The sequence below is a fragment of the Talpa occidentalis genome, unplaced genomic scaffold (genome assembly GCF_014898055.3).
Source record: "Talpa occidentalis isolate TD23 unplaced genomic scaffold, MPIMG_talOcc4v2.1 talOcc4.16, whole genome shotgun sequence".
In the NCBI taxonomy this organism is placed as follows: Eukaryota; Metazoa; Chordata; class Mammalia; order Eulipotyphla; family Talpidae; genus Talpa; species Talpa occidentalis.
The window spans coordinates 38,463,536-38,751,893 of record NW_023601653.1 but is presented as its reverse complement, the minus strand read 5'-3'; the positions used below and the strand labels follow the sequence as shown (position 1 = coordinate 38,751,893).

The following is a 288,358-nucleotide window of genomic DNA, read 5'->3' as shown; positions in this document are numbered from 1 at the left end:
TTGATACACTTAGGTTATGTGCAATAGTGCTGCATAAACATTGTAAAGACTTATTTTTTGCATTGATAGTTTCATATTCTTTGGTTAAATGCCCAAGAGTGGGATTGCTGAGGTCAAAAGACTTTCATGTTCATTTTATTTTCATATTCCTAGCACCTATTTCAGTGCAAGCTACATGGTAGAGGCTCAAATATTTATTGAATGCATGAATGAAGGAATGAATTAATGAGGTGTACTAGTAAAAATATTGCCTGAAGGAGAAAAAAATCTAAAACACATTATTGTATAACTGAAATAATAGCCCTGTGTCTTAGTCTTTGGGACCATTATTCAAAAATAAAAATACCATAGATGGACTGACTTATAAACAATAGACATTATTTTTCAGAGTTCTGGAGACTGGAAGCCCAAGATTAAGGTGCCAGCAGATTTGGTGTTTGGTGAGACACTAGTTTTCTAGCAGACAAGGTCTTAGTGCTGTGTTTTCATATGGAAGAAGAAAGGGCAATGGTGCTGTCTGGGGGCTCTTTTATAAGGGCACTAATCCCATTCATGAGGACTCCACCTTCATGACTGAATTCCTTCCCAAATATCTACTTCCTGATACCATAACATTGGCATTAGGTTTGAACAAATTAATTTTAGGGAAACACACACTTTCAGATCATAGTACACACTATCCATAACAGGGTTCTGGAACTTCAAATCAGGCACTTTTTACATTAATTTGCATTCTTTTCCACTGATATTGTAATTTTTATTATGGGTTAGTTTTGTCAACTAACTCGGAATGTTTCAACTAAAAGAAACAAAAACAAAACAATAAACAAGTAACACTCAATGAATAGTTGCTTAAACAAATATTTTCTTCCCAAGTTATAAGAGGCCTAAGAGAGACAGTTGATTGGACAGATTCTTTGGCACTTTACTCGTTTCTGACTTTTCCTGAGTGTCACAGAGCTGTCACTGCTCCAGGCACGTCCACATTCAATGCAGAGAAGGAGGAGGAAGGGAGACAGCCAGTATAAGTACTTTTGTGACAAAAGTCAAAATTTACCCACAATACCCTACCACAGTGGACTTCTGATATCTCATTAGCCAGAATTGGGTAAGTGTCCTAACTGCAAAGAAGGTGAAGAACACCTTCATAATTATGAGCCAAAATCTGGGACTGGACACAGCGCCAACACAAGCAAATAGAGTTCTGTTAGCAAAGAAGAGGCATAGTGAATAATTAACAAAGCATCTTCCCTAAAACATGATCCTACCATTTAAATGTTAAAGCCAAACAGTTCACCTTCTGCTGGTGAACTGTTAAACATTCTTTAGTTTCTTTTTTCTTTTTTTTAACCTTGATCTTGGCCTTCCCAATCTCCAGAACTCTGAGAAATAATGTCTATTGAGACATTATTGAGAAATAATTTCTAAGTCAGTCCATCTACGGTATTCTTTTAAAAACTAATCTCACCTTCTAGTCATTCTTATTCCACTTGCCAGAAGCCACAGAGGCCTAAAGACTCAGAAGGTTCCAAGTTGTACAGGACGTCAGGGATTTTGACAACAGGCAATGTCTCCCCTTAATAGGAAGAAAAAATTGGAGGGAAGGGACTCAAAATGAAGAGAGTAGGAAAGGAGAATTATAAAATTGGATTTAATTAAGAAGTTGCCCATAAAGTTGGCTTCAGACTGACCCACTGCTCACGGAATTAGAAATTCAGCATTTACTTTTTTATGTATCAGACAGTCCAGCCAAGGCAAGGAGGGGGAAGTAGTGCCGCACAGGGCAGGGAGAAGAACTGACTCTACTTCAAGGGTTGTGCCCCGGACCCCTGGAAGCCAAAGAGCTGGGTCAGATCCGGGTATGGGCAGTAGTTGATGGCAGGTTAAGGACTAAAGAAAGTGGAAAGAAACCCACAAAAGGGAGATCTATGAACACCATATACACCCAATCTATTGCCAATGGGATAATGGAAAAAGTTTAGATAAGAACATTATTTCTTTAGTTTCTTTTTTTCTTTTTTTTTAATAATTTATTTTTTAAAAGATTATTTATGCATACAAGAATTGAGGTACAGGCCAGAGGTGTGGTGGGGGAAGGAGTGAGAGGATTCACCAGAGACAGAGTGGGGAACAGAATAGGCAGACTGACTGAAATACACTTCTGAGGGGAGCAGCAGGCAAGACAGGAGAAGACTGCTGTGCCATGTGGGTAGCTCCCTGGCCACTGGGGATTGAACTCTGGGGATGGAACTCTGTGGATAGCTTCACAGTGCTGTGCTTAATCCCTTGCACCCCCAGGGAGGCCCTATTTCTTGAGTTTCAAGAAGACATGGAACACTTATTGTTGCAGATTTTGCCATGAAATTCACACCATTTTAACTACCCCAAATTCTATCCTTTTTATGAGTCTCTCTCTGGAATTGATGACTGCAATTCATTTGTTCATTCATCTCTTTAACAAAGAGACTCCCCCAAAGGGGAAGGAGAAAGAAGGGAATAGCTGGGGGGTGGAGGATGATGGACATTTGCTGGTGGGTGTACTGTGATGTGTACAGTTGCTGAGGTGAGAAACTGCACTGTGTCATAATGAATGTTACCTCAATAAAAACAAAAATAACCAAGTGATTTGGAGTAGGTTCCATTTTGAGTCAGTTTCTAGCCTCCTAAGGAAACCAGCTTTTGAGAATGAATTTGGGAGGATAGAGGACACTATCTGTTAGATGAATATTAAGTTAAAAAATGATTACCTTGGGGGCCTCCCTGGTGGCACAAGGTATTAAACACAACACTATGAAGCAATCCGCAGCCTCTGTAGCACGAGTTCAATCCCGGGCCAGGGAGCAACCCACATGACACAACAGACCTCTCCTGACTCGCCCGCTGCTCCCCTCAGCAGTGTGTTTCGGTCAGTCTGCCTGTTCTGCTCCCCACTCTGTCTCTGGCGAATCCTCTCACCCCCCACACCTCTGGTCTGTGCCCCAGCTCTTGTATGCATAAATAAATAAATAAATCTTTAAAAAAAATGATTACCTTGACCTGTCAACAAATCTATCACTTCTTTTTTCCTTGTGCTTTCAAATGTACATGAAAATAAGTACAGACACCTTTTACAGGTAGACAGCTTATTCCTGTCTCCTTACAACTGATTATCCAAATTGTCCAGTTTAAAATAAAATCTTAGGAAGTACTCAAATATGCAAAGAAATAAGAAGATGTGAATCATAGTCAAAGAGAAAAAATCAGTCCATAGAAATAGATACTGAGCTTACCCAGATGTTGAAACCAGGTGACCAGGACATTAAAGCAGTGATTAAAAACATATTCAAGACTGAGGAAATGATATGGATGAGTCAATGGATGGATATTATCACTAGAGAATGGGTTACCAAAAAGAAGAAAAAGACAAAGGAGAAGGAGAAGGAGAAAGAGAAGAAGAAGAAGAAGGAGAAGAAGAAGAAAGGAAAAGCTAGAACTGAAAGCCAAAATATCTAAAATGAAAAATCCACTGATTTGGCAGCACATTGAAGGCTACAGAATAAAGGGCCAGTAATTCTGAGTACAGATCAAAAGGAATTATTTATTCTGTAGGACAAAGAGAGAGACAATTTTTCAAATGAAGAGTTACAGTGAGTGGTAGAAAATAAAAGCAACCTAATTTATGTTTTGGAGTCTCTGAGAAAGAGAAGAGAAGAGAATGAGGGAGAAAAAATATTTGAAGAAATACTATCCCAAAATTCCCCAAATTTGGTTTTAACAATCATAAAACAAATGAAAAATTGACCTACAAGTTCAAGAAACTCTAAACCTCCCAAACAAGATAAATATGAGGAAAACCACGTTTTCAACACATCATAGTCAAATGTTGAAAACCAGAGACAAAGAAAAAAATCTTAAAAACAGCCAGAGGAAAAAGGAAAACAAATTACGTACAAAGGAATGATGATTCAAATGATGGCTAATCTCTCATCAGTAACAGTAGAAACATAAAATATATTTTACTTTTATAATATTAAGGGAGGACTAAAGAAATGAGGAGGAGAAAGAAAAGAATAACAATGGGAAAACAAACTTCTGAGGTTAGAAGTGATTCGAGGGTGGCTTACAGAGCAGCTTGACTGCATGCGCTCTTCTAGAGAACAGAAAGGAAGAAACATGAATGAAACCCTACCCACCAGAAGCTAACATTGTCACTGGTGGTTTGGATTAGCTGTACTAAGGTCAAAGAAAGAAGAGTCAGAGGCAAGCAAAAGTGGCAATGGAAGGCTGGCAGGGAGACAGGTAGGGTTAAACTGCTTTTGGAGAACACGGATTTAGCTAGTGATGCTGTTACAGAGCAACCCCGATATAAAACGGGCTGCCTGACTGTAGGTCCTCCCCCATGCGCTTAAAAGGGACATATTAATTCTAAACTTCAGACACACAAAAAAGTTTGATAAAAGGTTTATTTACAAGGGAAGGGGAAATGGGAAATGAATAACTCAGGGAGAAAAAGAGGGATATCAGTTCATAAATGCGTCCTACCTGTTCCGCTGACCAGGAATCCCAATGACCCGCCAAGCTGGAGAAAAACCAAGCATGCCTGTGGCCAAGAGATCAACACACCCCCCCCACCCCCACTGCAGCCACATGGCCAGTTAAATACTCAAACAGAGAACATGGCTGCTTAACTCTGCCCTCAGGTCCTTGCAGCCTTCCCTTTGGTGATCATGGGATTTGTAGTTCCCAGTGTCTTGATGGAGTGGGGGTGGAGTCCACAAAGCCTGCATGGAGTTTGCCCAATACATCCTTTACCCCTAACAATGGCATTCAGTGTAGAAAAGCAGCACTAGCAAAGGTGGAGGAGTGGCATGAGACCCTGAGGAATCTGACCTACATAGAAGTGGGGCTGGATGAGGGAATGAAAAGGGTAGGTGTAGGCTTTTCTGCCCTCCCATCATTAGATTGCCCTGCCTGATGGGACACCTGAAGTTGTTACATTGTTGTAAGCTGTCTTGTTTACTTCTGTGGGCCATGGGAGGAGTTTTAAGACAGTCACCAAGAGAAGCAGAAGCTGGAGGTGGTGGAAGCCCAGAGTGAAGACTTGTCAGAGGCTTGACCTTCTGGCATCCTGGCCCCCCAGCACCTCTGCCTGCCATGTACCTGTTTGTCACACTACATGTAAAGCTCAATAAAAGCCCGAGAAAGCCACTGAGGGCTCCAAGACTCCTCCTTTACCTAGTCCAGTCTGCCGAATCATAGAAAAGCTGCTCTGTGTCCATCCTGCCTCTACAGTAGGGATGATCCTTTTTTTTTTTTAAGATTTATTTATTTATGCATATAAGAACTGGAGTACAGGCCAGAGACGGGGGGAAGAGGATTCACCAGAGACAGAGTGGGGAGCAGAACAGGCAGACTGACTGAAATACACTGCTGAGGGGAGCAGTGGGCGAGACAGGAGTGGTCTGCTGCAACATATGGGTAGCTCCCTGGCCAGCTGGGGATGGAACTCATGCTGCAGAGGCTGCGGATATCTTCGTAGTGCGGGACTTAACCCCTTGTGCCACCAGGGAGACCCAGATGATCCTTATTTTCATGCCTACCTTTATTGATTGTTTGTTTGTAGAAGGTATATAGTAGGGGAGAGGGATTAAATATTCAGGCTCTGAAGTCAGACTGCCTGGGGGTCTATCCTCTTTGACACTTACTAGCCAGCTGTGAGGCAAGTTACTTACTTAACCTTTTGGACTCTTCAGTTTCTTCACTTGTAAGTGGATATTAAAACCATATCACAAGGATGCAGTGAGGATTGCATGAGTGCAAACATATGTGTGAAGCTCTCAGAATGGTGCTTGGCATACAGTAAATACTTGCTATTTATTATTACTAAATTGGATCTTCAATAAATATTTGTTGACTTACTATTAGAAGGATTGGTAGTATTTGCTGACCTGTTTCAAACAAGGGCTAAAACACAATCAAATCAGCTGGGACTAAAAGTCTGTCAGAAGTTAACCCACAAAAAATGGAATCAACATCTGAGGTCATCTTTTCACCTATCAGTCACCAGTTGCCTTCCAATGCTTAATGAGACATACCAAGCAACTGCTTCTCATTGGATGAGAGGGTGAAGACGTAGACCAGGAGAGAAACTCTTTAAAGATGGCAGACCTTAAACTTGAGTCCCGTCACATAATTACAAAACTTCATTTGAGGGCCTCCCCTGGTGGCGCAGCGGATGAGCGCTGGGTTGCAAAGCTGTCCGCAGCCTCCGCAGAGTCTATTATATCCCCTGCAGCCGGCGAGGGTCCCACATGGCACGCAGACCTCTCCTAACACACTTGCTGCTCCCCTCAGCAGTGTATTTTGTCATTCTGCCTGTTCTGTTCCCCACTCTGGCTCTGGTGAATTCTCTCACCCTCCTGTGCTTCTGACTGTACCCAGTGCTTGTATAAATAAAATAAATAAATCTTAAAAAAAAAAAAAACTTCATTTGAGGTCCTCCCTGGTGGTGCAAATGGTTAAGACACAACCTATGAAGCTAATTGCAGCCACTGCAGCACGAGTTAGATCCCTGGCCAAGGAGTTACCCACGTGGCCCAGCAGACCTCTCCTGAATCACCCGCTGCTCCCCTCAGCAATGTATTTCAGTCGATATGCTTGTTCTGTTCCCCACTCTGTCTCTGGTGAATCCTCTCACCCCACCCCCATACCTCTGGCCTGCACCTGGGTTCTTATATACATAAATAAATACATCTTTAAAAAAAAAAACTTCATTTCAAATATAACTATATAAACCTAGATTTATTGCCTAGCAGAGAAATCTCTAAGCAAGAAAATACACTCTTAGGTCCTTTGCAAAAGAAGTCTTTAAAAAGAAAATTGTCTAATTGCTATAATTGTTGCAACAGTTACAATAAAAAGTGGCTTTTCCCCCTTACAGAGCCAATACCAGAGAAAATGAGCCATTTTCATTCATACTTTGTAGTGAGCGATAAGATGCCTCCTGGATAAGTACACTTGAGGCTACATGTGAAAGTTCAAGGATTGCAATCCTTTTGCCTTCAGTGGTAGATCTACTCATCTTCAAGTTGTTGACTGTGTTCTCTCTAAAGCAAGTGTGCTTTGTGGTTAGTTGTGCAGCTTTTCACAAAGAACTGTAACTCATGACATCCACCATCCAAATGAGAATTTGAACCGGGGAAGAAGATTACTATTAGGGTTACCACCATATTACAGAAGGATTAACTTGTACCTCTGAGCTGTCCTACATTCAGTCAAGTGATATCCATTGAGCTACAAGAGATTTAACCTACTTAAAAAAAAAATATGTCATTCTACATGGGAATCCTCAGTTGGTAGACACTAGAATTTGTGGTATTTTGTAGAAGTGCCACAAATGATGTAAAATGAACGGTTAAGATGAAATTAAAATGTCTGTATGGGAAAGGTGAGGTTCTGGGACTTGATGCAGTCTCGAGTGAACATAAACTCCCTGGTCTAAAAGGACCCTGTAATGTAACACTCTACTGGAACAATTCTGAATTATTGAGAGTTGAACATATTGTCCTCTTGGATTACAGACTGAAATTTTCTAAATTCTAGTCACACAGTTTGGGCTGTTGATGCCTTGGCAAACCTGAGTTATTCTCTTATTCCTGAGTCATCCTCTGGGATTAGTTGGCCTCAGAAGCTTAACCAATGCCACTGAAAGCTCATGCCATGGGGAGTAACACTGAGATGAGCCAGGCAGGTTTTGAAGCAGAACCATTTCTAAGCTCCCTTTTTTTTTTTCCCTCTTTTCACGTAGGAGAACTGGCAATCTTGGACTGGACAAACTGGACACATTGTCTATGGTGTCCATAAAGAAGCCTTTTCCAGGAGTGCTTATTCCAGGAATTTTGTCATCATTCATTCATTCTTCAGTGCAGTAGAACCAACACAAGCAAGAGAGACACAGAGTGACATAGTTACTGACAAACAAAAACTTGGGCAGTCCACCTAAAAGCTGAGATGCCAATATCACACATTCCCCTGAAAGCTGGGACTTTAATTTTGCTGCAAAACACAATGCACTCTTGACATCTAAGCACTTTTGAAGCACTGATGCCACAGGTCCTGATTTGATTTGGAAGTTCTGATTTATTTCTGAACTCATCGTGCCTCTTGCAATCATTTGAATCTACTTAGCAGCCGGATTCCCAGAAATGAGCTGTAGTAATGCTCCCTCTTCTCCCCTAATGCACGTATAGCCCTTTCTTTATCCAAAGTCTAATCTCCACCTTCTTACACAGGCAACCTCTCACTTTCAATGCTTGTGAGGAACACAGGGTATTTGTCTTTATGTAAAATGATGTCAGGCATCTGAGCCTTTAATGGATTTTGAGACTCTGCAATCCTTGGGGGGGGGGGGGAGTGGCAGGGGGCTGTGCTGTGAAATCATGTTTTCAATCCTTAAGGTAAGAATTTTAATGAGAAACAACTGTCAAAGAAGCGTATTTTCTGAATTTATACCACAATTTTATTTTGAAAAATGAGTTTTTCTAAAACAGTCCAGTTTCACTAGGGTGGGGGTAAGAGGCGCTGTTTAGAGTATCTGAGCAGAACTGAAAAATAAGTGAGTACATTTAAAGAGAAAGGACCTGTTCTCTCTAGTGAAGAAACAGGAGAACTCGCAGCCATCCCATTAGACCGGTGTTTTCCCAGCTCTGCAGCACTCTTGTAAATTTGTAAATTTGCCACAACTCACTTGTAAATTTGCCAGGGTGGCAGGGACACATGACTCTTAGCTGGGAGGCCTGCCAGCTATCAGAAAGCCCCCCCCTCTCTGGAAAGAGAAGGGGGTGGGTGCCCAGAGACCACCCTGCATTGTATTTATTTTGGGGGATACTTACTGGTATTGATAGCAAATTCCCCGAGACAGATGCAGCCCACATTGGAATGTCTCCTTGAGAATTCCATCAACTGCCCAGTATCAGACCTAGCACCTTATAAAATAAATCCTTCCATTGTAACAGAGGTAAATATGACCTTCCCTATTTGACCCTACATGTCACCTGATTTTCAGGTTCTTCTGTGCCTGAATCCATCTCACCAGAAGCCATTGTTTATTCTCAGGAGGCAGAAGCCCATAATTCTTACTCATTATATCGATTCCCCCTCTGTTCACAAATCCCCCTTCATTTCTCTTCATTCCTGGTTACCTCATTGTCCCTTGGCCTCCAAAGAATCATCTCACACCCACAAACCAGACAGATTAATGTCCCTGTTTCCCTAGGTGTGTGTTTGGTCTGGCTCCATGTAACCACTGGGATTCTGAGCCGACCTTATCCTGAGGGGAAACTCCCTCTCCCTTTATACTAAATGTATGCATATTCCTGATCCTCAGGCTGCGCTTTAAAACAATCCATCTAAATTCCCAAACATTTCTGAGAGGAAATTTAACACTCTCTTAATGTACACAAACCTCCCTCAGACCCTCCAACCCCGAAAAGGAGTGCAAACCCTTTCAGGCATTTGGAATGACTTACATTGCATTATCAGGGAAATTTAAATCAAAGTCTCTCAACCTGAATGAGTCAACTGATGGTTGTGGTAAAATGGGCCGGTCTCCTCCAGGCCCTCCTCACGCTGACAGCACTCACTACCCAGCATCTGTCATAAAGGAACTCAGAAAAGCAACCTTTTGGCAGTGGTGGTAGAAAGATGGGCTTAGGACTCTAGTACATTGAGAAGTATTTGTGTTCTCTTGTGGAAAGGAAGAACAACAGGGGAGAAACAGTGTTAGAGGGCAGGGAGAGGGACAGCCCAGGACTCCCAAACCTGCCTGCTCTAAATAGGTTCTGTCATCCGCAGCGTAAAGACAAAGCATACTGTAATACGTAAGACCTTTAATGGAAAGGAACTTTAATACAACTAGTGCACAATACAGAAAGGGGAAAGAATAAAGTTTGCAAATCAAGTACCCAAAGTTACCCATCCCTTCATGGGTAAATGTCCAGCCAAATAGGGGTGGCCCAAAGCAGGACTACTGAGGCCTGAAAGCCTATCTCAGTCTAAGGCACTTCCTGGTGGGTATCCAATGGAAAGGGGCAGAAGGGGCCAAGAAGTAACAAAATCAAAATAAAAGCTGCCATTGTTAACCTCCCCACAGATCTCTCAACCACGTCTGTTCCAACCAGTCCAAAACCAAGAAGCAAGTGCAGCTTCTTCACATGTCTCTCTGCTCCATGTGCCTCCTCCAGGTCTCCTTCTGGCTCTCCATCCTGCTCCCTTCCTTTATTAGTATCTTCTCCAGCTTCTTCTCCTCCCTGCTCAGCTCCACCCTTCCTTGGTTGGGGTAGGGAACCTGAAATCTCCTCTTTTCCTGGGGACCACCCTGTCACAACTGTGCCCTACCCTAGGCATACAATTGGTTTTAGAGATGATGTTCTAGCTGTCATTGTTTTTACTGGGCTTTTTTATTTCTCCACAGTGTTTGAAGAAGTAACAAGAGTTATGCCATTCTTGCTTATAAAGAAAAGATAATGTTGACCACTCTATTAAGAAGTCAGATTAGCTTCCGAGAAAAAGTTGTTGGAACACATTTTAGGTGCGTTGTGTTGACATTCATGATGCTGCAGAGTCACATTCATGTTATGGGATTCACCAAGTGACTGACTGACATTTAGTGAAACGCCAGCAATATTTCCACACAATGTCAAATTTAATGTCAAAAATACAGAGGACACTATCCCCTCTGTGTCCCCTTGCTCTCCCTTCCCTTCCCCTCTCAACTTCTTTCCTTTTTCTCAGCCCTATGAACCAGGAGAAGATATTTATGCAAATGCCTCAAAATGTAAAATAAGAAAACATGTAGTCCTTGGCAGATCTTGCAGTTTTGCAACTTTTGTCCCTTAACATCCATATGTGTGCACATTGCAATGAGCCCAGTCATGGTCCGAAACTATCATGGGACTCCAAACAGTGTTCAAATGTTTTCTTGATTTGGCTTGGTTTGCGTAGTTCATTGGCCAGGTAATTTGGAGTATGGTAAAGAAAGCTATGCAATGACTAGAAATTCTGGTCTCAGTGGGAGGCTAAGAAGGGGAGCTTTAGCAGACCAAGAGTGTTAGGAACTGACTAATCAGAATCTTTGTTCCTCAAGTCCTCTGTGGTAATTGACACAAGGGATTATGTCCTGCTTGCTCTGCTGAGGATGAGTACAAAACATCGGGATATACCCAACTGCTTCAACAAATGAGGGAGAAGAGGTCTTTTACAAGATCAGTGTTGACAGCAATGTGATCATTTAATGTAGTCACAGTAAACTATTCATCAAGTTTGTGTCTGCACACAGCTTTACCTTAAAATCAGGCATGTATTTTACCTTCCTTGCATTTAGTTCATAAAGTAACTATGTCATCTCAAAAAAAATCCGTATTTTTGAAACTATATATTCAAGGATAATGTCACTGTGAAGGAGATGAAGCATATGTAATTTTGTCTAATATACCAGAGGATGCAGATTTAAAATAATGCAAACAGGTTTTGCACCTTTTGTCTCCAAATGAATTATCCATTCCTTAGTAGGTTGTACTTTTCAAGATGGCTGCAGGAAGATCTCCCATCACACATACTCCCAAAGGGATTAGCTGTTAGAGACACATCTTTCTGCTACTTTTACCTTTCAGTCCTATTGTGATGTTGCATCTTTTGCAGGAGGGTTCGTTCTATAATAAATGTGACCCAAATGCCTAAAAATAGATGACTGGATCAAGAAGATGTGGCATATATACACAATGGAACATTACTCAGCAATCAAAAATGACAAACTCATGCCATTCACAGCAACCTGGATAGAACTGGAAGAGATTATTATGCTCAGTGAAATAAGCCAGAAGGAAAAAGAAAAATATCTGATGGTTTCACTTATAGAAGGAATATAGGGGAACTAAATAAGGAACCAGGAAAAAAATAATAATAAAGAAAAGAACAAAATTAACAGGCAACTATAAATCAGAAACATTCTGCAGGGGAGGGGGAGGGGGAAGGATCAAAACAGGGGAGGGAATAGCACAAAGGACTATGGCGATGGTGCATGGCTGTATTGGTGGTGGGAATTTTACGGGGATTACATTCAATGTAGAAAGCATACATTGTACAAAAATGAACAATGATGTAAAACATATATAAACAAATAAATTAATTAATTAAAAAATAAAGTAAATGTGAGGCAAAAACTGCATAGCATATGGACAAACTAGGTCTTAAAGTTTCCCCAGAAAGCATCCCCCACCCCAGGCTATGCTATCTAATTTGAAATTCCTCCAGTTGGACTCAATCACTGTTTCTTTGGTTGAGAACCAAAGAAAGTAACTAACTTGCTTATAGGAGATGCGTGGATAAGAAATAGGTATTTTTCATGGCTAGAGTCACATTCAGACTGGGAAGATACTTGTGCTCTGGGAAGCAAAATGGTCCTGAGACGGAGAGTTCACATTTCTTGTCTATTTGGCTTCTCTGACACAGATCATCTGACTTGAGGATCTATTTCAGAACACTGTTCTATTCCATTGATTGATTTTGTCTTTTGCCAATACCACATTATTGATTATTATTAGTCGTGTAGTGTATCTTGAAGTCAGGCAGTGTCAGTCCCTCTTTCAAGTTTATGTTAAACAGTCTTTTTATTTTTTAGTCTTTCTAATAAGTATGTGTTGAGATCAAACTGGTATTTACATTTACCTAAGGACTAAAAAGTTCAAGTGTATATTTAACTCTTTTGCCCATTTAAAAAAATTTTCAGTTTTTTGTTTTCTTCTTAGTTTATTTTAAGTATTCTTCATATTTCTCAGATACATATTTATCATAAATCCTTTGCAAATATTTTCTAAGAGTCTGTGAATTGTCTTCAGTCATTTTGAAGAGCATAAGTTTTTTAATCTTTTTTTAAAGATTTATTTATTTATGCATACAAGAGCTGGTGTACAGGCCAGCGGTGTGGGGGGGGGGCAGGTAGTGAGAGGATTCACCACACACAGAGTGGGGAGCATAACAGGCAGATTGACTGAAACTCACCACCGAGGGGAGCAGCGGGCAAGTCAGGAAAGGTCTGCTGCTCCATGCGGTTTGCTCCCTTGCCCACCAGGGGATCAAACTCATGCTGCAGAGTCTGCAGAAGCTTCATAGGTTGAGTCTTAAGCCCTTGCGGCACCAGGGAGGTCCAAGTTTTTTAATCTTTATGAAGTCTATTTTATCCATTAGTCTATTGTAGAATGTGATTTTGGTGTCATATCAAAGAAATCTTTACCTAACTCATGGAGACAGAGATTTTCTTCTATGCTTTCATTTAAAGTTGTGCAGTTTTACATTTACATATAGGTCTATGGTTCATTAATTCTTATATGCAATGTGAAGTTTCTATACAAATTCTTTTGTTGTTGTTGCATATAGATATCCAATTGTTTTACTATAATTTGTTCAAAAAACTATCTTATCTCCCGCATCTCCTACTTGGGGTACACATGTGCTCATTAAGAATAGTTAGAGGAACCAGTCACACTATTTAGATTGTATTTTCCTTTCAAAATGTTTATTTTCTGCAGAACTCATACAATTGAATTTATGCCATTAAACATACATTGACATAACATCACTGTAGTCCTATCCTCTAAAGCTGCGTAAGTCTCATGTCTTCCCTAACTGTCTTGAGAAGAGTTTTTATAACTCTTAAGCCCCTTTAAAACTCATGCTCCACACAAAACATCATCATTTCTTCAAATAACTCTCACTCTCTTGTTTTTCTCCTCTCAACAGTTCTGAACACATGTCAGGAAATAAAATCCCAGAACTGATCAGACTGTGAATGTGCAATCAGGAAACAGACTAGAACAGATAGACACACATAAAGTTCTAGAGGCTAACTTCTCTTTCTCCAGCCCAAAATTGCATGTCTCATTGTTGAGTTAGGATGACCAAAATCCTAAATATTTTTGAAGACTAAAAAATATGTAAACAGGTAGAAAAGAAAATAGCAAAAACCCACAGACATCACCCAAATCAACAGCTATTACTTTGCTTTAATTACCTCTTTCTTTATACATGTTTTACACATGCACCAGGTATCCTACATACTATATTTCTACACCCACTCAACCACTCTGTGGAGAGTTATTGATTCACTCTTGTTTGTTAACCCCTTACTGTTTCATCTTAGGGGGTCTTATTTTATTATTCAAATACACTATGTATTCTCAGCATCACATAATTCACAAGTTTGATTAAAGACTCAATATACAACATTTATTACAATTATGAATAGGGTAGGGTTAATGGCAGAGCCTGTGACCCACCAGCCTGTGTTTCTGTGAGCCTGTGCCTTTGCTTATGGTCTTCTTTCATCCTGGAATGGCCTCCTTCCTCCATTTGACTAGCATAGTAACATTTTGAGACTCAGTGTCACTTGCTCCAGGAAGCGTTCCTTTATCATTATCTGCTACATAAGGTGTCCCACCTTTATACATTTCTGTCACATCATCTGTGCTCTATGTAATTGTTGCCTACTTAACTACCTTCACCCTCTCACCTTTAATGGCAAAAAATGTCCTCATTTTTATCTGCATATACTTAACTTTTATCAGTGTACCTGGACTTAAAAAATGCTAGCTCATATTAGGTGCTCAAAAATACTTGTTAAATAAACATGTAAGAATAAAACAATTTAGTCAAATCTTCCTTTCATTACTGGAATACTTTTGGCAGTATCTCCAATACATCATCACTTCTAAACACAGAGAATTTGCCATGCCACCAGACAATCCACCCTTTATTTGAGTGGTTCTGGAGTTTGCAAGTCTTTTCTCATATTAAACCCTAAGTCAGTTTCCTGTACCAATACTATAAGTTCTCATTATAAATAAGTTGAGTCTCTTCTGAATGTCAAGGATTCTTTTATGGCACCCACTTGTGTAACTAAATAGTTATTAGTGAATATGTTTTACATATAGCTAGCAGAGCTGAAGAAATTATTTCAGCACTCAGAACTGAGGCACTTTTGGGGGCATCCCATTAAGGGTTTCACCCTGAATTCTTTCCAGAAGCTAATTGGGACTGCGAAGACCACAGCGCACAGGTGTTCCATGTTCTATACAGCTCACATTCCTATATAAACATGCCACTACTTTCCCGAGCATTGAAGGCTCCTGGGTGGTCTCAGGGCTGCCTTCAAAGGGAAACAAGTTGGGCTTTTCTCTCATTGCTAATCATTTGAGGACCTGGTTACAATACCACTAGACCATATTTTGAAGTTTCTATTTACTAATTCTATGAGCTCACACCTGAGGAGAAACCCAAGTGACTAAACCCAGCCCAAATTTGATTGAATAACCAAAGAATTGTAGAGAAAATGAAACTGGGAGAAACAGGTAAGTTCTGTGCTAAGTTTTTTGCTGTCCTCTGAGTTCTTGATTGTAACTGTTACTTAGTAAGGTGGAAGTAGTTGACATCTTCCCCTGAAAACATGGGAACATTTTCTTAAAATTTAGATTTTTGTCCCATAGTTTGCAATTTTTCCTAAGTGGTAACCTGTTGGCAAATTATATAACAGAGCATTAGTTATTCTCTCAGCATAAAATGTTAAAACATCCTGTGTTCCAGGCACTGTGTTAGAACGTTAGAGAATTTACCCAATGTAACCCTTCTAGCACTTGCAGAAGAATAAAACTTATTATCCCCATCTTATAAATAAGGCACTCGAGGTCCAAAAAATTAAGAAGTCTGTCTAATGTCCTAGAATTACTTATTTGCATAAATAGTTGAAATCCAGATGGTTCTCCAAAGCCCATGTGTTTTATACCAAGCCTGCTGCCCCCCATTTTCAAAACCAGCTTCACTACATGGCTTTCCATTTGTACTTCAGCACTATCTCCCTTTCTTGATCCTATATTTTTGGATAACTTCCCCCCATCTTTATTCTCTTGAGATAAAGTTATAACATCCCTGTCTTACCAACCAGAGAATATCTAATTTAGTTTTAAAATAATGTCACCTTAAGAATATCCAACAACATCAATTCCAAAGAACACCTGCACCCCTATGTTTATAGCAGCACTGTTTACAATAGCTAAGCTTTGGAAACAACCCAAATGCCCAAAAATAGATGACTGGATCAAGAAGATGTGGTACATATATACCATGGAATATTACTCAGCATTCAAAAAAGATAAACACATGCAATTTGCAGCAACATGGATGGCGCTGGAAGGGATCATGCTCAGTGAAATAAGCCAAAAAGAAAAAGAAAAATACCGGATGGTCTCACTCATAGCAGGAATCTAGAAAACTTAAATAAGGGACCAGGAAAATGAATAACTATAAGAAAGTGAAAATCAAAATCAGCAAAAAACTATGAACCAGAGACACTTTTAGGGGGGCGGGGGCAGGAGGGGAGGGATTGGGGTCAGAATGGGGGGGCTGCAATTGTATGGGGAATATAACAATAAAATTTATTATCTAAAAAAAAAAAAACAAAAAACTAGACAAATGGAAAAAAAAAAAAAGAATATCCAACATCGGGCCTCCCCTGGTTGCAAGGCTGCCCACAGCCTCTGCAGCGCCAGTTCCATCCCCAGCCAGGGTCCCCCACCAAAAAAAAAAAAAAAGAATATACAGCATCTGTGAAGATTGCATGGTTTTCTGCTAACTTCCCTCTTTCACCCCAGCTTTGGGTTAGCACAAGAGGAGGGTGGGAGGAGGTGACCTTTACTTGATAGGGTCCAACAGAAGTAATTAGTAAGAAACCCAACTTATTTTAAAAATCTTGAGTCCTCTGAACAGAGATACTAGATATAATTTCTGTTAGAATTATTCTGCATGAGTATACTATTCACATTATCTAGATTTTTGTTTTTCATCTGTCCCCATGCTCCATGCTTCATAGCAATTTATTTAGAGCAGTTGCCCTCATCGGACCCACTGCTTATTTTTATAATTAGAGTTTTTATGGAACATAGTCATGCTCACTCATTTACATATCGCCTGTGGCAGAAGAAAAGGCAAAGTGAAATAATTGCATTGGAAACTGTATGTCCCACAAACCCTACAATATTTACTTTTTGGCCCTCTAAAGAAAGTTTGCCAATCCCTGCTTTAGGCAAAACGAAAATATAGGAGGACTGCAGTCCAGTAATAAATTTGTATCTGGACTAGACAATGGAGGAATTTGAACCCACATTCTAGACTAGGACATCTTTATAGGCCCTTTCAACCCTGAACTTCAAAGATTTAAAAATTCAACAATAAATATAATTTTATTCTCATAATGTATATGAGGTAGGACCAATACAGCAGATGTGGACTTGGAGTGCAATGGATATGTAGAATATATAGGCATTTGGATTTTATTAACTATTACTAATGATAGCAAACCATGTATCCAGTATGTTAATAAAAGCTTGAATGTCTCCAAAGGGAGTCAAGGCTGGAAACATGGAAGTGAGCCCTGTCTGATTGTATTGACAGCAACAAGTATTTGAGAGAAGTCTATCTACCTAATTGTTCCATTGTGCTTGTGAGGTATTGTATTATCCATACCTTCCATGAAAACTTCCTCCAGCCATGAAAAAACTCATCATTAAGTGAATGTTTTATTAATTAATATACTGACCATCAAGTTTTGCACACTATTATGTGAAACAGGAGGGGAAATATGATCTCAACCCTGTTGGACTGCTTGGTTTTGTTCTTGGATTTTCCTTCCATGACATAAGACTTAATATATTAAGTTTTTGTTATTTTTAAAGGGATTTTCAAGTAATTAAGATGAATGTCTGAAAACATATGTACATAATGTCAAAGACCCAAATCCTGAGGACCTAACACTGGCTAAATAACTTTTTGTGTCCTTGAAAACTTTGACTGTATTTTCATTAGAAAACCCATCTTTTGAAAGCTCTTATAGTCTCTCCAGTCTTTAACTGGCTCATTAGTTAGTCACCTGGTCTTTTAACTTGGGCCAAACTTTCTCTGAACATAAGAAGAATGTCAAAAATAGGTGTTTACAGATTTCTAATCCCTGATATAGAGCTTAAAATCATCATGTCATGTACAAATATTTTAAGAATATTAACCTTGTATATTTTATACATCTATGCTAATAAATATATTCATTTCATTTTTTCCTATTAAATTTAAAATCAAAATAGATTTATGTGAGTTAAACAACCGAGAATGTAAAAATACCTGTAGAGTTTAGAATGATTTGCATAAGGAGAAAAATATTTTACCATTTGAAAATTGAAAAGCGGTCTTATCATGGAAGGAAATAATATCTCATGGTGAAGGAGAAAAGATATGCTTTCATGTGTAGACACTGGGAATGGATTGTGGGCAAGACCCAGCAAGAGGTCAGGGCTGTCTACACCTTACATGCTTGCACAGTGCTTTTGTGAATGCATTGAGAGCAACTGCTGTAATTGTTCTCAGGTCAGCCAATATATGAATATTTCATCTTCTGAGTCAGTAAAAAGCAGAGTGTTGTTTTTTTTTTTTACCACCTGTTTCTTTAGTGTTTCCTCTTTTCTTCACCTATAACAGTCTGATAAAATTTTTTGTGGTAGGTACTTAAATGTATTTACTAATGAATTACTTCACTGTTTCAATTAGCTCATTGGTAAGCCTACTGGTATGCCAAAGAAAAATTTAATGAGCTTAGCTCTGTAAGCAAGGAACTTCTGCAGAGAAATTTATAAGTTCTAGAATTGTTTGAAAGAGAACTTACATAACGGCTCGAATGTATCCTTAAAGTTTATTTCACAAAATAAAAATTTGTCAATAATTCAATTGGCCCTAAGACCAATATGTCCATTTAATGATTCTTATTTTTTTCCTAACAAGCAATAAAGTGATAAAAAATTGCCTTTCAGTCAGATTGCTCAATATACAGCTTACTTGGGGGGAGAGATGATTTCTTTGGTTTTTAAGAATGCAGGTATCAGACAGGTTACCAATCCCAATGATTTTTTTTTTGATATGGTAAATTTTAAATCCTCCAATAAATTTTCACATCAGTCTACTGCTTTTTCCACTTTCCATAATTTGCATATTTTGTTTCTTGATAGGGAGAGGAGTTAGATAACAAGTAATTCACTGGGAATCTCTTTATACACGGATGGGGAGAAGTCTTTATGCACACTTAATTGTGAACACATATAGAAATATAATAAGTATGAAAATACAAATGTGAGGCTGTCCGACGGTTTTAAGTTTGGAATTTTTCAAACTATGGTGCTAATAACTATAAATCAACAAGTTCTTGGTGAAAAAATAATATTGACAAACTGGTCTTTTGGCAAATTAGTTCTTTGATGAATTGGTAGTCAATGACTTATTATTTAGCTGATTTTCTACAACTGGTCAACTTCTTTTAAATCATCTTTCCTCTCCTGATAGAGACCCATTTGTGTGAATTACCAAAACAGTCTCATCTGGAAGCAGGTGGATTAAGCTTCTGCTATATTTTCCAGCTCTGTAGCTTTATAATGATCAACTGCTGAACTCCATGTAAAGGGGAAACATCTCTTAATGTGTCTTTTTGGAGAGTGTGAAGAATCTTTCCAGTTTTTGAGTATTTCAAAGTGATAGCATTAAAAGTAAGTCTTCATTTTACTTACTAAAATGACTTAACTATAACTCCTAAGTAGAGATAAGAGCTAGAAAGTAAATGAGAGGAAGACATGGCTATATATAACAGGAAGGAAAGAAGAAGACTATACATGGAAAAAAATGAGTAAATATACTTAAGTCTGAAAGGAATATAGGAAATATACTTGAGTAGATAAAATGGTGTGAGACCATTAGAGTTTGAAGGATACTAATGTACATGAATGTGTGTTCTAATATGGAACAAAGAGGGAGGTTATATGTATCGAAGAGAGTAGGTCCACCGTTCCCAAATATTCAACTTTCCTAAAATATTCAGCAGCAAATTGTTGATAGTAGGCATAGGTAGTAGGTAGTAGGTCTAGGCTTGCTTTGTTGATGTCCCCTGTCCTTTTAGATTAGCCATTGAAGTGGGGATCCAAGGAATGTAAGGCAGAGCATAGGGCCTCACATTCCAATGAGTTTGGGCATACTCCATGCCATTAATGTTTTTCAATGGTGACAGAGACAGATGGCAACACAGTCCTAGAACTGACTATCCAAATAATGAAAGGTATTAGATGTCACTGCCCAAGTACTGATTTACATTCTTTTCTGTTCATAGGACACAGGCAACCATGCAAGAAAAGACTCAAATATTGCCTTGCCAAGGATCTTTTTGCAGCTGTGCAAGGTGTGCAGGGTTTTAAATATAGCTTTCTACCCCTTAAATATGAAAAGCTAGTTTTCTTATTCCAAGTATCAATGTGGAGCTCAGATTTCTCACCAATCTGTCTTCCCCAAGTGAAGTAACAACTTGCGATTCTTGAAAATTCTTCTTGATACGAACAAGTCTTTGTTTTTCCATTTTTTTTTTCTTCTGCCTCCTCTTGTTTTCACTGGATTGAATTCATGTTCTTCTTCACTGAAAAGGGAGATTCATCAGACACAGGGGATCAGGAAAAGGTTTTTTCACTTCCATGATTTAAGTAGCAACACAGACATCTGGCAGCAAGGAGTATGGAAAACTTCTCTATAATTTTTATCCTTTTTTTTTTTTTTTAAGGGAGCCATTACCCCAGGTAAAGGATATCAGGTAACTTATTTCTGCAAGCCCTATGCTCTTTCAAGACCTCCATTGGTGATCAAACCAAATATTTAAAAAGACATTCCCATAAACAAAAACATGGTCTGCATTCACAAACCATTTTCAATAAGATTTCTTTCTAGTCAAGATTCTTACCATCTGCTTGCCATCTTATATTTTTTAATATTAATCTGTCAAATATATGCTCTGTCAACACAGGTAAAGGGATACTTGAAAAATCTAAGCATACACAAATCAGTGGGTCCAGATGACATGGATCCTGAAGTCTGGAGGGAATTAGCTAATGCAGTCTTGCAAATAAGTACCCCAAACAAGAGCAGCTTCACAATATTTTATCAAACCGCTCTCCTTTCAGGAAGTACACAGGTAGTAAAATAAATACAATCAACATTCTCTTAGATTCTCCTGGAATAAATTGTTACCTTGGACAATTTACAAGGTTACACATATGAACTTACTCTACAACTAAAAGCGGGGGTGGGGGGGTGGAGAAAGGTAGCATATCACCAGGAAAGAGTAAAAACCAAAAAATATTTGCAAGATTATATTTTTCTAAAGATTATAGAGGAAATCTGTAATTTATTATCAACTAAACATGGCTTTTCAAGATCTAGAAAAGAATAAACCACATAAGAATTGTAGAGACATCCAGGGTCTAGAAGTCAAGGTCACCCTGATTCTGATTTGTCATCAGGCTGCATGGCCACTGCCACGTGCCTCACATAGGCAGAAACAAGAAATCAATAATAGTGTGGTAAATTTAAATGGCTTCAAATTATTTGAAACTCCTTCCATTGAGATGGGGTTCCTATTTCCCCTCTTCATGGATCTGGGCTGACCTATAACTCATCTGACCAGCAGAGTGTGGTAAAAATAATGGGAAAACTGGGTGGCTACATGCAAAAGAATGAAGCTTGACCACTACCTCACACCATGCACAAAAATCAACTCAAAATGGATTAAAGAACTAGACATAAGACCTGAAACCATAAAATACATAGAAGGAAATATAGGCGAAACACTATGGGATTTGCGTATCAAAGACATCTTTACAGACACATCACCCAAAGCAGTGATAGTGAAGGCAAAGATAAACAGCTGGGACTACATCAAATTAAAGAGCTTCTGCACAGCAAAAGAGACAATAACAAAAACAAAGAGAAACCCCACCAACTGGGAGAACATTTTTGCACCCAACACTAATGATAAAGGACTGATCACAAAAATCTGCAAAGAGCTGATGAGACTCAGCAACAACAAAGAAAATAATCCCGTCAAAAAATGGGCAGAAGAGCTAAAAAGAAACTTCTCTGAAGAGGAAATGCAAATGGCCAACAGACATATGAAAAAATGTTCAACATCACTTGCAATCAGGGAAATGCAAATCAAAACTACCATGAGATACCATCTTACACCAGTGAGAATGGCACATATTAAAAAAACTAGCAACAGCAAATGTTGGCGAGGTTGTGGAGAAAAAGGAACTCTCCTGCACTGTTGGTGGGAGTGCAAACTGGTCCAACCACTATGGAGAGCTGTGTGGAGATTTCTGGACCTACTAAACATAGAGCTTCCATATGATCCAGCAATTCCACTCCTAGGTATTTACCCAAAGGACACAGAAACATCAATTCCAAAGAACACCTGCACCCCTATGTTTACAGCAGCACTATTTACAATAGCTAAGCTTTGGAAACAGCCCAAATGCCCAAAAATAGATGACTGGATCAAGAAGATGTGGTACATATATACCATGGAATATTACTCAGCATTCAAAAAAGATAAACACATGCAATTTACAGCAACATGGATGGCGCTGGAAGGGATCATGCTCAGCGAAATAAGCCAGAAAGAAAAAGAAAAATACCGGATGGTCTCACTCATAGCAGGAATCTAGAAAACTTAAATAAGGGACCAGGAAAATGAATAACTATAAGAAAGTGAAAATCAAAATCAACAAAAAACTATGAACCAGAGACACTTTTTTGGGAGGGGGGGTGGGAGGGGAGGGATTGAGGTCAGTATGGGGGGTTTGCAATTGTATGGGGGAATATAAAAATAAAATTTATTATTTAAAAAAAAAAATAATGCTATACCCATTCCAGGCCCAGCCTTGAAGAGGCTGTTGTGTTTTTTTTTTGTTGTTTTTTTTTTGTTTGTTTGTTTTTTTAATAGGATGATGCTTACTTTTTTTTTTTTTTTAAAGATTCATTTATTATTTATACAAGCACTGGGTACAGTCAGAAGCACAGGAGGGTGAGAGAATTCACCAGAGCCAGAGTTGGGAGCAGAGCAGGCAGAAGGACCGAAGTACACTGCTGAGGGGAGCAGCGGGCAGCAGGAGAGGTCTGAGCGCCATATTGGACCCTCCTCCAGTGTCCGGAAGCAGCCGGGCATTGAACCGGCACCGCAGAGGCTTTGGGCAGCTTCGCATTGAAGGGGCTGTTTTAACCCTGGCCTGGTGAAAGTCAGCCACTGTGTAAAAGATTGAACAGCCATGACTGCCAAGCTGTATACCAGCCCAAAGTCCTGACCCACAAAACCAAGGGCTTCATCAAATGGTGATTGTTCACATCACTCACTTAGGGTGCTCTGTTATGGAGCAAGAGCTAGAACTAGCCATTTTATTTCTAGCTCAGGAAATGTTACACCTTTTCCTTTCTATGTTTCTCTACCTCATTTTCCTTATTTACCTCTTTCTCCCCTTATTCTGTGCTATTTTCCCATGCCCACCACATTTATAGTTGTTTACATGCTCTTTTTGTTAGTAAATGAGGTGCAATTTGGATACTCTTCCCAGCCCCTTCCCCACAGTCCCACATTCATTATTTTAGAGGAAGAGGAGTTGTGCTTAAAACTTTCTCAAAAACAAAATTAGTCAATTGTTCTTTTAATATAAGCAACAATGAATTTTTGTTAGTGGCCTGGAATCTTTTTTAAAAGTTAATTATAAATATGAAAACTTGGAAATAACTTGAATGTCTAACAAAGTGATTAAATACTATAGAAATAATCCAAATATGCTCTTCTGACCATTTTGGAGCTTCCAGTGCTATCTCATTGCCTCGTCTCTGATAGTCTCACCCTGCTAATGCTGATCCTGTTATAAAGGGCCTGAACAGTTTCTCAAAAATACTATACACATGCATTAGTACTTCTACCCCTGCCTGGAACATTTCAAGAAATGCACAACATTAATCCCCTTCTTAAATCAGGCCTCTGTTTATCACTATAACTTTCCCTGACCGTTGTAAATAGAGGACATTCCCCTTCCTGAAACTCCCTATCTCTCTTACCCTGCTTTATTTTTTTCCTTAATGTTTATCACCATCTGATATATGGTATATTTATTTATTATTTGATTATTCTTCTCCCACTGGAATATCAGTTTTGGGAGAGCATCTTCAATATGCCATTTATTTAGAGAATGAATCAAGGCTCTTCACAGCTAAGATACAATTGATTTCATCTGCTGTCAAGCAATTGATAATGTGTCATTATAAGAAAAGATTAGGTTGTGAAATGGGATGGTGTGTTTATGCACATAATTTGAAAAAAGGTAAAAGTCTTAACTGGATGCATGAAGTCTCAACTAGAAAAGATAATGATTCTCATTTCGCCATCCAGACGCAACACTGGAAGAATGCTCTTGGTGCTGCAACCTGGTGACAGAACAGCACAGAGGTTACTAAGAGAATGGCTGGGACTATGGAGAATGGATGATGCAGGAAAGAAAATGGAGGCAGAATATACCTGAGCCAGAACTGGAGGAAGCACTCACTTTTCTATTTAGTATCTATTTCATTATCTTCCTTACTAGCAAAATCCTGATTTCATTTAGAGGATCCACCACATTAACCCAAAAGAAAGTTTACTTTCTTGAACTTCTTTGCAATAAAAGGAGACCATGTTGAAAAATCAAACAAAGGTAAGAGTTCTAGAAAAAGTTTTAATTTTCTGATATAGGTATTTACCCCCCGTGCTTCTCCATTTCCCTGCCTTGGATGGATACCTAGAACCACAGCAGGTGTTTTGCAACCATGAGGGAGCAGATATGAATCAAAGGTTCTCATGACAAGTGTGATGAAATGATAAGATAGAAAGAACTTGGGTCCTGTAGGCATTGCTCAGCAGCTATATCACCTTCATACTGCCTCCTCTGGACTTCTCACTCGGGTGGCCAAACATGATCTTAACAGGTATTTGGGGAGTTTAAAAAAGTTTTTATTTTCTTCCTTCAATTTTTGGTTTTTAAGTAATGAGTATTTATATATATGCTATTATGTATAATGCAACTTATATAATCAGAAAAAGTAATGCATGCATATATATTTGTACATATACTTAATAATTATCAAGGTCATAAAGAAAACATTTAGCTAATCTAATAGTGAGAAAGGAATTCTTTTGTCTTCCCTGGTCCTCTTATGCAAAGAAGAGAAAAAAGATCCTGAATTCCTGAAACAGTCATCTCCTTTATGTCACCTGGTTTTGTACAGAGACAGTTCTAAAAACTTGATCAATAGTTGGCTCTGTGATCTCAAATCCCTTAGCAGTGACCTGCCTTAATGAATTGGCCTCTGCGTGATCCAAATATATTGCGGTCCTTTTGCTAAAATCCTAGAATACAAAAAAATGGAGTAAGCCTTTCAGTAGCAGAGTAAAATTAATTTTGAAAAGAAGGAACCTATCTCCCTAGCCTTAGAGCAAAATGGAGCTCATCTGAAACTCCCTGCCTCCTTTTTTGCAGGCTAAGCCAGATTGCTGTTGCCTGACTTTGGGGAGATCCTTCATGCAGGGTCAACCTTTCCCAAAAAGAAGAGTTTCAGATGATTGCATCTGCATAGCTCTCTGCTCCTTTACTGAAATATCTCTTGTCAGCATTCACAACTCAGCTGTGTGAGTCTAAATTCTTCCTGTTCATGGTACTTAGGCTATTATAGCTCTCTGACCTTGCTTTCTTTTCTATTGCCTTGTTGAAATTTGAAGAGGCACAATTAACAATATATCTGCTTTCTCTTACTTAAATTCTGGACCAATGAAGAATTGAGACAAAGAGTAAGGCAGATAAAAATACAAATTTTATTTTTATTTATGAAATTTGCTGATGTTGGTGAGTGTTTCTTCTGTCAGCAAGTTGGCTCCCAGTGTGAGACTCACCAACCCAATAACAGTGACAGCATTTGGCAACCATCACTCTTCCCCCAAGAGGGGACCTGGTCCTGCAAAACTTGTAACATGAGAAAGCAAAGCAAGGTCCTGTCTTCTCAAACACATGCAGATCTAAAAAATAAGTTGGTCAACGCATGCCCAGTTTCTCTTTCCAAATTCACCAATCAGATCAGATACTACTTCTGTTCACGGCCCTGGGTTGCTTATTCCTCCTCCGCCCACCACCCCCACTCCATCTAGACAAAGATCAGCCTCCTTCCTTCCCCTGTTCCTCACCAGACAACATCTTCCAAATGTTCAGCTCCTGCTCTTGGCAAGAAGCACACCCCTAAGTGGTATTTTGTAACATAGCACATATTCCAACTTTCCTTCTTTCTCTTCCCTGAACAAATTTTTCATTTCCTCCAGCTGTAACCATTTCTCGATATGCCCTTTGCATCAGTTGGGTGTTCATGTGAAGATCTTACTCTACAGAAATACTCTCTGGCTCAAGAACATATGAAAAGACATATGGAGTCTCTCTGGCCAGCTCCGACTTCTGGAATTAAGGAGAAGAAAGCAAGTTTTCTATAGCTTTGAAATAGGCTACCTTCAGCTTCAGGGAAACACCAGTTCCCATCATGGTTCTGCCATTTTCTTGCTCTGAGACTTGGTACACTTGGTTTTTCCCAAGATTTAATTTCTTTACCTATAAGAATGGAGTGTTATGCATATCATAACTACCTTGCAGAACACTTTTTGTAAGTTTTCCCAAGTTAATGCCCAACACTGAGGAGGTATCCAAAAAAATAATATTGGCTTTCATTTTCCATCTCTAATCCAATGCAAAGAAATTTCTCTCAGAGAGTAAAAATGAGGTCTTGAGTCTTCAGGTCCATGTAGATTTTGGATTAGTCTGTCCTCTCCTCTCTGCAGAGATCATGCATCCTAAGTTTAAAACAATAGCTAGTTCGCCACATTCCTTTCCCGATCCTCTACTGGAGCCAAGCATAATTAAAAGGCAAAACCTCTCCCAAAGTCAACAGTCAACATGGCTGCTGTAGAAAACAATGAAAGCCCTTAGGGACATGATTGTTATTCCAAGCCCCATCTGCTGATCTTGATGTAACCTGATGGGAAGTGGTGGAGAGGTCCAAACATCAACTCAGCCTATTTTCAAAAAACAAGTAGAGGCCTAAGCTGCAACACCTCTTCAGAAGATTTGTTTCCAGATTGATAATTTTTTTTACTCTTAACATAAACTACTGATAGAGTTGGCTGTGAGTGGACTACTTTAAGATCCCTCCATGATTCCTTCTTTGAATGTCTATCTCCTAACCCAGGGCCAGAAGTAGTGGGCCTTTAAGTAATGCTCACTAATTGAGTGAACGAGCCATCTAGAGCCAAATATTCGATTCAAAGTGCTCCCATATAAAAAGATCATGGAAAACACAATGTTAATACTGTGATTGTTTTCAATTAGCTGATACTGTCTAAAACAGTATTTTTCTCCAACATAATATAGGAACCATGTATTTTATACATTGTTATGTGTCATACATTTTAATGACACACTCCAAAGATATCTAACACTTCTATTAGCAATGAATGCCCTAATCACAGGATGTCTCAAGGGAATTTGTGTCCTTAAAATATAATTTTCCCATGGGTTAGTTTGTATCATAATTTCACATATATTTTAATCTTATTCTCACCAAGTGGCTTTAGTTTCTACATATTTGTCATTCTCCCAATGAGAGACATTCAGGATCTTTTTGTCATATAAATTCTCAGTTCCTAATTTATATGTTGTCAAGTTTGGGTTTTAGGAGACTGTATTTGACTTTCTTAAAGTAGGACACACCTGAATTAGCTTTGGGGATAAAAGGAATACAAAGAAAATTGATTGTGAGCAGAACATCTGAAATAGTTTTACTTGCAAAGTTCAAATTTTCTGAATGGGATCAAGATGGCATGGCTTGAAATGTGGCTGAAGGAAATAAGAGAAATATGGTAAATGTCTACAAATCTGAAAGCAGCAGTGGTGAAGGTTTTATACCATATTTCCTGGTGTATTTCTCCTTAGATATTTCCACATATGGACACACACTTTGCAGAAAGAAAATGGAGAATTTCCCTGTCTCGTCCATAGAATCATTACCATCCCATACATTCTTCTGTTATGTGATAATAGCCACTCTTGCCAGCATTCCCTTTTTACAAAAATTTTTCTTTGACTTTACTAAACGAAAAAAGGAAAAGGACTGAATTTTGTGTAATACCAAACAAAGGAACAGAAAATTAAAAGCAAAATAAACCCTAGAAATATAACAATAGAATTGAAGTTACCAGAGAGGGAGAGGCTCAGCCAGGGGTGGGGGTGGGGGCAGAGCACTATGCTGGAGAGTTATGGATGTTTTGTAGTGTTGTAACATACATCTGAAGAGGTGTGAACCTATATCCCCAATTCATATACAGTGTTGTAAACCATTGTTACCTCAATAAAAATAATACTTATTTTACTTTTAAAAAACAGTGAGAGGACCTGCCTGGTGGTGCAGGCAGTTGAACGCAGCTCTGTGAAGTTGTCCGCAGCCTCTGCAGTGCCAGTTCGATCTCCGCTGGCCATGGAGATACCCACATGGCGAGCAGACCTCTCCTGTCTCGCCCACTGCTCCCCTCAGCAGTGTATTTCAGTCAGTCTGCCTGTTCTGTTCCCTGTTCTGTCTCTGATGAATCCTCTCACCCTCCCGCACATCCGGCCTGTACCCCGGTTCTTGCATAAATAAATAAATCTTAATAAATAAACAAATAAATAAATAAATAAGTAAAAAATAAACAAATAAATAAATAAACAGCAGTGAGATTTTCTTGCTGTTGAGAAGGAACAGTCTTCAAGGCTCAGTCCTGTGGTCATGCAAAATCTTCTCACGTCCCATGTAATTTTACTTTGTCCTCCCATCACATAACAAACCTTTATCCAGCACCTGCTAGGGGCCAGGCACTGTGATTAGTGTGTGTTGTGGTGTCCCTCTCCTCACTGAGGTCACAGTCCAAGGAATGGTGTGATTATATTAACCAGTCCTATCAGATCATGGAGTCAATAGTAGTGTCCATGTCAGAACCAGGCCTTAATTAAAATTAAACTCATAATTTCATTCTGTTTCTTGTCCACATCTGTCTTTCTAGCATTTTCTAGAAATAGTCACTTTGTCCCTCTTCATGAACTCTCCTCAGAGCTAAGCAGACCTTCAACATTCTGACATGAATGTGAACTCTTCAAGCCTCTGGACTAATGAGATTTTGCTACAAGTGATGGAGAAACTAATCAATTGTGCTTTTAAAAACATGGGAGTTTGCTCCTTTGTCTGAAATTTCAGACAGGTGACGGGTGACTAGTTTGGCACTCCACACCAGTACAGACCCAGGCTCTCTCAGGTGTGTGTTCTCCTGTGTGCAGAGTCCATCACAAGGCTTGACAGACAGCACCCCAGTTCTAAGCAGTAGATGGGAAAGGGAGAAGGATCCATATGTGCCTGCATGCTCACCCTTAGGACAGGGGTCCAGAAATTGTCACTTCTTACATCTCATTGATCCAAACTTAGTTATATGCTTGAACCTATAGGGAAGAGAAATGCGTTGTCTTCAGGGGAGCCAGATACCTATTAAATCTTGGAGATACTATTGCTTTAGAAGAGGGGGATATAGATAATAGGGGCAACTGCACTGTATTTACCACCATCCTTTTGTTCTCATTTGTTCTTTTTTTGGCCAAAGCTGAGCACAACTAACACTACTACTCCCACCCTCACCCTTGTGTTTTTAAAAGATATTGTGCTGAATTTTATTTCTTTTTTTTTTTTTAAAAAAAGATTTATTTATTTATTTATACAAGCATTCGGTACAGTCAGAAGCGCAGGAGAGTGAGAGAATTCACCCGAGCCAGAGCGGAGAACAGAACAGGCAGACTGACAAAATACACTGAGAGAGGAGCAGCGGGCACTGCAGTAGAGGTCTGTCGCACCATGTGGGACCCTCGCTGGCGGGATCGAACTGGCGCTGCAGAGACTGTGGGCAGCTTCACAGCCCAGCGTGCAACCGCTGCACCATCAGGGGAGGCCCCTGAATTTTATTTCTTCACACACAGGTTTAAGAGAATACTTTTACTTTTCTACATCAAACTAACTCTACCTCTGAGCCTTCTCTTATGTTCTGATGAAAAATTCAACAGCCCCTATTTATTGTTGCCTCTGTAGGATAATGTAAGAGTAGGAGGGAGACAGAGAGGGCATTATGTGGGTCCTGGAAATGGAGGAATGTGCCCCTTTTCTTCAGGCCCACATAAACCCCCATGAGATTTCCATTTTCCAAGTCCACTGTGGTCCATGTGAAAACAGGGGGCTCTGCCCATCTCATGCCAAGGTTGCACGTTAGAGTATTTGCTAACACTAGTTTGGCCACTGGTGCCTGCTCTTCAACTTTCCTCAGTGCATCGTGCCTCTGTTTCTTTCTAAGACCCTGTTATCTTCCACAAGGTGAAGCAAAGTTCTTTCCAATCCCTTCCTAGGCTTGCAGAGCTTACCCTTCCCCAGGGCCAGATTTGGGTCTTTATTCTCCAAAGTATATCCTTTGATTTCCTTAACTCTGTAACAGATTAGCATCATATTCCCTTCGGGACCTTAAGGAAAGTAATTTTTCCCCCTGTTTTGAAGGCCTGGTAGAAGGGAATTCTGGTGCAGGTCAGTTTTTGTTCCTGGTGTTCTGTTTTTATTGTCTTGTTTTGTTATTTCTTACCCAGGTACAATATATTTATTGATGCACTTACAGGTCATTTGGACCATTTTCATAATCATATTGTATTACTGACATATTGTATTACTCAGCTGGAGGGATATCTAGGTAAGGAAGTCTCATATAAAAAAAGTCCTGAAGTATTACATTTCAGAACTGGTACAGAAGCTCTATGATGTCACATGGGACCCAGTACTCTGCCACCCTTAATCCTGTCCATCACCAATGACACAATGTGGCTGCAACAGTTCCAGCCATTACATTTGCGCTCTAGGCAAGAAGACAGGAAGGGTAAGGTGGTAGCTCTCTTATGAGGCAATACTCTCTAGAGAGATATATCTTTAAAAATTATTTGCAAAGGGGGCCTCCCTGGTGGCACAAGGGGTTAAGACAGAGCACTAAGAAGCTATCCACAGCCACTACAGCACCCAGTTCAATCCCTGGCCGGGGAGGTGACCTTGGCGTAGCAGACATCTCCTGTATTGCTGATGCTCCCCTCATCAGTGTATTTCAGTTCATCTGCCTGTTCTGCTCCCCACCTCAGTCTAGGGGGAATCCTCTCATCCCCCCCATCTCTGGCCAGCACCCCAGCTGTTCTATGCATAAATAAATAAATTGTTTTTTGTTTTTTTTGGGTTTTTTTGTGGGGCCCTCGCCGGCAGACGGGGAATGAACCAGTGCTGCAGAGGCTGCGGGCAGCATAGCAGCCCAGTGCTCAATCGCTGCTCCACCAGGAGAGGCCCAATAAATAAATCTTTTAAAAAATCATTTGCAAAGAATTCCATCTATATCTCATCGAGCAAAATTTATTTATGGGAAACTGGAAATATATATTCTTAACTAGGCGTAGTTCTGTTGCAAGTAAAACGCAGATTTTATTGTTAAGGAAAAGAAAAATGGAAATAGGTAGGCAATGCCGTCTCTGTCTACAGCATATTGTTGCTAACACATGTGCCTGTCCTTTTTCTTGTACTTAAGAGTTAGATATTTGAACTCAAGCAAAGAACTCTAAACTTTCTGTTATTATAAAGTGCCCATTTCAATCTATGGAAGTCATTTTACATCAAACATATTCATTGTTTTTTAGAGCTAAATCATCTATAAATATAACTTAAGTAAGACAGCTGCTGAAAAGCTCTTTCTAACTTTATACCAGTTCATGAAATGATGAAGAGATGGTAACAATCTATCTCTAAATATTTTTCTCTGATGTCCACAGCTTCAACAATTTTCATTTCTTATTCCATAACTTAGAGATCTGTGCTCTTTCCTTTGCAGAAATCTTATTACTAGGGAGATATAGTTTTTATTTCAAGGAAAACATTTCTAGCTCATCTTCCCCTCCTTTCATTTTATTAAGTATAAAGGGCTATGTCATTAAAGATGTGCCTGCATTTATTTCAATACTACTGTGTTTATATCCTCATTTTAAAGAACATCTGCAAACTAAAGTAAGCATTATTTTTACAGCTTAAACTTTCCCTTGTCAATTATTAAGTCTCCTCTCCTTTCTGAGGGCTTTGAAGTAATCGTTCTAAATGAGTATATATATATAAATACACACAAGTAGAAATTTTAGTCTGACACATAATCCTATGGGCAGAGAAATTTGTTCTGCAAGTTTCTTTTTTTTTTTAAATTGAGAGTTGAATAATTGTGTCATTGATGATGCTTCATATTTCAAGTGTTTTAAAGATATGGAAATAATTACATTTTCACCAACAATGACAAAATGATTGTTTTTAACCTTAAAAGTACCACTAAATAATGGGAGGAACAAACCTAAATTACTAATTCCAGTCCCTCTCTTCAGTTCTTATTCACAAAATATTCTTTCAGCTCCTTTTCTCTCACAATAGGAACTGATGGCCCTTTGCAACATTTTAAAATCAGTGCACTCTCTGTTGAGGGTAACGGGGCCCAACCTTCTCTCCCAAGGGGAGGGAAATTCTTTGCATTTCTTCCCGATGAATCACACACACACACACACACACGCACGCACGCACGCACGCACGCACGCACGCACACACGCACGCACGCATGCACACACACGTTATGTCTTGGTTTCTTGGTGGCTCTTTGGTAGGATATACCCTGTTCCAGGCTGAGATCCTCAGTAGTGAACTCCTCCACATATTCTCCATGTGCATTTGGGCATAAAAGAAACCATTCTAAGCCTCAGCCTCTTCAACTGATAAATGGGGACAAAGATATTTATTGTGCATGGTTTTTAGGGTTAACAAGATCACCTGAGTAACATCTAATACAGGACATCCTCAATAAGAATGGAATAAGGAAGGTGAGTTGGTCATCTTTTATACTTTTTATATTCCATAGTCAATGGACAAGATTGAGTATCATTATTTGCAACATGCTGTTTTGTAAGGATCATAACAGGAAACATGGAACTAACCCTGCGGACATGCATGTAGTGGAGCTTGCATTGGCATGCAGGAACCAAGCAGGGGAAGCATTTATTGAATTTCATGTGTCCAATTCTGTTCAGACTTAGTATTAATATTTCTCACAGCAACTCTATGAGGAGAAGTGATATCTTAATTTTGAGAAACAAGAGCATAAGAAATTAAATCACAAATCTAGTAAGTACAGAGATGAAAGTTGATGTCCTGTTTGTGTTCTGGCAGTTTATGCTCTTGGGCAGGTGGAATTCTAAGATGCCCCGAAGTTTTCCACTCCTCTGTGTCTACACTCCATATAGTTCCCTCCCTTTTGGGTATGGGTGGGACTTATGAATATGTGGGATAGTAATTCCTGGGATGACATTATGGCGTTTAAGTCTCCACTTTGGTCAGGGAAGTAAGATGCCCTGTTTTGAGGGGGGCTACCTGGCCAGACCCTAAGAGGAGCCCTGAGTAACAGCCAGCAAGAAATATGGACCTCAATCCCACAACCTTGAGCCAACAACCTGAATGAGCTTGGCAGAAGACTCTAAGCTTCCAACGAGAGCCCAGCAGGCGGATAGCATGCTTTCAGCCTGTGAGACACGCTGCAAAGATTCCAGACTTGCCACATCAGGTCATCTGACCTACAGAAGTTCTGAGGGTGACAGTTGGGTTTTTTAAGCTGCTAAATATGTGGGAATTTGGTGTACAGAAATAGAAAACTAACACTCTATGAGGCTCTGATGATCCACAGTAAGGACAGGGGGTTTCAGAGTTTACATTCTGATATTGCATCAAATACTGGCTGAACAAATTGGATCCATCCATATTTAAAGAGAGGCCAATAATACTTTTCTTTCCTACTCAAGTGAGTGAACTGTGAAGCTTATCTAAATGGTGGGTATGAATCTGCTTTGTGGGGTATTGCTGTCCAAGGTGACATTCAAAAACTTAGTAACTAGTCCACCATAGGGGACAACCAATCAGATGGGATGGCAGCCATAAACAACACTTCAGACTGGTGCATGCTGTGGGATGTTCATGGCAGGATAGATGGAAAGGCATTTCCAGTTCAAATATGGGTGTTTGGGAGCCTGAGATTGTGAGGCAGAAGGGTAATAGATTCATCAAGGAAGCAGCTCTAGACAGCAACTCTCCTTTTCATAGGTCTGATAGTTTTGCCTTCACATTTTCTTTAGAGTCTGTCTTATATTTTCAACAGCCATCATGTCAATGTATGTCTTCTAAAATTTGTGAATAAGGCTCCACATTTAGAGAGTGAACATTCCTTCCCCTATCCCCACTTTTGTAAAACAATGGTGCCACTAGCTCTTCTCTGAGTCTGTTGGAGCAAAGGAAAATAGAAAGATTACTTAATGCTCAAATGTATACTATCAAATGAAAAAAGAGATTGTTTCTTTTACAGTGTCATTCACATTTATTAAATTTGACTGTAGATGCAAATTTTGACCTCCAAGTTTTACCTTTTTCCTATAGATATTTTGCTTTCTTCCTCCAGGTATTTTTGTGTTATTTCCTAGGCTCAAGCTTCCCAAAATGTCTCAGTTGCTTTAGTGTCTTAATTGTGCAGTGGCATATTTAAAAGTCATTATTTTCATCATCTATTCAGTGTAGTCCAGAATGGCTTAAAAAATTGGGTGAGGCATTTTTGCAAAAGTATTTATGATGTGGGCTGCCAAGGAATGTGCAGCTGCAGGAGCTTCTTTCTCTCATCTCATACTTTTACTTGAAAATGTATTAAGGGTGGATACCTGTGAAGAGGAACCAATTTGATCTCCCAAGAACTGCAAGCATTGGAGACACTTTGTTTGAACATGCCGGATCTACTGATCCTGGGAAGAATTAACACTTCTTAAGCAACCCTTTTATATTGAAATGAGCTGCCTTAACTTGGGCTGAACCTGCTATCTTAAGGTGGTATGTTGGTAAATGTTTAACAAGATGGCAGGAAGAAGAGCAGTGCTTGATTTTTTGCATTTGCCAACTTCCTTGGTGTAAATACTCCAACCATAGCCGATCTTAAATTGAGGTCACTGAAGGCATAGTCATGAAGAAAATGTGGTGCACTATCATATAATGCTTTTATAATATGTATATTTTTATTTCAATAAATAGTAATAAACATCATTGTACTACTCACCATTAAACTTAAGAGATATAACATAGGGTTTTACCATACAAAAAATGCAGTAAACAATTGCAAAAGCAGAGATAATAACAAAATACACTGAAGAAATTAGGAATATCATCTTTGACTATTTGTTACTTCTTAAAAAATAACTATAAGTTTACATCATGTGCATTTTAATAGTAGCCATGGTTAACAACCAGTTTCAACATCCCTTCAAATCTGAATGAAGAGGATTGACTCTGTAACTGAATGATAAAATTTTGGTCAATTGGCTTCAATTTTGGTGGAGACCCTGAAGTCCAAGAATAAGGCCCTTCTTTCCAAGTACCTAATATTAAAATATCCAGTGCTGGACCACCCACTTGTGACTTGCAAAAGGTGGTGACAGACACATGTTGGCTCTGCCAGTATCCCCTCTTTCTAGGCAAGCAGGAAAATGAGGGGAGAGAATTTCTTTGGGAAAAATGTAGGATTGTACTTTAACAGGGATGTCAAGCACCCTCTAGAGTTGGAAAACATAAGGACTAGTGTCTTAACACCCACTTCAAACAATAAGTGAAAAGCCTGTGACCACAGTATCTGGTCACAGAGCAAGGAGGGCTGCACTGGGACGTACTGTGCTTCCATTTAATAGCGGAAAAGAGGAGCATTTCCTGAAGTTCAGATGTGGACTATGCAAAAAAAAAATCCCAGAGTTGACTTTAGAAGGAATCTTCCCAAGAATCTAAGTGACTACCTGGGGGAATAATGTGATGCTGATAGAGGAATAGGTATCCAAAAGCTTTCCAAGGGGGTGGTGGTGATCAGACAACCAAGGATGTCAAAAATGCCACAGTCAGAGGTCCCTGGCTAGAGATCACTAAGGACCCAGTAATCACCTTGCCTGAGAGAAAGAAGAGGTTTTGAGCATCTGCTACCCCAGAGTCATCATCATGTTGCAGCTCTGCCTTTCATTTTCTCTATCCATTGACACAACCCTACAAGGGTAAAAAATAGCAAATAGGAAGAAGAGGGGTAATGTAAGCAAAAAAGGGGGGTATTAAGAACAATGTCCATGACTGACTAAAGTCTATGCTGAAAGCTTTAAACTGAAAGAAAAATTGCAGTTTTGATTGTTAACAATGGACTAGACTATAGTCATATGATTATAGATGGGATCTTTTTAATTGAGGTTTGACATATGACATTAAGTTAGTTTTAGGTTACAACATAATTATTCAATTTGTATATGTTGTGAAAGGATCACCACAGTAAGTCTAGTCAACATCCATCACCACACAGTTAAAAAAATTTGTGTGATTTAAATTTTTAAGATCTACTCTTTCAGTAACTTTCAAACATGCAGTAATGCAGTATTATCTGTGGTCACCATGTTGTATTACATCCCCATGACCTATTCATTTTTTATAGACAGGATCATTTAAAATAACGAAACACAAGGACTCTTACTTTATTATCTAGAGTAATGGAAAAAATTAGATAAAATTTCACTTGGGAGTAAAGAAGGAAGGAATCCAGAAATCAGACTGGAAGGGCAATGAAGATCAAAGTTAAAAGTTACTTTCTCCTCATAACATTTAAATGTGAAATTAGTCACACAACAAATTATAACTCCATATTTTTGAAGATTGTTCGAATACATTAAGATCTTTTAAAAAATGATGACATGAAATTGCGTTCATCAATATGGGACCTTTCTGAGGACAAATAAGATAACTAAACTTCTGTAATTAAATATTGAAGTACTTCACTGTAGGGTAAATGGTTTTTCAGGCTTTTCTGCCCTCCCACCATTAGGATTGCCCTGCCTGATGGGGCACCTGCAGTTGTTACATTGTTATAAGCTGACTTGTTTACTTCTGTGGGCCATGGGAGGAGTATTGAGAGATAGTCACCAAGAGAAGCAGAAGCAGAAGAGGCAGCAGAGAGAGAGAAGGGGAGAAAGAAGCCCCCGAAGCCCAGAGTGAAGACTTGCCCTGGGCATGGAGGTTTACGGGCCGCTTGGCCCCCTGGCACTCCTGCCTACCATGTACCTGGTTGCTGTGATGCATGTAAAGCTCAATAAAAGCCTGAGAAAGCCACCAAAGGCTCCAGGACTCTCCTTTACCCCGTCTGCACGGATCATAGAAAACCTGCTCTGTGCCATTCCTACCACTACATCCATATACACACGAAGTTGTGGTTGAGTGCCAAGTGTGTTCTCCTCAATTCTAAATCTAAAATGGTAAATCTTAGTCCCCAAAAGAAAATCAGAAAAGATAAACTCACAGGTAAAAACTTAGAGTGGATATAATTTTCCAGAGACTCTGAATTAGTTGTGGGAAATATGTAGGGATATGAGAAAGGTATGATCTGCAATTTCTGAGACTCCTTTCAGCACAATATTGCTATCTTGTCTGAAGCAAAAACTCTGAGGAATCAAGCTCACCCTCTTCTAGAGGATCTAGGAGGTGTATTCCATTGAACTGTTACAAGTTCTCCTGTTAACAGTGACTGAAATATAACATTGGATCAGGTTTTCCTTAAATTTTGTCCATTTTGAACTCTTTCAAACAATAACATAAAGCAAAATCTCTTTGAAAAGGAAAACATACTAAATGCTGAATCTCATAACATGGTCTTGTTTTTCTGGGTTCTCTGAGATGGTATTTTAAACATTCACCTAAAGTTACTGAAGACAGGTTAGTTTGAGAAAAGAAAAGACTGAGGGGGTGAATAGGAGGAAGCGAAGAGCGAGGGTCAAATATCTATAATTTACTCTTTTCTGTAAGGTCAGTCTTAGATTTCATATTATAAGACCTGAGGTCATTATGGATCCAAAAAGTTAATAGAACCATTGTGATACCTGCACACACACTTACTGAAAATATTTCTTTAACAAAAAGTTTCATTTTCTGGCAAATCACTTTAGAGCTCTTTGAGTAGTTTTTTTAAGAGGACCTAAAGAAACAACATAGATAGGTAAAAATCCCATTTTAAAAGTTTTGTGAATTTTCTTTGTGAATTGCTTCATCATAATGAAACTGGTTATAATGACAATAATAAAATAATTTCTAGAAATAACTTTTATTTTTCAGTTTGAAGACCTTGGAGATGTCCCGTTCCTGAAGTGAACTTGTGAGGGCATGTCTTGATCTCAGTTGAAAATGAACAGAGAAGTTTTACTTTCTTTCCTTCCCTAATTTCTGTCACTTCCCTGGGGTATATCATTGGTTTTGATTTATTTGACTCTGAGAAAGGGACAGTGTTAGAGACTTACACTTGACCTTTCCTGCCTCCTTGATAGCTCTGACTCCACGGACCAAACATCAGTCAGGACCAAAAGTACCTATTTCTGTTATACATTTGGGGAACAGGGAGGTGACCACTAGATGGGGCTGTAGTGGACTCACTAGAAACCAGACAGGGGTCAGGATTCCATTTATTATCTGCCCTCCCCCCAACCCTCACCCCCACCCCCCGGAAATCACTTGCTAACAGAAAGCCAGGGCAATGCACTCAGGCTCTTGGTCTATTTGTCCCTGCTCCCTACTAAATGACCATGTTTCTTCAGGGAAGGCCAAGGAGACTCACTACTGTGTTCACCAGCTGTGTTATTGTAGGGTCCCAGCCTCTCTCTTTTTTTTTTTAAGATTTATTTATTTATGCATACAAGAACTGGTATACAGGCCAGAGGTGAGGGGGATGAGAGGATTCACCAGAGACACAGTGGGGAACAGAACAGGTAGATTGACCGAAATCCACTGCTGAGGAGAGCAGCGGGTGAGACAGGAGAGGTCTGCTGCGCCATGTGGGTAGCTCCCTGGCCAGGGATAGAGCTTGTGCTGCAGTGGCTGCAGATAGCTTCATGGGTTGCATTTTAATCCCTTGCGCCACCAGGGAGGCCCCCAGCCTCTTCTTTAGCCACTGGCTTCCAGTTTCAAAAAATATCTCAGATTCAGAAGCACTTAATTGGAGTGATTGCTTTCAGCCTTTAGATCATACTTTCCTGTTGTTGTTATTTCTTTTTCATTATGTGGGTTGGAGAGTACCTTCCCTGGTTGCCTGTAGGGACCCTGTGTTCTACTAACAATATCCATAAACTCTGAACATAGGCCCCCCTGTCTGCCTTTATCACTTTGTTTCTTCCTTGGAGAACAGGAGAGGAGAAAGCAGGATTAAACAGTCAGTCTCAATCAAATCTACAACTGACTGCAGATATCTCTAAATAAATAAAAATAAATCTTTTTTTTTTATAGGCATGTTTTTATTTATTTATTTGTTTGTTTTGTTTGTTTGTTTATACATGCACTGGGTACAGTCAGAAGCGCGGGAGGGTGAGAGAATTCACCAGAGCCAGAGCGGGGAGCAGAGCAGGCAGAAGGACCGAAGTACACTGCTGAGGGGAGCAGCGGGCGCCAGGAGAGGTCTGCACGCCATGTGGGACCCTCCTCCCGTGGCCGGGGAGCAGCCGGGGATTGAACCGGTGCCGCAGAGGCCGCGGGCAGCTTCGCAACCCAGCGCTCAACCGCTGCGCCACCGGGGAGGCCCAATAAAAATAAATCTTAAATAAATAAATAAAGGTAAGGTGGATGGCCCTTGGTTTCCTGAAATGGTGTGAGAGGCAAACCTTTATATCCCAACATTGATCGTGTTTTGGATGCAGGTCTGGGCAAGCGTCACGACAGTGGGGGAGACAGCTCTCGTCAGCCAAAGCAAAGGGCTGACTAATGAAAGCTATCTGCTGGCAGCACTACCTGCCGTGGAAGAGAAACTCAGTCATCTTGAAAGGGGCTGAGGATGGTGCACCATTTTGCCAACCGCATCCTGTAGTTGAGGCTATCTTAGATATCCCTGGCCTGTTGAATCCCTCTTTGTAAAGGTGACCATGGATATTTAAACAATTGCAAGTATAAGCGAAGTAAACTATAATTCTGAGTTTTATGCTCGGGTAACTGTCATTAGCTTTTCAGCTTCCTTTCCCAGAACTTCTCTCTTTTGCAGTGCTCTCTCCTCACACCAGCATTCTCTGAAGCAACAATTCGGGGACAGGACATTGTGCCTTTGCTGACACTCAAGGTCCTGAGGCTAAAATTATTTTGCCTTTTTCCTTCAGGCCAACTTCTGATTACCCTTTAAGATCTGGCTCAAATGTCACCTCCATTGCGACAAGTTTCTCTCCTCCCTCAAACCAGAGCGATCCTACAAGTGTCTGGTAAGATAGCATTTAACAGGTTATGTTCATAATGCTAAGAGGTAAACTTGGGAACCCCTTTGATCTGAATCTTAGTATCTAGCTGCCCTTGAGAAAGTTTATTTGACATTTCCCTGTCTCAGTTTTCTCATTTATAAAAGAGGGCTCTACCTCATGCGGTAATTGTGGGGATTAAATGAGTTAATACACATAAAGTGCTGGCACCTGTGGAAGCATATGATTTATGCTTTATGTCCTTGCTATTACCTCATTGTAACTATTTTACACCATCCCTCATTTGTTGGTTTACCAAGGGCAGGGACCATTTCCTAAATAGCCAACAGAATGCCTGGTACATAGAAGATAGTGATAACATGCATTGACTAGAATTGACTTTTTATCGAAGGCCTAGGATGTGTAACTTAGCATCATAATAATAATGAATTGCTATCACATAAAGCCAACAAGTGTAACCTTGAAGAAATACATATAAATATATATATAATATTATATTATATATTATACATTATGTTATATATTATATATTATAATAATGTATATATAATATAATATAATATAATGTATTATATCACTACCTGCTATGGAAGAGGATCCTCTTAGGACCCTCTGAATTAGGGTCCTAAGGACCCTAATTATAGATAATTGTATATGATAATTATATATATTATATATAATATATATATTATTGGAGTGCATTATTACCCTGTAAGACCCAGCACGATGTGAATTATTTAAATTCTTTTCCATTAGGTTCAGATCAAGAATTATCACTAAATATTTTATCCACAATAAAAGAAATTAGTAATTTCCTAGAAGTGATTCTCAGAAAAACAAAACCTTTCCAGTGTAGGGGTGTGATTATATCAGCTCCTTAAAATCTCACTTATAAATAAATTAATACCTCTAAAAATAATAAAATCCATGGTACAGGGTTTGTTTTTTTTTTAGTATATTTCTATTGATGCCTTATGAATATTCAGAACACATTAGGTTACTCAGTATTGTCCTTGGGCGGTTAATCAGAATTTTAGGTTATCCATAATAAGCTTTCTTTCAAGTCCAATGCAGCTAGTATGGCATTTGCTTAATTACAGCTTCTTAGACATTTCAATTTCCTCTACTTAATTTCAATGAAGAGAAGCCCTTTGAAGCTCAAATACTTGGCCACCTCCCTACTTTAAGGACGTTTTGAGAGAGTACAGATTTTTCATCAGTTAAGGAAAAGCAGACATTTTCCACCACAGTGTTAAGAGAAGAACTGGAGAAAGAAGCTGATAGAGAACTGGGCATCTTTCTCTGGGCCTGAACCATGTCTCCTCAATATGCCGTCATCATTCTCTTTGAAGTGAATATCTAGACCACCAGACACACCAATTTTCAAATGTATGAAGCAAACACATTCCAAAGTCAAATTTCAAAACTTTCAGTCTCGTGGCTGTTTTATATTAACCTAATCTCTGATCTCCCCAAATAGTTTGAATAATTGAGAAGACCTAAATGACAGTTAAAAAAGTATAATTTCTTCATAGTTGGTTAACATTATTGAGTTGCTTTTCTTCAATTTCACAACAAAAATAATGAATATCTGTATAATACAGTATGTATTTTTATTCCTTATAGCTCTGGACTTCAGATTCTAAAATAACACTAATAGAAGAAAACAATGGTAAGCATTAAATTAGATCTTTTACATTTGTCATATATGTATCCCCAAAACAGTCCTATGAGATGAGAGATATTTCTAGATCTTTGTCTATCTATTTAAATAACTATATGTAGCTATTTCTAGACATTTCTGCATGTTACCAAGAGGAAACTGAGGCCCTGAAGAGTAACTTGTATCAGACTTTATAGTTCAAAATAGGTTTGTCATCCATCAAAACAACAAATAACTATAGGAATCATTATTTAATCTCATTACAATAATTTTTGCCCTTTGAGCTAAAAAAATTATAGGATGTGCTTTAACTGATAAAATAGTTATATATATATATCAAACTCCACAGTGATGACAGAAGCCACAATTTGCATAAAATATTGTATCTACTTTCCCGTTATACCTTTAAGTATGTCAGGTATATCAGTTTTATAATCAACTACGACAATTAGAGAAACAACAAAGGCTCCAGAGGGAGCATTTTCTAGTGATTATATCATAGATACATAATAATATCTTTATAAGCTAAGCAGGAAAACATTCTCAGAAACATATTGTTCAGGTCAGTGATTTTAAAAGAATTCCATAGGATGAATAGCTCCTCTGTCAGAATAAAAGTTGTGAGCAAATTCCATTACAATTCTCTTTTCTCAGTCACTTGGAACTTTCTCAAAAAGTCTCTTTCCAAGTGAAACTGTCCCTGGTGGCTGCCTCCCAAATGTGATTTTTTTTAAGTTAAAGGAAAATTTGCTTCTCCATCCAAGAAGGAAATAGTTATTCAACCACTTTTTTTTCCAAAGGCTTTTATGCATAAATACCTCCAAACTCAAATTTTACATGCTTAAATTTTTTTTTGTAAAATTAGGTAGCAGTCAATTCTTTTTGCTATATCATATGAGAAATCAGAAACAAAACTCATCTAGAAAGCTACAAAGTTCAGTCAATTGTTTGCTATATTCAAATCTGGAATACAAGCAGGACTGATTTTATAGAGCTACAGTTGGGTTGAACTTGCCTAAACATTTAACTGAAGTTTGATTCACGGTGGTTTTAACCAGTCATGGAGTCTAGATAAAGCATCACAGTCTCCTCTGTTCAAATGCCATTAAGGCCTGTAGCAAAGCTGGCAAAGCAGTGTTTGTCTGAGTGCCTTGGTCCCTTGCCTCTATCAAGGGAGGTCTTCCTTAAGGTGAGTGAGCTCAGCCACTGCCTAGGATCTTAGATGCCAGGGTCTCCTTTGATTGTAAAATTGACCAACTGAATATCTCTATTTCCCACCTACGTCATCTGAGAATGAATGTGAACTGATTCCCAATTGTTCACCTAACTATTGTTTCAGAAAACGTAAGGCAAGCACCCACTTGTAGTAAACTATTTCAAAAAAGTATTTCACCTGCAAAATCTATTGAACTAGACATTGTCAAATATTATTCAGAATAAAGAAAAATCACTTTGTGCCATGTAAAATATAAAAAATGAAAACCAGCCAACAAACTCATAAGCAATCAAAACCCAACAATGCTCTGATCCATTGAGCAGTTTGTTTATTGTTTTTGCCTTCTCCCAGAACTTTAAAACTAAACTCTGCTAGTCATTGTTGTGGAACTTCATAGGAGATAAAGATCAGATGTGATAGTAAAGTGTATGTTGCTCAGATAAGTTGGTTTGCCTGCAAGTTACAAAAAAAAAAAAAAAAAAGTAGGTTAAACAAACAGAAAATATTTCTCTTTTGTTTAAAAGTATGAAGGCAATTGCTTTTTGTGGTTTTGGTTGGACACCTTCTAGAAGTCCTTTGCTGTGCCTTGCCATGTGAGACCTCCCTGCTAAAGCTTAAGACAGAGTATCACCTTTCAGCCTGGAGGAAGAAAACATGAAGAAGGGTCATACTTTGGCTAGAGCCTTCCGGTCTAGAATTTACTCACATGGTCTCACCTGGCTGCAGGAGAAGCTAAGATATATTGCCTTTATTCTGGAAAGCAATGGATCCAGCTAAGACTCAGGACACAACTTTTTAAGGAAGAAGAATGTGTATCTGTGGTGAAATTAACTATTACAGCCACATGTGGTTAATGATTAAAATCGTGAAGTTAAAGATATTGCAAAAAATGAGGAATTGTTGGGGAGATCGTGACAATGACTGAGATATTTTAATATGATTAAGCATGACATAAAAATCAACTATCGGGCCTCCCCAGTGGTGCAGTGGTTGAGCGCTGGGTTGCTAAGCTGCCAGCAGCTTCTGCAATGCTGGTTCGATCCCCGGCTGCTCCCCAGCCACCAGAGGAGGGTCCCACATGGCGCGCAGACCTCTCCTGCTGCCCGCTGCTCCCCTCAGCAGTGTACTTTGGCCGTTCTGCCTGCTCTGCTCCCCGCTCTGACTCTGGTGAATTCTCTCACCCTCCGGCACTTCTGACTGTACCCAGTGCTTGTATAAATAAATAAATAAATCTTTAAAAAAAAAAAAATCAACTATCATGGCTATTTCCTTTAATGTGTTACTTTTCATGAGGTATTTTTTGAGATCTTAAAGTCTGAACATATTGGAAGTTAAGATCTAGCTTAGAGATCTACACGTTCCAAAGGAAAGCAAATATTTGGCAATCAATGAGTACATTCAGATCATGTAATTAGCAACCTAAAGGTTGAAAACATTGAATCAAGAATTTCACTGATTGTCACTCTATGGTTTGTTTATGCGTAAATATTTATGATCTCTCAGGAAGATCTTATTCCTAAGAAAATATGCATAATGTCCTCCTTACTATTTACTACTTTGTTTAGTGTACATTGCCCAACTATTTCAGCAATGTAAAGTTTTCCTTTTCTCCTGACATTTTTTTCTGTTTAAAAACAAAACAAAACAAAAACCACATTATTTTGTTCAATTAAATATAAAAAATAGAGTATACAATATGTAAGAATGCAAATGATTTCCTTAGGAAATACACAGTGAATGATTTGCATCATCTTTAGATGGCTGTGGTTAAGAATACAGGTGCCGCCATTTACTAATGTATAATGTTGGGCGATCCAGCTGCTCTGAGTTCCAGGGTTGGTTGGTTGTTTTAAATCCTTTCAAAGGATATTCATAAGAGCTAAGAAGTTTGTGTGTGTGTGTGCTGGGTATGTTGCAAGAAATTAATAAAATTCAAGGACATATTACAATCTAATGCAGTCTGCTTTAGTCACCTATTCATAATTTTTCCATTTTTATTGAGATTTAATTGGTATACTGCACTGTTTCAGTTTCAGTGCGTAGTGTCGTAATTTCATTTATATATATTGTGACACGATCATTCAGTAAGTTAACTATCATCTCATATAGATGCAAAAAAAAATTTTTTTCTTGTGATGAGAACTCTTAGGATGTAGTCTCTTAAAACTTTCACAAACAACATACACCATTGTTATTTATAGTCCCCATGTTGTACATTACCCCCCAAGTGCTTATTTATCTTGAAGTTTGTACATTTTGACCACCTTCATTTAATCCCCCTGCCAACTACTCATGAATTTATGCTCACACTCAACTTTTCTATCAAGAACTTCAAAGAAATTGATTTAGAGTTTTCAAGTTAGGCTTGAAACAGGGGTGGAGAGGGCCACAACAGGGCAATAAGGCAGAAGCCTGGATAGAAGGATGGAAGGGCCACCCACTTGCCTGGGCTCTGAGATCAGAGAGCTACCCAAAAAACCCAAAAACCAAAAACCAAAACCAAGGGCTTTGGCAATACAACACTCATCCAGTAGGGGCCTATGGACTATTGCCTAAGGACAATGCCCAGTAAAAGGACAGGTCACTGTCTGTGGGTTCTCAACTGCTCACACAATTGCAAGAGACCTCAGGCTCCAGGAACAAAAACCATGGGCTGTATTTTACAAACAGGGGAAAAAAGTAGCTCACTGTTCCACAAGTGGCGGCTGTCTCACCCAGTTAGCATCAGTGATGGTCACCACCGGTCACCAGGAGTGCTGGACAGCACTGGCCAGTAGTAATGGCCACTACTGGTCCAGCAGAGGTGGTGTCAGAGACACCCAGTGTTAACAGTTCTTTGTGAGTAGTTGGGTTATCCTAATAACATACAGCCCTTTGAGACACCAGGCCCAGGGCCTTTGGTGCTCCTTTCAGGCAACGTCAGAGACAGGACCGAGGCCCAGTCTGCAACAGAGTCCTTTGGTTTCTCTTCCCTCCTCCTCGGAGGCTGCTGGATGCTACTTTTCCTCTTTCCTCAGAGGCCAGGAACAGAGTCTTCCCTTCTTTCTTCTTCCCTGGGAGGCTGGAATCATCTTCTTTTCTTTGGGGGCTGGAGTCATCTCTTCTCGGGCACTGGCATCATCTCCCTCTCAGCTCCCTGTGGTCCTTGCTTATATCCCCTTTCAGGGTTCCCCACCCACAAGTCTGATTGGACCATTTTTCTATCCTGTGGCTGATTGGACCATTTACCAATCAGCACATAGATACATAAAAGGGCTCTGAGGAGTAACTGACACAACTGGCATGCGGTGAGAGGCTGATTGGACAATTTAGCACCAAACAACACATTACTCACACCTGATTGGTCCATTCTACGATCCAGGAAGTACACTTTACATAAAAGGTCTTTGAGGAGCAACTGCCACAACTGACTTGTGGTGGACCAGCAGGTTGAAAGAACACCATTGCTCTGCTGGCTCCCACCACTGAAGTGGCTGGGTTCTGATAACAGGTTTACCTTTAAATTTTTAAATATCTTCACAAAATACTTACATAGTTATACAAAAACATACTACACAGCTATATAAAGTGGGATGAAATGGGGCAGATCTTGAGATGATTATATTGAGTGAAAAGAGGCAAAAAGTGAAAGACAGATTTTAGATGGTCTCACTTATTTGCATAATAAATGCCCCAGAAATAATTATACACAAAACAATAAAAGAAATAAAAATCTGAAGTCAGCAAAAAGAAGATAAGTGTTACCAGAAGGAATAGGGGAAAGGATGGAGGGGTTGCAGGGAGGGAGACAAATGGGCTATGGACACTCACAGTTTGGTGGAGGGAATAAAAAATTTTATTTTAGAATTGCATGTTTATAGTCTTTGCTGACAAGAATGTTCCCTGCAAAGATATTTTAGTAATTAGTGTATTGAATTATGTCTACATCTATTTCTACATCTATCTCTGTATCCACATCTATATATTTAAAAGGCTTTGCCACTAACTTGGAATTTAATAACATCAATCATCCAAGACCTAGCAAAAGAGTCTCACTCAAGATATATTGAACATATGTGCAAAGACTGCTTTCACTTCCAGTTCCAAAGCCCATGTACTACTGCATTTGCCATAATGGAGCAATATATTATCTTGGAATGAACTGTGGCACTTTTTTTTTTTAGTTGTACTAACATAAAATTTTAGAGAATGAATATATCACAGTGGAAAACTGGAAAACGTAAAATATTGCATCATTTGTTTGCATTTCATCTAAACATCAATATTGCTATTTCCAAAGAAAATATGGAAAAAATATTAACTCTGATAAAAAAGTATCTCTAATGAGTCAAAAACATAAAATATTTGTCTTGTGGTTTTATTGAATAACAAACTCAACTAATAGAAGAATACTGTGTTACCTTTGGGCCCTATTCTGTACATTTTTACATCGGCAAAACCTCCTCTGCATTCCTGGGAGCATATTTTTATTTAGCATGATGAGCACATTTCAATTAAGGCTTATATTTCATACGTATTTTCACAGGTGTTCGTGCCCAGATCCATAAATAGTCATATATGTTTTTGATAGTGCATATATGTAACTCCAAATGTCTACACAGCCAATAGTTACAGCAGACACGTTTTTCTTGTTGAGGTCATGGAAACATAATGCCAAACTATTATATGTTCTTGTCAAATTGCTGGAAATTTTTCCAGTCTAAAAATATGGGCACTGCTTCATCTTAAAAATCACCTGGATCTGGAAACTAATATTACAACATCAGCTTTAACTATTTTCTGGCTAATGCTTGCAGGTTGAAACATCCCTAGAGATAAATGAGAACCTGATGGTCCACACCATTAGAGGGACAGAGGCATGTGTCATCCCAAGTGTTAGATGGTGTGAAAATCACTTCAGTGGCATGCATTGCTGATGTCAGATACAACTATGGACTCTAAAGTTTAAACTCCAGTTAAGGTCCTATCGGCAACGCTACCACTTGCCCCAGGGGCTTGAGGCAGTTACCCATTGTCTCCCTCTTTCAGAATGATGGCAGGATGTGCTCACCATATCTTCTTCCTTAAGTACTTGCCTTTTTTTTTTTTTTCACTTCTGTTATCTTTATTTTGCTTTATTTCCTTACAGCAGCTTTAAGTTCATAGAAAAACTGAGCAGGTAGAGAGGATTCTCTTATACTCCCTACTTCACACAGGCATAACTTCCCCAGCATGAGCATCCCCTATCAGAATGGTACATTTATTACAAGTAAGTAAGCTGTGCTGACACATCATGATTGCACGACTCATAGCAGGAGTCTAGAACACTCATAGCCTTTTTTTTTTTTTTTTAAGATTTATTTGTTTATTTATGCAAGCACCGGGTACAGTCAGAAGCGCAGGAGGGTGAGAGAATTCACCAGAGCCAAAGTGGGGAACAGAACAGGCAGACTGACGAAGTACACTGTTGAGGGGAGCAGCCGGTGAGTCAGGAGAGGTCTGCGCGCCATGTGGGACCCTTGCCGGCGGCCGGGTATAAAACCAGTGCTGCAGAGGCTGAGGGCAGCTTCTCAGCCCAGCGTTCAAAGGCTGCGTCACCGGGGAGGCCCTTAAGTATTTCCTTTTCAAAGGACTTCTCTGCATACAAAGTCAATAATAAATGCAGATTTTCACTTGAAAGTATCAAATACATTCTATGATTGAATGTATAGAAATGTAAACAAAACAGAGCCTTTAAAGACAAAGTTATCAGCAGTCATGAGTGTGGTAGCCTCTGCTTAAGAACAGGCTAATTAATCTATTAGAGCGACTGCCTTATTCTTTTTTTTTCAGGTTTATTTATTTATGCATACAAGAGCTGGGGTATGGGCCAGAGATGCAGCGGGTGAGAGGATCCACCAGAGACAGAGTGGGGAACAGAACAGGCAAATTGACTGAAATACACTGCTGAGGGTCCTCAGGAAAGGGGGATGTTCCAGGTTCTCTGCCCCACTCAAAAAGAAGGGTGGAGCTGAGCAGGGAGAGAGAGAAGCTGCAGAGGATACTGGGGAAGGAAGGAAGCAGCATAGGGAGCCAGAAGGAGACCTGGAGGAGGCACATGGAGCAGAGAGACATGTAAGGAAACTACGCTTGCCTTTTGGTCGTGAACTGACTGACACAGATGTGGGTGAGAGACCTGTGGGGAGGTGACAATGGTGGTTTTTGTCTTGATTTTGATTTTGCTCTTTTCCTTCCAGACTTGTCTGGTTGTTTCTGATCCTTTTCTGTGGGTCCTCACTGGAAGATGTTTTAGACTTTTGTCAGGCTTTGGGGCCTTGCTCTGGGCCAATCCTGCTTAGGTGAACTTTTATCCACAAGGGAATGGGTGACTGTGGGTGCTTGATTTAGAAACTATATTCTTTGCCTTTCCTGTATTGTTTCATAATTGTATTAATGTTCCTTCCCATTAAAGTCTCATATGTTTTGTGTTGATGTGGCAGATGGCAGAACCTATTTAGAGCAGGCAGGGTTGCTGGGTCTGGCTGTCCCTCTCCTTGCCCTTAACAAAGGGAGCAGCGGGCGAGTCAGGAGAGGTCTGCTGCGCCATGTGTGTTTCTCCTTGGCAGGCCGGGGATCGAATTCATGCTGCAGAGGCTGTGGATTGCTTCACAGTGTGGTGCTTAACCCCTTGTTCCACCAGGGAAGCCCAGACTGCCTTATTCTTGTCTGCACTGTGAGTTAGGAATATATTGTGATTGTGACAAAGCATGAAAAGGTTATGGGCCATCAAAGGCTTTCTGTCAATAAAGTAAAGCCTACCATTTAATTTAATTTTATTTTTTTAAAGATTTATTTATTTGTGCATACAAGAACTGGGGTACAGGCCTGAGGTGTAGGGGGTGAAAGGATTCACCAGGGACAGAGTGGGGAACAGAACAGGATTGGATTAACTGAAATGCGCTGCTGAGGGGAGCAGTGGGCAAGACAGGAGAGGTCTGCTGCACCATGTGGGTGGCTCCCTGGCTGGGGATCGAGCTCATGATGCAGTGGCTGCAGATAACTTCATAGGTTGAGTCTTAACCCCTTGTGCCACCAAGGAGGCCCCCATTTAATTTTAGATGAAGATTAAAACAAAGAAGTTTTTTATCAAGCTGACCATTGACTTTCGTGTATTAAAACTACTGAATTGATTTAATCAGCATTACCTCTGACACTTTTGAATGTGTCCCGAGAGATCAGTCCTCTACTAATAGAGCGGGGTTCTTAACCCCAAGATCATCTCTAGTGAAATCATCCTCCTGGTTTTTCTCCTTGCTGTCATTTTAAATTTTTAGTAGTAAGCCATTTAGAAGTCATTTAACTGCTTTGTTTTCTTCTATTAGGTATTTGAAATGATTGTAAACATGACATTACAGAGCATCCTTTACAAAACTTAATGAGACTCATTCTTGAGAAAAAGATCATGGGCAAGAGGATTGTTGTTTTCTCTTTTGTTTAATGAGAAATCTCAGATTAGTCCTGGAATTTCAGTTCCTTTTGCACTGGCTTCAATGTTGAATTGGTTTGGTAGTAGCTTTTTGCATTTTAATCTTTGATTTGTTGTTGCTGTTGTAAGGTAGTAGTGTGTAGTGGATGGAATTACATCCCCTAAAAAGATATGTCGAAGTCCATACTCCTGGTACCTGTAAATGTGACTTTATTTGGAAGTAGTCCTACATTAAGAAGGTCAAGAGAGAATCTGGATTCAGGGTGGGCCCTAAGTACTATGCCTGTCTCTTTATAAGAGAAAAGAGAAGGAACTTCAAGACAGAGACACACAGAAGATGGACACAAAGATTGTGAATTGAGATTTGGAAAGCAGGCCCAGTCTAAGGAACTCAGACGGACTTTTTCTCTGTTTTTGTCTTTGGCAAGGCAAAAATTCAATGTTGAGACCAAAGTTACAGAAAGGCAAGGGATTTATTGACAGGTAGAAAGTAGGACAGGAAAGCTCTCTGAGCAGGGAGGGGTCCCAAAAGGGTAGCCAATTGATAACAAGAGGAAGAAGAGGAAAGTTCTCCCAGAGGCGTGGGATCCCCAGCGGGTATCTACCGAGGGGCCAAGAAGCAGGTGTTTATATGGGTATAGTGGGAAAGGAGTGGGGGTTTGTTTCTTGGATGTCTCCACATTGCATCTCTTGATGATTGACTGGGCCTGTGGGGTCTCCTAGGCCCCCAATGCCCTCTGACTTTGCCCTCATTATCTGGCCTACCTTCCCAAAACAAACTTTGGTCCATTGCTTTAGCATTGTGTTATTGTATTGGCGTTTTGGACATTCCACTCTTTATTGGGAATGGGGGAGGGGAGCAAACTTGAGGTCCTCCATTGTTTTCTAATCAGACTGATAAAAGCACCTAGGTTTGGGGTGGGGGAGATGCTCTCATGGTTGCAATGATTGTTTCTCAGTCAGGCTGATAAATGGACTTGGGGGCTTGGGACACCCTGTTCCTAACTGGCTCCCTATACCCATTTCCTTGCCTCCTCCTTCAATGAGAGTGGTAAGTCTACCAGCCAAATATCATCAAAGATCACCAGCAGTCCCAGAATTTCTGAGAGGCACAGAGCACATTCTGCTTCAGAGCCTCTAGAAGAAATCAACTTTGCCAGCAACTTGATTTTAGAAGTCTCGTCTCTAGAACTGTGAAATAACAAATTTCTGTTCCTTTAAACCATCCAGTTTGTGGTCATTTGTTGGGGGAGTCCCAAGAAACTAATACACGTCTCCCGTGTGGTCCTCCCTAGAGTTTATCCATCCTAAATGCTGTTCAGAATATGTTACAGCTTCAGTCACATAAAGCAGAAGTGATGCTTCACCACTGGCTGCTTTCATCTAAGGTGGGGCAACCATTTGTTGACTTCAGTTGGTTGAAATGCATAGCCAGGATTAAAACTATGGTTTGCTTGCAAATAACAGTAACATGGATAAATAGCAGGATTTCTCCTCCACCTTCAAAGTACAGACTTCTTTGACCAAGAATGCTAACTTCCTGCAGTTACAGACCTGACTGCAGGCAGACCCATGTTTTCCATGAAGATGCCAATCAGTTGACAACACCTACCATTTCCTGAACGGAGCACACTTTTCCTGAGCAAAGCACAATTCCTTTTTTAATTTTTCCTTCTTTAAATGGAGGTACAAATGACATTGAACATAATGCTAGTTTCATAATGCTAGTGTAGAACATATAATTTGATACGTGTGTACATTGCTCAATGATCATTTCGTGATTCTGGTTAACATCCATCACCACACGTAGCTCCAAAAATTTTTTTCTTAGGATGAGAATTTTTTAAAATCACTCGCTTAGCAACTCTCAAATATGTGCTGCACTGCTGTTAACAATAGTTACCAAGCTGTACGTCACAGCTCCACAGCACGTTTATTTTCTACCTAAAAGCTTGTACCTTTTAGCCCCCTTTACTCATTTCTTTTAACTTCTAACAGGCACAATACGAGGTGACATATTGCCCCTTGAAAAGAAGAAAGAATGAAAGCCAGGAGACAAAGGAAAGAGGAAGGAAGGGAGGGAAATGAGAGTGGGCAGGAGGGAAGCTCAGGGTGGTGGAGGAAACAGAAGGAAAACAGAGGAAGGAAGGAGGGAAGAAGTCTAAACCCCACTGACATATGGAATGTGGAAATTTCCACATTAAGTATTAAATTTATGTTGTTTTCTTGGCAAGGCTCCTAGAAAAAGAAGTGAAATTGCTGTTAAACCAGACCTTGCCTATCTTCTTAGCTACAGAAAGGTATATGATAGGCGCTGGTGAGCAGAGCAAGTGTGGGTGAGGGATTCCAGCAGCCCAGCCTCTTCCGGGCAACAGCAAGCAACCCCACATTTTAATGCACCCGGGGGCCCCCTGTTAGCAAGGCAGGTGGGCCCCTTCCATCAGCACATTAGGATGTGATTTAGTGTGCTGGCAGAGCACCTCAACGTGCCACTGTAGAAATCCAGTCACTCTATTTCTTATTGTAGAAAATAAGTGAACCAGCAGCAGCTATGACACTGGAAGCTTCCGGTTGATCAGAAATTTTCTTTGTAGTGACACTAACACATTTTTCTTTTATTTTTGGATGAGGTCTTTAGCAAAACAGAAGAACTTCCTCTGCCTTTTTTCCTCTTCTCTCTCTCCACACCCCCTCCCTTTCCCTCTTAATCTCCTGAGTGGGGGAGGGGCACCACAGGACAGGCTCTGGCTTGAAGCCACTATGTGCTGCAATTTAACAGTCAGCAGATGAGTAGAAGATGGTATTTAAGAACAAACAAAAGGAAAATATAAATCCTTTAGGCAGTAGATATGTGTAATTTACTCTAGTTTTCTGTTTCAACTTTTGAAAGAATGCAATATTCTTAGACAATAGTGAGTCAGAAATAGGCCAGTTACAGTTCTAAATCACCCTCAATTAGGGTCATAACAAAAAAAACTACTTATAAACATATGGTGCAACTTGATGGGATTAAAAGAATGGTGGATCCAATTTGCCATCTCCTTCCAAAGTCCCAGGAGTGGTGAAAACCCTGTTCCTTGTTTGTCCACATTCTCAGCAAATATTCCAGAATCCCTGGATTCCACAGAATGACTAGATTTGTGGCTATCAACTTGGGCTTCAGGTTTTATTTCTTCATTTTCATGTAGCCCCAATACTCATGCAAAATTGTCACTCAATAGTATACCAATGTTGGTGAAAACTGTATGGCTCTAAGAAAAATTAAATATTTGACACAGTATTAGCAATTACAGTGACTCTAATTTATACCTACTCACATTCCATTCTGTACAATTATGACAGATTAAAATCCCTAAAACCCAGAATTGATCCCGGAGTCACTACAAATAACCTGCTTTTGTCAACCATGAAATGTTTAGACTAGTCTCGAAGACCCTCCTTGGTCTGGCCCCACCTAGCTCTCTGTCCTTATCTCTTCCTACACCCTTCAAGATGGGATAATTTAAGTCACAGGTGCGCACCATGCTTTTCAGTTTCTCTCTCTGATTAATTATTCCATGTTTGACCTGTACTTCATCTTTCTCCCAGATGAAGTTTTTTATTGTTTTCTAAGGGTTATTTGTATGTGGGTCTGGCTCCGAGGCTTGGTAAGTCAAGTTTCTTAGCCAATTTTCTTCCCTTTCCTCCCCCTGATCAGCACATAGCACAATGCCTGCACTTATTAAACATTCAGCAATAGTTTGTTGACTGCACATATGAATAAATGATCAGTACATTTAAATTCAGAAGATGAACATTAAATAACTTAAATAATAATTTAATATAGTAATAATTATATTTCCAAATAATAATTTGGAAAGACATAAACAGGGGAAAATAAATTTGAATTACATGTACTTGGTGGTTCAAGAGAAAAATACTGGGGCCTCCCCTGGTGGCGCAGCAGTTGAGAGCTAGGCTGCGAAGCTGCCCACAGCCTCTGCAGTGCCAGTTCGATCCCCAGCCACCAGCGAGGGTCCCACATGGCGTGACAGACCTCTCTTGCCGTGCCCACTGCTCCCCTCAGCAGTGTGTTTCGTCACTCTGCCTGTTCTGTTCTGTTCCCCACTCTGGCTCTGGTGAATTGTCTCACCCTCTCACGCTTCTGACTGTACCCAGTGCTTGGATAAATAAATAAATAAATTTAAAAAAAAAAAAAAAAAAAAAAAGAGAGAGAGAGAGAAATGCTGTCCTCTGAGTCATTCTATATCTTGACTCTACATTAAAGTTTAAACTGGAACATTCCCATTTAAAATGTCTGTATCTATTATATGTTCCAAGGGAAGTCATATTAGCAATAGAGATTATCTTATATTCACAACATGGCATTCTATCATATCTAAATCAATGTAATTTTGATGCTGTCTGCCTGTAATGCAAGTTTGGAAAAATGTACATTTTAAGGCAAAGCAAGACTGTACCAGAAAAGAAATTCTATCCTGAAGTTCTGGTACCAGGTTATTAAAAAGTGAGTCACTTATACTGTGTAGCCGTCCAAACCTTTCAGTGGAAGTTTTTCCTTGTAGTCCATGATTGTGCCTCTGAACACAGAGGAATACTTACACATTGTAAATATTTGATAGAAAGATAATCTAAATATGAAGATACTGAAGAGGCAAAATAGTATAGAGCCCTTAGCGCATAACTGAATCAAAAGGTAGAGCAGCCTACCTTTGTCCTGCATTGAAGCAGCTGATTGCTTTTACAAATAGCCTGAGAAAACATGATTTTAACTTTGAATTATTTGCTTGTTAACAGCAAAGACTTTGGAGTATCATAACTCTACATACCAAGAAGAAAAAGTCATATAGTACTTTGAGTACAAGGCAAAGAGACATCTAAGCTAAAAAGGCATGGAAGTATTATCATCAGCCTCTAGAGTTTCCCTTCCTGACTCTCAACTCTGCATCCCACACTGCTTCAAGCCCTGGGACAAGAGGGTGAGAAAGATGAAATGGAGGAGACAGGCCAGGAAAATGGAAAGAAAGTGAGACAAAGATTCTCTGTGGAGAATGGAATAAAAGTTGCTGTGAGCACTAGAAACAAATAAGACAAATGCAAGATTTTTGCATCACGTGTAATGTGCTGTACTTAATGCTTCCTCTCCTGTTACCTGGTGGATGCCACATACTAGGCACAATTTTACTTACTTTACATACATCAAATCCTTTAACCTTATGACAAATCTAAAATGTGTCCTTCTTTCCATTTTCTGTACTGCCATTAAAATGACCCCAACCCTAGCACACTGTCCCCTCCTAACCGCAAAATGGCTGCCTACAGTGATGAGCTACCTGGCAATGCCTGTCCAGACCATGGGGAAAATACAGCTGAGACACAAGTCTCAGAACTTGTTGCCCTGATTTGCTAGATCTGATCTGTTTGGGTCTTGATCATCCCATGAACCAATCCCAGTTCTGTGCAGAATGGGATTTGCTAATTGTTTTAAAGCAACTGCAAATTGCTTCTGAAGCTGGGTGCAATTCCCCCCAAACTAGTTTGATGAAAAAGCCAAGGAACCATTGGAAAGGGGCAAAAAAGGTAATCTATAGCTGCAGACTATAAAGATGTCCAAAAATGGACATGAAAGTAAATAAATGGATGTTTTAAAAAAAGAAGACAGAGGGCCTCCCTGTTGGTGCAGGGGGTTGACCACAGCACTGTGAAGCCGTCTGCAGCCTTTGTAGCACGGGTTTCAATTCCTGGCCAGCCAGGGAGATATCCACATGGTGCAACAGACCTCTCCTGTCACTTCTGCTGCTCCCCTCAGTGATGTATTTTGGTCATCTGCCTGTTCTGTTCCCCACTCTGTCTGTGGTGAGTCCTCTCACCCTCCTGTGCCTCTGGCCTGTGCCTCAACTCTTGTATAAAAATAGATAAATCTTAAAAAAAAAAAAAAAAAAGAGAGAGTCTAAAATATTTTACTTCCACTTTTGTTAAAAGCACACATTTTTGTGTCTGGTGTGTGATGTCTGTGTACATGCATCCATCCAGATTTCAAGCAGTAAACACCAACTGCGGGTAATGTGGGCACGAAGTGTTGTGGGTTTTTGTTGTTTTTTTTTTAAGGACTTAACTGGTTCAGAATCTCCTGTTAGTTGGTTGTCTTAGGCAAATTGTTAAGAAACAAATCCTACAAAATTTGTGCTCGAGTTACTTATTAGTATTGCCAGGGTGCAGAGAGCAAGTCAGGGAAGGGGAGAAAGCCCAGCAAAGGTGTGGTGTTAAGCAAAGGTCAGGAGGGTATTGCATTCTGCTTGCAGAGAGAAACTATGTAGCTGGAGTTATCTCAGTGTTGTCCCCACCTAAAACCCAGGCACTGGGCTTCCTAGCTGCTCCTCTAAGCCACTGGTCACTGGCTGCTCCCGGAGGGCGAATTCGCGATATCTGGCTCTCTGCATTCTGGCAAAAGCTAGCATGAAGGGCTTGAGGATCGTCCTTGAGAAAAAGATGTAGGTGCTAGTGTTTGAAAGTTAAAGCAACGTCTGATACTAGGCAGGAGAAGCACACAGAACAATAAAGAGGGATCCAGGAGGTCGGTGGTGGCAAAGCACAAACAATGCTCTGCTACTTGAGGAGAACCAGCTTCAACAAGGCAGCCAGTCGCAGAGCTGCAAAGCACTCTGCAGCTGCCTAGGAACCCTGGACAGTCGCTGGTGCCCTGCCAGGACCACAAACCTGCTGCAGCTTCCAACAGCCAGCTACAGCCACTGCCTGGTCCTCACCAGCATGGATTCCTCACAGTACCAGCTTTTTGAGCCCCTAACTTCCAAAGTCTAGGGGGGTAAGTCTTAGCAGCAAGAGGTGTATTTATGGCTCTGCATCAAAAAAGACCAGAATGGGGAACCTGACTTTTTTTAGTATATGTGCTGCCGAAGCAAACACAACCTGACTTTTTTTAAAAAAAGATTTATTTTATTTATACAAGAGCTGGGGTACAGGCCAGAGGTGTGGGGGGGGAGGGGTTGAGAGGATTCACCAGAGACAAAGCAGAGAGCAGAACAGGTAGACGGACTGAAAGCACTGCTAAAGGGAGCAGTGGGAGAGACAGGAGAGGTCTGCCGAGCCATGTGGGTATCTTTCTGGCCGGCTGGGAATCGAACCCATGCTGCAGAGGCTGCAGACAGCTTCACAGCGCTGCACTCAACCCGGTGCGCCACCGGGGAGGCCATGACATTTTGAACTTCCATATAGGAAGAGGCAAGATCTAGGTTATTCATTCCCAAAACCCAGGCAGAGGCTACTGATCTTGTGTGGCCACAAAGAATATGAAGGGCTTATTAGACATAGAGTCACAAATGTATAACACATTTAGCATTGACAAGAAATTGCCTCTGGAGGGTGGAATTAGAGATAGAGTTCAGAAAATGGGGGATGTTCTTCTCATTTTATATCTTTCTGTCTTCAAGAATTTTATTGGGGACATGTATTTATTTTTTAGTTATTAAGAACTGGTTTTTTTTTTTAAGAGTTATCTCTTTATGAAGAGCTGCTTTTAGGAGACCAGAATGTTTTCATTAACTTACGTGCCCTCTCCCTTTAGATTTGGTGGCTACCATTCATTTTTCATTCATTTATTAAGATTTATTGAATCAAATGCAAGGTTCAGTGGATATAAAGATAGACAACACAGCCTCTGCTGTCTGAATGGTTGTGACAAGAAGTGGGATTGACATGTCACTGAATGTTATTTTATTTTCTTAAATCTTGGCCAGACTTTAATTTCAGATAAAAAGTTCCTCAACTATGTAATTTTAACTAGGCTAGCTTATTTTCTTTCCTATAAAATGTGATTGGGAACCATAAGTTGTATATCTTTTTTTTTTTTTTTTTTAGATTTATTTATTTATACAAGCACTGGGTACAGTCAGAAGCATGGGAGGGTGAGAGAATTCACCAGAGCCAGAGCAGGGGGCAGAACAGGCAGACTGGGGTACACTGCTGAGGGGAGCAGAGGGCGGCAGGAGAGGTCTGCGCGCCATGTGGGACCCTCTGGTGGCTGGGGAGCAGCCGGGGATCGAACTGGCGCCGCAGAGGCTGAGGGCAGCTTCACAACCCAGCGCTCAACCGCTGCGCCAACGGGGAGGCCCCCATAAGTTGTATATCTTCATGATGATTTCTAAGCTAAATGAGGCGGGTGTCTTTGAAAGGGGTTGCTGTGGAGGTATTTTACGATCTTGATCTTCATTTTTAAAAGTTTTTATTAGAATTAGGTCACCTTAAGTTTTTCTTTTTTTTTTTTAACTTTATCAGTGTTTATTTATTTTTTTTAAATAATAAATTTTATTTTTATATTCCCCATACAGTTGCAACCCCCCCATTCTGACCCCAATCCCTCCCCTCCCGCCCCTCACCCCCCAAAAAGTGTCTCTGGTTCATAGTTTTTTGTTGATTTTGATTTTCGCTTTCTTATAGTTATTCATTTTTCTGGTCCCTTATTTAAGTTTTCTAGATTCCTGCTATGAGTGAGACCATCCGGTATTTTTCTTTTTCTTTTTGGCTTATTTCTCTGAGCATGATCCCTTCTAGCTCCATCCATGTTGCTGCAAATTGCATGCGTTTATCTTTTTTGAATGCTGAGTAATATTCCATGGTATATATGGACCACATCTTCTTGATCCAGTCATCTATTTTTGGGCATTTGGGCTGTTTCCAAAGCTTAGCTATTGTAAACAGTGCTGCTATAAACATAGGGGTGCAGGTGCTCTTTGGAATTGATGTTTCTGTGTCCTTTGGGTAAATACCTAGGAGTGGAATGCTGGATCATATGGAAGCTCTATGTTTAGTAGGTCCAGAAATCTCCACACAGCTCTCCATAGTGGTTGGACCAGTTTGCACTCCCACCAACAGTGCAGAAGAGTTCCTTTTTCTCCACACCCTCGCCAACACTTGTTGTTGCTAGTTTTTTTAATATGTGCCATTCTCACTGGTGTAAGATGGTATCTCATGGTAGTTTTGATTTGCATTTCCCTGATTACAAGTGATGTTGAACGTTTTTTATATGCCAGTTGGCCATTTGCATTTCCTCTTCAGAGAAGTTTCTTTTTAGCTCTTCTGCCCATTTTTTGACAGGATTATTTTCTTTGTTATTGTTGAGTCTCATCAGCTCTTTGCAGATTTTTGTGATCAGTCCTTTATCATTAGTGTTAGGTGCAAAAATGTTCTCCCAGTTGGTGGGGTTTCTCTTTGTTTTTGTTATTGTCTCTTTTGCTGTACAGAAGCTCTTTAATTTGATGTAGTCCCAGCTGTTTATCTTTGCCTTCACTATCACTGCTTTGGGTGATGTGTCTGTAAAGATGTCTTTGATGTGCAAATCACGTAGTGTTTCGCCTATATTTCCTTCTATATATTTTATGGTTTCAGGTCTTATGTCTAGTTCTTTAATCCATTTTGAGTTGATTTTTGTGTATGGTGTGAGGTAGTGGTCAAGCTTCATTCTTTTGCATGTAGCGACCCAGTTTTCCCAGCACCATTTATTGAACAAACTTTCTTTGCTCCAATGCATAGTCTTTGCTCCTTTGTCAAAGATTAGTTGACCATAAATCTGTGGGTTTATTTCTGGATTTTCTATTCGATTCCATTGGTCTGTGTGTCTGTTCTTGTTCCAATACCATGCAGTTTTGATGATTATGGCTTTGTAGTAGAGTTTGAAGTCTGGGGGTGTGATGCCTCCATTCCCTTCTTTTTTTTTCGGGAGAGCTTTGGCTATTCGGGGTTTTTTGTGATTCCATATGAATTTCATCAATAATTGTTCTATTTCTTTGAAGAATGACACAGAAATTTTGATTGGAATAGCATTGAATCTGTAGATTGCTTTTGGTAGGATGGCCATTTTAATAATGTTTATTCTTCCAATCCATGAGCAGGGGATGTCTTTCCATTTCTTTGTGTCTTCTTCTATTTCTTTTAACAGTGTTTTATAGTTTTCTTTGTATAGGTCCTTTACCTCCTTTGTTAGATTTATTCCCAAATATTTGATTTTTTTTGTTTCAATAATAAAAGGGATGGTTTTTTTTATTTCTTCTTCTTCAGATTTATTGTTTGTGTATAGGAAGGCTACTGACTTTTGCGTGTTGATTTTGTATCCTGCCACTTTACTGAACTGATTGATGAGTTGAATTAGTTTTTCTGTGGAGTTTTTGGGGTTCTCTATGTATATTATCATATCATCTGCAAATAGTGATAATTTGACTTCTTCTTTTCCTATTTGGATTCCTTGGATGTCTTTCTCTTGTCTTATTGCTCTGGCTAGGACTTCCAGTATTATATTGAAGAGCAGTGTTGAGAGTGGACATCCTTGTCTTGTTCCAGATCTTAATGGAATTGCTTTCAGCTTTTCACCATTGAGAATGATACTGGCTGTTGGCTTTTCATAAATGGCCTTTATGATGTTGAGGTATGTTCCTTGTATCCCAAGAATTTCAAGGGCTTTTATCATGAATGCTTGTTGCACTTTGTCGAAAGCTTTCTCAGCATCTATTGATATTATCATATGGTTTTTATATTTCTTTTTGTTGATGTGTTGGACAACGTTGATTTTCGGATGTTGAACCATCCTTGTGTCCCTGGAATGAATCCTACTTGGTCATGGTGAATTATCTTATGGACACATTGTTGGATTCTGATAGCTAAAATTTTATTGAGGATTTTTGCATCAGTGTTCATTAGGGAGATTAGCCTGTAGTTTTCCTTTTTTGTGTTGTCCTTGTTTGGTTTTGGTATTAGTGTAATGTTGGCTTCATAGAACGTGTTTGGTATTGTCCCTTCCTTCTCAATTTTTTGAAAGAGTTTGTGAAGGATAGGCACTAATTCGTCTCTGAATGTTTGGTAGAATTCATTTGTAAATCCATCAGGTCTTGGGCTTTTGTTTTTGGGGAGGTTTTTGATTACCATTTCAATTTCGCTAATTGTAATTGGTCTGTTTAGGTGTTCTATTTCTTCTTTATCTAGCTTTGGGTGATTGTAGAGTTGTAGGAATTTGTCCATCTCCTCTAGATTGTTGAACTTGTTTCCATATAACTGTTCATAGTAGTTACTGATTATTCTTTTGATTTCTGCTGTGTCCGTTGTGATTTTTCCTCTTTCATTTGTGATCCTGTTTATTTGTGCTTTCTCCCTTTTTTCCTTTGTGAGCCTGGCTAGGGGTTTGTCTATTTTATTGATTTTTTCAAAGAACCAGCTCTTGGTTTCATTGATCTTTTGGATTGTTTTTTTAGTTTCAATTTCATTTATTTCTGCTTTGGTTTTTATTATTTTTTCTTCTACTGGTTTTGGGGTTTTTTTGTTGTTCTTTTTCTAGATCTTTGAGCTTCGAGATTAGGTTGTTTCTTTGAGTTCTTTCTTGTTTCTTGATGTGAGCTTCTATTGCTATATATTTTCCTCTTATTACTGCTTTTGCTGCATCCCATACATTTAGGATATTGGTGTCCTCCTTGTCATTCAATTCAAAGAATTTTTTAATTTCTTCTTTGATCTCCTCATTATTCCAGTGGTCTTCCAGTAGTGTGGTTTTTAATCTCCATGAGGTAGGAAAGTTCCTTGCCTTCTTTTTATGGTTTATTTCTAGTTTGATGCCTTCATGGTCAGAAAAGATGGTTGATATGATTTCAATCTTGGTGTATCTGTTGATGTTTGTCTTGTGCCCCAGTATGTGATCGATCCTGGAGAATGATTCATGTGCGCTTGAGAAAAATGTGTACTCCGTTTTTTTGGGGTTTAGTGTTCTATAGATGTCTGTTAAGCCCAAATGCTCTAGGTCCTTATTTAGAGCTTTAGTTTCTTTACTTATTTTTTGTCTTGTTGATCTATCCATTGTTGATAGTGGTGTGTTGAAGTCTCCCACTACATATGTGTTTTCTCTGATGTCTGTTTTCAGAGAGGACAACAGTTGTCTGATACATTTTGGTGCTCCTTCGTTTGGTGAGTATATGTTAATGAGTGTTATTTCTTCTTGAAGTATTGTCCCCTTGATCATGATGTAGAGGTCACCTTAAGTTTTGTGTTGAATTGCAAAAGACTTATTGCTCTCCTGTTGAATTCCATAAGCTGATGTTAATATAAACATTCTAAAAGCCCACTTTTCTGAACTTGGGTCTTAACTCAGAACTATAGGCAATAAAGATGTAGAAAATCTAGCATCTGAATTATTCTGTTTTCATGACATCTCATTTTGATTTATGAAACATTTACAATATGATCAAGACAAGTGGTAGCAAGAAGATAGATGCTTTATTCTACCTCCTTCAAACCTCCTCCTACAATATCTCAGTTCTCCAAATTTACTGTAGGTGTATAACTTACTATGCAAATTCAATTGCAAGATCCAGCTCCTTCTTATAGTCAGTTTACTTTTCCTAAGTCTTCTATCTAGAAACTCTGGAGCTATGTAGCTTCAAAAGCTGTCCTGGTTGACAATGGTCCAATTGGTTGAAATAAAATAATACACTATTCTTATAAGTAGCTAAAACTCTTTCACTTGGAATTAATTTGTTATATAATGTTTCAGATCCATCATAATATTATGCTACTCTACTGATTAAAACAATGGTGTCCTGGGTCTCCCTGGTGGCGCAGCTGTTGAGCGCTGGGTTGCGAAGCTGTCCGCGGCCTCTGTGGCGCCAGTTCGATCCCTGGCTGCTCCCCGGCCACCGGAGGAGGGTCCCACAAGGCCCGCAGACCTCTCCTGCCACCCACTGCTCCCCTCAGCAGTGTTCTTCGGTCCTTCTGCCTGCTCTGCTCCCCGCTCTGGCTCTGGTGAATTCTCTCACCCTCCCGGGCTTCTGACTGTACCCTGTGCATGTATAAACAAAACAAACAAACAAACAAACAAATAAATAAAACATGCCTCTATTAAAAAAAAAATGGTGTCCAATTAGTGCTCTGTAGAACTCTAGGGCTCCATGAAGGTGCCCTTCAGCTGTGAGAGGTAGTGGTCCAGAGACAGACTGAGGAATTAGAGCTTCAGAGTCTTGCTTCTCTGCCCAGTTCAATTCAGTACCCCTCTTAATTTTCTATGTATTGGCCCCCATGTAAAGGTCTATTTGCAAAAAGATTTCTACTAATAAAAGATGAATTTAAATTTAATATGTATTCTTAATACTGAATGCTGGCCTCAGTTTCTCTTAGTCAATAAAAGGTAACAGAGTTTGAGGATAAGGAAAGTAGTTTAATCTGTTGACAAATTGAGGAGAGCAGCAGACTCATGTCTGAAAGATAAGCATCCTGTTCTTTGGCAGAGGGCAGGGGTATTTATCCAATGTTACAAGGGAGTAGAAAGGGCAAAGTGGGCAAGAATTAGCATGTCTGCCCTTGTGATGCAGGCATCTGGAGATTTTAGGGAGATTCAAGTTGGCACCAGCTTGCTTTGCTATTACCTGGTGGTCAGCAATTTCGATGCTATCTTTTTGGGGGATGTTCTTTTTCCCTTGGAATATAAGAAAACAAGATTTCTTATATTAAGGGTCTGCTGGGACAGGAAGAGAGACATGCCCTTTTACCACAGCATCATTCCTGTTTCATTCTCATCAATTCAAAAAAATAACTTCTAGAAACTGTCCTAAAAAAATACTTGCACAGATGCTCAAATATATGTATACCAGTAATTCCTTTATCATTGTTATGTAATAGCAGTGACTTGAGAATAATCAATAGTGGAAGAGTTAATTGTTCTTTCCTGTTTCCTGATATGACTCAGTTACATGTCATACATTGCTGTCTGTAGAGTCAGGAAGACGCAGTGCAGGTTTTCTGATCCCATGCAGACCCGGTAAAGGAGGAGTCAGAGTCCTCAGTGGAGGAGGAGTCAGAGTCCTCAGTGGTTTTTTTGCAGGTCTTTTATTGGGATTACCAGGTACACAGCAGGCAGGGATGCTGGGGGGCCGGAAGGCTGGCAGGCCTCCCAGCCCCCAGCAAGTCTTCACTCCTTCTGGGCTCTCCGGCCTTCTCTGCTTCTCTCTTGACTTCTGCTCTTCTCAGCTTCTACTGGCTCCCTGCGACGCTGCCCTTAAATAGCGCAGTCTCAGCCCAGGTGAATCCCATCTACCTATGCCCACACCCTACTCCAGGTGCCCGCCATCAGGCATGCATTCAGGACCGCAAGGATCCATCATCTATCCTGATGGCAGGAGGGCAGAAAAGCCTGACATTTTTCCTTACCCTACAGTCCACCCCCTCAGGGTTTTCTGCCATATAGTCTTCATATATACAATTTTCTTAGCAAACATAAACAATGCAGCCATGGCCCACAAAAGCAAATACATCGCAATATAACAACAAAATACAACAGAACACAAATAAGTCCAGGCAGGGCCCCAACCTAGTGGCAAAAGACAATTATTGGTACCAGCAGATGAGCCACCAAATCTGCTGCCAAAGGCACTGCTCATATGAGGAAGGGGAATCACTCACGGCATCTACTGTAACATGCCAGGAGCTGTCAGGCTTCCCAGCCTTCTCTGGCTGTAGTCTCGGCTACAAGCCACACACCACATCCACCCCCAGGATGCACTCGTTCTGGGATTGGCGATTCTATTCTGTTGGGGGTAATCGCCAACCCTCAGGGTTTCTGTCTGCAGTTGCTCCAACATTCGGCCTTCATAGCCACCAATGCGACTCGCAGACCCCTGCACTCAGGCCAACCCACTGCACAAGCACATGGGTCAGGGATCCAAACTCTACATTCAGCTTGGGCTCCACCCCAAGCCATGTTCCCCACCCGTCCCCCAAGGACGGGTTCCTGAGCAACTCCCCCTCACTCAACCCACAGGTGATTTTACAAGACTCACAGGTCTTCAGCATACTCAGGCTGCTTAACAGCCACTTAGGGCTTCCCAAACTTAGCATCAGTACCAGCTTTTTGCCTTCTCAGTTGGCTTTTCACCTCCACCTAGCTGCTGGGCATACACAGGCACACAGGCTGCTTTTGGCCATCAAGGCCCACTGGCCACCCCCAGATTCCCATCTCCTGGCGTTTACAAACGAAACTGTTCCACCTCCAGGGTCCCAAAACATATCAACCTGCAAGGTCCTCCACCTTCTGGCGGGATTGTCAGACCAACTCTATTAGTCCAAGTCCATCAGTCCAAGTCTATCAGTCCAAGTCCGTTGCCCTCTCCCTGCATCGGCACTGGCGAGCTCCAAATCATGGTCCTCTCTTTGCCAATGATTCTTGCTGCCTCAGGGGTCATTGGCTGGTCCTTTCGGGTGTCATTGGCTGGTCCTCTCGGGCGTCTCCTCCTCCAGGCATGGTCTTATTCCGTAGCTCCCGGACTTTGTCCACCAGTCCCTCCAGGTCTTCGGAGGGCTCCATACCTGTCTGCATGGATTATCTTGCCAACTTACGCCAATTGTAGAGTCAGGAAGACACAGTGCAGGTTTTCTGATCCCATGCAGACCAGGTGAAGGAGGAGTCAGAGTCCTCAGTGGTTTTTTGCAGGCTTTTATTGGGATTACCAGGTACACAGCAGGCAGGGGTGCTGAGGGGCCGGAAGGCTGGCAGGCCTCCCAGCCCCCAGCAAGTCTTCACTCCTTCTGGGCTCTCCGGCCTTCTCTGCTTCTCTCTCAGCTTCTTCTGCTCTTCTCGGCTTCTGCTGGCGTCCCTGTGACGCCGCCCTTAAAAAAAAAGCACAGTCTCAGCCCAGGTGAATCCCATCTACCTACACCCACACCCTACTCCAGGTGCCCGCCATCAGGCATGCATTCAGGACCGCAAGGATCCATCATCTATCCTGATGGTGGGAGGGCAGAAAAGCCTGACATTTTTCCTTACCCTACATGTCACTCAAAATTCAGTATGTCCCAAATCTCAGAGATCCACTTAATTCTCCAAGTAAGTCTTCCTCCCAGCCTCTCCATCTGGGAAACATAAATTTGGAATTATTAGAAGCTCAACTAATTAAGAATTAGAGTATTCTCCCATTTAGCTCTCTTCTTTTTTATATCATATACTGCCAGTGTAGGGTAAAGAAAATGTCAGGCTTTTCTGCCCTTCCGCCATCAGGATAGATGATGGATCCTTGTCCTGAATGCATGCCTGATGGCGGCACCTGGAGTAGGGTGTGGGCATAGGTAGATGGGATTCAGCTGAGCTAAGACCGTGCTTTTAAGGGTGGCGTCACAGGGACGCCAGGAGCAGCACTAGAAGCCGAAGCCGTAGCCGAAAGAGAAGCCGAGAAGCAGCAGAACGAACGCCAGAGAGCCCAGATAGAGTGAAGACTTGCTGGGGGCTGGGAGGCTGCCAGCCTCCAGCCCCCCAGCCAGCACCCCTGCCTGCCATATGCCTGGTGAACCCCAATAAAAAACCTGCAAAACTACTGAGGACTCCGACTCCTCCTTTACCCGGTCTGCATGGGATCAGAAAACCTGCACTGTGGCCATTCCTGACTTTACAGCCAGCTTCCATGTATTATTTCTTTTCCTCTTATTTATTTAAAAAGAAAATTTATTTTCTTTTTTAAAATTCATTTTACTCAGTGTAGCAATATTCTCTTTCCCAGTCTCCCTTATTTGCCATTGAGGCTAACCCTGTGGTGAAAATCCACAGTAGATTTCTGGGAAAGTTTAGGTCTTTGTCATTTTCTTCTCATTGGTGCTGTCTAGGACACGGGTGTGAGGCTAGAGGTGGAGTGGCCATGTGTCAACCACCAGGTGACCACACACATGGATGCCACATGTTAAGGATTGGGGTGCAGCAGAATGGAGACAGGCATATAGGAGAAAAACAGCATCATGGAGTTCTGTGCCCCCTGGCTTGGCCTCCTCTGGTTGTTGCTGCATCACTCTCTTGTTGATAAAGCATCAGTATCTCTACATTAACTGTCAAATAATTTGGAAACAATAATTTTTTAATTTTTAAAATATTTATTTTATTTATGCATACAAGAGCTGGGGTGTAGGCCAGAGGTGGAGGGATGGGTAAGAGGAATCACCAGAGACAAAGTGGGGACCAGAACATGTGGATTGACTGAAATCCACAGCTGAGGGGAGCAGTGGGAGAGACAGGAGAGGTTTGCTGTGCCATGTGGGTCAGCTGCCTGGCCGGGAATCACAGAACTCATGCTGCAGTGGCTGGTGATAGCTTGATAGCACTGAGACTTAACACCTGTACCACCAGGGAGTCTCCAATTTAGAATCTTTTAAATGTGATGATTAAGATGATCCAAAATCATCTCTAAACTTCTAATCTTTGCATCATAGTTACTTTTTATTCCCTCAACCAGCCACCCATCCAAGATCTCTTTGTCCCTCTCTACCCTGTTTTGTGTCCTAACTGGAGGCTGAAACGATTCACCTATGTCACCCAGAATGCTTTTCTTGTTGGCTTCTGGTTGCATTTGGCCAAAGGTAGAAAGAGACACGAGAAAAACAAACAGGAGGAGAGAGGTCATGGTGTTTCTTTCCACCTACTCCTTGCTTTAGTGCCTCTTCTCTGGCAGTGGTCACCGGCTTCCAGGACCTCAGCTCAGACCAGAGAGGCCCCCTCCAGGGCTCCAGCTTTCACTGGAATCATTAGTACTGTTTCCTCCATGACCCCTTCAATCCTCAGATGATAATGGCTCCCCAACATTGCTCATGTCTGAGTGCCTCAACATTCCTTACTTCTTGTGATACCTCTGCCCAATCTCTACGCATGGTCCTTGCAGTTACGTGCCTTCACAAGAACCATCTGTCGTGAATTGTTTCCAGCTGGCATCTGACTAATACAGTTAAACCTCTCCTGGTACACACATTTCAGGTTTGCATTTCAGCAACTTTTCTCATAATCCTCCCTTGCTTGAGTCCCTTTCCTCCCGTCTCTGTGTCTAGCTGTCCTTCAAGGCGCTCTCAGACATGCTGCACCCAAGTAGTCTCCTTCATCCCCACACCTTGGAGATCTCGTCCTTCCTTGAACTCACTCCGCGCATACTTGGTGGTGATTATCTTTTTCTGCTTTAAATTATGGTGACTTATATAGATGTAACTCCGGCCAGTTTGTAAACTCTTTGAAGTCTGACCCCACACCCAGGACTGATTTGCTTTTGCTTTTCTCTCTTTCCTTTAGGCTCCACCCAACTTTTGCCTCTTCTCCAAAAGTACCCGAAACAAGACTTGGACCAAATGGGTCTTCTATCATTTCTTATTATGACACACTATTATTTATTTTTCATATTTTGTTACATACTAGTTACTAATTTATTACAATGTATACTTTACAGAAAGTTATGAAAATGATGAAAAAACAAACTTTTCTTTGTTAATAATGTCTGTGTAGAGGTCAGGAAGGGACACTGTGCAGGTTTTCTGATCCCATGCAGACCGAGTAAAGGACGAGTCAGAGTCCTCAGTGGCTTTTGCAGGTCTTTTATTGGGATTGCCAGGTACATGGCAGGCAGGGGTGCTGGGGGCCGGGAGGCTGGCAGTCCTCCCAGCCCCCAGTATGTCTTCACTCTATCTGGGCTCTCCGGTGATCTCGGCTTCTGCTCTCGGCTTCTGCTACTTCTTTCTCGGCTTCTATTTAGGCTTCTCCTCAGCTTCTACTGCTGGCGTCCCCGTGACGCCGCCCTTAAAAGCCCAGTCTTAGCCCAAGTGTATACCATCTACCTATGCCCACACCCTACTCCAGGTGCCCGCCATCAGGCATGCATTCAGGATCTCAAGGATCCATCATCTATCCTGATGGGGGGAGGGCAGAAAAGCCTGACATTTTTCCTTACCCTACAGTCTGTTGTTTAAAATATGCAACAGTCATTTACACAATGCACACATATGACAGGGAGTTTTATTTTATATAGAAGTTTTTAGGTGCTGGTTTTCTCCCAGCACTTTTGTTAGACCGCATAGAAAGAAATTACACATGGAAAAATGTTTTTCTGTAACTGGGGCTATCTACCATGATGAGTTGTAATCAGAGTTATGGTTATCTTCCAATCCAGTCTTCTTAAGCTCTGTTCTGGGAAGTTCTAGAGATACTTTGCAGAAGTCAGGGATAGAGTGAGAAGTCTTCAGCAGGCTTTCAGTTGAAGAAAGGAATCTGGTCTTCAAAAAGAGTGAAAATGATTTATCTAATCTCACTTCCCACTCCAAACATACCCACAATGTCCCTTTATTTAATCACTAAGTCTCTGTCCAAACATCTCCACTAAGTAAGAATTCACTTAGTAAACAATATGATCATATAGTTGTCCTCAAGCAGCTATCATTTTACAAAGTTCTGTGTTTAGCTGAAATTTGACTGCCCCTCTTTACTCTGCTTGAAGCAATAAAGATCTGTTTCCCAAAGTCAGTAGTTAATGACGATCATCATATTGTCACAAGTGTCTCTTCAAGCTAAAACCCATGAGGGTTTCAAATAGTCTTCATAAGAATGTTTGAAAATAGTGCTTCCCTGGTGGCACAGGCAGTTGAGCGCCGCACTGTGAAGCTGTCTGCAGCCTCTATAGCTCGGGTTCGATCCCCGCTGGCGGGCGAGAATCCCATATGGCACAGCAGTCCTCTCCTGTCTTGCCCACTGCTCCCCTCAGCAGTGTATTTCAGTCTGCCTGCCTGTTCTGTTCCCCACTCTGTCTCTGGTGAATCCTTTCACCCTCCCGCACATCTAGCCTGTACCCCAGTTCTTGTATAAATAAAAAAATCTTTAAAAAAAAAAAAGAATGTTTGAAAACACCACCTTGGCCACATTTTGTCACCATCCCTCTTAAAACCTGATGCCTAAAACAAAATGATTTTCCTGATGTACACTGACAAGGACATAATGCTGTCTTACCATTACCTTCCCTATATACTAAGTTTATTTTTTTTGAACTCATTCAGCTTTTATTTCAATCATTTCTCAAAATTTACAACTTCTACTCAGATTTTGACATAAAACCCTTTTCCCCATCCCTCTTAACCTCAGAGAACTCAAAGTTAGTGTTCACTAGTTATTTTTTTATAGGAAAATTCTATTAGGCATTTATTTTTTAAACCATGTAACAATGTCTTTTAGTATGTATGTTTTTTTAATTTTATTTAAATTTTATTTTTATATTCCCCATACAATTACAACCCCCTTATTTTGACCCCCGCCCCCCACCCCACATAGAGCGTCTCTGGTTTATAGTTGTTTGTTGATTTTGATAAAAAGGAACACTCCTACACTGTTGGGAGTGAAAACTGGTCCAACCACTATGGAGAGCTGTGTGGAGATTTCTGGACCTACTAAACATAGAGCTTCCATATGATCCAGCAATTCTACTCCTAGGTATTTACCCAAAGGACACAGAAACATTAATTCCAAAGAGCACCTGCACCCCTATGTGTATAGCAGCACTATTTACAATAGCTAAGCTTTGGAAACAACCTAAATGCCCTAAAATAGATGACTGGATCAAGAAGATGTGGTACATATACACCATGGAATATTACTCAGTATTCAAAAAAGATAAACACATGCTGTTTGCAGCAACGTGGATGGAGCTGGAAGGGATCATGCTCAGCGAAATAAGCCAAAAGAAAAAGAAAAATACTGGATGGTCTCACTCATAGCAGGAATCTAGAAAACTTAAACAAGGGACCAGGAAAAAGAATAACTATAAGAAAGAAAATATCAAAATCAACAAACAACTACGAACCTATACTGAGTTTAAAAGGCAGTTACAGGGATTTCTGATTTCTAATCAGGTATGGACATTGCTTATACATTGTCACTCCTAAAAGGTAAGAAGCTGAACAAACTGAAAAATGACTCTTGTTAGAGGGATAAGAGTAGTAAGAGCACAGAGCAAATCTTTGCCCCAAGAATGGGAGAGACAGGTGAATAGAGAGAATCACCTCTTTCTGGAGTAGAGACTACTACAGAACCAATACTAGAGTACAGAAACATGAACTATAATTGATAAATTGCTAGTGAAATTTAAAAAAATAAGGAAATAGCAAGTATACAGATTAGGAAGGAAGGAAAAGAAACTATATTTGGTTTTGGGGTTTTTTTTGCAAATGGTATTATTGTCTATATAGAAAATACAAAGCAAAGGACAGAAACAAACCGCTCCTGGAACTATTATAGCAAAGTTGTAGATATATGGTTAGTATACAAAAGTCAATCATTTTCCTGTATACTAGCAATGAGCAAATGGAATCAGAAATTAAATCTACGTCATCATTCATGTGTGCACCCACCCCTCAATGAAATACTAGATAAACATTTAACAAAATATGTATAAGATTTACGTGAGTAAAACTACAAAGCTTTGATGAAAGTCTCAAAGAACTAAGTTATGATATGTGATTTATAAGAAATAAATGTCATCATACAGGTGACTGAAATATGTTTCTCTTGTATATTGAGTCTTCACCTACAGCTCACAACTCCCAAAACCCTTGGAATTTCCCAAGTGTTGAGAGTGATGATGGTGTGATTTGTTATGTAAATGGGGCACCCAAGGTTAGGGGCTGGTTGTCTGGAGAACCAGTGCTGTGATTGGAGGGTTGCAACTTCCAGTCCCTCCCCTGGACCTCCTGGGAGGGAAGCAGGGGCTAGAGATTAAGTTCAGTTACTACTGGCAAATGATTTAATCTATCCTGCTTACAAAGTGAAGCCTCCATAGAAACCTCAAAGAGAAGGGGTGAAACCAAGTGAAACTGAGCACTTGCACATGCCTCCATGGCTAGCTCTAAGGTCCATGAGGACAGAAGCTCCTTAGAGATATATGATCACATATCCCAGCTCCTGCTCAAAACCTTGTCCTATGTATCTCTTCATTAGTCTGTTCATTTATATCCTTTAATATTCTTGAAATAAGTCAGTGATCTGGACTATTATCCAAAATATACAAAGAATTCTTGCAATAAGAAAACAAGCAATCAGATTTTAAAATGGGCAAAAGACCTCGATAGACACCTCACCAAAGATACACAGATGGTAAGGAAACATATGATAAGCTTAACATTATATATCACAGGGAAATTGCAAATCAAAACAAAAATGATACCAATATACACATATTAGAATGGTGAGAATCCAAAACACTGACACGACCAAATTTTGGTGAAGCAACAGGAACTCTCACTCATCGTTGACAGGAATGTTAAATGGCACAGCCGCTTTGGAAGACAGTTTGGTGGTTTCTTACAAAATTAAGCACATTCTTAGCATCTGTTCCAGCAATCATGCTTCTTGCTATTTACCCAAAGGAACTGAAGATCTCTCTCAATACAAAAACCCACACATGGATATTCGAAGCAAATTTATTCATAATTTCCAAAACTTGGAAGTAACAAATATGTCTTTCAATAGGTGAATATGGGTATAAACTCTGCTACATCCAGGTAATGGAATATTATTTAGAACTAAAAAAGAAACAAGGTATCAAGGCATGACAAAACAAGATAGAAAATTGAATCCATAATATCAAGTCAAAAGAAGCAGATGTGAAAAAGCAACATATTGCAATCTTCTAACTAACTGACATTCTGGAAAAGGCAAAACTATGTAGACGGTGAAAAGAGTAATGGTTACAAGAAGTTAGAGGGAAGGTTGGGATGAATAGACAGAGCACAGAGAACTTTTAGGGCAGTGCGAAAACGCTACCCAGAAAATATACACCACCAAGAGTGAACCCTAATGTATTTTGTGGACTTTGGGTAATAATAATGCATCAATATAGGTTGATCAATTGTAATAAATGAATAGCTCTAAGGAGGGTATTGAAAATGGGGGAGATTGTGAATATGTGGGAACAAGGGGCATATGGAAACTATATTTTCTGCTCAATTTTGCTTTGAGCCTAAACTGTTCTAAAAATAGTTTGTTAATGAAAAAAAAAGAACCAAACACATTATAACTTATGCTACGCATTAACTGATTGAATCTTCTATGAGTTAAGAATTACATTTGGTTACTCATTACAGAGAATTGTATTTTTTTTGCCATAACTTGAAAGCACCTTTAAGAAGAGAGAAATTGATTTCTTTCTTGTAAATTAAATTGAGAAGCAGGCAGGTCAAGGTAACTCCTGAAGCCGTGGGAGACCCATTGTTTTACTATTTGTCTGCTCCACCAGCTTTATTCAGTGTGTTTTTCATTTCCAAGGTTGCCTCCTGTTCTAAAATAGGCACCAGAGCCTCAGTTATCAAGTCTGCATTTTAAAAAATATTTTGTTTTTATTTATTTATGCATATAAGAACTGGGGTGTAGGCCAGAGGTGTGGTCAGGTTTGCAGGGGGTGAGAGGATTCACCAGAGACAGAGTGGGGAGCAGAACAGGCAGATCTACTGAAATACACTGCTGAGGGGAGCAGGGGGTGGGACAGGAGAGGTCTGCTGTGCCATATGGGTCAGCTCCCTGGCCAGGGATCATCAAACTCATGCTACAGTGGCTAGCAATAGCTTGATAGCACTGAGACTTTAACCCTTGCACCATCAGAGAGGCCCCAAGTCTTCATTCTTGACAGGAAGAGACTAAGAAGAAGATGTAGACAAGGGCAAATGAGAAGTCACTCAGTTCAGTCTGTTCCCTTTAAAGGCCTTTCTCAGAAGTGCTTCCCAAAGATTTCTTCTGCTTATAGTTCATTGAGTATCCCAATCTAGAAAACTATATCCCAAACTGGAAAGTATAATTTTACAGTTGGACATAGTATATTCCTAACGCTAAATGTATTCTTTGACTAAACTAGAAAAGCAGAGTGGATATTAGGTGGGAATATGGCAATCGCTGCTTCTCAGTCTTAGATGCTTTACACTACTATTTCTACCCTTTCCTGGCAGTTAGTTATCCCTTCTACTTTCACCATATCTGAAAATTTGGAAATTATGCCAAGAGACTGATAGAAGAGACCACCTTTGAAGTTTATGTCAGAACAAAGGAATGTGCAACAGCCAAACAATATTTCTTCATATTTTCACAAGGATGTCATAAAAAATTTTTATCATATGCTTAATTCCAGGTGTTCTATTTCATATATCTATGTATGTGAAATATACATACATTGTAGAAATGGTGTTGCAGAAGAACATTCACTGACATGAAAATATGATTGTTTTATATTTATTTACAGAAAAATGGGTTATGAAAAAATGTGCATTATGAACCTATACTAGTTCTTTCAAAGTCTAGAAGGATTAAATGTTATGGTTATCTATGAGTGGTAGGTTAACAGGAATTTCCTTATTTTTCTGTCACGTGCATTTTCTACAATACATTTCTTTAACAGTTGTCATAAAATGAGTAATAGAATCACTGATCAAGATAAGAAGTAGAATTCTTAGAGAAACACTTCTAAAATCCACTCTAGAGAGTGGATTTAAAAAAATGTAAGATTAAAGCCTTGGAGATTAAGGAGAAGGGCATTGGAGTTATCCAAATGAGAAATGGAGAAAGCCCTAACAAAGGCAGTGACAGGGAGTGGGGAGTAGACAGATTCAAGAAGTATTTAGAAGGCCGGATTGGAGAAATCTGGTGACGATATGATGTAGAAAAAGAAGGAGAATTTAGTGTGATTCCCAGGAATTGTGATGCTTAGTTAACGGTGATTTCTAGCTGAACAATTTCAGTTATTAATTTGGATGAGATAAATAAAAGGAGAAACTAGCTTTCGGTGGGGAAAAGGGCCAGTTTCTACAGTTATGTAACAAACCACTCAAAAATAATTTGATGTCTGAAGAATAAAAACATTTATTTTGCTCATCAGTCTGCAATTGGGGCAGGGCTCAGCAGAGGTCTCTCCTCTCTAATTTACTTCACATCAGTTTGGGGTGACTTAGAGGTGAAGGTTGGGGGAGCTAGAACTGTCTGAATTCCAGGAGAGAAGAGAAAGAGAATGGAAAGTATTGGAAAATGATGATGTGTTCCCATGCTGGGCATAGCTTAAATACAAACTCAAAGCTACACGGTGGTGGCTTGGTAGGGGTGGTATAACCACTTGGGACATCTCCAGACAGATGATATGCATAACTGTGTTTTGGAAGTAGCTCCCATGATGGAGAAAGGAAGTGAAATTTATCTGACCAGATTCTACTTGTATCAGTTTTCTATTGCAGCAAAACAAATTACCACAAACTCCATGGCTTAGCATACCATTGAAATATGTATTTATTAGCTCACAGATTGAAGATCAGAACTCACATATGGAGTGGCTGGGCCCTCTGCTTGTGGTATGAAGGTGTGAGCCTGGCTGTATTCTCCACTAGAAGCTCTGGGGAAGATTCTATTTCCAAGCTCATTCTTCTTCTTTTTTTTTTTTTAATTATGGTAACATTGATTTAAAATACAGTATACGATTTGGGAGAATAAAGTCACATTTCCTCAGATATATATCATCACCCCACTTGACACCAAAGCACCGATAGTCCTTTACCCTAGACCCTCTCCCCCACCCCTTGCCTCCACCCCATGTACCCTGGCCCTCTAATAACCTCAATCCTGCTGTCAACTTTGTTTTTTTTTTTTTTAAAGATTTATTTTATTTATTTATGCATACAAGAACTGAGGTGCAGCCAGAGTTGTGGGGGTGAGAGGATTCACTAGAGACAGAGTGGGGAGCAGAACAGGCAGACTGACTGAAATACACTGCTGAAAGGGAACAGTGGGTGAGACAGGAGAGGTCTGCCGTGCCATGTGGGTAGCTTCTGGGCCGGGGATCAAACTGGTGCTTCAGTAACTGAGGATAGCTTCATAGGTTGCATCTTAACCTGTTGCACCACCAGAGAGGCCCTGTCAGCTTGTTTTGTTTTAGTTTTGTCAGTTCTTTTGTTTCTCTATATTACATATATGAGCGGAGTCATAATTCAATTATAGTTGGCAGAACTCAAATCCTTGAAGTTTGCCAGGGGAAGTAACTATTCCCTGCTGGGTGTTAGTCTGGGACTGCCCTCAGCAACCAGAAGCTGCCCACACCCCTAACCACACGTCCTCTCCATCTTCAAAGCAACAATGGCCAGTTCAGTTCTTCTTGAGCTTCAAATCTCTCCTAAGATCAGTCAGAAAATTCTCTTTCAAAACACACATGTTAATTAGGTCAGGCTCATGTGGATAATTGCCCTATCTGGAGTTGAAATGCATATCTAATAAAAACTAATCACAGAGCAAAATCCATTTTGTTATAGTCCCTGGCATTATATATAGCAGCAACACCAGGGGAGCAGGAAACCTTATGGGCCATTTTAGCATTCTGCCCACTTTACCACACATCCTTAAATGTCTGTGTTCTTCCTGCTATTCTAATCTGATCAATAGTATATCTAGATAAGGATTGAAGGGATTGACAGTATAAAGTCAGCAGAGAAGAAAAGGAAATGAAACTGTTCCAATTCTGTTCTGCTTCTAAGACTTTGTCAAAAAGAATGTTCTATGAATCCCAGCACATATTGATGAATATTTGTGGAATGAACTATTAATTGGAGAATACACATTTGCAAGGGTAAATGGAAGGCTTAACATAATGGGTAAATATAGTTTAATTGATCACCAACTTGTTTTATTTCTTTTAAAAAGATTTGTTTATGTATGCATACAAGAACTGGGGTATAAGCCAGAGGTGGTGGGGGGCGAGGGCAGTGAGAGGATTCACTGAAGAAAATAGGGAGCAGAACAGACAGGTGCACTGAAATACACTGCTAAGTGGAGCAGCTCAGAGACAGGAGAGATCTGCTGCTCTATGGGGGTGTGCTCCCTGGCCAGCCTGGATGGAACCCATGCTGCAGTGGCTGGCGACAGCTTGATAGCACTGTCTTTAACCTCTGCGCCACCAGGGAGGCCCCACCGACTTGTTTTAATTGAGATTTGCTCCAGTTCTAGATGAATTACTTTCCTGAGTTCTGAGAGAATAACAGGTGAGATTATTGCAAAACCAACTCAGTATGTTTATAGAATGAATGAGTGAACAAGATAACAAGTTTGGTGACCCTCTATAGCACTAGAAAACCTATCTTCTCAACCCCGTCCCAACATCGAAACATTGTCTTTGTGACATTTATTCTTTTTTGGTGACATTTTAGGAAAATTCTCAGAGATTATCTCTCCTATATTTTATTAAACACTAAGGATATTTTAAAAGACTGTGGATCTTTTAAATTATGAGTTTAAAATTTAAAACTATGAGTTTGAGAAGTGCAAATGTGGTCATGTTAAAACACCGGATATATTTTTCAGAAATAAATATTTACTTTGGACTATACTGAGCTTCTATTTACAGAATGCTGTGCATTCTCTTCAACACACATTAATTATAATTTTTTTTCTGTGAACCTATATAGATTCACTTGTAATATTTCTGGTTATAATAAATCAATCTTTAATACATATGAAATATGTCCATGATTAATTGAGTTATAATCTGAGAAAATCCTTATTCTTTAATTTATGTATATATCAAAGTATAAATATAATGTGCAATGTTAGAAACTCAACCTCTCTATCACAGGTGCATCTTCCTTTAGTCAAAAGAATCTTGAAGATATTTTAGTGTATGTAATAATTTTCTCATCACTATGGTATCTTTGTAAAATAGTAACTTATTAAGAGTAAATTTGGGCTAGCAATTAATAAGATCAAATGTCTATTATGAACTGAACAAGTACAAAAGAGATGTTAGAAATGCTGTGTCTATGGAATTTACACATTAACAAGATACAATTATGGAATAAAATATGCATATTTTAAAGTCTGCTAGAACTGGAAGAACCTGCAGAGATTATATTTATCTTTTATTTTAGAAATGAGGACACTAAAAAAAGGAGAAATGATTAACTGAAGCTCTAAGAAGAACTGGTTTAGTAAAGTTGTAAGGAAACCAGATCTCATAGCTATCTAATTCAGGGATATTTAAACATATTATATGCTGGAACCCACAATAAGAAGTAAACTTACACACATATATTTCATTGATCTATGGTGCTACTGATTATAAGACACAGTAGTATCCTATATACTACTAAAATTGAAAAATATCCTATCGAGTACCGGACATGCTGCAATCAAGATACAGCCCAGCTTTCAAAATAGAAAATGGTGGAAAAAACTTCATGTAACTTTTACATACATGTACTATACAATGACAGAACTTTTGCATGTGCTATTCTCTATTGCATTCTTTTTTAAAATGGTGCTATTGGTCCACAGAACTAATTTTACCAGCCACTAATAAGCTGACGTGATCCAAACACTGAATCAGTGTCACAGATAACTCAAAAGCTTGTTAACATATACAACCAAGATGCTAATTGTTCGGATTGATAGTGGGTACAGAAGAAGAACAGAAATAATCTAATGTGGACAAAAACCATCTGGAAAGTTTTCAAATTAGAAATAAGAGTTTAGCCTTGAATGAACAAAATATGGTGAGATAAAGAAGAGGAAGTGAACAATTCTGAAACTTAAAGGGGGAAAAAAAAAACAAACCTTAAAGGTAATACTAAAAAATCATTTTAAATTAAATCTAACCATTTAACTGAGTAAAAAGAATATGACACCATTTTTCAAAACCCAACAATTTCAAAGATAAAAACAAATTTTAATGTCTTTCCTAAGGAAAATATACAGAAACCTGAAAAAAATTTACATATAAGCTTCCAAAGAATGAAAATAAATAAAACTGATTGAGGTAAAACCTGATGCAGTATTTGTTTTATGTCTTTGTTATACATTCAAAAAGGCGATGGTGGTGACCTGGAGACCAGGGGCTGGACTTCTCCCACTCTTGATTTTTTTCTATTCTTTTCTTACAGTCAAATATTACTACAAAAATTAAATTTTGGGAAGTCCTACTTTTCGGCCTGTGCATGCAAAAAAATATATCCAATGATATAATGAAATTGGCTGACTGAAATTCTCATTGCTTTCTCCTACATTCATCCTCAGAACTTTATCTGAGCCAATTTTGCATTTGCGTGTTAAATGTGCACACCACAGTGCAAATGTGATCCCACTAAAAATGTGCAAACTTGGCAGTTAGGAAATATCACCGCGATCGCTAGTACGTGGAATTTCAATCCCTTTGATGAAGATACTAACTTTCACCTAATCCCGGCCGCTAACCTTCGGTTCCTGTTAGACTCCTCCCTCTCCTGTCAGCTGCTGGGCTCCACCCAGAGGGCCCGGGGCTCGCCCTCTCCAGCGCAGCTAAGCGTTCCCAGACCCTGGAGAAACCCTGGTTTTCCGCAGGGCACTCGACGCGCGCAGCTAAATGCCCTCGCTCTGCAAAGGGCTGCTGGAAATGGATTTAAAATGGCAACGCGGACCAATCAGCGCCTCCGCGCCTCCTTGGTAACCCGGGAACCTGGCGGTGCCTAACTCCTGCTTAGGGTTGTAAAGTAGGCGTTTTTATTTCACAATAGTCTGTCTTTTTGGAGAAAAAGGCTTCCTCGGTGAAAGTTTTCATTTTGGAATTAGTCCAAAATAATGTTGGTTGTGATGTGTGAAAATGAACCTTTTTTTTTTTTTTCAGGACTCTTGTTATTCAACGATGAAAAGAGATGCCTTTTAAAACGTACTCCACCTTTAAAAAAAAAATAAAAAAAACCGGACTGTGGTCGTTATGGTATTCACACAACACAGAAACAGCCCCAGTAATAAAATTAGGACTTGGCAGAAAGGGAGTTCCCAAGGAGGTTAAATCGAGGTAAATCGAAGGTAGAATTGGACCGTTGGCGCAATTGTGGTGTTAGAGAGCTAAGAGGTCCCCACGTGAGGCAACCCCTTTACCCTGCAAGCGTTGGAACCCAGGTACACAGAACCAGTCGCAGGGAGGGGCTGGGGTCGGGGGAGAATTCTCGTAGTCTGGAGTCATTCCGGAGGAAAAAAAACTCAATGAAGAGGCTCGCGCTGTCCGCGCGCGCGTGTGCGCATTGTTTGCACGTGTGCATGTGTCTGTGTGAATGTGCATGTCTATCTGCGTGCATGCATACATCTAAGTGATCACACGTTTATTGTGTTTATGCATGCGTCTTTGCAAATGTGCACATGTATTTGTGTGCATGAGTTATGCGTTTGTGCGCGCGCGCGCGCTGCACGCACACAGTCTGCGATGAGGGCATTCCCGGGCAGAACTCAGTTGCAGGGAGCCAGCTCCTACGCCTCTCCAGTTCCTTTCCACTCGCAGGGAAGTACAACTCTGCCGCGCGTGCAGCTAAGACGCCTCCTGCGGAGTGTTGGCTCCGCTCCGTGGAGGTGCAGGTAAAGGCCAAGCACCTAAACCCGGCTCTGGGACGTTCACATTCCCGCGCCTTCCCAGGACAACCGCCCAGGGGCGACCTCGGGCGGCGGGCGGGGCTAGACGAACGGCGAGCCGGGCTGGGATCCCCGGCCTGTCCCTTTAACCCCGCCGCGGGGTGGGAGCACGTGAGCGGGGCTCCGGGTGGCACCCGGGCGCCACTGCCGCCGAAGAAGTTGTATTTCGAACGCTGCCTCTGGCCCGTGGCCAGGCGCCTTGGCTCGGCGGTCCGCCTGGCCTCCCTCCTCTTCATACTTTTCCTCCTAGCAGCCCCCTCCCCTTTATCCGCCCACGATTAGAGGTGGGCACTCCCCCCACACACGCACCCGCCGCCCCCTCCCCAAGCGCACACACTCATCCCGCTTGAATCCTGGGGCAAGAACTCAGAAAAGCTCCAGCCCGGGCAGCGCACACTTGGTGCAGGACGCCGGAGCGAGCAGCCCGTCCCCCCCGCCCCCGGCTCTCCGGTGCCGCTGCCGCCCGCTCCCGCCACCCGAGGGGGCGCGGTGCCACCCACCGCTCGGTCCCCGGCCTGCGCCCAGGGCCCTCCGGACCCGGCAGGCTCTCTCCATCCTCTGCTTTCCGCCTGCCCAAGGAGCTATTTGCTTTCTCTCTTTCTCTTTCTTGCTCTGTGAGCGCGAAGCGGGAGGGGGAGAGGAGGAGGAATTCTTTCCCCGCCTAACTTTGCAAGGGACACCATTCGCTCTGTCTCTTCCCTTCCCGAGCCGTCTCCGAGGAGCTCCCGGGGACCGCCGCTCCTGCGCCCAGCCGAGAGGGGAGCCTCTCCAACTTCACGCCCTCTCTGCTTCTCCTTCGCTCTCCTCCTCCCCTCGCTACCTCCACCTCCACGGCCACCGCCACCTCCGGCACCCACCCGCCCCGCCGCCAGCCGCGCCTCCTTCTCGCCTCCCCCCTCTTCTCTCCTTTTGGCAGCCGCTGGACGTCCGGTGTTGATGGTGGCAGCGGCAGCAGCCTAAGCAGCAGCAGCCCTCGCAGCGCGCCAGCTCTCGCTCCCCCGGCTCCATTCTCCAGCCCTATCGCCCCATCTCCCGAAAGGTGCTGGGAAGATTTGGGGCGGCCGGAGCGAAGCGGCGGCAGCTGTAGCGGCGGCGGGAGGCAGGATGAGCGCACGCGGTGAAGGCGCCGGGCAGCCGTCCACGTCTGCCCAGGGACAACCTGCCGCCCCGGCGCCGCAGAAGAGAGGACGCGGCCGACCCCGAAAGCAGCAGCAAGTCAGTATGCGGGCGCACTGGGGCCACCAGCCCACCTCCACTCCCTCTGCAGGGGTCCCGCAGCGCGCCGGGACCAGCTGGGGAGCCCCGCGGCCGCGCGGCCGCGCGCTGCCGGCCGGCCAGGGGGAGGGGGAGGCGAGCGGCGGAGTCCTCGCCAGCCCGCGCCCCTCCAGGCCGGGAGGTGGGGAGCCGCAGCTGGCGGCCGGGTCCGGAGGCGGGAGGTGGGGTCGGGCGAAGCGCGTCCTCGGACTTTCGCTATTGTGCACGGCCCTGAGTGGCGCGGTGTCGCCTGGGGACTGCAAGAGCCCGGGGTCCGACGACCAGGGCTCGCTAGGCGCTTTCGGGGCCACTTTTGCTATTACCCTAGGGGAATGAGGTGTTGGAGCGTGGGGTTGGGGGCGCAAGGGTTGGAGGTGTTGGGAGTCTTGGGGAAGCTCCTGGAGACGCTTTCCCGCCTACCGGGGCTGCTTGCGGGTGGGGGGACTGGCGCGCTGCAGCCGCGCATTTGGCGCTCTCCCCAAGTTCTCGGTGGCCCGAGACTCGCGCCCGCCCGACAAAGAACTCGTGGGCCTGTCGGATGCGCTTAGGGCTCTTTAAATGCCGCGCGGCAGCGGGTCCACGAGCTGCAGCCGCGGAGGTGTCCCGGAGATGAGGCTGCAGGATAGCCTAGGTCTCCCCCGGACGAGGTTAACTCGCTTGGCCGGGGGCGCGTTGGAGAGCAGTGGCCGGGAGGGTCCACGGTAGCTAGGGTCACTTCCTCGCCAGCCGCCCCGTCCCCCCTTTGCCCCTGGATTCCGCGCCTCGGAGCTGCAGACATTAAATGTACTTCTCCAGGGCGAGCGACTGGGGGTTGGGAGGGGACGTTTGAGGGGCGCCGGGGACCCCGCGGAGTGGAGGGTTTTGTCTGCGGATGCAACCAATTAAGCGTGCAGCCGGCGCTTGCAGAGCTGCGCGCAGCGCCCAGGGCGGGGGGTTTTGTTTGCTGCAATTTCCAAGCCTCGGCGGGCAGGGTTGGAACGAGACGTGTCTACTGAGAACATTTAAACTCTGCGTCCGCGGGCTTTAAAAAAACTTCTTGGTTCTTTCGCCTTAAATCCCTTCCTTCATGGTAAATAGGACGGGAGCAAGGTGGCCGAGAGCAAGGTGGGGGAATCGAAGTGTTTGCTTGCCAGTACGTTTTGGAAAAACTTGAGAGGGTTGTACCTTTTGAAATCATCAAAGGAAACAAGCCAATCTAGAGGCCCCGGAGCTTTCCCGCTCTGCCCATGCGACACTTTATACCGCGTTGGGATCCTGTTTTACACCTCCCAGGAAGCCTCTGCCCTCCCCACTCCTCCGTCTCGCACCCGCCACCCAGGTCTAACTCCAGCCATTGCTAACCATCTCCAAAAAAGATTCCCAAAGAAATTGCAGTGGGGTCTGGAGGTGATTGGAGCTTGTACGTTTGAGTTAAGGCAGAGTTACAAAGAAAGAAAAATGTGTCTGCGACGTGTTTGCTCCGGATGTGCCCACTGGCGCTGGTGGTCTCACAGAAGCTTGCAGGGAACTTCCCCCAGATTTTCCAAGTAGGATGCGAATTTTCATTGAAGACTTTCTTGCGTTTTAAGTTAACTAGTTGCATTTAATCACCGAATCTGAATGAAATAGAAATTGATGATTCGCTGGAAAAATATTTAGTATCTGGAATATTAATCATAGTAGTCTCTTAGCCACTTGAGTATTTACTACTTGGCATAGAAGCCATTTAAAGGTTTGCTAGACCTATTGATAGTTTCAATTTCTCCTTTCCAGACTTTTCCATTGCTCCTCACGTTTTACCTCTCTTTTAGTTTTTTTTTTTTTTTTTTCCAGTCCATCCCCATGAGAGTTTTCTCTAAAGAAAGTTTTGGAGAAAATTTGTTTATTTTTATCAAAAGATATTTAAATTTAGACTGGAGACCATGCTTGCATCTCCAAAAGGAAGTGGAGAATTGAAGCAATTATCTAGGTAATTCAAGCAAAACCTCCCACAACAGATTTACCATAATTATTTGGAAATTTTAGGGGGAATGGAGTTATTTTAAGTTGAAGAACTTCGGTAATTGCTCCAACATTTCACTCAATGTGTTGATTGAGTCATAATTGACCTACAATGCAGATATACAGAGATGATTAAAAATCATCTCTTCAACATGGAAGATTGCTGAAATATTTATGTTTGCTCATATTTCTGTTTGAAATGCTATTACAGTGGAAAATGGTATTAGTGTAAAATGCTTATTATTTCTGTGAGTTGCCAAATACATAACCATGCAAATTTTACACCTTGAAAAATGTATTTCTTTCTAGAAGAGTGACTTTGTCAACCTTTGTTATCTTTGTAGGGTTGAAATAGAATCCAGTTTTCATATGCAAAATAGAATTTCCTCTTTGAACCCTGGGATTAAAAGTACAGTTATTTCCCCTTTCTGTAAACTCTATAACCATTATCATCCATTTATGTTTGAGCTGAATGTGTTCCAACAGCTCTGCTGAGCGGCACATGCAGAAAATAGAGCTGTAGAGTCAGGGTCAGTTTCTTTCAGACATTCTTGCCACAACAGCATTTTTTTTCCCCCCACAATTAGGAGCCAACCGGTGAGCCCTCTCCTAAGAGACCCAGGGGAAGACCCAAAGGCAGCAAAAACAAGAGTCCCTCCAAAGCAGCTCAAAAGGTGAGATTTCTCAAGTCAAGCTCTCTTAACTTTCAGGCACCACAGGAACCTCCCTGTAATTTTCCCATTCCAGATCCACATCTAAGGATATGTCCCAATTGGGTAATCCAAGTTTCACTTCTTATATTTAACATTGGTAAGATTTATAAGCAGATGCTTAGTAGAAAGCAGTAATGAAGATATTACAGTGCTGATTTCAAACAGTTACCAAATAATAGGAAACTGAAACCGGGGCTGGAAGGGTGGGGGAAAAGAGTTGAAAATGTCACAATTTAGATTTTCAACAGTTTTGAAATAGTTACAAACAAATCAAAAACTATGGATTTTGCCTGATGGTGAAGTTTTTGCATTTCCTTCAAAATAATAAAGGTTGACTGATTTTGTGCCTACTTACAAACTGTTATAAGCCAAATCCCCCTATTAAAGTTGAGTACTTTGCCAAATTAATGATAATTAGAAGTAAATCCAATTATGGGATACTGAAAAAAATCTGTGAGTTTTACAGCTCTAAATGCGATGATAAAGTAATACTGTTTGCTTTTCAATAAACTTGCAATATAACATATCAGAAGCTCTCAAAAAGTCTTCCCATCAAATAATATAGAAATGCTATAAATGGAACATTATTTAAACAAATATTTGGCTTATTAATGTATATATTTGGCAGGATAGAATCCAGTCAAATGTAACTTTTAGTGTCTTTCCTAATAAATTTTAAATTGCAGTTTAACATAATTTCATGTTGGTTGTATTTGAACTAGTAGAGAGGAACTATTTCAAGTTCAATGCATTTGCAGAGAAGTGAAGGTAAATATAGAATTCCCTTTTTTTGGCTTTATGAATAAATCAGAAAAAAGTTTCTGAATTTCATTTATGAGTTTGTATATTACTAAAACAAATCTTCAAAATTCTTTTCAGTAGATTTGAGCATACCATGCACAGTATGAGTTAAAAAGGACTATATGCTCATCTTTTGGGGAATTAATGTTTTGTGTGGTTTTCTCTGTGACTCTGGACACTAACCATATTATATGTGATAGTTTTCAGGGTTGCAAAATGCCATAGCAACCAGTGATACATATAAAGTTATTTAGGGAGTAACTATGCGTTTCTGTCTGTTTTATTTTAACAGGCTTGAGCAGATTTAAAGGAACAGATTTCTAGTATATTTAAATATAACTTTCAGATTGAAAATTTAAGTGTGATTCACATTTAATCAATAAACCTTGAAGTAGCTTTAAATTACTTTGTCATTTAAAAGTGACAATGTGTAATTTGCTATTCCTAATGTGAATACTTTCTATATGTTATGTTTTACCTGGTTTATTAAATTAACTAAAAAGGACTAAATGAGCAAAGGAGGATTTTTTTCTTATGTTTCGTAAGTGTGGGATTTACTAACCTAATTTTACTCTTAACGAGATGAGAAAGGAATATCTTGTTAGGTAGTTAATAAGCATTTAAACTATAATGTAATTACTTATTATAGTATCTCTCAGGAAGAAATCTTTAAGTTTCATCATATATACAATGTTTTTAATTAAAAAAGGAAAGCAGATTATCTTTTAGATTTCACTACACTATATATTCTTTTGAATGAGTAACGAGATGCTTCCATCACCTTCTCTTCATTTTGAAAAGTTTACCACTTACAAAATCTTTATTGACAAAAGGAAAACTGAGTCTTGTGCCTAATTTACCAACTAGAGCAAAATAACAACAAAGTTGACTTCTTCCCAAATATGGTTTGATTTATTTTTAGTTACTTTAGTGATAAGCATTTACAAATGACCCTACTTGGCTATTCATTGTGTGAAAAATTTTCATGTATATGCATACATAGCCACAACTTCCATAGCAGAAGTAGGTTTTTATTTTTCCCCAAAAATTCCCTCCCTTAAATCTTTTATTCTTCCAGACATGCTTATTTCACATAATTTTATTATGAAATTTCCATTTTTAATAAAAGTGTTTAAATGTATTTACCCATAACACGACTTACATTTCTTCAGTTTCATAAGTTACCCTTCATTTAGAGAAGATAATACTCTGCAAAATAATTAATGACATTGATGGATTGTTCATGGCATGTATAAATTTAAAGTATTTTCACTTTTAAATTAGTATTTATTGAGTTGGTTACTACCCTAGATGAATATGATTATCAAACATTTATTTATCAAACATATCATAGTCTAGCAAAATAGGTTTATTAGAATTTTGAAAAGAAGTCTTCTATGGAAAAAGCTATGTTGTTCTTTATGTGTAAGAGAAATATACCCTACTAGCCTGACCAGAGTAGGTATGAGAAGTCTATGATTTGGGGTATTTATAAATCGAGACTCATCAAAATAAAAAATGACATATTTGGTAAGTATGTAGGAGGACAGAACACTAAAATTAGAGGAGATACAGTGTACACTGGATTCCTGATGAAGTTGTATGTTTAAAATTTCTTACTGCTTAGAGTTTCTTTACTTACACAGTTTGTGTTTGGACTTAGTAAATGGCCTTGGGGCTTTTGACAACAAATTGCTTGTTGGAAAATTAGCAATGTGAAACTTGACAATGCATGCAGAATTTTGTAAGACCAAATGGACAGCTACTAAATTAGCAATCACTTTGATTTTAGGCCATGTTCAATATAAAATTGATTTCTGTAATATATAAAACAAACATTTTTCAGCCACATGATTTGTTATGCTTGGAACTTTGGGAAGAGAAGGTGATTATTCTTCAATCTGCTTATATATATTCCATTATAACAAATTCCCACGGATGATCATTATGTGATAATTCTAGTCATCCCCAAGAACTCCAGTCTGAGTGCTGAAAATGTGTCCCTGAACCAGTTTTATGTTGTTACCTTAATGAAAGAAATCAGAAGTTAATGTTTTCCTGAATAAATAGTTTATCCATGTGAGTGTGTGTGTCGTGAACCTTTTAAAAAATGTTTAGTTTGAGATATACCTATGATCAGTTGTCTCTGAATTTCCCCTTTGTTTTTCTCTCATATTTGTGCTGGATGAAAATTCTTCGTATTTTTACATTTCCCATGTTTGGAGAGAAGATTAAATCTGCTTTATTTTAGATTATGTTTTTCATGTTGCTTTTTAATTACGAGATACTACTGATAGGAGTTGCCACGGATTCTCTTGTTTGAGGTCTCTAGTCAGATTCATGTAGGTTTCAAGTTAATTCTCACTCAGCTACTTTTAAGAGGAATTTTTGTTTTCTGATATTAAATTGTGTTTTAACATTAAGGCAATTGCATATAAAAAAATCTCAGGTGAGCTAGCCCTACTTCACAATGTCATAGATTTGTTTGAACTTCTTTTTGACCATGTATAATGATCAGACATAGAGTGCAATATACAGAATAAAAATATCATTTAGGTAAAGTATATACAGTTCAAATAATTCATTCAGGGTAGAAATTTTATGTATGCCATCCATTTGCACATACAAAGAAGACTTGGTATAAATTAGACACTATAAAGGCAGATTTGCACTTCTAATCACATTCCTAGAAATGTTTGTATTTTCATAAGTGTTAATCACATATTTTAGGATGGGAGAATGTGGATTTTACTTTTCATTTCAGAGAAATGTAAAAGCATAGATGCTGAAAGGGGACAATGGTTTTTTGTTTTGTTTTTCTCAGAATATAGTAGCCACAATTGAAGAGATTAGCCAAAGATATCAATATAGGTAAGTCAGGGAAAGATGGTATTGGAAGTTGTCATACAATTCCAGACTATGATTTCGTTATTACTAGCGTAATTTAGCTTGATTCCTCTGTGTTTTAGTGGGCATGTCATTTCCAGTAGGAGTCAGAGCCTTATCTAAACATACAAATGAATTTGGGCAGATGGAATTAAGTTAAAACTCAACTGTTTTTTTCCATTATCTTTGTATTTCAGACTGATCTACCTAACCAGTTGACTTTTTTGTTTTATTTCACTTTGTCAGGGATGACCAAGCCTTAATGCATTAGTAAATTCTATCTAGCAATGCTTTGAGTCATCACAGATCATGATCCAAATGTGGGAGACTGAAACACATTTGAAATAACTGCTTTTATGAAGTAACTGCTTCAAGGGACTTAGAGTTCTAATTGTCTGGAAGCTATCATTCTTCTGAACTTGCTCATCAAAAGTGCCTCATGAGTTTGACCTACAACCTGGTTCATCTTTATTTCAGTCTCAACAGATCATTTTGCTTAATATTCTGTTGCATTTCAGTTCTTTCTTGAGAATAGATAGATACTGAAGAGCATTTTATGTCAGTTAAATCATTCAGACCTTTCTTGTCTTGTTAGACCTTTCTGTAGATATCACGTTGGCACCACATAACTTGGGGCAAGCGTGGAACACTATATTTTACTATCTTCAATTCTGGAATTTTCAGTTATATATGCCAACCTAGAAAAAAAGGTGAATGGAGCACTGACTAGTTTAGGCAATCAGTTTAATACACTGAACAGTTTAAACAGCATCTTCTAATTGATTTATTGAGAAATGATGCTGTCATACTCTGTTCTCCAGGATAGTATAGGGGACAGTTTGCTCAGAAGATAACCTCTGGGATCTCTATATTATTACTATTGACTCTTTTAATTACAAAAGAGGTAGAGGCTAAGAATTAAAGGAGGAGAACCCTAGACTTTGAAAATGATAACCTTTCTTTTCATTTTAGTCTTGGGCTGAATTTAGTGTTTGTATTGGTGAAAATAGGGGACTGTAAGTAATAACATGGGAGCTGACAATAAGGGCTGCCTTGGGTAGAATGAACTATGATGGATGATAGAATTTTTATTTCCTATTAGAAAATATATTGTGATGGTAAACTTGTAACATTGAAGGCAAAATTATTGGACTTAAAATTTAGAAACCCAGAGAACAGGATTATCAAAAAGATAAAATGAGTATTACCCAATGCTTAATCTGGTCAATTAGTCCAGCTGGTTTGATGCCAGTGCACACTTTTTATATTTTTTAAAGAACAGCAGAAAGAAATAAAATGTGACTTTTTAAATTTGGGTAGCTGGCGTCATATACTCTTGGATCCAACAGATTTTAGTCTTAGTCTTAAATCTCTCTCTCTGTCTGTCTGTCTCTCTCTCTCTCTCTCTCTCTCTCCACACACACACACACACACACACACTCACACACAAATAAGGCACTGCTATCTTCAAATATTTTTCTAGGGATGTGTGTGTGTGTGTGTCTACACATGCACACAGATGCAATGAATGATCTGGACTTGGAAAGCTCTGGCTTTCATGCATTATTAAAATACATTAAAAATATGAGAGTGTTTAGAATAGCAAAAAATGAGTAGTTATCTAAATTCAGCCCAAAAGCAGAATTAGATAATTCTATTGGTTCACAATCTCAGCTCTTATCCATTCATTATAGAAAGCTTGCAAATGTTTTACTTTTACCTACTCATTTGATTTTACACTAGGAGCTTTTTTTTTAATGTATTTGCTTATGACTATTTTATTTTATTTGGGAATACCTTCCACAAGAACAAACCTTTATTGCCTTGAAATCAGATTGGGGCCTCCATTTGACTACTCACGAAGGTGGGCAGATGACTTAACTTCCCATTTGTGAAACAGGGGAAGTAATAGCTTTCCTACTTAAGCAAGATAATGCTCAGAAAAATAATTGTGGAAACTTACAGAATTGGGAGATCTTTATAAGGCTCACATTTTAAAATATAGAGGGAGAGAATAAATTCCATTTAAGTACCTATGAAATGTGGGCGTTTTTGTCAGACACTCAACATATATATTAGCTCCTTTCATCTCATGATGTAGCCTTTTGGTGTTCATTTAACAAATAAGGAAACTGATTCAGGGATGTAAACTATGTCCTAGCTAATGTTCAGCAGGAGTCACTGGTGTGCTGGCACTTGAATTCTAGTCTAATTCCCAAACTTAGGATCTTTCTGTTATCATATGTTTTCAAAAGTTTTGTGAAGTATTTGCCACAAAGTAGATTATGTTAGGACCAATAGCCTGAAAGGCAGGTTGGAAATCAGGTTTTTGAGAAGCTTTTGGAGGGCAGCTTGCTACAAACTTAAGAGATTGGAAATTTGCACCTACTACACTTAATTCCCACAGACCTCTGGTCCCCAAAGAAAATCATTTATTTTTTTTGGCTATGTCTTCAGTGTTTACAAAACATCCAGAAGTTTTCTTACTTGTTAAATAAAGGGGCTCCATGAAATGCTTTCTAAAGTCCTACCAAGCTATAGAATTCTGATGACAACAGGGAAAGAAGACGCCAGTGTTTATTTCCTTCCTTCCTTCAACAAATACGTAGCGAGCACACCTTGTGCACCTAGCATTAATGCTAAGCCCTGTTTCCAGTCCAAGGGTGCTATTTGTTGGATGAATTCCCTTCTTAAGTTAAAAATTAGTATTTAAATTAAATTAAAAATTAGTTAATTTTTTTTCCAAGTTCAGAGTACCAGGACTTCTTGGAGAAAAAAATAATCACATTTGCCATTTTATGTTCCTCCCATCCCTCATGAACTTGCATCTAGACATATTATAAAATTAAATATACAATTCTGAATCTAAATTTAAAAATATGAATGAAGACAAGCAAGGAAGAAATGACACTCTTAAGATATGATATTTGCAAATATATAGAGAGCTGGTTTGGTCTGAAAAGTCAGTTCTTAGAAATGCAGGCCTGCTTCCTCCCCCTCCCCCGACCCCTCTCCCCTATAAGCAGTAAATACTTACAAGGAATTGTGTTTCAATTATACTTGGATTTGTACAATATTTGAGACCCAAATTCCCCCATTCCTCTGGCAAAGGAAAACCAAATATACACTTACACAGTATTGCCTGTGTTGTCATATTTAAAACAAGCCCCTGAAATGCTTTTATCTTCTATTGAAAAATGCCATTCTGAAGAGCATTGAACATAGTTAAAAATATTAAAGTCAGTGTTTTCCAGTTTATGAAAACCCTGGGTCTCTGCTGACTTACAAACTAAAATCCTAACTTGTTTTGCAGCCTTTGTGAAGTTTGATCAGAATGATTAAATAATGTGGGTTTTAAAGAACAATGAAAACCTCCCAGATCGACGCCACACAGCACAGCTAATGTGTTTCTTCTAGATGTAGTCTCAGAAGAGGGTTTCAGTTTACACGTAACACTGGCCCGAAGACCAAGGAACAAGTTTGCTTTTAACAAGTCTAAGTGATAATCATGATATTTTGCCCTTTAGTTAATGGTGTGAATTTTATTTTTCAATAGGCTTTTGTAAATGAGATGCTCATTTAAAAGTCCCCTTATTTTGCAGGCCTTCTTCTCTCTTTGAGAGATTTGCTTTCTCTGACTCTGAAATGCAGTGAAACCTTTTTAGAAAACAGCTCTCTTCAACAGATTTTAGATATCCCGGATCACATCATGGCCCCTGAAACATAACAACTGTACAGAGAAAGCCTGGTGCAGCACTGTTAGCATTTAAGGTCAACAGCCTCATACTCTCAATCCTGCCTAACATCCCTGTGTTCATGAAAAAGGATTTCTACCTTCCATGTTTATGTAATTTACTACTGGCTAAACTGTACAACCTTACAGTTACTCCCAAAGATTGAATCAGACACTGCTTCTGTGTTAGAGAACTTTGTACTCATATAACTCACTATGTATGAACCAAAGGGTTTCTTAAAAGCTTGTTCTAATGTGACAAATGGCTGTAATCGAATATTGGCATTGACTGAACCGTCTATGAGATTGGACTAATTTGAAGGAAAACTTTCCCTTTGAGTGTCTACCTGTTTAGGCGTGAAAGAACTTGTACTGAGCATTTCATTCACAGTGGGCACCCCACTTCTCACGAGAGGTGTTATCTCCCTTTCACACCAAATTAAGATTTTTCGGGGGCCTGCCCAAAGTCATAAAGCAAAAATGACAGGGCAGCGATTTGATCTAAACTTTCCAAAGTAGAGATTGTTCCTCTCAGGACATCTCCCTCTCTTCTCGAGACAACACTGGGAAGAGGGTGTGATTTGATTCACTGGTACTCCTGGCTTTCACTTAATTTAATTCATGCCTTTATGACCGAGGGTAAAATGATGCTGCTAATCCCTGAGAATAAATGATTCCTTTGTGGAACCATTCAAAAGTAGTAAACATCAATTCCTAGGGCCAAAATCTGATGGTTAGATGGCTCACCTAAAGGCTTTCTTTTTGTTCTGGTAAATTCCTGAGTCAGTGACAGTTTTAGTTAACTAAAATATCTCCCTCTGGTAGCAAATGTATTTACACGCAGGAGAAGCAGCATTGTTAGGGTTGGAACTGATTCTTAGAATCCCTGATCTGCCACTTGCTGGCTTCATGTGTGACCCTGAGTGATGTTCCTCACGAGTCTAGCATATTGTTGCCCATTTGCAAAAAAAAAAAGAGAAATAGTACTACCTTCCTTATAATGCTATTGTAAAGGTTAAAATGATTCATATAAATGACTTAGCCTAGTGCTGGGGTATTTTAGGTGCGTGGTTATATGTGAATGAACTTTACAATTCTATTGAGTGGGTTAATACATGGAACCTGTTGGATACTAATGCAGGTCACTGTGATATTTAGTGAGAAATCAAAATGATCCACATATGTTATCGATCATCTATCTCCATTTATTCTTAGGTAGACTGAAGAAGGAGAGGCGCCTCATTCAGCAGTGTAGACAGTTACAATGGGTAACTTTAGCATCATTAAACCAAGTACCTACTGGCTGTCAACCCAAGTAACAAAAAGAAAAAAGCAGAACAAGTTATCCTAGCTCAGGTTACCTTTATTTTTGTATTTAGATAGCTTTGGGATGATTCATATCCACAGGACAGTATATATTTTTTATTTATCCCAAAAAGTATAAATATATGTTTTTAGAGAAGATGTATGTATTGGTATATTTGGGGATTGGGTGGATGTTGATAAACATGGAAATTATAGGTAATGTTAAAATTTGATTCAAAAGAGAAAAAATAACTAACATCAGAAAAAACTTCTATGAAGCAAAGCAATAAAGGAAATTCTCCAGGTAATTAGAAATATAATCATGTCAGATATGTGTTGAGTGTTAAGTTATTATTAATAATGTAGATTTTTTTATGAGTTGTTACTTTTAGCATCCATAGTTTCCATCTCATAGAGAAATATCAGTGATTTCTGCTAGTATTTTTACTTTATGTTTTAGGTGACCTCATAAAAAAGGTGATTGTTTTTGGCAAGTAATAGGAATTTAACTATGTAGAAGTATGACATTGTTTTTTTTAAATTTTAATTCTTTTTTGCACTTATATTTGCTTTTAACTTGCAAGATAGGTAGAAGTGCTTTGTAAATTATAGTGCAATATATCAATACTATTTTTTGTAGTATTTTATAGCTTTATTTGTGACATGGAAAGAAAATCATCATTTGTGAAATAACTCGTTTTCTAAAATGCTAATTTATACAATTATGGATATGGGGGGGGGTTGGTTGGTTTTAGACAGATATAAAAGCAAAATAGTTTTTTAAAACCTTCTCATGCATTTGAAAGATCACCCCAGGTGTCTTTTAGGGTGAGGGTGGCATTGATCTTTACACCATGCTATGAAATACAGGCAAGAAAAATCTATTCAAAAATGGAGATGATGAACCTTAAAAGAGAAAGCCATTTGAAAGCAATCTTGATAACTCATGTGTAAACCAGAAAGTTCCTTCTTGAAAAGTGTTCCCTTTATAAATAATGTGAGGTAGGAAATGATATGACTTCCTTTTTTCATTTTGCAGAAAGCAGAAGCTACTGGAGAAAAACGACCAAGAGGCAGACCTAGGAAATGGGTGAGTAATGAGACATACTTTCTATTATTTTTTTATAAGGACATATTTGTTTCTTTGAATGGAAATAACTTTTATTCTCCTGATTACATGCATTTCTAACTTTGGTTTGATGCATCTTTGAAGGGGTTAAGGCCAGAGACAGATTGATCACCACTCCTTCCATTAGGTTCCAGAAGTTTACTCAGAACTCTATTCTTTCCTGGAGGCGGCTCCTTTTTCTATCTTATCAACATGAAAAGAGTCTCCACCTTCCTTCAAGTGGGTAACAATGAGATGACTTGTTCAGTGGGTCGAGTAACTAAGGTTAAAGGGTATTATGAAACCTTGTGAATTGATTACAAATAGTGATAAAAGCAGATGAAATGTGTATGAGATAACTTAACATTTTCTTCTCTCTGCCTCATCTCCTTCACTCTCTTGTGTTTCCTCCATGGCTTAACTTCAGACACCTCTTTTTTCTAAGTGGTTCATGTTTTTTTTCCACACTGACTATGTTCAGTAACTAGATTTTAATTCCAGTTTCCTTGCTTCTCTTAGCAGTCATTTTCTAATGACATTAGAGACATCGGCGTTGCTGCAAGCGCTCTTGATGCCATAGGCAATGATCCTGTGCAGATCTTTTAGAGGCCAGAAATTCAGTGATTGCTGAAGAGCTTTGATAATGTTACCACTCAAAACTTGTTCTCTTTGCCTTGACTCTACCCATGTTCTTCTGGTCTGCCTTTTCCATTGACAGAGGAGAAGGGTCTTAAAAATGAATAAAGCCATTTCTCAAGATGATAGCATCCTCTCTTTTCAGTATTGTCTACAATGGGATCTTTGACTTTCCTTTTATCACTTTCTGATTTATTCTTCATGTTCTTTTTTTCCTTCAACTTTCTTTGCTGTTATGCTGAAATGTAATTTCTTGTAGTTTGCCATTCCTTTCTCTTCAACAGTTCTGCCTCACTTTCTGTTTATACTTTGGTATTGCCTTTTACTTAATTTGTTCATCTTGTATTTTTTCCCCTCTGTTCAGCATGTGTTGGGATTAGATTTCTTAGCACAAGGAAATGAAGATGATCTTTAGATTAAAAACATCACAGTGTTACAGTGTAGTCTTAAAGTAGGAGCTTTCATTCAGCCTTCTGGTCAGTAAATGGATTTTTTCCAAACCAGGTGATGATAATATAGACTATGTTTGACTGCCTTTAATTTTAGGGAAAACACTTCCTATTAAGGCTACTTCTTCCTTCCTAGAAAGTCCTGGCCATTAAAATATCCTTCCATCTGACTCCCTGTAGCTTCTGCTTACACCCCCTGGGCCTTCCTCCTGTGACTATGCAGAGTAATTGTTTTCACTTTTGATGGTAACCCTTCAAATATTTGAAAATAATTAGCCCATACCCTTTGCTCTCTTTCCTTGGTGACTATTTCCTCAGTGACTCTCTCCAATCCTTTCCATTTTTTCCCCATAAAGAAACTTTGTTATTCTCTTCTGAATGTTTGGTTTTTACTCTTTTGAAATATACTGCCCAGTACTAAGTATCATATTCCAGGTGTAGGCATTATAACCAGTAGGTTTATCACCTCCCTTGTTACATGTATTATTCAGTTACCTGCTCCTTAACCAACCACGCAAACATTTAATAAGAAGAATCCCAAAACAGTTCTTTTATTATGTTCACGCATTCTTTGGATCAGGAGCATGGACAGGGCATAGCAGAAGGGCTGTCTGCTTCAGGATGTATGGACTCTCAACCAGGAAGACTCAAGCAGCTGGGGCTTGAGGTCTAGGATCTGGTGTTTTTGCAGAACTGGCTTGAAGACTGTTTGCCTCTGGGAACATCCAGCACGTGGTCTTTCTAGTTTGGTGGTCTGAGCGTAGTCAGCCTTCTGATTCCACTCATAGTATTCTGGCAAATGAGGAGGAAGCAGAAGCAAGGTTTTTGGTTTTTGTTTTGGTTCTTTTTTTTACTTAATCTGGGAAATCAAAAGGCTCTACTTTCATTATACTCTAGTGGGCACACTGTTGAGTATGTTGATATTGTTATGCATACTGCCAATTTTTAAACATCAGAACTTTGAAAAGACATCTATTCCATCAGATTAATCCATAAAAAAGACCTGTATAAGCTTTCTTATAGGAGACATAATAGAAAATAGATAAGTAATTTGAAGTAATGAGGTAAATGTTCAATGACATGAAATACATTGTAAGCAAGTGCAACGAAAATTAACCAGCAAGACAGCTTGCATCAGGAATGCCCCCCAGTTTAAAGTGGACAAAATGTTGATGATACACTTAAATATTATGAAATGATTACCGTGGTAGCTCCTGTTAATGCCTCCATTATTTTACATAATTACAATTTTTCTATGGTGAGAATTACTCTCTTAGCAACTTTCAAGTACTATATATATAATACAGTACTATTAGCTATAATTATCACACTGTACATTACATCCCCAAACTCAGTCACATTATAACTAAAAGTTTGTACCTTTTGAGCAACATCACCCTATTTCCCCCATACCCCAGGTCTTGTAAATCACTATCCTACTCTTTATTTCTAGGAGCTTCACTTTTTCAGATTACATACATTAAGTGATACACCCTATTTGTCTTTCTCTGACATAATAATGTCCATAGGGTCCTTCATGTTATCACAAATAGCAGGTTTCCTTCTTTCTCATGGGTGAGTAATATTCCAGTGTACCTGTGTGTTTGTGTGTGTGTGTGTACATGTGTATACTATACCTTTGTCCTTTCGTGTATAGATGGACCTTTAGTTTGTTCCCCTTGAACTATCCTATACTGTTCATCATTTAACTTCTGTCATGTTATTGTCTTCTCAAAAACTTTACATGACTCCAGAACTAGACACTGACTTAATTTCAACTTGCATAGCACTTTGAGGTCCTAGAGTTTATACCCACCTATTGCCATAGTTTTATTTTCCCTCACTCATCCTCACATAGCTAATGTTTCAGCCAAGCTATAATAAAATATGGGATAATTAAGGGATCTATATAATTTTTCTCAAAGAATTCTTCTCTCATAATTTGAGGGAGTTCTGGATTCCAGGCATACGCTCTTCATGCTTGATAAGAGTCCGATGTGAGGAGTCCACCACAGAAACCCTGACCCTTGCCTACTGGGACTAACTGAGCAGTCTTCATTGACTATAGTGGTTTCTCATTTTTATTGGCTAGAGGAGTGGAAAATAATGTGTTGTGAATTGTTTTAAGTCCCTGATTTGGTCCCCAAAGAAGAGTTGCTCTGCTTAGAAGAGGAAATAAAAGGAAATTGTATATTTTTTCTAGACAGTGTGCTTCTTCTTTGGTTGTATATGTTCTATTGGGTAGAGTGTGCCTCCAGCCACAGAAAGGCATTCAGTTCAGTGACATCTTTTGCTGGAAAACTTGTACTAAAGAAGAAATATTATTGCATTTTCCATAGGAAATGGGCTTGTGCTTTAGAGTAATTTCATTTCTTTCCAATAATGTCATTCACTGATTTCCTTGTATTAGAAATACATTTTTTATTTACTAGGTCAATGGACTAAAAACCAAATTTCTTCCCTTTTATTCTTGTTTTTAATTTTTTTGTTTCAGAGTTATTTTACCTTTAAAGATATGTCCTGTAACTCTTACAGTGTCAAGTAACAGACCTGAGGGAAAAAAATAAAGCAACTTATGATATAACCTTTTCACCTGATATAACTGAAACTGGTAGTTGGTAGGTTATTCAAAAGTTTGTAGATTTAGGAGAAAAAGTTGCTTCTTTGGGGGATGTATTGTTGGCTAATACAATGAGGACATTAACTAAATTTTGGTTAAGAACACTTCTATGGTTTATTTTTTCCCCCCTTCATATTTTTTTCTTTTGTCCAGTTTGAATTAGATTTCAGATCTAATCTGGACTTTTATTTGTGTGTGTGTGTTATGGGAGTGGGTATATGAAGGAAGTGAGCTCTAAAGAAAGAAATAGGACATAACTTTTCTTCTGGTCTTATAGCTGGGAGCTCAGGATCTGGATTCAGATGGATTGTGTTTACATTCTGGCCCATCATTTTACTAAGTATGGAATCTTGTGAAATTTACATGACCTTTTCAAGGATCAATTTTCTTCATTTTTAATAAGGTAGTAAGAATGGTACATTTTTCATAAAGCTGTGACGATTAAATAATACTTTGAAAGGGCTTAGTAAAAGACATGGAACATAGTAAGTGCTCAATAAATCTTAGGAATTATAATTAATTCCACCATACACTTTCATATAGATATCACCAGTGACCTAAACCTGATTATATTATGCTACCAGTGGAGTGATGTGACAGTTTTGTGTCAAATAACCAAGAACACTTGGAGGTATCATTACGTCTTCATTGTATCTATGCAGAATATCATTAAATTTAAGAACTCCTTATAAATAACATTAAAGTGCATTTTAAATCTATTTGCAAGTAAGGGGAAATTTTTACATTGCTGCTGATAAGCCTTTCTTCTAATTGTAAAGATTTGGTGTCATGTTTTGATGATCAATTTGAAAAGTAGTATTTCTGATATTTATCTCAATATGCACAAGCAGAGATATGCTGATTACTCAGAACTTCTATAGAATTCCATTACACAGTCCTTCTACCAATTGAAACTAGATTTTAAATATTTGCATTTCTCAATTTTTTCCTAGGAAAGGATCTCAGTACTTAGCTGATGTGCTTTAAAGAGTGGAGCTGAGGCTCAAAAACACAAAGAAATAACAACCTTACTAGAAACTTCTCTGTCTAGATATTGCCTAGTGCTTGTGGGTGAAAAAGAAGCAAGGACTAGATAAAAAAAGAATATGTTTTTAGGTGTTTTGTTTTCAAAATTCAAAATGAACTCCCCAATGTTAATTAATGGTTTTAAAAGGAAAATGATGATTCTGGAGATACTGAGATTGACCTACAAGTTGACCCAAGAACCAGATGCTGAAACTGAACTTCAATTGGTTACTAGAAAGTTACTAACAAACCCCAGCTGTTTCCTTGGGCTGATTTTCTCTGTCTTTGGTAATGGGGTGTGTGCAGTGCGTCATTTTAAAAATATGCATTTCCATTCCATCTCCTTTGGAGGGGGCAGTTGTCTCTTATTAAAAAGCTTGTATACACAAGCAAGTGAGGTAATATCATTTTGAGGATTCTAGATAGGCAACAAGGGTTATTTTGTTTTTCGTAAGTTTGTAGAAATCTAGAAACTTAATGATAGTTTCAAGGTCAAGTAAGGGAACTAAATCAGAATAAAACCCATTACAACTAGACTGATTGAAACTCTATGGATCTCTTCTGGAGACCCCAAGCATTAATGTATTGAGGAAGCTGAAAATTTAATTGAAGTTGTAAAATTAGGTTTTCAGATGTTTGTTAATTTTTTTTTACTTTTATCATTTATAATTTTATACTAGTTTTGCTTAAACTAAGCTGTAACTTCGATGTTTATGAAGGAATATTCAGTGATGGATATTGAAGCTAATTTTTTCACTGGAGTTGAAAGAAAAGAAATGACTCTGATATTGCACCAAAAACTGTCAATAGCATGTTTGAAGGATAAAGCCATTTTTTTTTTTTTTTTGCTGTAAAACATGGGAGATGCTCCCTCTGAACCACATGAGTTTTTGATCAGTAATTAAAACATGAATTATCTGGTGCATAAAGTGTGTTCAAAATTTGTAAGCAATATTTTCTGCAACTATCTCTTCCTTTGCAATATCTTATAATAAAAACAAAGTACTTTCTAAACCCTCAGAGAACATTGTGGGGGAGAAAAGTTCCTTAACAGTTCATTGCAAAATTTGCTAAAGTTATTGTTCAAAATTGCAAGCTGAAATGTAAAATCATTAATAAATCATACCTAGAGGCAAGCATTAGATTTGATCATTAATATTTTGATTCAAGATTAACCTCTCTTTTGCTTGTTTGAATAATGAAGCACTATTCTTTATTATTCTGTTAGTCAAAGTCTTTAAAAAAGAAACTGATGATAATCTATGCTGCTTAGTCATCCAGTTCAGTTTGGTGTGTCAACTTCTACCAGATCCGGATCATCAGGATTACAAACACATCAACCTTAGGGTCCAGTGCTCAAGGGACACAATAGCAATGTGATCTAATTAAACTGTAATAAAGAGAGGAGATGTCTTTCTCCCATTGGTGGTTTAGTGGCAAATTATAGACAGGAGTTAGTGCAAATAAATGTCCTGTTTCTCTACACAAAATAATCAGATCAGTGCAATTTTGGCCAGAATAGTTGTCTCACTTTTAAAGACAGGTTACTGAGGAATCCCAATGACTGTTTTATACAATAGTAAATATATTTAAGACAGGGATCCAATTTCAAGACCCTCTTGTTTATGACTTTCTATTTGTCTCAACATTAGTAGGTAAAGTCTTCTGCCAGAATTATGTGTCTAGCCCTGTGCTTGGCCCTGGGGACATGGCAGTCAACAAAACTGATGGCAGCTGCCTTTGGGGTGCTGGCAGTCTGGGGGGCCAAAAAAGGAAAACTGATACCAGTCATCAGATTGCTTTGTGCTTTGTATATTGTGAGGCAATAGAATTAAATTCCAATTTTCAAGTATTTTTTAGCTCTTTAGAACTTAAGAGTTCTTCCACAGAAATGATTATATTCTTTTCCAAATCTCAATAACACCCTATATCATTATTTGAATTTAGTTGTCTATATGATTCATGAGTTGTACTAATGGGCTTGGGGTTACATACTTTACCATTGCCACAGCATATATGCCTATCAGTGTGAAAAATATCAAAAGAGTGAGTCAAATTTTATCTAGGTAAGATGGGTTTAGAAAGACTGTTTTGTGAGAATCAAATATGAAGTCATCAAAAATCTGCATTCGGCCTGTACCAAACTCTCCATAGGCCATCATTGTGGTCAGTACAGTTCAGACCCATCATCACAAGACTTCCATATTGTTTTTAGTGTATATAAAGCAACGCCATTGAATTTTTATTTTCCATTGGTGAATATGGATTTGAATCACATTTTTTTTTTGGCTTTTTTATCTAATGATCTATGTCTTCAAAGAGGCTGCACAAAGGTTAAAGTACAACCTGTGGGTATGGAAGCCTTGTTTGTCATAATTGCGAAGTCCAGCTTACACCCTTTCCCGCCAGGTGAGCTGTGGCCACTATGGCCCAGGCCACGCAGACTCTGAATGTCTTGCCTGATATTCGTGTTTCCCTCTCCCCATTCCAGGAAATAGCTTTCTGCTTTCCAAATTAGACTTAGTGCTATACCTGAAAATAATTTTCGTCACAGTTTCGGATCGGAAAAACAGAAGAGAGCTTTGTTGGCAATATCTCACAAAGTAATATTCTAAGATAGCTTAGAATATTATATTTTTTTCTATAAGACACATTTTAATTGCCTGTCTCCCATCTTTTTCCTCCTAATTTTATTTTATACTAGCATAAAACTAAAAGGAGAAAATTAGTTAATATCAACAATTGCATTTGTTGCTTTGACTTCTTTCAAGGGCGTTCTGAAGCACTTAAAGTGACATGTAAAGAAGTGGGTGCACATGTGGGGGGTCTTGGAAAGGAGCACTCTTGGAAATCTACTGTCCTGGGTTTATGTCTCTACAGGAGTAGGGACTTCACAATTGGGATAACATAGATAGTGATTTGCAACTTAAAAATTTAAGCATTAACATTATCAATAAAGGAAGTGCAGGTTAGCCACGTTTCCAGACAATCCGAATGTTTTCAGTCTTAAGCTCACCCTATTATAGGAAGCACCCGAGCCCAGGGAGGTGAGAGAATTAACCCTAAGTGGGGGAACAAGGAGTAATAATATTACAGGTGATAATGCTCTGTTTTTCAGACTTTTATCATTTCCTGTTCATCTTGATTCTAGTGTCAGAGAAGAGATCTATCACCCAGTTTGTCATTTTACAGAATCTCAGAGCCTACATTTTCTTCCCTGCCATAATTCTCTGAGAATGTTAATGTTCTTTAAATTCCCCCGATGGAAATATGGAGCCAGGCAGTGCACCATCCTCTGTTACTGGATCTGTGGGTAGAGTCTCCATCCCTGTGGTCCCCTGTTGACTTGAGAGACTGATGTGCACCTTAGGAGTTAAGTGGAAAGGATGAAAAGACAGTGTATGATAATGCTATCCTTTCTATAACGTTTTCATTCTCCCGTGCTCTCACTTAATTTCTGATTTCTCTTTTTGGAGTAAGTATAAGTTTGATTTTGCATTTCTTCTTTCTTGTCTTTGGATCATATATTCAACAAAAATGAACGCATCCCTACCCCAGGTTCTCCCCCTTATAATTGCTGTCATAGCAATGGTATAGAATTTAACAAAGTTCTGTTTGGATTTCCCAAGAGTGCTCGTTTCCACGCTTTCAGTCCAAGGCAATGGTGGGTCTTGTGGGGGGTTGTTTCTTTTTTTGTTTTTGTTTTTCCTTTTTTCTTTTAGCAATGTTCTTCTTCCAGCAGTAGCTTACTTTTCATCTGGACATTAACATTTATCTATGAATCAGTCAAGCTTAGAATTTTGTGCATTGCTTTACAGGCCATTTAAGTAGGTGATGACTACACAAAACCATTTAGAACCCATCATTTTATAAACAGTAAAAATGGTGTCTTTATCTAATACACAGTCATCATCTGTTTTGCTGGTAAATCAATAATATAAGTGGACATCACCTGAGATCTTTTTCCGTTGTTAACACCTACGGGTCCTGCTGCATTGCTGAGCCCCTTCTTACAGTTTCCTTATGGTTCATAAAGAACCAGTTCATGCCACACTCCATTGTATCACGTTATTTCCTGCTATGATAAAGCAAGTGGGTTTATGCACATCATGGGATTAATAGGATGTAGAATGGGGCAGGAGTGGGCCATATGAACATGATAACAATAGGAAGTATTCCCTTGTGACTGGAAGTTTTTGCTAAAAAGAGTTTTCTCTCCAGGATTATTATAATGTGGTGGTGTGTATTTATCATGACTATTTGTTATTCTTTTAACTAAACATGTTACAATAAATATGTATGCCCCCATTTGAAAAGCTGATATTTTATATCCATAAGGCAAAGACAACCTTTAAATTCTGTGTGAAAATTTAGGTACTTTATTTTATAGTTTTATCTTTCTGTGAATTTCTGGAGCCTGAGGGAATATTTACATTAATTTACTTGAAGTCTTGAAACTCTCTTTGGTAAGAAAATCTCCTCATAGATGTGAAAAACTACTCTAGGAAGGAAAGTACGTGAGCACCTTAGAATGGTGTGAAGGTTTAATCACCCTTTCTGTGGCAGGAGGGTCTCCACACATTCAACCTGAATTTTTCCTTATATGGTTTTCAATCCGTTTCCTCGTGTCATGTTCTTAATGGCGATAGAGAACATCTGGTGTGTCCCCCTTCAAAATATATCTTCCTAGTTGGGTAACACAAAATGTAAACACTTTGGGTCTTCACAGATCTGGGGTTGAATCTGGGCCTTATCAGATACTAGCCTCATGCTATTATTTATTTATTTTTTTAAAAGTTTATTTATTTATACAAGAACTGGGGTATAAGCCAGATGTGTGGGAGGGTGAGAGGATTCACTAGAGACAGAGTGGGGAACAGAACAGGCAGACTGAGTGACATACACTGCTGAGGGGAGCAGCAGGCAAGGCAGGAGAGGTCCGCTGTGCCATGTAGGTATCTTAACCGGCCAGCCGGGATCTAACCCGCACTGCAGAGGCTGCATACAGCTTCACAGTGCTGTGCTCAACTGCCTCATGCTGTTTTAACCTTTCTGAGCCTGACTTGTCTTTGGTGAAATGAGGTGAATAACCCCTCCTTTGCAGTTTTAGCTAACAGTATCCCATTCCTAGTGCATGTGAAAAAATATAATACCTTGTATCATTATTTAAACCTGTGAGAATTTATTAAGTCATCTTCCATGATGACTTTCCCAGCTCTTTCATGCCTTGTTTTTCTAATCTGCTAATTATGTTTTTAAATGACACTTCAAATGGTTCGGCATATGGAACAGTAAGTTTTCAGTAAAAGATGTAGCTGACATACTTTCTGACTAGCTGTGTGACTTTGGATAAATCAGTTAACATCCGTGAGCTACAATGAAGATAATAATTATGATACAAATTTGTGCCTTTCTCTCTGGGTTATAGTGGGTAGTGAGGATAGCATAAAATAATTTATATGTTACACAGAAACATATAATCATAAGATAATAGCAGTAAATATATTCAGGAATTGAAATGTAGTACTTTACGATAGGGTGAATGAAATGGATTTTGTTATTTACATAACTTTTGACTTAAGCATTAAAACACAGGTCACTGTATTATCTCTCCCTTGTCAACTACATAGCAATTATGAAGCATTTGTTCTTTTTCCAAATCCATTTTCACCTGCTCCTGTGGTTGGCAGGCTAAAACTGACTACTTTTTTTTTTTTTAATTTTATTTTTATATTCCCCATACAATTGCAACCCTCCTATTTTGACCCCAATCTCTCCTTACCCCACACCCCCATAGTGTGTCTCTGGTTCATAGTTGTTTGTTGATTTTGATTTTTTCTTTCTTATAGTTATTCTTTTTCCTGGTCCCTTATTTAGGTTTTCTAGATTCCTGCTATGAGTGAGACCATCCGGTGTTTTTCTTTTCTTTCTGGCTTATTTTGCTGAGCATGATCCCTTCCACCTCTATCCATGCTGCTGCAAATTGCATGTGTTTATCTTTTTTGAAGGCTGAGTAATATTCCATTGTGTTATATGTACCTCATCTTCTTGATCCAGTCATCTATTTTTGGGCATTTGGGTTGTTTCCAAAGCTTAGCTATTGTAAATAGTGCTGCTATAAACATGGGGGGGAGGGGTAAGTGCTCTTTGGAATTAATGTTTCTGTGTCCTTTGGGTAAATACCTAGGAGTGGAATTGCTGGATCATATGGAAGCTCTATCTTTAATAGGTTGAGGAATCTCCACACAACTTTCCATAGTGGTTGGCCCTAAAACTGACAACTTTCAATATATTACAGACATATATTCAAATAGTTACAACATTAAAGATATTGAGTCTATGTGCAGAATATGGGTTAAGTTCATCTGGAGGGCTGGGTAAAGTTAGGAGACGACTAGTGGTCTAAGTGAGTATAAAGAGGTCAAGTGAGCCAGGAGTTGTGATGAACAGAAGAGATTTCTCCTGTGATGGACAAAAAAGGAGAAAATTACAACCCTGCATTTTATAATAAGTGTTGCCACAATCCAGACAGGAGAATGGTGTAATCAAAATAGATTTTAGGAATAGGGAACTTTGATTAGGACATTGGTTTGGCTAAGTATGGACGTGACCTTGGAGGCTGCAGTGGGTTTCAGACAGCAGAGGACAAGTGACTCAGTGTACAGGGACACCTTGTAGAGAAAGATTGGGCTCCCAGGGCAGCGTGTAGTGAACTGACAACGTAATGGTAGAGAAGATCAGTGGGAAAGTCGAAGACTATTTACATGGACTGTTGGTTTTGTTTTTCAAGTTTATGGAATATAAAATTAGTTTGTAGAAACAGAACCTTTCCCCTATTTTTGTTAATATTAATCTTATGGTTGTGTTGCCTCAATTCAATTTGGTCTCATGCTTAACAATGGGGTTGAAAGTATTTAGGTTTGGGTAGTGGAGAATAGAATGTGATTAAATACTCCTCTTGCTTGCTTTGCACATTTCTATGTTCTAATGAAAATTTCCACAGTGATCGAACTGCCTGTTTGGGTTGTGCATGCTGCTTTCCTGGGGCTCTTTCCTTCATGGCTGTCTGTGACCTTAGCCATTGAATCATGTAGTCGTTTTTGGCCTCTGAAGTCGGTGATTCTAAGTGGGCAGAGTGGTAGTGTGATGTCATGTCTGGGGCATGAGCTGGTACCTTCACTACACACAGGTCCCTCCCTTCCTGGTCTGCTAGCTCAATACACAGTGCTTGGCAGATATCGAGTGCTCAATAAATTTAGTTTGCTTTTCCTGTCTCTCTCGGCATTCCAAGTAGGAACATCCAAATTGGAGATGCCACCTCAGCATCAGTTCCCCAATTAAACTCCAGAGTGAAAACCAAAGCAGAGTGAGGGAATGCAATTCCAAACTCTATAATGAACCTAGGAGAGATGACTACACCAGGTTTACAGCTCGGCTTCCCTTGCTCATGAATCATGATAATTTCTCTTATAGTATTAATGAGTTTTTATTTAATGCAAAGTTGATCAGCTCTTTGTAATATTGTGACATTTGAAAGTATCATTAATAAAATAGCTGATGGGGGCACATATTTTGAGATAGTTACTTTCCTATCAATATTGTTTGAATTTTATTGACTTCTCCTCTGCCCCCATCCCCTGAAAAAATCAGAAGGAACTCCCTCACCATTTTCTCCAAATTTCTAGATAAGTAGAACATCAAGCTAGAAAGGAACCTTTTGAGAACCTTACTATTTTTTTAAATAATAAAAAATTAGGCTTCATTCTTTCTCCCTTACCTCAAATTCTAGAAAATATATTCTTGTCTTTCTTTTTAATTGAGATCATTGTAGAATCATCTGTAGTTATAAGAAATTATGCAGAAAAAAGTCCCTTGGAAACTTACTCAGTTTCCCCTCCATGGTGACATTTTGTAAAACATTTTGGATAATATCTCAACTAGAATATTGACATGGTTACAATCCACCCATCCTTTTCCGATTTCCCCAGTTTTGCATATATTCATGGGTATGTATTCCGTTCAATAACTTTTTACCTCCAGTATAGATACCTGCATGCACTACAGGTATTACCTTTTAAGACTCGGAGTTGCTTGAGAATTTTCAACACATCCAGTGATGGCAGATAGTAAGATGTGTTTTCTCCTCTAAATACACAAGAACTTTTCATGGGTGTAGGAGGGTGGAGAGTGGAAATCTGGCCCACAGTTCCTGTTTGTGGCTGTGCAGTTACTCTTTCACATTCCCTCATTAGAAAGCACTGGGGGCCCAGGCAGGATCATAGGTGGGCTTGGCACACAGCTAACTACTTGCCTGGAGTAACTTATGCTTTTGTACTGTGTTAAGAGTTCTGCCAATTTCAGAGGCCAAGAAGCAAAGAGTTGGCCTAGGAGTGTTAACACACCTGCTTTTCCTGAGGCCACATACAACAGGCTGATTTGAGTACCTGTTTGCCCTCTTGGGATGTATTGAAACATGTCTCCAGAGCACTGACGTCATAAATAAATACTTTTCCCCCCTAGAAATTCACTTCACAGAGATTTTAAATATCCACAAGGACAGATAATCATTGAGAAAATGTCCTGTTAAGTATCCTTGGGTTATCTGTCCCAGTCTCTACAAAGAACTATAGTAGTATACTGTCATCATGTTACTTTTAGGAATATTCACATTTGAGAATGTCACCATAGCACTAAATTCTCCAGTTAAAAAAGAAATTGCAAGCATCAGTCACACACACACACACACACACACACACACACACGCACAAAGCAAAGCTGTGCTGAGGTTCAAACACTTGACTGATGATCAGGTTGCTTCACCAGCTCATCTCAATCCTGTTCTACAGTCTGCGAAAAACCAGGTTTGCAAATAGCTCAAACTGGAAATATTAAATTTGAAAATGACAAAGGTCTATTGTATTCCACTCTTCACTCCTAGGATCTGAATATTTGATCAAATAACCAAAAATGTATGATGATGATGGTGGTGATGATGATGATGTTTAAGCATAATAACGAATGGGCACAAAGCTATCAGTTTGATCACTATGGGATCCTTTTAAAGAATAAATTTAGTGGGCCTCCCCGGGTGGCGCAGCAGTTGAGCACTGGGCTGCAAAGCTGCCCGCAGCCTCTGCAGCACCGGTTCGATCCCCGGCCACCCGTGAGGGTCCCCACATGGCACGGCAGACCTCTCCTGCTGCGCCCGCTGCTCCCCTCAGCAGTGTATTTCGTCAGTCTGCCTGTTCTGTTCCCCGCTCTGGCTCTGGTGAATTCTCTCACCCTCCCGTGCTTCTGACTGTACCCAGTGCTTATATAAATAAATAAATAAATCTTAAAAAAAAAAAGAATAAATTTAGTGTATTTGTTGCCATTGTCTTATAGGATCCTGAACCCCAGCTATGTCATGGCATAGCAAGCTCTTCTTTTCCTTTTGGGACTAATATTATTGACAGTTTAAAAATTCATCATGTACAAATGAGATTTTTTTCATTATTTTATATATTTTTTACATCATTTTTCATTTGTGTACAATGTATGCATTTTCATCTTGGTTATAGTCCCTGTAAAATTTCCACCACTCATTCATCTGTGAACCATCACCATGCATCTTTTGCTCTTCCCACCCTTATTTTGATCCTACTCCCTCCCTTCCCTGCCTCCCCCCCAGTATGTCTCTGGTTTATAGTTGCCTGTTGGTTTTGATTTTTACTTTATTATAATTAGTTTTTTTCCTGATCCCTTATTTGGGATTATTTTTGGTGATAACAATTATTTAAACAAAAGCTTAACTTTTAAATCAGTAGGAAACATTTTGAAAATCTTGAAATTGCCGAAAAAGCTATATACTAGAAGAAAAATTTTTGGAAGGCTACCAGGACAGGCTGCCATTACTGCCACAGAAAGTCTCTTTGGACCTTACTTGTTCTAAGTAAATGTACTGAACTGCCTGTTCATGGCCATGGAAGCCTTCAGTTCTGCTTCCTCTGGCCTGTTGCCTGTCACAGACACTTTGTCTGTTTGGTGCTTGATCTGCCCAGTGATAACCTTAAATTTAGTTTAGAGTTTATGTTGTTGAATGCTTCCATACTCTGCAGGTGACAAAATGGAAACTGAGAGAAGTTAGGTGTCCAGGTCAAGGTCACCAAACCTTGTTGGCTGGGACAAGAACCAGGTTTCCTGACTTCTAGTCCGCTGCCTTGCCACCAAAGGGAGCAGCTTCCAATCATCTCATCAGTCTTTTCTTGATTTTCCATTGTAATGACATCACAGTTCTTGCCATGTATGGCTTCATTCAGGTCCTATGTTAGTACCATACATAGGGCTACTGTAACAGAGTTGCACCAACTCAGGTGCCTTAACACAACAAAAATGTATTTTCTTACAGTTCTGGAAACCAGGAGTCTGAAATTAAGGTGGTGACAGAGCCTTGTTCTTCCTGCAAACTCTAGAGAGCTTCCATGTCATGTATTTTCCTTAGCTCTGGGGTTAGATGTTCCTTGGCTTTTAGATGCATCACTCTGATTTTAGATGTCTCTCCCTTCGAGGTCACATGACATTCTTCCGGTGTGTCTGTGTGTCTCTTTTCCTCCTAATAAGGACAGCAGTGGTGTTTGGTTAGGGCTCACCCTCGTCTTCACTTGATTACATCTGCAAAGACCCTATTTCACGTAAGCTCATATTTATAGATATAAAAGGGGGTTAGCACTTCAACAGCTTTTAGGGGAACACAATTCAACCCTATAAGAGGTCTCTTTAGCTCCAAATCCATTTTCAGGCACAGGCAGGTACTTGTAAATTCACAATGAGAAACTGCAATGAATTTCACTTAGTGTAAAGCATCATATCCAACATTTGTAGTTTGTTACAATAACACATTGGAAAGATTTATAGACTGTTTTGGGTGTGATTTTTGGATTAATTCCCTGCTTTGAAACCATTTGTTGGGCCCAGTTTATTTAAAGGCGGGAATGAATAGACTTGAAAACACCTAATTTTCATTTTCATTTCAGCCTGGAAGCAAGTGAAAGTTTTTCTTTTTTTGAGACTTGAAAACTGTCACACAACACCAACACTGCATTTGTTTATCATTTTGATCCTGAGTTTTAGATGCTAGTTTGCATGTGCTTTGCCTCTAGCTAAGATAAAAAAATAAAAGCTTTAAAAAATATTTCTTGCAGTAATAGTCTAGAGCAAAATGTTGGCTATAAAATATTTAATGGTGTGTGTACAGTTTTCAAGTAAAAATTAAAAAGAAAGCCATCCTGCTCTCACTCAGCAATCTCAACTACTTACATTCCCCGAGACTTTACTAGTCGAATATAATTTGCATTCATAAACAATCTTCCTGACCTCATGCCTTATATTATTTGGTCAAGTTGAAAGGAAACATTCATACAACCTTAATTTGTGCCTTTTAAAAAATATTTTTTAAACCAAGTAACGGGAATTGATACCATGTCTTTTATTAACTTTTATATATGTGATTTCAAATTTCCCTTTAAGTTAATGTCTTTCTGCTTCAAATATACCTCTTCCCATAAGGCTAGTCCTCATTTCCCATAATCTAACAGACCTAGGAGAACAATATTTTCCCTTCTATCGTTTTGATAATTACGTCCTCTGTACTCAGTGGTGGCCTATTAACATGAATTCCTCGGGCTTGCTAAATAGCCTCAAATTTCCATATATTGGAACTGTGAGAATTTTCTATAATGGCATGTTAGCAATAATGATGGAGGTGCAGGCATTTCCTGAGCATTAATGACCAGCTGGGAGGAACCAGTGGCCCTTGGCTCTGCCTCCAACCAGTCATTAATTCCAAGGAAATGTCTTTTGCTGAGGTCGTTATTGCCATTATAAGCTTAAAATGGAAAAACATAATAGGCATATGAGTTATTTTTATGGGTTGATGCAGTTTCCAATGGTATGTACTAATTCAAGAAAACGAATGTGTATATATACAATAGTAAGTCAGGTTGTTTGAATCATCCCTCAGTATTCTGTATGCTATATGAATAATTTTACAATTCTCTACCTTTCCCACTTAAAAAACAAAACAAACAAAAAAATGGATTCAGTCTCCCCTGCACTGACTTAAAAGTGTTGTAGTGACATGTTTGGAAATCCCAGTTTCTGTTACCAACTTCAAATAATATTCAGCTTCAAATAATAATGGTCTGAAGGGGAAAAGGTTTCTTTTCCATTTTTGTGATAATACTTTTTCTATTAGAATAAAGTGCCACAAGAAGAAAAATTTAAACCCTATATGATTTTACTTTCCTCTGTCATTTGTCTATTTATTCTTTTACATATCGAATCCAGGAGAGAACAGTGCAGGGCTTAGTTGTTCAACTTTCCAGGGTTATTAATGTATTTAAAATATTGCAATAATGGGGAACCCTTTAAATGAAAAAATGAAAAAAGGCTCCTAAAAATGAAGACAAAAGGCCATGCTTCTTTCTGAGTCTTTAAGAAAGTTAGCCCTTGAGGTAGTTCTGCTTCTGATTTAACTGGCTCATTTTATCTAATTAATTAACAAAACTAATCTACGAAGTTTCTTAGAAGTCCAAAAAAAGAAAAAGTCTTGACAATCCTGGAATATTGCCTGGACCATTTGAGGAAATGTGCATGGCACCTCCCCCCGGGGTGTGACTTTGGGGGCCATTTTTATCTCTATCACCAGTTAGTGACTCCATGTTTGTTAAGTCTTTCATGTAGGATATGGGCAGATTAAGTGGGGGAATTTGAAAAACCATAGAACACAGATCTGATCTATACTTGAAAGAAATAGGAATTAAGCTAAGGAGTTCTGTCGCTTTGCCCTCATGGTTTACTCCCATTTCCTTCTTCACCATATTCTCTAGCAGCCTCCAGTAGTGTTCATGGTGGTAAACCCATTTGCAGTCTGATGCCCTTGAGCCTGCTTTGTCAAAGGTCTTCCGTGTTCCAATCTGCTTCTCCTCTCCCTCTCCTCCACTCTTGACCCTGGAAAATCTTAGATGCTGCATTGTTTCTCAGATCTAGCCCTCTGCTTTTTCACTTTTGTTGATGGTGTTGGGAGTTTCCCAGTTCTTCTGAAACAGCACTACCCAACAGAAGTTTCTGTGATGATGGAAATGTTCTGTATTTGAACCATCCACAATGGTAGCCACTGGCTACTTGAAATGTAGCTAGAGTATTTGAGGAAATGAGTATTTGGTTTTATTTTCATTAATTTGAATTTAATGATTGTATGCAGTTAGAGATAATCCATTAGTGCAGTTCTAGAGTCATCTTGGGGTTCATTATGTCTCTTCCTTCTCTCCATATCTCCCCTTTCCACCTCTGTAGTGCCTTGTACCCACTCCATTCTGTCACTTACCCCTGGAGGCAACTTCAATGTCCTTCATATCAAATCTTGCTGTTCCTACCTTTGGTCTTGCCTAATTCAACATGACGAAAGTCAGATGGCTATTATAAACAAGCCACTGTGATTGGATCTGGAGGAGCACAGAGATAAAGAGAACATAGTTCTCGTCCTCAAAGAGCTTGTAGCATAGAAAGAACCGGTGTGCTGGTATACAGGCAATTTATGATTCAGCAACAGCCTTCAGTAAGCCATACATATGGATTTTCCTGAATTTATGGCTTTGAGATGGGAGGTTTTGCAAAATATGTGATTGTACTTCCAAAGGGGTTGAATTTCAATGCAATACCATTTTCAATGAACTACTTTGTAGTACAAAGTCATTATCTCCTAAAAGGTCACCCTTGTGTTCCATAATTAAGATACTCATATGTCCTGGTTTTTATCAGGACAATCCCAGTTTGTGGCCATTGTTCCAACGCAACTACCAATAGCAGTTCTTTCACTCAAAAGTGTCTTTTTCCCTTATTCCTCCCCCAATTTTATTACATTTGTGCTCTTACATCACTTCCAGCTTAATCTTTCAGGTTATCTCTTATCAAGCCATTCCTCTGCTCAATGCCAATGTCTCCTCATTACTAATTGAATAAATTACAAATGTTTTAGCTCACATAAATAGAACTATTTCACTCTCTAGTTTCCATTTTCCTCCCATGTCTATAGACGAATGAGTAAGTTTCCTATTTGATGGTCAGGGAAGATACTTTCTCACCTTCCCTTTTACCTGGAATTCCTCTCTCCCACTTCTTACTGCTTAAGATCTTGTTCAATCTTCAAAATGCACTTTAGACATCACATTTCTATGAGCCAGCTCCTGATTCCCCTAGTCAGAAGCAACTGTTACTAATGCCTTACTTATAACATATTTTATTTTCTCTTGTACTGATAATTTTTGAACATTTCTTAGGTTTGTTTACCAATTTTGCAAACTACTTGAGGAAAGGTACCATGTGTTTGGCATTTTCTTCAAAACATAGCATAGTGGTATATCATCATTTTTTTTATTTTTTTAAGACTGATTTATTTATTTATACAAGCACTGGGCACAGTCAGAGTGCGGGAGGGTGAGAGAATTCACCAGAGCCAGAGCGGGGAACAGAATAGACCGACTGATGAAATACACTACTGAGGGGAACAGCAGGCGCGGCAGGAGAGGTCTGCACGCCTGTATCATCATTTCTTAGCACACCATTCCTTAGTGTGAAAAATAAGTGGTTAGGCAATTTAGGTCATTCCCACAAGATGATTTCCCAAAACCACATATAGTGATCCCGCCTTATCCATGGGAGATACATTCAGAGCTCACAGTGGAACCTGAAATCTAAGATTGTACTGAGCCCGATACATCCATACATCCATTTTTATGTTTTTTCCTATACATAGGTACCTATAGTTAGGCTTAATTTATAAGTTAAGCACAACAGGTGATAAGTAACAATAGCTAATAATAAACTAGAATTATAAAAGCAATATGCTATAATAAAAATTATGTGAATGCATTCTTTCAAAGTATCTTATTGTATGTAATATTTCAGACCCTGGTTGACTGGGTAACTGAAATGTCAGAAGGTGGTAAGGGGAGACCTACTGCAATTGGAGCTACTACAGTTTTACAGAAAAAATTGTTTCTACAATATTAAGTCATTGATTACTAATGTCCTGAGGAATTACTGCTGCTGCTAATCTCTTGGATCCACTACTTAAGTGATGCTGGCAAGTCTAGTGCATTCAATGAGATTACAAAGTATAAAGTAGACTTAAAAGTTGATGTTGGAAAAATACCTTCAAAACTAACACAAGGTAGGAAATCTTGCTAGGTTAGTTTAGGGACAGTTTAAGATGAAACTGCCAAGCATGTCACTGACAATATGGTATACGTCTCCACAATTGAAAAGAGTTATGACAATTTGAGGGAATTTTCTTCCAAGTAAAAAACAAAAAAAAAAAAAATCTGTGATTTATTTTTAAAAATTATTTAAAGAAACAAGACTTACCATTTGGGGTAGATGAGGCTGAGTTCCATGTGATAGAAGGTGTATGTGAGTGTATTAATTGTTTTCTAAAACATCTTTCCCGGCCTCCCCCATGGCACAGCGGATTGAGCACAGCGCTGTGAAGCTGTCCGCAGCCTCTCCAACATGGGTTCAATTCCCGGCAGGCCAGGGAGATACCCACATGGCACGGTAGACCTCTCCTGTCTCGCCCGCTGCTCCCCTCAGCAATGCTTTCAGTCATCTGCCTGTTCTGTTCCCTGCTCTGTCTCTGGTGAATTCTCTCACCCTCCTGTGCCTCTGGCCTGTACCCCAGTACTTGTATAAAAATAAAATAAAATCTTAAAAAAAAGTAAAAAATAAATCTTTCCATGCTTGTGGGTCACAATGGAACACTGAATCCAGAAAAGGAATCATTTTTTCTCTTAAATATTGCATTAGGTTCATCTCTTTTTACAGTATGTCAACTTTTCTTACATTGATTAAAAACCGAGATACTCTGTGTATTTAAATTGAGCAATTTGTCCTTGGAACACAAGATGATAAAAAGAGCAAATTCAGTAAAGAAGTATTGTAACTATTTTTTGAATGGACTGTGTTTTAAAATGTAAAATTTTGGCTTTTTTTTTAAATTGACGTATGCACAGACCTATTCCTAATTCTACAGTGTGACTTTAGATTTTAAAGGATAAAAATAAAAGAATAAGCCATTGGGCACGCTTGCTTTTCCTCAGACTCTTAACGAGAAACTTCCCAGGACACAAACTCTCCAAACCTCAAACAACAGACAATGGCTCTTTCTCTGCCTACCTTTCCCCATGCTGCCCACACTCAGTAGCAGCACCACGACGGCTACCAATAGGCTTCACTATTTAAGCCCTTTTATATTTTTATACTACACAGGAGTGGAAAGAAAACTAAACATTTCTGAAAGTGTATTTGATACATGGTTTTAGAACAGTTAATCTACTTGGGTGTACAAAATGGAAAACAGTTTTAGAAATCCCTTACAATCCAAAAATTTGAAAAGGGTAGTGATGGACTAAAAGCTTGGGTCACTTGGAGGATGGCCATGCCCCCAAATAAGAGAAACAAAATGGAAGGAAAGAGAGTTTAGAGTTCCAAGCAGTGATGAAACACTCACACTCTTAGCTTTGTATATATGACATTTAAGAGAGTGAGTGAGCAGAGGTAAAGGTATGAGGACTGTTGTTGGTAACAACTACAGCCATGGCTGTGGATAAAGATCTCAAGAGAATGTGGAAAAGGAAGAGGGATGCAGAAAGTAAAGGGAATATGGGAACTACAGCCCACAGAGGAGAAGATAGGTTGTCAGCTGCCGCTAACGGTGTGAGGATGAGTGATCGTCCCTGCGTCCCCCCCAGCAACCTTGTACAGCTCCCACTGTGGCTGCCTTGATGCCTCCTCATCTGCGCCCAGCTCACTGCCACAGGCACAGCTGTTACTCTGCAGTAGCTCACAAGATTAAGCTCACCACTGAGGCACATGATGGGCAGCAGTGAACCCTAGATCCTGGCAAAGCTATCGGCAGCAAGAAGAGCAGGGGAATGAAACCAAGGAGAATCCTACTGGAGTCAGGTCATTAACTCACAGCTAGCGCCATCCCATTTTCCATCTGGAAAAGTTAAAGTTTGGTTATGCAATTAGCCTTATACTATAGAATAGAACATTTCTGTGAACAATAAAGGGCACGGGTGTTAAGTCCTGGTCCCAGCAGTGGAATGCACCCTCCTGTCTGAGGTATGAAATGAACATCAGTAAAGAGTGAAATGTCCCATATGTTTAAACCTACAGCTTGGGCTTCAAGGATCATTAGATTTCAAAGGGAAAAAAAAAAAAAAGAAGACCATATTCTTTGCATGGATCAGATGCTGAGAAGTAGAGTTGTGATTTGGGATTCAGTCACAAGAAAAGGTCTCAAGGATTTTCACATGAATAGGAAAGGGTCAGGAACACCAGGCTCTTTGCCAGCTGTTTCTCTGATCTTCTGGAAGACCTTGCTTCAGGCCGCCATAGTGTGACCTCTACACGGGGCAGACGAGGAGGTCTCCACACCTTTCCAAGAGTGCAGTGTTTCTAGGTAAGCTGGCTTGGCCCAGGATTTGCACTTGTGGCTGATTTTGGCTGAGATGTTTTGGTAATCCACTGCACACAAAGGAGATAAAATAGATTGTCAGCTGCCACCAGTGGTACATGGATCAGTGGTCATCACAACATCTTCCCCCAAGAGCTCTGTTCTGTAAAGCTAATTGCAAAACAAAACTTTAACTTTGTCAGATAAAAATGGGATACGCAAATACATGGGAGGAAAGAAACATACTGTTTTCTGCACTGTGGCTCTGCTGTCAGTCCACGAATACTATGTGTGTGCAGTAAACATTTATGACCATATTTAGGTCCAAGCAGCAGTGGGATTTTGCTCTAGTGGTTTTTGATGAGTACCACAAACAGGAATCTTTTATCTGGAGTATCCATAGTAACTAAGTAGGGCTCATTTCCATTGTGCTTACTAGCTCCAACCTGCTGGCTGTGCTTAGCTCTGCGGGCTCCACACAGTCTCCAGGATTCCTCACTCCTTTAATACCCTAGAGAGGTGGATAAGTGCTTTTCAGAAAAGCAACTTAAGCAAGGATTTTTAAGAGACCTGAGGAATGCTGCGTTGTAGCCAAGATGATAATTTTTGACTCACCTGTCTGTCAATTTAACTGAGTAGTGCTATAAAGACAAAATTAGCCAGAAACAGAACTATGATTATTAGAAAATTATGGCATTCTCTTAGACCACTTGAAATTACTGGCTCCATTGCTGGCTATTTTGTAGGTAGTGTACATTTACCTTGCTTCTGGCAGAGACTGCCAGAGTGACTATTCATGTTCACAATTTTTGTAATACCAGAAAATATTTAATGTACTAGAAAAAGTGGTTGAAATTAATGATATTAGCATTAATATTGCAATATTCATGGAACCCTCTTTTCTCCTAGCACATGCTGCAGGGGAGCCTATAGTGTTTATGTTGAATACACGTAGTGGCTGCCCCTTTGGGTTGCATATGCAGTGGCTATTTGAACACCAGCATAAGGTTGTCAGTGGTCTGTATTTCTTAGCTCACTTAACTGTGATTAGGGATATCTTGATCCATTTTATTCACTTTAGCTCTTTTATGCACAGCAGTCATGCATTGCTTAACAACGTCTCAGCCAGCGACTGGCTGTGCAGCGATGGTTGCAGCAGGCTACCCACGCAGCCTTGCCATGTAGTAGGCCATGCCACACAGGTTATGTAGTTACATCCTGTGACGTGTGCACAATGATGAAATCACCAAAGGATGCTTTCTTCAGAATGTATCTCTGTCAGCAAGCAATGCATGGCCCGAGAGATTTTCTTTATATAAAGATTTATTTATTTTTATACAAGAACTGGGGTACAGGCCAGTATTCACCCGTGTCAGAGCAGGGAGAGAACAGACAGACTGATGAAATACACTGCTGAGGGGAGCAGCGGGCAAGACAGGAGAGGTCTGCTTCACCATGTGGGATTCTCACCGGCTGGCAGGGATCGAACCCACACTGCAGAGGCTGCGGACAGCTTCACAGTGCGGCGCTCAACCGCCTGCGCCACCAGGGAGGCCCGCGAGGGTATTTTTGCTTGATTTTATGAAGGTGAACTTTTTTTCCGGTCTGGGTTTACAGATAGAAATGATGTATGCTAAAATAACTGAAAAATGTACGCTAAAATAACTGAATGTATATGCATTGAAAATAGTTGTTTTAAAGCAATTACTATATGGAGACTTTCTAAAGTTTTTTTTTAGCTGGAATATTATATAGAGCTGGAATATTGTATAGGGTGTACTGGAGTCACAACCTTCCCTTTCTCTAGTATCAGGATAGGAAGACTTGTTCTAAGCATCTGTGTTCTTATCTGTTTTCTGCTAACATTAAAGCTCTAGTTATTGGCTAAAATGATGGAGAATCAAATTTGTGAACTCTAGGGATCATACCGAATATACAATTACAGTTCCTTTCTGTCCAAGGATGGGCTTCTATGTTGGAGAGAAAAACCATTCACAAAACTGGGAGAAAGAACAGAAACAGAGAATGACTCCCAAGGAGACCTCCATTTACCGACACAGCTAACACCTGTGGTGTCTGTGCTGCTGCTGGACACGGCTCCATAGCAGGGATACACTGGTGAGCAGTAAAAGGCCCCAAGATTCATGGACCTTACATTCTAGAGAGGAATTAAGAACAGTGGCTTAGTTACTCAGAAATAAAGATAACTTCCAACAGTGATGTGAGCTATGAAGAAAACAAGCCGTGTGAATGTGACAGGGAATACTGGAGTGGGAGCAGCTGCTGTAAATCAGTTTGGGTGGGCATCCGGGAGGAGATGCTCTGTGAGCTTAAAGCCCGGGATCACAGGAAGAACCAACCTTGCAGCCGGTGGGAGGGGGCTGTGCTGGGGGTAACTGAGCATTCAATTTTACTTTTCTTATCTCCTGGATTATGAAAAAGTGAGTAGGCAAAACTCCCAAGCATATGTTGTAGGTGTCGTAAGAGGCAGGTAACAGGCGAGAAGTTTCATTATATCTATTCTTGTGATACCTGCATGACTATTGGTAAGTTTGTTCAAAGTAAAATAAATATTACCTCTCCCAACTAGGCCTAGCTTTCATTTTCCAGCACAAATTTAAGAAAGCAATCAAAGCAGTCATTAAAGAAAACAGTCATTCTTCTTTTTAGTAGGCTAAGGGAAAAAAGTCCGTGACACTGAGCTGAGAGGTAGCCGATGTGTATCAGCAGTGCTTGGCACCGTGCCCTCCTAACCCTCTGAGTCAAACTGTTCTTTCTGCTGCTTTCCCTGTAAAGGGGGAGGTGATGGGAGAATGAGAAGCAGAGAGAAAATAAATATGTAGGAATGGGCAGGGGAGAAATCAGTTCTGGTTTTCTGCTTTTCAAACACCGCAGAGGAACCCAGTAGAGGAGAAAATAGTTTGTGAAGAAAGACGTGCCTGAGATGTCTTCATTGTGGGCTAAATTACTAATTTGGATACTAAGAAAATTGATTGACACTGTGACCTGAGGTACTGCCATTGGTAACTGGTGCCCCTGAATGTAGCCAACAGCACAAACTATGTCGAAGCACTTGCCCTGTGATTTTGACAAGCAGAAGTCTAGCTCACTGGGGCACTGGATTCTTTCCTATTTATTTTACTCTGTTGAGATCACCCCGGCTTTTGGCTACAAAGGTGGTATGATTTTCTCAGAGGAGAATCTGTCAGTGGGGAGAGCTAGGAAACAGCCTACTCGGAGAGGCACCTGGGCAAGAGAAGTCAGCCGTGGCTGGCCAGGCCTCCCTTAGTGAATGTTTATTACATTTAAGCCTCAGAACTATTTGCTGTGTAAGGATACAAAAGAAAAGAGGAAAATGAAACTCCATCCTCGTGATACTGACAAATCAGTTGGACTGAGCACATAGACATCAACTAATGAACCCTTTGCCAAGTTCAAATTGTGTAAAAGTGGAGGATGTGAGTCTTGTGGGGAACAGAGATGCGATGTGACTGGCCGATTAGTCATTACTGTTAGGTTGCCTACTGGAGAATTTTGGGTGGAGTTTTGAAAGTAAAGAAATGATTTGAATGAATATACGTAAAGCTTGTCAATCCAACAAGACTGAAAATACCTGAAGGGCAAAGATACAGCTTCTCTTCCTTACCCGTTCCCTGAAGTCCTTTGTCACACCATGGCAGTATTTACCAAGAGCTTGAATGAATGGACTGGAGTTGCGAAATTCACAAAAGGTTGGCTTTCCACCCAGTCACCAGCCACAGCACAAGATGGAAACAAATGTTGCAGGCACTTGTAGGCGGTCCTTTTTGCCTTTCCATGTCCACTTCCTTTTGAGCTCTTTCTCCAACATTGTTCACAAAAGAATCTCTACGTTGGAGAAGAACCCAATACCAGTAACCTTCTGCCGCTGGCCTCTCTGAAAGGGGAGAATCTGCTGAATGCCACTGGAAATGGAAGGATCTCTTGTGACAGTAAGGTCTCCGGAGAAAACTAGTGGTGAAATTCCTAAGTTCTTTGAGTCTGGAGCTTTTTTCACTTGCAGTGCAGATAAGTGCCTGATCTTGCAGGATCGTATTTCTGACTTCTTTGTTCTGGCTTCATTTACTTTTTTTTCAAAATGCCATTTTCGTTTGTTTTTCAAGTTTAAAACATGTCAAAGAGCTTCTCTGAGCAGTAGGTGGTTTTGCAGAGCACACGGAGAATGAAAACTCAATGTCAACCTGAAGGCAGTGCACTGATTGGGGTCGGATTACCTTCCCGTCTTGGCCAAGTCTGGACCTGAAACAGGAAAGAGAGAACTGAGGCAATGAGTCACCTCATTGGGGTCCAGGACACCTTAAATATACAATACAGAATGCTTCAAGAAAGAGTTTCTTTATTGTTTTCCCCAATTCAGTACATCTTATAGAATAGTCATACGGCAGAAAAGTCCAGGTAGTATCAGCCGGGCTTGTTCTCATTTAACTCTTCTAGTTAAATCCTCAATAGAATCTATGGGCATGCTAAGATCAATTTAATAGATCAAGTAGTTAGTGTGGGGATGGGGAGGTTGCTTTGGTTATTCTTGATAGACCAATGGAATCATAGCATTTTGAAATGGAAAAATAAATTAAGAATTTGTGCCAAAATTGAAATCATAGAGACTGTCATATTACAAATATTAACATTGCCCCAAACAAACAACACATTGCATACAAATGAGTCTAATAGATCACCCTTGATATCCTGTATCATAACTTGAGGGATTAATATCAGTATGCTGCTACACTTTCTTGATCAATAAAACAGAAACCTTTGCAAAACATTCAGTTGATGGAATGGTTCATATGAGTGTAGGAATTGTTTTCTAAGGATTGTACTCATTTAAGTCAATACCATATAGATTTTTTTTTTGGTGTAGGGTTCCCTGGACCAATTTAGTGTGTATGTATGTGTGTGTGTGTATATATATACATACATATGTGTGTGTATTTATATGTAGTTTGGATATATACATATATATCTTTTTAATATATATTTAAATGTGTATATATATATTTAAATAAGGTACCACTAAAAAATTAAGTACATGAAATATGGTACCTCTACCATCATTGTGTCCACACATAAAGCAAAGCAAAAGCAGAGAAGGAATGTGGTGGATCTAGAGAAACTCAGAAAGTGACAGCAGTGACAGGAAATGAAACACGGTGGTTGTATTTCAGAGACCATGCCCAGCAGATGGTAATTATAGCTCTGAAAGTTTTGCCTGGTAATTTGAACAAGTCTACTCTGACATCATGATCCACACTCTCTTTTTTCTATCTGCCGAGGTCATCAGGGAGAAGTTGAAGATGATGCTGTTGATAGGTAACCCCACAGGGATGGTGGTGGGCTGCCCTCCATTGCATTAGCTCTTACCCATAAAGTGGGTTAGAGATACTGCTCTATTTATGTGTTTTAAAAAAAAATGGCCAAGGAATATAGTTCACCTTTCGTTATAGGGAGTATATATATATTATTTCGAGCATCATTTCACAAAAATATAGAAAATATAAATGAAGCATCTCTATATAAGCCTGTTAATATTAATAATCAATGCTTTTTAAATACTTACTAATTACCAGGTATCATTCAATAGACCTTAAAACAAAACTTAGAAGCATATTGCATTGACAGAATTGTATAAATGAGGAAACAGTTTCAAGAAATTTTAGTAACTTCCGCAGGTACGCAGAAAATAGCAAAAATGAATCTGTACCCAGGTCTGTCACATTCTAAACACAGAGTGTTTCTGCAGCACATAGCCAACACCAATAGAAATGTTATGGAAATCTCCCAGTATTTCTGCCCTTCTTCTCTTTAGCTTTAGGATTAAAACATTGGTTATGCTTTGCAAAAATGTAGTTTTCAATCTTCCAAAAATTTAATAAACATAAATTGAGCACTTAACATATGTGTATAATAGACTTGTATGTAAGTAAAGAATAGGGTCTTTAGCTTTAAGAGCTCACAGTCTAAGAGTAGATATGCATGCACATGCAACTCTTGTTTATTTTGAACTCCAATTATATGCCAAGGATTATGCTGGGTGCATATAAATATTATCTTGCTTTATTCTAATATCTTTCCTTATAAAGTGGGTATTTTATACATACTTAAGCTAAAATGTAAATCATCAGTAAAGATCTATGAAGTCTTTATTCCAACTAAGTAAAATAAGGAAGGCTTTATGAATAAGATAAAGGGTACTCCAGCTAAGGTGGGGTCTTTTTTCTGAATCATAGGCAGTGTTGTAAACCAATGTTACCTTAATAAAAAAAAGTTACAAATAAGAAAAAGAAGTAATAGGTTTTTAATAAAACAATTGAATGAAGAAATTCCCAAAGAGGACCGTCCATGCTGTGTGAAAAGTAGAAACAAATCCATGGAAGAAGTGAAGGGGTGGGATATATTCAAGTGAGAGCAGCAAGATAAGTTATATCTTGTAAATTAGAGCCAGAGCAGGGGTGAGAGGTGATTGTGGGTAATGACTCAAGAGTAACTGGTAGCAGTACACAGAGGTTATGGGTAGCATGCCTGAGGAGATTGGGCCTCATGGAAAATGGGAAGCTATTGAAGATTTCTGCGTAAGAATATGACTGATCAGATCTGCTTTGATTTCAGAAAAAATGTAGGCGCAAGTCAGAAGCTTCTACCACTAGTAAGTCGCAGAGAGTCTCATGACCAAAGCATTAGAATTATCTGCTACAGCAACTTTCTTCTTTAAACATGAGTTTTAAAAACAGATATTTATAATAGAGTCATTAACATTGCATATGAAAATTTGTATCCTTTCCTAGTGCAAGGAGCTGGTAATCAGCACATACTCTGATTTACTCTGAAAAGATTTACCTTCTGACTTTCTGGTCTGAATATTAACAGTCATGAGAACTTTGCCTTTAATTTTATAAACCTGAATTGAAATTGTTGTTACATTATTTCAATGCATGAGTCTTAATATCTCAAATAGGTTATAGACTTTGGGGAGTATGGACCCGATTTCGCTTTCTTTACTAGTCCCCCAAACACTGGAGAAACCACTGTCACTCACTGAATGCTTGTTAATGATCATGCTCAGGTTAACGCTATTCTTTACTATTACTGTCAGAGAGTGATGTACCCAATGTGAGAAGGACATTGAGACTTCTGAAGAACTAGGTCTCTGTAAATTGCATATATAAAGAAGTTCCGTGGACCTTCCAGCTCACTCTATTTTACTAAATCTGGGCTGATGGACGAGGTTAAGTCAGATGAGGTTCTTCTTGTGTAGGGGACAGTCAACCGTGGACCACAGGCCAAATCCAGCCTATAGACTCTTTTTGTATGACCTGCAACCTACAAAAGGCTTATACAGTTTGAAATGGTTGGGGAAAATCAAAAGCATAGTAATATTTTGTGACATGTGCACAGTCACACTTCTTTACTCACAAATGGTCTGTGGCTGCTTTCAAATGACAGTGGCAGAGTTGAGTTGTTGCCATGAGATCACCTGGCCCACAAAGCCCAAAATATTTAGTATCTGACCCAGTACAGAAAAAATGTGCTGATCCTGTTTACGCACGTCTTACTGGCTCTCTTCACCCATTTATGAGTCTCTTCCTTTAGTGTGCAAATGGAAAATGAATTTAAGTTCATTAATAAAAGCAAGAAACCCATAGCTTTTATCCATATTTTTTCTTCCTCTTGAGAATCTTCAATGTTCTGTATCTAGGTTCTCAAAACTAAAAAATAATAAGGTAGAATAAGTTTTCTCCATTACCATATCTCTTTACAAGAGGGATCCTGAAAATGTGCTTTTCCTTTTAGGTTAAGGAGCTCCATGCCTTCCGTTGGCATCCTCCATTTTCAGGTCATACCCAGGCATCAGCTCCACAGAGCATTCCTAAACAGGCTTGCTAGGATTTCTTCAGTCTCTTCCAGTTTGGTTTTTGCTTGTGTCTCATCCAGGTAGTTTTCCTCAGAGAGACTCATTAATAGTGGAATAGCCTTTGATTATGAACAAGATTTTTAGCTTCCTATTAATTTATGTTAATATCACACTGACCTGGGCCTCCCTGGTGGCGCAAAGGGTTAAGTCACAGCACTATGAAGCTATCTGCAGCCTCTGCGGCATGAGTATCATCCTCAGCCAGGGAGGTGACCCACATGATGCAGCAGTCCTATCCTGTCTCACCCACTGCTCCCCTCAGCAGTGTATTTCAGTCAATCTGCCAGTTCTGTTCCCCACTCTGTCTCTGGTAAGTCTTCTCACTCCCCACACCTCTGGCTTGTATATGCATAAATATATAATCTTTAAAAAAAAATCACAGTAACCTGCTACCACTGCAGCTGTGTTCGTGCTCATAGCATCCTGGCTTTCCTGGGGCTGGAGTCTTTGGGCATAGAAAAAGGAGGAGGGACAGCTTGTCTTCTGTAGGCTAAAACCATTGTCAAGTGACAGGGATGATGTCAAGTGAAATATATCCTCACCTCTTCATGTCTTTCAGTCACTCCTCAGCTGCAGGTGGTCTGGCTTCCACCTGCTTCATTTCACAGAAAGTGCCCCAGGTGAGGTCACTGATAACCTTACAGCTACCAAGTGCAAGAGGCACTTCTCAGTCTTTGTCCCTGTGTCTCTTCTGAGACATCAGACATATTGGCCATGTGCATCTCTCTTTCAAGTTTGACCTCCTGGGATCAACTAAACTTCATACTGATGCTTCTCCTCTTACCTGAAATTTCATGTATCTGGTAAGTTCTTCTCTTTCTTCCTGCCCTTTACCTGTTGCTCATCTCCCAGGGGATGAGAAGCTCTTTATTTTCGTTCCATGTGTCCATTCTGAGTAAGAGCAATGACATCTACGTTTCAGTTACTGCCTACTTTTCAATGACTGTATTGTTAGCATATTTGAGGGTGGCATCATTCCCCAAGTCATGCTTAATTCCCTTCTTTCTTCATTTTCAGTACTCACAAAGTCCAGTGATTGCTGCTCCTAAATATGCTTTGAGCCTTATGTTTTGCCTTTTCTTTGCCTCCATTCCTATTGCTTTCTCCTTGTGGGCCCTTGTCATCCTCCTTTGAACTATTTACATGCATCTCCTGCTAGTTTCCCTACTGTTTCTCCAACCCACTCCCCTGTTAGCACCCTCCAGAGGCAGTCATGGCTATCATTCACTCCAGGAATAAAGTCCAAATGTCTCATGTTTGTTAGAGCAATAGGTCTAGTTTCTAACTTGCCTCTTATCATCTGCCAGCTGTCGTCTTTACTTCATTAGTACAAAGAAGCCCAGTTGTTTCTGAAACCTTCACTGGTTATTCCACATCTCTGTTCTGATCAGTGTATTCTTTACCTTTAATTCCATGGGGAAAAATCTCAACATTTCTCCCAAACCCTTGTGCAAGTCTGGGGCTTCCCTTCCTGAAATGTGGTGTCTCCTCTCTCTGCCACCATAGGAGTTTGCCTCACCTTGAGAGGAGCACATTTCACGGTTACTGTAATTGTTTGTTTACATGATGATTTTTAAGATTTATTTATGCATAGAAGAACTGGGTACAGGCCAGAGGTGTGGAGGGTGAGAGGATCCACCAGAGACAGAGTAGGGAACAGAACAGGCAGACGGACTGAAATACTGACTGAATGACCGACTGTTGAGGACTGTTGAGGGGAACGGCGGGCAAGACAAGAGATGACTGCTGCGCCGCTGTTTGGATTAGCTTAGCTTCACAGTGCTGTGCTTAACCCTTTGCACCACCAGGGAGGCTCCTGTTTACATGATTTTAAGGACACAGAGCAGACTATGTCTTCTTCTTCTTTGTGTTTTCAGTGCCTAACACCGTCTATCTAATAAGAAGTATTCAGGGAATGAACGTGTCCAAGCTGTATGTCCACCTATACCTGGAGCCCTATAGATCTGTTATCAGGCCTGGTAGAAATGAATGGTTCTGTGAAAACTCAATGAGGCAGCTATCAGCAGAAAAGGGTTATTTTCTTCTCTTAACATTTTATTTTTATTGCATCTAGACTGTGTGTATGTGGCTCCATATAGTCACATGAGAATCAGTTGTGGGAAGAATAATATTTATTTTAATAAAACAGAGTGAAGAAAAGAGACTGAGGCTGTCATTATTAGTGAGTCATATGTATTGGAATAAAGTTTAATTTCTCATAACACTGAGGTATTGGTTAAAAAGTGTCTTATTAGTCATGAAAAGTAAATATATGTATAAATACGAAGTATATTGTATATGTACATATATAATATACACAATATTTAAATGTGACTATAATCAAAATATTTTGAGTTATATTTCATTTTTCCCTCCTCATCAGAAAATTTTAGAGGTGCAAAAATAAAGAAGGGGACTGAGCAGGAAACCCTTGGGATTTAGCATATGGTTCCTTGCCTTATGGAATTAAAAAAAACACATACATAAAAGGAGAATAACAATATAAGGCAGTTTGAGATATGTCAATTAATGGGAAACATTAAGCAAAATTCCATTTCATGTTACTCTATGCTATACTGTGTATCTTTGCACACAACTGGTTGTTTAATAAATATTTTCTGAATAAATGAAATGACAATGGAACAAAGACCATTTCTTTTTTTTTTATATTTAAAGAGCATATATATAAAGTTTATTAGGGAAAGGAAAAGGGACAGGTTTTGCTAAGAGAGGCCTGCATGGTTGCAGGCAGGCGGCCTTGACATGTCACAGGCAGGCAGGAAGCTGCTGCCCTGCAGAGGGAGAGAGTTGGTGAAAAGAGGCACCTGCATAGTCACAGGTGGGTAGTGGGAGTGCTGCCCAAAGACCATTTCTTAATGACTTTTCAGTTGTTCTTTCTTCACTGTGTGCATTAAACTATGTTTGTTGACACCAGCTAGTTGTGAAAGAGTAAGAAAAGTGTATCCTTAGTACTTTCATAAATCATATTTATTATCTGTGATGAGGAAACTTATTTTTATTTTGCAAGTTTAAAATCAAAATTAATAACCATAACAAATAATATGGATATGTAAAGTATGTAATAAATGTGAATATAATTATATGTATATAATTTAAAACTGTGTACAGTCTCCTGCTTAGTTGAAGGCTTTGCCAGTCTTGCTGAGACCTATTGGTTGATAATGTAGATAAAAGTCTTTAATGACATGAGCCAATTACTCAGGAAATTTTAATCGTCTTCTTCTCAACTAGAACAGGTTGCTCTCAAGCAACAAAACCTGGGTTCCCAGTAGTGAGAAAACCATCTGAAAATGTGTTTTCTCCTAGAAGTGGTTCTAGAGTCCTCTCCAGAAGAAGGTGTAGGGTGATTGCAGGTGCCTGACCATTTTCACTGCCATGGAGTACAGGTGACCTGTGTAGACGTGTTCTTTGTACTGATTTCTGAGAGATAGCAGGCTGCCCTGATTTGCCCATGGAACTTCCTTAAAGCTTAGTGAGCTAAAATCTTGGATTACAGAAGAATTGGATGATCATTATTCTAGCTCAGCTATTCTACTGTATCTCTATATGAAGGTTAATATTTCCATAAGATTGTTTTAAAATACTACAAGATTTTAAATTGTCAGTCCCATGTTCTCTTCCTTGCTTTTTCCAGTCAACTCTGGAAAACAGAGTCACATTTTAAAGCAGACGTAGAACATTCTACAAGTTTTTCCAGTGTAAGAAAATTGGAATCTTACAGATGTACATGTACTTATTTTATTGTCTCTTCTCCGTTTATTCATCCAGAACTTTTTTTTCTCTCAGTAATGCTTTTGCAGAATTCCCACATAGCTTGATCCTATGGTCAAAGTGAGTTTTGTTCTGTTTCTCAAAATCACATGGGTGTGAAAATAAAAATAAATGTTTATATTTAAATAGAGTTAATCCAACAAGTATTTCTTCCAAAGCATTGAATTTTTATTCCTCCATCCTCATCTTGGAAGACACTGATGGTGGCACAATACACTTTTCCTTTGGTTTGTGCATTGACAGTATGGTCAGATTATTTTATTTAATTGAGTAGCTAATTCTTGACTAAGTGTTACTATTCATAATTGTCCTATTTATAACATTAAAAGAGCTTGTCATTTATAGAAACCTTAGTTTATTATTTCAAAGAGCCTACTGTACTGCAAAGAATATTTTATTACAATTCTCATATATTTATTTTTTTAATAAAAGACATACCCCAATCATAAGTCTTTGAAGTTTGAACTATCAACCTGATGAATGTTATTTTTTTAATTTGCTTTTTCTGGAATTATTTCTTACTATCACTAGAAAATGAGTAAAGTTAGTTAGTGGAGAATGAGCTCATCTCTACTGCTCCAGCTATTTTTAGAGACTCTGATAGTAAAAAGTGGTTGAAGGGAAGAAATGAACCTATATTCATTTCTAGGCTGACCCTAGTCTTCATTAGGGCAGGCTTTGGTGAATTTATTTTCTGTTGTTGCCTTTAGTTTTCAAACAAATTTTTCTTTGAAAGTTCTTTTCCCGTTCCCATTACGTAAGAATGTAGTAGCTACAGATCATTTTATAATATGAACACATGTTTATAAATGACTTAATTATTCTTATCTGTTGGCTAAATATGTATTTAAGACACTTTTTTAAAAAAATGTAGAATTTCTGTATCATGCTTTCCATGGGATGGATTCTAAGTTTCTGTAAAATTGGTCAACAATTTGTATTTAAATATTTTGAGGATCTTTTTGTATTATATGTTCACTCCTTAATCATGGTGTAGTCTAAGTGGGATATATTTTAAAAAAAGTGATAAAAATATCTTACATAGTAATTCTATATTTTCCAGGAAGTTACTTTGCATAAGGAAATATTAACTAGTCCCTTTATCGTCCTAATTTTTGTATGTACCAAACGGTATATTCGATTTTTCTTAAAAGAAAACAACATCCTAGGAACCCAGAATTCTCAATTTCTCTTCATACCATTTACAAGGCTGGCAGAACAATTTCTGGACTTTAGTTTTTGAAAACCATAAAACTATTTCCCTGTACATGTGTTTATTCTGCTGTCATTTCTCCCTTTATTCATCCAGAACTTTTCGTCCCTCAGTAAAACTCTACTTTCTTAAGCTTAAATTTCTAAATCAAGTTTTGACCTAAGAAAAATTATTTTGCCATATATAAGCCTTTGAAAATAGGGTTTCCAGTAGAACTTTCTAGATAGCCTTCAACAAAGCCATGTCAACACACATCCCTGAAGCATATAAAATCATATAGTGCTCCACCTCGAATGAATAGGAATTGCTACCAAAGGTAAAGAACTTGTCTTAACCCTTTAGCTGGTCAGCTTGGCAGAAGAGAGCCAAGGAACTCCAGTGAAGGTGCTGGAGTGTGTGTGTGGTAGTGGTGGTGGGGGCATGATGACAGGGCGCACACTTGTTTGAGAGTGCAGGGGCTGGCACTCTGGGTTCGGGATGTTGGACTCATTCTTTGCAACTCTGGTTTGTGAAGTGATTTATGGGAGCTGCAACCATGGCCATACATCACCTTCCTGGTTGGCTTTGTTGACACCTTGTCACATTCTTGTGGGCTTGAGGAATTCATTGTTCTTGTTTGAACTGATAAGAACAAAAAAAAAAAAGGAGAAAAAGGTTTTCTCACTGAGACCTTGGGAAAGGCCGAGGGGGTGGAATGTTGACGGTGGAGCAGCGGCTGCACTTTCCCAAGCAGGCAGCCTTTGTTTCTGCTGCACTCTGCCGCCTTCTTCTGTCCCAGGAACCTTTGCCCATAGGTGTGCTCGCTGCAGCTTGATTTGCCCAAAGAAAGGTGCTTTCTGGTTGCAGGGTGTTTCTTTTGTTGTGAGGGTACCGAGGGAAAGGGGCTTTTGGAGAAGTGAAGAAAAAGGGATTTTTCCTTCAAGAAGGAGAGAGAATGGTTGAGGGGAGAGTCCAGTGGAAGGTAAAATGACCTGGTCATGGGGTAATGTAAAGCACACGGTGACTTTTGATGTGAGCTGGTCTCCTGGAAATTCATCCTGTGTACAGCAGCTTTGGGCATGGTGCCACATGACCTCTCCCCTCTGAGGTGTAGTACCCATGCCTCACTGAGTATTTTGGCAGCCAGTTCCCAGAGACTGGCACCCGAGCCCAGCACTTAAGCAGCAAAAAGTTTCACAATGAGAGCTGCTCAAGACATTAGTTAAAAGTTTGTGTGATAGGGCATTTCCCCCACTTCATGAAGCAGATGAATGATCTGCTTGGGTTTTTCAGATCTCTTCGGAGTAATACGTGCTTCAAAAAATAATTGGTTAAATTCCTTTTCATTCAAGAAAATTAACAGGTCAGATCCTGTATACCACATCATGGAATGTTATACATGCGCATACTTCCTTTATGGAAATACATGTTTTCTTTGCGAGCAGCTGAGCACAAACATACGAATATTCTCTGTCCATTCACGAATATTCTCTGTCATCAGCTTTTGTTGATTGGAAGGAGAAGAACCCCCTTGCACCCCAGCCAAGGGCTGGGTATCAGGGGAGTGTTTGCATTTTTGTGTTATACTGTTAACCAGTTCATGTGTAATGTCATAAATCACTTTACCTAGATGCGCCATTCACACATCCCCACTATGAACCTCATTTGAAACGGAGCCATAGAAAGTAACTTTCAGACTTTTTTAAATGGTTCTTTGCAACCATGCTGCCTGCAGAATGCGTGTGTATAAACTTCTTGAACTTGGCTTGCCAAACAGTTACGAGGCTGTGCAGAACTGCCAAGGTAGGTGGTCAGAGAATGGGATTTAAGAATTGACATTGTAATAATACTGAATGTTAACGCATGTACCAAACACAGAAATTGCAAGACTAAAACAAGAAACCAGTTGTGGAAAGCATATGCTTTTTCTGTGTCATCTACCTTGCTAGGTAGTGATGTTTTGACTCACATTGCAATGTTTAAATATATGCAATGCCGTCAATAATTGGCATCAGACTTTTAACATATATCTTGTTTTTAAAAGCCCAGTTTTTCCAATTTCTTTGCAACTCTGATGAGCCTGCCAGTTCTGCCTTTGCCTTTTTCTGAGCTTAGAAGCTACTCTGTTTTCCAGAATGAAGTTTATGGACAGTGTTTCACTGCTCTCTGCTGGAGAAGCCCAAAGCTAGGCCAGGCCTGTAGGGCTCCAATCACTGGCAGGAATGCAGGTGAGATGGCTCAGCTGATAAACTCCCGGCCTCTGCAGAGAAACTCAACACAAGACTCATTCATGCTTGTCACAGATCACAGTTGAAGAGCCCTCCTGTGCAGACTGGGTTTCTCAGAGAACAGGACTGTAAAGATGAAAATAGAATGCTGCCTAAACTCCAATTTTTACTGCAAATGTTGTCCCATATAAAGATGCCTTGTGTAGTGACGCCCAGAGTCTGTGCAGTTTCCCAAGGCAACTTTCTTTCTTCCATTTCTGAAACAAATATATAGTCTGTTCTGTTACATGCGTTTGAGACAATAATTCTTCCCCCTTCCCCCCAAGAAAGAAAATGAAGCTCTTTTAACCAAAGTTCATATATTTTATATTTCTAAATTTCTTCTTTAGAATGTGCATAACTAGAGAAAAGGGATCAAGAGTGTTTAACCAATTTATCTAGTAAGTAGAGAGTAGCTTAGGACATTTTTTTCTAGAACTTTTCTAGGCTGGAGTAAACATGAATTTACATCTTCATTTACATGTACATATCTGTATCACAATTTAGATGTTGTACTTCTCAAGTACAAAATAAAAGCATCAGTGCAAAAGCAGGAATAGCAGTCACTTTAGGTGAGTATGTTTATATATATGTATGGAGAGAGTGGAAATTCTTATACACATATATTTATGCCAAAGTGCATATGTTTTACACACACACACACACACACACACACACACACATTTTATAGGGATAGGGAGAGAAGATAGTAAGTATCACAGATCTCCAAAGTGTTTTATGTTCTTTTAGTCTGGCATGTCTTAATTTAAAAACAATTTGATGAACAGAAATCATAAAAAGCTAGCCTTCCAACACCATTAAAGTGCTATTCTATTCTACAGCATTCCAAGTGAATTATTGCTATGCTGTCAAAAAAAAACAAAAACATTTAGGAAGGACTGTTTATTTTTACAGTGGTTGACCAAAAGTATGCAAGTGGTTATAAAAATATGTAGACAGCTAATGATGGGAGGTGCCACTTTCACATTCTGAAATCCATTCACAAGCCTTTGATTAATTCTCAATCACTGGAGATAATACTAGAGGCGAAAGCATTTTCTATGGGGAAAATTATAGCACTTTCTAAACATTTCAGTTCAAAGCAAATTAATAAGACCTCTATCCCTATCCTGTATCACTGGCATTTCCTCAAAGAGCCTTAATGGTATATTTTTTCTTTTTTCCCAAGAAGAGCAAGGAAAATTTTGCAAATATATTTCTCTCAGAGGTTATGGCAATGAAATATTTTTGTACGAAAGAGCATGTATGGCCCTTTGTTTTAAAGGTTTAGAATGAAAACTGCCATTGGCAATGTTAATAGATTCTTTCATTAAAGAAAAATTTCATTTTAGGACTAGATGGCAAATTAGACATCTCTAACATAGTCATATCATATTAAATATAACAAAACGTGTACTCAGAGGAAAAAAAAATGATTTGCTGGATGCTTGCACAGTTAGGCCGTAAAGAGATGGCTAGAGTTAGAAATAGGTCACTATTTGTGTTTTGGTGGGCTTTGCCTGAGAATCAGATTTTATATAGTTAAGGCCTCATTGATATCTCTGGTAAATGCTTATTTTAATATTGGGGATTCATTGGTGAAATTACCCTTGTTCCAGAGTCTAAATCTTCTACAGTTTAGGTTTCTTCTTTTCTTTTCTCTCTCTCTCACACATACACTCTCTCTCTCTCTCTCTCTCTCTCTCTCTCTCTCTCTCTTCTCTCTCTCTCTTTCTCTCTCATTTCATGGATAAGTCAGGATTCACTTAACTTGCTGTAAATTGTTAGATATATTTTTGAGAAATGGAAATACTCACAACTGGCTCTGTTTATCCTTATTATGGAAGGAAATATGTTCAGAGTTCCTTGATATTTGGGTGTAAATCATAGGAAGGCACACATTTGAGTGTATCTTTGTGGCACAGCACATTGACAGACAATTCACCGCCATTCATTAGACGCTAGAGCCAGTGTGCCAGCCCAAAGCTTTGCCCCCCAGAGTGGAGGGATTGAGAGAGAAGAGGAACAGCCCAGAGCTGCTGGCATCCACTCCCCTACCTCAGCAGCTTCTTCTTGTCTCCGAGGGTCTCCAGAGGCTGAATTTTGTGCAGTGTTGGCCCTAAGACAGTTGTCCTCTTGACAGCTCAGCTGTTTGTGTCTCCCCAGTGAAACAGCTTCAGATTTTTGTCAGTTGTAGCATCTGCCTTCCCTCCTTGACATGCTTGGGCTAATCACATGCTCACTGGCCAGGATATGTAAATAAAACTTGGCTAAAAAACACTTAAAGGATTATGAAGTGATCTTGCTTAATAGTAGTGAAACAAAACAAAACAAAAAGCCACTCCAGCAAATCCCCATGTGTGCTACTAAGTAGTGGAAAGATCCAGTTATGAACTGCCCTGGCCTGAGTATTGTCCCAGACAGAGGGGGGCGGGGAAGAGAGAGAGGAGAGGAAATCCTGCAGAAATGCCCAAAGAGAGCTTGACTCACTGGCTCTTCCCCGCAGCTCCCCTCACTACAGAAAACCCTGCACACATATCCCTCAAGCGCCCCCCTTCACCACATTCACCCCTGCAGTTGCTAATGAGGAGCAGCAGGCAGGTGAAGGAAGCCTGTTAAGGCAGGGAACCGCTTTTCACGCGTGGGCTGGCGTGGCTGGGTCACTGCTACTTAACACGTCCTTGAACTGCACACCCGCACCTGGGCCCTCTGTAAGGTCCGAGGAGGTTGCACGCTGCAGAGGTTGCATGCTGCAGACGGCAGTGAGAGGTTCAGATTGGGGAGTTCACTGTGACTTTTGCAACTGAATGTCTCTGTCTCCTGTTCCTGAGTGGTCAGCTGCTGGCAGGGGACTGCGAGCATTACCTCTGAGTTGTCTATCACCAAAGCTGTCTACTCCGACCGGAGGGAAATCAGCATGGAAACCCTGTTGCCTGTGCCTGCCAAAAGCAACCTTAGTCAATGAAAGAGCTGTGCAGACGGTGAGGTCCTGCGTGCTGGCCGACCTTTCTGCTGCTCATATGAGAATCATGTGCTGCTATTTCTGTGACTTCTGCCAGTTGGCCCCTGCCCGCCTTTTCTGTTCATACTGAAGCGTCCAGGAACCGAGCAAAAGAGGAAGCCTCGGCGGTGCTCCCGGCTGCCCTGCCAGGAGTGTGTCTGTAGTAGGTCCAGCAACATAAACAAAACAGGGCAGAGCCCAGGGAGGCCCGGCCAGAGCAGCTGAGTACGGAAACAAAGAAGCCCTCCCCAGCAGCAGCAGCAGCATGCAGGGGGACCACAGGGGCGGCAGCAGCCTCCCAAAGATGGGAAACGAAGTCCGGGAGACATGTGATGTGTCTGGGCAATAGCTGAGCCAGGTCTCCCTGGGGCCCATCCACACTGCTGTTTGATTTTAGTAACTGTCCAAACTCAGTTATCTCATCTGTAAAATGGGGGTGAGACCTACACCTCCCTCCCGCATAGGCTCACTGTGAGAATTAAAGGATAGTGTGTAAACAAAGCCCTAGACACAACGGCTAGCTGTCAGGAAGCCCTCAGCAAATGTTGGCCGGTCTTCTTTAAATGGACACTTGAGATGTGAGTGAAACAGGAAAGATCAGAGTCACTCCTAAATCCCTGATCTGTTAGGGGAGAGTCTTTTTAAACAGGGCTGCTTTTCACAAGGAGGGGTATGCACAGTCGAATTAAGAGAAGGCTGATTATATGATTTTGTTCAGTTTTGATGCAGTGTGGCCCTTTAATCAAAGGGCAGACTCTTCTCCCCCTTCTAGAAAAAAGCACAACTGGAATAATGAGAAATTGGGGACTGTGAGCCCTGGAATCCCCTCCCCACTTCCTGAATCTGTGTTTATCCCCCTGGTGAAAGTGCATTCTGAAACCTCCTGCAACTTTGAAGTCATATTCTGATGGAAAACACTCCAGCAAAGACTAAAGGATTGTTCTATGGGTAAAAGAAGAGAGAAGGCGGTGACAAATAACCACGTTTGAGAAAAATACTAATGATGTGTGATTTTGCCACCTTAGGCCCAGGCATCCCCAAGGGACAAGGAACCAACTTATAACAACACTTATTCCAAAAGTGCTTTCATTCAGTTCTGACAATAACTGATTGTGAGCCATTTAATAAAGACAGTGATACAGTAACAATCACCATTTACTGAGTCAGGTACCCACCAGTGTCAGTTATTATGAAAAGTGCTTGTGGATTTGTTACTGAATTTCCACAGCAACCCCTTGAAATAGCCTCTGCTCGCTTTTGCAATGAGGAAGGTGAGGTGTAGAGAACTTAAGTAATTTGCCACCTACTAAGTGTTCCAACACTCTTAGCCACATGCTATGTCTTGTTTCCCTCTAAAGGTTAACCTTAACCCTAACTTGCATTAAATCTCCATAGGTCACTGTTTTCTACCCCCCCCTTTTTTTTTTAAAGATTTATTTATTTATACAAGAACCAGGGTACAAACCAGATGTGCCGGGGGTGGGGGGTGAGAAGATTCACCAAAGACAAAGCAGGGAACAGAACAGGCAGACTGATGAAATACACTTCTGAGGGGAGCAGCGGGCGAGACAGGAGAGGTCTACTGCTCCATGTGGGATTCTCACCAGCCAGCCAGAATCGAACCCGCACTGTAGAGGCTGTGGACAGCTTCACAGTGCAGTGCTCAACCACCTGTGCCACCAGGGAGGCTCTGTTTTCTTCCCTTTAATTAAAGACCCGGACTCCATTATTGCCAGGTCTACTTTTTTCAAAATTCTACATGTTTCCAGAAAGAGGCACAATTTATAATAAGTAATCTTGCTTTTCAAATAAATTCTCCTCTCTTAAAATCAAGGGCCAATTATCTTTTCACATGGATCATCATTTAAATTAGAGAATTCAGGAGGGGATTAAAAACTGGGAAAGATAATTTCAGGTGATGTTTTGATATATATACATAACCACTGAGCCACAGGAAAAATTAACACTTCTAGCAAAATGTGCCTGCTCATTGATAATGACTGGTCGGTATTAATGCACAAATATATCTCCCTTTGCTGTAAGGGCAAATTTTAAACTTTATTTGTGCTGATCTTTATTTCTGAGGAAGGTTGTGCATTTATGCATATAATTTGTACCCTCACAGTAAGCAGATGGAATAGTTCAGCATTATTACTTTGCTAAATGAGGTTTCTCCATCCATGAATTTATTATATCCTAATGGAATTGTGCTTTAAAATTCTCAGTATTGTTTAGTATCTTTGACATTCTGTTAGTTAGCCTCGTCTTGATTAACATGTGCAATAATCATGACCTTGGACAAGTTTCTTAATCCATTTGGGCCTTAGTGGCCTTAGTTATAGAAGGGGGAATGATATTATTAGATATAGATATAGATATTATAGATATAGATATTATTATATATGTCTTAGATATAGAAGAGATAATGATATTATTAGAATGGGTTATTAAATGAATTAAATGAGGTAATTATGTAAAATCCTTCCTAGTGTGCCTGGTACATAGTAAACTATTATTACTAATCATTGAAGACTCATCACTGATGATTTTCAAGCTGAAATTTTCTTATAACTGTGTCCACTAAGTTTTAAATCATTAATGATTCCACTTTTAATTGATATTCAGCATTTTAAAGTTTGCTTTTTTTCGTGTCTCCTTAGTGTCTTTAAATTACATTTGCATAGAAAGTCTTCTAAGAAATGCTCATGTTTTGTTTCATCCTCTCTTAAGCACTATAATAAGTGGTGATTTCATATTTATTTCTTCCTGAGAATTTTAGATAAAGAAGCATCTGATTTTAAACTGTAACAAAATCTCTATGAGTTGATTTGCTCCAAACTGAAGACTATCTTAGGTAAAATTTGTTCTCAGTTTTTTTCCTTGGTGTCTGAGTTTCAGAGAAACATGTTTTCAGCTATATCTGTGGTAAATAGTAGGTTTTTAAATGACATCACGAGATACATATTTCTCAGATACAAAAGTTTGTTGCTATGTTCTTGGGGCAGCGGAGACTCTTCTTCCTGGGAAATGTAGCCACAGAATGCTGGGTTTCAGTTTTATTAATATCCTTGTAGATTGAAAACAAAATGTTTTCCCTCCCCATTTTTGTTCTTTTCCATTTGGCAAAGCCAATGGTGATTTGCCACATAAGCCAATGTGTGTCTCATTTGCTTACTTTTTTGTACACTAGCAGCCCCGGTGATGTCATCGGGAGTGTGTGCAATCCCTGGGAAGAAACAGCAGGCTGCAAAATAGTTGGCTTTGAGGGAAGAGAATCATTCACACACCTTACAGCACATTTCAGATATCGCAAACAGTTCCTAAACTGGTTCTAAAAAATAATTCTAAAAAATAATTTCAAGGCAGGTCACCACTCCCATCTGTTTTGGCTCATATAATAATCATCACAACACTGATATGAAAAGTCTTTTTATACTCATATCCTTATTTTGAGTTGCATTTCAAATTACTTTAAAATTTAATCTGATATTAAATATCTAAAAAAAAACCTACTGGATTAAAAGATCAGACTTCTTAAACTTGCTTACATCTTTAACATCTTTGTGGCTTTGTGGCCACCGTCCTTTTAAAACATTCACTGAATGGGGGTCCAGTTTAAGAGGTTAGGATTCTGAGAGGAATTTAAACTGGATTGTTCTCAAATAATTTTCAAGATGACATTTCACTTAGGGTTAAAGATTTTCCAGTACCTTTAAGCCCTGTTTTCTCCTCCTATTGAAGAACTTCTTTTGATCCATCTTGCTTGCATGGTATCCCTGAGAAGAACATTGACTAAAGACAAACAGAAGTTTTGGGGGGTAAAAGGGGGAAGGCAAAAATCCAACCGGGGTGTACCACTGAATTCAGGAGAAATTTCCAAACAGAACTTTCCATTTTCAAGCCAAGCTCCAACTAGCAGCACTCACTTTTGTGCTCTGCCTTATTTTGAATACACTTTTGCTTTTTGAAGACACAGTCTATTGAAATCCTCATTTTCTGTTTTATTCATTCCTCCCTCCTGTGCTCTTTAATAAGTAAGCAAGACCCTGGAACTATAGGTTGGATTATGAAGTTCATGTAATTTTTGATGATTTTGAACTCATTTAGACAGTAATATATGTTCCTCACGGCCCAGAATTGTAAACCAATTACCTCCTCTATTTATTTGGCAATTTGAGTAAGGCCTTTTCTCCAAAGAACTCTTTATACAAATAGCCCCTTGTGTTACATTGTGAGGAATTTTAAAGATGGCAGTTTGGTGACTTACTCTAACGCCAGTTTGATGAAGACAATAAAAATTTCCTCTTAACTACAGACAGTCCCCAACCTGTGATATTTCAACCTAAGATTTTTCAACTTTGCGATGATGTGAAGGTGATCTGCTCTCAGTAAAAACCATACTTTGAGTTTTGACTTTGCCCTGGGATAGTGATTTACGATGCAATACTCTCTTGTGATGTGGGCAGAGGTAGAAACTCCAGTTCCTTGTCAGACCCCAATCACAGGACTAAACAACCAGTGCATTATAGACTGTTTTCCACTTTCAGTGCAGAATTCAATTAATTATGAGCTGTCTGACACTTTATTGTAAATAGGCTTTATGTTAGATGATTTGGTCCAAATGTAGACTAATGAAAGTGTTCTGAGCAAGCTAAACAGTGATGTTCAGTAGGGGAGGTTCACTAAGTGCATTTGTCACCAGTGAATGATATTTTCAATTTATGATGGGTTTATCAGAACATCACCCCATCATAAGTCTTGGAAAGTTCTTTTTAAAGTGGGCATTCCTGTGAACCACCATATGGAATAGTATTAAGAAAAATATACTATACTTAGACTCTGAAAAATCTAAAAATCTTGCAGAACTATAATCTGATCTTAACTTGTATAAATAGTAGAGTCTTTGGAATTTGAACACTAGGAATAATGAGAAGGTACCCTGCCATAGATAAGATTTTTTGAAGAATTAAAAACAACCTTTGTGTTTATTGTTCTAGATGCCATTCCTTGCCTTTGAGCCTAAGGTATTATGTTTTGTTGTGGGTTTTTTTTTTTAAGTCAACCATTAAGTTTTAGGGTCTCCTCCCAATCTCTCACAAAGATCTACATACACACTCACGTCCACAAAAAGTACAGAAAGAGCAGTTGATTTTTGAGGTAATAATTTCCTTTTCCATAAGCAATAAGAATGTAGTTTGTGAGGGTCTCCCTGGTGGCGCAAAGGGTTAAGACGCAACCTAAGAAGCTGTCCGCAGCCACTGCAGCATGAGTTCTATCCCTGGCCAGGGAGCAACCCACATGACGCAGCAGACCTCTCCTGACTCGCCCGCTGCTCCCCTCAGCAGTGTACTTCGGTTGATCTGCCTGTTCCTTTCCCCACTCTGTCTCTGGTGAATCCACTCACATTCTGCACATCTGGCCTTGTGTGCATAAATAAAAATAAATCAAAATAAATCTTTTTTAAAAAAGAATGTAATTTGTGAGTTAGAGAAGCACAGATTTTTTCTTAAAAAGAACACTTTGAATAAAACTTTGTTGTCTCCTTTGACAAACTGATTCTTCACCAGTGTCCCTAGAGTGCCTTCAGTGTGGTATAGTCAGTTTGATTAGATGATCTCTCTCCTAATAAAGATGACTCAGGGACCCAGGAATCATTGTCCCTTTCAGAGATGCACTTGTGTTCATCTTGGCTGATTTCAGAACCTGTGCCCATAGTGAGCTGCTCTTAGTGCTTACACAAGAAGGATGGCAAGCCTCATACTCTTGCATTCTGTCGCCCTACTCCCAATCTACACCAAAATAACCAATGTACTAAATATTTCTTAAGAGAAATATTAATTATGCTCCTTGAATATCCAACTAGATGTCTAAGACCTCTTTTATTGGAATTTTAGTAAGACTAACTGTTGTAATTAGCACGGTAACACCACTGATTTTTATTTTCTCAAGTCCCAGGGAAGAAAAAGTACTGTTTTCTACAAATCAGACAATCTTCAGCACATCACGAACTGCTGGTATTATCTGGTGTTTGTTCCTTCTCTTTGCCAACAAAATGATCTTAGCACTGAATCACTAAATTAGGGGTGCTTAGGGATACTGTAAGTGTCCAGACAACCTATTATTATAAATACATAGAAATACATACTTCACAAATAACTCTATACATGCACAGTTAAAAACAGATGAGCACTCTAGAAAATTTCCATTCTAAGAATGATGACTGAAAATAGTACATGAGGCCAAAAAGGTATAGGATAGAATATTCTAGCTTTATGGAATAGTGAGTGAATCAGGGTAGGACTTTAAAGATGTAGATGGGAGTTGTCAAACCTTATTTTGAAAGTGTTTTGGGATACACAAAAGTGCTTTTATACTTAGGGTTATTGTAAGATGTTCTTATTTCTCACAGTAACTTGATGAGGTGATACCAATGTCATCATTTTACTGACGAAGAAACCAAGGTACAGACTGATAAAGTAAGCTGCTGGAAAATCCAGCAGTAAATAAATAGGTGATGGAGGTTGGCAAAGCAGGTTGGCTTCCACACTGTCATATATGATCATGTATTACATTCTGTACCCTCACCCTACTTCTGAAGGGTATAGAAAATTTTTTCTGCTTTCTTCACTAAAGGAAACACAGACTGTCTCCCCATGAATTTGCCCCCACTTTTATTTCTTCCAAAACTGCAACAAATATGGATCCATACAACATCACCAATTCACAGAGGAGTCAAGTATCAAAGGAACTTACATACTTGATCAGCAAAAACACTAAGCAAGGTGAGAGTCATGCAAATCTTGAAAATTATTATAACACAAAGTTAGTAGTTAGCAAGGACAGGCCACTACTTAATTATAGCACTTAAAATATTCTTATCCCACTCTTCAACTCCAATAGGGTAAGAGACTGTGTTTCATGAATTTTTGTATGTCCAGAACTTAGCACAGAGCTTGAGACAAATAATTGCACAATTGATGCTTGTTAAGTGACTAATGGACTGAATCAAGTAATAGGTTTGGGGTTTGAGCCCTATCATAATCCTATTTAATCTTTCTTGGGATCTGATCAGTGCAAAAAAGAGCTGGGCTACCGCCTAGTATTACTCTGTTATATTTACATACTGCTGCCTAAGATGTAAAATTTTTTTGGCAGTCATATATTAGCCTACTGATTCAAGCTAGTACACATGCCAGGAGAGTCAGTATCTACCATCTCACCCCCTCCGCCTTTAGGTAGACCAGAACTCCATGAAATGCTATCTGTCCTTTCTGGATTAGGCCAAGATTCTGAGACCCTTTTACTGCTTCTTCTGTATGCTTTTGCATGTGAGTTGAGCCTTCTACTCCTTCCTTTACCTCTTCTTTCCATATCTTCCTCTTATCAATCACTGGAATGAGTCATCTTTTTAATGTGAGGGGTAGAAACCTAGCCCATCTAACACTGTTTTTGTTTCTGAACCCTTATACCTAACAGGCCATTTATAAACTAGCATTATAACTCCAGGAGGCTTCCTGGTTTCATGATCCGTTTCTGCCTCTTAGGGGCCAGACAGTGCTAGGCTTCTGGAAGACTCAGCCAGAAAACTGGCAAGTTGATTAATCTGTAGTTAACCACAGCAATAAATGAACACAAAGGAAATGCAGATGCAAGTAGAGGATAAACTTTGAGTGGTTCCATCAGTAGTGATTCATGATGTTGAACTACACTAATATTTTCCTACATACACTCACCCAGTTCCCTTTGTGACCCTGGAGCTGCATCTTGAGGCTGTCTTGGGATGTCTTTTAGGTTTGGGGTGGGTTCTGTGCTCAGGACCATGGAAGATTAGTCCTATGGATGTTAATCTGGCTGACAAATATTTTAATAAACATGCATTGTTGAAAGTGGCATTATGTGTTTTTAAGGGACAGTGATCGTTAAGAGAATGACTTAAATATGAAAAAACCCAAGATTCTGACTTCGCATTTGAGCTGTGGAATTGAAAGTGGCAGGGTCAAGAGAGAAAAGAGGTGGTTATGTTAACTTGGGTTTCAGCGGAAACTCAGCCACCCCTTGCAAGGTAAAGCAGTGAACCAGTTCTCTTCTAATATCTGTGGGTCTCAATTTTCTTACCCACAACATCCGCGATCATTTCTCCAAAACATTACATAGGAGTGTGAATTAAAAGAGACCTATTCCCTGCTTGACACAGACTGAACTCCAAAAAGGTCAGGACTTTTTCACGTATCTCAGCCTTTCTCAACAGCCTCTTTGCCTCATCACTCAACTGACTTCTGTCCCCTCCCCGCCTACAGATTACAGTTTTACAATAATGTGCCTCCGTGTGTCCAGGTCGGTGAATGCCGAGCCAGCGCTCTGCTCTCCACCTCCGCCAGCACTGATGGTCTTGGCTGGGGGACAGAGGCTGCTGGCAGAAGCCTAAGAGGGAACACTGTGGTAGCAGCATGAAAGAATTTGGCAAGGGGGTGCTGGCCACATGATGGTGATTCATACTCTACTCTCGAAATGTGGCAGGAGGGCTAGGAAAGGCTTTTAAATGCCAGCACACAGAGAGCAGCGACACTCATTTTCAAACATCACATTCTTTTTATAGTAAAGGTATGCCTCATAGGGAAAATATTGAACTTGGCCTGCCAGCACCACAAGAGTTGTCCCAACTGTGATTTTATTGTTTGAGTCACCCCTAAATCAGATACCGGCTGCATGGAGGAAGTCTTCTATTAGGATGCTTTAAAACTGTGCTTTTAATTAATTAACACCATCTCTGGGCTGGGTTTTTAATTCGCTTCTAGCTGACTCCTTTATTCACTTCACATCTGAGTTTTTTCAGACGTTTCCTCAAGGTCTCAGTTGAATCATTTTTAAGCATCTTGGTGAAAGAGTCAACTGTGTTGACTGAACAATGCAAGGGAACTCTTCAAAGTAGAGCTCATCATCTTTGAATGACTCTGATACATGGGAACAGCGGAGTCAGAGAAAGGGTCTCAAAAAGTCTGGCATAATGCTTTTTGATCCTCCAGCAGTCCTCAATCCATTCAGCCTGTTGTTAAAACTTAAAACTAGAGCTGGCCAGCTGTTGGGAAAAGTCCTCAGTTTTATTTCAACCAAATGGTGCTGCCTCCTGGGGCTGGAAAGGGGCTGACTTCAAGCACAATTATAAATGTGTAGCTCTCTCGAGTGGCGGAAACCTACAAAATGGCCTTGATTCACAGGGCCCCTATGGCTCAAAGGCGCTCTGCTTCCCGTGTGCCGTAAATCTGTATCTGCATCAAAAAGTGTAAAGGCTGCAGTGTATGGAAGTCCCTCTTCCTCTGTGAGTGTGTCTATGACAGATTTATACTGATGGCTGCCCTGCTCCACAGTCACAGATTCCTATTATAGTCATGCCCCACTAACTCAGCCCCTGTTTCCTGGAGAAGGGGAGACAAGGTCGGCGTGAAGGAGGGGTGAAATTACAACTTGGCTCTCTTAATTGCTGGTAGTACAGGGGGACCTTTAAAAGCCATTTTGTTCACAGCCACATCTACCTTCTCCTCACATCAGGGTAGTTACAGACGCCATCCGAGGCAACGAGAGATTTGCGCTTCTCTCCACAATCTTTGCCATAACAGGGACTCCAGAATTCACCACTCCAGAATCCAGAGTTGTGGGTGCACAAGCCAAACAGATACACTTAAAAAAGAAAAAAAAAATCTCTTGTTTCAGTTGTGTGTTGCAGTGTATCTTCACCTTGATTTCTTTTTCCTCCGGAGATCACATGCATAAAGTAGCAGGGGGGAAGAGGTTGCATGAGTCCACTCAGAGGCTTGGTCTCCTGGCATTTGTCAATGGATGCAGGACAGACTTGGTTTTGGAAGCACCTCCTCGTTGGCTCCACAGCAGCGGCTGAATGGAAACCTCTTCCGTTTGGCGTCCACCTTCAAGGTTTACAGCCAGCTTGAGAATCCCTCCTGACAAAGAGCTAAATCACAGCTGTGCTTCCCAGAGTTTTGTGACTAAGGACTAAGTGTCAAAAAGTTTAATTGATCTAATTTGGGGGGTGGCGTGGGTGGATGAAAAGGGAAAGATTTTAGAATGGTTTGACCTTCTAAGAGGAGAGAAAGCAAAACTGGTATATGACTTTCCTCTCTGCACAGAGAGTGTTGCATGTCTTGGTGCTTGCTTTTTGCTCAGAGTACCTGAAAATTTCACTAGATGAAGCAAAGTATTCCCGATGGTATTTTCTTAATTTGCTTTATTTTTATATTGTAATACTCTAAACAAATTATAGACAGGAGTAAAATGTTACATAGCTAATATTTAGTATTACGTTTTTGAATTCACAAATCTTACTAATTTTCTCTCTCATTAACTGAATTAACATGAGCATAGCTCTGTGCTCCTGGTCTTTGTATTATGTTCATTGCATTTTTTTAACCTGCTAAGGATTCTGGTTTAAATAAAAAATCATATTTCAGTTTGAAAAGCTTAGTTTTAAAACTCTACCATCTGCTAGATTTGTGAAAGAGGATCTGGTAAATGAAAATTGTGTGTGTATGTGTGTGGTTTGTTTTATAGGCTCTGCATATTTCTTTGATGATCTATTTTCCAATCTCATTCTTATCTTTTAGAAGATGTTTCCAGGATTTATGCGTTTGGCAAGATTTCAGAGAACTCTGTAGTGGTGGAGAGGTATATTCCGTTTATAGGGAATCCTGAATTGGGGTTGTTGAGGGCACTTATTTTGTTCTGTGCTTAAATTTGTTTCTTCCCTGGACAGTTCTTTCAAATGAATCTCTTTTCATTGGCAAATTAAGCATTTTATCCATAAGAACTCTGATAATAAAACCTTTCAGTCCAGACATAGGAGGAAATTTGCAAACTGCATCAGGAAAGTATGCCAGTTGTATTTCAAACCATCATATATGTTGAGAAAGTATTGTATTCATTAGTGTTTGCAAAACTATATATTTAATGATGCAAAAGTAAAATTGACCTCTCCCTTTTGGTGCACAGATGTATAAGTTTTATGGGAGTACACCCCAAGGTAGAGACTTATTGGAGTAACTCCTAGAAAGGGCAAGGTTGGTCATAAACAGTGATGCAATAACCCCACAATTATGTATGTTCAATTATTTGGAAGGCAAGTCTGGGAGAAATGTTTTATATGGTTACATGGGCAAACCGAAATGAGTGTGGAGAAGCATAATCCAAAGGTTTGCATTTGTTGTGTACACCTCAAATCGTATCTTAATACAGCTATATAATGTAAATCCACTGGTACCAGTAAAAGGGCATTTAAAACAAATAATAAAATGAACAACATTTGCAAAGCAATAAAGACACCACCTTTGCAACCACTTTACTACAGTTTTGAAAAATGTTAGTAATAGCTCTCCAAAGATGCAAATAAATAATATTTTATTAGATTTCAGCCCAGGAGAAAGGGGAGGAAAACCTTCAACTAGAATTACATGATTATTACTTTGCTCCTCCCTCAGCCCAGCAAACATTAAAATGGAACATAAAATAAGTCCATAACAAGATTTATGAGGAAAGGTATTACACTTAGGGGCACATTGTGTAGAAAAGTCATTAAAATTGTTTGGGCCTTAGGAAAAGTGGGGAAAATCTTTTTAGAAAAATGAAAAATTCAGATGTACCAAATGCCTTACTGACAAATACCTAAGGCTTAAGGTTTAAAAAGCTTCTGTATCTTGAGGTTCAGATTCAATTTCTATTATGTCAACTTCTCATGAAACAAAGCTGAAAGATTCTGTTTTCTCCAGGAAAACATACTGAAGGAAGTTTAATTGCTTTAGTATGCTCTGGTAGATGCAGATTATTGAATGTAAGTATCACATAATATTTTATTTTATATAAAATTGCAAAAATCATTTTGCATCCTTTAGTTATGGAGTTGCAGTAAACAAATATTGCCCTTGTAGGTAGAGTGAGTGAGAGCAAAACTTAATGATATCTTATGTCTTATGCCTTAACTTCCCTTCTTCATCCTATTTAGTCTGCCTCGCTGATTTTCTTTCTGGTTGATTGTACGCATGTTTGGATAATGGAGATAGCTCAGCATATTCTTTATGCTTTGTTCTGGTCTTCATTTGGTGAATACACTCAATTCAGTATTATCTGCTATCCGATTTCTTTGCCTGATGCTTTTCTGTTATGATCAATCCCAGTTTATTCTGTGATAAGTCTGAGGTGCATGAGTGAATGTGTGTGTGTATATGTCTGTGTTTTCTTATCTGTAAAGCTTTAACTTTGGCTTACTGTTTAACCAGGGGACTCAGCACGACAAGAGGACCTAACTGAAACTTATTCCTGTTGAGAATCTCCAAGGTTATACAGTACTCTAAAATGGTGGCCTGGGTAGGCGTTCTGTAGTTCATCGCTATCAGAGTAATAGATTTGGGTTTTTTAAAGAAATGTTTCAAGGAGATCTTTGAAAAACATTTTCTTCAAATGTTCATTGCATCTAAGATCCCAGTTTTTGTCCCTTTATTTGCTCCAGAATACCGCCAGGCTGCCAACAAAGAGGGGCCTGTGCTCCCAGAAATTTTCTGCATTCCTCTCTGGAGTAGGCATTTTTCTCAGCTACAAAGGCCCTTTGGCGAATTCCCTCTAATCATTGGATTTACCCTGGGCTCTGATAGGTGCCATTCATGGACTTGGTCTGCTGTTTGATGGGGCTGAGGCATTAATGGGATCTTTTCATGATAAACAAAACTGGGTAGCATTACCAGAGGGGTCACAAAGCTGCCGTTGTCGGAGGTGTAGTCCTTCCCCTGGCTTGCTCTCTCTCCTTCTGTTTCTCCCTTCTTCCTCATAGTCTTTTACTCCCCTTTCTTTTTATGAATGTACGTTTGTGTGTGTATGCAGCATGGTCATTTCTAGAAACAGATCTTCTGACCTTTGCTGCTGCTCACAAGTCAAGGCCAATTGCAGGCCTTTGTTGGACATAAGATGATGTTATAAACTGATCTACAGTAGCCTGCAGCCTGTGGGGAGGTCTGTGTTTTCCTAATTGATGAAACATTGGAGGAACACTGCATGAAGAATCTGATTGAGAGATCTTTCTTCCATGCTGGCATTTAATTACTGAAAATATCTGGTAGCTGTGATGAATGAGTCTGTGGGAACAAACATTTCACATGAGCCTCTGACTTCATTTGGCCTCTGCCTGGTGCATCTTGCTGTGCTGGGACAGTGTCGGACGTTTCAGGGAAACTTCGGTCATTGTATCTTACTGGCTTCCTAGGAGAATGGGAAGTTATTTAGTTGAAACCTGACTCCTGCAAGAGCAAAGAAAGGAGAAGTACGGTTCAAAATTATTTCAGATGACATAACACTAGTTTTGATGAGAAGAAACTAAAGTCACAAACTAGAGAGTGTGCCGTTGTATTATCGACATTTCTTTTTTGAGTTTCTAAGAGAATTAAAGAAAAAACTCTTAGCTTGAATGAAAATCTTTATGATGTAACTTGTGGATAAGTAGAATTTTAAGCATCCTCACAGTGGTGCTCTACTTATTTTTAATATACTTCCTTAAGTTTTATCTTAATACTGGCACCCAGGAAAGAAACCCCCCCCCAAAATGACCAGCTGGGCAAAGGACAAAGTGAGGAAGTGTGTAGAATAGTGTTTAATATTTGAAAGGAATGTTAAGATAAAGGATGGGGGGTGAGGAGTAATACTTATCATTTCTCCTGGAGAAATAAAAAAGTTAAATGATTCATCCCATGACCTGTTTTAGTGTGGACATTTCTGCATGAGATTCAGCCCCTACTAGGCCATCATGCCTCTAGCTGAGATGCAGTATACTATTTAATAGACACCCCCCCCAAATCCCTACTTTAGTAAATTTTTAAGTATACAGGTGTTGTAGGTCAAATGGGGAAGAAGGTTTGACACATACCACAGTAAGTTCGAAAATCATTATCTTCAGTAAAGATAATGTTATATTCATTTTATTCCTTTCACCTTCTTTTAAATTTTTTTAATTATTATTATCACCAAGACAGTACAATCTCTCAAGAACCAGCATTAAAATTCCTTTCTTGAACTTTCCTGCACTACTGGTGGGAATGCAAAGTCGTCCAACCACTATGGAGAGCTGTGTGGAGGTTCCTCAATCTGCTAAAAATGGTTCCATAGGATCCAGCAATTCCACTCCTAGGTATTTACCCAAAGGACACAAAAACATTAATTCAAAAGGGCACCTGCACCCCTATGTTTATAGCAGCACTCTTTACAATAGCTAAGCTATGGAAACAACCCAAATGCTCAAAAATAGATGACTGGATCAAGATGTGGTACATATACACAATGAAATATTACTCAGCAATCAAAAAAGATAAGTTCATGCAATTTGCAGCAACATGGATGGCGCTGGAAGGGATCATGCTCAGCAAAATAAGCCAGAAGAAAAAGAAAAATACTGGATGGTCTCACTCATAGCAGGAAGTTAGAAAACCTAAGTAAGGGACCAGGAAAAAGACTAATTATAATAAAGTAAAAATCAAAATCAACAAGCAATTATAAACTAGAGACACACTACAGGGAGCTAGAAGGGAGCAGGATCAGAACAAGGGGGGGGCAAATTTTACAGGGACAATAATAACCAAAATGAAAACGCATACATTGTACAAAAATGAAAACTGATGTAAATAATATATAAAATAAAAAATTTTTAAATGTAAAGTAGAGATTAAAAGGGAATGGCAAACCAGAAGTCACTAACTAAATCTTACAAAGTGATTTAAAAACTTTAAAAAAAAATCCTTTCTTATGACGATTGTAATTCTAATAAATGGAGTTTCCCCGTTTCAACAAAACCTACAACTTGTGTTTCCTGCAGAGCCCCAATACTCCAGCCCTAGGAAAGGGGTTACTGATGATCACTTCTTTCCCATTTGGAAACCTTTGTGAGCCTTTTGATGTCTAAATTATTTAGTATTCTGGTGTTTCATATCCATGATCATCGAATATATTCAACAGCCTTCAGTGGTATAAGTTTCACTTGTATCTACTACAGCCTGGTGAGAGCTGCCACATACTGAGTGCCAACCATGTCAGGCACTTGATTCATATTATCCTGAATCCTTCTAGCACCCCTGTAAAATTCTATCATCATTATTCCCATTTTAAGATGAGGAAAGTGGGGTCTTGAGGTTAGTGTGTTTTGAGAGTAGTGAAGCCAGATTCCAACCATATCTTACGACTGCAGTGGCTGTTTTCTTCTTATTCTGTCCTCTTGTTCAATTATAACTCATGCTTCCAAACGATAAAAACCTTGCAGTTTAGACAAATACTCAACTGTTTCCAAATATCCTTATATTTCATAATTTGTAGTTTATGACATGTTTGGGAGCAAGTCCTTTTCAATGTTTATTTATTCTCTATAGTCACCCCATTTAACAACTTCCCCCAAATGGCCTCAGATCCTCCTCTCCCTGCTTCAGAATTGACTCCGTCACTTCATTGGCCTTTTTCCTTATCATCACGGGACATATCCCAAAGTAACACTTTGGGAAAACTGCCTTATAGTGTGATAATTGTAAATATTTCCTGAAGTTGAGAAGGTTTAACAGTGGAAGATGAGAGTTTGAATCAAGTTTATCCCTGGATAAGAAGAAATTTGGCCAGGGAAATTAACTAGAAACATTCTGGCCAAGTTTCTGAATACGTATTAAGGAAAATCCTAATTTACACTCTTCCCTGCATTCTCAACATTTACCAAGGTTTGTGCCCTTTAGCATTTTATATTCTGAGGAATAAAGTGATTACTTCCAAGCTTGTGCTATTTTTAGGATAAGAATTGAAGACCTTTCATTAAATGGATAGTTTTCATTTGATTTATAAATATCCTACTGTATCACAGGAAAACTGATATTTCTTGTTCCATCATGAACTACCCTCTCACATTTTACCTGTCAACACGTTGCCACTGGTTTCCTGATGCTTGGGTTTTTCTACCTCTCACAAAGTCAGACATCAAGGCAGCTATGTGGGAAATTTAATAAAAAGATAATAAAATACAGTGGTGGGGGAAAGCCTTATGTCTCGGTCATCTGAACATTCAGTGGTTTTCAAAACCCTGACTTACAAGCTAATTCCTTTATTATTTTAGATTATTTTGTATACATAGCTTGGATCATTTTGCTAATTAGTAGCACACTGGGTCATGTTTAGTCTGTTGACACTGAAAATGATTTGTTGGAATTGAGGTCCCCTTTGGCTATTTCAGTCATTACTACCTCTCCATTAAAGAACAAGGACAGTAATTATCATTCTCTCTACATTTTCTAGTAAGGCATCACTGCATTCTAAATTTGTGTATAATAAGACCTTGTTATGAAAGTGCTACATCTTAGGTTACAAAATAGTTTAGCATATCCCATACTGTTCCTTCTCTTGGTGCCCACCTCCAGAGTATGGTCAGTCTCTTCCTGCCAAGATTCTTTTCCAGGTTGTGATCAAGCAAGTAGTGGGTTGGCAGAAAAGTCATGATGCATTTTTGCTTGAAAAACATAGAAAAAATACATCACGACTTTTCCGACACTCCAGTAGAATCTGTTCCTAGTTCAGAACTAGCTTAATGCTTGACATCAGAGCTTATCAAAAGGGAATCTGTGGGTGATTCAGGTAGGAAGCATACAAGTGCATTAATACTTCCTCTTAGGAGCCACAAATAGCTCACATTAGTTGCTTATCAAGGACCAACTATACCAAAAGGAGACTGTGAACTGCAATACATGCATGGAGTAGGTTATGAAGACCAAACTGACAATTTTATTGTTTCCTATTAACACTCCAAAAGACAACTAAGAACAAAAGTAACCCAATTTTTCTAGTAGAGGCTCTTCTTAGAATCATTAAATCCGGGCCTCCCTGGTGGCACAAGGGGATAAGCACAGCAGTATGAGGCTATCCACAGCCTCTGCAGCACGAGTTCCATCCTTGGCCAGGGAGCTACCCACAAGGCACAGCAGACCTCTGCTGTCTCATCTGCTGCTCCCCTCAGCAGTGTATTTCAGTCAATCTGCCTATTCTGTTCCCCACTCTGTCTCTGGTGAATCCTCTCACTCCCTGCACCTCTGGCCTGTACCCCACTTCTTGAATGCATAAATAAATAAATCTTTAAAAAAAAAAATCATTAAATCCACCTGTTTACAGATAAAGCTAGCTAGACCCAAATTAGCCAGTTAGTAAGGGAGATTTTGTGGTATGCTGGCACCAGCTTGGCTGATTATTAAATTTTCAGAAATTTTGTGAGCTAGCTGTTAAACATAGTAATTATTAAGTCATGTGTAAACCAATGAAAGAAGTTATGTTAAAAACAAAGGTAATAATTCCAAAGTCATCATTTCCTAATTATTTTATTAAATTTCACTATTGTTTATGTTCTTGAGGCGATTTATATTCCCTGTGTGTGTATGGAGAAAATAGTTTACAATGGTGTGCCACTCGCATCTCTTTCCAACTCTGTGTTCAGTGATGATACATTGGAAGCTTGAAATAAATGGTGAGAGCATTTACACCACAGAAATTGGCTAATGCTACAAATAGGGCTTGACTTACTGTTTTAATGATTGTCCAGACTTAGGCAAGTTATTGAAAACATTTTAATAATGCATAAACTTCAGAGTGCTGTGTCTATAACCTTTACATTATAAATAGCAAAAAAGGGAAGTATTCTTCGAGTATTCAAAAACTACTGCCCAATTCCACAAAGAAGTCACTGCCATTGTTAATGAATGAGTGAAAATCTGACTTCATTTTTTCACCTTGGTCTTATTAATGTAAATGAAAATATTAACTGATGTTTATGTTGGAGCTGTAACATTCATTTATTAATGACGTGAGCTATTTCTTTGCAGAATGCAGTGGTAATTTTGTGCCACTATATTTAGTGATAAAATTAAGAAACAGTGAATTTTGCAAGAAATAGCAAGTCAAACTGAAGTTACAGTGTTTGAAATTTATAAATAGAGCATTATATATTTTATTATTTGTTAAGATTGTTTACATTACATTCTTTATATCACAAACTTTATAATATGCTTATGTAAATATATAAATGTGTACATTTTTTTTCCTCCTGGAGGTCCCAGAGTTAATCATTTACTAGATAATGGAAGACAATTGAAGCCTTATGACCTGGATCCACAATTCTCCTACAAACTTCTGTTGAGACCTATTTTTAAGTTCTTGTTATTTCAAGGACACAGTCAGAACTTTTCAAGCAGAATGAAAGTCACACACAAACACTTGGTGGAAAAAAGCATCACTGTTAACCCAAGTTGACTTTGAAAATCTAATAGAAGTATATCAGAAAGCTAAGTCTTTTATGTAATGCACATAGAATTCTATTTCAAGTACAGTAAAAACTGGTGTTGATTAACTTAACTTTTAAAAACATTTCAGTTTATTTTTTGAAAACCAGCTATATGCCAAACTGTTCCTGACTCCGCACAGAGATAACTAAGACTTGGCCTCTGCTCTCCAGGTCAAGTTCAATGTTTGTTCACAACATGGAACATCTCCCACATTAAAGATGACTTTTTCCATTGCATAAACATAATAAAATGAAGAGCCAATCTCAGTTTCTTAAGGAGAATTGGTATGAATTTATGAAGTCTGTTGATAATCTGAATTTGTTTTCCATAAATGGTAGTACTAAACCAACACTATTGCACACCTGCTACATCCTGTTCCAGGCATATTCCTCAAAACAAATCTTTTTAAGTATTCTGTAAACTAGGTTCTGACATCTCCATGTTATTCAAAATTAGCTAAAGATCATACTGGTAATAAATGATGGTGATGGGATTTGAGTTCAGCTCTTTCTGATTCTAAAATTCTCACTTTTCTGAAAAGCTTTCTATTCCAAGAGCCCCTAAAATATATAGCAAAATAAATAATCAAAATTTGTATTCTCTTGTATGCCATTATTGAACACACATTGAACCTGGGGAGATGCTTTTCAACAAGTATCAGAATAAAACTAAGTGACTTCTTGGTGTCTGGACCCATTTTCTGCAGCAGGCAGCAGAGTATGAAAATATCATCCTCTAGAAATGAGGGAATGAAACAGACAACAAAGCATTTTACTGTCCCTCACATTGGAGGAAAGTGGAGAGCCACATTCTGACCTTGATGGTCGTCTGTGATGGGACAAATTTTTGATCCGCTAATGTCGCATAATTTAGTTATTAAACTCACATGTTGCTTAATGTAATTCCTTCTTCCTCACTCTCCTCTTATCCCATGCAAACAACAAATTGTTCCTTACCAGTATTAATTCAAAATTTTGTATCTCAATTATGTAGCATAAAGTCATATTAAAAAAAAAAAAAAGATAGTCATATTGACCAGGTAGTATGATTCAAGGGAAAATAAAGCAAGCCATTAAGTGTGACATAAAGGAAGAAAGAAAGAATACACTATTTATAAATACCCATTCAAGGAGATATATATGTATACACACACACATTCATATGTATACACATACATACACCCATATATTTGTTTCTTAAAGAAATGAGCACCAGGGAATGAATAGTCATTGGAAATACCATTTCATTGTATTTGATCTAGAACTGACTTATTTATATAGCTTGCACAAAACAAACAATTTGGAGCCAGTGGCTTTGCTGATGAGAAAGACTAAATCTTGGGACACTTCACTAAAAAAGTGCCTAAAATGTCTGGCTGCAAAGTTAAATATATAAATGGTCAATGCACTTCAGAAAATTAAGGGTAACTTGAGATATTACTATTGTTATTGATATTGTTGTTATTATTATTATTATTATTTAAGTCATCAGTTTGAGGCAATATAAATTGTATACTACTCAAACTCAGGCCACAATTGTGCTTTGAAGAAATGCCAAGATTGGTGCTTGGCAGTTTCTTTTCTGGGGAAGGTGAGGCGATGGAGACCAGAGCAAACTGAGACACCATAGGGTGGTGGGGCTAAGCAAGGGTTCCCAGGCAGACGGGAACCACAGTAAAAAGGATCGAATATAAAAGGTTTGAAGTGTCACAGTGAATATTTACTTAGGTCAAATGTTAGCAAAATGTTTCCGACAGCCCTGTCAAACACTGCATCAGTGGGCCTAGAGAGGCTGTTTGTATTCAAAGGGCAGTTCAGCTTCATCTTGAAAATGAGTATGGATTAAGTCACAGACTATCAGAATCCATAGTTAAGTCATGTCTTCTGACTTCTTGATTGGTGAGATACAGACCTCGGTAACAGATAACACTCAGTTTTGCTTCTGGAATTAAACAAGACTCACATTGACAAATTTACATGCGTGGTAACTGCCCAGGGCAGCTTGATTTCCTAGTGGACATAAAGAGGAAATGTTTTATTTGGGGGAGTGCAGTCTTATTTGCCAGTAATAGTAAATAACAAAGCTGAACACATCACATGGACATTATTATGAATAGTGACTATAATATCTTCAATTTCTAATTTGCAGAGCACCACTTAATCCAATAAATAACTCATCAGCTTCATTTTCCAGAGACCCCAGGACTGGGGAGGTTTGGGAGATTTGTCCAAGGTCTTAGAACTGATGGACTATGAGGCTAGGATTAGAATCTAGATTTACTGCTTCTGCCCAGAGTTGTCCTTTGGCTCAGCTTGTCTCCTGAATGGACAAAGGATGCAGCCACTATATCTTCTTGCAGATTATACAGTCACTGATTGCATGTTGCAGAGCAGTTTGTTTTAAAATTACTTCTAATACCAAGCACTCTACAATTATTAGGTAATCTCTTTCAATATATAATTGTGGCATATCCTGTTTTACCACAGTAGAAAGCATCCAGAATCAAAATAACAGTACAAGTCCTCTATGCCCCAATTCCTTAACAATTGTTCTTTCACCAATTTTTTTTATTGTATCCTGACAGGTAAACTATCTCTTTAAATGAACAAGGCAAGGTCTACACTGGAAATGTTGTTCATATACCCAGTTGGTTGGTCTGATAATTCTAAATATGTCATCTAATCATTGATTCAAACACTTGTTTTGATATTTGGGGGACTAAATTGTCAGCCAATTTGACTGTTTATTCTAAAACGCATCTTTTATAGCTATAACTCTGTAGTCCAGTCAGCTTTTGTTTAGGTTAACTGGGAAGTGAAACAGCATGTTAGATTTTAAAAACCTTGCAGATAAATAGGAATAATTTATACCAGACCATGAAATGCATGTCCTAATTTTTTTCTTATTGATTTGAATTTCTATTTATTTTGAAAGTAGATTATAATAAATTTACTTAGCCGCTTAAATATATATGTATAAGACAGAGGAATAAGGATCAACACTAAAATGGGCATTTATTGTTATAATTAGTGATATTGATATATTCACTTTTCATAAGACAAAACAATGAGTGTTGCCTATTTCGTACGCTTGAACTTCATTTTGTTTAAATCTTTATCAGCTTCTTCAATGGCATTCCACTATGTTTTGAAACTAATTCCTCTTTCAGAAAAAAAAAATAGCAAACAATCTTATCACTATTCAAATATTTTGCCTGTACATTATTACTGTTTTCTAGGTTGAGAAAGAGAAAGAAAAATAAACAAAAGGGTAAATAAAATACCTCATGTCAAAACCTGTGTGTGTATACTGCCTACATCACACAGGCATATCAACATCCACCACAATTGTTCTGAGATTAGCCACACAAGGCCAATAATGTGCATGTAAATGCTTGTCTCTGAGTATGCTTGCTATTTTTTGCATGTTTCTACTTACATAGGAATATTTTCACTTAAAAGCCACATTTTTCTTGATTATTAAAATCATACATTCTGTTTAGACATTTTGGATAATTCATAAAAGTGGAAGAAATAAAATAAAATTATTCCTTTAATCTTATTATCCAAAATAAGTCAGCATTAATATTTGCCATGATTCTTTCATATATGAAGTAAAGGTTTTAAAAACTGTAATATAGAGCCTATCTTATTTAGAAATTTGGAATTTATTTTACATGTAATTCTTATTCAGTTTTTTATATTTCACAATATATTGTGAACATTTCCCATGTCATTCAATATTCTTCTAAGTACCAGAATAGATCAGCAATAGTTCACTTAGAACAGTGAACAAGCTGCATTAAAAACCAGCCAGAGCCTCAGCAAAGAGCTGATGCTATGAATACCAATCATAGCTTAGTTGCTGTTCCATATGTTAATTTAATTTGACAGAGTAAGAGTCTTTGAAGTCCTAATTCTCTTTTGCATCCAATAAACCAGTTTTTATAGTGACTGAACTTTTAGACATCAGCCTGCAGCTAAACTCATGTCGGGAAGTTGCCATGAGGTCACGTGTAACAATGGCCAGAGGGGGAGTTCCTCTGGAAGTCTTGTGAGAGAGGTGAGGGGACTGTGAGGGGTCACTTGGGGGGTCAATGCCTCTGGGGATAGCAGCTTATAGGCATACAGATTTGTTGCCATTTTATGTGAGCCCTTGAAGATTCCTACAGAAGTGGGTCCACAGTAGCCCAGCAACATTCATTAATAAGTGTTTATATACATCTTTGTGTTTATTAGGTAGGCTCCATAGCTTTAGAAGGGGAAATCTAAGCAGAAATCTCAATGGTGTGTGGTTTTGCTTCCCAAACATGAGCAAGAAGGTGCCTGTATAGCCTTCCTCACCATCAAGGGTTAGAATTTGGATTGTGAGTTGGTTCAACCCACAAAATATTTTTGGGGGATGTTTCTGTTTGGCATTAATTAGAATGAGTGAGACTGGTTAGAGTGGTGGAGAAGAAAAGGGGGAAAAAATGGAAGAGATTCAAAATAACAAATCACGCTGAACATGAAGTTCTATAGAGTAGAGATTTTTTAAAAGATTTTTTTATTTATGCATACAAGAGGGCCTCCCCGGTGGTGCAGCGGTTGAGCACTGGGTTGCAAAGCTGCCCGCAGCTTCTGCAGTGCCGGTTCGATCCCCGGCCACCAGGTGAGGGTCCCACATGGTGCTTGGACCTCTCCTGCCGCCCGCTGCACCCCTCAGCAGTGTACTTCGTCAGTCTGCCTGTTCTGTTCCCTGCTCTGTCTCTGGTGAATCCTCTCACCCTCCCATGTTTCTGACTGTACCCAGTTCTTGAATAAACAAACAAACAAACAAATAAATAAATAAATAAAGCTCTATTTATGCATACAAGAGCTGGAGTACAGGCCAGAGATGAGGGGGATGAGAGGATTCACCAGAGACAGAGTGGGGAGCAGAATAAGAAGATTGACTGAAGTACACTGCTGAGAGGAGCGGTGACCGAGTCAGGAGAGGTCTGCTGCACCATGTGGGTAGCTACCTGGCTGGCTGGGGATTGAACTCATGCTGCAGAGGCTGCATATGGCTTCATAGTGCGGTGTTCAACCCCTTGTGCCACCAGGGAGGCCCTAGAGTAGAGATTTTGAGCTTTCTTTTATTCTTTGTTTAGATTGTAAATACTTTGAGAGCCAAAAATGATGCTTTAAAAAGTGTTACAAGGAGTGGCCCGTTCTAGTCTGATTAGTTATTCTAGTGGCTCAGCAACAAATATAGAGAGTGTCCTCACTGCTATAACTGTCAAAGATCAAATCTTCTCATTAGATTGGGTTGACTTCCAATGGCTGATCATCTATGATGTGCCGAGACCTGTGCAAGTTCACCCCTTGTTCCAAAGATGAGTGGGCAGTCCCTGTAGCTGAAAGGTGAGTGGAGAGCAAGCATGGAACTGCTAACTTCAGGCAAATGGTGGTCGTGTCCTGTGCTGAGCATTCTGGGCCTCACAGCATTTGTCCAAAGTTAGGCAGTCACTTAGCATTTAACAAGCATGGGGATGAAGTGATGACAAAATTTAACAGGCATCTGTGCTCCTCTTTGGAAGAACCTGGAAGGCCTAACCTTTGTGGAGTTCTTCACTGAAAACAGTGATTTGGGAATAGAGAGCAGAAAGATGGCCTGATGGCTCGGGAGACCCACAAGCCAACATTTAGGGTCATTAATGGGAAATTATTAGACAAATGATTAATTTTTCCAGTGAGGATGTTTCTAGGTAACAATTCTGTTGTGGCTGAGTAGTTCTGCGATGTGGTAGGCATGGGATTAAGCAGCTGCACTGGAGAATAATGATGTAATTGGGTTTCCAACATAATTTCCAGTCCTTCTACTGCTTCTGGGTGGTATCAACTACTACTATGACCTAAGTTCCACTTGGCAGTCCAATTCAGCGTCTACCACCACTTTCCAGTCTTTGCAAGTGCAGCTCGCCTGTCTCTTTACACTTACTCAACTTTTACCCTTTATGACACCATACCTGTATGAGTCTGCACCACAGACTCACTGGATATAAACAATAGAAATTTATTTCTCTGGCCTCCCTGGTGGTGCAGGCAGTTGAGCGTCACACTGTGAAGCTGTCTGCAGCCTCTGCAGCATGGGTTCTATCCCGGCCGGCTGGTGAGAATCCCACATGTCAAAGCAGACCTCTCCTGCCGAGCCCGCTGCTCCCCTAAGCAGTGTATTTCTTCAGTCTGCCTGTTCTGTTCCCCGCTCTGTCTCTGGCGAATCCTCTCATCTTCCCGCACATCTGGCCTGTAACCCAGTTCTTGTATAAAAAAAAAATAAATAAATCTTAAAAAAAAAAGAAATTTATTTCTCACAGTTCTGGAGACCTGAAGTCTAAAGTCAGGGCACCAGTGTGGTCAGATGAGGGGCCCTCTTCCATGACCCAGACTTCTCATTGTATCTTCGTGGCACAGAAAGAGGCAAGAAAATTTTCTGGGGCCACTCTAATAAAGGCTCTGTCTCATGTCATACCCTCTTCCCTCAGGCCCACCTCCCAGCATTACTCTGAGGGTTAGGATTTTAATCTATGAATTTTGAAGGGACACATTCAAACCGTCGCAGTATCTACAGAGCATTTAAGCATTTAGAGGAAAGGAAATATTCATGGAGGGAAAAGGCCAATTTATACAATCAGATGAACCAAGAATTTGCCTAAGATTTGGTACAAATTTGTGGACGCTTATTTCTATGGTGAGTTGTGCTGTGGTATAAAAGACACTCTGAATTACCTGTAGTTGATTTTGAAGCGGTCATTACATACAAATGACTGTCTAAATATCCCTGTGCTCCCCCCACCCACTTGGAAACAGGCACAGGAAGCTGTTGCCATGACCAGTGAGCTGTTCCCCCAACTAGGAACCCTAACACGCAGTCTTGTCTGTCTGTTCTGTGTGGTTTCTTACTTATTCATAGCAGTGTCTTATCTACACATGCTTCATCATTAAATTCTTTTTTATTAAATTAAATTCATCATTAAATTCTTGTCTTCTCCATTTTCCCTTCTCCACCTACCTTCTTGTTTTCTGTACTTTGTCTTTCCCTTTAGTCTTTCCTTCTTTGCATTCTCAATGTAAGATCATTCTGGTCCTGGTTATTACGGGAAGTTAGATATTTCTGCCTCCATTTTTCTGCAGCATTTCTCCCACAGCACAGGATCACTTTATTGTAATTATTTGATAGCACATCTGTCCCTTCCTTGAAGGGACTTTCATCTTTAGCAACTTACCTGGCATCTATTGGAGACTACATAAATCTCCAGTTTTTTACCATAATTTCAATGAGAAAGTTTCTTCTGCTTTCCCGATATTCAATTTACAAACAGACTTTTGGAACCCAGCTCCTGTGTAGGTTGTGGACTTCCTGCAATGTGGTCAAACTGCAGCAAAAGACTTTTTGTTACAGAACTATAATCTTGATGTACTTTGGCCCCACCTGAATTCCAGTGTAATTGCCTTTACAACATATATCCTGCCATCATCTTTAAAAGGTTTAGTTCTGAACACATCCGCTGGCAAAGGATTTGTTTTGCTTTCTTCTCTAGGAAACTGTAGCTTAGCAAACTATTAGACTGTCTGACTTTAATTTTTCTGACTTTTTAACTGTTGGTTAATAAAAAACAAATATGTAGATTAGCTTTGTGCATTATGGTCAATAACTATGTGCTAGCAATTTAATAATTTTAATAACAGAAAGTACATCTAAATCTTGTTTGTCTGCGTGTAAACCCTGTACCTGAGAGCCATAGTACTTTCAAAAGAGCACATCAAAGTAATTGTTTTGCCTGGCGCCAGTACAAATTTCTGCTGGGACCTGTCCCATTTAATATAAATTATATTACCTGTGGAATTTAAGAGGATGTAAGGTGTAGCATGCCTTACAGGCAGGAAATTTAAACTATAGATTTTTTTTTAACTCTGGGTCGTTTCTGTAATGTGGGATACTTAGCATCTTTATTTTCTGTTTAATCTTTTTATAGGCATATTTTGAATTTTGCAATCATGTGGGAGACATGTTCAAAAATCCTGTTATTCTCTCAGACTAACTTGAGAATGAAAAACATCTACTTAGTGGTTACTAAGACTATACCTAACCATGGTGATAAGGGAAGAGATGCCATACTCTGAATATGTTTATTTAGAAACAGATCCCCCCAAAATGTGATAAAGACATAAGGGCCCTTGACCTAATTTAATAACTAACTCATCCTCCTTCAAACTCAATGTCATGCCTCTTTTTTGCCTATATAGACATGAATGTAGAGTAGAACATCCATGGATAGAAATGTGGAGACATAAGCTTCATGGCTTCATGTTCACAAATCCGTTGAACACGATTTTATACCCTGCTGATGGGACCATGCTGTTGCACTTTTTTTAAAAAAGATTTGTTTATTTATGCATAAAAGAACTGGGGTACAGGCCAGAAGTGTGTGGGTGGGGGTGAGAGGATTCACCAGAGACAGAGTGGGGAACAGAACAGGGAGATTGACAGAAGTACACTGCTGAGGGGAGCAGCAGGCGAGTCAGGAGAGGTCTGCTCCGCCATGTGGATAGCTCCCTGACTGGTCAGGGGATCGGATTCATGCTGCAGAGGCTGCAGACAGCTTCATAGGTTGTGTCTTAACCCCTTGCACCACCAGGGAGGCCCAATGTTACACTTTCAACATGTGCCAGGCACACAAGCCAACCCAGATACTCAGATGGAAAGCTCTCGTCTTCTGTATACATTTACAACCTCGGTGATTCAGTTCTCCCAATGACAGCCTTGCTTCCCTGTGGCCAGCCCATTTGACCCATGTGGTCCTTGGATGGGAGATTGCTGCATTCATTTTTACTTGAGTGTTGAATATGTAGAATTAACACTTTCACAAGGACAAAAAAAGAGGTAGAAAAAAGTGAATAATACATAAAGGCTATATTAGGTTATATTAAAAAGAAAGGAAGATAGATTCCTATCCATCACTCTTAGCCCCTCTTTGCACACTAGATGACTCTTAGGCCCAATCATGCATAGGATACAACCTGTCCTTGAGCATTTATTCTTGGGACCTCACAGTGGAAGGAATGTTCCTTTCCCTGCTCTCAGCAGGAGAACAGGTCTCTGCTCAATCTTTCATTCAGTCATTGTCTTCCCATTCTCCTAAAGAGATCCCCATCACCGAGAATACTTTTTCAGACTCTATTCTTTCTCCAGAATTACAGTCATGAACAATAGTCACTACTCACTCAGACACTGTGTTGAACTTTTATCTCTTACTTTAAAACCCATGCATCTTATTCAATTCACACTCGTAAGAGATGCACTATTGTCCCAGTTTTACAAATTATTGTATAAGATGTTATATAGCTTTAGTCATGAACATCAGTACTTAGAGTTAATAATTCTACATAAAGCTTTGCTGTTTTCCCTCAGGTACATTTCTGTCTGTCCCACTCCTGTGATCCCTGATTTTCCACAGATATCTTCAGATACTGGGTATCAAATCCCAAAACACTTTTTATAGTTTCCTCCTTTTTTCCTTTTTGAAATAGCTCCTTATTAGTTCTTGGAGCGCTGTCCAACTTAAACTGAAATGCACACCACCCTGGTTTTCTTTTAGTTTCTTACTTGCTTCCCTTCTCCTTAAAGAAGGCTGAGTACCCTTTGTTTCAAGGGTTGCCTGGATTCAAAGGTCCATATTCAGCTCTTAAGTTTTTGAACTGTAGAGACTAAGTGGCAATTAGTGTCAGTAGTTAAGACCTGATGTTAGCCTTTCCTTGACTCCATTCTCTTCAAGTTTATTCCTTTAAGTTTGGAGCCCCTACAGACTGCTGAGATGATTGCAGTCCTCATGAGTAATATCATTAAAGCTTCAGAAGTATGACATTTCCTAGTCCTTAAAACAGACGTATTTCTAATAGAAACTCAATTCCTTACTTCAAAAAACAAGACTCTGTATATCCAAATTGGTTAAAACACTTTGCTAACTTGTTTACCAAGCTTACGACCCAAGCAAGTTTAGAAGCTGCTGCTGCTGTGTTCAAATGCTCGGTCTGAGAAAGAACTGGTTTTTGTTGTTAGAAAAACAAATATTCAAAGATTGGGTTAGCAGACATGTTATCTCTATCACCTGACTTTAAAGTTAGTTTTAGATAAAAAGATAACTTAATAATGGACTGGTTGTTGGGGGGATCAGGCTTCTAAAGACCTTAATATGCTTTCAGTCTTGCCCGGAAGCAGGTGATGGGGTATTTAGCATCCACATCCTCTGTTCAACAGAGCAACTTCTCTGCTGGCACATTGCTTGGCAGAGCACCAAGAAAAGCTGTGTGATGACAGCAAGATTAGGATACAGGAAGCAGGGCTGGGTCATATGCTCTAAGTTGTCAGTTTCTGCTATTCCTTTTGCATGGTGGAATCCACTAGCATGACTTATCCCTAAAGCCAAGCCTCCCAATGAGTACTTGGTCATTTGAATCCCCATCACATGAAACTTTAGAGTCTTCTTTCCATCTTCCTTGTCTCACTTGTGATGATGGGACCCCTTACACTGTAGCCACCCCCCCTCCCTTAAAGACCAGGGCATCTGTGTAGAAATAAAAACATACCGTGCTGAAGGTTCAGTATTGTTGAATTTCCAAGATTTGAGATCCATCACATTTAGCTATATGTTTATCAGCAATTTCCTGCTTATAAATATTTTACAAGCCTGGCCCAACAGGAAAGAGACTATGATGGTGGTGTCTTCATACTAAATTCTCCTTTCTCTGTATCTGGATACACACCTACATATAGTACATTATTCACAGATTAGTGTCTAAATCCAGACTTCAGACTGATGGTGCCTGGTAGACAACTATAGCTTCCTTACATTTTATAGCTATAACTTTACTTTCCCCCCATTAGTTTTCTGTTTATGTTCTCTTTACAATCCCTAAATACCCAATAGTTGAATCATTACCACATTTCCCAGAAGGATAAACATAAATGATATATGTTGAAAATTTCTTTAAATTTATGCACATGGCATTGGTGAAGGAAACTCTATGGAGACGACACCTGAGGGGGTGGGGGGAAGAAAATATTGTTTAAAAATGAACAATGATGTAAAAAAAATTTTAGAATAATTTAAAAAATTAAATTTATGCACATGATTTTGGTAAGCTATATAACGAAACTTTTTTTAAGTAAGGTGATCTTTTTTTTAATACTTTGATATTTAATTCTCCTTAGGTACACTACTTTAAAATTTTCCAGTGTTGCAAAAATAGACAAAATATTGTGACTTCATTTGTTTCAAATATGAGTAAATGAACAAATGAAGAAAAGGATGTTCTCAGTCTTCATAGTTGACTTCAGCAACATAAAGTAGTAAAAATTTTAAACATTGCTTCTCATTGTCTAGAAAAATAGCCTCTACAACGTGCAGGTTTGTAGAAGGGCATGCGTATCCTAGATCTTGGGGCCTAGGGAGGGAGGAAGGGCTCTTATTGTTCTGTACTCTGAATTGCCAGTTTTCTTAAGCTGTCATCATAATTTTCATAATTCTAAAGTGTAAGTTGTCATAAGATGGCAGTGCCTGATAAAAGGAGCAACACGAGAATGAAATGGGGCGTTATATCTTTTTAAATGAGACCACTATTAAATCTTTATAAATATAAAGTTAAGTAGAAGCTGCTTTGGGGTTTACAAAAAACCCTGAAATGGTTAGGTGGCCCTTATGTCTTCCTGCTCTGAGACAGGACCACACAAACGCTTCCATTCAGATTAAAATCTATATTGCTCGAAAATACCTTCAGAGAAGGAGCTGCTGTATGACTGTGTTCCATGAAGATAATTACCCTAGGCACCATTAAAACAACAGTGTTTGTCATTAACTATTTATAACCATGGTTCTCATGTTCTCTATTTCTCTTGCCATCCAACATTTCTTCTGTCACCCCTCTTCCTCCTGCCATTCCTGATATTTCGTAGTGTGCCTCTCTGCCATCTATTCTTTCTCTCTGGTCAACTCCTTCGGTGGTTTCCTCCATTTTAAACAAACTCCACTTTTCATCCCCTCTCTGGGGTCAGCCGTCTTGACTTCTGCACAGGAAGAAAATTCCAGTGTTCTCCAGCCACTGACTCAAGTGCATGTAACCCTTCTGCTAAGGAAGCTTTCCTTCATGTTGCAGTTGAAACCCGTTTCCTATTCTTATTTTTTCAGAACAAGTTTCGAAACAGCTGGTTACCATCTTTTAGGTTCATCCTTCCTAGACAGTACTTCAAACACATTATATCACTGTTCAGCCTTTTTTGTCAAGCATGAGTTATAGAACTTTCTTCAACTTTTCTTATCAGACTTATTGTTCAGCTTTTTAATAAACTGCATGGTCTAATTCAAAGAATATGGGCTTTGTAGTTAGAACTGGGGTTGAAACTGGGCCACGTAACTCACTAGCTGTTTGACCTCAGACAGAACACTACCTTCTCTAAACTTCAGTTTCCTCATCTGTCAGATGGGGTTAATGAGACTTACCTCACAGTGTTCTTGTCAGAATCGACAAAGCGTGTAACGTTCCTGTCTAGAATCAATGTTCTGATAAATGTAGTTTGCTTCCCATTTCTCTCGCTTTGTGATTCTTCTCTGTATCAGTTCGCTCTTTCCTGCTACCTATGGATTGAACACAATGTTAATAACTTAAAATAGTTCTTTTACATAGCCCTCAAAAATATGCTCTTTCCCCCATTATGTTGTTCTCTAACTAGCTTTCCTTTGAGGTATTTGTGCCAAGTCCATATGCCCTCTGTATGGTTCCATTTAAGCTGCTTCCAGGGACAAGCTACTTCAAGAATCATCTCTCAGGAGAGAATGTCCACAGGAAAGAATATCGAAAGGCGCTGCTTAATTGACATTGGAAGAGTTCAGAATAGCTATTAACCTCATTCCTACCTGAGGTGTTTCCTAAGTTCCCTGTATGTGGCTCGTCTGTGGCTCTCACCATCAAGGACAACCTTTGGACTCTTTCAAAGTTGTGTTATTCATTCCTAGGTTCCCACTGCAACTCTAAATGAGTCCCGAGGTGCAGTTTCATGGATGTCCCATATGGTACCCATGTGCATATTAGAAAGAGACAATTTCTTTCAGCAGATGCAATGTCATACCTGGATATGGTTACCTTGGGGAGTAAAATGGGGGCTGCACTTCAGGTACCTTTGTTCAAGTCCCACATTAAACAATAAGTTCAGTGAACAGTTTGAATTTTCCATAGCTTCACTGAGTCAGTTCTGGTGATCGGTGAATCAACCAACAAGATTCATGTCCACTAACTGATAGTTATTCATAAATTCATCTCAAGGGGGGTGGAAGAATACATTAATGCAAATGAAGAATGTACAAGAGGATAAAAATGAAGAAATGAAAATCTTGAAGGTAAACCAGAGGCAAAATTTTCTGACAGTGTAATGTACTAGACTACAGATAAGTCTTGTGATGGAGATACTTGAAATACTATTGTTAAAATTGCTTTGTCTCCATTTTCTTCATCTTTTTCTAATGAGCCTACCAGGGAACATAGTAGTAAACCATATACTGAGTTAAGTAGGTAGAAAAAACGATTAAGTGCTCCTATAATAACTCTAGCTTGAAGCATTCATTTCTTACATGCCCTATGAGTCATGTGGCAGGAACTACTCCTAATGTGTTTTAGGCTGTTCAGGATACCCCAAGAATGTTTTCCTGTTTACTTCTTTGAGTTTATTAATGTTTTTACTTTGAGATTGTTAATATCTGGAATAGTTCTTGGGCTGAGGAAATAATAGTGAAAGGTTGGATCTGAGGAAATGGTGCAAGAAGAGTTCTAAGGATTTACTAGATGACTTGTGGGAGAGACAGTGATTGGATAAAGGGGAATATGAAAGGTAAAACTGGGAAACTGGGAGGTTGGGGAGGGGCACTTATGTGCTCCTGCTTATCAGAAGGTAGCCAGACATCTTTGGAGGGAGAGTTAATAAAATGTGATGTAACATGCATGTTTTAGGTGGGTGTCAAACATCTAGTCTACGTATATTGTAGACACTGAGAAAAATGGGACTAGAGAGACTGAAAAGAGAGGGCAGGGAAAGAATGTGGGGTTCATCTGAGTACAGGTGCTAATTGAACCTCCATGGGGTCCTATGAGAAGTCTCGTGGCCGAAGACCCATGTCTCGAGACATCAGGAGCCCATTGCAGTGTGGAAGGCAGCTCAGATCCTAGAACTGAGAAACCGGTAAGAATTTCAGTAACAAGCCTGCGTGTTTGATGACTCTGATAAAAACAGTGAGCAAAACCTAGGGCTGTGTGGGGAAGGAAAACAGAATCGGATTTGCTGCTGCTCTCTCTATGCTGTCTAGCACAGTGCTTTGTCAGATAGCATTTGTGTAGTGAACGAATGAATAAGTGAATGAGCAGATATAGGGAATTGAAAACTTATATCCCCCCCACAAAGTGGAAACCAAAAAGAAGTACAAGGATCCCAGGGCACCCAAGAGGCTGCCGCCGGACTTTTGTTTGTTCTGAGTATCACCCAAAAATCACAGGAGACCATGCTGGCCTGTCCTTAGTGAAGTTGCAGAGAAACTAGGAGAGTCGTGGACTAACACTGTTCAGGTGACTAGCAGCCTATGACAAAGACTAGCTGCTAAGCTGAAGTAAAACTATGGAAAGGATATCACTGCATACAGAGCTAAAGGAAAACCTGAAGCAGTCAAAATAGGAGTCTTCAAGCCTCCTTTGATGGTCAAGGCTGTAAAAAGCAAGAAAAAGAAGCAGAGGATGAGGAAGAGGAGGGAGATGAAAAATAAGTTGGTTCTCGCACAGTTCTTTTTGCTTGTCTATAAAGCATTAAACCCCCTGTACACAACCCACTCCTTTTAAAGAAAAAAAAATTGATTTTTTTTTAAAAGGACAACTATCAGGTAAGAATGTTCATCAGACCTCCAAGATTTTAGTCATGTCTTTGCAAACGTTATGTGGCATAGACTTGAGAAACCCGAACATGGAAGACATGTTTTATTGATGGGCGCCCTGAGAAGAATAATTACCTGTTTTCACTCTTCACCCTTATATTTACATTGGGCATTTTCACATGTTTGTTATAATGATACATAGGACAGCATCTCTCATGCAGCAGTAGCGCAACAGCTTCTGGTTCCAAAGAAAGCTAAAGTGAATTAGGCAAGGTAAGATGGTTGTGGTCCTAGTAGAAAACCAGATATCTGCTGGTCCACTTTTCTGTTTCTGCTTTTGCCTGAATTTTATAAGAAGGGGTGACAGCAAAGGAGCCATGAGCACAATTGCAGAGGCCATTCATACAACGATACCATCATTTCATTCAACATCCTTTGTTTCTAATGTTGATGAGGAGGGAAAAAATATGTATTTCCAATTGGGGACACCGTCTGAGTGGAGTGTCTGTGTGGTTTTCTCCTCATCTTCAGGTTTCTTCCCACATGCCAGAGACGTGCTTGTGTGGTTCCTTGGCATGTGTAGATTGTCCCAGTTTGAATGTGTGCGTGGGTGTGGGTGTGCCCACCCTACAGTGGAAGGACCTGTTTAAGGTTGCTTCCTGCCCTGCTTCCCAAGCTGCCAGGGTAGGCTCAGAAATGGAGTAAGCAGGTTGAAAGATGAAGAATGAATGAATGAATACAGATTATTATTTAATATGAGAAATATTTTGGATCTTCATTTAGAAGTTTGGTGTTATTTTTTGTGACCAGAAATACACTGTAGGAACTTTACTCTTGTTTCTTTCAATTAGCCTATAGTAAAATTGGTTTTGTTTTAAATTGTTCTATTTAAAGTCACAGTTTCCAAGAACCTTTCAACAGCTGTGAGAACTCACTATAGTTCTCAGCAATTAAGAAATTACTGTAGTTAATTTCAAGTTTTAGAAGTCAGAGTGAATATAAGTTAGCAACGAAAAAAGATGCTTGAATTAATAAGGGCAAGTGTTTCAGTATAGATCTTTGCAGGTAAAATAAAGTTTAAGAAACAGAAACAAAACAAAATATTATTTCAAAGGCAAATGCAATAATTCTTAAACATATGAAAACCTGCTATTTTCCTAACCTTGGAAAGAGTACAGTGTGGTATGGTGTGGCATATTATATTATTTGTCATTAAATTGATGAGAATTAAAATATCTGTGAAATGGGCCTCCTTGGTGGTGCAAGGGGCTTAGCACAGCACTATGAAGCTACCCGCAGTTTCTGCAGCAAGTTTAATCCCCAGCTGGCCAGGGAGCTACCCACATGGCACAGCAGACCTCTCCGTTGCTCCCCTCAGCAGTGTATTTCAGTCATTCTGCCTGTTCTATTCCCCACTCTGTCTCTGGTGAATCCTCTCACTCCCCGCATCTCTGGCCTGCACCCCAGTTCTTGTATGCGTAAGTAAATACATGTTTAAAAAAAATAAAATAAAATGTCTGTGAAACCAATACCAGTGAAAGGCATGCCATGAAATAAAATAGGTAATAGAATATATATACAAATGACAAAAAAAGTAACATATTGTGGTGTTACTTATACTTATTGTAATGATTATCTTGCAATATAATATTGAATCATTGTGCACCTGAAATCTAGAGTTATATGGTGATAATATCTCCATTTAAAATAGAATTTCACCATATGGTGTTAGAGCTGCCCTTCGTTTAAACATCTGTCGCCTTACTTGATATTATCCTGTTTTACCTCCATATCTCCACCCATATAGGAATCAAGTCTTCTTAAAAAGAATACTGTGGCCTCTGAATTCCATGAGGTTTCATAATTTGTAATTTTTCTCAGGTATAAAGTTGAATTCTGGCTCCTGGAAGCCAGTGTTTGGGAGAAAAATCATTCAATTTTGTAGATGAAGTGAACTAATATCTTGAGGTAGTCACAGTCTAAGGTGACCCAGTTGTGTCTTGATTTGAGTTTACGTCGTAATTCTCCTTAAGAAATGAAACAATTGTTTTGGTTTTGGTTTCTTTGTGAAAATAAAAAATAGGAAGAGATGAGTCCTTGTAAAAGTTGGAGAGAGGATTAACATGTGGTGGGAGGCAAGCACAGGAAACACTTGCCTCCTCCAGACTGTAATGATTTCAGGGGAAATCTCCAAACCTGAGCGGGATATTTCCTGGATTCCCAAATTTAGAGACTGTGAATACAGGGGTTGTCAAGTTCTCCAAAACATCAAGGGCCTTACTAAAAATAGAGTAGGAAATTGTAGAGGGGAAAGAACAAGAAAATGTAAAATTCTTTTAAAATGTGTATTTTTGATCCATTTCCTACAACTAACCCTGTGACCTTGGGGAAGGTAGGAACTATGGCTTCCGCTTCTTCAATTGGAAACTAGGAGAAACTGCTTTGCCCACAGGCCCCAAAGAAAGGCAACTTGCTTCTCTTGCTCAGTCACTCGATAAATTTGGACCCCATCAAGTAAATGAGAAGTGAAACACTGTGTGACCATACTTATAAAAAGTTTCCTGGGGTAATAAGAGGACACGATTTTGGGACCTTTCCCTCTCCCACGGCAGAGCTCTGTTTTCTCATTTATATATTGATGATCTGAGGACTGTGTTTGTGGGAGAAAGGAGACATGGAAGGACTGTTTGATGAAGGAATACTTGACACCCTCTGTGGGATTTGTTTTACTTACCGGTCACTGTCAATTTCTGGACTTTCAGGACATACACTGATCCAGTAGTGTGCCCTTGTTGGCACTAGCTCTGGGCCAGTGAAACAAAATCTGTTACTAAAGATCAAACAACTCTCTCTGGCTGGCTAAGTGAATAGCATAAGCTCCTATAGGCTTCTGTACCCATTGGGGACCCAGAACAGTAGGTTAGGACAACGATGTAAGTGCCCCTGCATCAAGGGGAACTCAAGTGAAAGTTCTAGAGTTCGTCTTATGAGAGATGCCAAACTTTCAGACACTAAAAAGTTTTTCCCCACCCCAACCTCAGCTGGTCTTTGGAAGGATCCTGAATACTTACTAAATTTCTTCTTGCTGTAATTCAGGTCCATTGTGTTTTGGTTTATTGAGGGCAGTGTAAGATTTACCCACTTCCTACTCCCCTTCATTAGTTATTAAAACTAGCTTTTAAATGAAGTTACTTTGAATGAAAGCATAAAATTTTAATATATCTTCCTCTGACCTCCTTCTAATCCTGTTGTTCTTCTTGCTGTACCTGGGGATAGTTTCAAACGCCTTCAACATGTTCATTTCTGGGCTGTAAATTTATGACGTAGGGCAGGCACTTAGGTTTTATAAATGCCCTGGTGCATGTTACAAATCACAGTTGCCTTCTGTTGGCACAGTCGCCTATCACACACACACACACACACACCTCCTCAGAAGTCACTCTGGCAAGCGGTAACTATGACGTCTTTAGTGGAACAGGTCTTTAGAGTGCTGTGTGGCTCCGGGTTTCTTTCTGACTTTACGTCTCCTCAAGATAATGGTCTCATAGGTATTTTCACACATACATGTTCCACTTTGCTTTCCATTTCCTTCTCTCCCCCAGCTCTTTCCAGTTCTCTCAGAACCTTTTTTCCCATTTTTTCCCGTGACTCTTCTACCATTTTGTCATATTGCTAGAGTGGCCCTGGCAATACACATATCAGAGAGAAGAGAGAAACCATATGTTTTGAGGTAAAATTTAATAGAATAAAGAAAGAATGCCATTAATCTGCAGGCCTTGAAAATGCCCATAAGTTCCCATTCAGACCCTCCTTAAAAGTTTCCATCCACTGTCTTTTATTAAATCCTGTTATTCTTCAAATGTCAAATTCCAAGATGAATTTCAAAAATAGTTCTTACCAACTTTTTAACTAACTGTGAATAGCTCAACAGTATTTTTTTCTGTAATTTCTATCATCAGTGTGCTTTATTTTAGGGTATAGGTCTTGTCACCCCGCCTGGGAATCTAACCACCACTTATGCCTGGTTTTTTTTTTCCCTAAAGGAGAATATATTCCAAATTTGACGAAACTGACACCCCACACAGTGTTTGGATGGCATCTTTTCTGTGAAGGTTCTGATTGGCTCTGAGCAGGAGAAAATGTTCTTGTAGTTTGTGAAGCAGACGTAAGGAAAACATTGTAGAGGAAGGACTTCTCATTTAAGAGTAACCTGACTTGCATTTTAGGTGTGTGATTAGGATTGATAATCGGCAGTCTGGATCCCAGAGTTCTGGTTCCAGAGGCCGATTTTTTTACCTCTAGGGAAATGTTTCGCTTGAGTTCATCATATTTATTAAACATTTTCTTTTTCTTGAGTACATGTCTCATACAGTACTTCATCATAGGGCACTTAGTAATTGCTCCCTGGGCTGTATTTTATCCAAGGCTAATTAACTGCTCTTCACCGTCATGTTTGGAGAACACATGAAATGCAATGAAAAGCACTCTGAAGTACTCAGGTTAAATCATGTCCAACATTGACTGCATTTTCAGTGAGGGCCAGGATGCAGACGTTGGGGGCATTTTCAGTTGTATACGCTGAGATGTGAATGTGTGTGTGTCCACACATAGGTTCTTACAAAGTAAAAGGAAGGAAGTTGTGAAAGGGGAGAAAAAAGAGCTATTGACTAAAGAGCCATAAGGCTGTTTTTAGAATCACTGATTCTGTTATACTGGGGAATGCTTCCTTTGAGAAGGGGTATATTATGCATCCTCTTGCCATTAAGTCTATTTTGGAAAGAAATTACAGAGGATAATAGATCACAAACTCCCAGGAATCTCTTACCAACATTCTTATTACACACCTACTCAGAACAAATAAATTAAACCCTCTATTCTCAGGGATAGCAACCCAAGATGATTACAGTCTCCACCATGTCTTCGTATTTATGAGGGAAGCCGCTGATTTTTAAAAAGTGTTAACTCCACCCCCTAATAGCAGTAACTGCGAGCAAAAACAGGGGTGCCTGTGGTTGGAGCCTTCCATCCGTTTCAACAGTGGCAGAATCTAGGAATTATTTTCAAAACAATCTGGCACTTCCTACTCCTGGTAAAGATTTATCTGCATTTGGTAACCGATTTCCTCACTGTGGAATAAGAAGTTTATTTCTCAACAGTTTCACAAACTCTGCATCTAACTTTGTCTCTATAGAATTAATTGGTGGAAGGTGGTGTGGAGACTTTCAAAGCTTACAAATTTGAGTTTTAAAGCAATAGTAGCATTAAAGCAATAGTAGCAATTCTCCCTTAAGCACAACAGTGTTGAAGCCCTATTTCAGTGTGAATGCAGTTTCCATCCTGCATGTAAAGTGATTTAAACATTAAAATAAAACAACTTCAGTGTTTAGCAATAAAAACAACTTGTTTAATCATTAAACAACCACCGGTTTCTTTTGCCCTTTAAACCTGCATTCAATCAGCTTGGATGCTGGTTTACGGTCTCGTTAACTGCAAAGATCACAAAGGAAAGGTTAGCAGGATCACCACTAGCAGCAGGAAGCGCTGAAACACCCCCATTGTCACATGAAACATTCAGCTAGACTCTCCTTCAGCTGTCTCCCAACATACACTCAGCTCCCAGAGAGGTATATGGCAAGAAAAAATGCAACCTTTAATTCCAGAGGCAGCCCTTGTTTATTCAAGGAAAGGAAAAGTGTTCTTGCATTTAATCTTCTGCAAGGCCATGCTGATCATTGGTAACTGGGGAGGGAGGGAAAAGAGGGTTTCTTGCTGCTGAAATGATATACCCTAGGAAGGGTATATTATTTCATACTCCTAGGCCTGGATGCTTCTTTTTTGTAAAGGGAAGAGGAGTTGCAGAATTTTATGGCCTTCTTTCAACACATGGAAGTTTTATCACTCACTTTAAAAGTACAACTTAACACCATTTTCAAAACAGCCTGAGTTCAGCCCTGGACTGATTTCACAAAATGGCCTCTTTCTGTTTAGAGCAGGTTGGTCACAGGTGCCTGGAAATTGCTCTACTTGTAGGACGTGAATTTATTCCCTTTGTTGTAGGAAAACCAATAGTGTTTTCTGAAATTTAATTCTATGAACTCTAATGTGTGGTCACTCCAGGCTCTACGAGGGGATCCCAACTTTCTGAAAAGATGATGTGACATTACTACCGACTGTTGGCCTTTTGATTTCTTATTCTGCCTCTGTTGGGGTTTGTATTTCAGTGCTGCATCTTAAGCACATTTTTTTTTTTAAGGAACAATTTATTGCAAATAGACTTTGAAATCATAACACAGTGAACTTTGACTAATGATTTGACTTTAGTCAAGAGAGGTGATAAATATACTTCTATTTAAACAGTAATCCAATTAGATTTGGATAACCAAAATAATTGATGTGGCACTTTTCCCATAATATATCTGTTGGAAAAAGAACACTCATCTTTTCAATACTCTTTACAAATAACTCTGTTAGAGACCTGACTGTATTATAGTCAGTCAGACCAGAGGGGAGAAGGCCAGCATGAGTCCTGGTACTTTGGGACTGATACATGAATTCAGATCACTTACATACATGATAATAAAGATGCTGACGAAGTCAGCATATGTCACAGAGTGGACTGCTTAACGTGGTGCTTCACTGATTAGCAAAGTGAATCTACATCTGTGAGAGGTTCTGTTTCTCCACATCCTCACCAACACTTGGTGTTGTCAGTGTTCTGAGCATCAGTCATTCAATGTGTACTACTCTTGGGGTGTTTGTTTTTCAAGCTGTGTATCATTATTTTTATTGAGGTAATATGGGTTTAGCTCCTGTTTTAATTTGCTGTTACCCTATGCATATAATGCAGGGCCTCTTCTCATATGCTTACTTACTATCTGTTTATTTTCTTTAGGAAATGTCTAGTAAAGCATTTGTCTCATTTATAAATCAAGTAGTTTGTTTCTCATTGTTTCATTTTAAGAGTTCTTTGTATAATTTGGATAATAATCCTTTATCAGATGTGTCTTTTGTAAGTATTTTCCATTTGATTTTTTAAGCAGTGTTTTTGCTTTGCTTGTTACAGTACACCATGATAACAAAATTAAACAATTTTCATCTGTGAAGATGAACGAAAGTTAATTTTAAAGACCTATATTAACTCAAACATGTTTTGATGAAATCTTATCAACCTGATATTTCCTGAAGAGATGCATATTTAAGTAATTTACACAGGTAGACAGCATAATAAACTTCCCATCAGTTCTTCAAATACTTTACATCAAACACTTCAATGAAAATATCCAACACCTTAAGGAGGGAAAAGCAGTTGTTTACACTTATCCAGATTGCATCACTGATTGACTGAACATTTTTTAAAAATTTATCAAGATAGAGGTTGCTTTAACTACCATCCATATTAAACATGGGGTATGTGGCAGGGAGCAGCAGATCCTTCTTATATAGTAATAAGAACTGTGGAGGAAGGAAAACTACAAAGATGGGAAAAGATGAAAGAGAAGAGAAGAGAGATGACCCACTCAAGCTGAATCGACAGGGAATATTTTCAGAGTAAAATATATTATAAATGCCAAATATAAAAGGAAGTCTATACGGAGTAGAAAAAAATTAACATGAGAGATTAACAGGAGAAAAACAAATTTAACTTCTTACATGTAAGAGAGCCCCATAAAAATATGAGACCCCAAAAAAATATCAAGCAACCGAACCTTATGTGCCATCCTCAGCTAAAGAGTGAGACAGGGACCTGCCTGGTGCTTCAAAGGTGAGAAGATGAGAGGAAATGGTGCTTGAGAATCAGATGTCTGTCCTGTCATGCAGATAAGTCTTTCAGATAAGAAAAGTTTTCTTTGGTCATAGGTTTCTTTGGGGCCAAACCTGAATTCTTCCAGGCAGTTATAAAAGAGGTAAAATTTCTCTCTAAGTGTACTGGCTCAGGATTGCCTTCAGCTCAGAATAATCCACATGCCAAAGTGGCACATTTGGAGATGCTCATCTTCAGTGCTTTCAGCAAGTCTTTTGTCTCCTGGTGCATATATTATACCTGAGCAAACTGCTCTTTCCTGTAAACTGGACAGTAGGAAGTAATCCATCTTTTAAACTTGTTTGGTTTGTAAATAGCACTGTAGGGAAGGTCTGTTGAACTTTGGAAAGGCCACCTCCATGTGTTCTCCCTCACTCTTGGAGGCCAGGTTAAAGGGCATGACCTTGACCACCACCTGAATCCTGCGGGGATTGTTTACAAAAGTTAGAAACTGTGCCTACAGCCCCTCCCTGCCTCTAGTGGAGATAGCCCCTGCTCAAATGGCTGGAGAGCAAGTCTGGATTTCATGGAAACAGAAGAGAGAGTTGGGGTGATCCTGGCATTTTTCAGCACATGCTTTTTGTCTTCTCCTGCTACATTTTTAATTTCCATGAAATGTCAGTCGGAAAATGGCCACTGGCCGCCTTTCTTTTTGTCTGCTGCTTTGTAGCTACTAGGATTCTGTGCTTTGGGATAATGAAGTAGGTTGTCATTTCCTCCCCCCAAATAATACATTACAAAGTGGAAATGCAAATTTCCTGTGGAAGCTCTAAGTAGCAGGTGGTATTTCCTTAATATATTGTTTTTGACCTTTGGGGAAATTGGTATTATGAGCTGACTTTGGAAAATTAAAATAGCATCAAGGTCCAGAATTTTAAATAAAACAATCGATATCTTAGTTAATTTGAAAAAATTAAACTCGAGTACTATGCCAGGAAAAGACATAACATTTCACTTTTATGTGTTATTTTAAGATTTATAAATCATGGAGGACAAGGAAAGGGATATGGCACAGCTGAATTTCCTAATTTGTTAAGAGAATTTAAAGATAAAAGAAGGAAATATATGTTTTTAAGTTTTACTTGAAACTTTTGCTGTTAACAAATGCTTTAATACACTTAGTGAGTAGTACAAAGAGTTAAGCAAGCAGTGGATTGTTCGGATGGCAAATCTGAATGGAGATGAAGGTAACGACATCTGCATTTTTCATTCATTTGCTCGGCAGCACTAAATTTCAAGCTTGTTTTTTGTTCAGCATCAAAGAAAAGTTGTTTTATGGTTATTGAATTTTTTTGCCTCACATATTTCATGAAAGTGACTCAAGTCACTGGGTCTTTATACTCTTTTCTGCCCAGCAGCCCTTCTGCGTGCCATCTTGTTGAAGCATAATTTTATTCTTTTTCTCTTCCTTTGAAGAACAAATTTAAGAGGTTTACATACCATTCACATTTTGGCATTTCCTTCTTTACTTCTCCCAAACTTTAAGTCAAAACTTAAAGCAGCCATCTCCAAAAGGGTTTTTTTCACTTTCCAAAAAGCAGTTCTATGCAATGATAGTCATCACCTCTTCCTCACCACTGCCATTCAAAGTATCAGAGATGTCAGCATCCTCAGCACACATATAGGCATTAGCATGCAAGTTCATCAAGCTTCTGCCTCAGGTACACTAGGTTGGTTCTTGACTGCGACAGAGGCTTCCTCACCACTTTGAGATTTTGGGCTAGGATATTTGGGGGTATGAACTGCATTCCTACAAATACCTTATCATCATTATACTTCTGTTCAGCACAATGTAGGGGGCAAAGTGTGGCCTTGGTCAAAGAACAAGCATGGATTTGAAGGTCTGCTTCATCCATTATTAGCTGCATGGGTAACACTGGGGAGCCTCAGTCTCCCTTCCCCAGTCTGTCTTCATAAACCTACACATATATGGGTAACACTGAGGACTCATAAACAGACATATATATGGTTACATGTAGGAAAGACCTTTGCAGAGTGAACTTCTTTAAAGTTTATTATTTTTATTATTGTACCTTTATCAAGAGATTATACATACCCAGCCAGATATATCACCAGGTTAAAGGGTTTAAAAAATACTTTCTTTAATATTTGTCGTTGAAATAGAAGATTGCAGTTTCCCTTTAATCTATCCCAGCTAAACAATCTCTATAAACTTGCAAAATAGATTAATTTCCCATGAAATTATTTTTATCATAACTTTTAATATACAGAATGATGCATAATGAGTGAGAGGTCATTAATGCAAAGGATAGACAATACAAAACTAAACCCTGCTTCGTTATGTAGCCACCCATAGGTAAGTCTGTTGTTCTAAAATGATTGTTCACTGAAAGGATATATATAAAAGATGCATGAATAATCATCCAAACTGTCTTTATTCTTTCCAACATTAGCTTGTACTCTGGAAGCAATAAATGAAATGAAGATATTTTCTAATCACTAAATTTTTACTTTCCATCTCTAAAAGGGATCAACCTCTCTTTAATTTGCTAAAATGCACTGAGGCATACCTGAAGGCCTATCTTCAGAACTAGCCAGCATATCAGTCCACTTTATCAGCATATAAAACCGTCTGAGAATAGAGTGTGCATGAAAATGAAAGTCACAAAACTGTGTTTATAAACTCCTATCTCAACCATATCTTACCTTCTTTTCTGCCTTAGTTCAAATAACATAGTCTCTCTTTTAGAAAATATATAAATCTCTATCAGTTGCTTGAATTCCTCAGAAAATGTTTGCATTCGTTTGTGTGTTGACTGAACAGTAGCTTTCAAGGATAAGAGAATGTTCTCGTCTTAAAAAGAACCAACCGAAGAGACTATGATCTCATCACATTTAAACGCATCATATTAAACGCACTTTTAAATAGGTGCGTTATGAAATATTCCTCCACATAGTTTGAGTAATACAGAATTTATACATATTTTCAACAGTGGTAATTTATAAGCATCATCAAGGTGGATAGAACAGGGCTGCAGGGACCCAGTGGCATTTCCTTGAGCCCACTTTTTTCAGTTGTACAGCATTGACTATATTCCTGAATAACATTAGCTTCTTCTTATGCTTTGATCTGTTTGTGTTTCACTGAAAGAAGATGGAAATTCATGGCTTAGAAACAATGCATTCAAGCCCTGTACACGTGTGCACTTACATTAACATACTGGCAGTTTTGCTACCCAATGTGCTGTGGCTATAACTGGAAGAAGCAAAATTTGCCTTCAGAGAACTCAGCCTCCCAAAGTGCCTCTCTCCACTTTTTCTCTGCACAAAAGATAACATGCCACCCAAGGAGACACACACCTGGTAATGTGTGTTCTGGTGCTTACCTTTGTCTGAAGGAAAGTTCACAAACTAAGAGTGATCAGCAGATAGGTAGGGGAATTGGGAATGTAAACACTCAACTCTGAGATGCCATGTTTTATGCTGTTGTCTCTTGGTTTCTTCATCTTTGCCTTGAAGACCTGAAAGAAAGGGCAACTGTCCATAAAAATACCAGGGCTTGACCACATCTCTGGCAGCATCTGGAGGACCTGAAAACCAAAAAAAAAAGGAGTGGTTACCCCAGTAGTCAGAGCAGAGAAAGCCAAAGAGCAAATGGCAGGTTTCAGCAGTGAGGAAAGGTGACTTCTGAACTGAATGGCAGCGGGCTGTCTTTGCGTCTGTCACCAAAGCTAGAGGTGGTGGCTTTATTGCCTCCCAGTTGAAGGGTCTAACTGAGTATGTATGGCTTAGCATCCTAAAGGTAAATCTAGTTGTTGAACCTTTGGGAGGAAACATCAGGAAAATTTAATTGTTCATATATTCAAGCTCTTGTACATTAGTTCTGCATCCTATTTGACATCAAATGGAAACTTAGCTTAATTTTAAGAGTATACTTATAGGGCCTCCCTGGTGGCACAAGGAGTTGAGTCTCAGCATTATGAAGCTAACAGTAGCCACTGCAGCACGTGTTGGATCCCCGGCCAGGATACTGACCCACATGACGCAGCAGACTTCTCCTGTCTCACCTGCTGCTCCCCTCAACAGTGTATTTCAGTAGATCTAACTGTTCTGCTCCCCACTCTGTCTCTGGTGAATCCTCTTACCCCCCTGCACCTCTGGCCCCCCCGCACTCTAGCTCTTGTATGCATAAATAAAATAAATCTTTTTTTTACAAAGAATACACTTATATAGGGAATATTATCAATTTTTAGAAGTATTGCTAAGCAATAAACTTAGAGTGAAATGTCATGTATTAGATGGCTGTGTCATAATTGTTCAAGAATAGTCTATTAGTCATCTTAGCACAAAATAGCTACTTGTAAATTTGTTGAATAAATGAAATCTCTTGGACAGAAATGTCTGCATAATTGCACTGTGTTATCCATGCTCGTTACAGCCCAAGGGCATCTGTTCTATTTCCCTTTGTGTAACACACATACAGACATTATAACGTGAATATTTAATACTGTTATTTAAAGAAAAACGTGTCTCCCTACTCTTTGATAGCATAAGTTGTTAAAGTCATAGGGGTAGTTTGCAAGCAACACACAACTTTGAAGAAGTTTGCTTTTATTGAAATTCTAATTTTGAAACTTGCTGAGAGTTATTTTTGGGGAGAGGTAATTTTTAAAGAAAATAGTTGCTTTTTTTTAAATCCTGTAATCTAACTGGCAGTTATTAATTAAATTTCATAACATGTAGGTTCCTTTAGAAAGAAATGCCTGATGATAGTATATTTTAAAGCCTGGTTCTCTCTCTCAGCTGCCCAGGGTGTTCTGAAGATAGAACAAGGGAGCACTTAAGCTGGAAAGTCTCCGGGCTGCACTTGAGTGCTTTAGGCACAGCGTTCTTGATGCAGCATCATATTACAGTAATATTGTGAAAAAAAGCTGCAGGGAATTCTCATACATGCCTAACACATAGCTTTAAATGTTCACATGGCTGGGTTCATTCAACAAATGGGATCTGTGGGGCACAGGCAGTTTGCAAGCCACTATTATTAAGCTATTTTACTTTTACCATTAAGTAGTGGTTCCTTGTTAATAGATGAATGCATGTGTTCTTTACTCTCTCTGTAAATCTTTTGTCCGTCCTTCCTTTTTTTTTTTTTTTTTTTTTGGCTTTACAAGAATGTAGGGGGAGGACATCCCGATCCACAAATCAAGTGCTTTAAATAGCCAGGCTAGGGCTGAATGAAGGAAATCTGGCTAGATAACATCTTTGTAGAATGTATGCCTGTGAACTCTGGATCACACAATACAAAGGAAATTGCCATTGTCCTGGGCAAGTTAGGTGAACAAAGCCTATAAAAACGCCTGCTCTGGTTGTCATGCATATTCCTGTGTAACTGAAACCGGAATATTGAAGGCCATAGAAATGGCAAGGTTTATGTGACACCCTGGCCAATCAAACAGCATGGATTTTAAATTTATAATCATTCACCAGAGGGATTCCAAGTTCTTTGATACGGAGCAATACAAATCATAAACAATGAGGAATGCTGCCACTACTTCTGTGCTGCTGTTGGCTACTACAGTTATTGATGTTACTGCCACTACTATTACTGCCACTATTAGTACTACTATTGCTGCCACTACTATTAATACTATTGCTACTAATATTACCACTATTACTGCCATCGCTACTGTCATTACTTTTACTACTGTAATGGCTGTTTTTACTCTTACCACCATTGCTATCCTCTCGAGTGCCCTTAAATAGTGTTTAAGTTCTTACAGTCAACAATTGAACTGTTTGCACACGTGAATCATTTTTAATTACCCCAAACAAACCAGTAAAGTATCCATATTATACAAATTAGGAAACTGAAGCTTAAATTACTCCCAAGTCCCAGATCTTGTGCATAGCTGATCCCAAGCCTAATTTCAAAGGCATTTGTGGCTCCAAAGCCCTGTTCACCACTATTGTAAAGTTTCTTTCCCTGTATGTGAAGGGTATGGAATTCTGCAGGTGCCAAGATGGGATCTCAAAACCCTTACAAAGTAAGTTGGGTTCCTTGGGGAAGAATTTCTCCAAGGTCAAAAAGCTGCCTCGGTAGTATACCAAAGCAGCTTCCATATCCTGAAAACAACAACTATAATCAAAGATACCACCTTGCAAACATCCTTCCTTTATTTTAAAAAAAAAAATTCTTTTTAATCTGCTACTACCAACAGCCCCTCCTAAGATCAGAGATACCTACACATACTTGGCAATAAGCCCAGACATACCAAAACATGTATTATCTAGAGCCAAGCATCTAATTTCAATAGACAACCTATTCACAGAATAGGGACACTCCCCTGCTGAAGTGACAGGGAATCGGAAGAGCAGCGTAAAACAAAACAAAGAGCGTGGTTACTACAGAACCCCCACAGGCCCCAAGTACACCCTCAGGTCCTGCTGTTCTTCAGTTCAACCAAGCAGAACTTCCATCGACTCCCATTAAGTCAGCGGTCATTGAGTCGACTTCCAGAATGTGGGCAGAAGCTCGTGCTAGTTATTTACTACGCATCTCTGGAATTCCTTTTGGACATGACCAATGAGTTACAGCTGGTTTTTCGGCAGCAGGGCACACTCATTAACTAGCTGTCAGGAACAGCTACACCCTTCAATCCACAATGAAATGAACTCAAATCTGGATTTACCAGAGGAAAATTCCAAACAGCCTAGAAAAGCAGAAACCACTGACACCACCTCCTTAATAACTGGGACGCAGACATTCTACAAAGCCCTATTCTTCTTCTACCTCCTCTGAAACAGCTTGGCAAAGCTTTATGCACTAGCACAGGGCAAACAACGCAAAGAAAAATCTTGTATGGCTGTTGTCAGAGTTAAGAGGGTTCTTACCTGCTCTCAAAGAGAGGGGGTAGTAAAATGCACTAAGCCAAGGTACTTACTAGCCTGTATTTATCCACCATCTTCCTTTGCTCACAGAAAGTGACCCCTCCCCTCATCCAGGGATCAATCTGACTTGGCAGAGTCAGTCATGGTGGCCCTGGTCCCCTTGCAGGGTAGGGCTGGGCTGTTGAGACAAGAAGGAAAATCTGCTTGGAACTATAGGAAGAGACCATCTCTCCTTCTGCTGGGCTTTGGCATTTCTGGAAGTGCCACCAGGAACAGCCATGCCCATTTTATGATGGAGAGAGGTGGACTAAGAACACGTAAGATGACAGAGCAGAAAGCTTGCATTGGAAGCCCAGGATTTAACCAACAAAATCAACCTGCTGAATTAACCACTTCTGGAGGTGCATCATTTCTAGTCTTTTGCCTACGTTAGAAAAATAATATCCTTATTTAGTCCACTCGAGTTTGGATTCCCTATTGTACCCAAAAACATACAAAAAAATATTTTTGTGGGATGCTTGAGATTCATCAGAATTCATTATCTACATTTTTATAAATTGGTTTCATTTCAACTACCTTTCCCTACAAACCCCAACCTACAGGAAATACAAGGAGATAAAGTCGTATTTAATGTCTTCTCATGACTTATATAAATACCCATTTTCCTCTTCTGACTTTTGGATCTCTGGAAAAGTAACTCTGTTATGTCAACTACAGCCATGCTGGAGGGAAGAATTATACTGTGTGAGCGTTGTTTGTCCTGTGACAGTGTTTCTCAGAGTGTCCCTTCCCCCTCACCCCCCACCCACCCCGTGGGACCCTGTTACTGGTTTTTTAACCAGGTTCTTCCAGCACCCTCTCAGGAGATCTGTGAAAAGTATCCTACTTCTTGTGGTGGAGGTACTAGAAAAGGTGGGAGACATCTTCCAGGAAGTGAGAGGAGGTGGAGATCAGTCACAAGTCTAGGCAGAAGGCGGGAAGTATATTAGCAGCTAACCCAGGTGGGTAAGCAGTTTCCTTATTTATGAAGACTCTCTCTAGGAATTTTCAGGTGGGAGCACAAAGTAGTCAACATTGATAGCTTTGCCTAGTAGCTTTGCTTAAGTAGATATAAATATTATACGTATGTATGTGGGCTTTAAATGGAGGGTTTAAACCTCTTACAGTGCTAGTAGGAATGAAAACTTGTCCAACCACTATGGAAAGCTGTGTGGAGGACCCTCAAATTACAAAAATTGTGTCTACCATAAGACCCAGCAATTCCACTCCTAGGAATCTACCCAAAGGGCACAAAAAATTAATTTGAAAGGGAAACCTGCATGCCTATGTTTACTGCAGCACTATTTACAATAGCTAAGATATGAAAACAACCTAACTGCCCCAGAACAGATGACAGGATCAAGAAGATGTGGTCTGTATACACAATGGAATACTACTCAGCAATCAAAACCAATAAATTCATGCCATTCACAGCAACACAGATGGAGCTCAGTGAAATAAGTCAAAAGGGAGGGGGCGGAGCAACATGGCGGCGAGGAGACACTGCGAGTAAGATCTCCCATTAAAAAAAGTGAATAGGGAGGAAAGCGGCAGGTCCCAGTGAGAACTGGGACACGGAAGATAAACGGGTGACGCCAGCGAACTGCCCGAAGAAGAAAGTGGCAATAAAAGAGGACTAGAAGGGAGGGAAGCGCAGAACCCTGCTCCCCTCCCCCGCCCACAGAGGCGGCACTCTCCGACCGGCAGAGAGGAGGAAACAACAAACCAAAACGGCCCACAAGAACAAACGACGCAGCAAGCGGGACTGTGAGTGGAAAGGAACTATTGCAGCCACCACACCCCGTGAACGGGAGCTGAGGCGAACCCTGCAGGATCCGCCACGGCGGTGAGCGAAACGGCTCCTGGCGCCATTAGAGAAGAACAAAGACCCCGGGAGACGCGCACACAGCCCGGGCTGCCGGTAAGCTGGCGCGGGAACGCGGCGCACTCTGCGCGCTTGAAAAGCAAGTGCGGACCTGGATCTCGGCTGCCCAGGTCCCCGCGCCTGCGACCTAGGCTTGCGGGGAGACGACCTAGGCTTGCGGGGAGACGCACGGAGGTCCTCACTGAGGTGAAGGTCCCTCCCTGAGTGAGCAGGAACCAGGCGCCCAGGCACGGGAGCGGTGCAAAAGGCGCCATTCCCGCGCCACTGAACTGGGCTACAGCCCGCATCCTGGAACTGAGGGCTTTGAACTGAGACCCGGGGCACGAAAATTCGGGGCGTGGTTTATCCACGACGGTGGGGCACAAGGCAGACACAGCACCCCAAAGCTGTTGAGGTGTACCCTACCATTCCCGCTCTGTTCTCTGTCCCACGGGGTGGGGGGAGGCGAAAAACAGCCCCCCAAGGACAATAGGAGAGATCTCTGGCGCCACCTAGCGACCAGGAAAAAAAAAAGTCACTAACACCCTATAAAACAGGACATTTCTTAAGACTGCTTGAAAAGGGCAGAAGGTTTCTGGAGGACCCAGTGGCCAGCCGGGAAGTTATTCCACGCCAGGCCCCTTCCGACCAGCAGTCTGAGCCCACAGAGGGAGCAGGCACCCACGTCCGGGGCAGACCGGGTGCGCAGAAGAGTGTGCCTGAAACCGGAGGCGCAGGGACTGCATCCCGCTTCGCCATTTGAGAACAGGGACATTTCTTCAGTAAAAACTGCCTAAAACCAGCAGAAAGCTCCCCCAGAAGACAGAGATGGCTCCTGGAAGAGCCAGAGGGGAGCGGAGAAATTCACCCAAGATGTCAGTCAGTCCAAGCAACACAGTGTCCCAACGCATACGACAAATTAGAAAACAGACAGTAGGGAGTAGAAGAACCACACGCAACCTAAAAACTCCTCAGGAAAGAAGCACACCACAAAAAGAAAACCACTCCCCAGATTGCAACGACAGCAACTTGGAAGAACTTCTGAGCCTTCCAGAAAGAGAATTTAAAATTGCCATGATTAAAAAAGTGATAGATCAGAAGAAGGAAATTGAGTCCCTAAAGAGGGAAGTAAGAGAAATGCAGGAGATCAAAGAATTAATGGAGGAACTAAAGAACTCTGGGAAAAGCAATGAAAGCAGAATAGATGAAATGGAAGAACGAATAAGTAATCTTGAAGACACAGAAATAAAAAGAACCAAAACAGAAAAGGAAAGAGAAGTACGAAGGAAAAAGAATGAAGAAAGACTTCGGGAACTATCTGACTCCATGAGGAAAGGAAATATAAGAGTTATAGGAATTCCAGAAGGAGAGGAGAGAGATGTAGGAACAGAGAAAATATTCATGGATATAATTGAAGAGAACTTCCCAAATGAGAAAAAGGAGCTGAAAATTGATATACAAGAAGCAAGAAGAACACCAAACTTCCACGACGAAAGGAAAAACACAGCAAGACACATAATAGTAAAGCTCCCAAGAATCCAGGACAAGGAAAAAATAATGAAGCTGACAAGAGGGAAGAAACAGATAACATTCAAAGGAAAACCAATCAGGCTGACATCAGACTTCTCTGAAGAAACACTACGGGCAAGGAGAGAGTGGAGGGACATAGTCAACAGACTCCAAGAAAACAGATGCCAACCAAGAATACTCTATCCCGCAAAGCTCTCTTTCCTCCATGAAGAAAGAATATGGACCTTCCCAGACAAAGAGAAACTCCGGAATTTCATTGCGACTAAACCCCCACTCCAAAAAATACTACAAGGAATCCTAAAGCCAGAACCTCAGAGGGACGAATAACAACGAAAGAAGACCAAAAAAAAAAAAAAAGTTATTAAAAGAATAAATAAATAAAATCAAAGGAAAGACAAACATAATGGCAAATACAGATGCTAACATATCAATATTAACTCTAAATGTAAATGGACTAAACTCTTCAATAAAAAGACACAGAGTTGCAGCCTGGATTAAGAAACAAAACCCAACCTTTTGCTGTCTCCAGGAAACACATTTAGCTACAAAAGATAAAAATAGGCTCAAAGTCAAAGGATGGAAAACAATCCTACAAGCAAATGGGCCAAAAAAGAAAGCAGGAACAGCTATACTTATATCAGATAAAACAGACTTCAAACTCAAAAAAATAAAAAGAGACCCCAATGGTCACTACATTATGATTAAGGGGACAATACTTCAAGAAGAAATAACACTCATTAACATATACTCACCAAACGAAAGAGCACCAAAATATATCAGACAACTGTTGTCCTCTCTGAAAACAGACATCAGAGAAAACACATATGTAGTGGGAGACTTCAACACACCACTATCAACAATGGATAGATCAACAAGACAAAAAATAAGTAAAGAAACTAAAGCTCTAAATGAGGACCTAGAGCATTTGGGCTTAACAGACATCTATAGAACACTAAACCCAAAAAAAACGGAGTACACATTTTTCTCAAGCGCACACGGATCATTCTCCAGGATCGATCACATACTGGGGCACAAGACAAACATCAACAGATACACCAAGATTGAAATCATACCAACCATCTTTTCTGACCACGAAGGCATCAAACTAGAAATAAATCATAAAAAGAAGGCAAGGAACTATCCTACCTCATGGAGATTAAAAGCCACACTACTGGAAGACCACTGGACTAACGAGGAGATCAAAGAAGAAATTAAAAAATTCTTTGAATTGAATGACAAGGAGGACACCAATATCCTAAATGTATGGGATGCAGCAAAAGCAGTAATAAGAGGAAAATATATAGCAATAGAAGCTCACATCAAAAAACAAGAAAGAACTCAAAGAAACAACCTAATCTCGAAGCTCAAAGATCTAGAAAAAGAACAACAAAAAAACCCCAGAACCAGTAGAAGAAAAGAAATAATAAAAACCAAAGCAGAAATAAATGAAATTGAAACTAAAAAAACAATCCAAAAGATCAATGAAACCAAGAGCTGGTTCTTTGAAAAAATAAATAAAATAGACAAACCCCTAGCCAGGCTCACAAAGGAAAAAAGGGAGAAAGCACAAATACACAGAATCATAAATGAAAGAGGAGAAATCACAACGGACACAGCAGAAATCAAAAGAATAATCAGTAACTACTATGAACAGTTATATGGAAACAAGTTCAACAATCTAGAGGAGATGGACAAATTCCTACAACTCTACAATCACCCAACGCTAGATAAAGAAGAAATAGAACACCTAAACAGACCAATTACAAGCAGCGAAATTGAAATGGTAATTAAAAACCTCCCCAAAAACAAAAGCCCAGGACCTGATGGATTTACAAATGAATTCTACCAAACATTCAGAGACGAATTAGTGCCTATCCTTCACAAACTCTTCCAAAAAATTGAGAAGGAAGGGACAATACCAAACACGTTCTATGAAGCCAATATTACACTAATACCAAAACCGAATAAGGACAACACAAAAAAGGAAAACTATAGGCCAATCTCCCTAATGAACACTGATGCAAAAATCCTCAATAAAATTTTAGCTATCAGAATCCAACAATGTATCCATAAGATAATTCACCACGACCAAGTAGGATTCATTCCAGGGGCACAAGGATGGTTTAACATCCGAAAATCAATCAACGTTATCCAACACATCAACAAAAAGAAATATAAAACCATATGATAATATCAATAGATGCTGAGAAAGCTTTCGACAAAGTGCAACACCCATTCATGATAAAAGCCCTTGAAATTCTTGGGATACAAGGAACATACCTCAACATCATAAAGGCCATCTATGACAAGCCAACAGCCAGTATCATTCTCAATGGTGAAAAGCTGAAAGCAATTCCATTAAGATCTGGAACAAGACAAGGATGTCCACTCTCACCTCTGCTTTTCAATATAATACTGGAAGTCCTAGCCAGAGCAATAAGACAAGAGAAAGACATCCAAGGAATCCAAATAGGAAAAGAAGAAGTCAAACTATCACTATTTGCAGATGATATGATAATATACATAGAGAACCCCAAAATCTCCACAGAAAAACTAATTCAACTCATCAATCAATTCAGTAAAGTGGCAGGATACAAAATCAACACGCAAAAGTCAGTAGCCTTCCTATACACAAACAATAAATCTGAAGAAGAAGAAATCAAAAAAACCACCCCTTTTATTATCGAAACAAAAAAATCAAATATTTGGAATAAATCTAACAAAAGAGGTAAAGGACCTATACAAAGAAAACTATAAACACTGTTAAAAGAAATAGAAGAAGACACAAAGAAATGGAAAGACATCCCCTGCTCATGGATTGGAAGAATAAACATTATTAAAATGGCCATCCTACCAAAAGCAATATACAGATTCAATGCTATTCCAATCAAAATCTCAATGCATTCTTCAAAGAAATAGAACAATTATTGATGAAATTCATATGGAATCACCAAAAACCCCGAATAGCCAAAGCTCTACTGAAAAAAAAAGAAGGAAATGGAGGCATCACACTCCCAGACTTCAAACTATACTACAAAGCCATAATCATCAAAACTGCATGGTATTGGAACAAGAACAGACATACAGACCAATGGAATCGAATAGAAAATCCAGAAATAAACCCACAGATTTATGGTCAACTAATCTTTGACAAAGGAGCGAAGACTATGCATTGGAGCAAAGAAAGTTTGTTCAATAAATGGTGCTGGGAAAACTGGGTCGCTACATGCAAAAGAATGAAGCTTGACCACTACCTCACACCATACACAAAAATCAACTCAAAATGGATTAAAGAACTAGACATAAGACCTGAAACCATAAAATACATAGAAGGAAATATAGGCGAAACACTACGGGATTTGCACATCAAAGACATCTTTACAGACACATCACCCAAAGCAGTGATAGTGAAGAGAAAGATAAACAGCTGGGACTACATCAAATTAAAGAGCTTCTGCACAGCAAAAGAGACAATAACAAAAACAAAGAGAAACCCCACCAACTGGGAGAACATTTTTGCACCCAACACTAATGATAAAGGACTGATCACAAAAATCTGCAAAGAGCTGATGAGACTCAGCAACAACAAAGAAAATAATCCAGTCAAAAAATGGGCAGAAGAGCTAAAAAGAAACTTCTCTGAAGAGGAAATGCAAATGGCCAACAGACATATGAAAAAATGTTCAACATCACTTGTAATCAGGGAAATGCAAATCAAAACTACCATGAGATACCATCTCACACCAGTGAGAATGGCACATATTAAAAAAACTAGCAACAACAAATGTTGGCGAGGATGTGGAGAAAAAGGAACTCTTGTGCACTGTTGGTGGGAGTGCAAACTGGTCCAACCACTATGGAGAGCTGTGTGGAGATTTCTGCACCTACTAAACATAGAGCTTCCATATGATCCAGCAATTCCACTCCTAGGTATTTACCCAAAGGACACAGAAACATCAATTCCAAAGAGCACCTGCACTCCTATGTTTATAGCAGCACTGTTTACAATAGCTAAGCTTTGGAAACAACCCAAATGCCCAAAAATAGATGACTGGATCAAGAAGATGTGGTACATATATACCATGGAATATTACTCAGCATTCAAAAAAGATAAACACATGCAATTTGCAGCAACATGGATGGCACTGGAAGGGATCATGCTCAGCGAAATAAGCCAAAAAGAAAAAGAAAAATACCGGATGGTCTCACTCATAGCAGGAATCTAGAAAACTTAAATAAGGGACCAGGAAAATGAATATAAGAAAGTGAAAATCAAAATCAACAAAAAACTATGAACCAGAGACACTTTTTGGGGGTGGGGGGCGGAGGGGAAGGATTGGGGTCAGAATGGGGCGTTTGCAATTGTATGGGGGAATATAAAAATAAAATTTAATATTTAAAAAAAAAAAAAAAAAGAAATAAGTCAAAAGGAAAAAGAAAAATTTACAGGAGAAATATAGGGAAACCAAGCAAAGGGTCAGAAAAGAGACAAAACTTGCACACTGACCATAGATCTGAGCATCCAGCAAGTGTTGGGGGACACAGGGGTCAAAACAGGGGAGGGAAGAGCAAAAGTGTCTATGGTGACAGTTCACAGGTGATGTGTGGTGGGAGATTTATGGAGACTACACCTGAGGGGAGAAATAAAATATTGTACAAAAATGAGCAACAATGTAAGAAAATAAAAAAGTTTAATCGATTAAAAATAAATCAATGGGGTGTTTTAAATAGCCCTCTGCATGGCAATGTGTATTTATATATCTCATGAATAAAAATAAGTGTTCTGGCTGGTCACATTCCAGAGACATGAGCACATGCACAGTGAAGGCAGAGACTATACAGCACAAGGAATTAAAGGCCAGAGAAGGCCCGATTTCTTGACCAGAGAGTCTCAGGGAATGCGAAGTGGGGGGTATCTGATCATGCAGAGGAGCCTCCATGGTGTCAGTGTGAGGCATGGACATCTCTAGTCTACCTCATATTTTGTTCACAATATATATAATGCATGAGATTATAAATGCCATAGATACAGGAACTCTGTCCATTAATTTCCTATGTCATAGACACCATGGAATTTAAAGCTAAAATTTCTAACACCATCAAATATTATAGCAAATGACAAGAGGGAAAGAACAAAAATTATTAATGACCATCATGAGAGAAATTTTACAGTCTTGCCTGAATTTTTTCAGAGAATTTTCAAAAGGAATGAAAGAATCAAAAGATAAAGAAAAAAATGTATATATATAAGAATAGCGGGATGGGGTGTCCACTTTTTTCCTACTTTCACTGAACTCTAGTAAGAAACAAGATGCTGTTTGTATTTCTAAGACATCTAAGAATCTTTTGTTGCTAAAACTCTTTTCAGAGCAAAGCCGTTCTTATGCAAAGGATAAATCTTATGCTGATTTATCCTTGAAATATATTAGAAACATTTACTGAGATCTTGAAAAATGTTACATTAAAATGCCTTTTTTCTTCCTATTTGGTATTTTTCTTTAGTGAAATAACCTTACAAAGCTAGATTTTTTTATTATTTTTAACAGATGAGAGAAGATGGTTGCATATCGCAGTGATTTTTCATAAGAAAATAAGCACAGGATAAGCTGTCTAATTGCTTGAGTCATGTGTATAGTGGAAAGAGCCAGAGATGTGGAGCCACACAATCTGGTGGAAGTCGTAGCTGCCTCTTATCCTGCCTGGTAATCTTTGGCAAGTCATTTACTGTCTTCAGGATTTAACCTCTCCATATGTGATCTGAACAGATAGACTCTTCATATGCCTATTGTGAGGTAAATCAGACAGTACACATTAAACCACATTGTAAACTATTATTGCAGCCTTAATGTCCTTAATGTATATTACTTAATGTAATGTACTTAATGTACTCCTATGAGCAATATAAATATAAAATAAAGAGTCCTGTCACATCCTGCATTGTAATTAGAGAATGTCTGATTCACTGGATGTGATCAAGAAGCAGAGTACAATGTATAAAACTAGAACCACTAAAAAAAGAAGAAGCAGAGTACAGAGAGCCATTTCTGGAATATTCTAAACAAAGATATATTGTTTTTAAGATGGCAGAATACCAATGCCAGAATCATCAGTTTTAGAGCACTGGAGCTGAGTTAGGGAGTACAGGGGTTGCCTGAAGTGCCACTTGAGTTTAAAATAGTGATTTGGGTGACAAGCTGGATGAAATGTTTGGTTTGGAGGCACTAAAGAAATAGAGACACTTTTATTTACAGATTCTTAAGAAAAGAACATTTAATCCAGGATAACCTTGAGGGAAGTCCCGGGAAGAAGGTGTTCTCTGGAAAGACCAGGGTGCAGGGCGTACTCTGGACGTGTGAGAATGTGGAAGAAAGACAACTCACTGCTACAATTATTTAAAAAGTTAGAGGATATAAGCTAATGTTTGGGAATAGTTAGCATTTCTCGGATTGAATATTAAACTTCCTCCAAGTAAAACAAGTCAACTGCTAAAGTCAGCCCTAAGCCAGTGCCAAGAAAATTCTGCTAAATTAGGATTCTAGGAGAGATATGACTCACTTTAGTATCACAGAGCTCTCAACCCATAAACTATCCCTTTGGAGTCCTTGAGAACATAAGGGATTACAAATAAATTTACTGACTTTCTATAAGGAAAGGAAATGCCTAAAATCATGATTCAGCTTTTTAAATTCAGTTTTCCTGTGTAATTATTATAGCTTCTGGGAAATACTGGATACTAAGATCATTTTTTAAATCATTTTAAATGTTTTAGTCTAAGACTCAGAGAAATGTTTTTAGAATAAAGAATTTTCTAAGTATTGATTCTAACTCATTCATCAAAATAAAAGTAACTAAAACTACATTAAAGAACACATTATTTCTATCATAAGCATATGTATAAGAAAAAAAAATATATATATAGAGAGAGAGAGCTCTTATGGAAGATCGTGTATATACAGTTAAAGTCCAAATCCAGTATGATATAGCTACTCTGAATAATCAGCAAATGTTAAAATGCTATCTCTTAAATGGACTTTCAAATGTGTGACCAACAAATTTGAAGTACTAATTATTGCTTATCTCCAATAGCATATAATTTCTTTTTCATAGATGTCTGCTTTTATCAATTATTGAACATTTGTTTTTCTATCTGGCTAAAACTGACATCAGCTAAAGTTTGAACTTAGTGCACAGCATTTATGCATGTGTGTCTGATTTGTCAAAACCCTTCAACATGGTGTTTCAAATATTTATTCATTTTACTTTGGCACTGTTAACCATGTGTACATATGCAAAGTGAACTAACTTTGAATGGTTATATACAGACAGAAAGAAATATGTAAAGAAAATAAATAATCTGCACCTTTAAAAAATATGTAGTGTTCCTTTTTAAAAGCATGAAGGATAAGGAAGTAGGACTAAAACAGATTCTTTTGCTGTGAAGTAACGTTAATCCCATAATTTTCACTCAGTTTCTTTGCCTAGGGGTAAATTTTCCTCCCAAATCTTGGAGAATCATAAAATTTGAGCTAAAAAGTCAATTCACAAGACTATATATCCCCTTACCCCACCTGTGTGTGACTGTTTACTGCAGAATGCTTATATCCCCATAGTACAGGCATCTTCCATAAAATAAAAATGCCTGTTAAACTGCTGTAACTCAGGAGCACGCCAAAGCATCATTTTAAAACTAACAAGGGTTTGGACAACACTCCCGCCACAATTGTATAATTTGTTCTTTTATTTTCTTGTTTTTTAAGGTTTAATGATAATCCTTAACTTTCCAAAGTGAAAACAAAGAAAATTTCTCTCCTACCTATATTTTTTTGTAATGGGGAACAAATGATAATTTCCGCCTACATCAGGCCTTCAAATTTCTTCTTATTCTTCTCATTTTCCCATTTTAGAGAGAAAATAATAATTTTCTTTCCTATGATTATTCTTTGCAATATTTGACGATCAGACCTCTCCATTTAAGATGAAGTTGAGGGGGAAAATTATCTAAAATTGCACATTATACTCTCTTACCTAATCTTATGTTTGTCTCCTCCGCTAGATGCTAGGATCCTTGAGACCAGGAAATATTTTTTTGTCCTATATGTCTTTTATCAAATATCAATAAGAATTTGATAGACCAATGAATAACTTCATCAGATCATGGTGTAAAAGAAAGGATTTTGGAGCTCATCAGAACACTGAGACTATTAAAGGGATCCACATTGATCTTTGCCCTCCATTCTGAAGGTGTCTGAAGGGTACCAGAGAGAAGGCAAAGGCCCCCAAGTATTGACCGCCAAATCTGCTCTCATGAGAACTGCTATGGCATGTGGCCCTACGCATGCAGGTTGATACTAATAAACACTAACAAGACAGATTATGACTCTTCTCATCCTTGAGCAGATGAAGTGAGGCCAGCCGCAGTGAGGGCACTTTGCTATAATAATCCAATAAATACTTTTGAAATGATGCTTACTTTTGCATTCAAGTCTAATAGCAAAGCCACATCGAGTAGAAAATAAAGAACATCTCCCCTTCCCCCCAATACCAAGCAGAAATTCCAGAGATTTCGCCAAGCTCCCCAAAGATTTATCACTTCTTAGGAGACTTTGTACAAAGAATTACAAAATCTCCTTAGCACTATAAGGGCCAGATGTTACTGTCAAATTGTAACCATCCGAGGCTACATGTGTACACACATTGCACAGTCTTCTGTAAGTGCACACAAGAGGCATAAGAGATAGAAATTATAACCAACCCCAGGCTTTTTCTAAGCTGGAGGGAAATTGCCACTGTTTCTCCTCTTGTTCACTAGGGGGCAGACTTATTTTCAACTGAGGACACCCCTCAGACAAGACATCCAGGCCAAGAAAATGGTGTAGGCAATCATGTTAGGATTTGTGTACAACTATTGATGAGTCTTATCTTCAGCTTGTTGCACCAGCATTTGATCTGAAATATTTTTTTTCAATCTTCAGACACATTATTCCTACCTAATTACACAAAAAAAAATTTCCCTTAAGTAAATCAAATCATTTTTTGACCTCTTGGTGTTAGAGAATACCCTGAAATCAATGCCTCTCTATAAGTATCAGTTACTGAGAGCTGACCATTCGTTTTCAATTGAATTCGAAGTTACAGTTTTTATTCTAGAGCTTCCCTGGGTAGCCATGGTTAAATAGATTGTTCCAGTCATCCAGTTTCAATGTAGAGTTCAGAAGGGCTTGGAGTGAGTATAAGAAGATATCAGACAGTCACAAAGACAGCCATGGTGCACCAGAAGGAAACTGAACATCACACCTGGTATAGGCAAGTCCTTCTTTTCACCACAGACTCTGGCAGCCTCTGAAAAACCAGAGGGAGAACCCACAGTTAGGAGTGATCAGCAGGGAAATGGAGCACACACCCTAGCTGCACAGAAAGTACAAAAATCATGTAGCTGAGCTAGAGAGATCGGTCACCTTACCTTAATTCTGTTAGGTTAAATCATAGGAAATTATTGATATTTTACTGGATTGTTCTAAAAAAATGCAAGTTCATGTGGTTCAACCTCACAGCATAAGTTGCTCTGAGCGAATGCTGTGAAGAAGCTGAGCCTGCCTGGTTCTGGTGACACAGACCTGGTGGATGATTTGCCTCTAGAGATCAGAGACATTTGCGTGACCTTCCCTGAGGCTCTGCTGTTCCTTTGAGCGGTGCAGGGGCATCCCAGGAGGGCTGGGAAAGAACAGGGGTGGACACCATATGGATGAGACCTCAGCACCCTGATCAGAAGTACCATTTTATCTGCTTCCTATTGTATGGATCCATTAGGACCTGATTTAGAAAATAATAGTGCAAATTCTATAAAACATGAAATTCATTTTTTAAGGAACCCACATACAAATGTGGACACTTTAGAATATCAAAGCTTTAAAACTGTAAATCCTGAAAGCCATGAACATGTGTGTTGATTACATTATTTCGTGTAAAAGACAAGAAAGGATTTTCACTTCTGATGCTGATAATCTCTTTCCAGTTAGGTTAACATCATATTCGAAAAATGTATTCAGAAAAATACTGACATTTCAGAAGGACAACACCATATTTCTCAGCACATAAATGGAAGTAAATCTTGGTGAATAGGTCCATACAGAGAGAAAGTCATCTTTTGAGCCTTTAAATGATTTGGGACAAAAGGTTAAAAAGGATATTATTCAAACTACAAATCAGGAGAACTCCTGCCAGTATATATACCACATGACAGGAAGCTTCTGCCTTCATGGCTTGTGGCTGGGGTTGGAAGGTTCATGTAAAGACAGGATAATCACTTGTCTCGGATCTGAGCTGTGTCTACTGCTTCAATTTGCTTGATACTTTTGACTATAAATAACCAATAAATTTGGTCCAGAAAGCAGTTGAGATCATTGCACAATAGGTCAATTTATTTACTGGAATTTTCTCTTAAACGGAGCTACGTTCTCAGTTCAGGCAGATGCTGAAGCTGGTTGCACTTTTGTGGGTATAAACATGATCATAAGCCCCATTATTTCAGTGAGCTGACTTGGGCATAAAGAATTCCTTTGTAGGTTTAAAAAGCAAATATCTTTCAGCAAACATGTTTAGTCTGATACCATAAGTAATTAAAATTTTCAAATGACTGAAATTATCCAGTGAGATATTACTTTGTAAGACATAAAAGGCCCTGCAAATGTTAACTCTCATTTAAAAATTAGAAATGAGAGTTGTGTTTTAGGGGCCTTCCACATCTCAGAGAAGAAATGAAAGTTTTAAAATTCTTTTCAGAAAACAGGAAATTTATCTTACCCTATCCTGCTATGAAAGTGAGGGGGAAAAAAACCCACAGAGGAAAAGATAGTGCTAGAAAGTGCCTCTTCCTTGAACATAGGCCTTATGATTTTAAATCAAAGTGGACAAAACTGCCTGCTACTGACAGGCAGAAAACAAAGAATATAATTAGCTTAAAATTCTGCTACTTACATAAAACTAAAAGACCCATCTGTAGTGAAATCCAAATGAAAGGCTATTTCCTTTCAAGGGTTAACTTAAGACTCCGTAATGCTCATCCTTACTTTACTTTACTATACAATTGTACCTTATTTAAAATAAAAAAAAAATTAAGTTGGTAAACGCAATCCAAGCCTCTCTTCATTTGATGCTTAGATTAGTACTAAAATGAACAGCTAATGTCTAGGCCCTTTGTTGTGAAAGACTTTCTTTCAATGCCTTGTAGTCGAGGTGGCTTAACTTCTAAGTATCAGCTTTAAAAATGCCTAGAACCCCTGGAATCACAGGGTGAATGCTCAGAAGCACTGGAGAATCCCTTAACTCTTCTGAAATACATAGAACAGTAGGCCATTTCCTATATAAGCTTTTTCTACAGTCTTAAAAAAAATAGTCTGTGAACGTTAAAAATTCAACAACTTTTTTTCCTTTCATTTGGAGAAATACTGGTTTGCTATATGATCTCAGAAATCTAAAAATATGTTCTTTCCTTTTTCGTATCCTTTGTACTTTCTGAACATGCTGTCTCCTAAGCTATTTGCAGATTTATTAACAATAATGTTTATTTTCTTGGGGACTCTACTTTCAATTTGGTAAACTCATCCAGTCTAAGGATTAACCTACAGAGAATAACACGTTGAAATCCATACAGTTTCAGAGGGCTCGTCTTAATCTTTACATGATACATTCTTTTAGTTACCCTCAATTGTTATTTTAACATTATATTAATTCAAATTATTTCTTCAAAGTCTTTTACTGCTGTTGATGTTGATGTTGATGTCTATTGTTCTTTTTTTTTTTTTTTTTTTTTTTTTAAATATTAAATTTTATTTTTATATTCCCCCATACAATTGCAAACGCCCCATTCTGACCCCAATCCTTCCCCTCCCGCCCCCCACCCCCAAAAAGTGTCTCTGGTTCATAGTTTTTTGTTGATTTTGATTTTCACTTTCTTATATTCATTTTCCTGGTCCCTTATTTAAGTTTTCTAGATTCCTGCTATGAGTGAGACCATCCGGTATTTTTCTTTTTCTTTTTGGCTTATTTCGCTGAGCATGATCCCTTCCAGCGCCATCCATGTTGCTGCAAATTGCATGTGTTTATCTTTTTTGAATGCTGAGTAATATTCCATGGTATATATGTACCACATCTTCTTGATCCAGTCATCTACTTTTGGGCATTTGGGTTGTTTCCAAAGCTTAGCTATTGTAAACAGTGCTGCTATAAACATAGGAGTGCAGGTGCTCTTTGGAATTGATGTTTCTGTGTCCTTTGGGTAAATACCTAGGAGTGGAATTGCTGGATCATATGGAAGCTCTATGTTTAGTAGGTCCAGAAATCTCCACACAGCTCTCCATAGTGGTTGGACCAGTTTGCACTCCCACCAACAGTGCAGAAGAGTTCCTTTTTCTCCACATCCTCGCCAACATTTGTTGTTGCTAGTTTTTTTAATATGTGCCATTCTCACTGGTGTGAGATGGTATCTCATGGTAGTTTTGATTTGCATTTCCCTGATTGCAAGTGATGTTGAACATTTTTTCATATGTCTGTTGGCCATTTGCATTTCCTCTTCAGAGAAGTTTCTTTTTAGCTCTTCTGCCCATTTTTTGACTGGATTATTTTCTTTGTTGTTGCTGAGTCTCATCAGCTCTTTGCAGATTTTTGTGATCAGTCCTTTATCATTAGTGTTGGGTGCAAAAATGTTCTCCCAGTTGGTGGGGTTTCTCTTTGTTTTTGTTATTGTCTCTTTTGCTGTGCAGAAGCTCTTTAATTTGATGTAGTCCCAGCTGTTTATCTTTCTCTTCACTATCACTGCTTTGGGTGATGTGTCTGTAAAGATGTCTTTGATGTGCAAATCCCGTAGTGTTTCGCCTATATTTCCTTCATACCTCAACATCATAAAGGCCATCTATGACAAGCCAACAGCCAGTATCATTCTCAATGGTGAAAAGCTGAAAGCAATTCCATTAAGATCTGGAACAAGACAAGGATGTCCACTCTCACCACTGCTTTTCAATATAATACTGGAAGTCCTAGCCAGAGCAATAAGACAAGAGAAAGACATCCAAGGAATCCAAATAGGAAAAGAAGAAGTCAAACTATCACTATTTGCAGATGATATGATAATATACATAGAGAACCCCAAAATCTCCACAGAAAAACTAATTCAACTCATCAATCAATTCAGTAAAGTGGCAGGATACAAAATCAACACGCAAAAGATGTCTATTGTTCTTAAAGGAAGCTCTTCATCATCCATTGTATTCTAGAAATCTAAATGCAACTGTGGAGTAAGAAATTTTCATTCCAAGCTTTTAGAAAAGTGTAACAATCTCTTTACACAAGTACCTCAAAATCTCAGTGCCCTGATAGGTTGGCATCCCAAATGACCAATTGCTAAACTATATAAATTCACCAGGTGCACAGACTTACTGGAATCAAAATCATCAGAATTGTCTAACTACTTGAAGGGCATTGCTCTCTGTTCAGTAAATGTCACTATGAAATCCCTGCCTTCGAAAGGAACTTCTTCGGGCCCTCCACAGTTGATGATGAAAGAAGAATTTCCAAATGGGTCTGGTAGGAGGACCTGCAGGCCTAACTCTTGTCCCTGGGTTCCACCTTTCATCAGCAGCTGAAGAGACTGAAAGCTGTACCCTGCTGAGAAAGCCCTGGGCTTTCTAGGCCATGGTAGCAGTGGGGACACTTGGGAGATCACCAAGAAGAAGGTGCAATATGGAGGTGGAAGTCAGGGCTTCTCCTCCTGGATGGGATCCAGATTTGATTTTTAATTTTTTAAGGAAGAGAACAGGTTTCCTTAGAGCATTATAAGGGGATTAAGAGAATTAGAAGACTAAAATTATTGTAGCTTTAGAAAATGATCTCAGGGAAGTTATTTAAATTCCCTATGCCTTAACTGCCCTGTGAGAAAATGGAAATGAGAAGGCCTGGGCCCTTCCAGTTACAGAGGGGTAGATGTTAAAAATAAAAAGGACTTTTAGCTTCTCTATGGGAAATGTATGTGCAAAATACTGCTCACTTTTTAAGGCAGAGGAAAATAGAATACAAAACACAGTACAGATTAATGTGCATAGTTGATAGTATTCAGTTTTTCTTATCAAAATATAGTAGTCAACCATGTTTTTAAGCACCTTGGGGGCAAATGGTTTCAAGGTCTCAACACAATTCTGAGCTAGGAGACGCCTCCAGGAAGATAAGGGTCTGGCAGTTTGTTTGGTGTCCCAAAAGATTTCCAGACAGCAGTTTGTTTCCTTTTCCTTTTTATGAATGGCAGTAGTATTATGCTTTGTCTGCATTTTCTACCAAAGCCATTCATAAAAATAAAAACAAAACAAAATAACAACAACAAAAATCTTTCTCGGCACAGTCTGGAGCCATTGGGTGCCAGAGGCTGGGAAAACATCGTGGCAGCCATAATCCAACCAGCATTGAAAGTATTCAAGGGTCTGTTTGTTTGGTGGTCTGAAAAGTATGAAGTGCTGTAAGGAAGGGCAGCTGGTAGAAGTTCTGTGACACGGACTAGGCTGGGAGCCAGGGCTGGCAGAGTTTCAGACATTGTCTTTCCCCTCATTGAAGTGTCAGGACCTAATTCATGGAAAATTGGGTGAGCTGGCAGCCCTTTCAGAGGATTTCATTGAGCCCTGCAGTGTGCAGGAGTCACATGAATGTGGGATCCCGGGCCAAAAAAGGAGGGGGACTTCTCAGCAGTAGGAACCAGTCAGCCTGCAAGAATGTGTGGGGATTTGAAACGGTTTAGGAGTAAACATGTGTACAGGTGTAATCGGCAGGAAAAAAGAGAAGGAAGAAAAGTGCTCTGTTCTTACAAATGACTCTTTTGAAATGAATACTCTCTTAGCACACACTTTTGAATCCTAAGAGACAAGAAGTCCTAATCAGCCTTGCTTCAGTTGAACCTGGAGAAAAACATCATCTTAAAACCCAGGCTTTATGATGTCATCTCTACTGTAATTGTCAAAGGGAAGAACTTTTTTTCAATGAACAAAAAGTATTTTACCATTTCTTTTATATTTATCTTGTTCATGATTTTAAAAAAAGACTGATGACTTTTATATAACATAGCTTAATAAGCAATAAAACATCACATCATCACTGAAATTCTAGAGGAAGAAAAATGAACTGGAGCTCTTCTCCCCCAGGATATAGAAAACTTGCCTTCACTTCTGGTATTTGGGAGAAATGTGGCCATTTTGTTTCTTTCACTTGTACCCGGAAAGCATGACACTGTCCATAGCAGGGTGACTCAGTGCACTCACAAATCTCAGGGATGTGTAGATAGAATCAGTGAGGCTTATGTTCATATGTGAGAAGGAGCACTGGAAGTAATCCATCAAAGCCCAAACTTCAAGTTCACATTTCACAATATCAGAGAATAATTTCATACATTGCTGGTAGGTATGTAAAATGGTATAGCTGTTTTGAAACACTGGCAGCTCCTCAAAAATTTGAACATTGAGTTACCTATAGGACACACAAATCCCACTCCCAGCTATCTACCCAAAAGAAATGAATGCAGGTCAGGCCTCCCCGGTGGCACAAAGGGTTGAGACACAGCCTATGAAGCTGTTCACAGCCACTGCAGCACAAGTTCGATTCCCGGCCAGGGAGCTACTCACATGGCTCAGCAGACCACTCCTGACTTGCCCGCTGCTCCCCTCGGCAGTGTATTTCAGTCGATCTGCCTGTTCTGTTCCCCACTCTGTCTCTGGTGAATGCTCCCACCCCCCGATGCCTCTGGCCTGTACCCCAGTTCTTGTATGCATGAATAAATAAATCTTTAAAAGAAATGAATGCAGGTCCACAGTAAAACTTGTATATGAATGTTCATAGCAGCATTGCTCATGGTGCCCGAAAGGTAGGAACAATCCAGTGTCCATCAACTGATAGGTTGATGCAGTATAAACAAAATGTAGTATATCCACAGAATGGAATATTATTTAATGATGAAAAGGAATGAAGAATTCATGTATGCTACAACACAGACAACCCTAGAAAAACATTAGGCTAAGTGTAAGAAACCAGATACAAAGATGATAGATCATATGATTATATTATGTGAAATGTTCAGAATAAGCTGATGTATAGAGACAGAACATAGATTGTCAGTTAGGGGTGGGAGGGCAGCTAGGCAGGCAGGAGGGGATGGAGAGTGGCCACTAATGGGTGTGGGGTTACTTTTAGAAGAGATAAAAATGCTCTAAAATTAAATTGTATTGAAGATTGTACAACCCTCTGAATACATTAAAAAAGATTAAGTTATGCACTTCACATGGGTAAATTTCATGTTATGTAAATTATATCTCAATAAAAGGTATTTTTTTAATATTAACAAGTTAGGCCTCTACTCTCCCTAAGTTTTTTGATATTAGATTAAAAATAAAGTGAAGCAAGTTTATCTTGATATAACTAGTATATAAATGTGTGTGTGTGTGTGTGTGTGTGTATAACACACACACACATATATATATGCCAGAGCTTTAATTGGGAATTATTTTAACTGAGTTAACCTGTATGAATAAGCACACTTTCACCTTAGATGAAACATTTGAACTTTGAATTTTTCTTCTTTACTTTGCAGACAACGGTCTATATTTAAAACATGTATACTTAGTTGTTTTCATCATGTTTCCTTTTAAAATATAACAGTTCTTTTTTTTTTCTTCCTTAGCCACAACAAGTTGTTCAGAAGAAGCCTGCTCAGGTAAGAGATGGCAGTTACGATTTTTTCTTCCAGTTTATATGAAAAGGAAAGTGAAAAAATATGACCAAATTAAACCTTTAATTTGTATTTTTCTAGTTTTGATTTTGTCAGCATTGCACTATTCTTGAAAATTGGCTTCAGAGTCAGAAATACATAGTATGAGATTATATCATTAAAAAGCCTAAAAGATAAAGACCTGAAATACACAAAGCAAATATGCTTTTAAAAATAAAATCTTCACTTCAAGGTCACATTTAAAACAACTCATTAACATCAAATTTTGTCTTTACCACCTAACTCTCTGTATTCCATTGACTTGATACAGGCCTTGTTGTCTGCAAAATACATCATGATGTCCAATATGTCTGTTCATTGAATTGTTCCATAATGTTTGATGATCCCAAACTACCCCCCATCCAAAGTCTGGGAAACTGGAAAATTTAAGTTATACTGGTTTTATTGATTGATGAAGTCTCAGGTCATGCTTCAATGACTGAATCACAGTCTCTGAAGTCTTTGGCAAAATCAAAATAGGAACCAACTTTACTCCTGTTATTCCTTATGCCTGAAATTCCCTGACCTAACTATAACCTACAGATAAAAACATAAGAATCCTATTTATTGAGGAAGTATATTGTGAAGAACACAGAAGAATAAATTAATCATGATTGCCAAGTGTGAGCTGTTCTTAAAATATAAGAAAGTCCTACAGTCCTCCCTTCTGGGTTTTAAGGGCAGATCTAAGTGTATTATGCAGAGTCTGTGGTGCATTAAGCAATACGAGCCAGCAGTGAGCCTCTCTTCCAGCTTCTACATTCTGTGATGTCAAATAGGTAGTTTTCAATCCATTGTGATGAGTCTTTACAACATGGAAAGTAACAAGTATTACACACCAAGACTTCTTTTCCTGAAGAGCAAGTTGCCAAACATTAACCTATAGACTATAGACTCCACCCATCAGTGATTCTGCTTATTGGTTTGGAGACTCAAGCAATAGTATTTTTTTAATGAACTTCCCAAGTGATTCTAATGTGCAGCCAGAGATGAAGACATTTGGTGAACACACACAAGAAGAAGTTTGAACAAACTACCACAGAATGTCATTGAACACGAGGCACAAGGGAATATAGATGAATGAGTGGAATGCCATGTGTTATTTAAGGGAATGATTCCCAGAGGTTTGGATTTTGTTTTTGTTGTTTAGTTGTGGAAGAAAAACTAGAAATATAAATTAGGATAAAGTAAGAAAAATGTTATAGAGGAAATGAATGGTATATTCAAATGTAGCGAAGAAAACAGATCATGGGTTGAGATAAAGAATGTGGCTATAGCTGACTGTAAATTGGGCAGTAATATACCAAGAAATGATATAAGTAAAACCACAAATTTTACCCAAGAGAAGCAGGAATGTCAAAGAAGCCACAGATGGAGGGGATGGTCTACAATATGGCTGGCCTAGAGAACCTGCTCCAAATTTGCCCTTAAAAAGAGAATTCAGATTCAGAACTAGAAAAATGAACATGAGTTCATTTGGCTTCCTTATCTATATTGTCTAAAGACACTGTGATGAATTATATAAACATGAGGACTACATGGAGTTCATGGAGAAAAATGTAAATTTTACGTTACATTCAAAAGAATCTCATTCTTTTCCATGTTTCTTTCAAAATACCCTCCCAGATAGCTTTTCCATGTGACAGCTGCATTAATTCACGCTCTTACTCTTTCTTCAGCCACAGTAATTTGAGGGATTGTATTCAGGTTCTGTTTTAAGGTGGTGAAGATATTAGCATATTTAAATATTTTACATATAAGCAAATGAAGTAACAAGACACAACAAAAATCACTTCGACTTTGAGAAATATGTGGTGGTTACAAGAGGGAAAAGAGAAGTGAGGGGTGAATAGAGTCAATTTGATGGTGTAAACAGCACTAGGACTTTGGTGGTAAGTACTGTAAGGTTTATATACTTGTCAAGGTATAAAGCTGTACCAGTGAAACATACAATATTGTAAAGCAATGACAGATCAATTAATTTTATTTAAATAAAGCAAAATGGAGAAAGGAGCTCATCCGCATGAAAGGAGACATAGTTTTTACTTTCTGACCCCATCATTGGGTGAATTCTCTCTCTGCCTTTTCACTCATTTCTGAAATGGGATCACATCAGCAGCTCTTCTCTTAATTACATAAATTACAAGGATTAATTATCATGTGCTGACTTATTTTAGGATGCTAGATTTTTTATTTTTTATTTCCATTCTAGAAAATTCTATAATTCCAATTAGTTCAAAACTATCATCTTTTTAGAAGACTCCAGTATTTTAATTGGTTTTTTTTTCCCTAAAATAATGATTGTTTTTTAACAAGTGATTCCTAATGGATAGAATGTGTGATACATGTATGTGCAGCTACAATTACTTTATTGTAAAGCACCCTGATGCCAAATACTGACACCTCTACAGAGCTTCAAAAATGCCACTTCTTGAAACAAATAAAAAGTGGCAAAATTTACTCTGAGGAGAAAAAAATTCAGAGTTAGGATCAATCTCAAAGTATAAATATGCATTTATGTTTGTGTGTATTAACTACCTATGTCTAGAGTGGAATAAAAATTTAAGGAAAACCTACTGCAGGGAGGGTGAGGTGGGGGGAGCTTGGACTGTCCACTAGGTATCATCAGCGCAAACCTCATGTGTCCCCATGATCCTAATGGGAAAGTTAATAGTCTCTTAAAAATCTGAAAAGAGAAAGAAAATCTGCAAAATTCATATCAACTTACTTTTTCTTTCCAAAACCAGTGAACTAAGCTTACTAGGGAACACGCCTTTATTTTCATTTAATGCTTTAAAATAAGCAACAAATAGAAATTAGCTCATTTCCTGGTTTTTTAGCAATTTGAGGCAATTGAATTCTCAGCCATATGGATTACATTCTTAACTTCAGTAGGAAATGGTGATAGCTTTTCGTGTTGTCGTCATTTTTTTTTTTTTTAAGAAGAACTGTAAGAAGTATCAGGTTGTTGTTATTGCTAGAAGGAGCTTTGTTTCTCAAGTTCTTATTTTCCTAAGACTAAATTTCACTCCATGTCAGGCTTCCAAAATGGTTTTGCTGGTTTATCAGTTATCTCACTTTCTTGATGCACCCTCTTCAAGCTCTAAATGGAGATTAGAAGTGACTCTATATAATTCAGACATTTCCCCCCCCTTACTTGTGCCCTACCCAAAGGGAACACGGGTTTTTAAAATCTTAACAGTTCTCCTTCTTTTCAACCCAATTTCCTCCGCCTTGTATAGCTGTGGCAAACTAACCCTCTGGCAATTAAGACAGGAAGAAACCTGCTCCTTTTCAATGTCCCAGTGAAAGAATTGGGAAGTTTTCCATTTCTAAAAGACTTGAAACAAAGCTTTCTATTTCGAAATAGAGTTTTTACCTGCAAGTAACATCTTCTGTGGGTGGTGTGTACAGGGCAAAGAAATCACAGTAAGCTTTGGTTATCATGGGATTTTCCCCCCTTTCAAAAAAAGAAGGTGAATATTTTTACAGAGACTTCAAGTGCAGTTTTAAGGATGTTAATATTTCAGACAACCTAAACATTGTTTGGAGCAAAATGAGAGATTTCATTTGGGGACAAGCAAGTTGCTGAATGGCCGTCAGCATCTTGGTCTCAAAGAAGGCATTTTTACTGGGGGCTTTTCGTCTAGACGTACAAAATAGGCAGGAGGCAGAGGGAAGAGCATTCCCATTCTCACACTCATCTTTTACGGGGTACTTTGGCCAATGCAGTAAATAGTTCATAATAAATCAGAATTGCAAATGGTCACTCTTGTGCTCACTCAGGGAGCATGGTGATTTATATCACCTCAGGCATAAAGAGTACTGATTTATTTCTGCTCCTACCTCTGCCCTTTCAAGCTGGTAAAACATTTTGTGGGCCAATAAATGTTTGGTACCAACTGGCAAAACATGAAGAATTCTATCAAAGCCAGCCCTGAGTGGCAGGCACTGTTTTGTTGTAAGGGAAATATTTTTTTATTTAACCCCTGACCGCTGACATTGCAAAAGTCAAGAGAGAAGGAAAGAACAAAGCAGAAACCAACATTTAACCCTTTCAATGAGGTAGCTCAGAAATATGACAGCATAAGATAAGGAGAACTCACATATCAAAATGATTATTAACTATAAATGTAGGGAATGGTTAGCTTAGCTAGCAGTGGGAATAAGGAATATTGGCAAGGTGAAGACAGTTGTTCCTTAGTAGAAAATATGTCGCAGAGATGATGAAAACTTCTAACAGAAGTGAAGGAACATCTCTCAAATTGAAACAATATGTAAATGTTTAAAAGGTGAAATTTAGTATTTCTAGACTTGACAGATTTCCTATAGGAGTTTCTTTTTTTTTTTTTTTTAAGAGTATGATTGTTTTTAACTATGTGGCAAAGTGTGGATTAGGCTCAAAACAAAATGTTAATATCTGCCTGCCTTTCCTGTACACGTGATAAAATGTTTTTCCTCTGCATTTTTAATGTGAGTTGAAAAAAAAAACAATTTTTTATTTAAGATGGAAAAGTTCTTATATTGTCTGAACTTGCTGACTCAAAATAATATGAATACATATATCTGGCTTTAAAACCTAGTCTTTCTAAGAAAATCTTTAAGTGTGAATAGAAGTAAGTTGCTTTGTCCAAGATACTTTCTTTATAGTCAGGAAATGTTTGCTGGACACACAAATATTTGTTGAATGTTATTTGACAAATATAATTATAAGTTGTAAATAATTATGACTTATTGTTATTACTGATCTTTGATAATCTTATTCAGAAATCCTGTCAGAATAATGAAAAACACTTGGTGCAATAATGACTTAAAAATCCAGAAATACTCTGTTCCCTGACAACAAATACAACAGTTATGCAAAATGTTATGCATCAAGAAATCAAAGACAAAAGGTTTCCCCTAGTCTATGCTATCAATAAACACAGCTGGAACTTAACCATTCAGCAGCCTTTAACCTAACCATCTTTTAAAACTACTTTGCATAAAAATAAACACATTCCTCAACAGCTTTAGAAATATTGAAGCAAACTTCCTTCTTCTGAATGTTTCCTGCATGCAAAAATTCTTGTGCTACATTTTTAGCTATTTTTTAAACATGAGGTTTCTTCAATGAGACTTAGAACTGGCGTGGAAAATTGACCAAGCTCGTGATTCTCAGAAATTGTGACTCACAGGATCCAGAAACTTACAGAAAATGATTTCCCCATCTGAAAAATATGACTCCCTTCTGAAGATGTTTTTAAATAGCCCTTCATCCCAGGAATGATATTTGTAGTATCCCAGGGATGAATGTACCTCTGTTTGCAATGTTTTCAGCACCAGAATGCAGATCAAGGGCAGGAACAAGACAAAAAAGAGTACATTTTAGAAATCTAAGCTGTCTTAGTTTGTTTTCTTTAGGAAGCATTATTTTATAGTAGTAATCATTATTTTGCCACAACCTATCATTTGAACCTCAGATGAAGGAATAGACATATACTGAGTAATGATAATTAATAATCAAAGTTCCACATTGTAGTGTTACAGGCTTTTTACTGTTTTTTTTCTAAGCTTTCCCATTTGGTTGTCACATTTTTTTCTCACACTCTGTAGGACAGCCAGAAGGGTATTTTCATTACTGGTTTAACATAGTGAGAATAAGTTACTTGCCTGCTATTGATATATTGCTGGGTTTAGTGCCCGTGGTGAGTGACACATAGGATCAACACTTCTTTACCCTAAACACCCCCCAAGAAGGCCTTAAAAATGACTTTATTAGGGCCTCCCCCGTGGCGCAGCGGTTGAGCGCGGGGTTGTGAAGCTGCCTGCGGCCTCTGCAGCAACGGTTCGATCCCCGGCTGCTCCCCAGCCATCGGAGGAGGGTCCCACATGGCGCGCAGACCTCTCCTGCCGCCCACTGCCCACCTCAGCGGTGTGCTTCGGTCCTTCTGCCTGCTCTGCTCCCCGCTCTGGCTCTGGTGAATTCTCTCACCCTCCCGCGCTTCTGACTGTACCCAGTGCTTGTATAAAATAAAATAAAAATAAATAAATAAATCTTTAAAAAAAATGACTTTATTAAGCTAATGATAACATCTGCAAGGTAGTCCTGGTGCTTGTGTGTTTCCATGTACATAAAGTCAAAATGGAGTCCATAAATACCCTACTTTTGTAAGACTCCTTTTGCAAAACTTATTTCCCTCCTAGCATTTTTGCCAGAATTTTTTACACTTGCAAAAAATTATGTGGCTTAAATATGTTCCATTTAACATGTTTTTAAAAAATCTGATATAAAGTGTTCCTAGTTGGAGGAAATAATCACTTTCCACTAAGTAAATTAAAATAACTGACAGGGAAATAGAGAAACTCAGGTCTCTTAGCTGCAGATGGAACCTGAAAAACTGGTCTCTGGTCATTGCTGCTGAGGAGGAGAGCCCATTCTTGCAATTCTGATGAGAGTGCCTGGAGATTTGGTGAATGTGAGAAACAAGTCCTTAAGGACTTGAACACACTAAGATGACAAAACAGATATGTCATTAAGCTGTAACTGCTTTTTCTAGATTATCAGGTGTTTGTAGTTTTATTGGCAAGTCAGCTTACATTACAAATGTATTTTTTTTAAAGATGTATTTGTTTATTTATTTATACATGCACTGGGTACAGTCAGAAGTGCAGGAGAGTGAGAGAATTCACCAGAGCCAGAGCGGGGAGCAGAGCAGGCAGAAGGACCGAAGTGCACTGCTGAGGGTGTTATAGGGCAGCCCCGATATTGAATGGGTTGCCTGGCTGTGGGTCCTCACCCGCGCGCTTACAAGGGACTTATTAATACTCCACTACAGGCATACACAAAAGGTTAATAAAAGGTTTATTTACAAGGGAAAAGGAAATAAGGAAAATGTACAACTTAGGGAGAAAATAGGGAAATAAAGTCTTTAATGCATCCTACCCGATCCGCCGATCCGCCGACATGGAAACCCAAAAAGCACTCTCAGAGCTGGCCCAACGCTGCGAGCTGCCAGAGAGCCAAAATGGGGGACCCCTCCAAAGCCCACGTGTCTGGCTTTATACCAACCTGGCAGCTTAACCCCACCCTCAGGTCCCAGCCACCTTCCTTTTGGTGGTGACTTTGGAGTTTCCAGTGGCTTTGGCTTTGGCCTGGGGTGGGGGTGGAGTCCACAAAGCCTGTATGGAGTTAGCTTTAGGACATCCTTTTCCCCCTAACAAGGGGAGCAGCGGGCCGCAGGAGAGGTCTGCGCGCCATGCGGGACCCTTCTCAGGTGGCCGGGGAGCAGCCAGGGATCGAACCGGTGCAACAGAGGCTGCGGGAAGCTTCGCAACCCAGCGCTGCCCCACAGGGGAGGCCCTACAAATGTATTTTTAACTGCAGCATTTTATAACAAAAGAGATGCAGAATTCTTTATCTTGGGGTGGTGGGGGGGTGGGTGGAGAGAAGTAAGGACTTCTTAAAGCCAACATGGACATCCGTGACTTTGCAAGCCTTCCCACACACAGAGGGGCATCATGGGGACAGAACTCCTGATTTTTGCCTGGAGAGGGTTGCCATTTCTCAGTTCCATTTAGAATCCACTGGCTTCCCTTCCACTGTCAACCTGCTGTTTAGTCTGCATCTGAAAATGAAACCCAGAGCTTTAGCTATTGCATTAAATATTGAGTTTTCCTCCAATGCAACCCTCACTGTGGCTGTGTGGTAAGTTGTTTGATTAAACTCTTGAGACATTTGCAAATTCCGTCAGGCATTAGGGGACAAATTTGAATCTTGGGCTTTTGTCTTCCTCCTTCCAAATCCATTAATGGAAAAAAAATACCCAGAAGTGCTTGCCGCATGCGCTGTGTTGAACCAAATCAAAAGAAAGGAATATTTCTAGATGTTAACGAAAGCAATGAAAGAGTTAAATTTATTAAATTCCTTTTTTGTGAACAAAAGAAAAACTAAGGCAAAATGAGGGCAATTTGCCACTAGTCATAAGAAAAATACAGTTCTCTAACTCCGCCCACTTTCCTTTCCCTCTCATCTATTTTCTGCCAAAATAATTCACGTGTTTTTGTTGCGGTGTGGTGCAGCCTCAGTTGTCTTTTGTAAAGTAGCTGTGTGGATGGTGGGGAGCTGTTCAGTGTTTAGAGGCCTTAGCGGCTGGTGCTCATAAAAATGTCACTGCACACTTCCGCTTAGAAAAGGCCTTTCATCCTACATTTCTGAAACCCGTTCCACGGGTAACCCTCCTTGACCAGACTGGGCTGTTGGGCCTTCCCACCTTGCCTACAAGCCCCTAATGAGAAAAGGGTAACTCTTGGCTACAGAATTTCAGTCTCCTCGTACCTCAAAGCTGCTCTTGGGGGGCTACACAGGATCAAAGGTCCTTTGGCCATATGTTTCAAACATGAAACAATTTAAACATCTTAAGGTACAAGCTATTGACTGTTAAATGGCAGTGTCTTCTAAGTTAGAGAAAAGGATTGAATCTCAGGGGTCCCTCCCACCTATGCTGGAATGGAAAGATGGTCCCCTGGGGACATCACAGCCAGTTGCTTATTCCCTCCTCCACACCCAGCTTCTGTCCACTTCTTGCATGGTGGCCAGGCCCTCTGTGGGGTCCATCCGGCCATGACACTCAGAGCAGCCCATGGTGCTTTTCCAACTTCATCTTTATACCTGACTGGGAGGATTTTTTTCCCTCAATCAAACACATTTGGTCACAGCAGCTACACATGTAGCAAAAGGCCACTCACTATACAGTTGAGAACAGTGGTTTGCAGAGAAATGCCAAACACCCTGCAGCGTCATCCACTTGGGGGCCAGGCTGTCCTTTGGAGGGTGGCCAGTCAGGGCAAAGCCAAGAAGAGAGAGTTCTCCACCATCTGGACATTTGAGGAAAACCATCATTCTCTTCTGAGCATGTGAAAGCCCCATTACCTGTAAACATTTGACAGAGTGAGAGTCCCACCTTATCCCATCCTAGTTATGTGCCCAGACATCTGACAGCTACTAGTACAAGAATGTCAAGGTCAGCAGAAAGATACATACAGCAATAAAACAACTTTCCTGGTAGCATTAAGAACTGTTAAAGGTAACAATGTTAGGGACCATCATTTTCAGATGAGTTAGTTCTATTTCGGGGTTTTGAATAGACTCCAATCTAACAAAGTTTCTGAGAATGTTTTGAAAAACCCATCACATTGCAGCTACTATGAGGTCTTTGTAAGTTCATGGCCTGAAAATTCTATATCCCTCTGGACTTGAAAGTACTTTGGTTTCCAGGTAGTATAGAAAAATTGAGCAGTTGGAAATGGAATAATTACATCCAGGAGATTTTCCAGCTTGATTGAGTTCTATTCATTGGTTAACCCTGAGAAGAAATAAAATATACTTGCCAATCTTTACAGGATGGCCCTTATTTTAGGGTGGTAACCTAGGTCCACACCTCATGTCATGATGAGAAGTGAGTCATTTGGGGATGGATGAAGAGTGTATCTGCTGAACAGCTATGGTGACTTTCTGGAATTTAAATATTAAGTGAAAAGACAAGGTCATAGGCCAGCTGAACCTTGGCTTGTCTCTCCTTCGTCTGTCCATGGCTTTGATCAGGCCACATCCTCCTCTGTGGCCAGGACTCCTGGAGAACCTCGGGGTCATGGCCTGTTGCCTATCAAGAGGTATAAACCTGCTGCTTAAATATGTGAAGCCTGCAGTTTGGGGGTTGGGAGGAGAGGGGAGGTAGCTTCATCCGTTCCACATTTCCCACATAACCCAAAGCAGACTAAACAAAACCGGTGTGAAATCTCATGACTTGATGCTGCTGTGGTTTTATATATGTATACATATATATATATATATATATAGGCTGTAATCCATTCATTTGTAGGTGTGTTTATTCCCAGGATTTACAGCTCTCTCAGTCTTCAGGGGAAGAGAATGTTTGAAATCTTTTGCAAAGGGTTTGTAGTAAGCAGTGGCCTGTGATTAAAGCCCAGGGTAGAGTGTGTGAGTGTGTGTATGTGTGTGTGCATTCATGTGAGTGTGTGAGTGCCGGTTCATGGAGGCTCCCCCCTCCCGTTTGCTGCTTTTACGCAAAAGCGTCACACATGGTAGCATTTAGGAGCCCCTTCACAGCTGAAGTGTTTCAAACACTAATGAATGGAAGTTTGGTCATATAATGCAGACAGGCTTTAAGGCATTCTTTACTGAATGGTGTACTGTAGTGACCTGGGAAAGGAAGAGAGGTATAAATTGTATCAGTTAGCCACCCAGACAAAATGAAGCCATGTGGAAAATCAAATCTATTAAAGTATGAAGACTGTTATAAGCTGTTTTAAGCTGACCATTCTTAAAGGGGCTCAGTTTGCTGCAGGAGTAAATGTTTACCTCTTCTTGCAGATCTTTTTCACAGGCCGTCTTAAGAGACAATGTGCAGCATTTGATAAAAATCATCCTCTCACTAACGACACTTTTATCAGAAATGTTTATTGTCTCCGCTTTACCACCCATGTCCTGAAAGGTACTGCACATTTGTTAAACAAGCAAAAGGAAAGAGAACTGTGCAGTTCAAGCCAACTTGCAGAAACTCCAATAAATTCCAGGGCCATAAGGAATCAGAAAAAGGAAAAGAGAAGAAGGAATTAGATTTATATGAAGAGGAGGGCCTGCAAAAACATATATATTAGATTTTCTCTGCTTGGCTAACCCACCATTCAGTGTTTGCTTGATGTGGATTTAGGTTTTGAGAATGAGCACTTATGCCAAAGTTTGGTCACTATCTTAAAATGTGCTTTAATAAATATAAGAATGAGGAAATCGATTTGGAAAGAAGTTAATAGTCAACTCTTGCAAGTCCTTTCTCAGTGTCTGCTCTTGCTCTCACGCTACCACCCCATGGCACGGTCACAGTCACCCACAGGTTCTGGCACCCGTCTGGTTTGGCCCAAATCCCAGCCCTGCTGCCCCTGTGACTCTAGGTACGCTCCTTGCTGTGCCTGATTTTCCCATCTGTAAAATGGGAATAATAATATCCAGTCCCTAAAAGCATTTATTAAGCCCTGTAAATGTGTCAGCTAGTATCTCTAATATCTGGAGGGTGGATCTATTTCTGCCTTAACTTTATTTTCTTTCTTTGTACACGGGGTTTTTGTTTTTGTTTTTTTTTTTTTAACTGGTGGCTGGCTTGCTGTTGGGAAGAATATATCCTTTTCTTTTATACTCTAATTGGTGGGTAAGCCTGTATTGGCCTAATGTTCTCTGGACTGCAAACAATTAAATTTGCTCACCAGCCACCATCATGTCAAGCCTTAAGTCAACAGTGACTAATGGTCGCTCTGGGAAAAAACAACACCTTGATTCCTCAATTACAGTTTAAGAAGCCCTGGGAGTGGGAGGCTTGCCAATCATCACCATCCTCTTTTGAAGCAAACATAATGTGCTGTGGAAACAGGTCAGCTCGGAGCTGTTAGTGAGAAGGTCCACGGCGTAATGCTTGTGCCCTTTGTGTGTTCCAGGAGGAGACTGAAGAGACATCCTCACAAGAGTCTGCAGAAGAGGATTAGGGGGCGCCAACATTCGATTTCTACCTCAGCAGCAGTTGGATCTTTTGAAGGGAGAAGACACTGCAGTGACCACTTACTCTCTATTGCCATGGTCTTTCCACTTTCATCGGGGGTGGGGCGGGGCGGGGTGGGGGCGGGGCGGGGGGGAGAAATCACATAACCTTAAAAGGACTATATTAATCACCTTCTTTGTAATCCCTTCACAGTCCCAGGTTTAGTGAAAAACTGCTGTAAACACAGGGGACACAGTTTAACAATGCAACTTTTAATTACTGTTTTCTTTTTTCTTAACCTACTAATAGTTTGTTGATCTGAAAGCAAGAGTGGGTGGGTGAGAAAAACTCTGAATGGGGTTTAGTCAATCACTGCACTGCCCACAAACCAGAAACAGGTCACACTCGTGACGCTGGACATTCATAGAGAAGAGGATGGTGTCCACCAGCCCGTGGGCACCATCAGACACCACCCCGCCCGCCCACCCGCCCACTGTAGAGAAGGCTCTGTTTAGAACACCAAAGATAGGACTAGATACTACTTCTCTCTCTTACCTTATAATCTTGTAGATGCTTATTTGATGATTTTTTTTAACTTTTATTTCTAAGTGAGACAAAATGCTGATGTATGCCTTTCATTCAGCTCACAACCCAGAAAAGGTTATGCTTGTTTTACAAAAAGGGAAGTAACAATACAGAACAAATACTGCCAGCGCCAATCTTTATGTCTCACACACATCAGTGGGAGAAATACATTTACTCACAGTGCTCGTTTTCAGGACAACGCTTGTCCTGGTAGAATCTACTTCCTACAGAACCAAATGCCATTTCGCCATAAATCACATTTGCCAGCCTCAAAGCATTTAAGTAACCTAGACAGCAAAATTATCCTCTTTGTAAATTAATGAAAAGGTACAACAGAATAATGCATGATGAACTCACCTGAATTACGAGGTGGGAGGAGCGAAACCTAAATTTCTTTTGCTATGTTATCTACTACAATTGAAAAAAAAAATGCAATCTCTCTTTCTCTCTCTTGCTTTCTCTCTTTCTCCCTCACTCTCTCACACTCTCTCTCTCCATTGTGTATCAATTTCCGTGAAAGACCTAAATACCACTTACCTCAAATTAAGCTTATGTGTTACGTCAAGGAATATGTTTTGACATAGGATGGTTGGCTGAGGTGTTTTACTTTGACTTCAGTTCACCATCTCTTCATTCAAACTGCACTTTTAGCCAGAGATGCAATATATCCCCACTACTCAATACTACCTCTGAATGTTACAATTAATTTACAGTTTAGTACTTATTACATGCTGCTATACACAAACAATGCAAGAGAAAAACGTAATGGGTAGGTGATTCTAATCATCTGCAGTTCTTTTTGTACACTTAATTGCAGTTAAAGAAGCAGTCTCCTTACTGTGTTTCAGCATGGCTATGTATTTTTCTATGTTTTTTTAATTAAAATTTTACAAATACTTGTTTCAGTTTCTCTGCTAGATTTCTACATTAACTTGAATATTGTTTTAACCAAGTCGCTCCTAGGATTTTAAGGATAATTTTCCTCAATCACACTATACATCACATGAAATTGGACTGTAATGTTTAAATAATACCCTCCAAGTTTGTACCTCAAATGAATTGTTTAAGGAAATGGACTAATTGACTTGCAAAGACCTACCTCCAGACTTCGAAAGGAATGGACTTATTCCTTGCCGCATTCGTTTTTGTCAGTGTTTGCAATAATTCAGACTGCAGCTATCCCTAGTCAAAACTATTTTTGTAAGAGACGTTTGATAGAAAGGAACACATTTTTACTTACTTTTGCAAATAACTAAATGAAATAAAGGCAACCTTCAAAGAAACGTGAAGCTTTGTAGGTGAGATGCAACAAGCTCAGCTTTTGCATGATGCAATCAAAAATATGTGTTTTTAAGATTAGTTGAATATGAAAAAATGCTTGACAGATATTTTCATGTATTTTACACAAATGTGATTTTTGTAATATGTCTCAACCAGATTTATTTTAAGCGCTTCTTATGTGGAGTTTTTATTCCTTTCTCTCCTAGTTAGAGTGTGCTGACTTTTTACCGTGGTATTATCAACTGGGCCAGGAGGTAGTTTCTCGTGACAGCTTGTGTCAGTGTGGCTTTTAGTTTTGAAGCCAAATGAAACTCAAAACCATCTCTCTTCCAGCCACTTCAGGGAGGTAGTTTCAAAGGCCACATGCCTTTCTGAGACTGACTCACTGTGGTGAATCACTAAAGGAACTATGAGAGAATTAAAACTCAAGAAAACAACTGTTAACTGTGCATTAAATAAGCAAATAAACAGTGGCTCAGAAAAATAAAAGTCCCCTTCCATATCTTGAGTTGGGCCTTTTCAAAACCTCGTTGGCCAGAGCATAAAACGAAAGCAGTGCCTCATGTTGGCCAAACTCAGAGCACCGAGTGGTTTCCAATCTCTGATGAAGTTATCCTTTTATTTACTATCGTTGTACAATCAAAACACACTACTACCTCTAAGCCCCAGTATACCTCATTTTTCATAATGAAAAAAAACAAAAGCTTGTGGCCAATGGAACAGTAAGAACATCATAAAATTTTTATATATATAGTTTATTTTTGTGGGAGATAAATTTTATAGGACTGTTCTTTGCTGTTGTTGGTCTCAGCTAAGTAAGACTGGACATTGAACTTTACCATTTCTGCAAGTTAGGTATGTTTGCAGGAGAAAAGTATCAAGACGTTTAACTGCAGTTGACTTTCTCCCTGTTCCTTTGAGTGTCTTCTAACTATTCTTTGTTCTTCATGTAGAGTTGCTGTCTATGATTGTACTTTGAATCGCTTGCTTGTTGAAAATATTTCTCTAGTGGATTATCACTGTCTGTTCTGCACAATAAACATAACAGCCTCTGTGATCCCCATGTGTTTTGATTCCTACTCTTTGTCATAACTCCATTAAATGAGTAATAAAGTTTGGTCAAAAAGGTCAAGGAGAAAGACGGTCACAATTCGTTTTTGTTGCACCCTCCTGTAGTGTGCCTTCAACCCTACGCAAATGCCCTAACGTTTAAAATGTACTTCTGGAATCAGCTGCCTTACATTCACTTTTCATATCCAGGCATTTAATTCTACAAAGACAACGTTAGGAGAAATGTAAAGGAAGAACAGATCGTAGTTTAAAATTAGAGAATTCTACTTAAGGCCTGCATCTACAAACGTTGTAAGGGAAATTCCAAGTATTCTATTTATCCTTGAAGTAACATTTGGAGAGAGATCCAAAAGCTTGGTGAAAAGAAGAAAAGCCACAATGTTTCTTCTCAACAGGGGTCTTTATATGCTCTAAAAACCCTAAACAGAGTCAAAATGACTCCACCAAGTTCAAGATGATCTTTACTGCCCAATTGCTGATTATGCATAAAGTTAGGATTTTTGAAAATCTGAATCTTCTGTTTGGTTCTGCCACTGTTGTAGCTGAACTCTCTCTCCTTTCGGAAAATTGATTCATTCCTCCTGTCTGCACAGCCAGTATTTGGTGAGTGCTGACTTTGTGGTGGGCCCCAGATCAAGAGACTTCAAAAGAGTATCTCCTTCGAGAAAACTAGGCATGTGCAGAAATATAGGCAAGCATGCAAAAAAACAAGAAAATCGTTTAGGCAACACATTGCAAGAGTTTAGGGAAGGGAAGCCATTTCCTGCTGGGGTGACTCAGTTCAACCAAGTAATAGAGATAGGAGCAAGGTATGGAGCAGAACCCACATTCAGTCTCTTCTCCTTTATTAATACAGAAAAACACATTAAGAAATTACATTTTGAAAATGAAGAGAATCTTAGACTTAAATAAGTAAATACATAGGATAAGTAGAATAGGGCAACATTTTTACCATATTTTTGAGTTGATAGTCACTAAATAATCTCTAAATTGGTTCTGTTTTTTAAAAAATGAATTGCTTTCACACAATAAGAAAACTTTCAAAAGTTATGTTGTGAAGAGATCTTTAAGTTTAAATCTTAAGATTGAGTTGGGTGTCTGAAAAAATCTGCCTATGCGTTCAAGTGAGGATGGAGCCTCTAGCATAAACTGTTTACTGTTTCTCATCCTCAGATTTCCCCCATCTTGTGGATACCCTATTACTAGAGAAAGCATGCAGTCTTGGATGCATGGAAAAGCAATATTTGAAAATGCTTTATAGTTATAACCCAGATGATGGGTCCCTACCTTGGTAGGAAGTTGCTGTGGGGGGAGATGGCTGATGTAGAGCTAGCCCTAGCCGTCCACTGCCCCTGGGATCCTAGAGAGTGGGGAGGAATGAGAGGTCAGCCATGGCTTTTCCTTGAACACTTGAGATCTCAGACGCACCACTAGCTTCCCCAAGCCATGTCACTGACCGGTGTTTGCTGGTCTGCTGGGCATGTCAGCTATGCCATAAGGGAGTTGAAGGAAGGAACGTTGCCATTTAGGCAGCAACATTAAGAGATTCAATGCAAGAAAGAAAAGTTAAGATTGAAATTCAAGTTGTTCAGTCCTTTTTTGAAAGTGGTCATGGCGTCAGCACCTGACCTGGATGAGATAGTGCATTGTACCAGATGCACCAAAAGGTGTGTGGACGCAGGGACTAGATTGCTTGGATTCGAGTCCTGGCTCTGCCGCTACAAGGGGACTTTGAAAAGTCACATAAACCATTCTTTTTTTAAAAAAAGATTTATTTATTTATGCATACAAGAACTGGGGTATAGGCCAGAGATTGGGGGAGTGAGAGGATTCCCCAGAGACACAATGGGGAACAGAACAGGCAGATTGACTGAAATACACCACTAAGGGGAGCAGCAAGCGAGACAGGAGAGGTCTGCTGCGCCATGTGGGTCACATCCCAGGCCGGGGATCATGGAATTCATGCAGCAGTGGCTGTGGATAGGCTTCATAGTGCTGATGCTTAACCCCTTGCGCCACTAGGGAGGCCCCACATAAACCATTCTTAACCATTATTACAACTGCTGAGTGGATACAGACGCTGTGGTGTATGTGTACAATGGAATACTACTGACCTATAAAGAGATGAAATCTTGTGGTTTGTGACAACACTGATGGAACTGGAAGGGATTGTGCTAAAGGAAACCAGTCAGAAGGAGAAAAACAAATAGCAGATGATTTCATTCATGTGGAATATAGAGAAACAAAACAAAGGAACAGACAAAACAAAATCAAATCCTAGAATTATGACTGAAGAATTGAGGCTACTAAAGGCAGACTATGAGGGTGGGACAAAGGAGATGGGGCCCAGTGGACTCTGGTAAAGAACTATGGGTGCTTTGGCATGGGTGTAGTGTGGAAACCTAGCTGAAGAGATGAGTCTATTCCCCTGAATCATATACAAATGTTGTAAACCAATGACACCTCAATAAAAATAAAGTTAAGAGAACTGTTCAACTATAAAAAATCAAGTAGAAATGGCAGCCACTACCACATGAGTTCAATCCCCGGCCAGGGAGCTACCCACATGGTGCAGCAGACATCTTCTCTCTGGCCCACTGCTCCCCTCTGCAGTGTATTTCAGTGGCTCTGGTTGGTCTACTCCCCGCTATGTCTCTGGTGAATCCTCTCACTCCCTGCACCTCTGGCCTGCACCCTAGTTCATGTATGCATAAATAAATAAATCTTTAAAAAAATAGCATCTACCTAAAAGGTTGTTGCAAGGGTTAAATAAGTCAATACGTGTGAAATGCTTAAAAGCTTTTGGCAGATAGAAGGTTCTTATAAGCTTTTATTTCTTATCCTGCCTCTGGCTGCAGGGTTGTCTTAAAACTAACTTTCTCCCTGTAGTTGCTATCAGTACTCAATCTTTGGCACTCAAGGGTATTCACAGTTTGTGTTCAAAAAGGTATCAGGATTTTTAAACCCCACTTTGGCTGTACATTGCACGCATGGAAATCATTAATATATGTGCAGACTCCTATTTCCCATTGTGGTTTTCACAGTGTTTGATTTCAGAGAACTTGGTTTTAAAGAGAGTCAACCCTGAAAAATCAGCAAAACACAAATCACCTCCATTGTCGTGACAGTTGTAAGGTTCCTGAGGCCTTGCAGCTCCGTTCACTTGTAAGGATGCTCACTTTCTGCCACTCAGCCCGGCCTTCAGCCCTGGTCACTGCAGTCACCCGACTTTGGCCTTGGTTGGAATAGGGGGCTTCTTAGTATTTTCTCTCTGCCTGGCTTAGAGCACACCAACTGCCTGTCATCTCATCCTGTCTCAATTCTTTCTCTACCCACAATTGTAGTCTCCTTTGTTCAGATGCCAGCCTCCACTCTAATCTGCCCACCTAATGGAGCAAACTAAATGCACTTCTGTGGCCAATCTTTGCTCCCATTTTCTCATTAGTATTCCTTACACTACTTTTTTGTCCTCTTACCCAGACTTCCTCCACTGAACTTCATGATCCCCTTATATTTACCTTTCATAACCTAAAGATACTACTTTCTTTGGACAAAGAATAATGAACTACTTAGTGACAGAGAAGAAAAGAGGAGCAGAGTAAACAAGGCAACATTGCTCCGGTCTTCAATTTTCCCTGACTGCTGATCAGATCTGGGATGAGATGAGGGTACTGCATGGCTGTCTTCGCCTACACTGCCATATCCTCCACCTGGCCAGCAACTCCTTCATCAGAGATGAATGGCTGTGTAAGCCAGGCTCCTTCGACCACCAGGGATTTAAACCTAATTCAAAAAGGCTTAAGCTAAAACGAAAATGTACTGAAACAACTGAGCTGTCCAACACATTGGGGAGCTGTAAGCATGAATATGTTCCCTTCATCTTGACAACTATGCTGGGTACTATAACAGGGTTGGGGTTTTTTATTATTATTATTATTATTATTATTATTATTATTATTATTATTACTACTGTATTAAATTTATAGATACATTAACTGAGGCTCAGAGACTACAAATGATGGACTTGGGAAGACAGCTAGCAAATGGCAGAGCCAGGGTATTTGATTCTAGGCCCATGCTCTCTCCTCTAGACTAATATACATCCAAATGCAATGCATGTATAACCCATGAAACTGCCACTCAATATAAATTTTCTCTTGGGTGCTTATACCTGATTTTATCTTCCCATGCTCAAATTAGATTTTGCAAAACTGGTTTCCCAGGGACCACCATAATAATAACAACAATATACTCTGTCTCAGAGTCTTTGCTCCTCCGTACCCCGCCCCCCAAAACCAACCACTCCAATCAATTTGAATTCTTCCATTCCATTGCAGAACATATGAACCTAGCTGTTCATCCCATTTATCATCCAAGAATTTACTGCAGGAGAATATGAACTCTAACACGTTTAAGGGATTATCTAAACTGCAGCAAGCAAGCTAGTGTAGGACCCAAAGCATTCTGCAGGGCCACCAGAGTTTCAAGTCCCATTCTTTACCTTACATTTAGCCACCAAATCTGTAGGCTTGACAAAATTCCCTGTGGCCTTGTAGTCTTAAATTAGCCACGCACGCAGCAGACATATATGGCCATATTTATTACAATGGGATACATTTGGCCATGAAACAATTATTCAGTCTAATCCTCAGCTGATTTAGTACTGTCATGAAAAATAAAACTTACGAATTCAACCAGCTAATGAAAATGTGAAACTTTTACAAACCCACAGGTGTATATAGTGCCTGTCAGACAATAGCAGAACCGTATAAAACAAGTCTTCAAATACCACTCTGCAATTCCATTGCCACCTTCACAACCCAAACCACTAGGACCTCTTGTATACACTGCCTGTCATCTCATCCTGTCTCAATTCTTTCTCTACCCACAATTGTAGTCTCACATGTTCACAAATCTCAGAGAAAAAATTCAAAACTTTTTCCTATGTTCCAAATAGAGTGCCCTGGTATGACACCTACTTTCTTCTCTAGCCTTCCTTACTTCATGGCCTCCCACCTTGCGCACCTTCCAAAGAGGAGTTGTAATGCCCAGTTCTCCTTCCTTCAACCTGGAGCACTTTCTCTCAGACTCTAGTACCCTCTGCCTGGTATTCTTCCCCTTCTTGTAACACCCGTGTAGCAATTCCTGCAATTGTCATTCATCTCTGTGTAATGTGCCCCTAGTGCATCTTGAAAGAAGATCACCCTTTTTGTCTTGTCTCCCAGCCCCTGGCACAATAGCTGGCCACAGCAGCCCTTGCAGACGTGCTTGAACAGATTAATGAATGATTCGTGCCTATGCTCCACTGGGCCAAATCCTAGAAAATTTCTAGCAGCCTATCACGTGGCCTTTCCACATATCTCTTCTGTCCTCTGGCACCCCACTGGCATCCATTCACCACCCTCCCCACACAGGATTCTACAACCCAAATCTCTCCTAACTGCCTCCCCATCACTCCCTCAACATAGCAAACATCATTTCTCTTCTGCTCCATTTATGTAGGTTGAAGTTACTGCTAGTATGTTCATTTTGACTTTGGATAACTAATTAATGACAGATGCTATCAAAGACCTCTCAGATATAGTAGGCACTAGAGGCACACAGCCACGGCTTTATTTAAACTACTTTACCTTTTGATTTTACCTTTCTCAGATAACAGCACTTTTTTTTTCTTTTTTGAGGGAATTTCTCTCAGATTATGATATTCAGCTGGGCCAACAGATATCCATTCCATTCCCTGCTGGCAGGAGAGGCAACGTGAGTTCGACCAGGCTAACTGATGGATCCTCACTCTGGCTCAGGCACAGGAATATAAGCCAAGGCAACCCCACTTTTATGGGGCTAACTAAGAAAGTGAGCTTCTGTCATGGGGGCAGGTTAAAGCAGTAGGAAGAGTGCCTGTACCTTCTGAGGGAAGACTAGTGAATAGGAAGGCGTGTTGCCACCATGTGAGATAAACTGGACTGAGAATGAAGCCAACACAGAGGAAAGCAGAAACTAGATTTAAAAACAGACCAAGTGTTGAAGACATTTGAGCCACTGAATCCTATTGTGCCTGAGGGCTAAGAAAGTTTCTTCTTTTCTTGAAGTGTGTTGGAGTTATGTTTTTCTCACTCTCACTCAGAAGAATCTAGCCTGCACCATAAATTCAAGCATGATTCAACTAATAGACACAGTGAGAGAGAGCAGTTACCTTCCCAAAGGCCTTTTATCCCATTTGTGCTCAGTAATTCCAAGTTTGAGACTTCACACAACACTCTGAGTTTCAGTTTCCTGATCGACAGATTGAGACAGTAGTGAGATCAGATCTTTGATATGCCTTGTAGTTTTAAATTTCTAGGATTTGTGATAAGAAGATGTCCACAAAACCTAAACATAAAGGAATTGGTTCCTAGTGGTGAGAATTTGAAATAAAAAGCCTATAAAGGAAATAGTACTGCAGGGGGAATCACTCCCGGTTCTGCTGTATCTCACGTGTACACAACTTCCTAATTTATTTCCAGGTTAAGAAACAAGGAACTTCCTGGATTGATAATAAAATCTATTGGAGTTTGAAACGAACAATTAACAAAATAGCAACCCCATAGTCAGCAAGAAAGTTTCATGAGGGACTCTCTACTTCATAGTCACAGTAGTGTATGTATATATACACACATATAGGTATTACTTTTTATAAATACATGCTATAAATGTGTATATGTGTGAATATGTATATATACATATTTATTTGTTGTATACATTGTTTTAAGTTAAATCAATGTGGGAGATATATCATTTTTTAAATGTAAGAAAAGAAAAATAGTCATTCATAATTAAGCATAACTGATAATAATTATAATTCAAGTCAGAGTTTAGTAAATAAGCAAACTAATATTTTTAAAAAGCAAATGTAACATCACCTATTACTGTCCTCAAAGGAATCATAATAAGGCTGTTTGGGGGTTCATAGTGGATAAAAGGAAACAGATTTGTGACCAATGATCTCTCAACTTCTAATTAAATATGTCTCTGGAACACCATTCAAAACAAAGATATATCTTGCTTAACAGAAATACTTTTCTTACCAATAAAACAACTGTCATATGAAAATAGACATTGAGCCAGAGTCTGGTCTTCTGTATGTCAATGAAAATTCTTCCACAACTATTATTAATAGCATCCTGATTTATCCATTTTCTCTCAGAGCTACAAAAGATAAAAATCTACCATCACTCATACAGCACATAAACCATCAAAGTAAAATAATTTTTTTTTCTTCTTACTATTCATTTTATGTGCAAGAGACCATGCCAAGAATTTTTTTCTCTTTGATTTGTTACTCCTCTTCTTGTTGCATGAATTGAACTAAAAAATGAAATCTTACCCAATTTCCCAATAATCACAGAATGACCACACCTCCTTGAACAATCATCTTTCAACTAGCCTTAGATTAAAAATTTAAAACCACTTTTAAACTTCTCTTTCAACTTTTCATATCATTTGTGAGCACATTCAGTGCGTAAGCTCTGGTCCAATGAAGAACAGTGGAGAAACCATGAAGTAACTATGACACTTCCACGGCATCTCCTGCCGCAGAAGACAGGTGTAGGGCTGGCGGGGTGGGCATCTGTGTTGAAAACATTTTCTCTTCACATAATCCAGAACCTGATCTCACGAGTGATAAGGCAAATTAAGTTTTCAATGTGGTCTTTGTTAACAATTATTCAAAGGCTCTGAAGAAATAGGAAAATATAACAACTTTCCCTCACCTATTTGTCAAGCCATAAATAAGAGGCTAGTTTATAGCATGTGGCACAAACCATTTTGAAAGCATTTTACTTTCTTCTTTCATGGGGCTATAAAATTATATGGTGCATTCTCAATTTACTTAGGAAATTAATGGAGGAAAAGAGTTTAGGAAATATTCATTTCCTCTGGAACACAGGAAATAGGCACAGCCTTCTCTCTATCTCCTTTTCCCTTCTGGAGTCAGGCCAATATGTTTTAACTCATTAGCCTTTGACTCAGTAATTGTTTAGCACAGCTGTTCAGTTATTTGGGTTGTTATCTTTCACCATTGTCTGTTTGTAAACTACGGTTGAATTGCGTACAGTGACAGTGGCTTCATCCATTCTTCATTCATTCATACATTCATGCATTCAACAAATGTTTATTAAGCACCTACTATGTACCAGGGCACAATAGCATGTCCTGGAACTAGCAAGACAAATAGTTCAGGATTCTGCATCCACAGAAAAAAGTCCAATAAAAGAGATTGAAAATAAATGGCACCAATAATACAGTATTTAAAATACAATGTCACAGAGGTGCAGCAAGAGCTTCCATTTACCAAATCCCCATTTAGGTGATGTCATTGTCATTGTGGAGAAAGCCTCCTCCAGGGAGGTCATTAGAGCCTGAGAGATGGGGAGGAGTTCAGCAGAGCCAACAAGGAGATGGAAGGAGAAGTGCACCCCAAGAATTCACAGCACTGTCTGAACACCAGCAGCACACAAAAAAAATAATTGTGCTAAAAGGATTTTTTAAAACAACCATCAATATTTTCATTTCACGTCTGGAGTGACTTCACGACTGGAGACAGTCGCTGACTGTCTCCATGTGTTCCTGAACAAATGGTGGATGACACCGCAGCAGAAAATCCCAGCACAGACAGGAGGAAGCAGATGAGAGCCGAGGCCCCAACATCACTCTGTCTGAAGCCATTTCATGTTGTGAAAATCTCATAAATTTTCTGAAACGAAGGTCACTTACGCTCAAGATGAATAGACTGTAAGAGAAATGTGGAATGGAAAGAGGGTGGCAAGAAAGCAAGCAGATGACACTGACAGATGTTTTCAAGAGAGCTTATGCACAGTTTTCCCTTCACTTTCTACAGTTCGTGTTGCAACAAATCCTGTTGACAAGCGCTTTTGCAGTCCTACCAAGGGCATCTAGCTAATAAAACTTTAAAGTATTATATGATTCTTTTTGCTTGCATCTTAAGGACATGAGAAAACATATCAAATTCATATCTGCTTGTGAGAATTGATAAGCAGGATTTATTCAATTGAATTTATATTACTATATGTTTATATTTGAGGCTTGAGGTTTTTTTCTCTATTTTTAGGTTAAATCCAGATGGTTTCAATTTGTGAAATGACAGCAGATATGTAATACATGTTTCAATAATCCATATAAAGCTTAGCACAATGCCTGGCATATAATAAGTGCTCAATAAATGTTAGTTATTATTATTGTTGATGTGATATATTTACTGAAAATAAATACAAAATGTTTTCTAAGGCAATTACACTCTCTTTTTTTAATAACCAGTATAACACACGGCAAAAAACCCAGAGTTTGCCAATGCTTAAAATGAGAACAACAGTGACTTCCTCCTCCCACTGCTACTCCCCTGCCCTAATCCTCAGAGGCACTGAAGTGTCTTTAACTCTTTCAGTTATTCCTTCATATTTACAAATTTATGGGATTGTATCTTTTTATTGATGAACCAATTTGAGGATTATCAACTGACTTCTTTCTTTATATATATATATTTGTTTTATATATTTTTTACATCATTCTTCATTTTTGTACAATATATGCATTTTCATCTTGGTTATAGGCCCCGTAAAGTTCCCACCACCCATTCACCCGTGAACCATCACCATAGTCCCTGTTTTGATCCTATTCCCTTCTCCCCCGCTGCAGAATGTCTCTGGTTTATTATCAACTGACTTCTTTCGAAGGCAACTGAAGATTTAGACCTCCTGCATCATTCATTTATTCATCCACTCCACAAATGACTACTGAATACCTACTGAGCCCAGCACTAACTAGAAGCTAGGTTTTTATTCTGAAACTTTTGGTCTCCTAGGAAGTCATCTTCCTCTGGTCCACTCATTTTTCAAATTTCCATCCCAGAAATGAGTGGAAATTTCTCATCTGCTATTGACTCCAATCCCATTTTTTTCACCCTTATGGGTCAATTCTTATTTGTCTTTACTAGGATTCTAAGGGGATCTGTGGAAGAAGAGAATTTAAAGTATTGGTTAGTTGCCATCTAGAATTGCATACCCATGTACAGTATTTAAAAACAGTTATTTATTGTTATAATTTCCATTGAATCCATACATATATTTTAAGTCCATTTTCCCATATTTATTACAAATATTTTTCATACAGATATGTGTGTATACAATGCTATAAACATATGTGCATGTGTGCATGTGTATTTATATATTATATGCATATGCATTATCTTTTTTCCACCATTCCACTCTTTTGAAGTACTATTTTATATAAATAAATGTAAGCTAATAAGAGGTGTAAACTAAAGAAATATCATCAATCATAAAGTCCTATATTATTTTTTCAAAGTTAAAGGATATAGTATATTTTAGCACCTATAAGAATGTCTAGAGTGTAGATTCACTTTAGCAAGGGGAAAATGATACAGAAGAAAAAATTTTTCAAAGATAACCAGATCCTAAAAGACAATATAAGCAAAGTTAAGAAATTTAAAGTTTATTCTATGATCTATGGAGAACCACTGAATGAATTCAGCTGAGAATGATATAATCAGACTTATATTTTAGGAAAATATCACTGGCTTCAGCAGAAAGAATTACGTAAGAGGCAAAAAAAAAGATAAGTTTCAATTCTCAGGCAACTGCAATGATGCAGGCAAGAGAGAAAGAACAGAGGTAGTTGTTGGGGGCCTCCCTGGTGGCACAGAGGTTAAAGTCTCTGTGGCATGAGTTTGATCCCCAATCAGGGAGCTGACCCACAAGGTGTAGCAGACCTCCCCTGTCTTGCCCACTGCTCCCCTCAGCAGTGGATTTCATTGGATCTGCCTATTCTGCTCCCCACTCTGTCTTGGGGAATCCTCTCACCCCCTGCACCTCTGGCCTTATATGTATAAATATGTATCAATTAATAAAAATAAATATTTAAAAAAAAAAAAAAGAACTGAAGTAGTCTTAGTGGAGATTGAGAGAAGTGGACCACTTTAGAGGCATTTGGGAAGTAGAGTTGATGAGTCATGGTGTTTGTTAGAACGGGGTGAAATGGCAAGAGGAGCCTAGGATAACTACCTTCTGACCTAAGCAGGTGGAGCTGATGCTGTTCACTACAATAGGAAGCAGCAGGTATGAAGAAGTTGGTGAGCAGAGAGAAAAGAGACTAGGATCTATGAGCCAGCTAGAATGCAGCTAGGCAGCCACAACCTGCTCAAGATTGGAGCTCAGAGACAGGAACAATCTCACCTGAACATCGACTGAAGCACTGATTGATATCTCCTGTGGGACACTGACCAGAGATGGTGATTTGGGAGCCAAAATGAGAACATGTCTGTCTGTTACTTAAGAATCCACCAAAATGATAACACATTTTCCATAATTTACATCCAGGGACAGAGGAAGTTTACTCCCACTGAATATACTTAATTGCATTTTTGTTGTAGGTCATGTATCATGGATTCGGTACACTAATGACACCATGACACTCTGTTCTGCTCAAATCAAAGAGTCACATTTATCACATTTGTCAAAATGAACCATGTGCCAGGTCCCAAAAGACAGTTCTCCAAAATGTTACATGGTAGAGATTCTATTTTTTAAACACTATTGTCACTAAATTAGACATCCATAGCACCAAAGATAGGGAAGAGCACCACGCTGAGATAACTGCATCTCCAAATAAGTGATGAGTTAAAGAGGAGATGGCCATGGGAATTACAAAATATTTCAACTGCAAAAGTGCTACATAACAGAACTATGGGTACAGCTAAAGTGGTCTTTAAATTAAATTTACAGATTCAAATATTTCTTTTTTAAAAAGTATTGTTTTGGACAGAGTGGGGAGCAGAACAGGTGGATCCACTGAAATACACTGCTAAGGGGAGTAGCGGGTGAGACAGGAGAGGTCTGCTGCTCTGTATGTGAGTTAGCTCCCTGGCCAGACATGGAATTCAGGTCATAGCAGTGATAGCACTGAGACTTAACTCCCAGGCCTCCAGGGAGGCCCTAAAAAGTATTGAAACAATGAGTATTTACTTCAAGAAAGTGCACAAAGGGAGTCAATTTTATGGTGAAGGATGCATTAGGTGTTTAGTGGTGAACTTCATGGAGTGTACACTGAAATTGTACACCTGTAGACTAAATGTTATAAACCAATAAAAATATATCTAAAATATAAAATTAAAAGTGTGTTAGGTCATTCAAAGAAAGATCTCTTTTTCAATAAAAAATATTATTGGGTGTATTTTACCAAAATTTAAAAAAATGGTTGGGGGGGGGGTGGGATATTCATTGGTAAGTAAGCAAGAACCTGTCTGCTCTGGATAAAATTTGTCAAACAATAAACATGTCAATTTCATTCACTCTGTTCTCTTTGTCTTTTTTATGTCTATATTGACCTAAAATATCAATGGGGATAAATCCTAAGGTGTGCAAACACTAGCAAGAATGTGAAACAATGATACTTCTATTAAAAAAAATTTAATGTTGATGGATTAGTAGATATTTAGTTATCTTATGTATATTATGAATATACAATATCTATATGAATATGCAATATGATTCTCTGTGTGTGTGTATCATAGTCCAACCTGGACCTTTTGCCTCTGATTAGAAAATAATTTGGAGATAAGTAAGATGGAGGGATGACCTCAGGCCCAAGGTTAGATGGCACTGAATTCTAGCTCCTCTTCACCTAATCAGCTGGGTGACCTGGCCACATCTATATAACTTCTGACCACTACACTCTCCTTTTCTGCAAATTAAAATTGCTGCAACACCAGTACGAGCCACTCGTGATTGCTGTGAGGATTACAAGTTACTACATATGCGGTATTTACCTCGCCACCCAACAGAGCTGGTGATCAATGAATAATAAGTTATTCAAATTAGAAAAAGAATAATAATACTTTATAATGGAAGGGAACTTTAATTTTTTTATTTTATATGTTTTTTACATCATTTTTCATTTTTGTACAATGTATGCATTTTCATCTTGGTTATCGTCCCCATAAAATTCCCACCCCTCCTTGTTTTGATTCTACTCCCTTCTCCCCCACATAGTGTATCTCTGGTTTATAGTTGCCTTTTGATTTTTATTTTTACTTTATTATAATTAGTCTTTTTCCTGATCCCTTATTTAGGGTTTCCAAATTCCTGCTATGAGTGAGACCATCCGGTATTTTTCTTTTTCTTTCTGGCTTATTTCACTGAGCACGATCTTTGGAAGGGAACTTTTAATGCATTTCAATGTATATAGTTAAATGAACTTGCATCTTATGTCAGCTAATACTTGAAGTAACTATGATACTTCTATGGCATCTCCTGGCCCAGGTGAAGGGTGCAGGGAGTAGTAAGAGAGGTAGCTGTATTGAAAACATGACTTTTGGTGTTCATACTGCTCTGTGAGGGAGATTTAATCAGGCCTTATTTGCATGTCACACATAGAGCAGCTAAGCCCTAGAACGTTTAAGCTTAAAATAGTGGCTATTTAGTTTTAGACCCCTGATTTCCTAGTTCTCTGGTTCATTGTTCTTCCTAAGATATATTTCAACAGGGAAGCTACTGAGCGATCTCTCATAAAGGACCTTGATTTTATCAGATTAAGTGGGGTATGGGTTCACTTAACTATCCCTAAAAGAGTAGAAGAATTGGTACTCTATAAAAACATAAGCCTTTCTTGGTACAAAAATATGTCTAGAATTTGCACACATTCTTTTTAAAATTAATATCTAATTTACATGGAGTAAATTTTACCCTGTCCAGTGTTTTTCTAAGCCTCTGAGATTGTGGTAATTTGTTACAGCAATAGGTAATTAATACATGATAGCATTTTTAAAAAAAGAAAGACTAGATGACAACTAACTGGATTAATTCCTGAAAGTCTTTCTTCCCATCACCCCCAGAAAAGCCTAAATATTAAATTTTGTGATTCCCTGCTTTTGTTACAGTTTCTCTGGATCCTGTCCAGGGATATTTTCTCATCCCTTTGTCTTCTCCTTGCCTCTAACATCATCCACATTCATCGCTTTAGATGCTATTTGTGTATGAGGCTGACCCACAAGTTTATGTCTCCCACTTAACCCTCCTTGCAGAGATCTATGTTGAGTTATCTCCATTTGAATGTTGCACGAATCTTTAATAATGTCTCCAAAATGAACTCCCAATTTTCTACTCCCACCCCTCATCCTTACATCCCCAGCTTGCCTTTGCTAAGGCTTCTCCAAGTTCTAATAATAAAAAGCAGTCAAAAAAAAATTTGACACCTTTTTCAAACTCTGGTTATCAGGACTTGTCAAGTCTATCTTCAATGCATCACTAATTTAACCAATTCTGTCTGCCTTTCACCACCAGCCTGATCTAAGCTATCATCATCTCTTCCCTGAACTACTGAAAGCCCTCTGGCATTCCTGCTTCCCCCACCCCTCCAATCCATTCTCCATACTGCATCCAGTTGCATGAATGAGACAATGTCATTCTTCTGCCTTAAAGCTCTTTCATGGCTCCCCATTGTTTTTTACAAGAAAATCCAAACTCTTCATCATGACTTACGAGGCTCAACATGATCCTCCCCTACCTTTGCAAATCTGTCTCATGCCACCGCCCTTCTCACACTTTCTGGAAAATTGTGCAGCCACATTGACCTCTTTTAATTACTTGAACATTCCCACCCCTTCCTACCCTGGGCCTTCACACAAATTATTCCTTCTACCTAAACACATTTCTCCCAATTTTCTACCTGTTTGATGAAAGACTAAATTAGTAAATGAATGATAAATTTGGATTAAGTATAATAGAATTTTTAAAGATCTCCTATCCTAACCTATCCACTTCTGGAGATTATTTCTTCCTTTCTCCTACCAGACTCTGTCATTTATTCCTGCTTTCCCTATGCTCAGAAATCTTTCTGCAATATCAAAATACATTCATGCTTTGTCACATTCCCACAGGGACCCCGCCCTCTTCTGGCCAAGATAGGAACAGATTCCATTTTAGTGGATGTACACTTGCTATTTTTCTTCCCAGATAATAGTTTTATCAAAATCAGCAACTTATTGAAAAGTAAAAACTTTTCCCCAAAACAAAGAACCCAAATAAATTCCTGTTTAGTAATGTATTTATAAATCAAGTCCATTGACAAATCCATAGTGGTGAATTCACAAATACAATCATGGCAGTCTTCATTTGTTAATCATCTGTTTGTTGACCCTCCATTCTAGTGTAGAAACTTAGAATTTTTTGAGAAGTCTCACATCCAACTGAGAAGTAAGATATTGTAGAAAAAAGACTAATTCCCCATACCAGGACACTTGGAAGGAGGATGATGATCCCTGGACTAAAATTTTAGTAAGTTCCTAAACATTATGAAAAAATTTTCATATTTCCATCATGCTTGACAAGGGTTCTTAATGATAAAGTTTGGTGTAAGAATATGGTACACAGGGCCTCCCCGGTGGTGCAGTGGGTTGAGCGCAGAGCTGTGAAGCTGTCCTCAGCCTCTACAGTGCAGGTTCGATTCCTGGCCAGCCAGGGAGATGCCCACACGATGCAGCAGACCCCTCCTGTCACGCCCTGCTGCTCCCATCAGCAGTGTATTTCGGTCGTCTGCCTGTTCTGCTCCCCTCTCTGTCTCTGGTGAATCCTCTCATCCTTCCACACCTCTGGCCTATTCCCCAGCTCTTGTACAAAAATAAATAAATCTTAAAAAACAAAACAATGCATGATACACAAAGATAGCTCAAAATAAATGATAGGCCTGGATATAAAACCTAAAACCATAAAATCCATTCAAGAAGATGGAAATGATAAACTCCTGAACATCAACCACAAAGATGTCTTGGGTGTTCAATTCTAATGACAAAGAAACAAAAGTAAAATTTAAAAATGGGACTCTACCAAACTCAATAGCATTTGTGCAGTGAAAGAAACAACCACAAAAAACCAAATGACAGTCTACTGCATGGGAGAAAATATTTGCAATTCATACATCAGACAAGGGGTTAATATCCAAAATATATGAAGAATTCATACAACTCAATAATTTACTCTAATGGTAAAATGGGCAGAGAACTTAAATAGATATCACATAGGTGGCCAATAAGCATATGAAAAAAAAATTCTCAACTCCACTTGTAACAGGGTGGTCCCCACAAAAGGGGGAGGTTCCAGGTTTCCTGACCCACCCAAGGGAGGGTGGAGCTGAGCAGAGAGAAGAAGCTGCAGAGGAGGCTGAGGAAGTAAGGAAACAGGATGGGGAGCCAGAAGGAGACCTGGAGGAGGCACGTGGAGCACAGAGACATGTGAAGAAACTGCACTTGCCTTTTGGTGGTGGACTGGTTGACACAGATGTGGGTGAGAGACCTGTGGGGAGGTGACAATGGCGGTTTTTGTCTTGATGTTGATTTTGCTCTTTTCCCTCCAGACTTGTCTGGTTGTTTCTGATCCTTTTCTGTGGGTCCCCATTGGAAGATGCTTTAGACTTGTGGCAGGCTTTGGAGCCTTGCTCTGGGCCAATCCCATTTGGATGGACTTTTACCCACAAGGGGATGGGTAACTTTTGATGCTTGATTTAAAGACTATATTCTTTGTCTTTTCTGTATTGTTTCCTAATTGTATTAAAGTTCCTTCCCATTAAAGTCTCCTATGTTTTGTGTTGATGTGGCGGATGGCAGAAACCTTTTAGAGCAGGCAGGTTTGGGGGGTCTGGAGTGCCCCTCTCCCTGTCCTGTAACACACTTATTAGAGAAATACACATAAAAACCGCAATGAGATAACACCTCACACCCAGGAGAATGGCCTGTGTTAAAAAGACTGCAAATAGCAAGAGCTGGCAAAGGCGTGGAGGAAAAAGAACTGCACACTGTTTGTGAGAATGTAAACTGGTGCAACCTCTAAAGAGAAAGGTATGGAGATCACTTAGGAAACTAAGAAATAGAAATGCTGGGCCTCCCCAGTGGTGCAGTGGTTGAGCACTGGGTTGCGAAGCTGCCCGCAGCCTCTGCGGTGCCGGTTCGATCCCCGGCTGCTCCCAGGCCACCCACATGGTGCACAGACCTCTCCTGCCACCCACTGCTCCCCTCAGCAGTGTACTTCAGTCCTTCTGCCTGCTCTGCTCCCCGCTCTGACTCTGGTGAATTCTCTCGCCCTCCCGCACTTCTGACTGTACCCAGTGCATGTATAAACAAACAAACAAACAAACAAATAAATAAAAATACATGCCTCTCTTCTCTCTCTAAAAAAAAATAATAAAATAAAATTAAAAAAAAAAAAAGAAATAGAAATGCTGTATGAGTCAGCAATACCACACCCAGGTATTTTTCCAGAGACTATGAAGACACTAATCTGAAAGTTCTATGGCCCCTGTGATCATAGCAGCATTGCTCACAACAATCAAGATGTGGAAACAACCTGAATTCTCATCAGTGCATATCGGGATAAAGAAGTCTTGTTATATATACTCAATGCAATACCACTTGCTATTGTAAAAGATGAAACCTGCTTTTTGCAACATAATGGAACTTGAAGTGATTATGTTCAATGAAATAATTCAGAAAGTGAAAGACAATTGCCAGATGGTTCCTCTCTTATGTGGGATATAAATAACCACAGCACAGGAACTAACAAATAACAACAAAAATAACTCCATGCCATGTTTGTGGTTTCCAGAGGCAGGAGGGGAACGGAGGTGAGAGGAAAGTTTGGAGGGGTCCATTTGATAGCAGGAATAGCCCTATAGAACTTTGGTGGTGGGTGAGTGAGATTTAGATACATAGAGAAGTGTGAAGCTTCATTTCCAAAATGTACGCATTATTGCCAATCGATGATAAAGCAATAAAATTTGATTTAGAAATAGAGTAAAATAAAAGCTGGTGTTTCAACTTACTTATACATCTACTCCAAATTTACAACCCAAAATAAGTAATAATATGTTTCAATTTGCTTTAAATTAAATGTATGCCTTTAAGTGAAAGAGTAGATTCAAGGAAAGAGCTAATCTACTCTGCATGACTCCTAGGGGGATATTTAGGGAAAATGCTTCTTTCTTAATAGGCTTAGATGACATTGTCTTGAGAACCATTAGTGCTATTATGTGTGATTCAACAGTTAACTTTGGGACAAAGGGAAACACTTGATGGGCATGGTGTTTGCAATTCACCCTGGTGGTTAAGACTTTAAAAGTTGTCTGGATCTGGGCTAGCCATACCCACCTTGGTTACTTCAAAGCACTGGGATGCCAGGGGCCACCTCAGACTGGCCTGCAAGCACCACTCCCCCCCATCCCCCACTCTCCCTCACTCCATTCTCCTCCTGTTTTTATTTTAGGCTGACAAATTCAGGCTTGGAAACTACAATGCTGGGGAAGAGGCATCGACGCAGGTATGAGACCAAACCCTGTGTGTAAGGGCAGGATTTCCCAAAAGGTGGGACGAGTTTCTCTCATGGGAATTTAGAAAGACGGGGCACATTTTTAGAGAGGACAAGACTGTAAGTAAGGTTGGCCAAAAGGCATATGAAAAAAAGTTCAACATCACTTGTAATCAGGGAAATGCAAATCAAAACTACAATGAGATACTATCTTACACCAGTGAGAATGGCACATATTAAAAAAACTAGCAACAACAAATGTTGGCGAGGTTGTGGAGAAAAAGGAACTCTCCTGCACTGTTGGTGGGAGTGCAAACTGGTCCAACCACTATGGAGAGCTGTGTGGAGATTTCTTGAACTACTAAACATAGAGCTTCCATATGATCCAGCAACTCCACTCCTAGGTATTTACCCAAAGGACACAGAAACATTAATTCCAAAGAGCACCTGCACCCCTATGTTTATAACAGCACTGTTTACAATAGCTAAGCTTTGGAAACAACCCAAATGTCCCAAAACAGATGACTGGATCAAGAAGATGTTGTACATATACCCAATGGAATATTACTCAGCAATCAAAAAAGATAAACTCATGCCATTTGCAGCAACATGGATGGAGCTAGAAGGGATCATGCTCAGTGAAATAAGCCAGAAAGAAAAAGAAAAATGCCAGATGGTCTCATAGCAGGAATCTAGAAAACCTAAATAAGGGACCAGGAAAAAGAATAACTATAAGAAAGAAAAAAATCAAAATCAGCAAACAACTATAAACCAGAGACACAGTATGGGGTGAGGAGGATGAATTGGGGTCAAAATAAGGGGGGTGCAATTTTATGGGGAATATAAAAATAAAAAAAAATTAAAAAAAAAAAGAATGTAAGGTTGGATTCAGAACATTTACGAGAAAACATCCTGAAAACTGCTCATCTTCTTGGATTATTTTCTCCCGGTTTGAGAAATGTCATATTTAGTGTATCACTTTAGCTTATTATTATTATGTTATAAAATTATTATATCACTAATATGATAACAGTAATACATCCTATTATTACTATCATACTCCACATGGTAAGTCTTTCAATGCACTTCAGTAAATCTGATTTACCCATACTTGCTTGTGTGGGAATGTGGAGGTAAATAAAGATATAATACAGTGTAATTATATTCATCAGAATCTTTTGGTTGCTGCTAAACTTATCGACTTAAGTGAAAAATGAATTCTTGGGATCATTGTACTGAGAATCCAGGTACTCAAGAATCTCACTCTCCCTCTCCTCGGTGTAGATTTTTCTGTGTAGTCTTTATCTTTCCAATTTAACAACTCCAACAAAAACTAGAGCTTCTACTTCCAAAACATTTCATTACAGTACTGGGCAGATACTTACTTGCTTCACTTGTCCGATTCCAAACCACTGGGGCCAGAAGTGGCCAAACCTGGGAAAAATGTTCATCTCCAGAGTCAGAGGGAAAACCAGGCCTTTGAACCTCCTGGACCAAATCAGAAATGACAAATCTGGAAGACAGATACACAGCATTAAAAAAATTAGAGGGCCTCCTGGGTGACGGAGGGGTTAAAGACAGCATTATCAAGCTATCGCCAGCCACTGTAGGATGAGTTCTATCCCGGCCAGCCATGGAGGTGACCCACATGGTGCAGCAGACCTCTCCTGACTCTCCTGCTGCTCCCTCAGGAGTGATTTCAGTAGATCTTCCTGCTCTGCTCCCCACTCTCTCTGGTGAATCCTCTCACCCCCTCCCCCATAACTCTGGCTTACACCGCAGTTCTTGTGTGCATAAATAAATAAAAATCTTTTAAAAATTAGAGATGTAATATATCAGTATTGATAAGCTTTTTAAATAAAAACATAGTGAAGCCTATGTATGCCCTTAATTTAGCTCTTGAACCACCAGTTTCTTGCTCCACGAAACCATAAAAAGCAAAGGAATGGAAGAGTGGGTCATGGTTTGCTTTTTAAAAAGGATCATCAGCGACGTGGTCAGGGGCCCATTTTGGCACTCCCGCCTAGAGTGTGTCGGACATGGCAATGACAAGTCAAAGGCTCTGAGGCTGGGGTGCTGGGGCATTCAGCCCACGTGATGGGAGCACAGCGAGCAAGGAGTAAGTGGTGTGAGATAAAGAGGCAGACAGGAGGCAACTGGCGGACAGCCTCAGCCATGGCAAAGACAATAGAGTTTATCCTAATTGTGACAGAAGGGTATGGAAATAATTCAAGCACAAGATTAGCATGATGCCACTCATGTTGTCAGAGGATGAGAGCTTCTGTTATAGATTCCATGAAGCAACGGAGAGGAGGGGAAAGGAAACAGAGAGTTAGGAAACACAGTGGCAAGTAACTTGGCCCCAATAAAAAAATTTAAAATAATAATTTTAAAATTCACTTTAAAAAGTAGAAAGATAATAATGGCTTCGTGGCTGGGCAGAGGGAGGGAAAGGGATCAAAACATAGCAGGAAAGAGCATAAGAGACTATGGTGATGGTTCACGGGTATCCCGGTGGTGGGAATTTTATGGAGATTACACCTGGGAGGAGAATGAATGATGATGTAAAAAGTACACAAAAATAGGGCCTCCCTGGTGGCACAAGGGGTTGAGCACAGCACTCTGAAACTGTCTGCAGCCTCTGCAGCCTGAGTTCCATCATCCCCTGCCGGCCAGGGAGCTACCCACATGGCACAGCAGACCTCTCCTGTCTCACCTGCTGCTCCCCTCAGCAGTGTATTTCAGTCAGTCTGCCTGTTCTGTTCCTCGCTCTGTCTGTGGTGAATCCTCTCACCCCCCACACCTCTTGCTGTACTCCAGTTCTTGTATGCATAAATAAATAAATCTTTTTAAAAATTATATAATAATAATAATGATGATGATGGCTTGGTGGGAGTGGATGGATACATGATAAGATTCAAGAATTATCTTTGAAGTTAATGTCAATAGGATTAGGAGATGGATTTGATAGAGTATGTAAGAGAAAAGGGGAGTCAAGTGTGATTTCAAGGCCCTATGCTTAGAGGAAACAAGAATTCCATTTTGGTAATAATATGTAGAGAATAACAGCAGTATGTCATGATGCAAACGTGTCATGACATATGCACGTTTTATTAAAAAACTCAGTAATTCTGCTGTTGAGGACCTGGCACTCAATGCACACGCGTGTCTGGTAAGCCTAAGCACAATTTCAGGACTAACACCCTCTAGGCTCTCAGGGAAACTCTCCCCTGTATCTCTTGCCCCACATCCCTGAACCAGCAAGCCTGTGGCAGCCCTGAAGGGGCACAGATGGTCCCGTTGCCAGGGCTGGGGATGAAAAACTGCTTTGAGTGAGCAAAGGAGTTAACTGGTGGAAGGACTCAGATAAGATACAATGACAAACGAACTTGTTGCTTTTTCTTACCTAAATGGCATCAATTCCCAGTCGGATTGGGACTCAATTTTATTGCTCTCCCAATATTTTAATTTGTGATCTGGGATGTACTCATTGCCAATTGACTCATTATCCTAAGTGGTTGCATATGAGTCCTGAAGAAAATATGACCAATTTGAAATACATTTTCTGAATTTCTTAATTTCTTTCGTGTTGCATCCCTCCATTTCTTTTTTTTTTATTTTAAATTTGGAGAGTTACATTTTTGACTTTCTATTGTGCAATGGTTCCATTCACTCTCCTCTAAACAACCTGCGGCTTCCCCTCCATTTCTAACTTAGAGTCCTGGAAGCTAATTTTTTAAAGATTTATTTATTTATGCATACAAGAACTGGGGTGTAAGCCAGCAATGTGGGGGATGAGAAGATTCACCAGAGAGATTGGGGAGCAGAACAAGCAGATCTACTGAAATACACTGCTGAGGGGAGCAGCGGGTGAGACAGGAGAGGTCTGCTCTCCGGCCAGCCAGGGATCGATCTTGTGCTGCAGTGGCTGGTAATAGCTTGATTGCGCTATCTTTAACCACTGAGCCACCAGGGAGGTCCTGGAAGCTAATTTTTTTCCACACATAATTGCAATTTTATGAGAAATTGACAAGTGAAAATTTTTATATATTCAGAAGAGTACTTCAGAGCATATTTGAAAACCAGGCTAGAAGTATGTAGGTTTCTACATAGAAAGGCATAAATAAAATTCATTTTCGATAACAAAAGACTCAGAGAAGACTGTTAGAACTTACATATGTATCTCACTGGAACTCATTATCTACAGCTTTCAGTCATACAGAAATATCTTCCTGAGCACTTTTAGCACAACAAGCACTAGGCTAGATGCTGGCAATGCAACCACAAACCATGTGCCATTTTGACTTGCTTTCAGCCTTTATTCATGCAGTCGCTGTGCGCTTTTGAGGAAGCACCTTAACTGAGGGATCCTGGTGTACATATTTTTGCAACTCTATCCAGGCTACCAGCTTTAACCAAGTGAGTACACTATGCTGAGTTGAAATGAAAATTTTACTGCTGAGGTACCTTGAATTTATTCTTAAGGCTATATTGCACAATGCACAATTGTGAAATATTTCCAAAAATCTCAAGTCTGAAGGATGGGACTGGGACTCCATTAGCTGAATGATAGAAGTACTGTGAGAAAGTTGAAACCTTGCAAACAATAAAATATTAAGAAAAAATAAACTAATAACAAATTATTTTTACCAATAATAATAGCTGCCATTTATCAATCACTTGGTGTGGGCTGAACACTATATTAATTGTTCTGCATGAATGATTTCCTAATTCTCACACCAAGCCTAGACTATATAAAGTTACTGAAAGAGGGCCTCCCCGGTGGCACAGTGGTTGAGCGCTGTGTTGCAAAGCTGCACGCAGCCTCTGCAGCACAGGTTTGATCCCCGGTCGCCCGGCAATGGTCCCACATGGTGTCAGACCTCTCCTGCCGTCCGCTGCTCCCCTCAGCAGTGTACTTAGTCAGTCTGCCTGTTCTGCTCTCCGCTCTGGCTCTGGTGAATTCTCACACCCTCCCAAGCTTCTGACTGTACCCAGTGCTTGTATAAATAAATAAATAAATAAATAAATCTTTTAAAATAAATAAATAAATAAAGTTACTGAAAGATAGTAAAATGAATTGACCTATTCTAATACAGCTACTAAGTGACAGCCTGGAAATGCAAACCCAGGTCTGTCTGAATCTAGAGAGATCTGAAAAGTCTGTATGTGGGTGTGTGTGTGAGAGAGAGAGAGAAAGAGAGAAGGCAATGCTTTTAAAATAGTCCAAAGAGCTGTGATCACCCTCAAAATGCACTTCCTTGTGGTTTCTTCCTTTCCTGGCAATTTGACAAGGCTTGGACAATGGCCTCATCTATATGATAAACAGATGGTGTGTGAACCCTTTCCATCTGGCCCATCACTAGAACATGATTTCCTCAATGGAGTGGTGCTGAGGTTTCTGTGGTAGGTTAAGGGACTCTCCAGCCAATAAGGAACACCATTACTCTAGTGACAGAACTAAGAAATTAGGGCCTCTTCCTAGCCCTATTAGTTCTATTACTGAGAGTCTGTTTACATCAAGAAATCAGTTGAGTGATACTGTTTTTTTTTTTTTTAATTAGAAATACTTGCTTCTATTAGAAATGGCTAAAAGAATGCAAATTCTAAGAGAAGGGAAAGAATTACTTCTCAAGATCAAGGAAGAGGTTTCTCTACAGATGAATCTTAATCACTGAGAATCAGAAGATGATGTAAGTATTGGCTGAAGAAATGGAAGGGAACTGGGCTGCCACATGTGGGTGTTTACTATCAACACATCAGGCTGTGCAACCAAGGTGGCAAATAAGAGCAAAATGTAGTGTGCTCTGGGCCTCCCTGGTGGCGCAAGGGATTAAGTCTTTGCACTATGAAGCTATTGGCAGCCTCTGCAGCGCAAGTTCGATCCCCAGCCAGGGAGGAACCCACATGGCAAAGCAGACCTCTCCTGACTCACCCGCTGCTCCCCTCAGCAGTGGATTTCAGTCAGTCTGCCTGTTCTGTTCCCTGTTCTGTCTCTGGTTAATCCTTTTACCCCTTGTACCTCTGGCCTGCACCCCTACATTTATGTATGTATAAATAAATAAAATCTTAAAAAAAAAATGTAGTGTGTACTCTGCTCGCCAAATCCCACACACTGATGCCCTTTGCCCCAAAAATGGGGAACTTTTTGAATTCACATATATTCACCAAATGTCCTAGTAGTACCCTGCTCTAGGCTCCCTCCACTTGAAGGTGCTAGTGATGATATCAGGTGCTTATCACACTTCCCATCTCTCCCACAACATGGCGCATTTGAGAGCCACTGGGAGGAACTGACTTCAGCACAATAGTGGCTGGCAGGGTGAGACCCTCAGGCATTTGGATTGTGACTGAGAAATGGAGATGTTCTGTATGGGTAAAACACACTTCAGATTTCAAAGACTTAGTATGAAAAAGAATGAAAATTGTTCACTAATCAGTTTTCTATCACCTGCTTGTTAAAATGTTAATATTTTAATACACTGGGTTAGAAAACTATATTGTTAAAATTAATTTTACCCATTTACCCATTTTAAGTAAATATGCAACCTGCACTGTGTCTTCTGGACTGTGTCTCACAACACTGTTCTGAAGATTGAATGAGGCAATACACACATCCCGATATATTTTTTTAAAGATTTATTTATTTATGCATACAAGAGCTGGGGAGTAGGCCAGAGGTATGGCGGGTGAGAGGATTCACCAGCGACAGAGTGGAGAACAGAACAGGCAGGCTGACTGAAACACACTGCTGAGGGGAGCAGCAGGCAAGTCAGGAGAGGTCTGTTGTGCCATGTGGGTAGCTCCCTGGCCAGGGATCGAACTCATGCTGCATTGGCTATGGATAGCTTCATAGGTTGTGTCTTAACCCCTTGGGCCACCAGAGAAACCCCCACATCCTGATACTTTAGCTGGCACGTGATTATCATAACTATAGTTTCCTGGTCACATATCCATAGAGAGAGGGTTAGAGACACAGGCGGATGTTCTCAGCATTCCAAAGCACAGGTGCAAGGTGGGTGCCAAATCAAGTGGTAGACTCTAGTTGGAGAAGGAAACCTTGCAAATCACCTTGCCTTTGAAAACCGTTTCCACCTCTCAGGAATACTGCCTTTCTTTCCAAGAAGTCTGCCAGCAGCAATCGGGAACATTTTTCACGGGAGTTGTGTGGTACCACATGCCCACATTACACTGCAGCACTAGCACCAAATAAAAGGATCTCAAGGCCAAGGTGTAAACCTATTCTCTTCACTTCTGTCGGGACTCACTTGCAGGTGCCACATTTCTGTCAGCACTAATTCTTTGGCTGTCTCATAAACATACTGCTATTTCTGCTTTTAGGAGACTACAAATAAAACCCTGCTATTCTAAGCAGGAATCTAGAAAACTTAAATAAGGGACCAGGAAATTGAATAACTATAAGAAAGTGAAAATCAAAATCAACAAAAAACTATGAACCAGAGACACTTTTAGGGGGGTGGGGGCGGGAGGGGAGGGATTGGAGTCAGAATGGGGGGGCTGCAATTGTATGGGGAATATAACAATAAAATTTATTATTTAAAAAAAAAAAAAAAAAAAAAACCCTGCTATTCTACAACCACAGTACTCACTGCCATGAATGAATCTAGCTTTTTTTTAAGGTTTATTTGTTTATGCATACAAGAACTGGGGTACAGGCTAGACATGTCGAGGGTGAGAGGATTCACCAGAGACAGTGTGGGAGCAGAGCAAGCAGATCTACTGAAATCCACTGCTGAGGGGATCAAGGGGAGACAGGAGAGGTCTGCTGTGCTGTGTGTGTCAGCTCCCTGGCCAGGGATCAAACTGGTGCTGCAGTAGCTGTGGATAGCTTCATAATGCTGTGACTTAACCCCTTGCTGGCACACCAGGGAGGCCCCTAACTTTTTTCTTGAGTCAGGAAGACTGGAGGAAACATTCCTAATGTTCATGTTTGAGAGGATCTCAAAGATCTTTGTTTGGACCAGACATGATTTTGTTTCTTTTTTGTGGGTACCTGTACAATGTTTTTATTCATAAATTAAAAAGCTAGGACAGATGTGTTTACAAGAATGTTCAACTTCTGAACAAGCCTGAATATATGTTTGCCTACTTACTCCACATTCCACAGGGGTCAACACCACCAGTCCAGGAGCCAGCAAATCACAACCTGAGCCAATTGCAAATATTACACAAACCATTTTTCTCTCAACCACAATCTCAGGTGACTCGTGGTCATTTGTTTAGCTCACTTCCTCCTGAATGACCTCGAGTACCACAACTGCAGGGTTGCACACTACAAAGAAGTCTTTGATAGCTGATAAGCTCAAAAGCAATTGATAAGGAAAGCACGAACAGCAATATTACTGTTTATGGAAATAATAATAAAAACAGTTACTCTCTGCTCATTAAATCTATAGTCAAAAACCAGACAACTTTCTAAGTTTTAAAAATCTCCAGCCAAAGTCAGAGAGAAGAATGTTAGAGTGTGTGCTGAAGGCTTTTGGGGAAAGTAGATTAGAATAAAAGGCAGGTAAAGAATATCATTAATTTTAAAAAATCTGGACTCAATTGACCCCTGTGACTTTTGTGAGTTCTGGAATTGCCTAACACAATGCCTAGCACACCACACTTAGTCAAAATTCTCCCCCCCATTCCTCTTTCTCTCCCCCTTCGTTATCCTGTTCTGTTTCCAGTATGCTCTTTATTGAAAAATATTTTATTTTTGAGTTCTGAAAAACAGGGAAGCATAGTCTTAAGTCATAGTTTGTCTCATCGGCAAAATGTTTAATAAATGTTTGGTAGGTCCAAGACACTGTCCAGAAATCAAAGGAGATAAAGAGATAAATGAGCACCGAGTGTGCCCTCAAGGAGTTTCAGTCTAGAGGAAGAGCTTAAACATGTGTTCCATCATTCAACAAATATTTATTAAGAGCTTACTACATGCCAAGCATGTGCTGAACATCGGTAAAATGCAGGAAGCAAAGTAAAGACATTGCTTGCATGCAGCTCATATTCTGGAGGAGAGATTGACAACAAAGAAATAACTGTAAAATATGTCTGATATTCTAGTACAAACTTAATGCTGTTCACTAGATATAGCTGGTTCTCTACCCGCTGGGCATGTGTCCTTCCCCTTTTGAAGTTAGGAGCGGTCACTCACCTGGTCTGGCCAATGACATGGGAGCAGAAATTGCATGTGTCACTTGCTGGCAGAAGCTTTAGAGCCAGGGCTCAAACCACCCCTCACCACTGCTGCAATAATTATGGAAGCGACGTGTGAAATGATGTCTCAGATTTGGAGATCCTGAGAGATCACCACAAGTGGTGCCTCCTGCTGACCCGCTGTGGACAGGTAGCATGAGTGAGACACATTTGTGCTGTGTTGAAACCTTTGGGGATTATCAGCCACAGAAGAGTCAGAACTTTTCTGAAAAGAGGGGATGTCTAAGCACTGTATAGAAAAAATAAATGTCAAGCACAATAAAGAGTACAATAAAATGATATGGGAGGAAGCATTTTCTATTTCAGTTAAAGTTGTTACAGAAATCCTCATTGACACATTGACATTTGGCCAGAGACCTGGAAGGAATCAGAGAGCCAGCCACAGGATCCAAGGGTAAAGAGCATTACAGACATATGGAACAGGTGTTCGCTTAGGCATTTGATCTGACAGTGTGACCAAAGCACAGTGAGCAAGAGGGAGAGTGATAGGAAATGGATTTGGAAAGGTTAATGGGGAAACTGTGGCTGAGGAGGTTTTGTGGCCCACGTGTATTATGTGAAGATCAAGGTTGGAGGAGGAGAGATGCCCGCAGAGGAGTGAATGGCGATGAGCCGGTCAGCATTGCCTCATCTCTGCTCGCCTCTTATACCTAACAGATCATCACATCTTAATTATAGCTTGGATCTGTTCCTCTTGGATCCTCATGCCCCGCCACTACTTTGGTTCCAGCCATATTAGCCTTAACCCCTGAGCCAATTCAGTAGCTTTCTAACTGGCCAAGCCCCTTCATTCTTGTAGCCCAAAGGATTCTTCTATGCCACCACCACTCACTCCATGAATTGATCCTTTGAAAACTCAAAATTGATCAAATAGGAAGGAAAAAAAACTATCAAGTCACACAGCCCCAGTTAGAACATATCAGTGGCTCCGCACTCCCTAATGAAAAACAAAATAAATACAATTCCTTAGCATTGAATGTGAGGTCCTCCATCATTATGCTCGTCTCCTTTCAGTCTTGACTCTCATCCTCACCCTTTCCTCCTCTCTGGAATCATCTCACGCCTCATGGCTCCCTGGCTGCCATGTTGTTTCCCATCCCCATGACTTTTCACAGGATATTCTCTCGGCCTTTCCTGCATACCATCTGCCAGCATCATTCTAAACCCTGCTGAGTCATGACCGTCTCAGCAAAACTTGGATGGCACTGTCCCCACAACAGACCTAAGAAGAAAGCTCTTCTCTCTTTGACCTTAGCATTTTAGAGAACACACTCATGATTTCAGCTATGCTATAGTATACATTTATTTGTTTATGTGACTGTCTCCACCTCAGGACAATTTCATTTTTTGAAGATGAAACCTTGTGGTTCACTTCTCTGATCGTGGCTGGACCCTGTACAGGTCTACCCACCACAGGTTCATCGTGATACCTCCCTCAAATGGATTCTTTAGGAATTTTCCCAGGCCTTGCTTCCTAAACTTATTCAGGGTCCAGTTGCTCACTTTTTCTTCTAATTCTTGGTTTTTCTCTCTGTGAGCTGCTGTGGACTTAATATGTTAGGTTCATCTATGTCTCCATCCTAGGCTTTGCTCTGAAATTTTACAATTAATCCTGTTCCTGGTCAATCACCAAAGTTGAGGTCTTGTCCCCAAGTTCGACCAGTAGATGAGCAACGTTCACCTCTATATACAACAGCTGATCCATACAGGATGGCAGAAACTGAGCTGATCCTGCCTTGCAGAAGAGGTATACACCTTCCATCTTCCTTACTGTATGCCCTAGTCCCACAACAAGCTTTACCTCAATGGGAGCAAAATTTTAATAATTTTTTTAAGATGGTGATAGCAGCTTCCCACTGGTGGGTGACCTTACCAAAGCCCACCATGACTAGGTTACTCACCTGCCCTGTGCCCTCCCTGCCTCCCTTTCCCCTGGAGTTGCTGGAAATGCAAATTGGTAGAATACATCCAAGCTTGTTGGAAATGGAGGCCCAAAACTCACAAGAATGAAGTTGTATGCTTTTTTAATTTACTACTTGGAAATTCTTCTCAAATATGCATCCTAAAATGAGTAAAGGAGGGGAATAAGCTGCATTTCTTGTCAAACTCTGTTATGTTAGCAAGATTCTCTTCCTGGGGCCATTTTTCCTCAAAGGGTGTGTTGTGAATCTTCTCTAGTTTAAAAATACCCACAGGAGTGCCTCCCTGGTGGCGCAAGGGGTTAAGCACAGCACTATGAAGCAATATGCAGCCTCTGCAGCACAAGTTCGATCCCCAGCCAGCCAGGGAGCAACCCACATGGTGCAGCAGACCTCTCCTGTCTCGCCCGCTGCTCCCCTCGGCAGTTGATTTCAGTCAGTCTGCCTGTTCTGCTCCCCACTCTGTCTCTGGTGAATCCTCTCACCCTCCTGCACTTCTGGCCTGTACCCCAGTTCTTGTGGGGAAAAAAAAACCCACAGGAGCTATGAGTAAGAATGGTGGCGTGTAGGGGCCTGGGTGTGGGTTGGGATAGTTATTGCCTGCCAACTCCATGGTTTCTGGGAAAGTATGACAATTGAGGAAGGAAGGATTTCTAGGTAAAACTGATTTCCAGGAAGAAAGATGAAAATGAAGGGTAAATAAAGTTCAGTAATGAAAATAAAGAATCAAGTGATCGTCCTTCTCAATTGCCTGATTAAGCCCATTATTGCCCAATTGATGGAAATGGTTCAACATAAGGATTTGGAGCTTGTGTGTCACTGGTGGCTTCATATCTAGAAGGTAAAGGCATTCTCTGGCCCTAGATTGGAAGAAAAGCACCTAAGCAGATCAGAAATGTCATGGTAAATTCCAGAACTCACAACAAAAGGGAAAGGATCAGTCTGTGTCTTATAGGAGGAGACTTACATCAGCCTAAAAACAGCTACAAGGGCCCTTGAGGTGGTAGATGACTGGGTACTTGACCTCTTCTCTACTTTCTCCTTTGGCAATGGCTCAACAGCTCATGACATTGCCTGATAATGCTGTATTAAAACCAGAACAACCCTAAATTTTGGTGAAAGAGGAGGTTTACTCCAAGACCATTGAGAATGGATAGGATTCAACTGGAAGGTGTAAGGCCTTGTTTTCACATTAAGTCCCATTGCTCTCCATGTTTGAAATGAGGTCCAAACTTCACACAAAGGGGATTTTGAGGTCACCCCAGTGAGCACTGCAGAGACAGGAGAAACCAAGTGAAGAGTCACTGCAATAATCAGTCAGTAGAGGCCTGTGTTTCTCAACACATTGAGATGACCAGGGAATTTTTTAAATTTCAGAGAAGAAAGATAAACTCAAGAGGTTTTTAAGTGGAGAACTAGAGCAATTACCAAAGTAGCTGTAACACAGCTGTTGCCTCAATTAAAAGGTAAGGGAGGGAAATTAAATATTAATTTAAAACATGAAATATGGGGCCTCCCCGGTGGCGCAGCGGTTGAGCGCTGGGTTGCGAAGCTGCCTGCGGCCTCTGTGGTGCCGGTTCGATCCCTGGCTGCTCCCCGACCACCGGAGGAGAGTCCCGCATGGCGCGCAGGCCTCTCCTGCCGCCCGCTGCTCCCCTCAGCAGTGTACTTCAGTCCTTCTGCCTGCTCTGCTCCCCGCTCTGGCTCTGGTGAATTCTCTCGCCCTCCCGCACTTCTGACTGTACCCAGTGCATGTATAAACAAAACAAAACAAACAAATAAATAAATAAACATGCCTCTATAAAAAAAATAAAGTGGTTCTGCCACATTTAAAAAATAAAAAAATAAAACATGAAATATGTTACATTGATAAATCATATAAACATAATTATTCATTATCATATTAAACTATACAGTTTTATACTGATATATGTTAATACAATTAATATCAATGTATGCATTAATTATAACAATTATGCATTAATTATGACAATTATGCATTAATTTAATGAAATATTAAGTTTATTTTTAATTATATATTAACACCATGTAAATATTATCACTATACCTTCAAGAAGCATATACCTCCTCTTCATACAATAGTTCTAGAGACTAAGAAAAGGGAGAAATCCCCCAATTCCTTTTATAAACCTAGCAAAACCTTGATATTAAAACTGCACAAAGGCAATAGAGTAAGAGAAAAATTGCATACAAATAAGCATAGCTATGGACATAGCTGCACAAATATTCATTAAACTCAACATTTATTCATTAAGATTTTTACAAAAGAAAATAAGGGAGAGAGAGGGGAATAAGAAGGAGAAAAGGAAGAAGGAGAAGAAATGAAGGCAATAAAGGAAAAAGGAAAGAAGAAAGAAATATCTGCCAAATTTGGAATCAAAAGAAAGTTTTCTGAACCTAAAACAACTGAAAGCAAACATCAGAAAAACTATTCTTATCACTGGGACAAAGCATGGGTGCTTGTTATTACTGATTCTGTTCAGGACAGAAACCCAGAAACAAAAAAAAGCAAAGAAAAAGGAGCTATCAGAACTAAGTAAGTGAAACAGTAGGGTCAATATTGGCCTACTATACGGTTATTTTTGTATAAAACTGGAGAAGATCCATGAGCAATTTAATAAAATTCATGAGCGTTCATAAAAGTTGCTGGGTAGAAAAGCAACCTGTAAGAGGAGTAATTTCCCTACACACCTACTAAACAACATAGAACATATGAAAGATCCCATTCATCATAGCAGCAAAAAAGATTACAAGGCAGATAAATATCTTTAAAAAAATATAAAAATGTATTAAGGTACAAAAAAACAAATCAGGGATAAGTGTGTTTTGGTCATGGGTGTGGGGTGGTGACATACATCTGAGGAGGTGTGAGCCTGTTCCCCTAAATTATATACAGTGTTGTAAACCAGTGTTACCTCAATAACAAAAAAAAAATTAAAATTGAAATTTATTAATTAGCACTCATCTAGTCACATTAAAAAAATAAATCTATGGGGCCTCCCCGGTGGCGCAGCGGTTGAGCACTGGGTTGCGAAGCTGCCCGCAGCCTCTGCAGCACCGAGTCGATCCCCGGCTGCTCCCCGGCCGCTCCCGGCCACCGGAGGAGGGTCCCTTTGCTCCCCTCAGCAGTGTACTTCGGTCCTTCTGCCTGCTCTGCTCCCCGCTCTGGCTCTGGTGAATTCTCTCACCCTCCCGTGCTTCTGACTGTACCCAGTGCTTGTATAAATAAATAAATAAATCTTAAAAAAAAAATCTATGAAGAAGTATGGAATATTAATAGATGCAAAGAATCAATGTTCTAAGAATTGTAATTTTTCCCAAATTAATCTCTGAATTCATTACCACTTTAACAGGATTTTTTTTTATAAAGATTTATTTATTCATCCAAGCACTGGGTACAGTCAGAAGCGCGGGAGGGTGAGAGAATTCACCAGAGCCAGAGCGGGGAACAGAACAGGCAGACTGACGAAATACACTGCTGAGGGGAGCAGCGGGCGGCAGGAGAGGTCTGTCGCGCCATGTGGGACCCTCACCGGTGGCCGGGGGAGCAGCCGGGGATCGACTCCGCGCTGCAGAGGCTGGGGCAGCTTCGCAACCCAGCGCTCAACTGCTGTGCCACCGGGGAGGCCCTTTAACAGGATTTTTGACAGAATTTTACAAGTTAATTCTAAAATTCATATGGAAGAATAAAGGACCAAGATAATCAAGACAATTTTGAAAAATAAGAATAAGGAGGAGGACATCTTGCCCTCCCAAGTGTCAGGATTTATAATGAAGTTTTGGTGCTTAAAGCAATGTGGTATTAGCTTGAGAATAAATAGATGTCAATAGGCTTATGAAAAACTTGATATATGTACTTCTGGTGCCAGAGTTCATGAAAGTGGCTTAAAAAATAGTGGAGAAAGAATGGGCTATCTAATAAATGAGACACAGATTTTCTGTACTAGAAAATAATTCATAATTGTAAAGCATTTTAAAAAAATAAAAGGCCTGGGTCTCCCTGGTGGCCTAGGGGTTGAGTCTTAGTGCTACCATTGTCACAGCCTTCCCTCCATAAAATGGCCTGAGTTCAATCCCTGACCAGGGAGCTGACCCACATGGCACAGCAGACCTCACCTGCCTCGGCCGCTGCTCCCCTCAGCAGTGTATCTCAGTAGATGCACCTGTTCTGCTCCCCACTCTCTCTGGTGAATCTACTCACCCCCTGTCACCTCGGGCCTACACCCCAGTTCTTCTATGCAAAAATAAATAAAATAAAAATCTTCCATTAAAGGAATAATTCTTTTTAAAAAATTAAAATAAAAAAATAAAAGGCCAGTGGGACTGAAGCTTGGTGAGTGACAGAGGCTGAAAAGACAGGCAGGCAGCAGGCAAGAGCAAGTTTGTGAAAGGGTAATAGGCAAAATAATGAATAATGAAGCAAAGTATTAGTAGGCAAAGTAATGAGTTTGGATTTAATCGATAACCAGAATAAGTAACTAATACTATCAAAAGTCTTAGTAAGATCGTTCCCCTTGTCTCTCTTCTCGATTTTATCTCACTTTGGGCAACTTTTCCACTGCATTCCTGAGGCCCAAAAATCTGGGCTATCATTGTCACCAGGACTGCCCAAACATATACATTTCTATATATTTTACTTACACAAGGATTCTGACCCCATTTTTCGACATTTTATGATAGGATTTAAGCTTTATATCTCCTTCCCTTGCCCATCCCTCCAAAATCTGGGTAAATTGGGAAGAAAGTCTGGGTGTCCCTCTTTGGCTTTAGTGGGAGATTTAAAATACCTAAGTTTCATTCATGTAGAGACAACCTCAGCCCGGACCCCATCAAAAGCCCAAGCCAATATCTTTCCTTCCTCTCTCAAGCCATTTTCAGATCTCTTGATTTTCCTGCCCTGCTCTCCCTATAAAAACCTCACTTAAGCAAGTAATAAACCTTTTCATACCCTCTTGGTATGTCTCTGTAATAGAACTAAATTATGGGTAGGGGTCCATTCTATTTTTACAGAGTGGTTGTAACACTTTCAATTTAGGAAGACTATTCGAGGATTAAGAAGGAACTAGCATGATGTAGGGCCTTGGGGAAATGAATGTGTTGAGAGATTAATAAGACTAAGCATAAATTTTAGAAAAACTAAAGCAAAACAATTTCTTTGGTGAGTGATGTGCAAAAAAGACTCATTTGTGTTTCGGTTCTATTTTAAGTGTATTACACTTTAACCTGAATGGTGTCTTATTCTTATGTTATGGTAAAAGATAAATAGTAGTCTTTATAGATTTAACAAAACTATTCATTACTTGTCTGGTGCTGTTACTTTTCTTATTCATTGCAGAGTCCCATAGCTGTGGATAAAAATAAATAAACACCATTCCCTAATAGCTCTCTTCGTTGTACTTCCTTGGCCTCCATATCCCATAGCTGAGACTCCCCTAGACCAGAAAAGAATCTAGAAATTTCCATTTCTGCCATATGACCTTGTTCCTTGCTATGACATGAAAGGTGGTTAGCTAAACACCTGTTACTCTGCATTTGAGTTAAAAAAAATTCTTATACATCCATTTTTCTCTTCAAATGAAAAAAATGATCCGGATCTTTTGGGTTGGACTTTGTTACTTGAGGTCTAAAATGACCTGACACATGGTCTATGAAATAAGATTTGCCTCTAGTTGGTTTGAATACCTAGATTCAAATTTTCTTATTGATCAATAAACAGCATCATTAAAAGCTGTCCCCACAAATCCATGAAAAAGGGAGGAAAATATTATCACGAGACATGAAAGTTAAACAACTTCTTCAGTCTCATACTAAATTGACCAGTTCAGATCAGCCCAACTATTTTGTCAAGGACCTTGAATCTTATGTGTTATACTCCAGTGGTCAGATTAGCTGGGTCTGACACCTCTTCAAGGTCAAAAATACACAACCCAAAACTGCCAGGCTAAGGGAGAAATCAGGAAATGGAGGAAGATTACCAGGCCAGAGCTGGACATACTAAGATGAAATGCTGAGGCAAAGCAGACACAGTCAATATGAAGCAAGAATGACCAAAACCTGGGAGTCTGACGAGGATTTCAAGCCATGAGGTCAAAGGGGAGGCCTGGAGAAAATCCAAGCAAAAAAGAATGGGGTCAGAGAGGCCAATTGCCAGGTGAGAGAATAAAGTCTGAGGCTAAATATCCAGTTTGACATGGAGTGCCTTATATTTCCCAATTCAGATTCACAGATTAGCTCTCGAAAGCTCAATTCATCCATCTACTCCCCAGCAAGATCCATAATTGGTCATTAAATTCAGCTAAACAGTTGATTTATGTGAAATAAAGTCAAGCTATTGTAGTTGATTGAATACACAATATCAGTAATTTGTTAGATGTTTTGGTTTCAGTGTTTATTCATGACCACTCTTGCTTAATGCTTCAAAATACGATTTTATGTTTAAAAGGAAACATGAGAGCATGATATCCCCATTTTTGCTCTTTTTTTCTCAAGTGTGTTTTTGCTAATTGGTTTTTAGTGGTGCCAAATAAATTTCATGATTTTTGTTCTATTTCTGTAAAGATTGCAGTTGGGATTTTGATAAGGGTTGCATTGAATATGCATATTACTTTAAGTAATACAGTAATTTAATGGAATATCTTTCCCTCTCTTTGTGTCCTCTGTTTCTTTCAACAATGTCATTTAGGTTTTTTTCCTATATATATTTTTACTTTTTTGGTTAAATTTATTCGAAGATATTTAATTCATTTTAATGTTATTATAAATGGTACTGTTTTCCTTATTTCTCTTTCTGCTAGCTTATTATTTATATATAATAACACAACAGATTTTTGTACATTAATTTATATCCTGCCACCATACTGTATTTATTATTCTAAAAGCTTTTTATGGCATCTCTGGGATTTTCTATGTATGTTATCATATCATCTCCAAATAGTAATAGTTTACTCCTTCCTTTCCAGTTTAGAAATTTTATATTCTTTTTTTTAATCTGTTGTTCTTGCTGGGACTTTCAACACTACATTTAATAGTGATGGTGAGAATGGATATCCTTGTTTGCCACCTGATTTTAGAGGAAACCCTTTCAGTTTTTTATCACTGAGTATGATGTTAACTCTATGTTTGTCATGTATGGCCCTTATTATGTTGAGGTATAATATGCTACAAAGTGATAGTAATGAAGACAACATGGCATTAGAATAAAAACAAACACAAAGATCAATAGAACAAAATTGGGAGCCCAGAATTAAAACCATACACATTTGTGACAAAGGAGTCAAGAACTTACAATGGAGCAAGGAATGTCTCTTCAACAAATGGTGTTGGAAAAACTGGACAACCACATGTGAAAGAACAAAGCTAGACCACTATCTAAAACCATACATTAAACAAATTAATTCAAAATGAACTAAAGATGTGGATGTGAAGTCCTTAAACCTTAAAGTATGTCAGAGACATAGACTATATACTCCTTGACATTGATCAGCTTTAGAGGTGTATTTGGGGACTCAACTTCAATGGCAAGGGAAACAAAAGCAAAAATAAACAAATGAAGCTATATCCAACTAAAAAGGTTCTGCACAGTGAAAACAAAAAGTTGCATCAAAACAAAAAGACACCTTACTGAATGAGAGCAGATATGCACACATCATACATCCAACAAGGGGTTTTATCCAAAATAAATAAATAGACAATTCATAAAACTCAACAACAAAAACAATCAAATCAAACAACCCAAATAAAAAATGGGCAGAAGATCTAAATAGACACTTCACCAAAGAAGACATGCAGATGACCATTAGGGACCATGATGAATAAAAAGATATTCATCATCTCATTATTATGGAAATGTAAATTAAAACAATATAAGCTATAATCTCACACTTATGAGAATATGTATTATCCAAAAGACAAGAAATAACAAGTGTTGGAGAGAATGTGGAGAGAAATGAACCCTTGTACACTGTTGGAGGGAAAGTAAATTAATGCAACCATTTTGGAAAACAGTATGGAGATTTCTCAATAGATTGAAAAGAGAAATTCTGTATGATCCCGTTATCCCACTTCTAGATATTTACTCAAAAAACACAAAACACTAATTTGAAGAGATATATGCATGCCCAAGTTTGTTGCATCATTGTAGCCAAAGGCTGGAAACTACCCAAATGCCTTTTTAACAGACAAATGGGTAAAGAAGTTGTAGTGTATATATACAATGGAGTACTACCCAACAGGGAAAAAAATGAAAACCTACCATTTGCAACAACATGGATGGACCTAGAAAATATTATGCTTAATGAAATAAATCAGACAAATACCATAAGATTTCACTCAGATGTAGTATATAGTGAAAAGAAACAAATAGGTGAACTAAATAAACTTTTAAACTGTAAGACCAATTAGTGGTTACCAAAAGGGAAGGGAGATGAGGGGTGAGTAAATTGTTTGAAAGGGAACAATTATACAATAAAGAATAGAATTGGCTTTTAGTGGTGAACTTAATGTAGTATAAGCACATGTTGATTTTTAATATTGCACATCCAAAACTTACATAAGGTTATAATTCAATGTTACTTCAGTTATTTAGAAAAAAGAGGAAGCATGGGTAGCAGGGAGAATATATATTTTTGGAGTCACAGAGAGACGAGTAAAAATCATTGCTATTTGTAGGCACATGACTTTAGATAACTAAAAATCTCAGGAATTTATTTCTCAGGAATTGCTCTGAGAAACAAATGAAATAACATTTTAAAAGTACCTAACATGTCAGAGACATTCAGTAAATAATAATTCAGAAGTAATAATAACATTCAGTAAGGAATAATAACAGTAATGGTTGTTTTTTTAAAAAATTCCTGTTTAAATTGAAACTTGGACTTTCCATAAATAATCCATCTAGTTCACTTAAATATTTACTGAGCACCTACTATGCACCAGACACTGTTCTAGATACATGTACTTCAACAACAAGGGGAAAAAAACCCTCTACTTCCTGCAACTAGGGTTCTATTGGGGATTTGTATATTACATGCCACCCACATGACAAAATGCACATGTTTCTCCCACAAATCTCAGAGTAGATCTCCTCACCCTGCTGTAGCTCCTCTGGTAATGAGTAAGGTCACTGAAATAGATCTATTGGGATAATGGTTTGCAGATTTCTGGAACAACTTCTGCATCAGCATACTGTCCTGCTAAAGTAAAAAAAAAAATACACGACTTCTGCATGAATATCTAAAGAAAAGAGAATTTTAATTCTGCAGAACCCCTCAAACAGATATAACAGTAACCTCATATGACAGAAGTCACAGACTCAAATGCCAACTCAGGCCAGAGGTAAATGAGTCAAGAAGCCCAGTGTCAGGATTCAAAAGTGGGGGGAAGTTATAAAAAACTAAACTGTCTTAGGCTTCCCCTGGTGGCGCAGCAGTTGAGTGCTGGGTTGCGAGGCTGCCCGCAGCCTCTGCAGTGCCAGTACAATCCCCGGCCACCGGCGAGGGTCCCACAAAAAAAAAAAAAAAAAAAAATTTAACTGTCTCTATAAAACAGTCACTGCTATTTCTAATTGATGTTGTGGGACAAATGACAATGTGGTCAAGTCTGATTTTTCAAGAAAGCGGAAGTTTACGTTTTCATGTGAAATGAAGTTTGTTTCCAATTTAAATTCCTTCAAGGTATTGATTCAACCCCGAAGACAGTGGTTTGCAACCCTGATAGCGCTTTAGAAGACTGCATATCTTAAAAGCAGTACTGCAAACAATCTATAATCCTCTTTCACTTTCTAGACTGAAAGATATTTTGAGAATTGTAAAATATCAAATGGAAGATTTCTAATTTTGTTTGCTTGTTTGTTGTTTTTATCTGAAACCACAGTTGTTCCCCAACATCTAAGGATGGAGAGCTCAACCAGGAGATCCCTTAATTTGTGGAGAAGCTACAATAACATCCAAGAAACAATAGATTAGGGGAATCAGGGCACTGTCACCCTAATGTCTTTAGCCTACTTTTATCCAGCGGTCAGGCATGTGGGGACTTATTTGCAGTCACAGATTTTGTCTTCTCTCTTGACGTGGCTGCAGTGAGAAAGCACATCTGTGAAGTGTTTGCCAGCATGTCAAGAGTAACAGGACTCTTGAAGCCATTTCAAATGTCATGCCAATCCTGGTGTATAACATCTTTAAAAAGATTGTTACTTCAGAGATCTTAATATTTCAAAAAAAAAATTGAAATGCAATACTTTCAGCCACTTAAAAGTGGAGCTCTTTTTCACTAAGCAAAGTTGAACATTTTAAGGGTTTTTTTTTTTTTTAACCAAGCAAGCCTTTTTTTGGTGGTAAGCAAATAAATTAGCATGTAGGTCCTAAGTGCTCTTACAATTGTTTTGCTATAGATCTGTCCAGTGTTTATAATTCTTGAATAAAGCCAAAAGTAAAGAGAACCTTTCTCTGAAGGTTTATGAGCAGTTTTCCATGAAGCTGAAGTCAAACAAAAGATCAAAGATATTTAACAAAATGCTTCAAACTTGGGATAGGGTGGGATGAAGGCCGGTTGAAAAGAAACCAACCTCTTCAAATAGTTTAGGAGATAAGTCTTGCTATTTAAAAATAAAACAAAATGAAAACATGATAGCCTGAGTGTATCAAACTGACATTTCTGAACAACGTTGTTAAAAGCATCCGTCTTTGATATTTTACCCATAGTATCAAAGACATTTTAAAAAGAGACCAGACAGCTGATTTACCAAGTGGCAAATATGAACAAAATCAGGTGAATTTCCTACTCTTCCCTCCTGCAACTATTTACTTCAGTACTTCTCTGCATCTCTCTGCAAAGGCAGACTCTTCTGAGTTCATGAAGGATTAATGTTCAGTCTTGAATTGTCTCAAGCAGTATAATACATTCTGTGTACTTTGAATACAAATTGATTGATGCTCTAGCTTTTGATAAGCTGCCAATTTAAATGCATAGTAATCATTTACTTTAAAATAGAAAATTAAAACAAAAGACAATAAATGAATATATTTGCTGGAAAGGCATGAATCTCTCCTCAATAAATCTGCTTCTAATCATCCATTGGTATTTAAATATATAGTAACTACTCTATTAAATTTAATTCTTTCTTTTAATGACAGTTACTCTAAATTTAATGACATCTATTTGAAATATATACCCACAGATTATTAACAACATTTTAACAAGATTTTTAAACCTTGGAAAGTGAGTATGAATCCATCAAATGTCAATAAATCAATTACTATTTAATGCCGAATGTCTGAATTATTAAAGCATATCCAAGTGAGAATTCTTTGAAAACATTTCAGTGAAAAATAATTTGATGGGGGAGAAGAGGTGGAAATCCATCTGTGGACTGCTAGTACTATTTCAGCATAAAATTAAGGATATATAACTTTAAAATATATTTATTTTGTATGAAAATATGCATTTGGTGAAGCACATTAAATTTTCTTGATTGGGAGTTGATTTTAACCAGAATACCATTTGAACATTGTAAGTCGAGTGGTTTGAATTTTTCTGTTGCCAATTAAATATGTACTAAAAATATTACATATTATTTTATTCCAGGGATTCACAACCAGGTTTTTACAAAACATTCCTTTATGTTGAATATAAGAAAAACCTTTTTCAAGTTGTGGTACCCACCACCACCCCTCAAACAAAACAAAGTCCCTAATCCAAATAATTCTCTTTCTGCCTTTTGGCACAGTGTGCTTCCCATTAGGTGAACTCTGGCTGCCATGCCTTCTGGTGAGCATGAACGGTCCATGCCATTCTTGCATGGTTTTGCCCTTCCAACTTCTCCCAGCTCACTGGGGCATTTACTAGGATCAGAAATGTAGACTGGCAAGTTCATGTGACATAAGAATCCCAACCTATAAAGCACATCAGTAGACACTTTGTAGCATGTGCCGTTTATTAGGGTTTCCATTAAAAGTATTATGTTTCCATACTTTACAACCATAAAAGAGTAAATAATTTCAAAGGATTGCTTGATAGGAGACTTCTGTTTTAAATGGAACTTGGAAATATCTGGGAAATCACTGGAATAAATGTACTTAATAGACCCAATGCTGTGAAGTTCTTTTTAACTGTTTTCTTAAGAACATAAAAAGATATACCATTTCCTCCAACATTTTTTGAAATAGGTTTTGGTTTGGGGGTTTTCTCTGTAACATTTGACTTATAAATATTTCATACAATGCTTCCATTGTTCTATTTCTTTCTTTCTTCTAGCGCTGAGGCTGACTTCTTAACACCAGCAGATTCTGCTCGCCCTCCCCTTTCACTGCTCTGAACTAGGGGATAAGTTAGAACTTAAAACCAGAAAGCAACATTACATGCCACTCAAAAAAAACCTGCTACACCACTTGATAAGCTGGAAAATGTATACTAAATGCCCCTATTGAGATATTTCCTTTTTTACAGGAAACAAATTCCATCCATGGGACTAAGCAAATATTTCACCCATCTAGGCTGCATGCGAAGCCAATACAGATTTTATTGCATGGAAAAGATTAGATCAGGGCAGTTTCAGAATAAAGTCATTTTCAAATAATATTTGTAGTATCAAACACTTGAAGAAAAATGAAGCAGTATAAAATATCAACATGTTATAATCCAATTGGAATGGTCCAGATCGGCTATCTCTACAATCTCATTCTCCAGGAAATTTTAAGAACTGATTACTTTTGTCTGTATAGATATGGCATCAGACAGACCACTTTCTCACTTTTCAAGTTCATTACTGAAAGGCAGAAGTTGAGATATTTCTGAGCATCAGCAACACACTAGCCATCAAACATGAAGTGAAGAGTAGCAGGGGTGAAAATCATTTGATTATCTATCTGTACAAATTAAAGGTCTCCAAAAGGTGATGATTAACTTTCTCAAGCTAGAGATTTTAAACTCTCAACAATAACCATGGGAACCAAAAAAAAGTGAGTATAACATTATCAGGTAGCTTCCTTAGCAAAGAACACTAGTAACTGATGACAGCAACTACCAGACTTGCATCCAGGCTCCATGACAAATTCTTGGTTAATATTGTAGCATTTAATTCTTACAACCTCTCCTCATGCCTTAATTTTTATGGATGAGGAAATTGAGGTTCAGAGGTTGAGCAACTTGTCCAAGCTCACACAGTGAGCAGTGTAGTTAGGTTTCTAACCTAAGTCTGGCTGAGTTTAGAATTTATGCCCTAAACTGCCAAACCCAATATCTCTTCTGCTTCAGCGTTCAGTAGCAACAAAAGAGAAAGGACAGGACCCAGGATCTTGATTCTTAGGAGGTGAGAAGGTAGTAGAGTTAAGAAGGAAATCAACCAAAGACCCACAGACTATTCACATGACTAAGACCTCCTCCAGGCAGCAGATGTCTGCTTGGCAGGAAGAATAAATGGGGGATGGATACATGGGCAGCCTCTTGGATCTGAACACAAGACTTAATTTCTGTTTTCTATCAAACGTGAGATAAGCAATAGCTATATGCTTCCCTCCAGTTCAGCCAAGCTTGCCTATCTGGGTGGTGGAAAGCTGCTAGATTCTTCTAGCTGGGGAAAGCTGGTAGATTCTTCTACCAGGAGTAAGTTAGAAAAGAGAAATGAAGACAGGGAATGACAACCCAAGGCAGGTATAAAGGTAAACAAGAACGTGTCCTTCCCACAGCCTTATAACCTTGCTGAATGAGGACACTACTTGAGGGAGGCTGGGAGACCAAGCAGGAGAAAAAACCAGAGCAATTAATCACCTTGCCTGCTGAGGAAGTGCAGCTCAGAAACCAAAGGAAAAACAGGACTTGCTTCCACAAAGCACTCAATCTCTTGAAAGAAACAGCATAAATAGAGTCATATTTGCCAATGAAGGTTTCTAAATGTTTAAACTAGGCAGTAAAGCCACACAGATGGAGGAACTAATGCTTGTGGAAATTAATGATTTGTACCATAGTCACTCAGTGAGTTGGAGATAGAGCAGATGTGAACCCCCAATCTGTTGACTCGCAGATCTGCACATAAACGATCAAAAATACAAACCTCCTACTCCTGAAATTTGCCCAGTCCTTTATCTGTGTGGTCCCCTGTCAACCTTCAGCTTTGCACTACACAGGAGGAATTTCTTTCCCCTCACACACTTTGTAAGTCTTGGTGAGGTACATAGCCAGGTCTCCGTGTTTTTTCCTTTATCCTTTCATTCATTTGACAAATATTTATTGAGTGCTTACTATGTGTCAGGTGCTGTTTTAGATGCTGGGGATACAGTATGGAACAAAACAAAGACCTTGTTCTCCTGGACTGTGATTTCAGCAGCAGTGGGCAGACAGTGAGAACAAATAAGAAAATATCAGAAACTGAAAGTGCCATGAAGAAAATTAAGAAGACTAATTGGACAGAAAGTGCCTGCAGGAAATACCTTAGACTGAGTGGTCAAAGAAGGTCTTTTAGAGGAGACTTTTGAACTGAGACCTGAGTGCCAAGAAAAAGCCTACCAGGTAAAGAATGGAGCACAGCAATTATGTTTGACTAAATGTACTCCTGTAAACTTCTGTACTTATGCTCTCTTGGGTTTGTTTGTTCTTCTACTCAAGATAACTTATTTATTTGCAACTACCTGAAAGTGTCATCCTTCTAAGAATAAAGAAAAATATTTTAACCTTAATTTTGGAGTTTTATTAGTAAGCTTTGGTATTTTAGCTATTATCAATATGAATTTGGATCAATATGAAATTCCCTTTGTCACAAAGCAACGTCTGGAATCAGAGAAGTTGGTGTGCAAAGGAATGGAGAGGTTTATGGAAGAGCTTAGTGACAAATGTTATAAATGTCACATCCAGATTATTTTCAAATTCACCTGAATAGTAGATACAACACACTAGCTCACCACTATTGTCATCTCTTCATTTTTGTTGTGGCAACCTCCTATCTGTTCTCCCAGCTATTTGACAACCAACTTGATCCTTTCAAAAAGAAAGTCTGGTCTCAGCTCTCCAATGCTCACCTCACTTTGACCTCCAACCATGTGCAGTTGCGGATTAAGGACAGAATTGTGCCTCCTCCCCCTCAAATTCATATATTGAAGTCCTGACTCCCAATGTAGCTGTATTTGGTCTTTTTGGAGATAACTAAGGTCAAATGAAGTTATTTAGGGCATGGCCATAATCAGGGCCTTCTATTTCTTTAAAAAGGTTTATTTATTTAAACATGCAAGAACTGGGGTATAAGCCAGAGGTACGGGGGGGAGGTGAGAGGATTCACCAGAGACAGAGTGGGGAGCAGAACAGGCAGACTGACTGAAGTACACTGCTGAGGGGAGCAGCGGGCAGTCAGGAGAGGTCTGCTGCACCATGTGGGTTGGTTCCCTGGGCGGGGATTGAACTCATGCTGTAGTGGCAGCAAATAGCTTCATAGGTTAGGTCTTACACCCTTGCACCACCAGGGAGGAATCAGGGCCTTCTAACAAGAGGAAGAAACAGGAGACCTTCCCCACTCCCTACTGAGCATGCCCAGAGGAACTCACAGAGAGGAGGTCATCGTCTGCAAACCAGAAAGAGCCCTCACCAGAAATAATCAGAAACCAACCTAGTAGCACCTTGATCTTGGACTTCCAGCCTCCATCACTCTGAGAAAATCAGTTTCTGTTGTTTATGCCACTCAGTCTTTGCTAATATGCTATGGTAGCCTGAGGACATTGAGGCATAGCTATTCATTATCTGCCCACATCAGTTTCCCCTTCTGTCATTTCTTTCCAGCCAGGCCAGTGTCCTCCTTGCTCTTTGTGCTAGAAATGTTCCATCACTACCACCTCCTGATATCGACATGACTCTCTCCCTGTCTTCCTTTGGACATTGGCTCAAATATTCCTTCACAGTAAGACCTTCTATGACAATCTCTATTTAAAATTGTAACACATCTCTTGCCCCATGTGAATTGCATTTCTCTGCTTTCTTTTTCTTTTTTTTTTTAAAGATTTATTTATTTTTACACAAGAGCTGGGGTACAGGCCAGAGGTGTAGGAGGGTGAGAGGATTCACCAGAGACAGAGCAGGGAGCAGGACAGGCAGATAAATGAAATACACTGCTGAGGGAGCAGCGGGTGAGACGGGAGAGGTCTGCCATGCCATGTGGGAATCTCCCTGGCTGGCCAGGAATCAAACCCATGCTGCAGAGGCTGCAGACAGACAGCTTCACAGTGCTGCACTCAAACTGCTGCGCCACCAGAGAGGCCCTGCTTTATTTTTCTTTACAGTACTTATCACCTGATGACATAATAGTAATTGACATATTTTCGGGGGTTTCTTGTCTGTCTTGTCACACCGTCTGTCAGTTCCATGAGGGCAGGAATGATTGGCCGTTTTGTATTCTACCAAACAGAAATAAAATGGGAAGTGTGTGGCTGTGAAAGAGCAGAGGCAGGTGGAAGGACAGAGGAGGGAGAGAGATTGGTAGTAACTTGACATTCAGATCAAGATTTTGTTCATTGGGCGAAGTCCTATTGAGTTCTTTGACCTACACATCAATTTATAAATTATAATGAAATAAAAAAATATACTTTAAAGAGTTCAAAATGTAATGAAGAAGCTTTGTAGCCCAGCACTTGGCCTGTTACCAAGCACATATTCTAAAATTACTTTTCGAGCCAAATAGTTAATGTTACCACAGTCATCAACGTTTATAATCTAACGACAGTCCCAACCCCTTGGCCCAGCTATTATCATTTAGTTATGGAGAAGTTTTTCATTATCTGAAAACATCACAGCTCAGGCAGAATAAGGTCTTATGTGCTGATAGTGCCTAGAACACTGCCTGGTTTGTAGTAGATTCTCCGTAAATATTCATGTAATTAATTGAGTGAATTCTAACAGAAAAGTTTAATTCTCCTTTATATAAATCATTGTAAGGTATACTGTGATTCCTTTCAGTAAATAAGTAAGTCTTATTCTGCTTAGCTCCAAGCATAGTATTCAAATCCATTCACCTAAACTAGACAGCATATTTTAATTTTGGGGACTAAGAAAACAGAATTTCTTACATGGCAGGAAGTAAAAATATGACCATAAAATGTAGTAACAGTATTTCACAGTATGTATTTCACAAGCTGCATGAGAAACACCAAGTATGACTATTCAAACTGCTCTAAAACTTTTTAAATGAACTTTTCTTTGAGATTTTTTTAATTTTTAATTTTATTTAATGCTTTGCTTTTCCACAACACTCATTGAGAAAACTATTTTCAATGCAGAAGAGAATAATGAGTTAAACCAAAACCAAAAAAGACTGAAGAGAATCTTTACATAAAACAAAACTCTATCTGACAATAATCATCCCTTAATTAATCCTGAGGCTTGGGAACATTTTCTTTTGTTAGTTGGCTTATGTTGTTCTTCTTCTTGTTATGGTTTAAGTGGTTTTCTTTATATTGAATTTTAATTGACTTATAATATACTATTTTAGATGTACAGCATAATGATTTGATAAACTGTATAAAGTATGAGATAATAACCTCAACAAGTTTAGTTAATAACTATCACACAGTTACAATTTTTTTCCTGTTTGATGAGAACTTTTCAGATCCATTTTCTTAGGAACTTTCAAATATAAAATACAGTATTATTAACTAGTTACCATGCCATGCATTACATCCTCAGAACTTATTTATCTTATAACTGGAAGTTTGTATCTTTTGATCACCTTCATTAATTTTGACCATTTCTCCTTCTCCTTCCCTCCCACCTCTGGCAACCACCAATATGTTATTTGTCTATGAGTTCAGTTTCTTTTTTAAGATTCCACATACTAATGAGATTATACAGTATTTGTATTTCTCTGAGTAATGTATTTCACTTAGCCTAATGCCCTCAAGGTTTAATTATGTCATTGCTAGTAACAGGATTTTCCTATTCTTCTTGATGACAAAAAATATTCCATTGTATGTATATCTCTCCATATATACACATGTGATTAAGCTGATTAAAGAATGAAATGTACACACACAGATATACACATGTCACTTAGGTTGCTTCCCTATCTTAGCTATTTTAAATAATGCTACAATGAGCATGGGGGTGCAGATATCTTTTTGAGATAGTGATTTCATTTCCTTCAGATAAATTCCAAGAAATGGAATTGCTGGATCATGGTTGTTTCATATTTAACTTTTTGAGGAAGCCTTATACTGTTTTCCATAGTGGCTGTACCAAATTTACATTCCCACCAATGGGGTTCCCTTTTCTCCACATCCTCACCAACACTTGTTGTTTTTTTTTTTTTTTCTTGTCTTTTTGGTAGTAGCCATTTTAGTAGGTGTGAGGTTATATCTCAAGTGATTTTCTTAGATTAGAAAATTTACTATTGAAGTTGGTTGTGTTGTATACATCATAGACCGCTTTCAAATAATTGTCTATTTACAGACTTTTACTCTTTACATCAATCTCCAAACTCCACCTACTGCCAGTCTCTGAATATGTTCATAGGAGCATTATAGTCCAAGTAAGTAAAGATTATGTGGGTTTGGCAGTCAAAACTGTTGACTATTGCTCTGTTATTCCTCTGTGGATTCCTAAGAACTGGGAGCCTGATTCATTGAGCTAGTTAATTGAGTCTTTTTTTTTTTTTTAAGATTTAGTTTTCTTTTTTAAAGATTTATTTATTTATTTGTGCAAGCACTGGGTACAGTCAGAAGCCCGGGAGGATGAGAGAATTCACCAGAGCCAGAGTGGAGAGCAGAAAAGGCAGACTGATGAGGTACACTGCTGAGGGGAGCAGCGGGCAGCAAGAGAGATCTGCATGCCATGTGGGACCCTCGCCTGGCGGTCAGGGATCGAACCGGTGCTGCAGAGGCTGCGAGCAGATTCATAACCCAGCGCTCAACCGCTGCGCCACCGGGGAGGCCCATGATTTAGTTATTTGTGCATACAAGAACTGGGGCACAGGCCAGAGGTGGGGGGTGAGGAGGGATCAGAGGATTCACCAGAGACAGAGTGGGGAACAGAACAGGCAGATTGACTGAAACACACTGCTGAGATGAGCAGCAGGCAAACCAGGAGAGATCTGCTGTGCCATGTGGGTCACCTCCGTGGCCGGGGATCGAAATGGTGCTGTTGTGTCTGCAGATAGCTTCACAGTGCTGCATCTCAACCCCTTGCCCACCAGGGAGGCCCTAATTGAGTCATCTTTGGAGAGGATACATTTTGCAGAAGATAGAGTAATTCCTCAGTAAATATAATAAAAGTATATTGTTAAAAGTTTAACATGGTGAATATAACAATTTTATAGTTTTTACTTTGAGAAACTATAGGTTTAGATTTTATTGTTTCCTGTTTTGTTTATTGTTTTAGCAAAATCAATAAACTGATGTTATCAATTTGGAATTTGTTTGAATTTTTATTTGCCCTGCAAATAATCATTCAGGGTATGTTGGTATGATAACATTAGAAGAACTAAAATTAAAATATATAAACACTCATCCTTTAGATGTTGATTTTAAGTAACAGAGAAAGTAAACCTCTGCATAAATGGACAGTTAACCTATGACAAAGAAGCCAGGCATATACAATGGAGAAAAGAAACTCTCTTTCAACAAATAGTGTTGGGAAAACTTTACAGTCATAGGCAAGAGAAGAAAATTAAATCACTATCTCATGGCTTGCTCAAAAATTAACTCAAAATGTATTAAAGACTTGGATGTAAGACCTGAAACCACAAAATACACAGAAAACACAAAAATACATAGGCAAAGCTCTCCATGACATTGGCTTTAGTGATGTCTATGGAGACTAAAATGGCAAGGGAAGCAAAAATAGAAAGAATCTAATGGGACTGCAACAAATTATTTTGCAAAGCTAATTAACTATCATTAAAATGAAAAGATACCTGGGCCTCCCTGGTGGCACAAGGGGTTAAGACTCAACCTGTGAAGCTGCCCACAGCAAATAACCCAATCAAAAGTAAGAAGAGTTAAATACATAATTCTCCAAAGAAGACATTCAGACAGCAAACAGATACATAAAAAAAAGTTCATTATCAATTTTCATGAGAAAATGCAAATCAAAACCACAATAAGATACTACTTGTCAGAAAGGCTCATATCAAAAAGACCAGCAACAACAAGTATTGGTGAGAATGTGAAGAAAAGGAGCAACCATACACTGTTGCTGGGAATATAGACTGGTCCTGCCTCTGGAAAACAGTGTGGAGATTTCTCAAAATGCTGAAAATAGATCTACCATATGATCCAGTAATTCTGTTCCTAGGTACCTACCAGGAGAATGCAAAAATAAATTCAAAGACATATGCACTCCAGAGTTTCCTGCAGCCTTGTTTACAATAGCTAAGTTATGGAAACAACTTAAATGTCCATCAATGAGTGACTGGATAACGAATATCTGGTATATATACACTAGACTATTATTTAACTATTAAAAAAAAAAGGACAAAAACATGCCAATTGAGACAACGTGGATAAAACTGGAAGGTATTATGCTAAGCAAAATAAGTCAGAAGAAGAAGACAAATATTAGCTAATTTCACTCACATGTGGGATACAGAGAAACAAAACAAGAGCAGACAAACAAAACAAATCCTAGAAATATGACTCTAGAATTGAGGCCACCATAGGAAGTGGGTGAAAGAGAGGGAGCAAAGGGATGATGGGGCCCAAAGATTTGCGGTGGGTGGAGTACTTTGGGTGTCTTGATGGAGGAATAGTGTGGCAATACATATCAGAAGAGGTATAAGCTTATATTTCTGAATCATATACAGTATCATAAACTGTTACCTCAATTTTAAAAATGCAATAAAAAACTCCATATAAATAAAACTGTTTCAAATTTTTTAATGCAGAAAAATGGCAGAAAGAAGTAACAGAAAGAGGTGAGTGTGGGTTGAAGCCACCGAGGGCTTTGGGGCACCTTTACATTTTGTGCTCATGAGGTGGTGGAAATAAAATGCTAACCTGTCTTTGAAGACAAGAAAACAGTATAAATAGAGGGGGTGCTTTTTACATGTCTCAGTTCATTTTGGAATTTTCTTACAGCTTTCTGATGATAGTTTAGAAAGAGATCCTAACTGAAACTACTTCTCAGTAAATAATTAAGCTGATAGGTTATTAAACATCACATCCAAATTACCAAAAACTGAAATACAGAGTTTTTTTTTAAAAAAGAAGCAAGGTACAATGTACAATGGGATCGTATAAACCTCCAGACTCCCATTTCTGCAAATAGCTCTCCAAATATACATAAATCTAAGTAACTCCCTAAAAGGACATCTCCCAAATAAAGTGTGGCTGAACACAGAAAGCTGAAATACATAAAAAAAAAAAAAACAGACTTTGGGTATATACATATGTATTTTGACTGTCTGGAATTTATTAGGAAACAGAAATGCCACCAAAATTGAAACTACACACAGGGAGAAAAAAGACCCACCATGCTTTTATCCAGATAGGCTGGAAGTGATGTAATAAATGCACCATAATTTATGTGCATAAACGTGTGGGTAACTCTTTCAAGGAGTGACAAATGCAGAATCCTAGTGGAAAAAAACCAGTGGACATCAAAGAAATTTGACTAGCTGCCAACAACCATGAATCTCTTTATGACCTTTTTAATATATAGATGCCAAATAAAGCTTGTCATTTTATGCCATCCTCAAAGCAATACATTCTTATTTATGAAGTTATGAGAGAATATAACATTAGACTTCTCTTGACATATATCCACAGAGTATATGGCAACCTTGAGAAGATTTCATTCTTAAAAATGAGGACATTGATAAATCAACAGTCATACACTTCAAGGATAATGATTTAAGTCTGACCATAGTCCTCAACTTAATGTGACTGTGATCTTCATTCATCTTGCCACGGTCAGCAAACCACATCACAGAAACCACTGTACGTGATACATCACCAGCAGCCCACTCACAAACCAGAGACTTCAAATAAAGATAGCATTGAATTGTTTCAGATGTTGGGGCATGAGAAAATCTTCAAATTAAGGTAGAATACCTTAAATATCACACTAAAGGAAAACATTTGTGTCATTGTCCAGTATACCTAGGTGTTGTTGGTTGTATTTACTACAAAATTTTAGCATTTTCATGAGCTAATATTGTAAAATGATGAACCTTTTGAATCCTGTGTCTTTACCAGAAGCCCCTAAGCACTCTTCAAATTCATAGAGGATAGTGTCCATGGAGGGCTCCCCTTAAAGATAATTCCTTCCTCGGATTTGTATAATTTTATATCTTACACACCTCAGCAATATAGCAAAATGTATTACATGTTACTCTGAAATGACTAACCAATAATTTCCCATTTTGAAACAACACTTCAACAGTCTAGATCAAAATGTTTGTGCTTACATGGACATGCCTGGAATGGTTATGAAGACCTCGGAAATAACAACTTAAAATTCTCTTGGGTGTAGCTATACTCGTGTCCCTCCCACAGCACGCTCAATAAATATCTAGAATGAGGCGCGTGTGATGGGGGGGTGGAGAGAATAGATCATCTGTCAGATCAAGATTTTTCACACTGGGGAAGTCCTATTGAGTTTTTATTTAAGTTTCTTAGATTTATAAATGCTAATAAAATAAAGTAACAAAAATTAATAAGTTCAAAATGCAATGAAGTGGTATACTATCACCCAGCAACTGGCAAGGGACGTATCACAAAATAATGGTTCAATAAATACTTCAAGAACTGATGGGTCATTGTTACTGCAACTCCTTCATCTTAGGAGCTGACATAAACCTGCTCAGCATAACCAGCTTTTGTGACCTGGAAAAATTCATTTCCCCATCTATTCAAAATGGTCCCAAAATGATGTTACTTAATACCTTGTAAGGAAGTTGTGAAGACAAGTAATGTTTTTCCATTTGAACAACATACCAGAGTCTGAGTACATGGCCAAATCTCATGTCTCCTATAACATGCTGGTCTTGGGTTTGTACAGAGAAGATAAGACGACAGAATTCATGGTCCTCTTTCGTGGCTCAGGTGACGTTGTACCATCCATGCACTCGGCGTCCACTTGATAGCACTTTATTTTCCAAGGGATTTCAAAATTTTGCAAAAGCCAACAAAACCAGCATCAATTACCAGTTACTCGGGACTGTCCTCTCTTTCTCTTGATTAGTGGTTATTTCTCACAGTGCCTAAAACTGAAGCAGCCAGTGTCATCACTGTGAATATATGGATCATAACTGGAACTTGGTGCACAACCAGCTGGAAACTATATATTAACAAGTTTAAGTGTGGGAGTGGAAATGGAAGACAGAGACCTAAAATATGCCAAGAGATGGCAAATCATAGCCTGTTGTCAAAAAATGGACCAACAGAAGGAGAGAGAGGAGGAAGCATCCTCTCATACAGCTCAGAACCCCTCCGCTTTATGGGAGTGTTTTTGTTTTGTTTAAACATTTATTTTTATTGATTTATGCATACGAGAGCTGGGGTGTAGGCCAGAGGTGTGAAGGGTGAGAGGATTCACCAGCGACAGAGTGGGGGAAAAGAACAGGCAGATCCACTGAGATACACTGCTGAGGGGAGCAGCAGGGAGAAGGGAGAGGTCTGCTGTGCCATGTGGGTAGCTCCCTGGCTGGGGATCAAACTCAAGCCACAGTGGCTGGTGATAGCTTGATAGCACTGAGACTTTAACCCCTGCCTCACCAGGGAGGCCCCTTGGGTGTGTTTTCACACAACTGAATGGTACCTGCTATGCAGAAACACCAGAAGGGGCCCATGTAGGAGGCAAACAATTTTTTTCTTTTTCTTTTTTTTATTGAATAACTCTGCTATGCAACATTACTTTGACACACATATATTTTACTATGGCTGCCTTCGTAAGCAAACAAAGCAAATTTTAAGAGCTTTCATCAGCCTAAAGTACCCAAAGTACAGAGTTAAATGTCTCACCCCAAGCCTTTGTGCACCTGCATCTACACAGACTCCCACCCAGCTCTGACATTCCACCCCGGCTCTAATTCAGCAGTAAGAGAACCAGCCCCTCCCATCGGCCACAACAAAGCTGACTCTAACACTTTGTGGCTTTTCAGTGGATTTTAGTTCCATTTTTTGATTATATATTTATGTGAACTATTCTCAGGCTCACCACCCAAAATCTACTTAGTAGTTTCTTAACATCCCAGGCTTATAGACCATAAAATTTATATGATTTAATTACTGAGTCAGTCTTAAAATCTCATTACAGCCCCCCTACATGGGGAATGCATCAAAAGCCCAATAGTAACAGCCTAAAACTGCAGATAGTTCTAAACCCTTTATGTACGATGCATTTTCCCATACATATGTATCTGTGATAATGTTAAATTTCTAAATGAGGCAAAAAGGTGAAGGGCAATAACAGGTAATAAAACAGAACAACCATAACTATAGTAAATATTACATGAACTATACTAAATATTAGCTATAGTAAATATTACATATAAATATTAGCTATAGTAAATATTACATGAACATGGTCTCTCTGCCTCTCAAAATATCTTAGTGTGTATTCTATTTTTGACCTGGTTGACGGTGGGATGCTGAAACTGCAGAAAGTGAAATCACGGGTAAGGGAGGGCTACTGGGCTAGAATGCAACATTTACCTAAAGTTCAAAGGAAAATAATGATGTGAAGGTAATAAACCACTATTGAAACAGAATCATAAAGCTGGATGTCAAACAATAGGGTATTGTAAATGATACTCTCCCAAAAAATGTTCTCTACGATAGCCCCAACGAAGGAAAACATATGATAACAATAAATATGATTTCCACAACACCATAGTCCTTTCACCACTTGTTCCATGTGGGGATGATAAGCAATAGTTCTGCTCTGCATTTTTTTGTTAAAAAGAAATTCTTCCTCACAAATAATAAATTTATAGCAAGAGAATGTCCTTGCGACGGAAGCTTCCATTTCTTTAACTCACTGCTGTTACAAAACTTCCATTAGCATATATGTAGAAAGTTCATTAGAACAGCTTGGGTTGGTGGGAATTGGTATCTCACCATTTAAGAGGAAAACATACAATTTGCTCTAGACTCTTCAGCTTTCCGCACTCTTCCTGCACATTTCAACTCAATATGAGAATTAACACAACTTCAATTCAGCTCTGAATTACGCAACGGTTAATATTATATCATCACACTTGAGTAAAGAAAGATCAATTTTAAGAATAACCTGGCATAGATGAATGTCTACATCATGTCAGTTAACTGTATACATATTTCAAAATACCATACTCTTATTTACATTTTAGAAACTGTTTCATTCTTAAAACTATTTCAGTGTTAAACAGATTCATTCTTGCTATATTTGAGTACAAACAGGGCCATATGATACCAGAGATCCTCTCTATATATAGTTTATTTTACTTAAGCAAACATTTCAGTGATTTTTATAAATCAACGGGGCCCAGGCAATAAAATATTTCTTCCAGAAGAAAAGAATATGTAATTATATAATGAGACCAAATTATTTGAAAATTACCAGAATTGATCTCACTGTCTACATTTCAATCATGCATAGTGACTCTAAACTTAAACAATCTAAACTATTACTTTCTTTTTGTTCCACGCTGCAGAAAGCATCTAAACTGGTGCTACTGAAAAGGATAGAAAGTTCTGGCCCTGAGCATTCGTCCTGTACTGAATGTGTGAAGCCCAGAAACTGAAAGTGAACATTTAGAAACTTTTACAGTAACTTACAGGTAATTTTCTGCCTGTTAAATGTAATATTAAACACTTGAGGGTGTTTAATATTTTGCAAGAGTTGGGGTATTTTTTAATTTAATTTTTCTTGCTATTTATTTTTGTTATATTTTATAAAAATATCACTCATAACTGATTGGAAATTTAAAAACTGGACTTTTGCCATAGGTAGTTTGAGAAGCACTGGTCTAAGTTACGAAGTTATGTGAATGTTCAAGTAACTATCTTGTGAATTAAATATACAGCATCAAATATATATATATGTATAGTTTTAAAATATATATAAAAGTAATATGCATAATCTATACAATGTATCCATAGGTTAAATGTATTTTAATTGTATAAAATTTATGACATATTATAATAGTGAATAATAAACAAAATGTTATATATATTATATTATAATTTTTCAAAATATATACATTATATATATTAGGTGATGGTTCACATTAATTTATTGTATTTAAGTAAAGGAAAATCAATTAAAAAAACATGATATATATACATGATATATATACTTCAAAATACCATACCCTTATTTACATTTTAGAAAGTTTAATTTTAAAATTGTATCACTGAGATACATGTCTGTGTGTGTGTGTGTGTGTGTGTGTGTGTGTCAGAATCATCAACTCAGCAAAAACAAAGTTTGAGGGTTCTGTGAACTCACTTCCTTAATCTCTCCAGATGTGCCACAGCTGAGATTGTTCAGAAATAGATTTTTTTTAATTAGATGGTTTGATTTGATGATAGAAATAAATGGATTTGCTATGCCTTGATCCCCTCCCTCCCTCTTTTCCTTCCTTCCTTCTTTTTTTCCACGTAGAGACACTATCATCTTCTCCTTAAAGAGTGAAACCAGGGCCTCCCTAGTGAAGCAAGGGGTTAAGACCCAACCTATGAAGCTATCCGCAGCCACTGCAGCACGAGTTCTATCCCCGGTCAGGAAAGTGACACACATGGTGCAGTAGACCTCTCCTGTCTTCCCCTCTGCTCCCCTCAGCAGTGTATTTCAGTCAGTCTGCCTTTTCTGTTCCCCACTCTGTCTCTGGCGGATCCTCTCACCCCCCCCCAATTCTGGCCTTTACCCCAGTCCTTGTATGTATAAACAAATAAATCTTTAAAAAAAAAAAGGAGTAAAACCAACAGCCGGTGTTCATACATATCAGTGAGATACATCAATAATATTCACTGAGGTGAGGAAGGAGAAAAAGAACACAGATATATGGGGATACAGAGAATGAAACCATGCATGGGAAATGTGGGTATACTGGCATCTAGAGAAAAGTGTCTGTAATAAACACAAGAAATTTTCCTTCATGACTCCCCAAGAGACTTTTCTTTCTGAATGAAGTCATCTTATATTAATATGTTTTTATTGTAATGAAAAGGGATTTTCAATCAGAATTTTTGAAGCACTGCTCTTGGTTATTCAATCATGAAAATCCAAAGAATTTTCTTCTAAAAGTTATTAATGGGCCTCCCTCGTGGCGCAGCAGTTGAGCGCTGGGCTGCGAAGCTGCCCGCAGCCTCTGCAGCACGGGTTTGATCCCCGGCCACCGGCAAGGGTCCCACATGGCGCACAGACCTCTCCTGCTGCGCCCACTGCTCCCCTTCCTCAGTCTGCCTGTTCTGCTCCCTGCTCTGGCTCTGGTGAATTCTGTAACCCTCCTGCGCTTTTGACTGTACCCAGTGCTTGCATAAATAAATAAATAAATCTTAAAAAAATAAAATAAAAATAAAATAAATTGTAAAAAATAAAAAATAAAAAAATAAAAGTCATTAATGAACATTACTTCAGCGTCTGCAGAAGAGAACTGGTGAAGCCATTTCCCTGTGGCTCTGACCCTCAGGCCCAGGTCATTGCTGTTGGACTCTGAAACATGGATGGTTAAAAATAGAATGCCAAACACCCATATTTCCTCCCACTAGCTGCCCCTTTGTACGTACTCAAGACAATGCAGATTTGTTCTGCCTCACCTGTGCCTAATGTCAGACACATGTCTAGGAATCTCTGACAACTTTTGTGTTTCATTTCATAATCAAGGAAATGTACTGCCCGGGCTCATGAGAAAACACAGAGAAATGAACCTCTATCCCTTAAGCTTTACAATTCATTTTTCTTCTTTGTCTGTTCTGAAAACTGAATTCCCTGGGTTGGAGTTTTATGCTTCAGTTTTGCCTTCTGCCCTTTTCTCTACTCACCCCCACCCCCATGGGGTCTTTGGCTCCAAATCAAACAGCTTTCAAGTGGCCAGGACCAAGTTCCAACGTTCCTACATTTCCTAGAGATTTTCCTTCTTTCCCAGATTTTCCTAAGCCCAAATCTTTGTAGGAGGGCATAACTCCAGGTGGGGCTCTGACTGTAAGTATTGTGCCTGCGCCCCCACCCTGGCTGCACAAGTTTATTTGAAGTATGTTCTCTTTGCCTGCTTCTTAACTTGAAGCCTGATAGTCTTACAATGTCATTTTTTTCCCCTACTGTAAATCAAGAGACAGCTGTCTTTGGAATAAATTCCAAATAGTTGGTCTGGAAATGAACTTCTCGGTGGGTCCCTCCTCCATTCTGGCTGACATTTTCCCATTAATTTCTTTTTCTCTTTCATCCATTCATTGGCTGATGAGTCTATAAATACACCTCATCTGCTTTTACTTTGCTTTTTAAGAATAAACTGATACTGAACACACTGTCTTAATTACATCCACAGGCAAAAGCATAACAAGTTTAAATGTTGTCACAATATAGTTTAAAAACTTGACATTGTTAATTATGCTTGCTGTGATAAAACTCGCAAATGAGAATCTTAATTTGAAATTGTAAATGAGTAATTCGTCTGAAAAGGCATTTTTAGCATTAATAAATGAAATTACCCTGGAACCGAATAAGCAAAAGAAGAGAATGGGGTACGAAATAGATAAGTGGAATGGTACGGTAGAAAGGAAACGTACCCCTCCTTACCTCGGAGTCACCACATTTCAGATATTGAGCAAGGCAACCCTCTCAAATTCAAATCAGACCAGGAGAACATGGCCCCTCTTTCATCCCAGTATCTGAAATACGAGGTGGCTGCTCATTCATGATCATCTTGGTGGCACATCAGGAAGTCCCAGGAGAAATTTTGATTCATTCCCAGAAGGAGGTAGGTTTTAGAAAGTTTGGGTTTGAGATACAGACAAAATTAAAAGATAACGTGAAAATTTAAGCATTGTATCCCCCAGACGATCTGATCTATACCCTAGCCAGTATTCCAAGTAACTTTATATTCCTGGTTATATTTCTTCACTATTCTTTTTGTTTGTTTGTTTAAGTATCTTCTATAAATGTACCCATGAAATCATTCTCTCTTCCTTTTCTTTCCAGCAAATGCAGAAAGGAGAGAAGATCTCCCTATCTGTTCAGAAGAAAAGCTACTAATCTTCAAGTTGGTTAAATCATTATGGGTTTTTTATATAAATTATCTGTTATTCACTCATGTCAATTATCTTTCAAGTCTTTGAACTCAACAAAATTTATTTCTTTTTAAAATGGTCTGATTTAAGTAATTATCATTATAGCAAGAACCACTCATGTGTTCTTGATAGAAAATATTGGTTGTGATGGTATGGTTGATAACTTTCAGATAATAATAGCCCATTGGGATAAATTAATATTCTCAATTTTGTAAAGAAACCCATGTTCTCCTGAGGGATCCTCACATAATACACATTCTTGTTTGACAAATAGCATTGTAGAAATGTACATACATTTTCCAATGGGAAATAAAAGCAATGGAAACTTTCTCAGTTACAAAACTATTACAATGCTCCATTTTTCACACACAAAAAGCCACCAAAAAAAGCAGTTAATATACTTTGAGTCTTGTGTGAAAACTGGTAGACATAGCCAAAAGGTTTTAAGTCAGCCAAAAGAAGAAAAAACTTACAGATGGGCAAATGGTCTTGACATTGATGGAGAAATATAGGAAGAGTGATGATCAGATGTTTAGCTATTTCAGCGAGGACAATTCAAAATGAATGTGATTAAACTGTACAAAAATCAAGTTTGGCAACATACAAGAAATTCAGACTAATTGGAATCCATTAATAACTAGAAAAGTTTACAAAAGGAGAAAGATCTATTTTCTTTAAAGAGAGCACACTCTCCTTCCTTGAAAGAAAAGGGGGAAACAATGTCTGTTCTACAGTACCCAAATTCAGTGCATCAGAATCTCCTGGAAGGATTTCTTAAAACATATTTCTGATCCTACCTCAGAGTTTCTGGCTGTATAGGTTTGGTGAAACACAAGAATTTTTATTTTTGATAAGTTCCAGGGTCATGCCAATGATGCTGATCTGGTTCACACACCTTGAGAATAACTGGTCAGTGCTAAATTTGTTCTTGGCATTGCCACAGAACTATCTTATTTGCTCTTTGCAATAAATATATAGAAAGTCTACAACTTTCATCTGTTCAACTTTCACCCATGATGTGTGGAGAGTAATAAACTCCTTACTACACACCAAAACCGATCCTTTTGCTCATCGGTTGATGAACAAACTTTCTGAGAGACCCCTCGGCGACTCTCTGTCAACTACAGTTCAGTTTGGGTAGCCATCAGGGACAATGGGTTCCAAACCATTTGTTTTCCTACTGGGCAAACAGTAAAGCCACATCCCTGTGTTTTTGCATCTAGATGGGGTCATATGACAATGGATGGCCAGTAGAATACAAACAGGTGTGATGTACTTACTGCCATGTCTGGCCCTTAGAAAGACTCATGAGGTTTTCCTCATTCTTTCTCATTGTTCATCAGCTGGTCAAATAAAGCAGATCCAGAGGCTCTCTGGTGGCCTACGGGTTAAATCCCAGCACGATCACTTCGATGGCCTGAGTTTGATCCCTAGCCAGGGAGCTGACCCTCATGGCGCAGTAGACTTCTCCTGTCTCTCCTGCTGCTCCCCTCAACAGTAGATTTCAGTGGATCCACCTGTTCTGCTTCCTACTCTATCTCTGGTGAGTCCTCTCACCCCCTGCACCTTTGGCCTGTATCCCAGTTCTTCTTGTATGCATAAGTAAATCTTTTTTTAATATATATTTTATTTTACATAATTCTTACATTATTTTTTCATTTTTGCAGCAGCATGGATGGAGCTGGAAGGGATCATGCTCAGCGAAATAAGCCAGAAAGAAAAAGAAAAATACCGGATGGTCTCACTCATAGCAGGAATTTAGAAAACCCAAATAAGGGACTAGGAAAAAGACTATTTGTGATAAAGAAAAAATAAAAATCAACAAGCAAAAGTAAATATTAAAAAAAAAAAACACATGAAGCAAATCCAGCAGCCTCCCAGGAGGCCCTAATGGATAATAGAGGAACCCAGGGAAGATGCCAGGAGTATTGGATCCCATCTTGGAAAACTGCAAAATCGTCCCAATTGCCCTCTATGTGAGAAAAAAAAAATTAAGTCACTGTGGTTTGGAGGTTCTTTGTAGCAATGGCTAATTGTCACTACCCCAGTAATTAACTTTTGTGGATACAATACAGCCATCCAAACAGTGTTCAATATTGTGCTGATACTTAAATATTTTATTGATATTTGAATAGTTTATCATCATTTTCTATTAAAATGGTAGAAAATTTTAAAATAAAGGTATAGTTAGACAATAGCAATGAATATCACAAACTATAGAATCCAGAAAATGATAAAAATTACTAGGTACATTAAAAACAGTCAATCTTAGGGCCTCCCCGGTGGTGCAGCGGGTTGAGCACAGCACTGTGAAGTTGTCCACAGCCTCTGCAGCATGGGTTCAATTCCTGGCCGTCCAGGGAGCTGCCCACATGGCGTGGCAAACCTCTCCTGTCTCACTCGCTGCTCCCCTCAGCAGTGTTATTTCTGTCGTCTTCCTGTTCTGCTCTCTGCTCTGTCTCTGATGAATCCTCTCACCCTCTTGTGCCTTTGGCCTGTACCCCAGCTATTGTATAAATAAAAAATAAATCTTAAAAAAATAAAATAAAATGCAAAACTTGCATGAAAACAGTATCCCTCAGCCATTGAACCCATTGTTCCCCTATCTGACAATAACTTGTGGCCAGGTTTTAACATCAAAAGCATAAACACACACCTATTTCCTTATTTTTAAATATGAGAAAATTAAAAATCTACATGGTTGAACTATTCCCTCAAAGACATGTTAATAAATAATAGAACTAAAATGCATTCCAAGATTTGCATCAGTCTACAATCTTATTCTTTTCATCATACCTTATTGCCTCTCATCTCTGTAAAAATTTGGATGTCTGCCTATCTTTGAAGAAGAAAAGATAGAAAATGATCTTACAGCACCCCCTTTGAGTGCTTTGATCCTGTAATAAAGATAGTCTCATAAATTTCTAGCCTTGTTAATACAGGAACCCTGTGAAAAATGTCTCTTTGCTACCCAAGTGGATGAGTGCCCAGAGATGGGACTGTGGTCAGCTATGCTGTGCTGCCTCAATAAAACATTATTTCTATGAAGTGTTTCTGTTCATTTAATGTGGGAAAACACAGTCACAACAACATCGAGTATACTACGGTTTCCTGCTCTGCTTTGTTGACAAAAATAATAGTCTCTGTGCCAACATTCTGCTCCCTGGCCACATCCCAGGAAGAAAGAATTCTCCTATGAGTCCACAGCAGTCCATTCTGCTTAATTCAGACCCCTACAGACAAACGGTGATGCAGGGAAAAGGTTACCATAGACAGAATTGGCAAATAGAAAGCTCAGAGACACCCTAGCTATTGAAAAGAAAAAAAAATTAACATTTTTATTAATATCATTATGGCCCTTAGAAGAATGTTATTAAAAACTATCCTTTGTCACAATGCTATGTCAAATAAACATGTATGAGATACTTTAACTGTAAAACATTATTTTTCTTTTTTTTTTTTTTAAAGATTTATTTATTTATTTATACAAGAGCTGGGGTACAGGCCAGAAGTGTGGGAGGGTGAGAGGATTCAGCAGAGACAGAGTGGGGAACAGAACAGGCAGACTGGCGAAATACACTGCTGAGGGGAGCAGCAGGCGCGACAGGAGAGGTCTGCCGTGCCAGGTGGGACCCTCGCCAGCTGGCCGGGATTGAACTTGCACTGCAGAGGCTGCGGACAGCTTCACAGTGCAATGCTCAACCGCCTGCGCCACCAGGGGAGGCCCAACATTATTTTTCATTGACCATCCAACATCCATGATCTCACACAGCGTTTTTTTGCATTTTATGCATCCAAGAACTGGGGTACAGGCCAGAGGTATGGGGGAGGTGAGAGGATTCACCAGAGACAGAATGGGGTGCAGAACAAGTAGATTGATTGAAATACACTGCTGAAGGGAACAGCGGGCGAGACAGGAGAGGTCTGCTGTGCCATGTGGGTAGCTCCCTGGCCAGAGATCAAACTCGAGCTGCAGTAGTTGCAGATTGCTTCATAGTGCTGACACATAACCCCTTGCACCACCAGGGAGGCCTCTCACGCATTTTAAGAGCCTACATTTATAATAAATCAGTTTCACATTCATTGGGACCCACTATAACGCAGATGTAGTAATCAGACATTTGCTTGTGAGTGGTATCAAAATGAAAATAAGCCTTAATAAGATTAGTGGCAACCATATACCTCTGTACCCATAACCACTTCCATGCCTCCAGTTCTGCCAAGATTTTTTCTTGATGGGTGTTTCCTGTGAGGAGTCCCCTGTGTCAATCAGAAAGCGAGGCCATGGGGCCTCCCTGGTGATGCTAGGGGTTAAGTCACAGCACTATGAAGATAATGGCAGCCACTGCAGCACGAGTTAGATTCCTGGCCAGGGAGCTGACCCACAAGGCGCAGCAGACCTCTCCTGTCTTGCCCACTGCTCCTGTCAGCAGTGGATTTCAGTCAATCCACCTGTTCTGCCCCCAGCTCTGTCTCTGGTAAATCCTCTCACCCTCCAGCACCTCTGGTCTGTACGCCAGTTCTTGTATGCATAAATAAAAAAACAACAAAAAAAGTGAGGCCATACATTGCTATGGCATCAGTGTCACAAACAAGCCCCCTGCTTTGCAAACCTCCTGGCCTTCCTTGTTCACATCTATGAACTGTGACAAAAGTGAAAAATGAAACTGATGTTATATGAAAGGAAGGGAGAGATCTCACAGTGAGTCTTCATGTCAACTCAATGGAATTTTGCAAGCAAAAATCTCACTGCTTAGATTACTCCTGAAGATAAAGTTGGGCACACTGGGAGATGTTGGGGCTTCTAGTCGTGGCAAGTGTGAGCAGTTTCACAAAGTATATACTAGACAGAAAGTGATAGAAAGTAGACTAGAATCTGCATATAAATCACCTGCATATTGCTCAAATACAGGTTTGAATCAGTGGGTCTGTAGAGAGAGCTGAGATCCTACCTTTCTAACAAACATTAAGATGATGGTGCTGGGCCTCCCTGGTGGCCCAAGGGGTTTAGACCCAACCTATGAAGCTATCTGCAGCCATTGTAGCATGAGTTCGATCCCCAGCCAGGGAGCTACCCACATGGTGCAGCAGACCTCTCCTGACTCATCCGCTGCTCCCCTCAGCAGTGTATTTCAGCCGATCCGCCTGTTCTGTTCCCCACTCTGTCTTTGGTGAATCGTCTCACTACCCACCCGCCCCCTGCACCTCTGGCATGTACCCCAGTCCTGTATGCATAAATAAATAAATATTTAAAAAAAAACATGATGGTGCTTGAGAAGCAAGGGTATAGAAAGTAAAAAGGCAAAATTCAATTTTAGACTAGATGAGCTGTGAAAAGTGGCACTTCCGTCTTCCCATCTGTGAAATGCAAGTTAAATGCATGATGTGATCTACCTGGCACTAACAATAACTCAAAGTTTTGACTACCGCCCATGTTTTCTTTTGACTGTTCCAAGCAGTGAAAATGGTGCCCTATGTCAACTTAATTTTTTAATGATGAGTCCAGGGTGTGCAGCATGAGATGAAATGTGTGCATAGGGGTTTGGTGAGGGAGACTAGAGAAGGTAACCTAAAAAACAAAACTGGAGAGGAAAAAAATGTTATAACCCCATCTATATCTCCATTTGCATTTAGTTTATATAGAAACTAGCCCAGTGACAAATGCATCTCTGTGAAATTAAATTAGGAAAGGAATTTCCTGGAGAAGATGAGGATAAGTTCTGTGGTTTCTTATTTTATTTCAAAATTAAAGGCATTTATATAAGACTGCAGCTACCAATATGCCAATTACTTTAACCTTCATACCTGTGATTCTCACAGTGCATTTCCACCATAGGTACAGCATAAGATAATGAATTTATTTTTTAAAAAAGGCATCCCTGACAACTCCATTGAAATTTAGTAATTTGCTTAATTCCTAAACCCTTCTCCATTTTCTGAGATTTGGATAATATAAACTCATTTGTGAGAATAGTATTTAAAATGACTAATACAATTAATAAGCACTTCCAATGTTTATCATTTAATAAGCATTTATTGAGTGCTTACTATGCCAGGTTAGGTACTACTGTCTTGGAAGATAAGAATAAGTAAGACATGGTTCTTTTCATGAAGAGCTTTAATCTAGTTGCAAAGATAATACATTAACAGAAAAAAAAAAACAGAATACATTATTTTATTTTTTTAAAGATTTATTTATTTATGCATACAAGAACTGGGGTATAGGCCAGAGGTGTGGGGGGTGAGAGGATTCACCAGAGACAGAGAGGGGAACAGAACAGGCAGGTTGACTGAAATACACTGCTGAGGGGAGCAGCGGACAAGGCAGGAAAGGTCTGCTGCTCCATGTGGGTATCTCCCTGTCTGGGGATGGAACTCATGCTGTGGTGGCTGTGGATAGCTTCATAGGTTGCGTCTTAACCCCTTGATCCACCAAGGAGGCCTGATGCATTTTTTCAAGCAAAGCAAAGATACCAACTGATATTATAGAAGCAAAAAGGAAGACTGTCTAAAAAAGATAGCCTTCCTGGTGAGCCAAAGGCTAAATATAGCCTTATGTACTGGGCTTTTTAGTTTTGGTTAATTTTGTTTAGTTTATGCTCAATTCCTCCTAGTGAGAATCACTTGAAGTTAAGTTACAGATGTTCCTTTTAGATGAGATAAGCATTCTCTGGTTTACCACTGCTTCCCCTATTTCCTATAGTCATACACAGGATTCCCTCATATCCCTTATTAATCTGGACTGTAAATGGGGTTGACTTTGACCTAATGGAAGATGGTAAAGAAGTACAAGATTTCTTTCTAAAATGATGGATATGTGTGAAAGAAATGAAACATGAGAAAATATATGTGTTTTTATATTTACCTTCACATTAATCATTTTGATTGGTCTTAATCTCTTTCTATAGATCTGCACTTTCATCTGGCAGCATTTTCCGTTTGTTGAAAGGACTTTTAACATTTCTTATCGTGAAAGTCTCTAAACTTTTATTGAACTGGGAAAAATTATTTTGCCTTCATTTTTCAAAAATGTCCTTGCTGGATATAGAATTCTAGGTTGGTAGATTTTCTGTCAGCACTTAAAAAATTACATTCTGTTGCATTAAGTCCTGTATGGTTTATGATGAGTAGAGTAACTGGCCTGTGTTCTTATCTTTGTTTTTCTGTACATAATGCATCTTTTTTTTTTTTTTTAAATATTAAATTTTATTTTTATATTCCCCATACAATTGCAAACGCCCCATTCTGACCCCAATCCTTCCCCTCCCGCCCCCCCACCCCCCAAAAAGTGTCTCTGGTTCATAGTTTTTTGTTGATTTTGATTTTCACTTTCTTATATTCATTTTCCTGGTCCCTTAATTAAGTTTTCTAGATTCCTGCTATGAGTGAGACCATCCGGTATTTTTCTTTTTCTTTTTGGCTTATTTCGCTGAGCATGATCCCTTCCAGTGCCATCCATGTTGCTGCAAATTGCATGTGTTTATCTTTTTGAATGCTGAGTAATATTCCATGGTATATATGTACCACATCTTCTTGATCCAGTCATCTATTTTTGGGCATTTGGGTTGTTTCCAAAGCTTAGCTATTGTAAACAGTGCTGCTATAAACATAGGAGTGCAGGTGCTCTTTGGAATTGATGTTTCTGTGTCCTTTGGGTAAATACCTAGGAGTGGAATTGCTGGATCATATGGAAGCTCTATGTTTAGTAGGTCCAGAAATCTCCACACAGCTCTCCATAATGGTTGGACCAGTTTGCACTCCCACCAACAGTGCAGAAGAGTTCCTTTATCTCCACATCCTCGCCAACATTTGTTGTTGCTAGTTTTTTTAATATGTGTCATTCTCACTGGTGTGAGATGGTATCTCATGGTAGTTTTGATTTGCATTTCCCTGATTACAAGTGATGTTGAACATTTTTTCATATGTCTGTTGGCCATTTGCATTTCCTCTTCAGAGAAGTTTCTTTTTAGCTCTTCTGCCCATTTTTTGACTGGATTATTTTCTTTGTTGTTGCTGAGTCTCATCAGCTCTTTGCAGATTTTTGTGATCAGTCCTTTATCATTAGTGTTGGGTGCAAAAATGTTCTCCCAGGTGGTGGGGTTTCTCTTTGTTTTTGTTATTGTCTCTTTTGCTGTGCAGAAGCTCTTTAATTTGATGTAGTCCCAGCTGTTTATCTTTCTCTTCACTATCACTGCTTTGGGTGATGTGTCTGTAAAGATGTCTTTGATGTGCAAATCCCGTAGTGTTTCGCCTATATTTCCTTCTATGTATTTTATGGTTTCAGGTCTTATGTCTAGTTCTTTAATCCATTTTGAGTTGATTTTTGTGTATGGTGTGAGGTAGTGGTCAAGCTTCATTCTTTTGCATGTAGCGACCCAGTTTTCCCAGCACCATTTATTGAACAAACTTTCTTTGCTCCAATGCATAGTCTTTGCTCCTTTGTCAAAGATTAGTTGACCATAAATCTGTGGGTTTATTTCTGGATTTTCTATTCGATTCCATTGGTCTGTATGTCTGTTCTTGTTCCAATACCATGCAGTTTTGATGATTATGGCTTTGTAGTATAGTTTGAAGTCTGGGAGTGTGATGCCTCCATTTCCTTCTTTTTTTTTCAGTAGAGCTTTGGCTATTCGGGGTTTTTGGTGATTCCATATGAATTTCATCAATAATTGTTCTATTTCTTTGAAGAATGCCATTGAGATTTTGATTGGAATAGCATTGAATCTGTATATTGCTTTTGGTAGGATGGCCATTTTAATAATGTTTATTCTTCCAATCCATGAGCAGGGGATGTCTTTCCATTTCTTTGTGTCTTCTTCTATTTCTTTTAACAGTGTTTTATAGTTTTCTTTGTATAGGTCCTTTACCTCTTTTGTTAGATTTATTCCCAAATATTTGATTTTTTTTGTTTCAATAATAAAAGGGGTGGTTTTTTTGATTTCTTCTTCTTCAGATTTATTGTTTGTGTATAGGAAGGCTACTGACTTTTGCGTGTTGATTTTGTATCCTGCCACTTTACTGAATTGATTGATGAGTTGAATTAGTTTTTCTGTGGAGATTTTGGGGTTCTCTATGTATATTATCATATCATCTGCAAATAGTGATAGTTTGACTTCTTCTTTTCCAATTTGGATTCCTTGGATGTCTTTCTCTTGTCTTATTGCTCTGGCTAGGACTTCCAGTATTATATTGAAAAGCAGTGGTGAGAGTGGACATCCTTGTCTTGTTCCAGATCTTAATGGAATTGCTTTCAGCTTTTCACCATTGAGAATGATACTGGCTGTTGGCTTGTCATAGATGGCCTTTATGATGTTGAGGTATGTTCCTTGTATCCCCAGAATTTCAAGGGCTTTTATCATGAATGGGTGTTGCACTTTGTCGAAAGCTTTCTCAGCATCTATTGATATTATCATATGGTTTTTATATTTCTTTTTGTTGATGTGTTGGATAACGTTGATTGATTTTCGGATGTTAAACCATCCTTGTGCCCCTGGAATGAATCCAACTTGGTCGTGGTGAATTATCTTATGGATACATTGTTGGATTCTGATAGCTAAAATTTTATTGAGGATTTTTGCATCGGTGTTCATTAGGGAGATTGGCCTATAGTTTTCCTTTTTTGTGTTGTCCTTATTCGGTTTTGGTATTAGTGTAATATTGGCTTCATAGAACGTGTTTGGTATTGTCCCTTCCTTCTCAATTTTTTGGAAGAGTTTGTGAAGGATAGGCACTAATTCGTCTCTGAATGTTTGGTAGAATTCATTTGTAAATCCATCAGGTCCTGGGCTTTTGTTTTTGGGGAGGTTTTTAATTACCATTTCAATTTCGCTGCTTGTAATTGGTCTGTTTAGGTGTTCTATTTCTTCTTTATCTAGCTTTGGGTGATTGTAGAGTTGTAGGAATTTGTCCATCTCCTCTAGATTGTTGAACTTGTTTCCATATAACTGTTCATAGTAGTTACTGATTATTCTTTTGATTTCTGCTGTGTCCGTTGTGATTTCTCCTCTTTCATTTATGATTCTGTGTATTTGTGCTTTCTCCCTTTTTTCCTTTGTGAGCCTGGCTAGGGGTTTGTCTATTTTATTTATTTTTTCAAAGAACCAGCTCTTGGTTTCATTGATCTTTTGGATTGTTTTTTTAGTTTCAATTTCATTTATTTCTGCTTTGGTTTTTATTATTTCTTTTCTTCTACTGGTTTTGGGTTTTTTTGTTGTTCTTTTTCTAGATCTTTGAGCTTCGAGATTAGGTTGTTTCTTTGAGTTCTTTCTTGTTTTTTGATGTGAGCTTCTATTGCTATATATTTTCCTCTTATTACTGCTTTTGCTGCATCCCATACATTTAGGATATTGGTGTCCTCCTTGTCATTCAATTCAAAGAATTTTTTAATTTCTTCTTTGATCTCCTCGTTAGTCCAGTGGTCTTCCAGTAGTGTGGCTTTTAATCTCCATGAGGTAGGATAGTACCTTGCCTTCTTTTTATGATTTATTTCTAGTTTGATGCCTTCGTGGTCAGAAAAGATGGTTGGTATGATTTCAATCTTGGTGTATCTGTTGATGTTTGTCTTGTGCCCCAGTATGTGATCGATCCTGGAGAATGATCCGTGTGCGCTTGAGAAAAATGTGTACTCCGTTTTTTTTGGGTTTAGTGTTCTATAGATGTCTGTTAAGCCCAAATGCTCTAGGTCCTTATTTAGAGCTTTAGTTTCTTTACTTATTTTTTGTCTTGTTGATCTATCCATTGTTGATAGTGGTGTGTTGAAGTCTCCCACTACATATGTGTTTTCTCTGATGTCTGTTTTCAGAGAGGACAACAGTTGTCTGATATATTTTGGTGCTCTTTCGTTTGGTGAGTATATGTTAATGAGTGTTATTTCTTCTTGAAGTATTGTCCCCTTAATCATAATGTAGTGACCATTGGGGTCTCTTTTTATTTTTTTGAGTTTGAAGTCTGTTTTATCTGATATAAGTATAGCTGTTCCTGCTTTCTTTTTGGCCCATTTGCTTGTAGGATTGTTTTCCATCCTTTGACTTTGAGCCTATTTTTATCTTTTGTAGCTAAATGTGTTTCCTGGAGACAGCAAAAGGTTGGGTTTTGTTTCTTAATCCAGGCTGCAACTCTGTGTCTTTTTATTGAAGAGTTTAGTCCATTTACATTTAGAGTTAATATTGATATGTTAGCATCTGTATTTGCCATTATGTTTGTCTTTCCTTTGATTTTATTTATTTATTCTTTTAATAACTTTTTTTTTTTTGGTCTTCTTTCGTTGTTATTCGTCCCTCTGAGGTTCTGGCTTTAGGATTCCTTGTAGTATTTTTTGGAGTGGGGGTTTAGTCGCAATGAAATTCCGGAGTTTCTCTTTGTCTGGGAAGGTCCATATTCTTTCTTCATGGAGGAAAGAGAGCTTTGCGGGATAGAGTATTCTTGGTTGGCATCTGTTTTCTTGGAGTCTGTTGACTATGTCCCTCCACTCTCTCCTTGCCCGTAGTGTTTCTTCAGAGAAGTCTGATGTCAGCCTGATTGGTTTTCCTTTGAATGTTATCTGTTTCTTCCCTCTTGTCAGCTTCATTATTTTTTCCTTGTCCTGGATTCTTGGGAGCTTTACTATTATGTGTCTTGCTGTGTTTTTCCTTTCGTCGTGGAAGTTTGGTGTTCTTCTTGCTTCTTGTATATCAATTTTCAGCTCCTTCTTCTCATTTGGGAAGTTCTCTTCAATTATATCCATGAATATTTTCTCTGTTCCTACATCTCTCTCCTCTCCTTCTGGAATTCCTATAACTCTTATATTTCCTTTCCTCATGGAGTCAGATAGTTCCCGAAGTCTTTCTTCATTCTTTTTCCTTCGTACTTCTCTTTCCTTTTCTGTTTTGGTTCTTTTTATTTCTGTGTCTTCAAGATTACTTATTCGTTCTTCCATTTCATCTATTCTGCTTTC

General features: G+C 39.2%; 1 protein-coding gene across 1 annotated transcript; it reads left to right on the top strand.

Annotated features, from left to right (window-relative positions):
• The first annotated feature begins 81,440 nt into the window (after positions 1 to 81,440).
• On the top strand, positions 81,441 to 214,915 carry HMGA2 (high mobility group AT-hook 2). The gene is made up of 5 exons (XM_037514049.2): positions 81,441 to 82,137; positions 84,744 to 84,830; positions 94,634 to 94,684; positions 203,177 to 203,209; positions 214,751 to 214,915. The coding sequence occupies exons 1-5, from the start codon at positions 82,027 to 82,029 to the stop codon at positions 214,796 to 214,798; spliced, it is 330 nt and encodes a 109-aa protein (XP_037369946.2). The 5' UTR covers positions 81,441 to 82,026; the 3' UTR covers positions 214,799 to 214,915.
• Positions 214,916 to 288,358: the final 73,443 nt, after the last annotated feature.

What these genes read in the sequence shown, in the direction of transcription:
- HMGA2 (XM_037514049.2), top strand. Translation starts at nt 82,027, where the DNA reads ATGAGCGCACGCGGTGAAGGCGCCGGGCAGCCGTCCACGTCTGCCCAG. An exon ending in GACCCCGAAAGCAGCAGCAA is followed by an intron (nt 82,138 to 84,743) that starts GTCAGTATGCGG and finishes CCCCACAATTAG; the next exon opens with GAGCCAACCGGTGAGCCCTC. An exon ending in TTCAGAAGAAGCCTGCTCAG is followed by an intron (nt 203,210 to 214,750) that starts GTAAGAGATGGC and finishes TGTGTGTTCCAG; the next exon opens with GAGGAGACTGAAGAGACATC.